We start from the raw sequence: 220,145 nt of genomic DNA, 5'->3' as shown, positions 1-220,145 counted from the left end.
CTTTTCAAAAATTACATTCAAAATCCAACGCCTTTTAATAAGATGTCTTATACAACTTACCGTAACAAGCTTAATCACATTATTAGATTCTCCAAAAGATTACATTTCAACAATAAATTTTACGATACTAGAAATAGTCCGAGGGGCACCTGGAATACTATAAATGAAATTCTTCATAATGACCGTAAGCAATCAACGTATCCTGCTGCCTTCAGACACGGGGATCGCGATATTAACAATGAAAATGATATCGCAAATACCTTCAATGACTTCTTTGTCAACCTTGGCCCATCATTAGCTAATAAGATCAACTATAAAGGATCACATAACGAATTTATGAGTGACAATATAAACAGTCACTCTATTTTTACCTATCTTGTGTATGAGGAAGAACTTAAACAAATCGCTATTTCATGTCTAAAACCCAATAAAGCAGCAGGATATGATGATTTCAAGCCCGGAATTATTAAGCATATTGTCCCTTTTATTACAAAACCACTGGCCCATATATGCAATTTGTCTTTTCAAACTGGCACGTTTCCAGATAAATTAAAAGTTTCAAAAGTTATAGCGGTGTATAAAAAGGGTGACAAAGATAATTACGAAAATTACCGACCTATATCATTGTTGTCGTGCTTTTCTAAAATAATTGAAAGGCTTATGTTTAATCGTATTTTTAATTTTCTTAACAAGCATGATATTCTATGTAATCAGCAGTATGGTTTTAGAGCAGATCACTCTACTGAACTTGCATTGGCAGATGCTATTGACAAATTATCCAGCAGCTTAGATAACAATAAAACTTGCATTGGTGTATTTCTAGACCTTTCAAAGGCTTTCGACACTATTGATCATGTTATCTTAATGAGTAAATTGCACCACTACGGCATTAGAGGAACAACACTGAATTGGATAGACAGTTATTTTACAAATCGTTATCAATATACCTCTTACAAAAGCTCTACTTCTCGTATTGCAGAAATTCAATGCGGTGTCCCACATGGTTCAATTTTAGGCCCATTGCTGTTCATTTTATATGTCAATGACATCTGCCAAATTTCTAAATTTGCAAACATAACATTATTTGCTGATGATACAAGTATTTTCTTCGATTCAGATATAAATGCAAATTCATTCCATATTCAAATTTCTAATGAACTAAGTAAATTTAATAACTGGTTTTCTGCCAATAAACTATCACTTAATATTGGCAAAACTAATTATATTGCGTTTAATACTTCCAGAAATTTTAGCTGGGATAAAGATATCACCATGGGTGGTATAATTCTAAAACAAGTTTATACTACAAAGTTTTTAGGTGTATATATTGATAATAAGCTTTCGTGGCATGAGCACATTTCTACAGTATGCAGGAAAGCAGCGAAAAGCGTTGGGATTTTATCAAAGTTGAAATTTCTCCTACCAGAGCGCATATTAAAGACTCTCTACCAAACTTTGGTCGTTCCACACATCTCATATTGTTCAATTATCTGGTCTGGCACGCCAGAAACCAATCTTCATCCTCTTATTATTCTCCAAAAGAAAGCCATGCGCCACATTTCACGTGTTGCACCTCGTGAACACACAAATCAACTTTTCAAGAATCTCAACTTATTAAAAGTTACCGACATTTTTCGTGTAAATCTTGCCACGTTTGCATATAAGGCATGGAATGGTTTATTGCCAAACACATTTCATGATTTTTTAACTAGTAACAGTGTGATACATCACCACAACACACGGAATGCTGATAATGCACATTACTTTTCTTATAAAACATCAATTGGGAGGCTTCGTCTTAGAAATCGTGCAATAAAGACATGGAATTCCATAACAGAGAGTTTCAAAACCAAAGTATCCAGTAAAATATTCAAAAAGCATCTGACCAAAGACGCTATATCCAGATATTAATAAGTCACCCATTCATTTGCACGATAACAAATCATTATCGTAAATATTATCACCATATATAGTATTCATTGATTGCCGAATTATTCTATTTTGTATTGTTATGTAAATACTTTTCTTCTTTCCTTAATACAGGGAGTCTTCTACTTTGTTAAGCTGTTGTACGCTTTTTGGAAGACTTCCTTCACACTGTAAATTTACACGTGAAAAACAAATAAATAAATCAAATCAAATTGTTTATTTTAAAACGTATGAAAACAGAAATTAAGTAATAAGATCCTTCAAGAAGCATTTAAGTGCATGGATGGGAGCTAGGGGGCTGGGGAGTTTTGTAGTTGAGCCAACTTGGTTCAATTTAAAGGCATTGAAGAGTCGCCCAAAACCACCTTCGGCGATCTGAAAAAGTTAACTTTCCGTGGCTTGCATGTGACGATTTGTTCGTGTCGCTACAAAGTGCAGACAGTGCAGTACGGTAATAAAACGTGATACCTTGTTATATTTTAGCTAGACCTAAGATGTCTATCACTGTAATGTCTGTACACTGCGTTGCAGGTATTGACCGCAGCTGTATGCACTGACTGTACACTAGTGTCTAATTACCGATGGTAGCAAGCTGTTTGTGTGTATTTTCTGGGATCGATGGTGGTGTCTAACACTTTTGTTACATCTCATTTGAAACTAGGTCAGATTACCGGCATTATACGTTTCTTTTTGCGCGAGTCTTCGCACCCTTTAAGTCCCCTTTAGGCCAAGATGGGAGATGCTTATCCAACCAATTTAACATAACCCTCTCATACGCGAAGAGAACGGTGAAACTCCTTTTAACAGTATTTTTATTGATGAGGATATTAGATAGATAGAGATTTATTTCATCCATAAGATATGGACATTTTTCCTCTCTCACTAATGTTTATATATATATATATATATATATATATATATATATATATATATATATATATATATATATACTCATGATATGTACCTTAGGGCTAGATTAAATTTAGTGTGTAAGTCAATGTAACTGTCGACCTAAGGTATGATCCATACCTGTAGTTATATATATATATATATATATATATATATATATATATATACTCATGATATGTACGTTAGGGTTAAATTAAATTTAGTGTGTAAGTCAATGTAACTGTCGACCTAAGGTATGATCCATACCTGTAGTTATATATATATATATATATATATATATATATATATATATATATATATATATATATATATATACATATTTTATATACACATTTTTTTTTGCACATAAATATTACAATGTGAATGGAAGTCTTCTGAAAAGCCTATGCTGGCTTAACAAAACAGAAGACTCCCATGAAGAAAATATAGAAAATAGTGAAAATAATGTTAATAACAATACGTATACGCTTCAATATGTGAATATGCTGCTAGGCGACTATGCAGCTAAATCATAATTAATAAGACATGATAATTTCTTTAGTAAGACATTTACTAAATGTGGAGCTTGTTTTCTTAGTTTTTAAAGTTATTGACAGTGAATTCCAAATTTTGGTTGCACGGTTTCTGAGGCTTAACATACCAGTGCGTGTTTTATATGATTTATAATGTGCGTTGCTAGCCGTTCTGGTATTATGATTATGGAAATCTGTGTTGCTATTTATAAAATTTCGAAAACTGATTGGCAATGATCCATTCCAAGCCTTGTATGTAAATGTTGCAATATTAACTTTTATAATGTCATCTAATTTCAATAAATTGAGTTTCTTAAAGAGGGGGTCTTGTATGTTCACGGGTCGCTGCGTGAGATATATGACGTATTGCACTCTTTTGAAGTATTTTAAGGTGACTTAAATGAGAAACACTTGTACCAGACCAGATAATCAAACAGTAATACAGATGTGGTGCTATTAAAGTTTGATAAAGCATTCTGAGTATATTCTGGGGGAGGAAATGTTTTAGCTTTGCTAAAATTCCTGCACCTCTTGCAACGCTGTTGCAAACTTTTGTAATATGGTCACTCCATGGAAGTTTACTATCAATATTAACCTCTAGAAATTTAGTAGTTGATACTTGTTTCATTACTTTACCATTATTATGTCATTATTCCAGTTAAGCGTTCTTCTTCCATTAAATACTATATAGTTAGTTTTGTCTGCATTAAGTGATAACTTATTAGCAGCAAACCAGTTAGTAAATTTAGTTAATTCAGTAGAGACAGTATCATGTATTCTATGTACGTTTTCGAACTCGAAGAAAATATTGGTATCATCAGCAAACAAAATAGTCTTGGAAATTTTTGACACCTGGCAAATGTCATTGACATATATTATGAACAACAGTGGTCCTAATATTGAGCCCTGTGGAACACCACAACGGGTTACAGCGTGTTCGGATTTAGAGTTTTTATATGAAGTATACTGATGTCTATTGGATAAATAGCTGCTCAACCAGTCAAGGGTTGTTCCCCTTACACCATACAAAGATAATTTACTTAGCAAAATGGTATGGTCAATAGTATCAAATGCCTTGGAGAGATCAAGGAACACTCCAATACATATTTTGGTATTATCAAGACTAGTACATATTTTTTCAATAGCATTTGCCAAAGCAAGTTCTGTAGAATGCTTTGGGCGGAAGCCATATTGATCATTGCACAGGATATTAACTTGGTTAGAAACTTAAAGATACGATTGTACATAAGCCTTTCAATAATTTTTGAAAAACATGATAATAAAGAAATAGGACGGTAATTTTCATATACATCTTGGTCACCTTTTTTAAAAATTGGTATAACCTTAGCAATCTTTAGTTTATTTTTAAATGTACCAGAAGTAAAAGATAAATTACAAATATAAGTCAATGGTTTGGCGATAAAGTGAATAACATTTCTTATTATATCTGGTTTAAAATCGTCATATCCCGCTGCTTTTTTTTGGTTTCAGGCTGGAAATAGCAACTATTGAAAATTCTTCCTCACTGACAGGATTAATGAACATAGATTGACTGTTTCTGTTATTATTATGAATAATATATTCTGTTCTACCTTTATTTGTAATATTTCTTGCAAGTGAGGGTCCAATTACAAAATATTTGTTAAAGTAGCTGGCAATGTCATTCTCGTTGCTGATTTCTTGATCACCAGTTTTAAAAGCAGCAGGATATCCACCTTTTTTCGGTTGGTGTTTAGAACTTCGTTAATTGTATTCCAAGTTACACTTATATTATTTCTATTATTTTTGAATTTATCATAGAAATACAATCTTTTAGAAAATCTTATAATATGGTTAAGCTTATTGCGATAATGCTTATACGTAGCCTTGTTAACATCAGTAGGTGCTGTTAAATAACTTTTAAAGAGCTTGTTCTTTCTTTTGATAGATGTCAACATTCCAGTTGTAATCCATGGATGTTTCTTTTTACGTCGTTTCCTTTTGCTTACATAACATATTGGAAAACAATTATTATAGGTATAATTAAAGGATTCAAAGAAAGTGTCGTAAGCAGCATTAACATCAGTTTGGCTTAAAACATCGTTCCAGTTTTTGTTTTCGATTTCATAGTTAAAACGCCTGATGTTATCTGGTTTATAATTTCGCCTGTACATGAAGTTCATTGGTCTGCTATTCTTGGTAGGAATTTGGTTTGATTTGATTTGGTTTATTTTGTTTTTTTCACGTGCAAATATACAAGGTGAAAGGAAGTCTTCTATAAAGCATACAATAGCTTAATAATGTAGAAGACTCCCTGAAGAAAGAAAAGAGAAGAAAAAAATAAAAATCAAATTAAACGTTTCGACAATAAATCAATTATATGATATTTTAATTAATATGATTAAGCCATTTACTAAATGTGGAGCTTGTTTTCTTAGTTTTTAAAGTTATTGACAGTGAATTCCAAATTTTGAATTATTGGTAACTTTAAAAAGAGAGATTGTATAATTGAGGATTAGCTTCAGAAAACTACTCAAACCTATTCTGGCTGAGCTCAGGAAATTGGGTATTTCTTGCCTGAGCTACATTGATGATATTTATATCCAGGCTTTTATATTTTCAAAGTATGGAAAGTAAGAATGTTATGTTATCCTTTGTACCAAGTGGTAATGAAATTATCTCAGTTCTTGTTTAAAAAGAAAAGAGATGTTTCTGTTGCTCAGCAAGCAAATTAAAAAAGATACAAACTTTGAATTTGTGTTCGTTTGTAATCTTTCTGTTCGTATTCGCTTGAACACTGCTTTGAAATCTCAAGTAGTTCCGTTGTGAAGTGTAATGGGGAAGTAGAATCGTTAAATTAAACGAGACCATAGGTTGAAGTTTGATTGAGATTCTACTGAGACATTACACGAACGAAGGGATTACTTGCCCTCCCATGTAATGCATTCTCATGCAGGATTATTATCACATAATTTTCCCTCCCAGAAGTTCGTGGTGTTCAATCGCATATGGTAACTTTAAAAACTGAAGCTAATCCTCAATTATTCAATCAATACAATTATACAACAAAACAAATTGACTACGAGAAATACAAAGCTAAAAAATTCTGCGATTACGTCTGTACCCATTTTAAAAACCTAGAAGATGAGTCGAACCAACCTTCATTAAGAGAATTACAAGGAACCTTCCTCAGGTCTAAAATTCAGTGGCACGAGGAGGGTGAAAAATCAACAAAGTTTTTCTTTAATCTTGAAAAATCAAGGAAAAACAAAGAAGGTAATGAAACAACTACTTACTGACCAGAGCTTAATCATCACCGATCAACACGAAATTATGAAAGAACAAGTAAAGTTTTATACAAACCTCTACCAAGCCGGAGAAACCGACAACGAATCGCGGAATCAGATACTTTGTGAACTCAGAAGATTTCTCTCGCCAATGGACGTTGAAGCATGTAAAGCAAATATTTCATTAGATGAGTTGAAAGCCGCTCTGTTAGCAATGGAACCGAACAAAAGTCCAGGACTAGATGGACTAACTGCTGAATTTTACAAAGTGTTTTGGCGGGATTTTATCGATATATTTACTAGACTCATTGAGACATCATTCCATGACAACGAACTCCTTGAATCCATGAAAATAAGTCTACTTACCCTTATACCCAAGAAAGGAGATCTTCGTAGTTTAAATAATTGGAGGCCAATAAGCCTCTTAAATGTCGATTACAAAATGATTGCCAAAGCTCTCGCCAAACGAATCACAAGTATCAGTAAGAATATTATTCAGTGGCGTCACCAGACTTTTCAGTCTGGGGGGGCACAGGGGGGGCACCAGCATTTGATGGGGGGGGCACTTAGGTGGATACGGATCGCCGTCCTGGGGGAGGGGTCTAAGGGGAGGGGGTGCCCCTCCAGGCGCGGTAGAACGGGAAAATTATTGGGGGGGGGGGGCTAATGTGTAGAGACTATCTAAGCGGAGCGCCACCATCGGTTGGCGCGGAGCGTACAAGAAATTTTTGGGTTTTTCAAACCCCCAGATGGCCGGAAACGGCACTTCCCGAGTGTCTTATGCTGCGAATACCTAGCCCTAAAATATGGGTCTCTTGCCTGCAATTTCTCAGATTGCACGTAAAAGTCTGTAAAAACAATGTAATTTGTATATTCGATGGTGTTTTAAGAGAGTAGCTATTACTCGTAGTGTATTCGCAAAGACGTTTTTGAGTGTAGTAAGGGGATGTTGGAGAACTGGCTGAAATGAAGCAAGTCATTGGCCTAAGACGAAGTTGTGTTGCGCTTACCGGTACTCACACTCACTGCTTCCACTTCACGGGGCGTGAAGACGCCGTTGGGGTGACAATGTGGTCTATAGCCAGGGGACGGGCCGAGGGTCCCCCAGCATTTACTAAAATTATTACACCTATATAGTATACGTGTGCATCGGACAGATCGACAAGTATATTCATTGAAAAATGGGCAGATGCACGTTTCGGAGCCTTAGTAAATATTGGGGGGGGGGGGGCTTATCATGCATTTGCCCCCTCTACTTTTTCATTGGGGGCTGAGCCCCCCAAGCCCCCCGGTTCCGCCGCCACTGCCCCCTCCCCCTTTGGAAAATTTTCGCATACGGAGGATGGGCTAGATGCAAAATGCTGCCACATTTGATACTAAATTCTATCTGAAGATATCTCCAGAAACTGCTATTTTTGAGGTAATGATTTTAACAAGGGGCAGAATTTTGCAGAGGATATGAACCACATGCTGTCGATATTATGCCTAACCCTATATCAACCTACATTTGTTGAATTAATGTGTGCATGACCCCCGACTCCTTTCTTGTCTTTCTCGTTTTCGCCCATTATCTGTTAAGATGTAACAGGTTCCAGCATCGTTATTGGCTCCTATCAGGGATCTCACCATGCAATCCAAAGTTTGATCACACATCGAGTATGGCTCAGTATGCAGGTGTGAAACATTCGCCATTTGTTCCTACAAGCATCTAACCTCAAATGACCTCTGCACCCCCTACACAACAGGGTTAATATATGGGTCCACAAATATAGGCAAGTATGGTGCCTGCGGACCCTCACATTCTCACATTTCGTCAGCTCCTAACCTGTCAACCTCAGACCAAGGCAACATATTGCAGTACCCTCACTTCTCACAGACATGTAGCTCGCGAAGCGGAAGTGTATATCCGCTGGTATGGCGTGACCACTGACACATTCAATGTAAATATCGACACCTGTTGTGATGGCGCAGGTCACGACTTCGATACCCGACGTTCAAGGATAAACTTTTTCATTTTTTCGCAGCTCATTTGAAGAAAATACGAATTACTGTGCTTCTTTGTCCTTATGAAAAACCAACTCAGATGATGGGAGTTGAATATAACAAACTATATATATATTTTTTTACCAACCCAGATCTCAGATGGGGGGGGCACTGGGTTTTCCAGGGGGGCACGTGCCCCCCCCCCCCCTGCCCCCCCCCCCTTGGCGACTCCACTGATATTATTTCAGAAGATCAAACGTGTTGTATTCCAGGAAGAGATATTTCTGAAAACGTGCTTACTATGCAAAATATAATTGAGTATGTAAATTCATATAATAAACCAGGTTTTACTCTTAAAATAGACCAATATAAAGCCTTTGACAGAGTTGACCATAACTACCTCTTCGAAGTCGCTAAAAAATTGGGTTTTGGCCCTAAGCTCCTAAAATGGATCAAACTGTTTTATACCAATATCGAGGGCCGAATCAAGCACAATGGTTATATATCCGATCCCTTCCCTGTCAAAAGGGGAGTTCGGCAGGGCTGCCCGCTCTCAGCCATGCTCTATGTTCTCTGTGCCGAACCGTTTCTTGAAGCTATAATTAATTGTCCATATATTCATGGTATTAAAGTTTGTGAAGTCGAAGCCAAAATTTTTCAGCATGCGGAAGACACTACCTTTTTCGTGTCTAGTATCACAAGTATTTATTCTATTTTTAACATCATTAAATTGTATGAACGTGCTTCTGGCTCTAGTTGTAATATTGATAAAACTGAATTACTTAGCATTGGGTGCAGCAATGTTAATCCCAGCAATTTCGACTTCCCTGTGAGGAAAGATTTCATTACAGTATTAGGTGTTGCTATTGGTAACGATAAAAAATCAATCGAAAAAGAAAATTGGGAGAAAAAAGTTACCTCCTGCCGTAAATTACTAAATACCTGGAAAGGTAGAAAATTATCTTTTAAGGGTAAATCTCTCATTATAAATTCGCTCATCGTAACTCGCTTAGTATATTTGACCACTGTTTTACGAGTCCCTGATTGGGTTATCACCACATTACGTCAGAGTGTAGTCGATTTTATCTGGAGAGGTAAAAAACCTTTTATTAAGTATCTTAACTTGCTTTTAACAATCGACAGAGGGGATTCAGTTTGAGCGACATTGAATTAAACAAGAGATGCTCTTAGAATTAAATTTTGTAGTAAGATATTAAGCAATAACATTAATATTAAATTACAAAAATTAATGTTGTATTTTTTGAATATGTATGAAGATAGGAGCCTTGGGCGTGGTATCTTTCAAATTACTCCTAACCGCAAGTCTGTTCATAAGCTAAGCCCGTATTACTGTGAACTCATGTTAGCATGGGATCGGCTAATTCAAGGCCGTTTCTGGCTACCAGAGACCAGAGAAGACATCCTCAATCAACCTATCTTTAGTAATACCCTGATTGTTGACAATGATAGTCAAACACTTTTTAATCGTCACTTCATTAAAGGTGGTATCGTTTCTGTAAGTGTTCTGATGTATGAGATTATACCCACTTCTCTGCCAGCCAAGGCCGTGGAGTAACATATATCGTTCTCCAAAGTGTTTCTTTGACGCCGATATCGACTTCAAAGTATTACATAATATTCTTTACACTAACGACAAATTGTACAAGTTTGGATTAACCGATTCTCCTTACTGCACCTTTTGCAAAACCACGCACGAAAGTACTATTCATCTTTTTATTGAGTGTTCTGAAGTCGAAAATTTATGGCACTTTTTGGTTAATAAGTTGAATACTTTACACCCGGTAGTTAATTTTGTTGAATGGAAGGGGTTGTCCCTTCTGGGTCTTGGCCGTAAAAACAACTGTATTGTAGGAATTTTGTGTGACTTCATCTTCAATATATATAAGTGAACAATTTGGAATTGCAGAATATCTCGCCTCAATACTAACTATCTTAGTAATATTGAAAAAGTTTTTCACAATGTACTCAAGAAGAAAATTCGGTTACTTTTTGATGTGTACTATCACAAAAACAATACCTCAAGGTTTTTTTTTATATATTTACACACAACGATATTGTGCTCTCTAAGAAAGAATCGAACAGCTATACTTACCATCTGGATAGAGGTTAATTTGTATACAGTACGTGTTGACGTAATCAGGGTCTGGTCTTTTGACTTTGCTTTAGACATTGTTATCTCTTGTATATAATTTCTTATGTCTGTGGTGTTTAGTATTTTAGTTTTCTCTTAACCTAAACATGAGTAAATGTTAAGGTAATTATTATTTAATGTTCTAGTTAAAACAAATCATACTTAAGTTTTAATTCTGTCAAAGATACCCTTGTAAATAATATTGTCAATGGGTGAGCCAGTGGGCTCATCTCCCAATAAAAGAGAGGGAAAAAAATGGCGTGGCTCACTGTACGAGCTGATGATCGAGACTCTCTTTTGCATCCGTGGTTCGAACCCCGGGTGATGACGTCTTTTGCCGACCTTTTACAGCAAGTGCCTACACGGGGAGCTGTAAGTATTAGTTAATCCACCTAATATCTCAGTCCATACAGTGGCGCGATGACTCGGCGCACTGTACGAGCTGATGATCGAGACTCTCTTTTGCATCCGTGGTTCGAACCCCGGGTGATGACGTCTTTTGCCGACCTTTTACAGCAAGTGCCTACACGGGGAGCTGTAAGTATTAGTTAATCCACCTAATATCTCAGTCCATACAGTGGCGCGATGACTCGGCGCACTGTACGAGCTGATGATCGAGACTCTCTTTTGCATCCGTGGTTCGAACCCCGGGTGATGACGTCTTTTGCCGACCTTTTACAGCAAGTGCCTACACGGGGAGCTGTAAGTATTAGTTAATCCACCTAATATCTCAGTCCATACAGTGGCGCGATGACTCGGCGCACTGTACGAGCTGATGATCGAGACTCTCTTTTGCATCCGTGGTTCGAACCCCGGGTGATGACGTCTTTTGCCGACCTTTTACAGCAAGTGCCTACGCGGGGAGCTGTAAGTATTAGTTAATCCACCTAATATCTCAGTCCATACAGTGGCGCGATGACTCGGCGCACTGTACGAGCTGATGATCGAGACTCTCTTTTGCATCCGTGGTTCGAACCCCGGGTGATGACGTCTTTTGCCGATCTTTTACAGCAAGTGCCTACGCGGGGAGCTGTAAGTATTAGTTAATCCACCTAACATCTCAGTCCATACAGTGACGCGATGGCTCGGCGCACTGCACGAGCTGATGATCGAGACTCTCTTTTGCATCCGTGGTTCGAACCCCGGGTGATGACGTCTTTTGCCGATCTTTTACAGCAAGTGCCTACGCGGGGAGCTGTAAGTATTAGTTAATCCACCTAACATCTCACTCCATACAGTGGCGCGATGGCTCGGCGCACTGCACGAGCTGATGATCGAGACTCTCTTTTGCATCCGTGGTTCGAACCCCGGGTGATGACGTCTTTTGCCGATCTTTTACAGCAAGTGCCTACGCGGGGAGCTGTAAGTATTAGTTAATCCACCTAACATCTCAGTCCATACAGTGGCGCGATGGCTCGGCGCACTGCACGAGCTGATGATCGAGACTCTCTTTTGCATCCGTGGTTCGAACCCCGGGTGATGACGTCTTTTGCCGATCTTTTACAGCAAGTGCCTACGCGGAGAGCTGTAAGTATTAGTTAATCCACCTAATATCTCAGTCCATACAGTGGCGCGATGACTCGGCGCACTGCACGAGCTGATGATCGAGACTCTCTTTTGCATCCGTGGTTCGAACCCCGGGTGATGACGTCTTTTGCCGATCTTTTACAGCAAGTGCCTACGCGGGGAGCTGTAAGTATTAGTTAATCCACCTAATATCTCAGTCCATACAGTGGCGCGATGACTCGGCGCACTGTACGAGCTGATGATCGAGACTCTCTTTTGCATCCGTGGTTCGAACCCCGGGTGATGACGTCTTTTGCCGACCTTTTACAGCAAGTGCCTACGCGGGGAGCTGTAAGTATTAGTTAATCCACCTAATATCTCAGTCCATACAGTGGCGCGATGACTCGGCGCACTGTACGAGCTGATGATCGAGACTCTCTTTTGCATCCGTGGTTCGAACCCGGGTGATGACGTCTTTTGCCGACCTTTTACAGCAAGTGCCTACGCGGGGAGCTGTAAGTATTAGTTAATCCACCTAATATCTCAGTCCATACAGTGGCGCGATGGCTCGGCGCACTGTACGAGCTGATGATCGAGACTCTCTTTTGCATCCGTGGTTCGAACCCCGGGTGATGACGTTTTTTGCCGACCTTTTACAGCAAGTGCCTACGCGGGGAGCTGTAAGTATTAGTTAATCCACCTAATATCTCAGTCCATACAGTGGCGCGATGGCTCGGCGCACTGTACGAGTTGATGATCGAGACTCTCTTTTGCATCCGTGGTTCGAACCCCGGGTGATGACGTCTTTTGCGGATCTTTTACAGCAAGTGCCTACGCGGGGAGCTGTAAGTATTAGTTAATCCACCTAACATCTCAGTCCATACAGTGGCGCGATGGCTCGGCGCACTGCACGAGCTGATGATCGTGACTCTCTTTTGCATCCGTGGTTCGAACCCCGGGTGATGACGTCTTTTGCCGATCTTTTACAGCAAGTGCCTACGCGGGGAGCTGTAAGTATTAGTTAATCCACCTAACATCTCAGTCCATACAGTGGCGCGATGGCTCGGCGCACTGCACGAGCTGATGATCGAGACTCTCTTTTGCATCCGTGGTTCGAACCCCGGGTGATGACGTCTTTTGCCGATCTTTTACAGCAAGTGCCTACGCGGGGAGCTGTAAGTATTAGTTAATCCACCTAACATCTCAGTCCATACAGTGACGCGATGGCTCGGCGCACTGCACGAGCTGATGATCGAGACTCTCTTTTGCATCCGTGGTTCGAACCCCGGGTGATGACGTCTTTTGCGGATCTTTTACAGCAAGTGCCTACGCGGAGAGCTGTAAGTATTAGTTAATCCACCTAATATCTCAGTCCATACAGTGGCGCGATGGCTCGGCGCACTGCACGAGCTGATGATCGAGACTCTCTTTTGCATCCGTGGTTCGAACCCCGGGTGATGACGTCTTTTGCCGATCTTTTACAGCAAGTGCCTACGCGGGGAGCTGTAAGTATTAGTTAATCCACCTAACATCTCAGTCCATACAGTGGCGCGATGGCTCGGCGCACTGCACGAGCTGATGATCGATACTCTCTTTTGCATCCGTGGTTCGAACCCCGGGTGATGACGTCTTTTGCCGACCTTTTACAGCAAGTGCCTACGCGGGGAGCTGTAAGTATTAGTTAATCCACCTAACATCTCAGTCCATACAGTGGCGCGATGGCTCGGCGCACTGCACGAGCTGATGATCGAGACTCTCTTTTGCATCCGTGGTTCGAACCCCGGGTGATGACGTCTTTTGCCGACCTTTTACAGCAAGTGCCTACGCGGGGAGCTGTAAGTATTAGTTAATCCACCTAACATCTCAGTCCATACAGTGGCGCGATGGCTAGGCGCACTGCACGAGCTGATGATCGAGACTCTCTTTTGCATCCGTGGTTCGAACCCCGGGTGATGACGTCTTTTGCCGACCTTTTACAGCAAGTGCCTACCGGGGAGCTGTAAGTATTAGTTAATCCACCTAATATCTCAGTCCATACAGTGGCGCGTGGGCTCGGCGCACTGTACGAGCTGATGATCGAGACTCTCTTTTGCATCCGTGGTTCGAACCCCGGGTGATGACGTCTTTTGCCGACCTTTTACAGCAAGTGCCTACGCGGGGAGCTGTAAGTATTAGTTAATCCACCTAATATCTCAGTCCATACAGTGGCGCGATGGCTCGGCGCACTGTACGAGCTGATGATCGAGACTCTCTTTTGCATCCGTGGTTCGAACCCCGGGTGATGACGTCTTTTGCCGACCTTTTACAGCAAGTGCCTACGCGGGGAGCTGTAAGTATTAGTTAATCCACCTAATATCTCAGTCCATACAGTGGCGCGATGGCTCGGCGCACTGTACGAGTTGATGATCGAGACTCTCTTTTGCATCCGTGGTTCGAACCCCGGGTGATGACGTCTTTTGCCGATCTTTTACAGCAAGTGCCTACGCGGGGAGCTGTAAGTATTAGTTAATCCACCTAACATCTCAGTCCATACAGTGGCGCGATGGCTCGGCGCACTGCACGAGCTGATGATCGTGACTCTCTTTTGCATCCGTGGTTCGAACCCCGGGTGATGACGTCTTTTGCCGATCTTTTACAGCAAGTGCCTACGCGGGGAGCTGTTAGTATTAGTTAATCCACCTAACATCTCAGTCCATACAGTGGCGCGATGGCTCGGCGCACTGCACGAGCTGATGATCGAGACTCTCTTTTGCATCCGTGGTTCGAACCCCGGGTGATGACGTCTTTTGCCGATCTTTTACAGCAAGTGCCTACGCGGGGAGCTGTAAGTATTAGTTAATCCACCTAACATCTCAGTCCATACAGTGGCGCGATGGCTCGGCGCACTGCACGAGCTGATGATCGAGACTCTCTTTTGCATCCGTGGTTCGAACCCCGGGTGATGACGTCTTTTGCCGATCTTTTACAGCAAGTGCCTACGCGGAGAGCTGTAAGTATTAGTTAATCCACCTAATATCTCAGTCCATACAGTGGCGCGATGGCTCGGCGCACTGCACGAGCTGATGATCGAGACTCTCTTTTGCATCCGTGGTTCGAACCCCGGGTGATGACGTCTTTTGCGGATCTTTTACAGCAAGTGCCTACGCGGGGAGCTGTAAGTATTAGTTAATCCACCTAATATCTCAGTCCATACAGTGGCGCGATGGCTCGGCGCACTGCACGAGCTGATGATCGAGACTCTCTTTTGCATCCGTGGTTCGAACCCCGGGTGATGACGTCTTTTGCCGACCTTTTACAGCAAGTGCCTACGCGGGGAGCTGTAAGTATTAGTTAATCCACCTAACATCTCAGTCCATACAGTGGCGCGATGGCTCGGCGCACTGCACGAGCTGATGATCGAGACTCTCTTTTGCATCCGTGGTTCGAACCCCGGGTGATGACGTCTTTTGCCGACCTTTTACAGCAAGTGCCTACGCGGGGAGCTGTAAGTATTAGTTAATCCACCTAACATCTCAGTCCATACAGTGGCGCGATGGCTAGGCGCACTGCACGAGCTGATGATCGAGACTCTCTTTTGCATCCGTGGTTCGAACCCCGGGTGATGACGTCTTTTGCCGACCTTTTACAGCAAGTGCCTACCGGGGAGCTGTAAGTATTAGTTAATCCACCTAATATCTCAGTCCATACAGTGGCGCGTGGGCTCGGCGCACTGCACGAGCTGATGATCGAGACTCTCTTTTGCATCCGTGGTTCGAACCCCGGGTGATGACGTCTTTTGCCGACCTTTTACAGCAAGTGCCTACGCGGGGAGCTGTAAGTATTAGTTAATCCACCTAACATCTCAGTCCATACAGTGGCGCGATGGCTCGGCGCACTGTACGAGCTGATGATCGTGACTCTCTTTTGCATCCGTGGTTCGAACCCCGGGTGATGACGTCTTTTTGCCGATCTTTTACAGCAAGTGCCTACGCGGGGAGCTGTCAGTATTAGTTAATCCACCTAACATCTCAGTCCATACAGTGGCGCGATGGCTCGGCGCACTGCACGAGCTGATGATCGAGACTCTCTTTTGCATCCGTGGTTCGAACCCCGGGTGATGACGTCTTTTGCCGATCTTTTACAGCAAGTGCCTACGCGGGGAGCTGTAAGTATTAGTTAATCCACCTAACATCTCAGTCCATACAGTGGCGCGATGGCTCGGCGCACTGCACGAGCTGATGATCGAGACTCTCTTTTGCATCCGTGGTTCGAACCCCGGGTGATGACGTCTTTTGCCGATCTTTTACAGCAAGTGCCTACGCGGAGAGCTGTAAGTATTAGTTAATCCACCTAATATCTCAGTCCATACAGTGGCGCGATGGCTCGGCGCACTGCACGAGCTGATGATCGAGACTCTCTTTTGCATCCGTGGTTCGAACCCCGGGTGATGACGTCTTTTGCGGATCTTTTACAGCAAGTGCCTACGCGGGGAGCTGTAAGTATTAGTTAATCCACCTAATATCTCAGTCCATACAGTGGCGCGATGGCTCGGCGCACTGCACGAGCTGATGATCGAGACTCTCTTTTGCATCCGTGGTTCGAACCCCGGGTGATGACGTCTTTTGCCGACCTTTTACAGCAAGTGCCTACGCGGGGAGCTGTAAGTATTAGTTAATCCACTTAACATCTCAGTCCATACAGTGGCGCGATGGCTAGGCGCACTGCACGAGCTGATGATCGAGACTCTCTTTTGCATCCGTGGTTCGAACCCCGGGTGATGACGTCTTTTGCCGACCTTTTACAGCAAGTGCCTACCGGGGAGCTGTAAGTATTAGTTAATCCACCTAATATCTCAGTCCATACAGTGGCGCGTGGGCTCGGCGCACTGTACGAGCTGATGATCGAGACTCTCTTTTGCATCCGTGGTTCGAACCCCGGGTGATGACGTCTTTTGCCGACCTTTTACAGCAAGTGCCTACGCGGGGAGCTGTAAGTATTAGTTAATCCACCTAATATCTCAGTCCATACAGTGGCGCGATGACTCGGCGCTCTGTACGAGCTGATGATCGAGACTCTCTTTTGCATCCGTGGTTCGAACCCCGGGTGATGACGTCTTTTGCCGACCTTTTACAGCAAGTGCCTACGCGGGGAGCTGTAAGTATTAGTTAATCCACCTAATATCTCAGTCCATACAGTGGCGCGATGGCTCGGCGCACTGTACGAGTTGATGATCGAGACTCTCTTTTGCATCCGTGGTTCGAACCCCGGGTGATGACGTCTTTTGCCGATCTTTTACAGCAAGTGCCTACGCGGGGAGCTGTAAGTATTAGTTAATCCACCTAACATCTCAGTCCATACAGTGGCGCGATGGCTCGGCGCACTGCACGAGCTGATGATCGAGACTCTCTTTTGCATCCGTGGTTCGAACCCCGGGTGATGACGTCTTTTGCCGATCTTTTACAGCAAGTGCCTACGCGGGGAGCTGTAAGTATTAGTTAATCCACCTAACATCTCAGTCCATACAGTGGCGCGATGGCTCGGCGCACTGCACGAGCTGATGATCGAGACTCTCTTTTGCATCCGTGGTTCGAACCCCGGGTGATGACGTCTTTTGCCGATCTTTTACAGCAAGTGCCTACGCGGGGAGCTGTAAGTATTAGTTAATCCACCTAACATCTCAGTCCATACAGTGGCGCGATGGCTCGGCGCACTGCACGAGCTGATGATCGAGACTCTCTTTTGCATCCGTGGTTCGAACCCCGGGTGATGACGTCTTTTGCCGATCTTTTACAGCAAGTGCCTACGCGGAGAGCTGTAAGTATTAGTTAATCCACCTAATATCTCAGTCCATACAGTGGCGCGATGGCTCGGCGCACTGCACGAGCTGATGATCGAGACTCTCTTTTGCATCCGTGGTTCGAACCCCGGGTGATGACGTCTTTTGCCGATCTTTTACAGCAAGTGCCTACGCGGGGAGCTGTAAGTATTAGTTAATCCACCTAATATCTCAGTCCATACAGTGGCGCGATGGCTCGGCGCACTGTACGAGCTGATGATCGAGACTCTCTTTTGCATCCGTGGTTCGAACCCCGGGTGATGACGTCTTTTGCCGACCTTTTATAGCAAGTGCCTACGCGGGGAGCTGTAAGTATTAGTTAATCCACCTAATATCTCAGTCCATACAGTGGCGCGATGGCTCGGCGCACTGCACGAGCTGATGATCGAGACTCTCTTTTGCATCCGTGGTTCGAACCCCGGGTGATGACGTCTTTTGCCGATCTTTTACAGCAAGTGCCTACGCGGGGAGCTGTAAGTATTAGTTAATCCACCTAATATCTCAGTCCATACAGTGGCGCGATGGCTCGGCGCACTGCACGAGCTGATGATCGAGACTCTCTTTTGCATCCGTGGTTCGAACCCCGGGTGATGACGTCTTTTGCCGACCTTTTACAGCAAGTTACTACGCGGGGAGCTGTAAGTATTAGTTAATCCACCTAATATCTCAGTCCATACAGTGGCGCGATGGCTCGGCGCACTGCACGAGCTGATGATCGAGACTCTCTTTTGCATCCGTGGTTCGAACCCCGGGTGATGACGTCTTTTGCCGACCTTTTACATCAAGTGCCTACGCGGGGAGCTGTAAGTATTAGTTAATCCACCTAATATCTCAGTCCATACAGTGGCGCGATGGCTCGGCGCACTGCACGAGCTGATGATCGAGACTCTCTTTTGCATCCGTGGTTCGAACCCCGGGTGATGACGTCTTTTGCCGACCTTTTACAGCAAGGGCCTACGCGGGGAGCTGTAAGTATTAGTTAATCCACCTAATATCTCAGTCCATACAGTGGCGCGATGGCTCGGCGCACTGCACGAGCTGATGATCGAGACTCTCTTTTGCATCCGTGGTTCGAACCCCGGGTGATGACGTCTTTTGCCGACCTTTTACAGCAAGTGCCTACGCGGGGAGCTGTAAGTATTAGTTAATCCACCTAATATCTCAGTCCATACAGTGGCGCGATGGCTCGGCGCACTGCACGAGCTGATGATCGAGACTCTCTTTTGCATCCGTGGTTCGAACCCCGGGTGATGACGTCTTTTGACGACCTTTTACAGCAAGGGCCTACGCGGGGAGCTGTAAGTATTAGTTAATCCACCTAACATCTCAGTCCATACAGTGGCGCGATGGCTAGGCGCACTGCACGAGCTGATGATCGAGACTCTCTTTTGCATCCGTGGTTCGAACCCCGGGTGATGACGTCTTTTGACGACCTTTTACAGCAAGTGCCTACGCGGGGAGCTGTAAGTATTAGTTAATCCACCTAACATCTCAGTCCATACAGTGGCGCGATTGCTAGGCGCACTGCACGAGCTGATGATCGAGACTCTCTTTTGCATCCGTGGTTCGAACCCCGGGTGATGACGTCTTTTGCCGATCTTTTACAGCAAGTGCCTACGCGGGGAGCTGTAAGTATTAGTTAATCCACCTAACATCTCAGTCCATACAGTGGCGCGATGGCTCGGCGCACTGCACAAGCTGATGATCGAGACTCTCTTTTGCATCCGTGGTTCGAACCCCGGGTGATGACGTCTTTTGCCGACCTTTTACAGCAAGTGCCTACGCGGGGAGCTGTAAGTATTAGTTAATCCACCTAATATCTCAGTCCATACAGTGGCGCGTGGGCTCGCCGCACTGCACGAGCTGATGATCGAGACTCTCTTTTGCATCCGTGGTTCGAACCCCGGGTGATGACGTCTTTTGCAGACCTTTTACAGCAAGTGCCTACGCGGGGAGCTGTAAGTATTAGTTAATCCACCTAATATCTCAGTCCATACAGTGGCGCGTGGGCTCGGCGCTCTGTACGAGCTGATGATCGAGACTCTCTTTTGCATCCGTGGTTCGAACCCCGGGTGATGACGTCTTTTGCCGACCTTTTACAGCAAGTGCCTACGCGGGGAGCTGTAAGTATTAGTTAATCCATCTAATATCTCAGTCCATACAGTGGCGCGATGACTCGGCGCTCTGTACGAGCTGATGATCGAGACTCTCTTTTGCATCCGTGGTTCGAACCCCGGGTGATGACGTCTTTTGCCGACCTTTTACAGCAAGTGCCTACGCGGGGAGCTGTAAGTATTAGTTAATCCACCTAATATCTCAGTCCATACAGTGGCGCGATGGCTCGGCGCACTGCACGAGCTGATGATCGAGACTCTCTTTTGCATCCGTGGTTCGAACCCCGGGTGATGACGTCTTTTGCCGATCTTTTACAGCAAGTGCCTACGCGGGGAGCTGTAAGTATTAGTTAATCCACCTAATATCTCAGTCCATACAGTGGCGCGATGGCTCGGCGCACTGTACGAGCTGATGATCGAGACTCTCTTTTGCATCCGTGGTTCGAACCCCGGGTGATGACGTCTTTTGCCGACCTTTTACAGCAAGTGCCTACGCGGGGAGCTGTAAGTATTAGTTAATCCACCTAATATCTCAGTCCATACAGTGGCGCGATGGCTCGGCGCACTGTACGAGCTGATGATCGAGACTCTCTTTTGCATCCGTGGTTCGAACCCCGGGTGATGACGTCTTTTGCCGATCTTTTACAGCAAGTGCCTACGCGGGGAGCTGTAAGTATTAGTTAATCCACCTAATATCTGAGTCCATACAGTGGCGCGATGGCTCGGCGCACTGTACGAGCTGATGATCGAGACTCTCTTTTGCATCCGTGGTTCGAACCCCGGGTGATGACGTCTTTTGCCGATCTTTTACAGCAATTGTCTACGCGGGGAGCTGTAAGTATTAGTTCATCCACCTAATATCTGAGTCCATACAGTGGCGCGATGGCTCGGCGCACTGCACGAGCTGATGATCGAGACTCTCTTTTGCATCCGTGGTTCGAACCCCGGGTGATGACGTCTTTTTGCCGACCTTTTACAGCAAGTGCCTACGCGGGGAGCTGTAAGTATTAGTTAATCCACCTAATATCTCAGTCCATACAGTGGCGCGATGGCTCGGCGCACTGCACGAGCTGATGATCGAGACTCTCTTTTGCATCCGTGGTTCGAACCCCGGGTGATGACGTCTTTTTGCCGACCTTTTACAGCAAGTGCCTACACGGGGAGCTGTAAGTATTAGTTAATCCACCTAATATCTCAGTCCATACAGTGGCGCGATGGCTCGGCGCACTGCACGAGCTGATGATCGAGACTCTCTTTTGCATCCGTGGTTCGAACCCCGGTTGATGACGTCTTTTTCCCGACCTTTTACAGCAAGTGCCTACACGGGGAGCTGTAAGTATTAGTTAATCCACCTAATATCTCAGTCCATACAGTGGCGCGATGGCTCGGCGCACTGCACGAGCTGATGATCGAGACTTTCTTTTGCATCCGTGGTTCGAACCCCGGGTGATGACGTCTTTTGTCGACCTTTTACAGCAAGTGCCTAGACGGGGAGCTGTAAGTATTAGTTAATCCACCTAATATCTCAGTCCATACAGTGGCGCGATGGCTCGGCGCACTGCACAAGCTGATGATCGAGACTCTCTTTTGCATCCGTGGTTCGAACCCCGGGTGATGACGTCTTTTGCCGACCTTTTACAGCAAGTGCCTACGCGGGGAGCTGTAAGTATTAGTTAATCCACCTAATATCTCAGTCCATACAGTGGCGCGTGGGCTCGCCGCACTGCACGAGCTGATGATCGAGACTCTCTTTTGCATCCGTGGTTCGAACCCCGGGTGATGACGTCTTTTGCAGACCTTTTACAGCAAGTGCCTACGCGGGGAGCTGTAAGTATTAGTTAATCCACCTAATATCTCAGTCCATACAGTGGCGCGTGGGCTCGGCGCTCTGTACGAGCTGATGATCGAGACTCTCTTTTGCATCCGTGGTTCGAACCCCGGGTGATGACGTCTTTTGCCGACCTTTTACAGCAAGTGCCTACGCGGGGAGCTGTAAGTATTAGTTAATCCATCTAATATCTCAGTCCATACAGTGGCGCGATGACTCGGCGCTCTGTACGAGCTGATGATCGAGACTCTCTTTTGCATCCGTGGTTCGAACCCCGGGTGATGACGTCTTTTGCCGACCTTTTACAGCAAGTGCCTACGCGGGGAGCTGTAAGTATTAGTTAATCCACCTAATATCTCAGTCCATACAGTGGCGCGATGGCTCGGCGCACTGCACGAGCTGATGATCGAGACTCTCTTTTGCATCCGTGGTTCGAACCCCGGGTGATGACGTCTTTTGCCGATCTTTTACAGCAAGTGCCTACGCGGGGAGCTGTAAGTATTAGTTAATCCACCTAATATCTCAGTCCATACAGTGGCGCGATGGCTCGGCGCACTGTACGAGCTGATGATCGAGACTCTCTTTTGCATCCGTGGTTCGAACCCCGGGTGATGACGTCTTTTGCCGACCTTTTACAGCAAGTGCCTACGCGGGGAGCTGTAAGTATTAGTTAATCCACCTAATATCTCAGTCCATACAGTGGCGCGATGGCTCGGCGCACTGTACGAGCTGATGATCGAGACTCTCTTTTGCATCCGTGGTTCGAACCCCGGGTGATGACGTCTTTTGCCGATCTTTTACAGCAAGTGCCTACGCGGGGAGCTGTAAGTATTAGTTAATCCACCTAATATCTGAGTCCATACAGTGGCGCGATGGCTCGGCGCACTGTACGAGCTGATGATCGAGACTCTCTTTTGCATCCGTGGTTCGAACCCCGGGTGATGACGTCTTTTGCCGATCTTTTACAGCAATTGTCTACGCGGGGAGCTGTAAGTATTAGTTCATCCACCTAATATCTGAGTCCATACAGTGGCGCGATGGCTCGGCGCACTGCACGAGCTGATGATCGAGACTCTCTTTTGCATCCGTGGTTCGAACCCCGGGTGATGACGTCTTTTTGCCGACCTTTTACAGCAAGTGCCTACGCGGGGAGCTGTAAGTATTAGTTAATCCACCTAATATCTCAGTCCATACAGTGGCGCGATGGCTCGGCGCACTGCACGAGCTGATGATCGAGACTCTCTTTTGCATCCGTGGTTCGAACCCCGGGTGATGACGTCTTTTTGCCGACCTTTTACAGCAAGTGCCTACACGGGGAGCTGTAAGTATTAGTTAATCCACCTAATATCTCAGTCCATACAGTGGCGCGATGGCTCGGCGCACTGCACGAGCTGATGATCGAGACTCTCTTTTGCATCCGTGGTTCGAACCCCGGTTGATGACGTCTTTTTCCCGACCTTTTACAGCAAGTGCCTACACGGGGAGCTGTAAGTATTAGTTAATCCACCTAATATCTCAGTCCATACAGTGGCGCGATGGCTCGGCGCACTGCACGAGCTGATGATCGAGACTTTCTTTTGCATCCGTGGTTCGAACCCCGGGTGATGACGTCTTTTGTCGACCTTTTACAGCAAGTGCCTAGACGGGGAGCTGTAAGTATTAGTTAATCCACCTAATATCTCAGTCCATACAGTGGCGCGATGGCTCGGCGCACTGCACGAGCTGATGATCGAGACTCTCTTTTGCATCCGTGGTTCGAACCCCGGGTGATGACGTCTTTTTGCCGACCTTTTACAGCAAGTGCCTACGCGGGGAGCTGTAAGTATTAGTTAATCCACCTAATATCTCAGTCCATACAGTGGCGCGATGGCTCGGCGCACTGTACGAGCTGATGATCGAGACTCTCTTTTGCATCCGTGGTTCGAACCCCGGGTGATGACGTCTTTTGCCGACCTTTTACAGCAAGTGCCTACGCGGGGAGCTGTAAGTATTAGTTAATCCACCTAATATCTCATTCCATACAGTGGCGCGATGGCTCGGCGCACTGTACGAGCTGATGATCGAGACTCTCTTTTGCATCCGTGGTTCGAACCCCGGGTGATGACGTCTTTTGCCGACCTTTTACAGCAAGTGCCTACACGGGGAGCTGTAAGTATTAGTTAATCCACCTAATATCTCATTCCATACAGTGGCGCGATGGCTCGGCGCACTGCACGAGCTGATGATCGAGACTCTCTTTTGCATCCGTGGTTCGAACCCCGGGTGATGACGTCTTTTGTCGACCTTTTACAGCAAGTGCCTACACGGGGAGCTGTAAGTATTAGTTAATCCACCTAATATCTCAGTCCATACAGTGGCGCGATGGCTCGGCGCACTGTAGGAGCTGATGATCGAGACTCTCTATTGCATCCGTGGTTCGAACCCCGGGTGATGACGTCTTTTGCCGATCTTTTACAGCAAGTGCCTACGCGGGGAGCTGTAAGTATTAGTTAATCCACCTAATATCTCAGTCCATACAGTGGCGCGATGGCTCGGCGCACTGTACGAGCTGATGATCGAGACTCTCTTTTGCATCCGTGGTTCGAACCCCGGGTGATGACGTCTTTTGCCGATCTTTTACAGCAAGTGCCTACACGGTGAGCTGTAAGTATTAGTTAATCCACCTAATATCTCATACAGTCCATACAGTGGCGCGATGGCTCGGCGCACTGTACGAGCTGATGATCGAGACGCTCTTTTGCATCCGTGGTTCGAACCCCGGGTGATGACGTCTTTTGCCGACCTTTTACAGCAAGTGCCTACACGGTGAGCTGTAAGTATTAGTTAATCCACCTAATATCTCATACAGTCCATACAGTGGCGCGATGGCTCGGCGCACTGTACGAGCTGATGATCGAGACTCTCTTTTGCATCCGTGGTTCGAACCCCGGGTGATGACGTCTTTTGCCGACCTTTTACAGCAAGTGCCTACACGGTGAGCTGTAAGTATTAGTTAATCCACCTAATATCTCATACAGTCCATACAGTGGCGCGATGGCTCGGCGCACTGTACGAGCTGATGATCGAGACTCTCTTTTGCATCCGTGGTTCGAACCCCGGGTGATGACGTCTTTTGCCGACCTTTTACAGCAAGTGCCTACACGGTGAGCTGTAAGTATTAGTTAATCCACCTAATGTCTCATACAGTCCATACAGTGGCGCGATGGCTCGGCGCACTGTACGAGCTGATGATCGAGACTCTCTTTTGCATCCGTGGTTGGAACCCCGGGTGATGACGTCTTTTGCCGACCTTTTACAGCAAGTGCCTACACGGTGAGCTGTAAGTATTAGTTAATCCACCTAATATCTCATACAGTCCATACAGTGGCGCGATGGCTCGGCGCACTGTACGAGCTGATGATCGAGACTCTCTTTTGCATCCGTGGTTCGAACCCCGGGTGATGACGTCTTTTGCCGACCTTTTACAGCAAGTGCCTACACGGTGAGCTGTAAGTATTAGTTAATCCACCTATATCTCATACAGTCCATACAGTGGCGCGATGGCTCGGCGCACTGTACGAGCTGATGATCGAGACTCTCTTTTGCATCCGTGGTTCGAACCCCGGGTGATGACGTCTTTTGCCGACCTTTTACAGCAAGTGCCTACACGGTGAGCTGTAAGTATTAGTTAATCCACCTAATATCTCATACAGTCCATACAGTGGCGCGATGGCTCGGCGCACTGTACGAGCTGATGATCGAGACTCTCTTTTGCATCCGTGGTTCGAACCCCGGGTGATGACGTCTTTTGCCGACCTTTTACAGCAAGTGCCTACACGGTGAGCTGTAAGTATTAGTTAATCCACCTAATATCTCATACAGTCCATACAGTGGCGCGATGGCTCGGCGCACTGTACGAGCTGATGATCGAGACTCTCTTTTGCATCCGTGGTTCGAACCCCGGGTGATGACGTCTTTTGCCGACCTTTTACAGCAAGTGCCTACACGGTGAGCTGTAAGTATTAGTTAATCCACCTAATATCTCATACAGTCCATACAGTGGCGCGATGGCTCGGCGCACTGTACGAGCTGATGATCGAGACTCTCTTTTGCATCCGTGGTTCGAACCCCGGGTGATGACGTCTTTTGCCGACCTTTTACAGCAAGTGCCTACACGGTGAGCTGTAAGTATTAGTTAATCCACCTAATATCTCATACAGTCCATACAGTGGCGCGATGGCTCGGCGCACTGTACGAGCTGATGATCGAGACTCTCTTTTGCATCTGTGGTTCGAACCCCGGGTGATGACGTCTTTTGTCGACCTTTTACAGCAAGTGCCTACACGGTGAGCTGTAAGTATTAGTTAATCCACCTAATATCTCATACAGTCCATACAGTGGCGCGATGGCTCGGCGCACTGTACGAGCTGATGATCGAGACTCTCTTTTGCATCCGTGGTTCGAACCCCGGGTGATGACGTCTTTTGCCGACCTTTTACAGCAAGTGCCTACACGGTGAGCTGTAAGTATTAGTTAATCCACCTAATATCTCATACAGTCCATACAGTGGCGCGATGGCTCGGCGCACTGTACGAGCTGATGATCGAGACTCTCTTTTGCATCCGTGGTTCGAACCCCGGGTGATGACGTCTTTTGCCGACCTTTTACAGCAAGTGCCTACACGGTGAGCTGTAAGTATTAGTTAATCCACCTAATGTCTCATACAGTCCATACAGTGGCGCGATGGCTCGGCGCACTGTACGAGCTGATGATCGAGACTCTCTTTTGCATCCGTGGTTGGAACCCCGGGTGATGACGTCTTTTGCCGACCTTTTACAGCAAGTGCCTACACGGTGAGCTGTAAGTATTAGTTAATCCACCTAATATCTCATACAGTCCATACAGTGGCGCGATGGCTCGGCGCACTGTACGAGCTGATGATCGAGACTCTCTTTTGCATCCGTGGTTCGAACCCCGGGTGATGACGTCTTTTGCCGACCTTTTACAGCAAGTGCCTACACGGTGAGCTGTAAGTATTAGTTAATCCACCTAATATCTCATACAGTCCATACAGTGGCGCGATGGCTCGGCGCACTGTACGAGCTGATGATCGAGACTCTCTTTTGCATCCGTGGTTCGAACCCCGGGTGATGACGTCTTTTGCCGACCTTTTACAGCAAGTGCCTACACGGTGAGCTGTAAGTATTAGTTAATCCACCTAATATCTCATACAGTCCATACAGTGGCGCGATGGCTCGGCGCACTGTACGAGCTGATGATCGAGACTCTCTTTTGCATCCGTGGTTCGAACCCCGGGTGATGACGTCTTTTGCCGACCTTTTACAGCAAGTGCCTACACGGTGAGCTGTAAGTATTAGTTAATCCACCTAATATCTCATACAGTCCATACAGTGGCGCGATGGCTCGGCGCACTGTACGAGCTGATGATCGAGACTCTCTTTTGCATCCGTGGTTCGAACCCCGGGTGATGACGTCTTTTGCCGACCTTTTACAGCAAGTGCCTACACGGTGAGCTGTAAGTATTAGTTAATCCACCTAATATCTCATACAGTCCATACAGTGGCGCGATGGCTCGGCGCACTGTAGGAGCTGATGATCGAGACTCTCTTTTGCATCCGTGGTTCGAACCCCGGGTGATGACGTCTTTTGTCGACCTTTTACAGCAAGTGCCTACACGGTGAGCTGTAAGTATTAGTTAATCCACCTAATCACTCATACAGTCCATACAGTGGCGCGATGGCTCGGCGCACTGTAGGAGCTGATGATCGAGACTCTCTATTGCATCCGTGGTTCGAACCCCGGGTGATGACGTCTTTTGCCGATCTTTTACAGCAAGTGCCTACACGGGGAGCTGTAAGTATTAGTTAATCCACCTAATATCTCAGTCCATACAGTGGCGCGATGGCTCGGCGCACTGTACGAGCTGATGATCGAGACTCTCTTTTGCATCCGTGGTTCGAACCCCGGGTGATGACGTCTTTTGCCGACCTTTTACAGCAAGTGCCTACACGGGGAGCTGTAAGTATTAGTTAATCCACCTAACATCTCAGTCCATACAGTGGCGCGATGGCTCGGCGCACTGTACGAGCTGATGATCGAGACTCTCTTTTGCATCCCTGGTTCGAACCCCGGGTGATGACGTCTTTTGCCGACCTTTTACAGCAAGTGCCTACACGGTGAGCTGTAAGTATTAGTTAATCCACCTAATATCTCATACAGTCCATACAGTGGCGCGATGGCTCGGCGCACTGTACGAGCTGATGACCGAGACTCTCTTTTGCATCCGTGGTTCGAACCCCGGGTGATGACGTCTTTTGCCGACCTTTTACAGCAAGTGCCTACACGGTGAGCTGTAAGTATTAGTTAATCCACCTAATATCTCACACAGTCCATACAGTGGCGCGATGGCTCGGCGCACTGTACGAGCTGATGATCGAGACTCTCTTTTGCATCCGTGGTTCGAACCCCGGGTGATGACGTCTTTTGCCGACCTTTTACAGCAAGTGCCTACACGGTGAGCTGTAAGTATTAGTTAATCCACCTAATATCTCATACAGTCCATACAGTGGCGCGATGGCTCGGCGCACTGTACGAGCTGATGATCGAGACTCTCTTTTGCATCCGTGGTTCGAACCCCGGGTGATGACGTCTTTTGCCGACCTTTTACAGCAAGTGCCTACACGGTGAGCTGTAAGTATTAGTTAATCCACCTAATGTCTCATACAGTCCATACAGTGGCGCGATGGCTCGGCGCACTGTACGAGCTGATGATCGAGACTCTCTTTTGCATCCGTGGTTGGAACCCCGGGTGATGACGTCTTTTGCCGACCTTTTACAGCAAGTGCCTACACGGTGAGCTGTAAGTATTAGTTAATCCACCTAATATCTCATACAGTCCATACAGTGGCGCGATGGCTCGGCGCACTGTACGAGCTGATGATCGAGACTCTCTTTTGCATCCGTGGTTCGAACCCCGGGTGATGACGTCTTTTGCCGACCTTTTACAGCAAGTGCCTACACGGTGAGCTGTAAGTATTAGTTAATCCACCTATATCTCATACAGTCCATACAGTGGCGCGATGGCTCGGCGCACTGTACGAGCTGATGATCGAGACTCTCTTTTGCATCCGTGGTTCGAACCCCGGGTGATGACGTCTTTTGCCGACCTTTTACAGCAAGTGCCTACACGGTGAGCTGTAAGTATTAGTTAATCCACCTAATATCTCATACAGTCCATACAGTGGCGCGATGGCTCGGCGCACTGTACGAGCTGATGATCGAGACTCTCTTTTGCATCCGTGGTTCGAACCCCGGGTGATGACGTCTTTTGCCGACCTTTTACAGCAAGTGCCTACACGGTGAGCTGTAAGTATTAGTTAATCCACCTAATATCTCATACAGTCCATACAGTGGCGCGATGGCTCGGCGCACTGTACGAGCTGATGATCGAGACTCTCTTTTGCATCCGTGGTTCGAACCCCGGGTGATGACGTCTTTTGCCGACCTTTTACAGCAAGTGCCTACACGGTGAGCTGTAAGTATTAGTTAATCCACCTAATATCTCATACAGTCCATACAGTGGCGCGATGGCTCGGCGCACTGTACGAGCTGATGATCGAGACTCTCTTTTGCATCCGTGGTTCGAACCCCGGGTGATGACGTCTTTTGCCGACCTTTTACAGCAAGTGCCTACACGGTGAGCTGTAAGTATTAGTTAATCCACCTAATATCTCATACAGTCCATACAGTGGCGCGATGGCTCGGCGCACTGTACGAGCTGATGATCGAGACTCTCTTTTGCATCTGTGGTTCGAACCCCGGGTGATGACGTCTTTTGTCGACCTTTTACAGCAAGTGCCTACACGGTGAGCTGTAAGTATTAGTTAATCCACCTAATATCTCATACAGTCCATACAGTGGCGCGATGGCTCGGCGCACTGTACGAGCTGATGATCGAGACTCTCTTTTGCATCCGTGGTTCGAACCCCGGGTGATGACGTCTTTTGCCGACCTTTTACAGCAAGTGCCTACACGGTGAGCTGTAAGTATTAGTTAATCCACCTAATATCTCATACAGTCCATACAGTGGCGCGATGGCTCGGCGCACTGTACGAGCTGATGATCGAGACTCTCTTTTGCATCCGTGGTTCGAACCCCGGGTGATGACGTCTTTTGCCGACCTTTTACAGCAAGTGCCTACACGGTGAGCTGTAAGTATTAGTTAATCCACCTAATGTCTCATACAGTCCATACAGTGGCGCGATGGCTCGGCGCACTGTACGAGCTGATGATCGAGACTCTCTTTTGCATCCGTGGTTGGAACCCCGGGTGATGACGTCTTTTGCCGACCTTTTACAGCAAGTGCCTACACGGTGAGCTGTAAGTATTAGTTAATCCACCTAATATCTCATACAGTCCATACAGTGGCGCGATGGCTCGGCGCACTGTACGAGCTGATGATCGAGACTCTCTTTTGCATCCGTGGTTCGAACCCCGGGTGATGACGTCTTTTGCCGACCTTTTACAGCAAGTGCCTACACGGTGAGCTGTAAGTATTAGTTAATCCACCTAATATCTCATACAGTCCATACAGTGGCGCGATGGCTCGGCGCACTGTAGGAGCTGATGATCGAGACTCTCTTTTGCATCCGTGGTTCGAACCCCGGGTGATGACGTCTTTTGCCGACCTTTTACAGCAAGTGCCTACACGGTGAGCTGTAAGTATTAGTTAATCCACCTAATATCTCATACAGTCCATACAGTGGCGCGATGGCTCGGCGCACTGTACGAGCTGATGATCGAGACTCTCTTTTGCATCCGTGGTTCGAACCCCGGGTGATGACGTCTTTTGCCGACCTTTTACAGCAAGTGCCTACACGGTGAGCTGTAAGTATTAGTTAATCCACCTAATATCTCATACAGTCCATACAGTGGCGCGATGGCTCGGCGCACTGTACGAGCTGATGATCGAGACTCTCTTTTGCATCCGTGGTTCGAACCCCGGGTGATGACGTCTTTTGCCGACCTTTTACAGCAAGTGCCTACACGGTGAGCTGTAAGTATTAGTTAATCCACCTAATATCTCATACAGTCCATACAGTGGCGCGATGGCTCGGCGCACTGTAGGAGCTGATGATCGAGACTCTCTTTTGCATCCGTGGTTCGAACCCCGGGTGATGACGTCTTTTGTCGACCTTTTACAGCAAGTGCCTACACGGTGAGCTGTAAGTATTAGTTAATCCACCTAATCACTCATACAGTCCATACAGTGGCGCGATGGCTCGGCGCACTGTAGGAGCTGATGATCGAGACTCTCTATTGCATCCGTGGTTCGAACCCCGGGTGATGACGTCTTTTGCCGATCTTTTACAGCAAGTGCCTACACGGGGAGCTGTAAGTATTAGTTAATCCACCTAATATCTCAGTCCATACAGTGGCGCGATGGCTCGGCGCACTGTACGAGCTGATGATCGAGACTCTCTTTTGCATCCGTGGTTCGAACCCCGGGTGATGACGTCTTTTGCCGACCTTTTACAGCAAGTGCCTACACGGGGAGCTGTAAGTATTAGTTAATCCACCTAACATCTCAGTCCATACAGTGGCGCGATGGCTCGGCGCACTGTACGAGCTGATGATCGAGACTCTCTTTTGCATCCCTGGTTCGAACCCCGGGTGATGACGTCTTTTGCCGACCTTTTACAGCAAGTGCCTACACGGTGAGCTGTAAGTATTAGTTAATCCACCTAATATCTCATACAGTCCATACAGTGGCGCGATGGCTCGGCGCACTGTACGAGCTGATGACCGAGACTCTCTTTTGCATCCGTGGTTCGAACCCCGGGTGATGACGTCTTTTGCCGACCTTTTACAGCAAGTGCCTACACGGTGAGCTGTAAGTATTAGTTAATCCACCTAATATCTCACACAGTCCATACAGTGGCGCGATGGCTCGGCGCACTGTACGAGCTGATGATCGAGACTCTCTTTTGCATCCGTGGTTCGAACCCCGGGTGATGACGTCTTTTGCCGACCTTTTACAGCAAGTGCCTACACGGTGAGCTGTAAGTATTAGTTAATCCACCTAATATCTCATACAGTCCATACAGTGGCGCGATGGCTCGGCGCACTGTACGAGCTGATGATCGAGACTCTCTTTTGCATCCGTGGTTGGAACCCCGGGTGATGACGTCTTTTGCCGACCTTTTACAGCAAGTGCCTACACGGTGAGCTGTAAGTATTAGTTAATCCACCTATATCTCATACAGTCCATACAGTGGCGCGATGGCTCGGCGCACTGTACGAGCTGATGATCGAGACTCTCTTTTGCATCCGTGGTTCGAACCCCGGGTGATGACGTCTTTTGCCGACCTTTTACAGCAAGTGCCTACACGGTGAGCTGTAAGTATTAGTTAATCCACCTAATATCTCATACAGTCCATACAGTGGCGCGATGGCTCGGCGCACTGTACGAGCTGATGATCGAGACTCTCTTTTGCATCCGTGGTTCGAACCCCGGGTGATGACGTCTTTTGCCGACCTTTTACAGCAAGTGCCTACACGGTGAGCTGTAAGTATTAGTTAATCCACCTAATATCTCATACAGTCCATACAGTGGCGCGATGGCTCGGCGCACTGTACGAGCTGATGATCGAGACTCTCTTTTGCATCCGTGGTTCGAACCCCGGGTGATGACGTCTTTTGCCGACCTTTTACAGCAAGTGCCTACACGGTGAGCTGTAAGTATTAGTTAATCCACCTAATATCTCATACAGTCCATACAGTGGCGCGATGGCTCGGCGCACTGTACGAGCTGATGATCGAGACTCTCTTTTGCATCCGTGGTTCGAACCCCGGGTGATGACGTCTTTTGCCGACCTTTTACAGCAAGTGCCTACACGGTGAGCTGTAAGTATTAGTTAATCCACCTAATATCTCATACAGTCCATACAGTGGCGCGATGGCTCGGCGCACTGTACGAGCTGATGATCGAGACTCTCTTTTGCATCCGTGGTTCGAACCCCGGGTGATGACGTCTTTTGCCGACCTTTTACAGCAAGTGCCTACACGGTGAGCTGTAAGTATTAGTTAATCCACCTAATATCTCATACAGTCCATACAGTGGCGCGATGGCTCGGCGCACTGTACGAGCTGATGATCGAGACTCTCTTTTGCATCCGTGGTTCGAACCCCGGGTGATGACGTCTTTTGCCGACCTTTTACAGCAAGTGCCTACGCGGGGAGCTGTAAGTATTAGTTAATCCACCTAATATCTCATACAGTCCATACAGTGGCGCGATGGCTCGGCGCACTGTACGAGCTGGTGATCGAGACTCTCTTTTGCATCCGTGGTTCGAACCCCGGGTGATGACGTCTTTTGCCGACCTTTTACGGCAAGTGCCTACACGGGGAGCTGTAAGTATTAGTTAATCCACCTAATATCTCAGTCCATACAGTGGCGCGATGGCTCGGCGCACTGTGCGAGCTGATGATCGAGACTCTCTTTTGCATCCGTGGTTCGAACCCCGGGTGATGACGTCTTTTGCTGACCTTTTACGGCAAGTGCCTAGACGGGGAGCTGTAAGTATTAGTTAATCCACCTAATATCTCAGTCCATACAGTGGCGCGATGGCTCGGCGCACTGTGCGAGCTGATGATCGAGACTCTCTTTTGCATCCGTGGTTCGAACCCCGGGTGATGACGTCTTTTGCCGACCTTTTACGGCAAGTGCCTACACGGGGAGCTGTAAGTATTAGTTAATCCACCTAATATCTCAGTCCATACAGTGGCGCGATGGCTCGGCGCACTGTGCGAGCTGAATATCGAGACTCTCTTTTGCATCCGTGGTTCGAACCCCGGGTGATGACGTCTTTTGCCGACCTTTTACAGCAAGTGCCTACACGGGGAGCTGTAAGTATTAGTTAATCCACCTAATATCTCAGTCCATACAGTGGCGCGATGGCTCGGCGCACTGTGCGAGCTGATGATCGAGACTCTCTTTTGCATCCGTGGTTCGAACCCCGGGTGATGAGGTCTTTTGCCGACCTTTTACGGCAAGTGCCTACACGAAGAGCTGTAAGTATTAGTTAATCCACCTAATATCTCAGTCCATACAGTGGCGCGATGGCTCGGCGCACTGCGCGAGCTGATGATCGAGACTCTCTTTTGCATCCGTGGTTCGAACCCCGGGTGATGACGTCTTTTGCCGACCTTTTACGGCAAGTGCCTACACGGGGAGGTGTAAGTATTAGTTAATCCACCTAATATCTCAGTCCATACAGTGGCGCGATGGCTCGGCGCACTGCGCGAGCTGATGATCGAGACACTCTTTTGCATCCGTGGTTCGAACCCCGGGTGATGACGTCTTTTGCCGACCTTTTACGGCAAGTGCCTACACGGGGAGCTGTAAGTATTAGTTAATCCACCTAATATCTCAGTCCATACAGTGGCGCGATGGCTCGGCGCACTGCACGAGCTGATGATCGAGACTCTCTTTTGCATCCGTGGTTCGAACCCCGGGTGATGACGTCTTTTGCCGATCTTTTACGGCAAGTGCCTACACGGGGAGCTGTAAGTATTAGTTAATCCACCTAATATCTCAGTCCATACAGTGGCGCGATGGCTCGGCGCACTGCACGAGCTGATGATCGAGACTCTCTTTTGCATCCGTGGTTCGAACCCCGGGTGATGACGTCTTTTGCCGACCTTTTACGGCAAGTGCCTACACGGGGAGCTGTAAGTATTAGTTAATCCACCTAATATCTCAGTCCATACAGTGGCGCGATGGCTCGGCGCACTGCACGAGCTGATGATCGAGACTCTCTTTTGCATCCGTGGTTCGAACCCCGGGTGATGACGTCTTTTGCCGACCTTTTACGGCAAGTGCCTACACGGGGAGCTGTAAGTATTAGTTAATCCACCTAATATCTCAGTCCATACAGTGACGCGATGGCTCGGCGCACTGCACGAGCTGATGATCGAGACTCTCTTTTGCATCCGTGGTTCGAACCCCGGGTGATGAGGTCTTTTGCCGGCCTTTTACGGCAAGTGCCTACACGGGGAGCTGTAAGTATTAGTTAATCCACCTAATATCTCATACAGTCCATACAGTGGCGCGATGGCTCGGCGCACTGTACGAGCTGATGATCGAGACTCTCTTTTGCATCCGTGGTTCGAACCCCGGGTGATGACGTCTTTTGCCGACCTTTTACGGCAAGTGCCTACACGGTGAGCTGTAAGTATTAGTTAATCCACCTAATATCTCACACAGTCCATACAGTGGCGCGATGGCTCGGCGCACTGTACGAGCTGATGATCGAGACTCTCTTTTGCATCCGTGGTTCGAACCCCGGGTGATGACGTCTTTTGCCGACCTTTTACAGCAAGTGCCTACACGGTGAGCTGTAAGTATTAGTTAATCCACCTAATATCTCATACAGTCCATACAGTGGCGCGATGGCTCGGCGCACTGTACGAGCTGATGATCGAGACTCTCTTTTGCATCCGTGGTTCGAACCCCGGGTGATGACGTCTTTTGCCGACCTTTTACAGCAAGTGCCTACACGGTGAGCTGTAAGTATTAGTTAATCCACCTAATATCTCATACAGTCCATACAGTGGCGCGATGGCTCGGCGCACTGTACGAGCTGATGATCGAGACTCTCTTTTGCATCCGTGGTTCGAACCCCGGGTGATGACGTCTTTTGCCGACCTTTTACGGCAAGTGCCTACACGGGGAGCTGTAAGTATTAGTTAATCCACCTAATATCTCAGTCCATACAGTGGCGCGATGGCTCGGCGCACTGTGCGAGCTGATGATCGAGACTCTCTTTTGCATCCGTGGTTCGAACCCCGGGTGATGACGTCTTTTGCCGACCTTTTACAGCAAGTGCCTACACGGGGAGCTGTAAGTATTAGTTAATCCACCTAATATCTCAGTCCATACAGTGGCGCGATGGCTCGGCGCACTGTACGAGCTGATGATCGAGACTCTCTTTTGCATCCGTGGTTCGAACCCCGGGTGATGACGTCTTTTGCCGACCTTTTACAGCAAGTGCCTACACGGGGAGCTCTAAGTATTAGTTAATCCACCTAACATCTCAGTCCATACAGTGGCGCGATGGCTCGGCGCACTGTACGAGCTGATGATCGAGACTCTCTTTTGCATCCGTGGTTCGAACCCCGGGTGATGACGTCTTTTGCCGACCTTTTACAGCAAATGCCTACACGGGGAGCTCTAAGTATTAGTTAATCCACCTAATATCTCAGTCCATACAGTGGCGCGATGGCTCGGCGCACTGTACGAGCTGATGATCGAGACTCTCTTTTGCATCCGTGGTTCGAACCCCGGGTGATGACGTCTTTTGCCGACCTTTTACAGCAAGTGCCTACACGGTGAGCTGTAAGTATTAGTTAATCCACCTAATATCTCATACAGTCCATACAGTGGCGCGATGGCTCGGCGCACTGTACGAGCTGATGATCGAGACTCTCTTTTGCATCCGTGGTTCGAACCCCGGGTGATGACGTCTTTTGCCGACCTTTTACAGCAAGTGCCTACACCAGGAGCTGTAAGTATTAGTTAATCCACCTAATATCTCATACAGTCCATACAGTGGCGCGATGGCTCGGCGCAATGTACGAGCTGATGATCGAGACTCTCTTTTGCATCTGTGGTTCGAACCCCGGGTGATGACGTCTTTTGCCGACCTTTTACAGCAAGTGCCTACACGGTGAGCTGTAAGTATTAGTTAATCCACCTAATATCTCATACAGTCCATACAGTGGCGCGATGGCTCGGCGCACTGTACGAGCTGATGATCGAGACTCTCTTTTGCATCCGTGGTTCGAACCCCGGGTGATGACGTCTTTTGCCGACCTTTTACAGCAAGTGCCTACACGGTGAGCTGTAAGTATTAGTTCATTCATTCATTCATTCATTTATTTGTTTTTTCACATTAATGTTACAATGTGAATGGAAGTCTTCCGAAAAGCCTATGCTGGCTTAACAAAACAGAGTTAATCCACCTAATATCTCATACAGTCCATACAGTGGCGCGATGGCTCGGCGCACTGTGCGAGCTGATGATCGAGACTCTCTTTTGCATCCGTGGTTCGAACCCCGGGTGATGACGTCTTTTGCCGACCTTTTACAGCAAGTGCCTACACGGGGAGCTGTAAGTATTAGTTAATCCACCTAATATCTCATACAGTCCATACAGTGGCGCGATGGCTCCGCGCACTGTACGAGCTGGTGATCGAGACTCTCTTTTGCATCCGTGGTTCGAACCCCGGGTGATGACGTCTTTTGCCGACCTTTTACGGCAAGTGCCTAGACGGGGAGCTGTAAGTATTAGTTAATCCACCTAATATCTCAGTCCATACAGTGGCGCGATGGCTCGGCGCACTGTGCGAGCTGATGATCGAGACTCTCTTTTGCATCCGTGGTTCGAACCCCGGGTGATGACGTCTTTTTGCCGACCTTTTACGGCAAGTGCCTAGACGGGGAGCTGTAAGTATTAGTTAATCCACCTAATATCTCAGTCCATACAGTGGCGCGATGGCTCGGCGCACTGTGCGAGCTGATGATCGAGACTCTCTTTTGCATCCGTGGTTCGAACCCCGTTTGATGACGTCTTTTGCCGACCTTTTACAGCAAGTGCCTACACGGGGAGCTGTAAGTATTAGTTAATCCACCTAATATCTCAGTCCATACAGTGGCGCGATGGCTCGGCGCACTGTGCGAGCTGATGATCGAGACTCTCTTTTGCATCCGTGGTTCGAACCCCGGGTGATGACGTCTTTTGCCGACCTTTTACAGGAAGTGCCTACACGGGGAGCTGTAAGTATTAGTTAATCCACCTAATATCTCAGTCCATACAGTGGCGCGATGGCTCGGCGCACTGTGCGAGCTGATGATCGAGACTCTCTTTTGCATCCGTGGTTCGAACCCCGGGTGATGACGTCTTTTGCCGACCTTTTACGGCAAGTGCCTACACGAAGAGCTGTAAGTATTAGTTAATCCACCTAATATCTCAGTCCATACAGTGGCGCGATGGCTCGGCGCACTGCGCGAGCTGATGATCGAGACTCTCTTTTGCATCCGTGGTTCGAACCCCGGGGGATGACGTCTTTTGCCGACCTTTTACGGCAAGTGCCTACACGGGGAGCTGTAAGTATTAGTTAATCCACCTAATATCTCAGTCCATACAGTGGCGCGATGGCTCGGCGCACTGCGCGAGCTGATGATCGAGACTCTCTTTTGCATCCGTGGTTCGAACCCCGTGTGATGACGTCTTTTGCCGACCTTTTACGGCAAGTGCCTACACGGGGAACTGTAAGTATTAGTTAATCCACCTAATATCTCATACAGTCCATACAGTGGCGCGATGGCTCGGCGCACTGTACGAGCTGATGATCGAGACTCTCTTTTGCATCCGTGGTTCGAACCCCGGGTGATGACGTCTTTTGCCGACCTTTTACAGCAAGTGCCTACACGGTGAGCTGTAAGTATTAGTTAATCCACCTAATATCTCATACAGTCCATACAGTGGCGCGATGGCTCGGCGCACTGTACGAGCTGATGATCGAGACTCTCTTTTGCATCCGTGGTTCGAACCCCGGGTGATGACGTCTTTTGCCGACCTTTTACAGCAAGTGCCTACACGGTGAGCTGTAAGTATTAGTTAATCCACCTAATATCTCATACAGTCCATACAGTGGCGCGATGGCTCGGCGCACTGTACGAGCTGATGATCGAGACTCTCTTTTGCATCCGTGGTTCGAACCCCGGGTGATGACGTCTTTTGCCGACCTTTTACAGCAAGTGCCTACACGGGGAGCTCTAAGTATTAGTTAATCCACCTAATATCTCATACAGTCCATACAGTGGCGCGATGGCTCCGCGCACTGTACGAGCTGGTGATCGAGACTCTCTTTTGCATCCGTGGTTCGAACCCCGGGTGATGACGTCTTTTGCCGACCTTTTACGGCAAGTGCCTACACGGGGAGCTGTAAGTATTAGTTAATCCACCTAATATCTCAGTCCATACAGTGGCGCGATGGCTCGGCGCACTGCACGAGCTGATGATCGAGACTCTCTTTTGCATCCGTGGTTCGAACCCCGGGTGATGACGTCTTTTGCCGATCTTTTACAGCAAGTGCCTACGCGGGGAGCTGTAAGTATTAGTTAATCCACCTAATATCTCAGTCCATACAGTGGCGCGATGGCTCGGCGCACTGTGCGAGCTGATGATCGAGACTCTCTTTTGCATCCGTGGTTCGAACCCCGGGTGATGACGTCTTTTGCCGACCTTTTACAGCAAGTGCCTACACGGGGAGCTGTAAGTATTAGTTAATCCACCTAATATCTCAGTCCATACAGTGGCGCGATGGCTCGGCGCACTGTGCGAGCTGATGATCGAGACTCTCTTTTGCATCCGTGGTTCGAACCCCGGGTGATGACGTCTTTTGCCGACCTTTTACAGCAAGTGCCTACACGGGGAGCTGTAAGTATTAGTTAATCCACCTAATATCTCAGTCCATACAGTGGCGCGATGGCTCGGCGCACTGTGCGAGCTGATGATCGAGACTCTCTTTTGCATCCGTGGTTCGAACCCCGGGTGATGACGTCTTTTGCCGACCTTTTACAGCAAGTGCCTACACGGGGAGCTGTAAGTATTAGTTAATCCACCTAATATCTCATACAGTCCATACAGTGGCGCGATGGCTCGGCGCACTGTGCGAGCTGATGATCGAGACTCTCTTTTGCATCCGTGGTTCGAACCCTGGGTGATGACGTCTTTTGCCGACCTTTTACAGCAAGTGCCTACACGGGGAGCTGTAAGTATTAGTTAATCCACCTAATATCTCAGTCCATACAGTGGCGCGATGGCTCGGCGCACTGTGCGAGCTGATGATCGAGACTCTCTTTTGCATCCGTGGTTCGAACCCCGGGTGATGACGTCTTTTGCCGACCTTTTACGGCAAGTGCCTACACGAAGAGCTGTAAGTATTAGTTAATCCACCTAATATCTCAGTCCATACAGTGGCGCGATGGCTCGGCGCACTGCGCGAGCTGATGATCGAGACTCTCTTTTGCATCCGTGGTTCGAACCCCGGGTGATGACGTCTTTTGCCGACCTTTTACAGCAAGTGCCTACACGGGGAGCTGTAAGTATTAGTTAATCCACCTAATATCCCAGTCCATACAGTGGCGCGATGGCTCGGCGCACTGTACGAGCTGATGATCGAGACTCTCTTTTGCATCCGTGGTTCGAACCCCGGGTGATGACGTCTTTTGCCGACCTTTTACAGCAAGTGCCTACACGGGGAGCTGTAAGTATTAGTTAATCCACCTAATATCTCAGTCCATACAGTGGCGCGATGGCTCGGCGCACTGTGCGAGCTGATGATCGAGACTCTCTTTTACATCCGTGGTTCGAACCCCGGGTGATGACGTCTTTTGCCGACCTTTTACAGCAAGTGCCTACACGGGGAGCTGTAAGTATTAGTTAATCCACCTAATATCTCAGTCCATACAGTGGCGCGATGGCTCGGCGCACTGTGCGAGCTGATGATCGAGACTCTCTTTTGCATCCGTGGTTCGAACCCCGGGTGATGACGTCTTTTGCCGACCTTTTACGGCAAGTGCCTACACGAAGAGCTGTAAGTATTAGTTAATCCACCTAATATCTCAGTCCATACAGTGGCGCGATGGCTCGGCGCACTGCGCGAGCTGATGATCGAGACTCTCTTTTGCATCCGTGGTTCGAACCCCGGGTGATGACGTCTTTTGCCGACCTTTTACGGCAAGTGCCTACACGGGGAGCTGTAAGTATTAGTTAATCCACCTAATATCTCAGTCCATACAGTGGCGCGATGGCTCGGCGCACTGCGCGAGCTGATGATCGAGACTCTCTTTTGCATCCGTGGTTCGAACCCCGGGTGATGACGTCTTTTTGCCGACCTTTTACAGCAAGTGCCTACACGGGGAGCTGTAAGTATTAGTTAATCCACCTAATATCCCAGTCCATACAGTGGCGCGATGGCTCGGCGCACTGTACGAGCTGATGATCGAGACTCTCTTTTGCATCCGTGGTTCGAACCCCGGGTGATGACGTCTTTTGCCGACCTTTTACAGCAAGTGCCTACACGGGGAGCTGTAAGTATTAGTTAATCCACCTAATATCCCAGTCCATACAGTGGCGCGATGGCTCGGCGCACTGTACGAGCTGATGATCGAGACTCTCTTTTGCATCCGTGGTTCGAACCCCGGGTGATGACGTCTTTTGCCGACCTTTTACAGCAAGTGCCTACACGGGGAGCTGTAAGTATTAGTTAATCCACCTAATATCTCAGTCCATACAGTGGCGCGATGGCTCGGCGCACTGTGCGAGCTGATGATCGAGACTCTCTTTTGCATCCGTGGTTCGAACCCCGGGTGATGACGTCTTTTGCCGACCTTTTACAGCAAGTGCCTACACGGGGAGCTGTAAGTATTAGTTAATCCACCTAATATCTCAGTCCATACAGTGGCGCGATGGCTCGGCGCACTGTGCGAGCTGATGATCGAGACTCTCTTTTGCATCCGTGGTTCGAACCCCGGGTGATGACGTCTTTTGCCGACCTTTTACGGCAAGTGCCTACACGAAGAGCTGTAAGTATTAGTTAATCCACCTAATATCTCAGTCCATACAGTGGCGCGATGGCTCGGCGCACTGCGCGAGCTGATGATCGAGACTCTCTTTTGCATCCGTGGTTCGAACCCCGGGTGATGACGTCTTTTGCCGACCTTTTACGGCAAGTGCCTACACGGGAGCTGTAAGTATTAGTTAATCCACCTAATATCTCAGTCCATACAGTGGCGCGATGGCTCGGCGCACTGCGCGAGCTGATGATCGAGACTCTCTTTTGCATCCGTGGTTCGAACCCCGGGTGATGACGTCTTTTTGCCGACCTTTTACAGCAAGTGCCTACACGGGGAGCTGTAAGTATTAGTTAATCCACCTAATATCCCAGTCCATACAGTGGCGCGATGGCTCGGCGCACTGTACGAGCTGATGATCGAGACTCTCTTTTGCATCCGTGGTTCGAACCCCGGGTGATGACGTCTTTTGCCGACCTTTTACAGCAAGTGCCTACACGGGGAGCTGTAAGTATTAGTTAATCCACCTAATATCCCAGTCCATACAGTGGCGCGATGGCTCGGCGCACTGTACGAGCTGATGATCGAGACTCTCTTTTGCATCCGTGGTTCGAACCCCGGGTGATGACGTCTTTTGCCGACCTTTTACAGCAAGTGCCTACAAGGGGAGCTGTAAGTATTAGTTGATCCACCTAATATCTCAGTCCATACAGTGGCGCGATGGCTCGGCGAACTGCGCGAGCTGATGATCGAGACTCTCTTTTGCATCCGTGGTTCGAACCCCGGGTGATGACGTCTTTTGCCGACCTTTTACAGCAAGTGCCTACAAGGGGAGCTGTAAGTATTAGTTGATCCACCTAATATCTCAGTCCATACAGTGGCGCGATGGCTCGGCGCACTGCACGAGCTGATGATCGAGACTCTCTTTTGCCTCCGTGGTTCGAACCCCGGGTGATGACGTCTTTTGCCGACCTTTTACAGCAAGTGCCTACACGGGGAGCTGTAAGTATTAGTTAATCCACCTAATATCTCAGTCCATACAGTGGCGCGATGGCTCGGCGCACTGCACGAGCTGATGATCGAGACTCTCCTTTGCATCCGTGGTTCGAACCCCGGGTGATGACGTCTTTTGCCGACCTTTTACGGCAAGTGCCTACACGGGGAGCTGTAAGTATTAGTTAATCCACCTAATATCTCAGTCCATACAGTGGCGCGATGGCTCGGCGCACTGCACGAGCTGATGATCGAGACTCTCTTTTGCATCCGTGGTTCGAACCCCGGGTGATGACGTCTTTTGCCGACCTTTTACGGCAAGTGCCTACACGGGGAGCTGTAAGTATTAGTTAATCCACCTAATATCTCAGTCCATACAGTGGCGCGATGGCTCGGCGCACTGCACGAGCTGATGATCGAGACTCTCTTTTGCATCCGTGGTTCGAACCCCGGGTGATGACGTCTTTTGCCGACCTTTTACGGCAAGTGCCTACAAGGGGAGCTGTAAGTATTAGTTGATCCACCTAATATCTCAGTCCATACAGTGGCGCGATGGCTCGGCGCACTGTACGAGCTGATGATCGAGACTCTCTTTTGCATCCGTGGTTCGAACCCCGGGTGATGACGTCTTTTGCCGACCTTTTACAGCAAGTGCCTACACGGGGAGCTGTAAGTATTAGTTAATCCACCTAATATCTCAGTCCATACAGTGGCGCGATGGCTCGGCGCACTGTGCGAGCTGATGATCGAGACTGTCTTTTGCATCCGTGGTTCGAACCCCGGGTGATGACGTCTTTTGCCGACCTTTTACAGCAAGTGCCTACACGGGGAGCTGTAAGTATTAGTTAATCCACCTAATATCTCAGTCCATACAGTGGCGCGATGGCTCGGCGCACTGTGCGAGCTGATGATCGAGACTCTCTTTTGCATCCGTGGTTCGAACCCCGGGTGATGACGTCTTTTGCCGACCTTTTACAGCAAGTGCCTACACGGGGAGCTGTAAGTATTAGTTAATCCACCTAATATCTCAGTCCATACAGTGGCGCGATGGCTCGGCGCACTGTGCGAGCTGATGATCGAGACTCTCTTTTGCATCCGTGGTTCGAACTCCGGGTGATGACGTCTTTTGTCGACCTTTTACAGCAAGTGCCTACACGGGGAGCTGTAAGTATTAGTTAATCCACCTAATATCTCAGTCCATACAGTGGGGCGATGGCTCGGCGCACTGTACGAGCTGATGATCGAGACTCTCTTTTGCATCCGTGGTTCGAACCCCGGGTGATGACGTCTTTTGCCGACCTTTTACAGCAAGTGCCTACACGGGGAGCTGTAAGTATTAGTTAATCCACCTAATATCTCAGTCCATACAGTGGCGCGATGGCTCGGCGCACTGCGCGAGCTGATGATCGAGACTCTCTTTTGCATCCGTGGTTCGAACCCCGGGTGATGACGTCTTTTGCCGACCTTTTACAGCAAGTGCCTACACGGGGAGCTGTAAGTATTAGTTAATCCACCTAATATCTCAGTCCATACAGTGGCGCGATGGCTCGGCGCACTGCGCGAGCTGATGATCGAGACTCTCTTTTGCATCCGTGGTTCGAACCCCGGGTGATGACGTCTTTTGCCGACCTTTTACAGCAAGTGCCTACACGGGGAGCTGTAAGTATTAGTTAATCCACCTAATATCTCAGTCCATACAGTGGCGCGATGGCTCGGCGCACTGCGCGAGCTGATGATCGAGACTCTCTTTTGCATCCGTGGTTCGAACCTCGGGTGATGACGTCTTTTGCCGACCTTTTACAGCAAGTGCCTACACGGGGAGCTGTAAGTATTAGTTAATCCACCTAATATCTCAGTCCATACAGTGGCGCGATGGCTCGGCGCACTGCGCGAGCTGATGATCGAGACTCTCTTTTGCATCCGTGGTTCGAACCCCGGGTGATGACGTCTTTTGCCGACCTTTTACAGCAAGTGCCTACACGGGGAGCTGTAAGTATTAGTTAATCCACCTAATATCTCAGTCCATACAGTGGCGCGATGGCTCGGCGCACTGCGCGAACTGATGATCGAGACTCTCTTTTGCATCCGTGGTTCGAACCCCGGGTGATGACGTCTTTTGCCGACCTTTTACAGCAAGTGCCTACACGGGGAGCTGTAAGTATTAGTTAATCCACCTAATATCTCAGTCCATACAGTGGCGCGATGGCTCGGCGCACTGCGCGAACTGATGATCGAGACTCTCTTTTGCATCCGTGGTTCGAACCCCGGGTGATGACGTCTTTTGCCGACCTTTTACAGCAAGTGCCTACACGGGGAGCTGTAAGTATTAGTTAATCCACCTAATATCTCAGTCCATACAGTGGCGCGATGGCTCGGCGCACTGCAAGAACTGATGATCGAGACTCTCTTTTGCATCCGTGGTTCGAACCCCGGGTGATGACGTCTTTTGCCGACCTTTTACAGCAAGTGCCTACACGGGGAGCTGTAAGTATTAGTTAATCCACCTAAGATCTCAGTCCATACAGTGGCGCGATGGCTCGGCGCACTGCCCGAACTGATGATCGAGACTCTCTTTTGCATCCGTGGTTCGAACCCCGGGTGATGACGTCTTTTGCCGACCTTTTACAGCAAGTGCCTACACGGGGAGCTGTAAGTATTAGTTAATCCACCTAATATCTCAGTCCATACAGTGGCGCGATGGCTCGGCGCACTGCGCGAACTGATGATCGAGACTCTCTTTTGCATCCGTGGTTCGAACCCCGGGTGATGACGTCTTTTGCCGACCTTTTACAGCAAGTGCCTACACGGGGAGCTGTAAGTATTAGTTAATCCACCTAATATCTCAGTCCATACAGTGGCGCGATGGCTCGGCGCACTGCGCGAGCTGATGATCGAGACTCTCTTTTGCATCCGTGGTTCGAACCCCGGGTGATGACGTCTTTTGCCGACCTTTTACAGCAAGTGCCTACACGGGGAGATGTAAGTATTAGTTAATCCACCTGATATCTCAGTCCATACAGTGGCGCGATGGCTCGGCGCACTGCGCGAGCTGATGATCGAGACTCTCTTTTGCATCCGTGGTTCGAACCCCGGGTGATGACGTCTTTTGCCGACCTTTTACAGCAAGTGCCTACACGGGGAGCTGTAAGTATTAGTTAATCCACCTAATATCTCAGTCCATACAGTGGCGCGATGGCTCGGCGTACTGTACGAGCTGATGATCGAGACTCTCTTTTGCATCCGTGGTTCGAACCCCGGGTGATGACGTCTTTTGCCGACCTTTTACAGCAAGTGCCTACACGGGGAGCTGTAAGTATGTAGTTAATCCACCTAATATCTCAGTCCATACAGTGGCGCGATGGCTCGGCGCACTGTACGAGCTGATGATCGAGACTCTCTTTTGCATCCGTGGTTCGAACCCCGGGTGATGACGTCTTTTGCCGACCTTTTACAGCAAGTGCCTACACGGGGAGCTGTAAGTATTAGTTAATCCACCTAATATCTCAGTCCATACAGTGGCGCGATGGCTCGGCGCACTGTGCGAGCTGATGATCGAGACTCTCTTTTGCATCCGTGGTTCGAACCCCGGGTGATGACGTCTTTTGCCGACCTTTTACAGCAAGTGCCTACACGGGGAGCTGTAAGTATTAGTTAATCCACCTAATATCTCAGTCCATACAGTGGCGCGATGGCTCGGCGCACTGTGCGAGCTGATGATCGAGACTCTCTTTTGCATCCGTGGTTCGAACCCCGGGTGATGACGTCTTTTGCCGACCTTTTACAGCAAGTGCCTACACGGGGAGCTGTAAGTATTAGTTAATCCACCTAATATCTCAGTCCATACAGTGGCGCGATGGCTCGGCGCACTGTGCGAGCTGATGATCGAGACTCTCTTTTGCATCCGTGGTTCGAACCCCGGGTAATGACGTCTTTTGCCGACCTTTTACAGCAAGTGCCTACACGGGGAGCTGTAAGTATTAGTTAATCCACCTAATATCTCAGTCCATACAGTGGCGCGATGGCTCGGCGCACTGCGCGAACTGATGATCGAGACTCTCTTTTGCATCCGTGGTTCGAACCCCGGGTGATGACGTCTTTTGCCGACCTTTTACAGCAAGTGCCTACACGGGGAGCTGTAAGTATTAGTTAATCCACCTAATATCTCAGTCCATACAGTGGCGCGATGGCTCGGCGCACTGCGCGAGCTGATGATCGAGACTCTCTTTTGCATCCGTGGTTCGAACCCCGGGTGATGACGTCTTTTGCCGATCTTTTACAGCAAGTGCCTACACGGGGAGATGTAAGTATTAGTTAATCCACCTGATATCTCAGTCCATACAGTGGCGCGATGGCTCGGCGCACTGCGCGAGCTGATGATCGAGACTCTCTTTTGCATCCGTGGTTCGAACCCCGGGTGATGACGTCTTTTGCCGACCTTTTACAGCAAGTGCCTACACGGGGAGCTGTAAGTATTAGTTAATCCACCTAATATCTCAGTCCATACAGTGGCGCGATGGCTCGGCGCACTGCGCGAGCTGATGATCGAGACTCTCTTTTGCATCCGTGGTTCGAACCCCGGGTGATGACGTCTTTTGCCGACCTTTTACAGCAAGTGCCTACACGGGGAGCTGTAAGTATTAGTTAATCCACCTAATATCTCAGTCCATACAGTGGCGCGATGGCTCGGCGCACTGTACGAGCTGATGATCGAGACTCTCTTTGCATCCGTGGTTCGAACCCCGGGTGATGACGTCTTTTGCCGACCTTTTAAAGCAAGTGCCTACACGGGGAGCTGTAAGTATGTAGTTAATCCACCTAATATCTCAGTCCATACAGTGGCGCGATGGCTCGGCGCACTGTACGAGCTGATGATCGAGACTCTCTTTTGCATTCGTGGTTCGAACCCCGGGTGATGACGTCTTTTGCCGACCTTTTACAGCGAGTGCCTACACGGGGAGCTGTAAGTGTTAGTTAATCCACCTAATATCTCAGTCCATACAGTGGCGCGATGGCTCGGCGCACTGCGCGAGCTGATGATCGAGACTCTCTTTTGCATCCGTGGTTCGAACCCCGGGTGATGACGTCTTTTGCCGACCTTTTACAGCGAGTGCCTACACGGGGAGCTGTAAGTATTAGTTAATCCACCTAATATCTCAGTCCATACAGTGGCGCGATGGCTCGGCGCACTGCACGAGCTGATGATCGAGACTCTCTTTTGCATCCGTGGTTCGAACCCCGGGTGATGACGTCTTTTGCCGACCTTTTACAGCAAGTGCCTACACGGGGAGCTGTAAGTATTAGTTAATCCACCAAATATCTCAGTCCATACAGTGGCGCGATGGCTCGGCGCACTGTGCGAGCTGATGATCGAGACTCTCTTTTGCATCCGTGGTTCGAACCCCGGGTGATGACGTCTTTTGCCGACCTTTTACAGCAAGTGCCTACACGGGGAGCTGTAAGTATTAGTTAATCCACCTAATATCTCAGTCCATACAGTGGCGCGATGGCTCGGCGCACTGTACGAGCTGATGATCGAGACTCTCTTTTGCATCCGTGGTTCGAACCCCGGGTGATGACGTCTTTTGCCGACCTTTTACAGCAAGTGCCTACACGGGGAGCTGTAAGTATGTAGTTAATCCACCTAATATCTCAGTCCATACAGTGGCGCGATGGCTCGGCGCACTGTACGAGCTGATGATCGAGACTCTCTTTTGCATCCGTGGTTCGAACCCCGGGTGATGACGTCTTTTGCCGACCTTTTACAGCAAGTGCCTACACGGGGAGCTGTAAGTATTAGTTAATCCACCTAATATCTCAGTCCATACAGTGGCGCGATGGCTCGGCGCACTGTGCGAGCTGATGATCGAGACTCTCTTTTGCATCCGTGGTTCGAACCCCGGGTGATGACGTCTTTTGCCGACCTTTTACAGCAAGTGCCTACACGGGGAGCTGTAAGTATTAGTTAATCCACCTAATATCTCAGTCCATACAGTGGCGCGATGGCTCGGCGCACTGTGCGAGCTGATGATCGAGACTCTCTTTTGCATCCGTGGTTCGAACCCCGAGAGATGACGTCTTTTGCCGACCTTTTACAGCAAGTGCCTACACGGGGAGCTGTAAGTATTAGTTAATCCACCTAATATCTCAGTCCATACAGTGGCGCGATGGCTCGGCGCACTGTGCGAGCTGATGATCGAGACTCTCTTTTGCATCCGTGGTTCGAACCCCGGGTAATGACGTCTTTTGCCGACCTTTTACAGCAAGTGCCTACACGGGGAGCTGTAAGTATTAGTTAATCCACCTAATATCTCAGTCCATACAGTGGCGCGATGGCTCGGCGCACTGCGCGAACTGATGATCGAGACTCTCTTTTGCATCCGTGGTTCGAACCCCGGGTGATGACGTCTTTTGCCGACCTTTTACAGCAAGTGCCTACACGGGGAGCTGTAAGTATTAGTTAATCCACCTAATATCTCAGTCCATACAGTGGCGCGATGGCTCGGCGCACAGCGCGAGCTGATGATCGAGACTCTCTTTTGCATCCGTGGTTCGAACCCCGGGTGATGACGTCTTTTGCCGATCTTTTACAGCAAGTGCCTACACGGGGAGATGTAAGTATTAGTTAATCCACCTGATATCTCAGTCCATACAGTGGCGCGATGGCTCGGCGCACTGCGCGAGCTGATGATCGAGACTCTCTTTTGCATCCGTGGTTCGAACCCCGGGTGATGACGTCTTTTGCCGACCTTTTACAGCAAGTGCCTACACGGGGAGCTGTAAGTATTAGTTAATCCACCTAATATCTCAGTCCATACAGTGGCGCGATGGCTCGGCGCACTGTACGAGCTGATGATCGAGACTCTCTTTTGCATCCGTGGTTCGAACCCCGGGTGATGACGTCTTTTGCCGACCTTTTAAAGCAAGTGCCTACACGGGGAGCTGTAAGTATGTAGTTAATCCACCTAATATCTCAGTCCATACAGTGGCGCGATGGCTCGGCGCACTGTACGAGCTGATGATCGAGACTCTCTTTTGCATCCGTGGTTCGAACCCCGGGTGATGACGTCTTTTGCCGACCTTTTACAGCGAGTGCCTACACGGGGAGCTGTAAGTGTTAGTTAATCCACCTAATATCTCAGTCCATACAGTGGCGCGATGGCTCGGCGCACTGCGCGAGCTGATGATCGAGACTCTCTTTTGCATCCGTGGTTCGAACCCCGGGTGATGACGTCTTTTGCCGACCTTTTACAGCGAGTGCCTACACGGGGAGCTGTAAGTATTAGTTAATCCACCTAATATCTCAGTCCATACAGTGGCGCGATGGCTCGGCGCACTGCACGAGCTGATGATCGAGACTCTCTTTTGCATCCGTGGTTCGAACCCCGGGTGATGACGTCTTTTGCCGACCTTTTACAGCGAGTGCCTACACGGGGAGCTGTAAGTATGTAGTTAATCCACCTAATATCTCAGTCCATACAGTGGCGCGATGGCTCGGCGCACTGCACGAGCTGATGATCGAGACTCTCTTTTGCATCCGTGGTTCGAACCCCGGGTGATGACGTCTTTTGCCGACCTTTTACAGCAAGTGCCTACACGGGGAGCTGTAAGTATGTAGTTAATCCACCTAATATCTCAGTCCATACAGTGGCGCGATGGCTCGGCGCACTGTACGAGCTGATGATCGAGACTCTCTTTTGCATCCGTGGTTCGAACCCCGGGTGATGACGTCCTTTGCCGACCTTTTACAGCAAGTGCCTACACGGGGAGCTGTAAGTATTAGTTAATCCACCTAATATCTCAGTCCATACAGTGGCGCGATGGCTCGGCGCACTGTGCGAGCTGATGATCGAGACTCTCTTTTGCATCCGTGGTTCGAACCCCGGGTGATGACGTCTTTTGCCGACCTTTTACAGCAAGTGCCTACACGGGGAGCTGTAAGTATTAGTTAATCCACCTAATATCTCAGTCCATACAGTGGCGCGATGGCTCGGCGCACTGTGCGAGCTGATGATCGAGACTCTCTTTTGCATCCGTGGTTCGAACCCCGGGTGATGACGTCTTTTGCCGACCTTTTACAGCAAGTGCCTACACGGGGAGCTGTAAGTATGTAGTTAATCCACCTAATATCTCCGTCCATACAGTGGCGCGATGGCTCGGCGCACTGTACGAGCTGATGATCGAGACTCTCTTTTGCATCCGTGGTTCGAACCCCGGGTGATGACGTCTTTTGCCGACCTTTTACAGCAAGTGCCTACACGGGGAGCTGTAAGTATGTAGTTAATCCACCTAATATCTCAGTCCATACAGTGGCGCGATGGCTCGGCGCACTGTACGAGCTGATGATCGAGACTCTCTTTTGCATCCGTGGTTCGAACCCCGGGTGATGACGTCTTTTGCCGACCTTTTACAGCAAGTGCCTACACGGGGAGCTGTAAGTATTAGTTAATCCACCTAATATCTCAGTCCATACAGTGGCGCGATGGCTCGGCGCACTGTGCGAGCTGATGATCGAGACTCTCTTTTGCATCCGTGGTTCGAACCCCGGGTGATGACGTCTTTTGCCGACCTTTTACAGCAAGTGCCTACACGGGGAGCTGTAAGTATTAGTAAATCAACCTGATATCTCAGTCCATACAGTGGCGCGATGGCTCGGCGCACTGTCCGAGCTGATGATCGAGACTCTCTTTTGCATCCGTGGTTCGAACCCCGGGTAATGACGTCTTTTGCCGACCTTTTACAGCAAGTGCCTACACGGGGAGCTGTAAGTACTAGTTAATCCACCAAATATCTCAGTCCATACAGTGGCGCGATGGCTCGGCGCACTGGGCGAGCTGATGATCGAGACTCTCTTTTGCATCCGTGGTTCGAACCCCGGGTGATGACGTCTTTTGCCGACCTTTTACAGCAAGTGCCTACACGGGGAGCTGTAAGTATTAGTTAATCCACCTAATATCTCAGTCCATACAGTGGCGCGATGGCTCGGCGCACTGTACGAGCTGATGATCGAGACTCTCTTTTGCATCCGTGGTTCGAACCCCGGGTGATGACGTCTTTTGCCGACCTTTTACAGCAAGTGCCTACACGGGGAGCTGTAAGTATTAGTTAATCCACCTAATATCTCAGTCCATACAGTGGCGCGATGGCTCGGCGCACTGCGCGAGCTGATGATCGAGACTCTCTTTTGCATCCGTGGTTCGAAGCCCGGGTGATGACGTCTTTTGCCGACCTTTTACAGCGAGTGCCTACACGGGGAGCTGTAAGTATTAGTTAATCCACCTAATATCTCAGTCCATACAGTGGCGCGATGGCTCGGCGCACTGCACGAGCTGATGATCGAGACTCTCTTTTGCATCCGTGGTTCGAACCCCGGGTGATGACGTCTTTTGCCGACCTTTTACAGCGAGTGCCTACACGGGGAGCTGTAAGTATGTAGTTAATCCACCTAATATCTCAGTCCATACAGTGGCGCGATGGCTCGGCGCACTGTGCGAGCTGATGATCGAGACTCTCTTTTGCATCCGTGGTTCGAACCCCGGGTGATGACGTCTTTTGCCGACCTTTTACAGCAAGTGCCTACACGGGGAGCTGTAAGTATTAGTTAATCCACCTAATATCTCAGTCCATACAGTAGCGCGATGGCTCGGCGCACTGGGCGAGCTGATGATCGAGACTCTCTTTTGCATCCGTGGTTCGAACCCCGGGTGATGACGTCTTTTGCCGACCTTTTACAGCAAGTGCCTACACGGGGAGCTGTAAGTACTAGTTAATCCACCAAATATCTCAGTCCATACAGTGGCGCGATGGCTCGGCGCACTGGGCGAGCTGATGATCGAGACACTCTTTTGCATCCGTGGTTCGAACCCCGGGTGATGACGTCTTTTGCCGACCTTTTACAGCAAGTGCCTACACGGGGAGCTGTAAGTATTAGTTAATCCACCAAATATCTCAGTCCATACAGTGGCGCGATGGCTCGGCGCACTGTACGAGCTGATGATCGAGACTCTCTTTTGCATCCGTGGTTCGAACCCCGGGTGATGACGTCTTTTGCCGACCTTTTACAGCAAGTGCCTACACGGGGAGCTGTAAGTATTAGTTAATCCACCTAATATCTCAGTCCATACAGAGGCGCGATGGCTCGGCGCACTGTGCGAGCTGATGATCGAGACTCTCTTTTGCATCCGTGGTTCGAACCCCGGGTGATGACGTCTTTTGCCGACCTTTTACAGCAAGTGCCTACACGGGGAGCTGTAAGTATATGTTAATCCACCTAATATCTCAGTCCATACAGTGGCGCGATGGCTCGGCGAACTGTGCGAGCTGATGATCGAGACTCTCTTTTGCATCCGTGGTTCGAACCCCGGGTGATGACGTCTTTTGCAGACCTTTTACAGCGAGTGCCTACACGGGGAGCTGTAAGTATTAGTTAATCCACCTAATATCTCAGTCCATACAGTGGCGCGATGGCTCGGCGCACTGTGCGAGCTGATGATCGAGACTCTCTTTTGCATCCGTGGTTCGAACCCCGGGTGAAGAACTCTGTTGCCGACCTTTTACAGCGAGTGCCTACACGGGGAGCTGTAAGTATTAGTTAATCCACCTAATATCTCAGTCCATACAGTGGCGCGATGGCTCGGCGCACTGTGCGAGCTGATGATCGAGACTCTCTTTTGCATCCGTGGTTCGAACCCCGGGTGATGACGTCTTTTGCCGACCTTTTACAGCAAGTGCCTACACGGGGAGCTGTAAGTATTAGTTAATCCACCTAATATCTCAGTCCATACAGTGGCGCGATGGCTCGGCGCACTGTGCGAGCTGATGATCGAGACTATCTTTTGCATCCGTGGTTCGAACCCCGGGTTATGACGTCTTTTGCCGTCCTTTTACAGCGAGTGCCTACACGGGGAGCTGTAAGTATTAGTTAATCCACCTAATATCTCAGTCCATACAGTGGCGCGATGGCTCGGCGCACTGCACGAGCTGATGATCGAGACTCTCTTTTGCATCCGTGGTTCGAACCCCGGATGATGACGTCTTTTGCCGACCTTTTACAGCAAGTGCCTACACGGGGAGCTGTAAGTATTAGTTAATCCACCTAATATCTCAGTCCATACAGTGGCGCGATGGCTCGGCGCACTGCACGAGCTGATGATCGAGACTCTCTTTTGCATCCGTGGTTCGAACCCCGGGTGATGACGTCTTTTGCCGACCTTTTACAGCAAGTGCCTACACGGGGAGCTGTAAGTATTAGTTAATCCACCTAATATCTCAGTCCATACAGTGGCGCGATGGCTCGGCGCACTGCACGAGCTGATGATCGAGACTCTCTTTTGCATCCGTGGTTCGAACCCCGGGTGATGACGTCTTTTGCCGACCTTTTACAGCAAGTGCCTACACGGGGAGCTGTAAGTATTAGTTAATCCACCTAATATCTCAGTTCATACAGTGGCGCGATGGCTCGGCGCACTGCACGAGCTGATGATCGAGACTCTCTTTTGCATCCGTGGTTCGAACCCCGGGTGAAGAAGTCTTTTGCCGACCTTTTACAGCGAGTGCCTACACGGGGAGCTGTAAGTATTAGTTAATCCACCTAATATCTCAGTCCATACAGTGGCGCGATGGCTCGGCGCACTGTGCGAGCTGATGATCGAGACTCTCTTTTGCATCCGTGGTTCGAACCCCGGGTGAAGAAGTCTTTTGCCGACCTTTTACAGCGAGTGCCTACACGGGGAGCTGTAAGTATTAGTTAATCCACCTAATATCTCAGTCCATACAGTGGCGCGATGGCTCGGCGCACTGTGCGAGCTGATGATCGAGACTCTCTTTTGCATCCGTGGTTCGAACCCCGGGTGATGACGTCTTTTGCCGACCTTTTACAGCAAGTGCCTACACGGGGAGCTGTAAGTAATAGTTAATCCACCTAATATCTCAGTCCATACAGTGGCGCGATGGCTCGGCGCACTGTGCGAGCTGATGATCGAGACTCTCTTTTGCATCCGTGGTTCGAACCCCGGGTGAAGAAGTCTTTTGCCGACCTTTTACAGCAAGTGCCTACACGGGGAGCTGTAAGTATTAGTTAATCCACCTAATATCTCAGTCCATACAGTAGCGCGATGGCTCGGCGCACTGGGCGAGCTGATGATCGAGACTCTCTTTTGCATCCGTGGTTCGAACCCCGGGTGATGACGTCTTTTGCCGACCTTTTACAGCAAGTGCCTACACGGGGAGCTGTAAGTATTAGTTAATCCACCTAATATCTCAGTCCATACAGTGGCGCGATGGCTCGGCGCACTGTGCGAGCTGATGATCGAGACTCTCTTTTGCATCCGTGGTTCGAACCCCGGGTGATGACGTCTTTTGCCGACCTTTTACAGCGAGTGCCTACACGGGGAGCTGTAAGTATTAGTTAATCCACCTAATATCTCAGTTCATACAGTGGCGCGATGGCTCGGCGCACTGTGCGAGCTGATGATCGAGACTCTCTTTTGCATCCGTGGTTCGAACCCCGGGTGATGACGTCTTTTGCCGACCTTTTACAGCAAGTGCCTACACGGGGAGCTGTAAGTATATGTTAATCCACCTAATATCTCAGTCCATACAGTGGCGCGATGGCTCGGCGGACTGGGCGAGCTGATGATCGAGACTCTCTTTTGCATCCGTGGTTCGAACCCCGGGTGATGACGTCTTTTGCCGACCTTTTACAGCGAGTGCCTACACGGGGAGCTGTAAGTATTAGTTAATCCACCTAATATCTCAGTCCATACAGTGGCGCGATGGCTCGGCGCACTGTGCGAGCTGATGATCGAGACTCTCTTTTGCATCCGTGGTTCGAACCCCGGGTGATGACGTCTTTTGCAGACCTTTTACAGCAAGTGCCTACACGGGGAGCTGTAAGTATTAGTTAATCCACCTAATATCTCAGTCCATACAGTGGCGCGATGGCTCGGCGCACTGTGCGAGCTGATGATCGAGACTCTCTTTTGCATCCGTGGTTCGAACCCCGGGTGATGACGTCTTTTGCAGACCTTTTACAGCAAGTGCCTACACGGGGAGCTGTAAGTATTAGTTAATCCACCTAATATCTCAGTCCATACAGTGGCGCGATGGCTCGGCGCACTGTGCGAGCTGATGATCGAGACTCTCTTTTGCATCCGTGGTTCGAACCCCGGGTGATGACGTCTTTTGCCGACCTTTTACAGCGAGTGCCTACACGGGGAGCTGTAAGTATTAGTTAATCCACCTAATATCTCAGTCCATACAGTGGCGCGATGGCTCGGCGCACTGTGCGAGCTGATGATCGAGACTCTCTTTTGCATCCGTGGTTCGAACCCCGGGTGATGACGTCTTTTGCCGACCTTTTACAGCGAGTGCCTACACGGGGAGCTGTAAGTAATAGTTAATCCACCTAATATCTCAGTCCATACAGTGGCGCGATGGCTCGGCGCACTGTGCGAGCTGATGATCGAGACTCTCTTTTGCATCCGTGGTTCGAACCCCGGGTGATGACGTCTTTTGCCGACCTTTTACAGCAAGTGCCTACACGGGGAGCTGTAAGTAATAGTTAATCCACCTAATATCTCAGTCCATACAGTGGCGCGATGGCTCGGCGCACTGTGCGAGCTGATGATCGAGACTCTCTTTTGCATCCGTGGTTCGAACCCCGGGTGATGACGTCTTTTGCCGACCTTTTACAGCGAGTGCCTACACGGGGAGCTGTAAGTAATAGTTAATCCACCTAATATCTCAGTCCATACAGTGGCGCGATGGCTCGGCGCACTGTGCGAGCTGATGATCGAGACTCTCTTTTGCATCCGTGGTTCGAACCCCGGGTGATGACGTCTTTTGCCGACCTTTTACAGCAAGTGCCTACACGGGGAGCTGTAAGTATTAGTTAATCCACCTAATATCTCAGTCCATACAGTGGCGCGATGGCTCGGCGCACTGTGCGAGCTGATGATCGAGACTCTCTTTTGCATCCGTGGTTCGAACCCCGGGTGATGACGTCTTTTGCCGACCTTTTAAAGCGAGTGCCTACACGGGGAGCTGTAAGTATTAGTTAATCCACCTAATATCTCAGTCCATACAGTGGCGCGATGGCTCGGCGCACTGTGCGAGCTGATGATCGAGACTCTCTTTTGCATCCGTGGTTCGAACCCCGGGTGAAGAAGTCTTTTGCCGACCTTTTAAAGCGAGTGCCTACACGGGGAGCTGTAAGTATTAGTTAATCCACCTAATATCTCAGTCCATACAGTGGCGCGATGGCTCGGCGCACTGTGCGAGCTGATGATCGAGACTCTCTTTTGCATCCGTGGTTCGAACCCCGGGTGATGACGTCTTTTGCAGACCTTTTACAGCGAGTGCCTACACGGGGAGCTGTAAGTATTAGTTAATCCACCTAATATCTCAGTCCATACAGTGGCGCGATGGCTCGGCGCACTGTGCGAGCTGATGATCGAGACTCTCTTTTGCATCCGTGGTTCGAACCCCGGGTGATGACGTCTTTTGCAGACCTTTTACAGCGAGTGCCTACACGGGGAGCTGTAAGTATTAGTTAATCCACCTAATATCTCAGTCCATACAGTGGCGCGATGGCTCGGCGCACTGTGCGAGCTGATGATCGAGACTCTCTTTTGCATCCGTGGTTCGAACCCCGGGTGATGACGTCTTTTGCCGACCTTTTACAGCGAGTGCCTACACGGGGAGCTGTAAGTATATGTTAACCCACCTAATATCTCAGTCCATACAGTGGCGCGATGGCTCGGCGCACTGTACGAGCTGATGATCGAGACTCTCTTTTGCATCCGTGGTTCGAACCCCGGGTGATGACGTCTTTTGCCGACATTTTACAGCAAGTGCCTACACGGGGAGCTGTAAGTATTAGTTAATCCACCTAATATCTCAGTCCATACAGTGGCGCGATGGCTCGGCGCACTGTACGAGCTGATGATCGAGACTCTCTTTTGCATCCGTGGTTCGAACCCCGGGTGATGACGTCTTTTGCCGACCTTTTACAGCGAGTGCCTACACGGGGCGCTGTATGTATTAGTTAATCCACCTAATATCTCAGTCCATACAGTGGCGCGATGGCTCGGCGCACTGTGCGAGCTGATGATCGAGACTCTCTTTTGCATCCGTGGTTCGAACCCCGGGTGATGACGTCTTTTGCCGACCTTTTACAGCGAGTGCCTACACGGGGAGCTGTAAGTATATGTTAATCCACCTAATATCTCAGTCCATACAGTGGCGCGATGGCTCGGCGCACTGGGCGAGCTGATGATCGAGACTCTCTTTTGCATCCGTGGTTCGAACCCCGGGTGATGACGTCTTTTGCCGACCTTTTACAGCGAGTGCCTACACGGGGAGCTGTAAGTATTAGTTAATCCACCTAATATCTCAGTCCATACAGTGGCGCGATGGCTCGGCGCACTGCACGAGCTGATGATCGAGACTCTCTTTTGCATCCGTGGTTCGAACCCCGGGTGATGACGTCTTTTGCCGACCCTTTTACAGCGAGTGCCTACACGGGGAGCTGTAAGTATTAGTTAATCCACCTAATATCTCAGTCCATACAGTGGCGCGATGGCTCGGCGCACTGCACGAGCTGATGATCGAGACTCTCTTTTGCATCCGTGGTTCGAACCCCGGGTGATGACGTCTTTTGCCGACCCTTTTACAGCGAGTGCCTACACGGGGAGCTGTAAGTATTAGTTAATCCACCTAATATCTCAGTCCATACAGTGGCGCGATGGCTCGGCGCACTGCACGAGCTGATGATCGAGACTCTCTTTTGCATCCGTGGTTCGAACCCCGGGTGAAGAAGTCTTTTGCCGACCTTTTACAGCGAGTGCCTACACGGGGAGCTGTAAGTATTAGTTAATCCACCTAATATCACAGTCCATACAGTGGCGCGATGGCTCGGCGCACTGCACGAGCTGATGATCGAGACTCTCTTTTGCATCCGTGGTTCGAACCCCGGGTGAAGAAGTCTTTTGCCGACCTTTTACAGCGAGTGCCTACACGGGGAGCTGTAAGTATTAGTTAATCCACCTAATATCTCAGTCAATACAGTGGCGCGATGGCTCGGCGCACTGTGCGAGCTGATGATCGAGACTCTCTTTTGCATCCGTGGTTCGAACCCCGGGTGATGACGTCTTTTGCCGACCTTTTACAGCGAGTGCCTACACGGGGAGCTGTAAGTATTAGTTAATCCACCTAATATCTCAGTCCATACAGTGGCGCGATGGCTCGGCGCACTGTGCGAGCTGATGATCGAGACTCTCTTTTGCATCCGTGGTTCGAACCCCGGGTGATGACGTCTTTTGCCGACCTTTTACAGCAAGTGCCTACACGGGGAGCTGTAAGTAATAGTTAATCCACATAATATCTCAGTCCATACAGTGGCGCGATGGCTCGGCGCACTGTGCGAGCTGATGATCGAGACTCTCTTTTGCATCCGTGGTTCGAACCCGGGTGATGACGTCTTTTGCCGACCTTTTACAGCAGGTGCCTACACGGGGAGCTGTAAGTATTAGTTAATCCACCTAATATCTCAGTCCATACAGTGGCGCGATGGCTCGGCGCACTGTGCGAGCTGATGATCGAGACTCTCTTTTGCATCCGTGGTTCGAACCCCGGGTGATGACGTCTTTTGCCGACCTTTTACAGCGAGTGCCTACACGGGGAGCTGTAAGTAATAGTTAATCCACCTAATATCTCAGTCCATACAGTGGCGCGATGGCTGGGCGCACTGTGCGAGCTGATGATCGAGACTCTCTTTTGCATCCGTGGTTCGAACCCCGGGTGATGACGTCTTTTGCCGACCTTTTACAGCAAGTGCCTACACGGGGAGCTGTAAGTATTAGTTAATCCACCTAATATCTCAGTCCATACAGTGGCGCGATGGCTCGGCGCACTGTGGGAGCTGATGATCGAGACTCTCTTTTGCATCCGTGGTTCGAACCCCGGGTGATGACGTCTTTTGCCGACCTTTTACAGCGAGTGCCTACACGGGGAGCTGTAAGTAATAGTTAATCCACCTAATATCTCAGTCCATACAGTGGCGCGATGGCTCGGCGCACTGTGCGAGCTGATGATCGAGACTCTCTTTTGCATCCGTGGTTCGAACCCCGGGTGATGACGTCTTTTGCCGACCTTTTACAGCAGGTGCCTACACGGGGAGCTGTAAGTATTAGTTAATCCACCTAATATCTCAGTCCATACAGTGGCGCGATGGCTCGGCGCACTGTGCGAGCTGATGATCGAGACTCTCTTTTGCATCCGTGGTTCGAACCCCGGGTGATGACGTCTTTTGCCGACCTTTTACAGCAAGTGCCTACACGGGGAGCTGTAAGTATTAGTAAATCCACCTAATATCTCAGTCCATACAGTGGCGCGATGGCTCGGCGCACTGTGCGAGCTGATGATCGAGACTCTCTTTTGCATCCGTGGTTCGAACTCCGGGTGATGAAGTCTTTTGCCGACCTTTTACAGCAAGTGCCTACACGGGGAGCTGTAAGTATTAGTTAATCCACCTAATATCTCAGTCCATACAGTGGCGCGATGGCTCGGCGCACTGTGCGAGCTGATGATCGAGACTCTCTTTTGCATCCGTGGTTCGAACCCCGGGTGATGAAGTCTTTTGCCGACCTTTTACAGCAAGTGCCTACACGGGGAGCTGTAAGTATTAGTTAATCCACCTAATATCTCAGTCCATACAGTGGCGCGATGGCTCGGCGCACCGCACGAGCTGATGATCGAGACTCTCTTTTGCATCCGTGGTTCGAACCCCGGGTGAAGACTCTTTTGCCGACCTTTTACAGCAAGTGCCTACACGGGGAGCTGTAAGTATTAGTTAATCCACCTAATATCTCAGTCCATACAGTGGCGCGATGGCTCGGCGCACTGCACGAGCTGATGATCGAGACTCTCTTTTGCATCCGTAGTTCGAACCCCGGGTAAAGAAGTCTTTTGCCGACCTTTTACAGCGAGTGCCTACACGGGGAGCTGTAAGTATTAGTTAATCCACCTAATATCTCAGTCCATACAGTGGCGCGATGGCTCGGCGCACTGCACGAGCTGATGATCGAGACTCTCTTTTGCATCCGTGGTTCGAACCCCGGGTAAAGAAGTCTTTTGCCGACCTTTTACAGCGAGTGCCTACACGGGGAGCTGTAAGTATTAGTTAATCCACCTAATATCTCAGTCCATACAGTGGCGCGATGGCTCGGCGCACTGCACAGGCTGATGATCGAGACTTTTTTTTGCATCCGTGGTTCGAACCCCGGGTGATGACGTCTTTTGCCGACCTTTTACAGCGAGTGCCTACACGGGGAGCTGTAAGTATTAGTTAATCCACCTAATATCTCAGTCCATACAGTGGCGCGATGGCTCGGCGCACTGTGCGAGCTGATGATCGAGACTCTCTTTTGCATCCGTGGTTCGAACCCCGGGTGATGACGTCTTTTGCCGACCTTTTACAGCGAGTGCCTACACGGGGAGCTGTAAGTATTAGTTAATCCACCTAATATCTCAGTCCATACAGTGGCGCGATGGCTCGGCGCACTGTGCGAGCTGATGATCGAGACTCTCTTTTGCATCCGTGGTTCGAACCCCGGGTGATGACGTCTTTTGCCGACCTTTTACAGCGAGTGCCTACACGGGGAGCTGTAAGTATTAGTTAATCCACCTAATATCTCAGTCCATACAGTGGCGCGATGGCTCGGCGCACTGTGCGAGCTGATGATCGAGACTCTCTTTTGCATCCGTGGTTCGAAACCCGGGTGATGACCTCTTTTGCCGACCTTTTACAGCAAGTGCCTACACGGGGAGCTGTAAGTATTAGTTAATCCACCTAATATCTCAGTCCATACAGTGGCGCGATGGCTCGGCGCACTGTGCGAGCTGATGATCGAGACTCTCTTTTGCATCCGTGGTTCGAACCCCGGGTGATGACGTCTTTTGCCGACCTTTTACAGCAAGTGCCTACACGGGGAGCTGTAAATATTAGTTAATCCACCTAATATCTCAGTCCATACAGTGGCGCGATGGCTCGGCGCACTGTGCGAGCTGATGATCGAGACTCTTTTTTGCATCCGTGGTTCGAACCCCGGGTGATGACGTCTTTTGCCGACCTTTTACAGCAAGTGCCTACACGGGGAGCTGTAAGTATTAGTTAATCCACCTAATATCTCAGTCCATACAGTGGCGCGATGGCTCGGCGCACTGGGCGAGCTGATGATCGAGACTCTCTTTTGCATCCGTGGTTCGAACCCCGGGTGATGAAGTTTTTTGCCGACCTTTTACAGCAAGTGCCTACACGGGGAGCTGTAAGTATTAGTTAATCCACCTAATATCTCAGTCCATACAGTGGCGCGATGGCTCGGCGCACTGCACGAGCTGATGATCGAGACTCTCTTTTGCATCCGTGGTTCGAACCCCGGGTGAAGACGTCTTTTGCCGACCTTTTTCAGCAAGTGCCTACACGGGGAGCTGTAAGTATTAGTTAATCCACTTAATATCTCAGTCCATACAGTGGCGCGATGGCTCGGCGCACTGTGCGAGCTGATGATCGAGACTCTCTTTTGCATCCGTGGTTCGAACCCCGGGTGATGACGTCTTTTGCCGACCTTTTACAGCGAGTGCCTACACGGGGAGCTGTAAGTATTAGTTAATCCACCTAATATCTCAGTCCATACAGTGGCGCGATGGCTCGGCGCACTGTGCGAGCTGATGATCGAGACTCTCTTTTGCATCCGTGGTTCGAACCCCGGGTGATGACGTCTTTTGCCGACCTTTTACAGCGAGTGCCTACACGGGGAGCTGTAAGTAATAGTTAAACCACCTAATATCTCAGTCCATACAGTGGCGCGATGGCTCGGCGCACTGTGCGACTGATGATCGAGACTCTCTTTTGCATCCGTGGTTCGAACCCCGGGTGATGACGTCTTTTGCCGACCTTTTACAGCAAGTGCCTACACGGGGAGCTGTAAGTATTAGTTAATCCACCTAATATCTCAGTCCATACAGTGGCGCGATGGCGCGGCGCACTGGGCGAGCTGATGATCGAGACTCTCTTTTGCATCCGTGGTTCGAACCCCGGGTGATGACGTCTTTTGCCGACCTTTTACAGCAAGTGCCTACACGGGGAGCTGTAAGTATTAGTAAATCCACCTAATATCTCAGTCCATACAGTGGCGCGATGGCTCGGCGCACTGTGCGAGCTGATGATCGAGACTCTCTTTTGCATCCGTGGTTCGAACCCCGGGTGATGACATCTTTTGCCGACCTTTTACAGCAAGTGCCTACACGGGGAGCTGTAAGTATTAGTTAATCCACCTAATATCTCAGTCCATACAGTGGCGCGATGGCTCGGCGCACTGTGCGAGCTGATGATCGAGACTCTCTTTTGCATCCGTGGTTCGAACCCCGGGTGATGACGTCTTTTGCCGACCTTTTACAGCAAGTGCCTACACGGGGAGCTGTAAGTATTAGATAATCCACCTAATATCTCAGTCCATACAGTGGCGCGATGGCTCGGCGCACTGTGCGAGCTGATGATCGAGACTCTCTTTTGCATCCGTGGTTCGAACCCCGGGTGATGACGTCTTTTGCCGACCTTTTACAGCAAGTGCCTACACGAGGAGCTGTAAGTATTAGTTAATCCACCTAATATCTCAGTCCATACAGTGGCGCGATGGCTCGGCGCACTGTGCGAGCTGATGATCGAGACTCTCTTTTGCATCCGTGGTTCGAACCCCGGGTGATGACGTCTTTTGCCGACCTTTTAAAGCAGGTGCCTACACGGGGAGCTGTAAGTATTAGTTAATCCACCTAATATCTCAGTCCATACAGTGGCGCGATGGCTCGGCGCACTGTGCGAGCTGACGATCGAGACTCTCTTTTGCATCCGTGGTTCGAACCCCGGGTGATGACGTCTTTTGCCGACCTTTTAAAGCAAGTGCCTACACGGTGAGCTGTAAGTATTAGTTAATCCACCTAATATCTCAGTCCATACAGTGGCGCGATGGCTCGGCGCACTGTGCGAGCTGATGATCGAGACTCTCTTTTGCATCCGTGGTTCGAACCCCGGGTGATGACGTCTTTTGCCGACCTTTTACAGCAGGTGCCTACACGGGGAGCTGTAAGTATTAGTTAATCCACCTAATATCTCAGTCCATACAGTGGCGCGATGGCTCGGCGCACTGTGCGAGCTGATGATCGAGACTCTCTTTTGCATCCGTGGTTCGAACCCCGGGTGATGACGTCTTTTGCCGACCTTTTACAGCAAGTGCCTACACGGGGAGCTGTAAGTATTAGTTAATCCACCTAATATCTCAGTCCATACAGTGGCGCGATGGCGCGGCGCACTGGGCGAGCTGATGATCGAGACTCTCTTTTGCATCCGTGGTTCGAACCCCGGGTGATGACGTCTTTTGCCGACCTTTTACAGCAAGTGCCTACACGGGGAGCTGTAAGTATTAGTAAATCCACCTAATATCTCAGTCCATACAGTGGCGCGATGGCTCGGCGCACTGTGCGAGCTGATGATCGAGACTCTCTTTTGCATCCGTGGTTCGAACCCCGGGTGATGACGTCTTTTGCCGACCTTTTACAGCAAGTGCCTACACGGGGAGCTGTAAGTATTAGTTAATCCACCTAATATCTCAGTCCATACAGTGGCGCGATGGCTCGGCGCACTGTGCGAGCTGATGATCGAGACTCTCTTTTGCATCCGTGGTTCGAACCCCGGGTGATGACGTCTTTTGCCGACCTTTTACAGCAAGTGCCTACACGGGGAGCTGTAAGTATTAGATAATCCACCTAATATCTCAGTCCATACAGTGGCGCGATGGCTCGGCGCACTGTGCGAGCTGATGATCGAGACTCTCTTTTGCATCCGTGGTTCGAACCCCGGGTGATGACGTCTTTTGCCGACCTTTTACAGCAAGTGCCTACACGAGGAGCTGTAAGTATTAGTTAATCCACCTAATATCTCAGTCCATACAGTGGCGCGATGGCTCGGCGCACTGTGCGAGCTGATGATCGAGACTCTCTTTTGCATCCGTGGTTCGAACCCCGGGTGATGACGTCTTTTGCCGACCTTTTAAAGCAGGTGCCTACACGGGGAGCTGTAAGTATTAGTTAATCCACCTAATATCTCAGTCCATACAGTGGCGCGATGGCTCGGCGCACTGTGCGAGCTGACGATCGAGACTCTCTTTTGCATCCGTGGTTCGAACCCCGGGTGATGACGTCTTTTGCCGACCTTTTAAAGCAAGTGCCTACACGGTGAGCTGTAAGTATTAGTTAATCCACCTAATATCTCAGTTCATACAGTGGCGCGATGGCTCGGCGCACTGTGCGAGCTGATGATCGAGACTCTCTTTTGCATCCGTGGTTCGAACCCCGGGTGATGACGTCTTTTGCCGACCTTTTACAGCAGGTGCCTACACGGGGAGCTGTAAGTATTAGTTAATCCACCTAATATCTCAGTCCATACAGTGGCGCGATGGCTCGGCGCACTGTGCGAGCTGATGATCGAGACTCTCTTTTGCATCCGTGGTTCGAACCCCGGGTGATGAAGTCTTTTGCCGACCTTTTAAAGCGAGTGCCTACACGGGGAGCTGTAAGTATTAGTTAATCCACCTAATATCTCAGTCCATACAGTGGCGCGATGGCTCGGCGCACTGCACGAGCTGATGATCGAGACTCTCTTTTGCATCCGTGGTTCGAACCCCGGGTGATGAAGTCTTTTGCCGACCTTTTACAGCGAGTGCCTACACGGGGAGCTGTAAGTATTAGTTAATCCACCTAATATCTCAGTCCATACAGTGGCGCGATGGCTCGGCGCACTGTGCGAGCTGATGATCGAGACTCTCTTTTGCATCCGTGGTTCGAACCCCGGGTGATGACGTCTTTTGCCGACCTTTTACAGCAAGTGCCTACACGGGGAGCTGTAAGTATTAGTTAATCCACCTAATATCTCAGTCCATACAGTGGCGCGATGGCTCGGCGCACTGCACGAGCTGATGATCGAGACTCTCTTTTGCATCCGTGGTTCGAACCCCGGGTGAAGAAGTCTTTTGCCGACCTTTTACAGCGAGTGCCTACACGGGGAGCTGTAAGTATTAGTTAATCCACCTAATATCTCAGTCCATACAGTGGCGCGATGGCTCGGCGCACTGCACGAGCTGATGATCGAGACTCTCTTTTGCATCCGTGGTTCGAACCCCGGGTGAAGAAGTCTTTTGCCGACCTTTTACAGCGAGTGCCTACACGGGGAGCTGTAAGTATTAGTTAATCCACCTGATATCTCAGTCAATACAGTGGCGCGATGGCTCGGCGCACTGTGCGAGCTGATGATCGAGACTCTCTTTTGCATCCGTGGTTCGAACCCCGGGTGATGACGTCTTTTGCCGACCTTTTACAGCGAGTGCCTACACGGGGAGCTGTAAGTATTAGTTAATCCACCTAATATCTCAGTCCATACAGTGGCGCGATGGCTCGGCGCACTGCACGAGCTGATGATCGAGACTCTCTTTTGCATCCGTGGTTCGAACCCCGGGTGATGACGTCTTTTGCCGACCTTTTACAGCGAGTGCCTACACGGGGAGCTGTAAGTATTAGTTAATCCACCTAATATCTCAGTCCATACAGTGGCGCGATGGCTCGGCGCACTGCACGAGCTGATGATCGAGACTCTCTTTTGCATCCGTGGTTCGAACCCCGGGTGATGACGTCTTTTGCCGACCTTTTACAGCAAGTGCCTACACGGGGAGCTGTAAGTACTAGTTAATCCACCTAATATCTCAGTCCATACAGTGGCGCGATGGCTCGGCGCACTGTGCGAGCTGATGATCGAGACTCTCTTTTGCATCCGTGGTTCGAACCCCGGGTGATGACGTCTTTTGCCGACCTTTTACAGCAAGTGCCTACACGGGGAGCTGTAAGTATTAGTTAATCCACCTAATATCTCAGTCCATACAGTGGCGCGATGGCTCGGCGCACTGCACGAGCTGATGATCGAGACTCTCTTTTGCATCCGTGGTTCGAACCCCGGGTGAAGAAGTCTTTTGCCGACCTTTTACACCGAGTGCCTACACGGGGAGCTGTAAGTATTAGTTAATCCACCTAATATCTCCGTCCATACAGTGGCGCGATGGCTCGGCGCACTGTGCGAGCTGATGATCGAGACTCTCTTTTGCATCCGTGGTTCGAACCCCGGGTGATGACGTCTTTTGCCGACCTTTTACAGCAAGTGCCTACACGGGGAGCTGTAAGTAATAGTTAATCCACCTAATATCTCAGTCCATACAGTGGCGCGATGGCTCGGCGCACTGTGCGAGCTGATGATCGAGACTCTCTTTTGCATCCGTGGTTCGAACCCCGGGTGATGACGTCTTTTGCCGACCTTTTACAGCAAGTGCCTACACGGGGAGCTGTAAGTAATAGTTAATCCACATAATATCTCAGTCCATACAGTGGCGCGATGGCTCGGCGCACTGTGCGAGCTGATGATCGAGACTCTCTTTTGCATCCGTGGTTCGAACCCGGGTGATGACGTCTTTTGCCGACCTTTTACAGCAGGTGCCTACACGGGGAGCTGTAAGTATTAGTTAATCCACCTAATATCTCAGTCCATACAGTGGCGCGATGGCTCGGCGCACTGTGCGAGCTGATGATCGAGACTCTCTTTTGCATCCGTGGTTCGAACCCCGGGTGATGACGTCTTTTGCCGACCTTTTACAGCGAGTGCCTACACGGGGAGCTGTAAGTAATAGTTAATCCACCTAATATCTCAGTCCATACAGTGGCGCGATGGCTGGGCGCACTGTGCGAGCTGATGATCGAGACTCTCTTTTGCATCCGTGGTTCGAACCCCGGGTGATGACGTCTTTTGCCGACCTTTTACAGCAAGTGCCTACACGGGGAGCTGTAAGTATTAGTTAATCCACCTAATATCTCAGTCCATACAGTGGCGCGATGGCTCGGCGCACTGTGGGAGCTGATGATCGAGACTCTCTTTTGCATCCGTGGTTCGAACCCCGGGTGATGACGTCTTTTGCCGACCTTTTACAGCGAGTGCCTACACGGGGAGCTGTAAGTAATAGTTAATCCACCTAATATCTCAGTCCATACAGTGGCGCGATGGCTCGGCGCACTGTGCGAGCTGATGATCGAGACTCTCTTTTGCATCCGTGGTTCGAACCCCGGGTGATGACGTCTTTTGCCGACCTTTTACAGCAGGTGCCTACACGGGGAGCTGTAAGTATTAGTTAATCCACCTAATATCTCAGTCCATACAGTGGCGCGATGGCTCGGCGCACTGTGCGAGCTGATGATCGAGACTCTCTTTTGCATCCGTGGTTCGAACCCCGGGTGATGACGTCTTTTGCCGACCTTTTACAGCAAGTGCCTACACGGGGAGCTGTAAGTATTAGTAAATCCACCTAATATCTCAGTCCATACAGTGGCGCGATGGCTCGGCGCACTGTGCGAGCTGATGATCGAGACTCTCTTTTGCATCCGTGGTTCGAACTCCGGGTGATGAAGTCTTTTGCCGACCTTTTACAGCAAGTGCCTACACGGGGAGCTGTAAGTATTAGTTAATCCACCTAATATCTCAGTCCATACAGTGGCGCGATGGCTCGGCGCACTGTGCGAGCTGATGATCGAGACTCTCTTTTGCATCCGTGGTTCGAACCCCGGGTGATGAAGTCTTTTGCCGACCTTTTACAGCAAGTGCCTACACGGGGAGCTGTAAGTATTAGTTAATCCACCTAATATCTCAGTCCATACAGTGGCGCGATGGCTCGGCGCACCGCACGAGCTGATGATCGAGACTCTCTTTTGCATCCGTGGTTCGAACCCCGGGTGAAGACTCTTTTGCCGACCTTTTACAGCAAGTGCCTACACGGGGAGCTGTAAGTATTAGTTAATCCACCTAATATCTCAGTCCATACAGTGGCGCGATGGCTCGGCGCACTGCACGAGCTGATGATCGAGACTCTCTTTTGCATCCGTAGTTCGAACCCCGGGTAAAGAAGTCTTTTGCCGACCTTTTACAGCGAGTGCCTACACGGGGAGCTGTAAGTATTAGTTAATCCACCTAATATCTCAGTCCATACAGTGGCGCGATGGCTCGGCGCACTGCACGAGCTGATGATCGAGACTCTCTTTTGCATCCGTGGTTCGAACCCCGGGTAAAGAAGTCTTTTGCCGACCTTTTACAGCGAGTGCCTACACGGGGAGCTGTAAGTATTAGTTAATCCACCTAATATCTCAGTCCATACAGTGGCGCGATGGCTCGGCGCACTGCACAGGCTGATGATCGAGACTTTTTTTTGCATCCGTGGTTCGAACCCCGGGTGATGACGTCTTTTGCCGACCTTTTACAGCGAGTGCCTACACGGGGAGCTGTAAGTATTAGTTAATCCACCTAATATCTCAGTCCATACAGTGGCGCGATGGCTCGGCGCACTGTGCGAGCTGATGATCGAGACTCTCTTTTGCATCCGTGGTTCGAACCCCGGGTGATGACGTCTTTTGCCGACCTTTTACAGCGAGTGCCTACACGGGGAGCTGTAAGTATTAGTTAATCCACCTAATATCTCAGTCCATACAGTGGCGCGATGGCTCGGCGCACTGTTCGAGCTGATGATCGAGACTCTCTTTTGCATCCGTGGTTCGAACCCCGGGTGATGACGTCTTTTGCCGACCTTTTACAGCGAGTGCCTACACGGGGAGCTGTAAGTATTAGTTAATCCACCTAATATCTCAGTCCATACAGTGGCGCGATGGCTCGGCGCACTGTGCGAGCTGATGATCGAGACTCTCTTTTGCATCCGTGGTTCGAACCCCGGGTGATGACGTCTTTTGCCGACCTTTTACAGCGAGTGCCTACACGGGGAGCTGTAAGTATTAGTTAATCCACCTAATATCTCAGTCCATACAGTGGCGCGATGGCTCGGCGCACTGTGCGAGCTGATGATCGAGACTCTCTTTTGCATCCGTGGTTCGAAACCCGGGTGATGACCTCTTTTGCCGACCTTTTACAGCGAGTGCCTACACGGGGAGCTGTAAGTATTAGTTAATCCACCTAATATCTCAGTCCATACAGTGGCGCGATGGCTCGGCGCACTGTGCGAGCTGATGATCGAGACTCTCTTTTGCATCCGTGGTTCGAACCCCGGGTGATGACGTCTTTTGCCGACCTTTTACAGCAAGTGCCTACACGGGGAGCTGTAAATATTAGTTAATCCACCTAATATCTCAGTCCATACAGTGGCGCGATGGCTCGGCGCACTGTGCGAGCTGATGATCGAGACTCTTTTTTGCATCCGTGGTTCGAACCCCGGGTGATGACGTCTTTTGCCGACCTTTTACAGCAAGTGCCTACACGGGGAGCTGTAAGTATTAGTTAATCCACCTAATATCTCAGTCCATACAGTGGCGCGATGGCTCGGCGCACTGGGCGAGCTGATGATCGAGACTCTCTTTTGCATCCGTGGTTCGAACCCCGGGTGATGAAGTTTTTTGCCGACCTTTTACAGCAAGTGCCTACACGGGGAGCTGTAAGTATTAGTTAATCCACCTAATATCTCAGTCCATACAGTGGCGCGATGGCTCGGCGCACTGCACGAGCTGATGATCGAGACTCTCTTTTGCATCCGTGGTTCGAACCCCGGGTGAAGACGTCTTTTGCCGACCTTTTACAGCAAGTGCCTACACGGGGAGCTGTAAGTATTAGTTAATCCACTTAATATCTCAGTCCATACAGTGGCGCGATGGCTCGGCGCACTGCACGAGCTGATGATCGAGACTCTCTTTTGCATCCGTGGTTCGAACCCCGGGTGATGACGTCTTTTGCCGACCTTTTACAGCGAGTGCCTACACGGGGAGCTGTAAGTATTAGTTAATCCACCTAATATCTCAGTCCATACAGTGGCGCGATGGCTCGGCGCACTGTGCGAGCTGATGATCGAGACTCTCTTTTGCATCCGTGGTTCGAACCCCGGGTGATGACGTCTTTTGCCGACCTTTTACAGCGAGTGCCTACACGGGGAGCTGTAAGTAATAGTTAAACCACCTAATATCTCAGTCCATACAGTGGCGCGATGGCTCGGCGCACTGTGCGACTGATGATCGAGACTCTCTTTTGCATCCGTGGTTCGAACCCCGGGTGATGACGTCTTTTGCCGACCTTTTACAGCAAGTGCCTACACGGGGAGCTGTAAGTATTAGTTAATCCACCTAATATCTCAGTCCATACAGTGGCGCGATGGCTCGGCGCACTGGGCGAGCTGATGATCGAGACTCTCTTTTGCATCCGTGGTTCGAACCCCGGGTGATGACGTCTTTTGCCGACCTTTTACAGCAAGTGCCTACACGGGGAGCTGTAAGTATTAGTAAATCCACCTAATATCTCAGTCCATACAGTGGCGCGATGGCTCGGCGCACTGTGCGAGCTGATGATCGAGACTCTCTTTTGCATCCGTGGTTCGAACCCCGGGTGATGACGTCTTTTGCCGACCTTTTACAGCAAGTGCCTACACGGGGAGCTGTAAGTATTAGTTAATCCACCTAATATCTCAGTCCATACAGTGGCGCGATGGCTCGGCGCACTGTGCGAGCTGATGATCGAGACTCTCTTTTGCATCCGTGGTTCGAACCCCGGGTGATGACGTCTTTTGCCGACCTTTTACAGCAAGTGCCTACACGGGGAGCTGTAAGTATTAGATAATCCACCTAATATCTCAGTCCATACAGTGGCGCGATGGCTCGGCGCACTGTGCGAGCTGATGATCGAGACTCTCTTTTGCATCCGTGGTTCGAACCCCGGGTGATGACGTCTTTTGCCGACCTTTTACAGCAAGTGCCTACACGAGGAGCTGTAAGTATTAGTTAATCCACCTAATATCTCAGTCCATACAGTGGCGCGATGGCTCGGCGCACTGTGCGAGCTGAAGATCGAGACTCTCTTTTGCATCCGTGGTTCGAACCCCGGGTGATGACGTCTTTTGCCGACCTTTTAAAGCAGGTGCCTACACGGGGAGCTGTAAGTATTAGTTAATCCACCTAATATCTCAGTCCATACAGTGGCGCGATGGCTCGGCGCACTGTGCGAGCTGACGATCGAGACTCTCTTTTGCATCCGTGGTTCGAACCCCGGGTGATGACGTCTTTTGCCGACCTTTTAAAGCAAGTGCCTACACGGTGAGCTGTAAGTATTAGTTAATCCACCTAATATCTCAGTCCATACAGTGGCGCGATGGCTCGGCGCACTGTGCGAGCTGATGATCGAGACTCTCTTTTGCATCCGTGGTTCGAACCCCGGGTGATGACGTCTTTTGCCGACCTTTTACAGCAGGTGCCTACACGGGGAGCTGTAAGTATTAGTTAATCCACCTAATATCTCAGTCCATACAGTGGCGCGATGGCTCGGCGCACTGTGCGAGCTGATGATCGAGACTCTCTTTTGCATCCGTGGTTCGAACCCCGGGTGATGAAGTCTTTTGCCGACCTTTTAAAGCGAGTGCCTACACGGGGAGCTGTAAGTATTAGTTAATCCACCTAATATCTCAGTCCATACAGTGGCGCGATGGCTCGGCGCACTGCACGAGCTGATGATCGAGACTCTCTTTTGCATCCGTGGTTCGAACCCCGGGTGATGAAGTCTTTTGCCGACCTTTTACAGCGAGTGCCTACACGGGGAGCTGTAAGTATTAGTTAATCCACCTAATATCTCAGTCCATACAGTGGCGCGATGGCTCGGCGCACTGTGCGAGCTGATGATCGAGACTCTCTTTTGCATCCGTGGTTCGAACCCCGGGTGATGACGTCTTTTGCCGACCTTTTACAGCAAGTGCCTACACGGGGAGCTGTAAGTATTAGTTAATCCACCTAATATCTCAGTCCATACAGTGGCGCGAAGGCTCGGCGCACTGTGCGAGCTGATGATCGAGACTCTCTTTTGCATCCGTGGTTCGAACCCCGGGTGATGACGTCTTTTGCCGACCTTTTACAGCGAGTGCCTACACGGGGAGCTGTAAGTATATGTTAATCCACCTAATATCTCAGTCCATACAGTGGCGCGATGGCTCGGCGCACTGGGCGAGCTGATGATCGAGACTCTCTTTTGCATCCGTGGTTCGAACCCCGGGTGATGACGTCTTTTGCCGACCTTTTACAGCGAGTGCCTACACGGGGAGCTGTAAGTATATGTTAATCCACCTAATATCTCAGTCCATACAGTGGCGCGATGGCTCGGCGCACTGTGCGAGCTGATGATCGAGACTCTCTTTTGCATCCGTGGTTCGAACCCCGGGTGATGACGTCTTTTGCCGACCTTTTACAGCAAGTGCCTACACGGGGAGCTGTAAGTATTTGTTAATCCACCTAATATCTCAGTCCATACAGTGGCGCGATGGCTCGGCGCACTGGGCGAGCTGATGATCGAGACTCTCTTTTGCATCCGTGGTTCGAACCCCGGGTGATGAAGTCTTTTGCCGACCTTTTACAGCGAGTGCCTACACGGGGAGCTGTAAGTATTAGTTAATCCACCTAATATCTCAGTCCATACAGTGGCGCGATGGCTCGGCGCACTGCACGAGCTGATGATCGAGACTCTCTTTTGCATCCGTGGTTCGAACCCCGGGTGAAGACGTCTTTTGCCGACCTTTTACAGCGAGTGCCTACACGGGGAGCTGTAAGTATTAGTTAATCCACCTATTATCTCAGTCAATACAGTGGCGCGATGGCTCGGCGCACTGTGCGAGCTGATGATCGAGACTCTCTTTTGCATCCGTGGTTCGAACCCGGGTGATGACGTCTTTTGCCGACCTTTTACAGCGAGTGCCTACACGGGGAGCTGTAAGTATTAGTTAATCCACCTAATATCTCAGTCCATACAGTGGCGCGATGGCTCGGCGCACTGTGCGAGCTGATGATCGAGACTCTCTTTTGCATCCGTGGTTCGAACCCCGGGTGATGACGTCTTTTGCCGACCTTTTACAGCGAATGCCTACACGGGGAGCTGTAAGTACTAGTTAATCCACCTAATATCTCAGTCCATACAGTGGCGCGATGGCTCGGCGCACTGTGCGAGCTGATGATCGAGACTCTCTTTTGCATCCGTGTTTCGAACCCCGGGTGATGACGTCTTTTGCCGACCTTTTACAGCAGGTGCCTACACGGGGAGCTGTAAGTATTAGTTAATCCACCTAATATCTCAGTCCATACAGTGGCGCGATGGCTCGGCGCACTGTGCGAGCTGTAGAATCTGTATAGCGGCATATTACCGTTGTATATTAGAAGGGACGAAACATGTTCTGCTTTGTTCTTAATTATATGAATTTGTATTTCGCAATAACGAATTATTATTCCGTAATTAAGAATTAAAATTATCATTCCGTAACAACAACAATTTTGAATTCGTTTCAACAGATGTCAACAAGTAACTCAAGTGAAATCTCAAGTCTTAAAATATGTCAGACTCGGGTCAGGGTGGATTCCCACTTTGTTCTGCTTTTAAATCTATATTTTCTAAGAGATTGAAATATGAGGATGTTGTTTCCCTTTCGATCAGGCTTTCATCAGTGATCGCGGTTAAATGAAGTGGTAGGCATAATGCCTTGTTTGAAGTAAGTTTGTACGGTTTTATTCCTAGGCTCTGCGTTTTATTGCGGTAGTAACACGTGCGCTGAAGATCAATAAATGAGCTTAAAACGAGCGTTTTGACTTTCATGTGGAGGACGAGTCAACCAAACTGCATTGTGCCTGAAAGTTAATTAAGAGAAGTGAGCGCTTTCACGTAACTAACCCTATTGCGTAACCCTAAAAATATGGACGACGGTTTGAGTACTCCTATTTGGTAAAATGGGGTTATGGCGCTCTAAACTACCATTGTAGCGAGATGTGATGAGATACTGTTGTTATATGACGACATAAGATATACGGAATACATCTTTTAGCCGTAGGCCTACATATAAGACAAATTTTGTTCGACACTAAAACGAATGTGGATGAATTCTTTATTTGGGAAATTTTTTAAGGTGGGAATGAAGTATCCAGGTCGTCAGATGCACTTTACCTTCTTAAATCCTTTAAACCATAATGGCGACCTACAATCGCTGTCAGACTGGCTTATCCAGTGGCGTAGGAAGGTACTTTTGAGTGGGAGGGGGGGCTGAAGACTGATGGCCGGCCTGGGGAAGGGGTCTAAGGGGAGGTTTCCCCTCCCCTTTGGAATTTTTTGCATTTCTTGATGGCCTCAGATGCAATTTGGTGCAATATAGCACACTTCAACACCCACTCCATTTTGTAAACTTAATTTTGTATTTTCACCTGGCCTTAGATGCAATTTGGTGCTCCAAATGAGATTTTTTTTTCTCATTTGGAAATGAAAAAGGGATTTTCTGACTTGCGAACCGGGGGGGGGGGGGCGGAATGATACTTCCGCCCCTCCACATTTTTCACTGGGGGGGGGGGATGGCGCCCCCAGCCCCCCGGTTCCTACGCCCTTGGGCTTATCCTTATGGCAAACAGGCAACAGTACCCACATTTGAACTTATGTGAACGTGAATGATATTTATAATCACTTTTTTGTCTTTAAACTATTAAACTATGTGTTCTAGAAGCAAATGATTGTCTGTCATATTTTGGGCGTTGGCTCGGTGAAAGACATCAGACACCATGCCGGGGAGCTATATCCTAGACTCAAAGCTGTATTTTTATCAGTTTAATTGGCAGTGATGATAACGGTGAGGTTAATGGGATTAAAACGAAGTTGTAAACCAGTTGAATAATTGTTTACCTATTTTTTTTGTTTGAATGAGGGGCAGGGCGGGTGAATCCCGAGAGGTCACTATTATACATCGAATTCTTCCGCCTTTAGAGTGGGAATAGGGCGGATTTACCGAAGGAGCCATACCTTAATATCTAGCTCTTCAGGGTTATTTCCAAAGTGGAAATATCATGGCAACGCAAGCAAAAACACTATAATCAGTTGCCTTTCCAGAGTAATCAGAATTCGTGGTGAAATAATTTTGTTTTGGCCGGCCTTTATCCGCCTATCATGATTTACTAAGTTGAGAACAATATATTTGAACCCCAGTCGAACTACTTCGAGCATGAAACACAACATTTAACGCAGACAGGATACGAAAAGTTATATTTTACTGCAGTAATAAAAGTGTATTATAAGTCAGTCACATCAATCGAATAACATAATCTGGTTAAATGTGTTACCGTGAAAGAAAGCAAAAAATCAGTAAAACACACACACCCGAACAAATATACAACAAAAAGCAAATTAGACGGTATAAAAAACCAACAACAATCATTGCCACATGGTGTACCACATACTGCAGTCTTGAATAACATTCTTCATTTTGTCCATGGAACTGTCCATGTCTACATGAACTTAGGAATAGCTCTGAATGAAGAAGTCTTAATAACATGTAATATAATAAACAATGCCATGTGGTGGTTATGTATACCTATAATTTATAAGTAACACGTATACACCAAATACACTGTATAACAAAATAATAACAAGACGCATGGAAATTTAATTTAATTTAAAGGATACCCTCAATCGAATACAGACTGACCACATAGGCAGAATAACACAATGAGGGGAAGATGATGACAATAATAAGGAAATATAAGTTGGTGCCGTTTCACATCTTTTATCATTTAGTTTGATTTCACCTATAATTTTTTTTAGCCTTTGGAGAAGATCCTGCTAGGATCGAAACGTCAGGCCAACTTACTTTTACACACCTATAAAATTATAACTATATTAATATATATACATGTATTTATATATATATATATATATATATATATATATATATATATATATATATATATATATATATATATATATTTACACTTATATATATCCAAGTAAACGCATATCGTTTTTCGTACTTAGTATTGGAAACGTGTCGTTATGACATTAAAAAGCACGAATATCGGGCAATCTTTAAAGTTATGTATGTAACTTCAATTACAATAATTTAACACGTCCGAACAGTTGTTTATGCATGAATACGAATATCGAAAAGTCTGTCTGCAATCGGCTCATAAAACTTAGTATCAAGGGATATCATATAACTTTTCCTTAATCAACTTTCAGATGTTCATATTTTTACCACTTTCCTTGTTGTCTCGTGATTTTATACAAATCTTCGTGTACCCATTCTGCTGCATCTAATGTATTTTTAATGAGCTTGTAGTATCGCGCGTCGGAAATTTCTATCGCAGAACTCAAAGGAGGCATGCCCTCTCCCAGGCAAACATATCTAATTGCGTTACAACAGAAAACACCGCAACTGCTACTGTCTGGTTGCAATGTCATGACTTCATTCTTAACTTTCGATTTGCCCTTGTTGCATAATATATTTGGCAAGTTGCTAATTAATTCCCTTCTGTGCAGGCGGTTAAAAAAAAGTTTGAAGATTATGAACAACTCTTCCAGGAGTTTGGTTTTTCATGGAATCAAATATTCGTACTGCCTTCTGATATTGATCAATAACGCATAATATGAAGTGGTGAAAATAGTTAATCGGAACTAGAATTAGCCTACATTGCAAACATTAAGGTTATCTGTGAAGGACGTAACGTCAACTTGTCGCTTCATAATTGAGGCCCATCCGTTGTCACTCAACCCAATTGAATCTTTACCCCCGTGTAAAGATACAGCATATTCTAGAGGCGGTTTCGACTGGGCCAAATTGACGAGTTGCACATTTACTACCAACTCGACAAGATGACAAAATTCAGAAAATTGACGTTTTGACGAGATAACGGATCTCGTCAATGCATCAAGTTTCTGCAAATTGACGAGTTGCACAGTTACTTCCATCTCGACAACATGACAAAACTCAGAAAATTGACGTTTTGACGAGATAACGGATCTCGTCAATGCATCAATTTTCTGCAAATTGACGAGTTGTACAGTTACTACCATCTCGACAACATGATGAAAACGCTTTGAAATTCTACTTGTGCATTTTATCTCAAACCGAAGAGCAAATTCGCAAGTTTACTGTTTTAGCACATGGTAGAGATTTCTGGATTTCGTCGTAAAATGGCACTCCTCGAGCGTTGAGCAACATCATATAGCAACCTATTTGTTGCCAAGAGTTGCAATGTTATCCTAATTTCACACTGTTTTTACCTAATACTATTGAATAGCATATTAAGATGTTAGGTAAGTGGTTGTCTGGTTGATCAACTTCAAAATATAATCATACGACATAGGCCAGCCTGGGCTAAATAATTTCTATCACTAATTGTTACGAACAGTTGTGAAAAGGAAGCACTGCAAGCTTATGTGTTTGTTACTTGTAATGGTACATTGGGAATGCAATAGGGCACAAGAAACTGGGGGTTGCACAAAATTAGGCAGACATGACACGAAATGCGCCTTACAGAAAGTGACACAAATTATGCAGCCTTGCAAGGGCGTAGGAACCGGGCCCCCCCCAGTGAAAAATATGGTGAGGCGGAAGTATCATTCCGCCCCCCTCCCCCGCTCCGCAGGTCAGAAAACCCCTTTTTCATTTCCAAATGAGAACAAAAATTTCATTTGGAGCACCAAATTGCATCTAAGGCCAGGTGAAAATGCAAAATTATTTACAAAATGGAGTGGGTGTTTGAAGTGTGCTATATTGCACCAAATTGCATCTGAGGCCACCTGGAAATGCAAAAAAAATCCAAAGGGGAGGGGGAACCCCCTCCCCTTTGACCCCTCCCCCAGGCCGGCCATCGGTCTTCAGCCCCCCCCCACTCAAAAGTACCTTCTTACGCCACTGCAGCCTTGCATCCAATGATAATCATTTGAGTCAACAAATCCACTGTCTCTGATTTCCTGGCTATGAGTCTTGTCTGTCTAAGAAGATTATCTTTCTTTGGAACAGTAACATATTTTTAAGCACTCTGCAAAGAAGCCAACTCTGAAGTTATCCAAGTGTAATAAACGGTGGTCTTGCCTGGCCATGCAATTTGTTTACACAAGAGTGGTAAGCACAAGGGCGGCGGAAGCACTTTTAATCTGGGGGGGCACCGACATCAAAGGGCACTTTGCAGAAATTCGATTGGAATGATACAGCCTTATATTTAGTACCCTTTATAACTCTTATTGTATTATCTTATTTACGTATACACATCACTTCATCAACGCCCCCCCCCCCCGTGCACCCTCAAGGAAAATATGCATACTAGCACTGCAATATCCAATGTGCAAATTGGGAAACAAGGAACAAGTTTTCTTTTGAGACAAAATGAGGTGAAATCATGCTAGTTGCTAATGTAGGAATCTTCCGAATTAGAGTTTATTTCTTGATAATATCTTAGCAAATTTTTTCCATTCGAAATTGCTTTGAGTTTGACCCACAGAAATTCATTAAAAGTCAGAGGCGTAGCCAGGATTTGCAAAGTTGTATGCATGACTATCTGAGCGTAGCGCCACCATCGGTTGGCGCGGAACGTACAAGAAAATTTTGGGTTTTACAAACCCCTCAGATGGCCGGAAACGGCCCTCCCCGAGTGTTCATTCTGGTTCCCTGGCCTCTTGCTAACTTGAGACACCTCAATTTTTATGTAGAAAAGAGGCACATTTTTAACCTGAGGAAAAGTGGTGCCCCCTGTGCCCCCCCGGTTCCGCCGCCCTTGGGTAAGCACCCATCTTTACAGCTGGAAGTGTGAACTCCAGTATCAACTTTCTGCTGAAAACCAGAATTGTGGCAGGAATTCAATAGTGTTCAGTTCTGTAAGGGTCACTTTTATAGCATGTGTAGGATACTGGCACTAGCTTAGGTTTTCTCTGTCAGAAGTTGTGAGGTATGTGGTTACTGTAAGTGATAATTGAAGTCACTTGTGTTCACAAAATGGTTAACACTTTGGTATGATTTAAACATCTCCAGTTTATGTTCTATTGCTTTTGATTCCTTGTTTGGTAACTTTTTGGCAATTTCACATATCTGTTCAGGTGATGCAGAATTTTTTTTTGCAAGTGGTTCAAGTCCACCAACAGATATGACTCAGCCATACTGTTTCAAGAAGGAATTTAAAGACATAAACATGTCACCATAATGTACGTGGTGTAGAACAGGATGTTAATTTATAAGGCAAACTGTAGTTCTAGGTTCAGAAAACACCTGTTGGTAGATCTGAAAAACTTGTTCTTCTTGCAAAAAAGCCTTACAATGTTGCCTCATTTGTATCAAAGTCACTTTTTACAATAACTAAAACGATGACTACTGTAACTGCCAATTACCTAATTGGCTAGCCTACTTTAAATGTAATAAACAAGATGTGTGAAACTTGAAAGAATCTTAAACATTTTTTACAAGAAAGCAAAGCATTGGCACATAACATTTTCTATGTGATCCCTTTTTCTTTTATTTATAAAGTAAAGACTTAATATATTTTTTCCCTTTATTCATAGTTGCATTACTAAATCTGATAAAACTTGATGAGACTGCTAGCTCTAAAAATAAAATTAAAAAAAGAGCAAAGGACTTTTAAGTCACACATTAGCCCACAGTAAATTTAGTACATAAAAGAATTGAAACAATTTTTCTGAAATAAGAGAGAGAAGCAGAGACACTGTTGATTACACATCCAAGAAAACTGGAAAATGTATGAGCAGCAAAAGTTCAACAAGCAGTTAAAGAAAAAAAAGACACTGGTAATCTCTTGAATATAGAAAACATGGACAGCGAGGCTATTAAAGTCAAATATCACTGCTACACAAATAACACAAGGTATTTGCACCCAATGAAAAGGCACAATGAAGAGCTGGACCTAAAATTTTCTGAAGCCTCCACTAGTTTGTGTGACTTTGTGAAGACAGATTTGGCTACGTTTGTTACGTTCAACCAGGAGCTGCTACTCCAACGTTAGAGTAGCAGCTGCCTGGTTCAACCAATCCTGGCAAAAACAACTACCATGAGTTAGTTATGATTGGATGTACATGCGCAACTATTTGCTTAGTTTGTGAGATTATGTGTGTTGAGGTACAACAAAAATTGTGAACACAAAGAAGCGGCAGAACCAACCCACACTATTAAGTACCCCCATGATAGACATAATGTTATTGTAAAAGAAATGTTGGCCCATATACGCTGCATTATCTCTACGTCTAACGTTAGCCTAGGCGCAAGAATTTAAGAATACGGTTTCCTGTTTGAGATGCAGATTGAAATGTCGTAAGGGAATTTATTTTAATAGCTTTACCACAGAGAGTCGAAATCCTCTCACATAATGTTATTTAAGATAACGCATATACGGGAAAGGAAATTAACAATTCGCAAAACTGTTACCGGATGTAGCCTAACTTAGTCTAAGGCCACAGTTTCGGCCGCGGCTAATTAGATACTGTAAGTCATTGTTAGGCATAACGTAAATGAATCAGACGGAATACTAATTACTATGCAGCTGTATATTTCATTTAAGGTACCTTTGTAGTGGGATGTTCATATGATAACATGGTAATTGTGTTATATTTACGGGACAGGAGAGAAGACATAGCTAGCTACAACTACGACCTTGACTGTACCTACACGGCTAGGTTATAGTATACTGCCAGTGCACAGTTACTAGGCCTATACAACTAGTTACTGTAACTTACAATAGCACACAGAAGCCTAATTGAAGCTCACTGCAGCCAAAAACAAACTACAGATTTTTGCAGCTATGTAGGTCTAACGTTAGGCTAGTACAAGTAAAATGTATATTACCTTGCACACTCAGCACTGATTTATTCATATAATGCAGCGATGCATGCCATAGGCTACATAAAATAAGCATGGCCGATGGATGGTACTTTATTTAAACCTGCTTGAGGGATTTTTTCGGTTTGGAAGTTGGAGGTATTGTTAAGTAGGCCAAAACAAAGATTATAGGTAGTACTAGCAGCCTGCTACTTTACGTTGGGTACACAGTCAGGCACACTATACAGAAAAAGGGTACATTTCTGAATGGATGAAGATGTCAAAGATGAGTAGAGTCTGAGTCCAATTAAAATTACAGTTTGGCTAGGTTGATTCAATATTTGAGATGAGAAAAAACAAGTATAAATAAGTAGGCCTTCAGTGTTATTTACAGAAAAGTATTAATTTGAAAAGGGAATACTGTTAGGAAGTGATATGCCTGCTTTATACTTGGTATTCACTAAGTCTAACTAAGTCTTAGATTTGTGAAACTGTTTTGCTCCCATTTATTTTGCAGGTAGTGACGATGTGTGTACACTTATGAATGATGAGGTCTTCTACAGTTGCCAACAGCATTTTCATCATCTCAGGCTTCTTGGTTGTAGCTTACAATGAGCATTTTGAATTTGCTTCTCACCATGGCATCCAGTGGACGACAGCTTTGGACTCCTTACCAGATAGATCAGACGGAAATGTCCGACTCCTGTTTGTCGCCGATCCACAGCTCAAGAGATCAAGCAATCAGCCTCTCCTGCTTGGTTCATTCATGAAGTGGGATGCAGACAGATATCTCACAAAGTATTTCAGACTTGCAATGTCAGCTGTTAAACCACATGTCGTCATATTTATGGGAGACTTTGTAGGCGAGGACAATGTAGCCAATGGTGATGAATTTTTAAGTTATGCTGACAGATTTAAAGCCATGTTTTCTGTACCCGATGGTGTCTTGGTGAGTAAAATTTATTTGAATGTATAAATTGCTCTGGTTTTAATCACTTTTGCAGAATGCTTAAATTCACATACATCTATGTTACCATCCTTGACAGAGTTTTTTCAGATATGCGTGACATACTAATTACTTGCAGTCTTTTGTGTAGTATGTTATACAGGTCTGGCAAACCTGACCTACAGTATTAGCAAGTTTTACTGAGAAACGTTTTATAATCGAACAATATGTGGTGTCTAATTACTGGTCTTAGAATAATGGTAATGAGGTCAGTTGATTTGGGTATTCATGAAAAATAAAGTACAGGCACTCCACAAATACGTACAGGCTGATACAAATAATAATAGGCTTGATATAAAGTACAGACTGATAAATAAAGCATAGGCCATGGATAATTAAAAGATATGAAACTATTCCAAATATGATATGACATATCCGGACAATGATGTATCCACAAAAGACATTTTGTGATGGGAAAAAATGATCGCCTTCCATTGCCTCATTTGTCTTTTGTTCATACATTTTTCACCAAATATAATAAAACATAAGAAAGAATAGTATAGATGTAAGCATTTTCTCAAATGGTTGATGGGATTCAGTGACCAAAGTCAATGGGATAAATTGCTATTTCAATGAGATTGGCTGTCCATGAAGTGGATTGATATGGGTCAATCCATCTCAAATCACAGATGGCTGCTGCTGGACCTTCTCCAAAACTTACTACCCTCATTTCATGATTAGAGCACCATTACATATGCGTATTCTGAAAATTTCTGTTGCATTGCTTCAAAATTGGCCGATTTATCACACTTTGAAAGTCTGCAATTTTGTTGTCACCGTGGCATTTTGGCAGTTTCTTGATTTTTGAGGTCTCATTTCTCAGCAATTAAACATCCTACTGCCTTTCTATCATAGAAACCCATAGAAGTAGAAAATAACAACAATTAGGCTGTAACCATTGTCTTGTGGAGTTAGGTCAACCTAAAGGTGCCAAAATATTCAATTTTGGTAGTTTTCACATAGAAAATGTGCTATATTTAGTGATAAATTGCACCTAAACTATTGCTTCAGGATACATGATTCTTTTAGAGGTTATTATGTCCAGTGCAAACAAAACAAAATAATTATTACAATGCTTTCCTGTAAAACATTTGTAAGTTGTGTAGCTCTAAAGTTGCTATTTCATGCTGCGATTCAGCATGAGGAAGGGTCTTTGATGTCAATTTCTTTTGCCAACGTAACCATGTGAGTGTTTTTTACTTAAATTTTAGGTATAGAATACTATAGAATACTTACAACTTTCAGGATTCTAGCTTTCTCAATCTTAATTTATGAGGTTGTAAAGTTGCTCCTATGAACAAAGAGGTCATCTTTGACAGCCAATAACTCAAAATGCATCACAATGAAAAAAGCTGATTATTTTTTTCTACAAGAGAGTTACAGTAGTACCACCTTGTTTGTACAAAAAAAAAATCAGAAGGATCTTTATGCCTTATTTGTAAATAAAAAATCCTCAAAGTTTGGGATTTTTACCCAAAAAAAAAGTTTTGGCCCGTTTTGCTATTCCACACTTTTTTCAGTTTTGGAAAATTTTACTTCATTGTTATTCAAATTGAACACTGTGCTGATTTCAATGTCATTTTACAAATAATATTCGCAATGTCCTGCCTTTCTGTATAAAGCTTATCTCATTTTGTTCCAAGCATTTATAATTGTTTTTAGAAGAGGTCAAACTTACAACATACTGTACTCCAAAAATCTGGTGATTTGATATGAAATGATCTACAAGTTTAGTCCCTGCATTTTACTTCATAGCTTAAAATATATGTAATCTTTGTCTTCTTTGCTTCTCATCATCTAGCCTATATTCATCGCTGGTGACAAAGATCTGGGAGGAGGAGATCAAGAACGAGCTGTCAAAATGGAGAGGGCTGAACAATTTGAGAACTATTTTTCACCAATCAATGAAATAATAGAATACAAACATATTAGATTTTATAAGGTAAGAGTCAACCGTGCTTTACCCTTTCAAACAATTGTTATATAATATAAGTAGTAACCATTTCCCAACAGTCTTTGTTCATTGTGTAAAATACTGTAGGTGCCTAGTCTACCCTCTAACTATTACATTACAGTGACTGATTCAGTCTTTGATAAGATATTGCTTGTGATAGGCTCAATAAGATTGCTGTGGATTAGTGAAAGAGTATCCATAATCGCATAGCCAGAAAATGAGGCTACAGTAGATACCCCTGCCCACCAGTTTCTGGCAAAGAAATGCACAAGAAAGTTCGGGATGCAATTTGAGCATGAGAGTGACTCGGCATTAGTTGTCAGAAACTTGTCTGTTTACCCTGTAAAACTATTTGATTAGATTTTTTTTTTTAATTTCTTTTCTAACATTATCATAGTAGAATCTATTTTTACAGAGACTGAGGAGCCAACTACCTTTAGAAATTCAAGAATGAAGATCATTTCATATTTTCACCTTTTGTTTCATAGATTGACTTCTTGCCATATCTTCATGCCATCCCAGAGCCTAAACTTGATACCAAATTGCAGAAGCTTCTTACCAAATTTAATTCCATGCCTTCTGAAGGGGAGACCAGAGTGTTACTTTCCCATCATGCCATTTCAGACATAATGCTGCACAGACATATCACAGTAAGTTCAGTTCAAGTCCTTGCATCATACAATTTATAATGACCTGGAAGGATCCCTCCGCAGCAGGAAACCTTACCAAACATGGAGGGTCATGTGACACACTCTCAGGTGCTACTCTCATATGATTTAACCCTTTATCAGTTTGAAAAGACAGGCTTCCCATGAACAACAGAACGCCACTATAACAGGCATTTACATTTTTTTTTTTGAATAATTGCTTAGGTATGGATGATTACATTGTTGAGCTCATAAAAATCTTGATCTACTTGCAATACGATCTTCATGATTACGTTTAATCGCAGCAGAAATGTAGTGTGTGGTAAATATTATTTAAAATTCTATAAGTTGAACCAGCTTTTTGGAGACATTTTGAGAAACTGAATTAACTGTTAATCAACGTATTAAACATAAATGTTGCATTATCCCAGATATGTATCTTGGTTAATCTTTTTTTTTTAGTTATTTCATATTGTTGATGTTTACGTTTTCTCTCATAGATCATGCAAACCCTTCATCCATCTTACGCATTCAGTGGTCATTCACACGATGTAAGTCATCTCTCTCTTTCCATCGAGATCTAGTGTAATATTGTATACACTACATAGAGATCTAGTGTAATACAGTATACACCCTATCCATCTACGTAGACATCTAGTGTAATGTAGTATCCACTCTATCCATCTACATAAAGATCTAGTGTAATAATGTATACACTACATAGAGATCTAGTGTAATACAGTATACACCCTATCCATCTACGTAGACATCTAGTATAATATAGTATCCACTCTATCCATCTACATCGAGATCTAGTGTAATATTGTATACACTACATAGAGATCTAGTGTAATACAGTATACACCCTATCCATCTACGTAGACATCTAGTGTAATGTAGTATCCACTCTATCCATCTACATCGAGATCTAGTGTAATATTGTATACACTACATAGAGATCTAGTGTAATACAGTATACACCCTATCCATCTACGTAGACATCTAGTGTAATATTGTATACACTACATAGAGATCTAGTGTAATACAGTATACACCCTATCCATCTACGTAGACATCTAGTGTAATGTAGTATCCACTCTATCCATCTACATAAAGATCTAGTGTAATATTGTATACACTACATAGAGATCTAGTGTAATACAGTATACACCCTATCCATCTACGTAGACATCTAGTGTAATGTAGTATCCACTCTTTCCATCTACATCGAGATCTAGTGTAATATTGTATACACTACATAGAGATCTAGTGTAATACAGTATACACCCTATCCATCTACGTAGACATCTAGTATAATGTAACATCCACTCTATCCATCTACATCGAGATCTAGTGTAATATTGTATACACTACATAGAGATCTAGTGTAATACAGTATACACCCTATCCATCTACGTAGACATCTAGTATAATGTAGCATCCACTCTATCCATCTACATAAAGATCTAGTGTAATATTGTATACACTACATAGAGATCTAGTGTAATACAGTATACACCCTATCCATCTACGTAGACATCTAGTGTAATGTAGTATCCACTCTATCCATCTACATAAAGATCTAGTGTAATTTTGTATACACTACAAAGAGATCTAGTGTAATACAGTATACACCCTATCCATCTACATAGACATCTAGTGTAATGTAGTATCCACTCTATCCATCTACATCGAGATCTAGTGTAATATTGTATACACTACATAGAGATCTAGTGTAATACAGTATACACCCTACCCATCTACGTAGACATCTAGTGTAATGTAGTATCCACTCTTTCCATCTACATTGAGATCTAGTGTAATATTGTATACACTACATAGAGATCTAGTGTAATACAGTATACACCCTATCCATCTACGTAGACATCTAGTATAATTTAGTATCCACTCTTTCCATCTACATAAAGATCTAGTGTAATATTGTATACACTACATAGAGATCTAGTGTAATACAGTATACACCCTATCCATCTTTGTAGACATCTAGTGTAATGTAGTATCCACTCTATCCATCTACAGTACATAGAGATCTAGTGTAATATAGTATACACTCTCTAAGATGAGTGCAGCTCGAACTAACTAAAAAATTGTGAAATCCACTCATAAAATAAGGGACCTCTTTGTAGAAAAATCTGACATTTATAACAAAAATCTCATCTCCTAATTCTGTTCTTCATACATGATCCTCAATTAGTGCTCTATACTGATCAATCTTTGTATAAATGGCATGATCAGGTGATTACTGTCACAATGCCTGACATAGGAGGATATCATTATTCCCTTCCCTTCCCTTCCCTTCCCTTCCCTTCCCTTCCCTTCCCTTCCCTTCCCTTCCCTTCCCTTCCCTTCCCTTCCCTTCCCTTCCCTTCCCTTCCCTTCCCTTCCCTTCCCTTCCCTTCCCTTCCCTTCCCTTCCCTTCCCTTCCCTTCCCTTCCCTTCCCTTCCCTTCCCTTCCCTTCCCTTCCCTTCCCTTCCCTTCCCTTCCCTTCCCTTCCCTTCCCTTCCCTTCCCTTCCCTTCCCTTCCCTTCCCTTCCCTTCCCTTCCCTTCCCTTCCCTTCCCTTCCCTTCCCTTCCCTTCCCTTCCCTTCCCTTCCCTTCCCTTCCCTTCCCTTCCCTTCCCTTCCCTTCCCTTCCCTTCCCTTCCCTTCCCTTCCCTTCCCTTCCCTTTCCTTCCCTTCCCTTCCCTTCCCTGCCCTGCCATGCCCTTGTACAGACTGCTAAAGTTTAAAGATGAGTTAGCTTCTCTCAGTGAATAATCCCTTACAGTTTTACTTAAAAATACTTAAGGTGATAGGACAACATGGACACATAGTTGATGTCCTCTTAGCTTAGGTGTGATGTTAGTACCTCAGTTGTAAAAAAACTACCAATTTCACCTTTTCTCTACCCATTGCAGTCAGGATTTGTGGTCCATGACCTCCAAAAACTGATGAAGTTCTTTAACAACATCATGAACAAACCCAAACAGGGCAATGATGTAGATCCAAGGGGCAATATTAAGATGGATGAATACAAGGTGCCGACCTGTAATTATGCTACTGGAGTACCCAACACAGCATATGGTGTAGCATCAATAGGTGAGTACCATACCATATTGCATTATACCCAATATTATATTAAAACACAAAATCATTACAGAAATGTAATTTTTTCCTTTATATAATATCAGCCATCTAAGCAGCTTTCCTGTATTTCTTTGAAATTCATGTCAACAGGGGTGGGGGGGGGGGTTGGAGAGGTTAAGTCGGAGTCGGAGGGGGAGCCTATGTAAATATTGAATGAAGAATAATATCTTCTCATTTTCATAATTTAGTTGAGGAAAAATGAAGAACTGTTGGCCCAGGGGCATAATTGTACCCACGGCCCAGACTCTTCAACTCTTGATACCCCTACTACCACCTCCAGACTATTTCGCCACACTGAGACATAATTTGATTTACCTCAGCTGTTAGGAGTGATTAGAAGTGTAGATTTTCCTCCAGTTCAGTATATGTTAGATATGTGTTGCACTATAGGCCTGCATAACGATACAGAAAACATTTAAAGTAGTTCCCTTCAGTGATCAGTGGGTTCATGCAGATATGAGATCCTGTTTTGGCTGTAGCTTGCCAACTGGTTTCTGTCAAACAGAGTTTGTTGAGTTTTCCAAATTTATTGATGTCAATTGAAACTAAAAATTGCATAACAGGGTCCTTTGTTTGTTCAGCCATGTTTCATTTGAAATAATGAATCAATATGTCTGCCAGGCCAAATGTTGGGAGTCAGATCAAGTTTTTCGATAATCTTTAGATAATCACTTATGACACTTGTCATTTGTTTGTATCATTTGTCTGTATCTGTCTGTATCATATGTCTGTATCATTTGTCTGTATCATCTGTTTGTATCATTTGTCTGTATCATCTGTTTGTATCATTTGTCTGTATCATTTGTCTGTATCATCTGTTTGTATCATTTGTCTGTATCATCTGTCTGTATCATATGTCTGTATCATTTGTCTGTATCATTTGTTTGTATCATTTGTCTGTATCATCTGTTTGTATCATTTGTCTGTATCATTTGTCTGTATCATTTGTTTGTGTCATTTGTTTGTATCATTTGTTTGTATCACTTGTTTCTATCATTTGTTTTCACTGCTCGGTATTTCTTCTCTGCATTTTTCCAGGTACAGACGGGGAACTCCATTACGCTCTACTCTGGTTGCCTTCTCGTTTCAGACAGCTAAGATGTTACATGTTCTATTTAATCGCCGTAGGCTTGTACACACTATGGAAATGGTGTCGTAGGAGACGGCAGTACAGGTAACAGGATTGAAACAAATGATGAGTCATATAACATTAAACAAGTTGTGAAACTTTGGTCTCTCCTTGAAACATTAAAAGTTTTGATGTTTATGACTGCCACTCTGTCAAAGCAGAAAGTCTTTATACTCACATACTCACCCAAAAAAATTATTGTTTTTCAGTCTACACAGAGAAATATATTTCATACCAATATATTCAATTATTTTAGCTCAACATTAAACCTTCATATTTGGAACTCTGTGATGTATGCTCTACTCAGAAAAAAATGTGTTTTAGATTCTTGTTAAGATAGTCTAAAGAGTCGCTGTAAGTACATGCCCTCGAATTAATGTTGAAGAGAGTCAGATTAAATGTGTAAACTCTGTTGTAACAAAAACACAAACTGATAGATCATCAAAAAATTATGCTAAGTTCAAGTCTAGAGTTGCTGGGCTATTTTGAAAATGGGTGACCAGTTGAGGTCTGTCTTGCTTGGTAGTACCAATGCACCTTAAAGAGATATTCATGAAATTACACAAACTGTTTATCAACCATACTGCTCAACAGAAATTGTATTTTCCGGACTTGGCTGTGTGTATTATGACAGTCGGTAACTCAGGATAATATGTGTCGGCTATTTGGGTCGAGATATAACTGTAAATATCGTGACGTAGGGACCTGCTAAGACACAGAAAGTTGTGTTAATGATATCACTGGTTTGATAACTCAGGATAATATGTGTCGGCTATTGGGTCGAGGTATAACTGTAAATATTGTGACGTATAGACATTGGATAACACTAAATCCTCCTAAGAGGTCGACCTTAGTCACAAAAAGTTGTTTAATGTGAATGGATGTAATAGTACTGGTTTGGGGGAGGGGAGGGAGGGGGGCAGGGTCACAGATAGATGAACTCTACCTGTCTAGATGGAAGTCAAAGAATGAGTATAAATTGTTCTTGGAAATTATCCAGTGGTATATTTTTGTTTCTTCGTGCCTGATGCATAAAGTAGCTTGAACCCTTGTTTTTTAATCCATGTTACCTACAGTAAATGATATCTCCATCAAAGTTAATATGTGAAAATTGTATCAATTTTACATTATTGCAAAACTTTTTTTTTACACTTCAAAGTTCATCTGTATTGAGTGCTAAAACAAAAATTTTACCTTGTGTGCTAAAATATATCTAAAAGTCTGTTATTCATAGCATAACTCTTCTCATACGTTTTTGAAGCATCAGTTGAAGCCAATTTGATTCATCAGAAAGCTAGAAAAATCTTACTGACCTAATTTAAGCATACATTGGGCAATTGTGTATCAGCAGGCTGAAAAGGAGACTGTCCTAGAATCAAAAACATATACCAGAAATAGTTGGGACAAATTATGGTCATTGGATTATGCGGAAGTCGTTTGAATATGTAAATTCTTAAAAAGAGAAAAAAGATGAAAAGAAACTAAAAAAAAGGACGGTGGGTTTTGTGGGATCATGATAAATTCTTCATTATGTTATGAATAGCAATATGTAAATATGTAACACAGTTGTAACCAATCATAGCTGGGCATAGAATTAAGGGTTTTTACCCAAGTAATTTACGGATATGTAATTTGTCTTTTAGAAGGCTGTTTGTTGGTTTGACCTGTTTTTGTGCTTTTCATGGTTTGGGTATTTTAGTCAATATTCTGATTTTATGTTTTCTCATTTTTCTCCTCCTTTTAACTTCTTTCATTTATTAGTTCAATAATATTCTTGAAATAACATTGAAATGCGTGCTGGGTCTTTCGTGGTATATCCTTTCAATTTCCTACAACTGATTCCTTGAGTTAATTTTTTTTTTAGTATAGAAACTGTCTAATAGTTTGCAAATATTCATAGCTAAAGATAAAATATATTAATGTATCTTGTATTATAGTGGTGGTAGAAGCTGAATTATTCAATGATTAAACTGCTAAAACATATTGGAAGGAATTTAATTAAACTTTTGCTATCACTGAGTGGCTTCAGCAACTTTTATGGAAAAATTTACCAGTTTATGTTTTTATATGGTCAACTTTGATTATACAGAATATTTTTTTACAGAATTCGAAAGGGCTTTGCTCTTCAAGGCCAACAGAAATTGGTCACCTTTGATCTGTTCTTATGTTCTGAACATCTGCATTCTCCCAGAAATTAGTTGCAGTTACATGACCATCCTGGACAAAGTCAATTTAAGAGACTAAGAAATGATATATAATTGATTATAAAATCATTTTTTGAAAATATGAGATAAATGAATAAAAAGTAACATTTTGGAAATTAAAGTTACCAAAGTACAGGTACTGTAACTTTTATATATTTATCCCAGGTCAGTTTATGGTGCATGGATTGAAAATCTTTCATTTAGTCACTTTAGTGTAACTTTGTTGTATATTATTGCTTCATGGAGATGGTGGTTTGGATAATTTTTTTGGGCTCTTCCTGGGCAGGGCTTGTAAATTGTTAGATCATATGGGTCTGTTGAATTGTTAGGACTGTACATAATTTTTGTTGCTTTTTTGGTGTTGTACTTCTGTGTTGTTCATCGTGCTCAAACTTATTAGACAACATGTGTAAAATATACTTTTGTAAACAGTAGGGTGGGTCATCCAGTGGTATATCTTTACGTGCATAGTGAAATGAACCCTTTGTATAACTGACATTAAGGCATACACCTAGATGATCTTTGGAGATGTGTGTCTCATGATTCTCACCTTGGCACTATGTCAGATGCATATAAGTTGAGGTTGACACTCTCAAATATTGGTAAAATAAACTGAAATGGAATAGCCTGAGACTTTTTCTGTGATTGTAACATACATAAGTTTTAAGGGCAGATGATTTCATAACAATGTACAAAACTACAGTAGGTCTCCTTGAAAGGTTAGTAGTTGGCATAATTAGTATCAAGCAGGAAAGATTGTTTCAATTTGCTTCAGTAATCATGATAACTGGAACAATGAATGCATTTGCAGTGCTAACAGTATTACAAACTCAGTATAACTATAATTAAGAAAGTGAAAATAAAAGTTCAGTTGAGGCATTAAGTGTGTATTTTTTGTGCCACCAAAAATTTTAAAAGTGGTTTGAATTCCTAATTTTCCTTATAGAAAGACATATCAAAGAAATGGTATGAAAGATGCCAGAGTGTTGGCCTACTTTTCACTCATATAACTCATTTGGTCTTGATTATTGACTACTACAATGAAAGTTTTACTCCAAGTTTTCTAGGCTTGTAGTCAGGTGATGTTGTGTTTGTGTAGGACGATGGTATAGGATGTGAGAAGAATTACAAAGGTAACTTTGTCTCTCTCTGAATAAATCACTTCTTTGTAAATTTATAGTGAACTATAACGATATAGTAATGCTGCAATGTCATTGTTAATCAGAAACATAAAACCTGCATCTGCTCCACCCTAACCAGATGGTATTTGCATCTATGTATACTAATGGTATCAAAACATCGACTTTACTCAATGTGATACTCTGTGTTAGTCTGCTACTCCATCTTAGCAGCTACATGTGGTATGGTAGATACCAATTTATGTCAACATATTTGATATATATTAGTAATCGAACAAGTAACAGATATATAACAAACTTAGAAGTAAAACATGGCCTGGAAATTACTCTTTTGTTTTCCCACAAATATGTCAGGAATATTTTTTAAAAGTCTGTGTAGGGAGTAGTAGGTGTATATGATGTATGTGCTAGCAACTGAGACTTATACCATAAAGTATTTGATATTACTTGCTGTTTTATCTGATACCCTTGCAACTTGAGTGTCGTCTATACCTGTTCCATTGGAATGTATGGACTACCCACAATACTCAATTCTATACCTCTTGCACTTTTGTATTAATGTTATTAACAGTAAATCATCATGGTGTTTATCATTTGTTAGAATCTGCAGATCATTGAAAAATTGCTTGTTGTACAGTAATATGTCATATGAGTAGGTGCAATATACATTCTGAACGAATGACTCCTCAGATGTCGGTTTTATTTAGTTTATTTCCTTTTGTCATGGTTATCATGAGCATTGTTTATATTTGAGAATGCAAAGGAAGTGAGGGGTCTGATACCACAAGAAGGAAAAAAAGAGAGGGAACATCAGACACTGTATTGTATTATCTTGTTAATGGAATCTACAAGGTAATGCAAGGGGAGGGGGGGTAAGGGGGTGGCTGATAATGGGGTATGGGGAGATCAGCTTCTAAACCTCACACGGTATGACCCTCTTTGGGGAATAAACAAAACTGATATTATGTTACTCATCACTATAAAAATTTGAACAAAAATAGAAAGGAAGAAAGTATTGAGAAAAAAAAACAAAAAACGTGCAAACTTTATCAGCTTTCAACTTTATTTTGAAGTTGCATATATTAATGTAATTTATACAAAGACACAAAGAACTAGTACTGCTTTCAAACAAAAGTCACTGTGTAAGAAATCAAGTAATTATTTCAATAATTTGATGAGAAAAAAAAAACCCCATCACAACATTAAACAGTGATGATTGGTTGCCATTATAAATCCCCACGCCATTATATAATTAGTAATCTGTAATACCTTTATCTTCACAAAACTATTAAATATCTCTATCACTGGTCAATCCCTACTACGGTTTACTAGCCCCTGGGGTTAGCCAGTTACACATAACTGTTACATATGACTGCCGTTTACATTCCTCTTACAATAGAAGCTCTGCAAGGGATAAATTTCAAGTAGTGCAAATTTCACCACCACTTATGAAGATAATTATATATCTTTGATTATCAAAACAATGTGACCCACCCCAAAGAAAAAAGAATAGAGAGTTGAAAATTTACACATAACAAGACAAGGTCTATAAAAGCACCAGTGAATGCATAAACTTTCAGCTGAATCAATAGCAAGAAGTTGCCAAAAAAAAAAGCATTTTCTTTTGTATTTGGCTAAATGTTGGCAATAAAAAATATTACTACTTAATTCATCTTTGTAATGTCTTTTATTTGGTGTCAAAGTGAGACTAAACCTTAAATTACCAATTTAAACACTTAGCCATCCTATGAATCACTGATTAGTTTAAAACATTAAATCAAAACAGCTTCACATGAATGAACATTTCATGTACTATGTAACATTTACAACTTCAAGAGTAAAATGCTCTCATGTATGTCTCCCATCAGTGAGGTGCACTAACAGAGAAATTTATGTGAAATTTTCCACTTGATGGACTGCAGTCACTTGACAAATAGACTTGCATTTCACATGCACAGATACCATACTTAATATTCCAGGCAAGACTTTAAAAAAGACTTGTATTCTGGCTCTGAATTCTAACATGATATTGAAGATAGAGCAGAATTCAAGACCTGTCAATCCAGTTTGTTTTCTGAACATAGGAAATGCTATACCAAATGGATCTCATAATGTTGACTGCTTGGCAGGGTCTTGCCAAGGAAAGTTTCTTGTTTGGTACCATTGTAGTACCATTGTACACCTGTTTTCATCAATCGCATCCATCAAATCGTTTCCGAAATATTGCTTTTAATAAATCGATTTGGCTATGATCTGAACTTCTGCTCCTGCTCATTGGAGGCACATACTTTTGAGATGTGTATCTTTGGAATCACGTAACTGTTGAGGCAGGATCTTTCACCAGAGGTTTGTAATGATTTTCTATCCAGTCTTAGTGTCTATCAACTGGCGGAGTTTTCATTAGGTGGGATTTATATTTCCAGCTTAGAACTACCATTGTTTACAGATTATCCAATAAGCATATGGGGCAAGTGCCTATCAACCCCCAAGGTCAAGGAGCCTCTGTGAAATATTTCCAAGCATGAAATGCCAACTTTCTATTTCTGGTTTGGGTCTGGAAAACTTTGTAAGGGGTGGGGGGGTGTGGTCCCCAGAGGGTGTTAATCTGTGGCTGCCATCCATCCAGTATATCACAGTGAATTATCCTGTTCTGGTGACCAGAATAATAGTCTTGGACTTGCTGGACTAGCCAATCCCATGCTAATCTGTGAGGTGAAATTTGTAATGTGACCTGAGATCCAATATACAGTTTTTATTACAATTTCATCCCTTTTTCTCTGACTAGAGTATTAGAGTCTATGAGCTTGAAGGGCTAGCCAATCCCATGCTTTCTGTCAGAAGGTGAGATTTATACTGCGAACTTAGACCCATCTTCCAGTATTTCAAAAGAGGTTCATCTCGTTTCTCTGCCTGCAGTATCTTCAACAGCCTGTTTGTCTCTTCCTCTGTGTGATTTCCAGCCCTTGTAAATTTAAACAGCATTTTCACTTTGCTGAAAAGAAGGATAGTACAAAAAAAAATCTAGAAAAATCTCTTCACCAAAATTCAAAATATTTTTATGCACAAAGTCATCTTCAAAGAAACACCACTTGATTCACCAGCATTGAATGGTTTATTTTCACTATTTGGAGGCCAACAAAATGAGCTTGTGGCTGAAAATGAGACCAATAGACGTTTACATACTGTGGATACACAAAAAATACAAAAGACAAAGCTTACTAAAGGTGTGGTGTAAACAGCTGGTATTGTGCCTTTTACAATTCAAGACTATTATTCATGAAACAATGGATTGATTAATTACTAATTTGTGCTAAACCGTAGGAGTCGCTGCAAAAAAAAAAAAAAACTAGTATGGCCTTTATACAAGGATTTTAGAAGTTTAGTTGATATCAAGATGAAAATAGATGCATAATCTATTTTCTATTAAGCAAACAAACTTACTTCATCCACTCTTGTTTAATGGCTGCCAGGAAAGTGGAAATGACATTCTCATCTAAGCTTGTATTGTCCATCATATGCTCCACTCTACTCTGGAAGGTTGGAACTGAGGACAAAACCAGAAACGCAAACAAAATTGCAATGTGGTTTCGATGATGTAATTAGATATATTCTTAGTACTCTGATATCTGATGGTTCCCTTCTAGAGGTACCATGCCTACAAGGCCTCCCCAGATTGTTCAGTTTCATTGACAAGAAAGAAGTATTAAGTTCCACTAACTAGAACATTGGTGATGGCTTATTTCATTTGACTATTTTGGACTTTTGGACAAAGTGACATACACTATGAAAGCTAAGAAAAGTGTTTAAAACTGCATTGAGGTTTCAATGATGCAATTAGATAATTGTTGTTTTCACAAAGATTCTCTTCTTGAGAAACTGTGTTTGCAAAATCCACTGTTTGATGTCTGTTGAACTCCACTGCACATGATAAAGGTGTGCACTCTTTTTGAGGCATGGATCATGGTAAAATAGGAATCATCCAAATTTTTCCATTCCTGAAATATAATACTTGCAAGACTTTATCATAGTTAATATTGGACATCTATAGACAAACTTTAAGACCCATGTATTCTGTGAAGATTGTACAGGCTTTGTCTATGTGATCTACCCGGTCATTTTGAAAACTCATCGCCATTGACCAAAATAGTACTTTCCTAACCCGATCTCCCACTTTTTTTGGAGGTAATACCTGAGTGAGGTGAGGGTGGGGTTAGGGGGCATGAAGGAATCCCTGCTCCCTTCATTCTCTGAATATCATCTAACAACGATTCTAACGACACTGAAGATAACCGTTGATCGTCTTACCCGTATCTGGGACGGTGGCGCTACTTTTAATGGCGATACCGAATCCATGGAATGGGTCGTTGGAGTCCACCATAACCTTGGTGTAATCTGTCGGATTGCGCTCCTCTGGAATTATATCCAAGGCTATGTAGAGTTCCGAGGCTAGCACATACTCTGGTATTCCGGTGTCCAGGGACAGACCTAAAAAATTGCACTTCCAGGACTCTTCGTATTTATCGCTGAAGACTATAGTTGTCCCTATACCAGCAGGTAGAAGAGTCTGAAATGAAACCAAGAAGAATCGTCTTGTAAATTATGTTCAAGTTCAAGATATAACAGCACTGCTGTTATAACTGCAATATAAACAAGAGCATCAATGATGCAGTATCTCAATACTGGAAGTTTTAATTTTGATTCATAATTTCAAATCTTTGCTCTGTCTCTACAATTATTAATATCAATCATGGTACAACAAATATATAACTTGCATTTTTGCTACTTTGCCACGAATAGTCTCTGCAGGTTACACTTTATCCTGCTAGTCTTGCCTTTAGCGCTCATTGCCTGTTAGTCAAAAGAACGACGTTGCAAGGTTTAGTAATGTCATAGAATATTTAAGAACTTGTTTTTTATGTGGTATCCTTCATCTTGGGTCAGTCTCTGTTGGACTTTTTGGTCATATAGTTTGACGTCAATTACAACGGCCAAATTAGAAGAGGCGAACAACTCGACCATGTTCTTGATGCCTGCCTTGAGAGCTAGGCCTATTGACCTACTGTATGTTACTGTAGACTGTAGTGGTGACTACCATCAAAACTGTGTCCACTTCTAGATATCAAAACAACCCCCGTTTTTCCATCTCAATTTTCTGACATGAAGATTTCATGGATTTATGACTTGGAAAAAAATAATGTAAAAGAAGATTACAAGTTTTTATATGCAAGTGATGGGTGGCCTCCTCCTCCCCTAATAGCCACCTCAGTTCCTCTCCATTTTGTTATTTTATTTTAATTCTTTATACATTTGATGTCAAACATTACAGGTTCAAAAGAAAGCTAAACATACTTCTTATAACCTTATACATCTTATATCCTTATAAATAAAACATAACCTTATACAATTTTTATAGTCTTATAAAAGTTGTGATGCTATGGCCAGCTCCTCTTTTAAACGTACCCATCAACAAACTTACCCTGGTCCTTCCTAGGAAAAGCTGTCTGAACACCAGTACAATGCTAATGTGGCTATCACTGAAAGCCTAATAGGCCTAGGGGGCCTAGGCCTATATATTTTTTTAAATGCACTAGGCCTACAGTAAGTAGCCTTCAGAAATACAAGAATGTGTATACGTAATTATACAAAATACATGAAGGGCAATCAAACAAACTTATCATGGCCCTTGCTCTGAAAAGCTACCTGAACACCAGTACTATCCTTAAATGAATGTTACAAAAACAAAGGCCTAATATAAATTAAATGCACTAGCCTACGTAGAATTCAGCAGTACAGAATTTGTATATGTAATTAGCATGCAATAAACTACACCTGGCGTACCTAACTACAGTACAGACAATTGGTAGCGAGGGTAGCCATTTTCATATATCTAACATGTAGCTGCCATGAGTCATAGCCAATCTGCTACAAAACAGACTTGGGGGCGGGGCTTAATCATCAAAAACGGACCTTTTTACTAAAAGTAGGGGCGGCAGCTCAGTATTGTTTTAAGAAAGAAAAATCATTTAAACATCAAATAAAGCAAATAAATGCCATAAAATATCATATAGAGCTAGTAAAATTCTTATTAATACCTACCTGTAAACAACAAATGAAAGTTTAAAATGTTAATAAAATATATAATACATAGGACCCTATCTTAGACGATACCACTGTTGACAGACAATTCTATTCTATTCTCTTTCATAAAACATAAGTTTTGGAGCGTGTGCAAAAATGGGTTGTTTAAACTGTATTTCGGTCCAAATTGGCTTGATTTGGACATAAATCGGTGAAATAGTCATAGAATGAGATAAAATTCTCGAATAAAAAATAGTAACTTTTGTTGGCCTATATGATATATGCTTGCTCTGAAAATTCCAGAGAAAAAGAACTTTATATGAAGACGCTGAAAAATTTTTAAGAGAAAAGTCTCACTTACTGTTACAATATCTCTATACATGTAATGTATTGAGATAAAAACACTGTCTGTATTTTAAAACCCTCAAAAAAAAAAGGGAACTACCCAAAATTAGAAGTAAACTTGTTTTAAGTGTGATTTCCTAAAATCTGTGGCTTCATAGTGGTCAGTCCATGGATGACGGAAGTATGCATAAACCCTACAACTACAAGAAAATCAAACTCCTTCAAAGTACCATAAATAATTTGAATTGAAAAGTTTGACCTGGCCTGATTGGAAGAGTGTAAGGTTATAATAAGGCACCATGACACAATGTGGATGATGAGTGGCCTGCACCATCACCGCAGCTAGGCTGCATAGGGCATAATCTTTTCTGCTATGTGGTTTCATACAATAGGCACTGCTGGACTTCACAGATACTTTTTAAAGTTTGGTATTGATCCATCCTTGGCTGCAGCAGGATTGTAGCTGCTGCAAGCTTTTCTTTTTTAACCCAGGGCCTAAATCAAACGAGAATGGGATCTGATCGATCAGCAAATACCTTTAAAACGTCAAAGGCAGATTTAAGGGTACACTTGCTCTGACTTCTAACAATGAGTTGGTTTCCAGTGAGAATATGGTAGGCCAAGTCATGGAAATTAATACTGCCGATCACCTGTAAGAAAAAAAAGACCGGAATAATACACTATATAACAATGTAAAATGAGAATGGCTAGGAAATTGGGAGCTCTGTTGAGGGTAGGTGACAGATTATTTGTAATGGGTATTTCAAAATATGGTTCATCTGCCATTGTTTTTTTTCTTCTAACAAAGTTTCTCATACAAACATATTACCCACTGTGTCTTACACTCCACAAATTCATCTCATATGAACATATTAACCCACCGTGTCTTACCCTAGAGCTGAAAGTTCATCATATTCTTGATCTTACTATAGTTCAGCATAACACAAATAAGCAGTGTTTGTCTTCATTGTAAGGAAACACAGTACGTACTTAGTAATGTTCCTTGCATCAAAATTTCTTGATTACTGCAACATTGAGATCCAAACATGCTCTTATTAATTGTGTCTGCATCTTCCCCACCACCCACCCACACCCATCCCTCTTTTTACCAATCCATGCTCTTAGTAATTGTGTCTGCATCTTCCCCACCCAGCTGCACATATCCCTCCTAAGAAACCATGCTCTAAGTAACTGTGTCTGCATCTTTCCCACCCACACCCATCCCTCCTTTTACCAAACCATGCTCTTAGTAATTGTGTCTGCATCCTCCCACCCACCTGCACCCAACCCTCCTTTTACCAAATCATGCTCTTAGTAATTGTGTCTGCATCTTCCCCACCTAACTGCACCCATTCTTCCTTTTGCCCTGTTATGTCTCCAGACAATAAAACCACCTTTGGTTGTGTCACATTTTATTTTCTGATATTTGAAAATGTCCTAGATTCTCACTAACCAGTATGTTCTTCCTTAAACTATTCTTTGCCCAATACACTAGCTACCTCATTCACTTTCAGTTTCAAAGTACTAACTGTGATTTGTTTTATTAAAAGTAACTTGATTCAAAATTGATTCAAAATTTCAAGCCTGTGGCTTTCACAAAGAATCCACTTTACAACACTGTAAACATACTGTATGTTATTATCATCGTTAATTGTGAATCACTTTCTGAAACCTGGAAAATAAGAAAAGGTTATAAATCCATTTTTCTTTCTAATATTTAACAAATAAAGAGATTCTCACTTGTCTAAAGTGACTAAGGGATCTAAAGATCATCCCTCCATCATCAGAGTAGCTCAGCTCAGCCTCAGAAGAATTCAAAACTTCATCTGTTTGTACTTTTTCTGTCTCTGGATGTCTTGTTGTGACTTTAATAAACCCCTCCTCCGTTTCTGTGAAATAGAAAAGAACAATTGAATATAAAAAAAATATATAAAAAACAGTTTTCAGGGATATTAAAAAGAGTGAGAAAATTAATATAATATCAAAAGCAGAAATACCAAAAGAATAATTCTCCCACGTTCAAGCAAAGTGAAACTACAGATGCACCATAGAATGCAAATATTTTGAATGACAAACTCTACATGTATGGACATGGCCAACAGATTTAAAAGGTCTAATAATAATACTCAAACAGAAACTACCCACAGTTTTACGGATTATATTATTCATGAATACAGTTTGGACATTGTTTTTAAATTATATTAACCAATTAAGAAAGAGGAAGTCCTTGTTTTATTCATTTTGTAAAAGTAAGGCAACTTATTGGGAGAAAAGCACCACATTTCACAGATAATTGAGTGGTGGCTACTTGGCTACAGTATGATAAGAGATTATGTAAGCTGACAGGATGTTACTGTTTTATATATAGTGTTTACAATGAAATACATAATCACAGGCTGTTAATATCCTGTATTGACCATCAAACTGGAATGAACATAATCCTATATAAATGGTAAACTGTGTGTTCCATGGATCAAAGACAGATGAAAGAAATGAATTTATTAACAGTTTTCTATGAAATTTTGTCAGATATCAAAATTACAGCTTGTATACAGAGGTTGAGACAACACACTCACAACACACAAACTATCTGTATATATATTTCGAAAATGTCTGTAATCTATGTGACCAAAGCAGTATTCAGAAATGAAATCCCTCTAGCTAATTGTGACAATTCATCATTAAAGTCACATGACTGATTCATTGCTGACAAGAAAAAACAAACAAACACACAGAAAAAGTAATAAACACACAAAGTCACAAAACTAATTCCCTTTACCTTCCTCCCTAGCAAAATCCAGAAATTCCTCTTCATTCGGGGGACCTTCCAGAAACTTCTCTGTGAACCTGCTTCCGCCGGCCATCAGAATCCATGCGAATAGCATGTGTAAGTAACGAAAGAGTTGTTTATCGCCCGTTAGATCTATTAGTGAACGAAATGCTTGAGTGCCTCCACCTCTGCGGAGGTAGAACGTCTGTGGCGCATGTAACTGTCGATTGATTCGTTCTGCTCTCTCAGATTTCGCCGCCTGTTCCTTCTCGTAGATGCTGATCGCCTGTGCTTGTATTTTGTCGATAATCGAGCGAATGTTGGAAGTCAAGAACGGCCATGAATTCAAGAGAAACATTTTGTCCATCATCACTACGATGATGCTGTACCATCGTTGGAAACCTCTGGCTTGACTGTCTTTCACAAAAAACGTATAACTCAAAGTGTACCCGTAATGTTCATCCCCAAAGAAAATAGGTCCTTCCCTACCCGGGCAAACCTGTGTACAAAACAAAAAAGAAAGAAAACAAGTGACAGATAAGAAACACTCATGTGCTGTTCTTATCTTTAAGAGCAAAACAGATAAGCGATGGTGTTAACTTAAAACTTTGCAAACAGATTTTACTTTGACATAGAATTTTGTTTGAATATTTACTTAAATATCTAGCAAAAGAAATTTGTTCACTGCATTACTTAATTCTCTCTCTCTCTCAAAAAAAATGAAACAAGCATTTATAAAGTTCATGGCTTTGAAACTTCAATCAATATTATACCCAGCTCAAATAAGTTAGTTTATTCAAGTGTCTTGCATATAAATCAGAACTTTGGGTATTGGTGGCCATGTCTTAAGAAGTAAATTACCTCACAGCTTAAGCTTCTGATACAAGCCTGTCTGACCATTGTAAATATCTGTGGCTGAGATGGGTACTGAGAACTGGTGTAGCTGATACCCACATTGTGATCGTAGCTAATGAAGCCAGAATGTCCGTGTTGGATGGAGCGGCAAGCCTGCGTTGAAAGTGTCAAAGAATTAACATTTGAAGACATTTCTTTTCCAAAGAATATCAATTTTTTCCTTAAATGCTATAAGTATCACCATTGGGAAGACAAAATGTTAGGCAAACCAATCATATACCAAATAAAAACATTAACAAATTACCAATGACAGGAAACAATATCTAATATAACTAAATATGTGCTATAAAGTGCTAACAGATTGATTTATTTGCCTGTTTTTTTTTTTCGGGGGGGGGATGGGAATTTCATTTCTAATTTATTTTTGGCGCGGAGAAAACAAGGGTTATTTCTTTGCTATTTCTGTATTCTTTATTTTTTTGGGGGGGGAGGGGGTTGGAGAGTGCAGACATAAATTGCAGAAAACATGAGCAAACTTGGGGAATCTATAAGAGGGAGATATCGAAACATCTTGTATATCTTCTTAGACACTTGCCTCTTTTAGAGGAGTATTATTATGCAAAAGATATATGTTTAAAAGAAGTCTGATGCAACAACACACCTCACATAGTTCTGTCCTCTGGCTACCAGCAGTACCTCCTGACCTCTCACTTCCTACTGAAGAAGTGGATCCACCTGTCTCTGACCTACTCCTGAAGAGAGCTGCACCATTAGAACCTAGTTTCCCAGGGTCATTATGGTAGGCTTGTGTAGAGAAGAGGATCCTGGGACCGTGCAGTTCACAAAAGTGACAGAGTGCAATAACAGCATTCATGATGGCACAAATTCAAAGTTTTTCCTGTTATCAAAATCAATGAAATGCATTCTGTACTAGTTAGTTATTGTATTTATGTGTGTATCCTTCATACAAAATAATGCATGTTTCTGACTGCATGACACAGATAATAACTCTTGCGAGATAATCGATTCAATTTTGAATTTCTTTATTTCCTCTTTCAGACATTGTTAATTGAAACAGAGATATGTGCAAATTGTAAAATGCACAAGTACACTTAAGCATTACATCATTATCAATTTAACATATATGCCTATATGGAAACATAAAATCATAAAATATGTTGAATAATTAATCAAACACAGAAATCAGTTACGTTGACAGTCATTGAGTTCTGGCAACAATTTTGGCCTTGTTTGTTTACCTGTACAGTAGGAGTTGTGAAGCTGATCCAACTACTGTAGCCTAGCCAGGACAAAAGTTAATAATACGGATGAATGACCCAGCAGGCTTATAGGGAGTCCATACCCATACTCTAACATCGTTGCCTGTTCTCACTCTCACCCTCGTGATTCAGTATGCACAGTGGTACTCGGGACATGATGACAATAGTAGTAATTGTTACTATCCCAAAATTACGTTTGTTCTCTTGTTTAGAACATTGTGCTTGTACTCTTTCAAAGAGAAACTTGTACTAATTAAATGCTGTTGTACTTGTACTACTTATAGGCTACAAGTCTGTGACCAAGTGTGTTAAATCAATCCTGATAACCTAAACAATTAATTGTATTCCAGGGCTAACATTAGCAAGATAAGGTGCCTTATATCATGCTGTAACTTTGAAAGAATAGGCAGGAAAATGTCATGCAATATATATGATTTCTAGGCAGTATTTGACTAACAGTACGTAATATTTGTACTTGTAGCACATTATTACTATTAGTTGGCCTGTACCCAACAGGCCTTGCCTAATGTTAGGCATTAATCCTTAAATGCATAGTACTAACGTTAGGACTAACACTAAAAGTATAAAATGTGCACAAACCCGTGTCACATATTTCTTACTGAATCGATGGTTTCCATCGTCCTTTTGTCAACGTTTAGTAATAGAGTAAGGACGAAACGGTGCCAAGAACATTCAAACACAGGGTTGTATCCAGTAAGCTTCTATTGGTTACTTCGTATACATTTATCTCAGAGTCTGACATATATGTAATTACCTGTAGACTAAGTTAGAGCTGTACTAGAATAGTACAGTACTAGTATTATCATTTCAAAATTCCAGTTCTGGTTGTTGTCATTTGTTCGTGACCAATGAGTCATGCACATGTGACACAATGCCCTGATGAACCTTGGGAAAGAGGTGTATACGTATAACTAATTTAGTTCTAGACTGTTATGTTTGTTCTTCCCGACCTGTATAATACGGCCAACACCGTCACCGAACTATTTGATGGTGGCTTTCTTTTTTATTCCGTAGATCCTATTGCTCCTGTTAAATTCGATGTCCATAATAACAGCTGGCCAACTGAGGTTAACAGAGGGCGGGCTGGTAGATATTCGAGATCGTATGTATATATACCATAGAAATGGACTTTTAGATCTTTGGTCTATACTGAAAACAGATACAACGGTCTTGTACACGACTCACTCGTAACTACGTGGAAAAATAAAACAAGAATATTTTCATTTTTTTTATTCGTCTTTGCATTATATTGTTTGAAATTTGCTCTTAGCAAGTACCTGCAACTGATGTATGAACCCGGCTGGTGAAGTGCACGCATAGTTCGGGCAAATATCCCACACATTCTGCTAAATCAAGTTTTGAAACGTTGACAAACTCACTTTAAGTAGGGATCCGTGTAATTAACTGACCTTTAAAAATTACTTAATTATACATCAAAACCATATTTTGTCGCTTTTAATAAAATATTCAAAAATGAAAAATCATCAAAATAATGTTTTTAAATTTTATTGAGAGCTGTATAAAATAGCTGCTTACATAAACTAAAAGATTTTTCCAATATCACAAAATATATTCCTTAATTTTAATGGTTGAATCTACATCAGCTGATGTCACCTGACAAAACTTTACTTACATGGTTCGTTTTTTTTTTACCAAAGAGTAAACTTGCCAATCGTATTTCGTATTGACTCGATCTCAACTGACAGGTTACTGAACATATTATCACAAAATGAATCAAGACGAACTTATTTATTTGTTTGTGCTTGTTATATCAATGCCTATTGGCTATTTCGTCAAGAATGTAGCGAAATCGCGGGAGAAAACCTATATTTGTACTGGTGTTGGTGTTTTCATGACCGTGATATTGTGTGGCCTGCACACATTCCATGCTTTTATTACCGTTTTATGTACAATACTAATTGTAAAAGGAGTTGGTTGGAGGTACGTCGATTTTTATTCCTGTAACAATTTTTACCTGAGTTTAAACCTAACAAACATTTATTTGGCCGTAATATAGCTTGTCCGTTTTTTTTTATAGCCAGGGATATATCTCTTGTAAAGCTTAGTCTAAGTTAGGCCTTGGCTAGTATGTTTCCTACTAAGTACAGTACTAGTACTAGGCTAGGTTTCTAGTTGTACTGTCACCTATAGGCATATTGCAAATGGTATCAGTTGGTATTGATAATTGACTCTAGCTCAACGAAATCTGCTTTTAATGATTACCAGTATTGCTTCAGTCAGAGAGAGCTTACATTTTACGTTCTGACCATTAATGTTATTCTAAATATGGAGGGGAGTGTTGTGAAAGTAGAAAATGAAATGTTACAGAGAGGTGCCATGTACGCAGTTAAGTGTGGTTAAAATAAACTGATGTTTTAAAATAACATGTACCGAGCACTGTGTGACCATCTTGCAAATATTTGAAAGCATTGCTGATCAACTTTAAGGTTTTTTTTCCCCTGTTGCATGTGTAGTTTGAAAATTATAGTGGTTCTACATTCTTAATCATTGCTAATCCACCTATGACCTTTACCTGTTTTCCAGGTATTTTTGATGATCACATATTTATTAAAATGATTTTTTTTTGTCTATCCACAGATATTGTCACGTATGTAGCTTCATCTTTAATTTTTCCTATGTTACCTTTTTCCGTGCTGGTTCATATTTTGGTTTGAAGCGACCAACAGGATTTTCCAATGTGGTGATGCTATTGCTAACACTGAAGGTATGTACTGTATGCAGATTAGTACTGTAGATCACATTGTAACTCCATTTCATTTTGTCTTAGATCTGCTAATCCAAACCAAGCTTGTTTGTCATGATGATTAGTTTTCAATGTTCTGACAAAATCATCAAATATTGATATCAGAAGTTGATCATGTTTAATAATTTGGCTTGATGGGACATCTATTGGATGAAGAGGAGAGACATGAATGTTAGGTAATATGTCTTGCTTAGGACAAAAGTGAACCAGAATCGGTGCCTATCTTCAAAACACTGTGGTACGTAGTAGAGGGGCTATTGAATGTCTATGTTATAATTGATGACACTGGTTTTAGTTGTTTGTTATTTTTTTTTGTACACCTATTCATTGAGTACATAGTATAAGGGCCTATATTTATGAAACAGCCAGTATTTTCAAAGGTCCTTTTAGTTTGATTTGTACAATATGCTTGGAACGTATTAAACCGCACTCTATTACAGTAGTCTTGGAACATTCGGTTTTAAGCAGCACTCTATAAGTCTTGGAACATAAGGTACAGTATTAAGCAGCACTCTATAAGTCTTGGAACATATTAAACCACACCCTTTAAGCCCTGGAACATATTAAACCACACTCTATAAGTCTTGGAACATATTGTACTGTACTAGGAAGCACTCTATAAGTCTTGGAACATGTTTTCTGATTGATTTTGATTATTTCTGATTATTCTTTTAATGACTGTAATGACTAATAGTGTTACTGTTCATTTGTCATTTCTCTGTTGTACAGTTGGTAGGAATTGCATATGAAATCCATGATTCAAATAAGATCAGAAGGAATCGTGAAAACGGTGTTCCTGATCCTGTCGATCGAAACGGTAAACCACGATACCAACCAATAATAGATGACCCTTCCGCTGTGGATATTGTGCATTATTCTTTCTGTTTTATTGGCTTATTCACAGGTAAACCATTACAGTACATCTCATCAAAGAAAGTCAAATGAACTTGCATACAGTAATACTACCAAAGAAAAGTCAATAGATATATAAGCGAGAGAAACATTGTTCAACTACTTAAATTTGGTTAAAATTATTTTGATTGCATTATATGTCATTAGTACATGTAAACTGCTTGGTGATAGTTTATTTCCTCAGTTGTAGCTGGTCGTGACCTTTTTGTGAGGTCATACTATTAACTATTTTTCTTTATCAAGAAGACCTATGGAAGAATGATAATGCAACTTATAAATTATGAAAATTTTAACTTGTCCATGGATACTGCGGACAATTTTGATTGTAGTTTCTGAACATTTCTAGAACCCACTGGGCATTGGATTCGTAGTGAGTCCATACTTATATTTTAGCATAGTCGGGCTAAGAGCCTTGTACTCACAACAAGGGGAAATCTACCTACAGGTATATGTACCCATGTGATGGACTCAAGATCCTTGTACTCCTATTCATAACAAGGGGAAATCTACTGTACCTGTACATGTACTCACAGGGGTGTACTCAGGATCCTTGTACTCGTATTCATAACAAGGAGAAATCTACTGTACCTGTACCCATGGGGGGGGTGAACTCATACCAAATAACCTGCTGGACATTATGGTCAAAGACTCATTCTTTCTTTATCTGCAGGCCCTTACTTCAAATTCAGGACTTATAAAGACTGGGTGCACAATGATAATTCTAAAGATGTCCCCCTGATGGGACCACTGATGGCCAGACTGAAAGTGCTACCATTAATAGCTGCTCTCTTTCTGGGTTGTTCGTACTTGTTCAATGCTAATATGAAAGAAGAGGCTTTCTATCAGCATCCGTTATGGTACAGGTAGGAATACATATAGGAATATGCATTGGAGTAGTGTGTGGCCACATGGTATGGTACCATCTAAATATGAAATGTTTATTTTACCATTTGTGGAACTTGGAAGTTGTTGTGAGATGAGGGAGGAGGGAGGGTCTTCAGTGGGAACATAGTCCAGTGGTGTGAATAGATTGTTATGAAAATAAAATAGGTGACAATATTCATATCCATTCACCTGCCATCATCAATTGCAGCCATTCACAGCCGTCCTGATATGTTTGAGGACATTTATCTGCTGTTTTTAATCACCTTTCAGCATCGCTAGAAGTTGATGAATATAAAGAAGAGAGTGGGGATGGTTTGGGTGACCGGTGAGAGTTGACGGAGGGGGATCTTTGCCACACACCAAGGGAGGGGGGGGGATTTATATGACATATGACATAAAATGAGACCCTGTCCCATTGCTATGAATTGTGATTTATGTGATTGTGATGTATTATAAAGAAAAATGATAAAACAGGTTGAAGCAAGACCTTTAATTCCTGACGATTCAAATTGAGAGTGAATTTTGTGACGGTTAAACTAGAGCGTAAAGTTGGTACAAGTTACAACTGCTCAGCTGTGTAAGAAACACACTTTTGTGGCTTCTTTCATCAACAGGCTTGGATACATGGTGCCAGCCTTCACGATTTTCAGGATGAGGATGTACTCTGCTTGGATTCTCTCAGAATGTGTCTGCATCACTGCTGCTCTTGGTGCCTATCCTTCAGAACTGAAGTCCAGATGTGGACAAGGACCAACGGTAGATCCAGCAAAGATACAGCTGTGAGAAAAAAACCCTCTTAAACTCTGTATTCAGCACTGTGGAGCGTTTTGAATGTTTGATTAGGAATACGGTTAAACGTCTTATATGGAACAGTGGGATGAATTTTAACACAATCACAAACTTTCTATGACGGACATGGAATGCCATCGGGAAGCTATTGTGCACTGTGGGCAGGTGTTATTGTTTGGAACACTGGTCATAGCATGGCTGTAGGATAATCTGCCTGCATGCTTTGTATGCAGGCCTGGATCCAGGGGCATGTGGGGGTGTATACTCACCCCTTATCAACCACAAATGAAAATTTAAAAGTTAGTCCTATCAGCTCAATCTTGAATATAGACCTTCTTATAGATGTAAATTATAGTCTAATTATTACTCAGAATGAACCATTTGGTGACTACATTTTTCATTTATTTCTGGGGACGTCCCTCATTAAATAATGACATGGGAGTCACCTTAAATACAACCCTAGAGCCACACGCCCATTTTTTATAAATCCCTGCTATATATATATATATATTTGAGATTTCAGAACAAAGCTTTTGCTTGACATTTGCCAATGCTTTGTCTGTCCAATTATGATTTATTTTGTTATAAACTTTCCATGTGTGAAGAATTTCATCTTTATTGCTGACATTCTGATTCTTTCTGTCCTTCATTTTAATGTGATATGCAGTGTTAAAGAATTATTTACAGCAAGTCTTGCATGAACAGTTGAACATGCATTGTATTTACCCTAACTTGTGACGCCACAACAGCTTTTAGAAATTGTTTAGATTTGAACGGTACATTAGGACACCTGTTTCTAGTGTTGAGTCATTTGTTCTCTTTCACAGGAATGACACGAAGGAGTATGACTTTGAGACCATACACAACATTGATCCTTACAAGTGTGACTTCACTCCAACATTTAGAGACGCCATGAGGGGCTGGAATATGACAGTGCAGTGGTGGCTAAAGAACCATGTCTTTATACGTTTTCCAATCAAACCACTCAGGTGAGGCTTATGTTTGACCTGGTGACCGAAGTTATCTCGTTTGTTTTACCGCCATGAAGCGATTTCCAAAATGTGGCAACGATTTACAATGGTTGTAACGGAAATCCCGAACTAGAACAGGAGTTCTCTACTTCGGATAATTTAATCTGGACTTTGAATAGATTTCCTTCAAGAGAAGACCTGTTTGAAGCAACTGATTGTATCTGCTGCATATTAAATGTCTCTTGCTATTGAATATTCATGAACAGTAACGTATTGTAAGATTCTTACATTTTTGTCTCAATAGATCATTCAATTCTTGAAAAATTCTGTTCACCTTCAAGACATACTGTACATCAAGGCTTAGCTCAAGACACGCTCACTTTAGATTCACTTACCGGGATGTTTATCAGAATCAAGGCTGATTATTTGATAGTCATTACATTTTTAATTAAGGGCAACTTTTTGAAATAGAGAAGTAACTTATTGGTCACATCATCCGATGAAAAGATCAGACCCTCTTACTTTGTCACAAGAAGCCTAAAATTACAGAGTCTAAACAGAACCATTTATACAAGTAACCAAAGTGGTATATTGGTTATTAAATGTCCATTATAAGTTAATTTTCATATGTTCTTATGTTGTGAGCTACTAAAAGCCACTGCTATTAATCCAGCTTGTGATCTATGCCACTTTAATCGAGATATCATCCATTAAACATCTCATGTGACCTATAACTTCCATTTGAGAGAATAGTTTGTCTAGCACACAGGCTGTAATATCAGTCCCTCAGATGCAACAAAAAACACAACAGGACGACAAGAGCATTTAACAGCCTCGAATATCATGTTTACGGTAAATTACGAATGTGTCAAAGACATATAACACAGTGTTGAACATCACCCAAGGGTATCCTGGGTTTATATGGAGGGTTTATTTGAAGATAGAAGAAAATTTTGTTGGTGACTTATTAGTATTTCTTACACGGTCGATTAACATTTATCTCACTAATAATCAAATTAACGGAGCATTCCAGACCTTGAGCAAAATTTAAATGTTACCTTGACAAACAGTACGGATATATAAACATTATTAGCACTGGAAGTCTTATAGTTTGCTTGAATATGACATATCAAGACTTAAACTTCTGCCTAACTGCATCCTTTTTAAGTCTTGGAAATGTCTCTTGACTGTTAAACAGCACACTTACAACAAGAGGAATTATTTACTTTAATTATTTTACTGTGAGAACAGCCATGACATTCTGCTTATTTAACACATGTGTCAAAGTATGTGACTGTTCTTTAATCTTAATTCCACTAAGTTCCCACCAGAGTCATATTATGTACCTTAATCATAGGAAAACACCATTTGAACTATTTTTACTTATCTGGTCTTCTCTTGTCTTTAACAGCACCCTCGTGACCATGTTAGTAAGTGCTTACTGGCACGGTATATATGGCAGCTACTATCTGAGTCTCTTAACAGTACCCATCATCCTCATCGCAGAGGATCTCATGATGAAAGCATTTAGGACGGAGGAGAATAAAGTCACCTACGATTGGTTCAATTGGCTCTTCAGAATGCGTGGTTTTGAGTATCTATCAATAGCGTTTCTAGTTTTAACCGGTGCAGCTCTCTGGACTTATTGGAGTTCCATCTATTTCATCGGACATATCCTCACGTTCACCTTCATAGCCGTCGGGAGTTTATACAGACCAAAGAAGAAGACGAAGAACGAGGAATCTACAAAGGACAAATGAGAATTTAAAATCTTTGTATAAAATATTTTTGCTGTTGAGGATAACTCTCTCTGGAAAGAAGAGAAAATCACAGATGCAAAATGTATACCCAGGGAAGGATGATATTAATTGGTTGATATGATAGTATATTTTGCAATATTCTGGTGACTGACAATTGGTGGCAATGTGTTGGTGGTTGAACCCCTTTAGTGCCAATGTTAGGTTGTGGTCGGGCAAGACCCGTTTTGGGAGTCTTGGTTGAGCATTACTGTAGGTAATTGATATGTACAAAGAAATTGGTTGGATGGAATTGATTTGAATACTTTCATTTAATACACAACTTGAAACAATGGCTGGCAGCATTAATTAAATTTGTAAATTTGGTCTGTCAGTTGGTTCAGATCAGCAACATGCTGCTTATCTAATTCATTTCAGTGTATTCGATTGGCTTTAAACCTATATTCTACTAAGTTCCCACCAGATTCAGTCATGTTATTCGTCCAATCTTCTGAATATCAACATTTTTGTCTTTTTTTCTCCTTTTCAAAATGGTTAATGTTAGCTGTGGTAGTTAGCATAAGATATTAGTGTTTTTAACAGGCATAAAATACGTTTATGAAATTAATAAATGTCCACTCAATGAGAATATTGCTTGTAATCCATCTTTTTTGTGATGACTCTTTTATTTTTTTTAGTTTTAATGTATATTTTTTACTGGTATTGTTAGCAGAAGACTGCTTTATAGATGATGGGTCAGGACCCATTACATAAAAGTACCCTCAACAACCCCCCTCCTTGTTAAAACCTGTATTTGCCCATGTAACAATGTGTATATATTCAGGGCTTGAATGGAATTTTGCACCTTTACAATGCAACAAAACTTTCAATGGTAATATTAATTCAATGTACGGTTAGAGAATGGAAGGACAACTATTTTATTTTCATATGCAATATTTTATTTAATTTCTCTTTGTACAATATATTCCCCAAAAATATGGTATAAACTGAAATCAAACAACAGTAATTGCAAACCTTTTGTTGATCTATGAATTAATGGCAAATTTACCCTAATAAAGCAAACTCACTTACATATATTGTGATTGCCAATAACTGATAGTTTAGCAAAAGTAGAAAAAGAAGGTAAATTCTCACAATTTAAATATAAATTCTTAATCCAAATATCTGAATTAAATCTTTAGAAAATCTTTACATTAATCTGTTCATCAAAATTGGATGTAAAATTAAATTCTTCAAAACATATTTTCCCAAATAATCTGAACTTCAAAAGCAAAGAAAAATAGTGCACCAGACAGTTGCCAGTTGGATATAAGTAACAAGCTGATCTTGGTAATCTAAACGTTCATGATAACAATATCCCTATTCTTATTTCAGAATTTTAACATTCACACACCATCTGAAAAACTCTTTACACGATGTAGGTAAATAGTATATGCTTGGAAGTCTGGGATCCATAAATAAAATTAGTGTTTATCTGGTGTAGCAGTCGACTGAGGCACTATAAACTGTTAAAAGGAGACAGGATGCATAGGGAACTACAACTCATGGTTGCTGGAACATTTCTAGTTTGTTAATAAACGGATCTGCCAATTTGCACTATAGGTATATTTTTGCACACAGGCTTACAGTTCAAAACAGGCTTGAATGTAAAACTATACACTTTTATTGGCAAATGGTGATACCCATAGGAATGTTCATAGCACACAGTGCTACTAAAACATAGCATGTTTACCTAATCCCATCACTGAAACTTTCAGGAACTAGGATGGCTGCATCATCATCACTTGAAATGGAAATATAACTCCACCTAACTTGGTAAATTTGACTTCAGAAAATTAAAATATGTTCATAGGCAACTTGAACAGTAAAAACCTTACCCATGCTACACTATATGACAGAGGTTCTCAATAACATTCCTTTGGGGAGGGTCAGAGAGAGAGATATCGGTTGGTGTACAAGGCCATACCCTGATTAACCAAAGTTAACCAATGACCAGTAGGGTGCTCAAGCCTGAAGAGTTAACAGCCTGTTTTCCCGAGTAGTGCAACATTGTGGGTCAATTGTTCTCTTGCATATTGGATTGAAATCTCTCTAGATTTGACCAAGAGGGATGCATTTTGAACACCTGCTCTACAATGTACCCTTCCTCTACAGACTAAACACACTGATGCTCATGGTCAACGATCCATCTATTAAAGGTACATATCTATATTATTATTTTTCCAAAATGCAAGGTGGAATGTAGCAATAATAATAAGCGCAAGACCATATTATGCTGCTCCTCAATATGGCAACCATATGCATCTCACCTCCTCCCCTCCCTTGTGAAAACAATCTGCTGACCGACAGTCCCTCCCCTCCCTGACCCCAGACATTAACACCCAGCTAACTGATACTATAATAAGGTGACTATATTAGTCAGCCACCATTTTTGTGGTTGTTTGTGTACATGGCATGTATTCCTCAATTTGTTCTATTTGGAGGCCTCACCAGAATCAACAAAAGTTATAGTTCAAGTTTCCTCCAACATATACATAAGTGACACAAACATTGCCACATGTGGACCCTGTAGGTTGAATGATAAAACTTGAGGGAAGAAAAATAATATATAAAACAAGAAAAAAAACACCATTGAAATGGTACTGACTTTTACTGAGGAAGGAGAAGTTTAAATTATGCTCAAAAGCAAAGCATTTGAATTTCCTGGGTTGACAACTATGGCATTTGGGTTCATTTGAATGATCATGAAAAAGTTTTTTTCTTAGATGCTCCAAAATTTTACTTAAAAAGGCATTACGCCACACAAGTCACTTCGGAGTGATGTACAGTTTGTTCTACGAGACATACTTTAACCATAATGCAAGCTGAATGTAAAATGGTCAACAATAGACCCTCAAATTCCAAATGGAAATGTTCCCACTTAGATCACCGTTAATCTGCTCGGGGTGGGGTGAGGGTTATTCCTTTTGGGTAACTTCAAACAATACATTTACTGTGTGATTTTCAAATGTTCGAGAGGTACCCTATAACACTGGTCTTGCTTGGACAGTCTAATGAATGACTGGTGACATTATTGAACATTACAGGACTACCTCATACTACCAGTACCAATACTTAAGTAATTAAAATAAAAGTAATTTAAAGGGTGTGAAGACTCGCACACAAAGAAACGTATCATGCCGGTAACCTGACCTAGTTTCGAATGAGGTGTAACAGAAGTGTTAGACACCACCATCGATCCCAGAAAATACACACACAGCTTGCTGACGCCAGTACTTAGACACTAGTGTACAGTCAATACATACAGCTACGGTCAGTACCCACAACACAGTGTACATAGCAGTGTGGACATCTCAGGTCTAGATAAAAGATAACAAGGTATCACGTTTCATTACTGTCTGCATTTTGTAGCGACAAGAAGAAAACGTCATTTGCAAGCAACGGAAAGTTAACTTTTTCAGAGCGTGGCACGTGGTTTGGGGAGAGTCTTCAATGCCTTTACGTAACTTAATTAAGGTCTGGTGACTTTCATTCATTTTGAACAATGAAAGAGTGTTTCATGCATATCATCTTTCAGTGACTTTGAACACCACAAGAGAGTCACAACACTGATCTTTGGAGTGACCTTGAACACAATGAAGGTGTCTGAACATTCCTCCATTCAGTAAACTTGAAACAGCAAGGTGGTGACCTTGATAAGTAAGAAAGTGTTGCATACTATGAAGTACCTTGGGCCATCTCCTCCTGAGACACTGAACACAGATGAAAGTGTCTTATTACTTTCAGTTTCAACGCTGAGTGAGTCATGGCATGAGACATGATCACAGAGAAATGATGAGAAAAAGAAATTTGTTAATCAACATAATCAGTAAACTCAAAAAAAAAAAAATTAAAAGAAGAGTTTCCATTCCCACAACTAGTTTCATACAATTGGGCTGTGAATAGCAAAGACTTTACCAACATATACCAAAGCTTAAGCTAATTATATTCATTATCAAGCATTCAAGGGCAAATTAAGGAAAAATGAGCAGAGTAAACAGTTGGATATGAAAATCTCAGATTTGAGAATTCACTTTTCTGTTGCTAAACAATAGATAAAAATAAATGACTGGTTCGTTGGGATCGACCTGTAAATAGTTACAGTACGGTTTCCTTTGATAGCAGAGACGACTTTCAGGCTGTAGGAAAAAGTGTCCGCTGGAAAAAAACACAAACATTGTCTCTTTTTGTTCAGACTATAGACTCATTGAAGAAACACCTCAAAGAAGTTGATGCACACTGAATAATACATGGAGATGTAAAAGATGAGGTCGCAGACGATCATCGGAATCAGAGACCAGAAGATATAGGAGAAGAACAGGATGAGTACAGTATTGGTTTGCTTCTTCAGGGCCCAGATTGCTGGTCTGTGAAGAAAGAGAATATCAACAATTTTCTACCATGCTCTTAATTGAACCATCCCCCTCCCCCCCCCCAATAAAAAGAAAAGAAAAACAAAAGATGCATGGGCAACAGTTGAACTTAGCACTCTGTATCAAAGTTTTTCCTGGGGGAAAAATTTGTTTGAACTTTAGAGAATTTAATGAAAAGTGGACATGATGAAAACACAAACTACCCACATGAATTTAAGGGATTAATTTAACCGGGCAAGTTTTTATCGAAGCAAGGTTTCGCAGGTCGTTTGTTTGATCGATCCGGCTCATATTCCGTTATATAACAACCCTATCTTAAGTCACTACACTGTCATTTAAAAAAGCCTCAGGAAATGAGTCCCTTAGACCAATCTGTAAGTTACTGTACTTCACGCTTGCTAACTACGTTGAACTTGCAGCTGCCCATTATACAAAATGTTACCCTCAACAAATTTTTCAAGGGACAGTACCCTCAATGCCTACTACTGTTGCATTAATTTCAGACATACTGTCTGTTAGCCTCAAGTTGACACTTACCAGTAAGTAACATAAATATATATCCCATTTGAGAGAAAACTGTTAATGAATTGTGTAATATTTTCAAGTTATAAAGTAGCCTATTTATATCATCTTTACTGAATGTAAATTTAAAGATATCATGAATTATTTCACAGTGAATATATTATAGAGTCTGAGGAGAAACTGACGAGCAGAGTAACTCTGGCTGTCGACCTCACGACACTTCGCCTTGTCTATATCTTTCAGACGTTCTTGAAAACTATCAGGTACTACGCCCAAAGACTTTGGAAGATGTTTTGTACTCACCCTAGACCCCTTCGCCATGTCTCTCTCAGGGCTTTCAATTCTATCATGGTAAGTAAGGCACAATTGGCAAGGATGAGAGAGCAGGTAACAAAATTAACATCAACGTACTCCCAAGCAAACTCAGCAAAGAGGTAATATGGCAGGAACATAAACTTGGGTATAAACTCCATCCATTGTTCCTTAGTAATAACTTTGTTAACTTCGTCCTGAAAGAAAACAAAAAACGACTTACAACTTAATTCGCTCTGATGACTTTCCGAGAAGAAAAAAAACAGGTGCTTTTACATATCTGACAATATGTATGGACATCTTTGCAGTAGGTTTCACCAATTTCTCTTCTCTGGCAAACTGAAACAACCAATATTTGTGGACGGACTTTCTTTACTCTTTTATCTTTCCATGTTCTTCTTTAGTCATTGCAATGCCACTGTCAGTATTCATCGCTTATTGGAAGCCTAACATTACAAATATCTTGTGCCTGTACTCAGATGATCCAAACAACCGTTAATAATCAGTGTTGTGTATTGGTACGATCAAATCTTTCCCTACAAAACCTAAGATTCTCTAGAATAACTAGAAAGACTAGTGAAACATACTTACGTAGAGTAGAGTATGTATATGTCCTTCTCTCTGTCCGTGCTGCGGACAAGTGACTTGAATGAATGGAAGGAAGATATCATCATAATAAAACATGTACATTCCAGAAATTGTAAGTCTAGGAAACTCCCGCACTGTGTAAGATAAGAACAACGAAAGACCTCTGTGCAGCGCCTGGAAACAAATGAACAGAAAAAAAAATATATAAACAAGCAAAACAAAGAAACGCCATTAATTTGATCAAGTCGATTGGCTTTGTCAAATGCTTTCGATGAAATTAAACTGCAATGTTATCCCTAGTTACTCTTTTTCTGATCAAGAATCCACAACTTTCTATGCTAAACAAAACATGTGTTTGCTTAAAAACAAGATTTTCTCCACCAGTTCCCTGCATACTTACTTGATATTCCCCTAACTCTGTCTGCACACTTAACTATTTGTAATACAGAATCAATCACACATCCCAGTTAAACTTTTACACAAAAAACATCACCCCACCCCTCACCTTTTCTTTCCTAACGGTTCAACATGATTTGTCCTGTGCTTTCTCATTACTTACCACCTCCCCTAATATCACTATATATTTTCCACAGATATCCATAATTATTTATATCGTCCACATGCACTTTCAGATCCACAAAAATGTTACTTTTTTTCCCTTTCTTTTTTCTCAATATGTATATATCTTCTTCTCACCCATATTTCCACAGATTTTGTTAAAACTTTAAAAAAAAAATATCCTTCATTTACCTCCAAAGTTGAACAGATCACAAATCCTCTTGAACCTTGAAATATGATTTACACTTTTACGTATTCCACTCGATGCTTACCCTGTATTCCCATACATCTCGAGGCGGTTTGCCACCTATATCCTTAATTCTCTCTAACGCTGAGTAGATAGCTTTTCTGTGAAGTGCATTGCTGATGAGGAACGGATCTTCGGCGAGCTGAGATTCATTTTCGAGTCCCATTAATAAATAACCATCTTTAGGGAAAGGCAAAGAATGACATACATAATTTGTAAAAGTTGCACACAAAAAAAGCACTGGAAAACAGCAGGATACAATAAAACAGACATTATCTGAAGGTTGGTTTATATAACACACTCGACTTCTAGAGTCTAGTAACACATTGCATGTAAACACCGAGTGCCCGGGATAAATTGTTGTACTATTAGATTAACCAACACAATTTATGCCCCGAGGCACTCATGTAACATTAGTTACACAGTGAGCACATCTTCATGATTAATAGCACATTTTTAGTACTGTGCTATATGAAAACTGTCTATACAAAAAAATATGCAGGTTGATATTGTAAGATAATGCACTTAACATACAGCAGCAGTATGGCTTTGGTTAATTAATCAGAGCTGGCTTTCATCATAGGGATTTTACATTGCTTTTCATTCTTCATGCATGGTGCTGCTATTTGCACTTACATAACTCACACATGCTCTTCCCAATTGCTTCCGTTGTAACCGTTATGCAGGCAAAAAGTGGGCAAATCTGATTTGATCGGTTTGTCGGCCGATGAATATAAGCTGAATGCTTGGAAATTTCTCAAGTATATGCTGTGCACAACAGTGTTGTACATGTGTGAGTCCATATCTTGGCTTTGGGCAGTATGCTTTCTGGTCATGCCTGTCATTGCAAGTACTTTATTAGCTAGCTACATTGTATTTAGATTTATTTTCATTTTATCTTCATAAATCATGTTTACTGAGTCCAAAGAATGGAATTTTATTTATTCAAAATAGACAAACTTTGGACAATAGGTAAACACCTTCTCAAGGCCTCACACTTAGAGACTTAAGACTTTACCATCTTTAATTTGATATTTACTATGACAGATAGCATTAATAATGGTCTAACAGATAGAGTGAGGTGCATGTCATAGCTAAGTCATGTTATTCTTTGTATATGCTTCTTGAAGTTGACTATAGTCCCAATGCAAATATATTGAAAATGACGAGCTTGAACGTAAGAACAAATTATTGGTCGGAAAATTGATGAAAGTATTTGCATTAGGAAATAATGCAGCGCACGAATAAACGATAAGCGAAGCAAGACACAACAGCGGAGAACATCTCTTACTTATCCCGGCACGTAGAAAAGTTTCACTGTAAGTGGGGGCGGCCCATGAACCCAATTCTCGTAACCACTCAGCGACATCCGAGTCTTTCCAGGTGGACAAGGGTTTGTAGACAAGGAGATCGTGGTCTGAGTTTCCCCAATTGGATATTGACTGAAAGATCTGACAACAAAAAAGTAAAATGATTCTAACATCAATATATGTGATATGGGTTATGAAGACCTACAAGTTTACCCACCATTGCAAGCTAGAAGTTTATTCCATTTAATTAATTATTGTCATGATTATTTGCATTGATGGTACTGTATGACAAGTCATTCATGTGTACAAAAGGACTAAAAATCATTTATCTTTTAAGCGTTTAATAGCCTCAACCCCACACTGTAGTGATCCCGGTCCCCAGGACCCATTGTAGCCCAAAACTACTCACAAAAACAATGCTCAAAGTAGAAACGACACCATAAAAGAAGCCCTCCCTTAGCCAACTGGCTGGCTTCATGACTCCCTGAGCATCTGCCTGTTGCATTTCTTCTCCCTTGCTTTCAAACTCTTGCAGGATACTCTCTCCTCCGTTATCTAGCAGGTACTTCTCTCTCTCCATTAGCTCCAGAGTGAATAACTTCTCCATCGAGTTTCTGTTAAAAACAGGTCAAATGAAATCATTGAGAACTTGCCACTTATTAATTTTTTTATTATTAAGGTTTACAGTCTTGTTCAGGGCCAAGGCCCTCTCACACGACTTTACAACTTAACCCTGGTCATTGGTAACTTGTCACACCTACACACCAAAGTGTGCACAAAATTCAATCAATCTCTCCATGGGCACCACACCACGTGTCCCCCAGGGACTTCCCATATGGTGCAGCTACAAACCGGCGCACAAAACTATATTTACAAGTTACCTCGCAAGTCCCCATTTATACACCTGGGTGAAGAGAGGCAATGGAGATAAAGCGCCTTGTCCAAGGACACAACGCAATGATCTGGCCAGGACTCGAACCTGTAATCCTTAGACCACAAGTCCACTGCCTTAACCACTTGACCACAACGCCCTCACACTTAAAAAGAAGCATTACCTGAAGAGGACAACATCACTCTAAATAGTTTACCCTATTGTAGGTATTATTCAGTAGCCATGTAATTATGAGAAGCCAAGTGTGCACACAGGGTGCAACTACCGTGCAAACGAAATTTGCATCACAATTTAGATCTACTGTAAACTGAATTTAAAGCAGAATAAAATTTTCTGGCCCTGATTCTGAGTCTACAAGTTAGTCCCAGCCAATGGGGCGGGTTCTGTTATACAGGTACAGTATGTGAGTCTGGCAATTAAATGAGCTTAATTTACCTTTCAAGGTTTTCATGGTCTACTTTATAACATCTTTGAACAAAATAATTACCTTCAAATCATCTCTTGCTTTCTTTATCTGCTAGAAAGGTCATGAAAAAGAGGCTAAGCCATTTACTGAACTGTTTAAGTAGTTTTTTCCCCCCTTGTTTCTTTGTTTTTCTATGACCTTCCAAAGAGCTAAAGATGTGATAACAGATTTGATCTTTATCCCAGTTGGCCTTGATACCCTACAGTCAAAAACTCAGACCTATAATACTGTAAGCAATATATGACTTTTGAAATTTCCTGTTATTATTGAGAAATAAAGTTTCCTCATTAAATCAGTCTTCTGTTTCTGATTTTTGATAACATTTTCGGAGCTGTTTGATATTGAAAATTTTTCCAATAACAATATTTTTATTGAATCCATTCAGTTTGAAACATCAAGTTTTATTGCAAATAATGGAAGTGAACAGTAAAGTCAAAGTGTTGAAGTTTTCTCTGTACAGGTGATGATTTAATCAAATTGTACTTTCGTGACAAATCTAACTTCATTCAGTCTCAAGAATCACTCAAAGTATAATATATGCAAAGATTGGCAGCATAAACGATACCATAAATCTGTATATCAACTTTTAGGCTAATTATCTCATAATATGACTGTTAATTATTCATTTTGTAGGGTTCCATTACAAAACTTATGGTTATCAATGTCTCTAGATATATAAAACATCTCAGGAAAATGTGGGAACGACTATAAGGATACTCTGACAACTATTAACAACTAGTCTTACCGTATCCCTGACTTAAATACGGAATCAAATTCTTGAACTCTGCCTCAATTTACAGTAGGCTAGTGCATACGGTTGTTAAATTGCACAGTAAAGTAAAACCTTCCATTGCTTGAGAGGTTAACAATACATACATAACACAGAATACAAAAGTCTCCCTCATATCTTTTGTCTGGGTTAATCTTTTAGTTTGTGTTTAAATTAAAGAACTGTTTTTGTGTATTTTGACCCCAAGGTCATCCTGGTCCCATGGAATCCCTGATTAATTAAGTAGTTTATGCAAGATATGTTAAGATAGGGGTGGGCTAATGGGAGTGAAATTTGGAAATCACATCAAATCTTGTAGTCCCCCCTACCCCCCCCACCCCCCATTGATGTACAGTATGCAGCCATATTTAGCATATTTTTTGGCAGGATACTTATGTAATGAATGTTTTTTTAGTTAATTACAAATATTCAAATTTGAATGATCTTTTTAATGAAGTATATGACACTTTACCTTAGTATTATATTGACTCTTGGGAAACCTTTCCATGGCTGTCGACAGCCAGGGCAGGTTGTTCTCCCGGAAGACTTCCACCATTTTGCTAGGCATATTCTGCAGAAACTGTGCCCACAGTTTAATGTTGTTGGTTGCACCATTAGTTCATAACAGCATCCGCAGGTAAACGTCCCGTCCGAGACAGACTGCTTCATAATGGTGCCGTAAGATATTTTCCTGTCCTTTTTAAGTCTTCCACTCGGGAATACCCGCGTAGGAATGTCTTCTCCTCCTAGCATCTTCATCATTGTTCTAGTGAATAAGAGTTTCTGTTTGCTATAGAGCATACGGTACCATCTTTATTGAGAAAAATGCCATGCCATGTGCACCACCAGAATATTGTGCATAACGCTTTTTGTTGTGGGACATAGTTTTGGTTGTAGTTTTGGTTTGACAACAGATCATAATTAATTTTCAAAATCCTCACAGCAAACTCAAATCAAATTCTTAGAGATACATGTTATAAATTTTCCTTGTTCTCTTCTATAGGTGCAGCCTTGCTTGCCACAAACTACTTTTGGACAAGATCCATTAGAATGAATGCTTTTAGGTACTTCTGAATCACCAATAATCCTTATGACTTTCTGAAATGAGAAAAATGAGGGAAATGCTGATATATTAAATGAAAGTTTGTCTCAGAAATTACTGTATATCAAACACTGTAGTATAATGCTTAACCAAAAGTAAGTTTTTAGAACAAATTTTCAATATTACTAACAAGCAAAGTACAGAAGTAGGTTTTGGAAAACAATTCAGCCCTTCAACAATACCATTTAAGTTTATTAGTTGAATCAAGACCCATATCACACCATTAAGATTCTTCCATTTATTTGTGGGCAACAATAAATGTGTTTCATGATATTTCAATTATTTGAGAATGACATGTCACACCCTACAGTATACTTATTTTAATATTCAGCTACATTTGTATACAAAAAGTAAGGCCTAGTCAAGTGTTTTGTTGTTCTTATAGTTTAGTTTGGTAGAAAAAAGGATCAGGAGGGACACTTAAGTCCCCATCAAGGACCCTATAAAGAAAGGGAAAAAACTGAAGACACAAACACTCAGACCCGATTACAATGCTTAAAGTGCTTGTCCAAAGCATTCTTAAACCCATTGACACTACTAGCAAGTACAACTTTCTCAGGCAAACTATTCCACTCATTCACAACCCTATTAGAAAAAAAAGTTATTCCGAATATTAATCCTACTATGCGACTTTTGAAGTTTAAGACAATGACCTCTTGTACAACTTCTGTTTGCAAACATGAAAAAGTCGGTAAAGGATAAATTGTCGAAACCATACACAATCTTGAAAACCTGGATCAAGTCCCCATGTAACCTCCTAAGCTCCAGTGTGGTGAGATTCAACAGTTGTAACCGCCTATAATAAGGAACCCTCTTTAAGGAACTAATCATCCTAGTAGCCCTCCTCTGGACCTTTTCAAGTACTTCCTTATCCTTAGCAAAATAAGGGTTCCAAGCCTGCACAGCATACTCCAGATGAGGCCTAACCAACTGCTTATAAAGCCTAACTACGATGTCCTCTTTCAGAAAACTGAAGTTCCTCTTGATCATACCTAAAACCCTATTACAGTACCTCTTTTAGCAGCTTCGAGACAATGTTTGGAAGGTTGCAGAGACGTGTCAATGTAGATACCTAGGTCTCTTTCAACAGAGACCTCCTGTAACTCCACACCATTTAGATTGTATGTAAACTTTTGGTTACTACTACCAATGTGCATTACCTTACATTTATCAATATTAAAAAGCATTTGCCACCCCTGAGACCAGGAAAAAATCTTATCTAAATCCGCTTGAAATTTCTCAGAATCGCTTTTGGAAGAGACCTCACAATACAATTTGGTGTCATCAGCAAACTTCTTAGCTGTACACAAAATATCTCCGTCGATGTCATTTATATAGGCAACAAACAACAGGGGACCTAATACAGACCCTTGTGGAAACCCCACTAGTAACGTTCTGCCAAGAAGAAGCACAGCCATTAATTACCACCCTCTGTTCCCTATTACCAAGCCAATTCCCGATCCAAGACAGTAAATTCCCTATGACACCCATGCTCTTCAGCCTAAGTAAAAGACGCTGGTGGGGAACTTTATCAAAGGCCTTCTGGAAATCCAGGAACACAACATCTACAGACCTCTGCCTATTTAGTGAGCTTGTTACATCTTCCATATACTCAATGATATTAGTGAGACAAGACCTTTTTTGACAAAAGCCATGCTGAGACTCTCTGATCAAAGACTGACTGCTGAAGTGACAGACCAAAGACTTTTTAACAATACACTCCATGACCTTACAAACTACACTAGTGAGACTAACGGGCCTATAATTACAGGGCTTAGTCTTATCACCCTTCTTGAAAATTGGGGTAATATTAGCACATCTCCAGTCCCTAGGAACATAACCTTCATCCATAAATTTACTAAAAATCAACGAGAGTGGAACGCAGAAATAGTGTGCAAAAGTCCAGCAAATACGAATGGATAGCATCCGGTCCAGAAGCTTTAGAAACATTTAGACGAAGCAGCTCCTTTAAGACAACGTCATCCGAAAATAAGACCGTATCCAGTTTAGGCCTATCACTGCCCCCCTAAAAATCTGGAATACTACTCGTATCTTCCCTTGTGAAAACCTACACAAAATAGTCAAAAGATCTGCAAGATCCTGACTATCAGTAACTATCTTATCAGCCTGTGGTGCCCTAAGGGAAACAATTGCATCTTTAACTTTCTGCTTAGACCTGACATAAGAAAAGAAGGCCTTTGGGTTATCCTTAATTTTTAGGGCAATGCTTTTTTCGAAATTCAATTTTGCATCAGAGACTAAGCATTCTACCTTTAGCTGATGAATTTTATACTTGGCCAAAAGAGATTCAGATTTAGTCCTCCTAAACAACTTCCACATTCTATGTTTTTGCCTAATTGCACATCTAACTTTCTTATTCATCCAGTGAGGCATACTGCTTTTACGACGACGATTCTTCCATGGAACATGATTTTCCATAATGACCTTTAATATATCAGCAAAACAAATCCAAGACTGAGAAGCACTCATATCACTAAACAAATTAATCCAATCTGTACCCTTTAGTAAAGTTTCAATTGCCTCTGTATCTAATCTCGAAAAATCAGGGACTTTTTCCTTGCTAACAGAACTTACGACCTTGCAAACAACATCAAAAGCTAGTATATCATGATCACTAGTTCCTAGTTTTCCTAGACCGGTCAAATCAACGACATTGCTTGGATTAGAACTCAAAACAAGATCCAGGATGTTATCCCCCTAGTAGGGAAAGTAACATGTTGATGTAACAAGCAATCTTGCACAACATCTAGAAAATTACTACCTTTCCTACTACTAGAACCATCTATCCAATTAATGTCCGGAAAATTAAAGTGGCCCATTATAACAACATCACCTTTAAGCAGCCTTTCTAATTGAATCAAACAGCACGACATCATTATCATCGCTGCTGTTATATGAGCAGTAGCCTTTCTTGACAACAAAGACAGTTCACATCTAGTCCATCCTTAGTAAAAATCTGTTTAAGTCTATAAGCAAGGGAAGATCTTTCTCTAAGTAACTAAATCATAAGTTAAAGCACAGTACTGTGGCTTTTAATGTAAGGTAAGTTAGGTTATATGAGTTTACTGTTACTTGTTTAAGCATGACATACAGTAGGCCATTTTAAGTGCAATTAAAGTTACAGGATGTTTGAAGATAACGGATGACATCAAATTATAATTTAACCCCAGTCGGTTTTATTAGCCGACTGATCATCGGCTTTGAAATAATTGCAGTACATCTTAGTCCTTGCACATATCGTAAAATAACAACAATAACTTAGCCTAAGCGCCAAGATCAGGACCTATACTACAGCCTAACAGGCAATATATGCGCTAATGAAAATGTAAACAAGAACTAGAAGTAGGCAGGTCTGGGACTAAAGTTAGGTGTAACCTTGAAGAAAAGACAACTATCAAGCAACAAATCTGGTAAAAATTATAACGGTGGTAATGTCATGAGTAAAATATCCCTCACATCATCCAAATGATTGGTAAAGTTTCACGACAATCCTATCGTAACAGCATATTAGAACACAGAGAGCTTGTTTGATGTTCACGCCAATCGACCCAAACAGCAAAAGAACGTGTTAGGTCAGGTTGGTATCATTATATATACACACAACACAATCGTACGTGTTTACGTTAAATGTTGATTTTTTAGGATTATCATTTTATGTTAAGCAATGCTCGTCCTCCGTTATACCCCGTGAAGCGTTTCTGCTGATAACATTCAGTTTGGAACATTCATAATTTAAATACGATTGTGCAACATTGTCTGAATTGTTGATATCATTTTGAGTGACAGGTTTCCATGTGAGGGGAAAGTTCCGTTTGCATATTCATAACTTGGACCATGTTCCTGGATGATGTTCCGTGATTCTATCAGTTGGTTTGTTTATATACCAATTACAACGTGTGGCACTCCCAGGTATTACGTAAAGCCTACTCGAATGTTTAAAGTGGAGGAAAGAGGTTTCCTTCATATGCTTTTATATACATTATTCAAAACAACTGAGGTCCTCAGTTAAATGCCACAATCACATGAGGATGTGTATTTTGTACTTTCCACCCAGGTTGTCAGAGATACTTGTTAAAAGTGAGTAGTGACCTAAGAAAGAATCTGGGCATGAAATACCAAACAACAGAACGACTTACCTAATCATACCCCAAGCATCGAGACTGTAATCATCGCCAGGTGTGTATCACTATCTCCTGCGTCTTACACGCAAGTACAATTAGGCCAGTTCTTCAGAACGAAAAAACTTATGGGGAAAACAACTTTTTCTCAATGAGGTTTGTCAAGGGCAAATGGCGTGGAATGTCATTTAAGGGAGCTCCGCGTTGTTCATATATGAGCCTAAAAGAACATTTGGGGGTTATTAGAACTGATAAAGCAATGAATTATCATTCAATCCCGAACTGAGGAGCAGACATCACCATCACTTTAGCTAAAGGGAATGAAGACTCGCGCACAAAGAAACGTCTGATGCCGGTAATCTGGCCTAGTTTCGAATGAGGTGTAGCAGAAGTGTTAGACAGCACCATCGATCCCAGAAAATACAATCACAGCTTGCTGCTGTCTGTAACTTAGACTTTAGTGTACAGTTAATACATGCAGCTACTGTCAATACCCCCAACACAGTGTACATATCAGCGATGGACATCTCAGGTCCAGCTAAAGATAACAAGGTATCACGTCTCATTACTGTCTGCATTATGTAGGGACAAGTAAAAAACTTCACTTGCAAGCAACGGAAAGTTAACTTTTTTTCAGAGGGCGGAAACGCGATTTGGGGCGAGTCTTCAATGCGTTTACGGGAGCATTTAAAAGAGATTTAGTACATTAAAAGGTTGATATTAGTAAACCAGGACGAACTATAGTTACATTACTAGCCACCCAAATTTTTCTTGTGTCCAATCAGGAAGAAATTTGCCTCATCTTAATGTCCCATGCAGTACAAAACACAGTTCAATTCGTAGGAAAATGTGGACTTTTGAAAATAAAGGGCTGGGCTAAGTTAGGCTATACACTCCCACATTCCCCACCAGGGGTATAACCTCCTTTTCCACTGAGGGACTATGATGCTAAGTCATTCAGACGAGGGTGTCCCAGGCAAGAGGTATCCCACTTTGGTAAAGGTGCTTGGATGCAAAATAGTGCCAGCAATTGCAACTTTAAAATGGTAAATGAATTTCAACTGTTTTAAGTTGTACCACAGATATATGTTCTATATTTATTAACTGTACACAAGGAATATTTTGAATGTTGTTTGCCAGTGAGGGAGGGGTTGATCCCCCTGAATTTATTAGAGAGGGCATAGCCTCTTTTCCCCTCTGTATCCACACATGGCATTTATGTTGCTTATTTCTTACTGCATCTTCCAAGTTTATGGACAGCAAATGTCGGGAGAATGATTTAGTGGTCAGGGTTGGACATGGGAGAAGGGGTATTAAGGGGAATTTATCACATAACAACCAACTTATGTACCCAAGTTCTCTCAATAAGGCTACCATATTTTCAAGTGATCTGGGGAGGTAATTCTGATTTTGAAGCCCCCTCCTCCTGTGTTTGCTCTTTGGAATCGTTCTTACAAAAGATGAAAAACAAAATGAGGGAACAAAGGTAAATCATAAATATGAAGAAAAAAGAAGGAAACTGATTTTTATTGTCTGAGCATTTTATTCAAAGATAATAGGTTTAATCAATGAGACAAAATACTGTTTCTGAATGAAATCATTTTTTCCCTCAGTCACATGAGCTCTAGTAAGCCTTTGGTGCTGCTGGTTGTGAACGAGTGGTATTCTTTGCCAAGTGGTCGGTGAACTCCTGGAATGGTGGTTTGCTAAAGACAGTTGATTTCCACATGTCAGGTGTCAGGTAAGTGTAGGTGTTACTGATGGCCCGGAATGTAGCTTTAGCTGTTAATGGAAACAATTCTATAGTTAGTATGGAAAAACCATAGAAAACTGTTATGCTTGTTTGTAGAACCTGTTATATAATTCATGTGTACACAGGTGCCTTCCATGTGTAACATTTGCTGTACCCTCTCAAATAGACAGTCTGGTGAAACAGGCATCACATTAGTTTTGGTGAATTAGGTGCACCACACCACCCAACACACCCTTCCTGGGCAACACCCCGCCATACCATAGGATTTTGGGATGGATGATTTAAACCACAGAGTTGTTTTTGCATTAATTTAAACAGAACTAATTTCAAAGAAGCAAACGCAAGAACTTTGTTAAAATTTACCAATGTGGATGAAAGCCTACAGCAATATCACTCTCTGTATGAGAATGCTGCTCCAATGTTTAACATCATGAGCTAAATCAATAACACACAAATGAAAGGAGGAACTCACCAAAGTTTCCAAGAGTTGCAGTGGAACCTGTGGCACTAGTGTAGCAATCCTCTATGCCAGCCATAGTGAGCAGCTTCTTGGGGACTGGAGCACTGACAATGCCTGTTCCACGAGGTGCAGGAATGAGACGCACCAGGACACTTCCGCACCTTCCAGTCACCTGCAGCAAAGAACAAATCACACTAACTTTTGGCAAATGGAAAGATGAGTGCATGGTACCAGATATTTTAAGAACTAATTCATGAGGCCCAAATTGATGTATAGAGATATTTGTAAAATAAAATAAAACAAAATTTAACTGCAATATATTTATATCAAAAACTAAAGAACCCATAATGCTGAAAGCTGGACCAATGTGCTGATTTACAAGTTCTGCATATGAATAATTTTTTATTCTCCAACTTCATTGCTGCATTGACTTAAGTTCAAAGTAAGAAACCAATTGAATATCGCAATAGCTAAATATTTAAGAGAACAAACTTGATCAGCAGAATTATGCTGTTACTCAAGCACCATAAATGAGGAACAGCTAACATGTACATGAACATCAGGGTAAACTTTACATCTTTGTCAATTAAATTCAAGGTATGCTCTCTACAATATGAATGACATGGAAAATCTGGTACGACCAATGACTACTATTTTGCAACAAGTGCAGGCACCACCACCTACCTACAAATAGTCATGACCCAGATGATGAAATATTTAACAAGCGCTTACCTTGCAAGGCACTGTGTGGGGCTTGCCCAGTTTGTTACCCCAGTAACCTCTACGCACAGGGACAATTGAGAGCTTAGCCAGGGTGATGGCCCCTCGAATGGCTGTGGCTACCTCCTTGGAGCACTTAACTCCCAGACCCACATGGCCATTGTTATCTCCAATTGCAACGAATGCCTGTAGGAAGTTTAAAATAAAGAACACTCATAAATTACTCTGCCAATCAGCCTGTCTTTAGGGCTGTTTACTTTTAGAAGACTAAACCAGGTTTCATATGCCCGGATAAACTGAAAAAAAGTGTTACTCAAAAGTTTAAAATGAAGCCTTCAAAATGGCACAATAAAATATGACAATTATAAAGAGGGAAACAGCATACACTATAAGGCACCCATAGTTGTTACATTGCTTTCAAGAGGAAAGTGAAGAGTGTGGAGGTCATTTTGTTAAAAGAATTTAATGATAACGAGAGATTATCACAAACTAACATATGAAAACTGAATGATCATAATTCCCATCGACACAAAATCAGTTTCAACGGTGAGAATTATTAGCTTCGTGGGGTAACAACAATGCCACAATGGGATTACGCAAGCAGTTCTTCAAAGTAGACCAGATAGTCTACAACACCACAAGTTTCTCTTTTGGTTTAGCCTGTGAACTTGAAGACCTACAAAGCAATATCCGTAGTTCATTTCAAACCCTATCCCAGCCAGGTTTCTATTAATTTTGAGTCAAATGATGCGCTATCTAGGACAGCAGTTACCTTTACTAAGAACTGGCTTAGCCAATGGCACAAAGGTTTCAGGCCAGTTAAGTATGCGCAAACCTGGGTAACATTTGGCTACTTTTCATTAGCCAAATTTGATAAGGCAACAAAATCAGTTGCTACATGTTAGCAACATGAATACCTTGAATCTTGTTCTCTGTCCAGCTCTGGTTTGCTTTTGGACTGGCATGATCTTCAGAACTTCGTCCTTCAGAGCAGTTCCCAAGAAAAATTCAATGATTTCTGACTCCTGTCGGCAAGATAGAATAAGGACAATGAAGGGAACTTGTCATTTGATCCATCTGTTTTCAAATACTCATTACAGTTTGTTCTGGTGGTACATCAATAGAAAACTTAAGTCTGTTTTCAAATATCAAACTTGCACGCTCAAAACTTTCTCAATTATGTTTATTTTTTATATGAAATTACTTTGCAAAATAGTTTGATAACAGTAGTATAAGGCATGTCCAAAAAACGTATTCTGCAGTCATCTGATTCAAGTGAAAATGTCTTAAGATGACAGCTTCTAAATTCATATCCCAAAAGCTTACCTTCACAGGAAGAGAAAAGAGGTAGATTTCCTCAAGGGACTTGATCTTCAGGTCTTTGACCAAGCGACCTAGTTTGGTGACTGGCACCCACTCTTTGTCTTCTTTACCTCTGCCACGTCCACGACCTCTGCCTCGTCCACGACCCCTGCCGCGACCTCCACGACCAAAACCTCCTCTAAAGCCTCCACGATCACCTCCGCGATCGCCTCCGCGATCACCTCCACGATCACCGGTCGGTCCTGTTCCTGAGTCCGCCATTGCTGTACACAAGAGAAAATGATGTCAATAGCAAGCTATCAGCTTTAAAGCCTAGCCTAGGTTCTGAAGTGCTCTTCTGGAATATTGACGTTTTCAAATGATTCCCAAATACAAGTCATTACTCTAATGTAATGGAATATCCTTTCCAAAGTATCTTCCTTTTGGGAGGTGCAATTTTTTTTGATCCACATTGCTAATGTTATCACTACTAAGTGTGGTAAGGCCTAGTATAGGCTATAGTTATTTTGTGTAATCCCTTAATTCCCGTAAACTGTGTAATATATATGCAGAAGAACTGATACTGGCAACTTAAATTATTACCATGTCTGAATGTCACATTGTAATAACCACTCTTTCCAACACAATTTTAACTTGGCTGACTAGCCTGCAAATGTAACAGTAGCAATGGAAATGTCCTTATAAACCCCTTTCTCTTAGTTACCAGCTGGTTCACACAATGACCAGAATTATAATACAATGCAGCCTTCTGGGAACAAGTTCCTATAAAGTGTTGCATTGCAAAATGGTCAATTTGCTACAGCTCTAGTATAAGTGCATGGATGCATAGGAGTTTTGTACTAAAGTACCAGAGTATATTACATGAAACAAAATTCAGAACCTTCTAGGCCGCCTACTTCAAATTTGACCGCATTAGGCCATGCAATTCATGAAAATATTTCACACAATTATTCTGTCAATTGTGTTACTCTGACCTTGGCTAGGCCTAGGCACCTTTTTGCTTGTTTAGCATCGCAATTTAGTTTATTTGGTATTGACTCATTCTGGAGGAATCTGATCACATCAATACATGAAATCACGTTAAAACTAAACAACAAAGCAACCTCTTATTGGAATGTCATTTGAACCTTTAGCACAGCTGTGTTATTGCATACCGTCATAAAATGAAATTTGCCTACACAGTGCTGTAGTATATCAATTGGCTAGGCTGATCTTCAAGTTTTTATGCTATGTATGATACTAAGGAGACACGTGAAATTCTTTGTGCTTCTATTCCCTACTTACATTCTATTTACTGAAACTGATTGACTTATTCAACAATTTAATTATCAATCTTAGGTATATGCCGTTCGGAAGATTTTTAGGGTGTTGATGACTGGGATATCTGCAGAAGTTATTTTTATTTGTTCTTACGTGATTCCTTCAACGAGAGTTAAAATGAAAGAGGGCGATAGTTACATTTGGGTTTTCTGTCATTACAATCGTTTATCTAGCATATTGATGTTGTCGGTTTATGGTAAGTTAGTTCAAATCATCAGCCTATTTCGTGAAATAGGTATGTCTACTACTCCTGTGTACTGTTTTAAAATTGTACTGCCGACATGAATCCCCTGTGAACAGACGTACAGTCGTACACATTATCACTTCACGCTCCTTTTGCCCTCATACAAAGTAACATGGCCAAGAAGACTGTGTTTCAAATTCCCAGTGTCGATGATATCGCAAAATTTGAGAAGGAACAACCAAAGGTATTTCAATCATGCTAATGAGAAAGGAGACACAACCTAACATAGGCCTACGCTCACAATCACATGCAGAGTCCAGATCACTACTTCACTTACACTACTAACTAGTACTAGACTATCAGTGGCAAGTGTAATGTTAGGTTTAGCTTGGTAAACATACATAATAACAGATCTCACTCAGTCATGATTAAGCACATGACGGAATTTCTCAAAAAGTAATGAAATAGGATCTCCACAGTATCCTTTAATTTGTGTACGTTTGACCACAACTTACAAGACAGGTTTACAGTAGTGTAGACCTACAGTAAGTAAGAGTAAGACCAATGACCGATAATTCCTTGCAGACATTGAGCTGTATAAACTAGCCTAGTACTATGGCACCGTAGCTTTACTGTAGGTGAAGTTTGAGCTTTGAATGATTTACCGATAGGCTTGGGTCACTATAGCCTGGGCTTTGCCTGGTTTTTATTCAAATGCAGTATATTTAAACTTCAGATCCTGCCTTGCATACTGTAAGCAAATCCTAAGTGAGAATGAGAGTAGGCCATGTGCACCCAGCCTGCTGGGATATTGTATATGTAGCAGAAAGGTCATCGTTATAATCTTTTTAGGAAACTATCTGAACTTTATTCAACATAAAGACATAAATGATTAATGTATCACAGTTAATCTACTCAGCAAAGGCCATTTCTATTTAGTATTTACCATGGCTTTGCAGACTTAAGCATTGTGAATCTTGTATTTTTTTTCTCTTCACTATCCAATAAAAGATCTTTCTGTTTGGCAGTTTCAGTCACACTTTCTCACAAGCAAGGAGCCAAAATCAACTGTCATCGATTCGAAAGACAAAGCAGCCACTACTGCACTGAATAAATCTGCCTCTCACAGCAATGGCCTCAGCAAAGTAAATACATCCAGTAGTACTAATTCAAGTAACAATGAACAAAGCAAGAGGAAAGGTGCCCCTCTTCCTACTGCTGGTGAAGAGTCTAGGAAAAGACCAGCAGGGTCATCCTTTGCTGCAAAGTTTGGATCCTTACCTCATGTTGAAGGCAAGGTTAACCAACCTATGAAACCTCAAAGGTAAGTGAGTGATCACTTAAAACCATTAGTTGACATAAAATCTGAATCTATAGGGTAAAGTTGTTCTGTAAAATCTCTAAATCCACAAGAGTTGTATCAAAGACCAATTATTTAAAAATGTGTGATTTGTCATAGCATTTTAGGATAACATTAACTTTATGTGATATCAGGTACCTGTAACCACAGAAGCAGTCACAGAAACAAAGAAGAAGAGATAAACTAATCTTTTCCTGAAGCGGTGGAAGGTCATTTCAAGAACTAGATAGCAGATTAAAAATTTAAACAATTCTTTTCTATCTGTCCAAATTACTCGACCATTTTGTGGTTTTGCATGTTTTGGAGTTAATGAAATTTAATTCTGGCTGAGAATTTTGGCAGTTATAATAAACAAAACAATATATACAGTACTTTCCTCTCAAAGTCCCAGTTTGTGTTTGCCAAATTTAAATTTCGACCTTTCCAGCTTACTGGAGTAAAAGTTCAGTGAAAATGACACTGTGCTATGGAATTTTCATATCATTATGCATGATTTTTATTGAGTTATCTGTCGTTGAAAATTTTGAACTGAATAAAATTCGCCAGATTTATTAAAGAGTCCATAGAATCAACGAACTTCAATCAATATTTGCAAGCCCAGCCCATCAGATCATACGCCAATCAAATCTCTCGTTTCTGTTTACGACCGTTAGACCTACTGTAGACTTACTTTTTCTCGTGACTAGCCTGTCTTTGGTTCCTGCTTGTGTATCTTTCTCTCTTACCAATGTAGCTTGCAAAATTGTGTCATTTCCTTCCATTGCAATGAATAAACAGGTGTTTTCAGCAGTTTCCTCTGTGGAATTGTAAAAAGTGGATGATACAAGTGTAGGACTGTGTTAAAATCTTGATTGGGCCGCATGTGTAGACTATTTTGATTAAATTTGTGTATGAACATGCTGACATGGGCGGTCGCAGTGATTTTACGGTAAGTCGTTCACGCCATAAGGGCAACAGAAAATAAACTTCTTTCTTTCGATTGCGACAGCTTTTCTCCATTAGACCCACCTGGTCAGAGTGCATTTGGATTAAGAAACGTTGAATCTACTTCGGAAGTTTGTTTTCTGAAATTCATCAGCAAACACGTATTGAGACTTCAACAGAAGGACAATAGAGTGATAGTTCTTCCTTGTTCGTTTTAGTTTGGTTTGATATCTTGCGAGACATCTATTCTGTTCAGTGCGAAGTAGCATTGCAAATCATTTACATGTATAGCCAGTTAACATGTCATGTATCAGTGTTCAATGCCAAAATTCAAAGTGATAGCAAATACACGCTAAATGGTTTTCATGTGTTCATGTTTAACGAAGAAGTCAAACTTTTGCTTTAATTTGCAGTACTAGTAAGACCAACGCTGGTATCACCAAACCGGTTGCCAGTGCTAAAGCCTCATCAACAGTCACTAATTCAAAAAATACCACCAATTGCATCTTAGTCAACCCAAGACAGGTAGGTTTTTGAGTTGGAAGGTACCCACCAGTGCAAACTACACAGCTTAACAGACTTATACAATTCTTAAATATAATAGCTTTGTCTGGCATGCAAGAGGGTACTCACTGTTTAAGGATGTCTAGTTGAGTTTTTCATTGTATTAACATCTCTTAATGCTCAAATACATGAGCACAGACTACATTGTGAATTGATTGTTTTGGTGTCACATACAGTATTTTTATCAGACTGTAAGATAATGTTATCATATTTTATCTGTATGAGAAAGCACCATGTTGTCTGTGGCCTCAGGAAATGGGTCTACATTGAGTTGAAGGATTCTCATTCCCTTTGTAACAATAGATCCGACTGTGAAGGGTACCCTAATGTTCTTGCGTATGGTGGTGGGCTGATAAAACTTCTCCGCTGAGGTCCACGAACATGGCTTCTTTAACCCTGGAGGGGGGGGGGGTGGGGTCTTTCGGTGAAAATTAGAGAACCTATGTTTGAGGTGACTCAATGTGGTCGGTCAAAATGCAAAATGTATTTCAGTATGCCTTATAAGATCAGAGCTGTTGAAGGCTGTTATTATCGATTGGATTTTTGTACTCAAATTTGAATGTGTCTGTCTTTTATGATGTAGCGAGGTAACCCAATCCTGAAGTCAGTGAGGAATATACCTTGGGAGTTTGGTGACATTGTACCTGACTATGTCATGGGCAGAACCATATGCGCTCTGTTCCTGAGGTAAGGTTCAGTAACTGTTATTCAGTCGGGAATCCCACATTTTGTGCGATGCATACATGATGTTACATAATGTTTGCAGCCATAACTCATTCAGAGAGATACAAATCATTGTCCCAGAGCTGTAATGTACTAGACATGTAAGGATACCATTGATCTGATGCATGATTTAGTAATTCCTATTAACTCCTCTTATATTAAAGACACTGTCTTTTGAATACTTTAATGTGACATTTGAACTAACTTTTGGAAGTATGTGAAGGAAGCTCTAGGTCAGCCTCTCTCAATTTGCAGATTCCTGGTGGGGGGGGGGAGGGGGGTCCTTGAGTGCCAATAATTGGGGTCAGTATATCTGACTTGGTCCGTCAACATTTATCTGAATTATGTATGCTATCAAGACAGTCAGCACATGTCTGGGCGTTCCTTCTTCTGCAAAGAAGACCAAACTCATCATTACCTCAGTCCAAACCATTTTGGTGGTGCTGATAAAACTTCTCCTCTGAGGTCCATGAACATTGCTTCATTAACCCTAGGGGGGGGGGGAGGGGTGTCTGTGAATGAAAAGGTTGAGAACCTGTTTTAGGTGACACTTATTCACACTTATATGTAGAAACTTGAAATTCCTTTGATACATTTTCTTGCTTTTTCAACATGAGTAGATACCACCAGTGCTTATCAACCTTTGCATTTAAGCCTTTCTGTCTTGTATAACATGCTTAACTGTATATGTTCAAGTAACAGTTATGTACTAGCACAGCCATTACCCTTTGGCACTGTAAGTTTTTTACTTCAAGATCTGTGATTCCCAACATTATGTGAAATTCTATACAGACAGTTCATTATGATTTTTTTGAGGATTGCAGACATGAAAAAAGTTATTGAGCAATGTAAAAGGATGTATGACCTGTAGTGTGATTTTGCATGCCAAGCTGTTGTAATAGTTTTGTTTTAATATTTGTTTCTTTTCTCAGTTTAAGATACCATCATTTAAATCCAAACTACATACACAGTCGACTGAAAGAGCTCGGCAACAACTATGAGCTACGAATCTTGTTAGTTCAAGTTGATGTTGTAAGTTATCCATTTTTTTAATACAAATACTGATGGATACCCAGTGTATCCTTCCGCCAGTTGGGAATCAAAGGCAAAGTTAAATTATGTATGTTATTTGTAGCCCTGTAGCAGTGATTGATACGCGCTCTTCGGTGACCACTCTTCATTTTCCAAAGTAGGCTGGAAGTTTACTAAGCGGGAAGATAAGTAGAGCAGTTAACTCAGGCATTCTAGTCAATTTGTATCCAACTAAAATGATGTATAGCTTTCTTTCTGGTTTTCCAGTGCCATGAATCACTCATAATATAGACCATATTGTTCCCTTTGTGTACTCTCATATTAAAACTTGATTTGTTGTTCATACATTATGTGTTGCTTTACTCAGACAACCTTCCAGCTTAAGGTTTTTCACCCAATGATGGTTGAATAGTGTCAACACTAACACTGTTGTGCATTTCTGAATGAGTCACAGCTTTAATAACCTACAACAATTTTTAAGTTAGCTGTTTTATACAAGTGACTACTTTCATTAATAACCTATTAATGATTTCTTTGTCAGTGCCTGTATTGTACTTGGTTTTTTTTTTGTCATCCTTAGAAAGATCCTCATTACAGTTTGAAAGAACTAGCTCGGATGGCCATTTTAGCTGAGTGCACCCTCATTTTAGCCTGGAGTCCTGAAGAGGCAGGTAGATATTTAGAGACATACAAATCTTATGAACATAAACCAATAGATGCCTTGAAGGAGAGAATAGAACAAGATTTTGTCTCTCAGGTAAGTCTTCGAAGATATTACCACCCCCCCCCCACCCCTCTCCATCTCCATTTAGTTACAGTATATACTGGAACATATTTGAAGAATGATTGCTTCAATGCTTGTGTATAATATCTACTTTGCACGGATATAAAATGTTAAAAAATAAAAGAACAAGGTTTAAAACAGATGCTAAAATTGCTATAGATGTAAGATGGGCTTGCATAGCCACACTTTGTTTTGCAACTACCATTGTTTCAGTTTCATTTGACTATTAAATCCTGTTGTGCTAGTTAAACAAATTTGTGGTAAGTTTAAAACAATTAGAATTAGTTTAAAGGGTCATTATACCTTACATCACAAAGGTCTTAACTAAACTGAAGATCAATGAAGTGGCAAGTACCAAGTTGTGAATTAATACCAAGAAATGAGAAACCAGAACATAGCTATTATGACACCTACCTTAATCTTAGTATTAGGTTCTATTACGTTTACTAACACAACATGCCAATATCATCTTAAACCAGGGTTCTGCAAGCATTTAGGTCAACATCTCCGGCATTTCCCTGAAGACTGAGCCATGCCACACCAGACTTTTGACCCTCAGAATCGATGCAGTATAAATGCCACAGACAGATTTTGGTTTGCATCCCATAATTTATAAGACCATAGTCTACTACAATATATATTCATAATTAACCTTTTTCATTTCCAATGAAGTAGACTGCAGTCTCTGAAAATATGTAGAAAGAGAATTTCAAAAAGCGTTCGCACAATATTTGATAAGTCGATAGCAATGACCATTAAGTTTTAATACTTTTGTAGAGCTTCGTAGCTGTAATGCAGACTTTTGCTCACACAACCACCGCTCAATGATTTCTTTTGTTTTTGTTCATCCAAGGTAACAGACTGTTTAACAACAGTTAAATCTGTAAACCGTACTGATGTTGTTACTCTCCTGTCAACTTTTGGGGTGAGTACAAGGACATGTTTTACTCTTCAATCTAAAATTACAATAAATTACAATCTTTTGAATCCTTTGCACAGAAGTCCTTTGCAACTATTATCGTCGTTTGATTTTGCTTGTCTCTTGATATGATACGACTCACGGAGCTGTTGCAAGATACATCCATGAAGTCAATTCAAACTGAAAACAAAGACAGGGTTCATGTGGTATCTCCTTGTGACATCACAAATTCTGAGATATCCCACGCGAGATGAATCAGTGTAAAAATTGCAGACACTCTAACCTCGTTAGGAAACGAGACCATGTAAAGATGGAAGCATGTATGGCTCTCAATTTTCACTGTTCAGATGGGTTGCAATTCTTCTGGATGTTGTTTTCCGTGTCATGGTATGTTTAGAATATTTGCAGTATGGAGGAGCATCATAAAGAAAGACATCTTGGGGACTCATGAATATTTATGATTGCTCTCATTTTTTTCTGTAGACGGTCGCAAATATCGTGTCAGCTGAGAAAGACGAGTTGAACCTTCTGCCTGGATTTGGGCCTCAGAAGGTAAGCAGAAATATTCCAGTCTTCCTAGATACTAAGGGGGGGGGGGGGGGGGAGGGAAATAAAAAAATAATAGTAAACAATAGGGTAGAGCTTTCAGCGTTCTATTCCATGCAAATTTTTTATCTGTGGGGGGGGGGGATGGGTGGTGATGGGGGAGGAATGGACCACTTGCAGACTAAATATATCATTGTCAAATTTGCACCGTCTGTGGTATAGTTTGAAGTCCAGTGGGTCAGCAGATCTTTAAGTCAATGTTGCCCTTTGTATCTCACTTTGCCTGAGATTATTAGCCTCCTTTGCTGGCTTATTCCAATAGCTTGCTTGGGGCATTTGTAAATGGTCAGCGTCCATCTAAGGTGATCCCCGCAAGACTCATGAGGTCATAAATGTTATGACTGACATTCAGACAGATCTGGATGATCGAGATCAGAGGTGGGCAACATTTTTGAATGAATGGGCCAGATATAAGGAGTGAAAAATTGACTGGGTTGCACCTAGCCAACGACCTTTTGTTGATTTTAAACCTTTGATTCCGAGGACTTTCAAGCGTTACAGTAGGTGTGTGTACTTAATCTGTATTCACAAAAACATAATGTCAATACAGTACAGTTGATAATTAATGAGTATAATAGGCCTACTAGACAACATCATTAGTGCCGATAAATTCTAAGACATCTCAAGGGCCGCAAACAAATCACTGGGGGCCGCATGTGGCCCACTGGCCGTAGGTTGCCCACCCCATCTCTAGAGAGACGTTTGCCTCATTTAGTGACGATTCATCATTTTACTGGTGTATCTCTCCGAGTTATTATAACTGTGCCAGGAATTTGGGTTAATGTTTCTCTCTAAGAGGTAACATGTATTTCAATAGAAGGATTCAACCAGTTTCTTTGATGTGGGTCATAGCTGGTAGTGTCAATGCCAGCATCACAACAAGCTACTCCATTCCATAGTGTCATCACTACCTGTCAAGCAACTTTTTTTCCCTGTGAGATTTGGAGGTGGGAAAAGTTTGACTTCTTTCAATTTGTCTTGTTTTGGGAAAGTGTTAGTTTCATTACAGCATTGTGTGAATAGGTTTATAAAGGTCAGAGGGAGAGGAGTGGGATAAGAGTAAAGACTTGAATCTTGTCACAGCTTCAGCGGTCATGCAAGACAGACCAACATAATGTATATACCTGTTTTCAATATGTTTTTTTTTGTTTTTTTGTTTCAGGCTCTACGACTTCATGATGTCTTTCAGGAACCATTTCATAAGCAACCCTGACCAGCATACTGATCACAGTACTCAATAAAATTATACTGATGTTGACGGAAATCTGTATGGAATCAGGGAAAGTTTCTCTCTTCAGTTATAATCAAATACTAGATGGGAAAAACCTACCAATTTATTTCGAAGAAATTAGAAATACAGGATATGAGAATAATGCTTTAATAGTGTCGACACTCTGATAGTAAGGCTTGAATAATGAAAAATCTGCCAGAAGTTGCCGTCTCCACAGAAATTGGTGCGAAGGTCTTGACATACAAGAGAGAGATTGGTCAAAGCAAATTTAACAATCATCAAGCATTTGCAATTAGAGAGATTGTGCAGAGCTGTGGCTGATCCAGGAAGATGGGGCCCAGGAGATAAATTGATAAGCACCAGAACATACTGATATTATCACAGAAATATCGATGCATAGGAAAACATCAGAACATAAGGATGCCCATTTACAGATCATGCTGTGTTTTTGCCACAATATACATATTTTATCAAACATTACATTTGCAGCTAGTCTTCAGTATGAACAAAATTTTCAGAAGAGGAGGCTTGCCCCCCCCCTCCCTTCCTCCTTGTATCCCAGCCTAAGCAATGCATGGAACTGAAATACACAGATGAGCTAAGTAGGTTAAATGTGGTTAGTGATTTTGATGGGATCTGTACATATTCGCATACGGAAGGAATTCCATGGAAAGGGCAATGTAAGTTCTAGCATGCTCTCCTACTAGTTAGCACAGAGTCTGTCTATGCTGGTAAACTGTTTTGCTAGACTGAGAAACATTCTAATTTTAATTTACTAGACAGAAATTGAAAGCGACTAAAGTCATTTTTGACGTGAGGTTATTGTTTGCCTTAACTGTAAAATAAAATGATGCAATATTTCAATATCTAATTCCAAATTTTTGTCATTCATATTACTTCTTTTCTTTTCTTCTTTTGTGAATTATTACTTGAAGGCAGCATTTATGATTACAGATGTGCTACTTTGAATCAAATCTTTTAAGGTCTTTTCTTACCTTCAGGAACTATCGAGTCTATTTTTATATATTTTTAGGTTAAATCCAAAGTACTAATCGCCTTTCAGTTCCATTGGCTGGTATCCTGCGTTGTATAAGTCAAGTGTGTTTCTCCATTTTTCAAAGTACACCATCGTGAAAAGAAATGGGCTCGGATAGTCCCAAGTCAATAATTTGGATCAAGAATTGACACAAGTCTGGCAAACAGTGCAACAAATTGAATAATTTACTTCCCTGGAATTAAATATAACCAGGTGGTTTTTCACACTGGTAATTTCTGCTTTCATCTGAATGTGAAAAATTCAAATCATCTGGTCTTGATTATTTTCTCTAATTTTCATTAAGAAATTGTTCAGATTTTAACAGTTGCATATTTTGGTACATCTTCTCTGTGACAATGGTTCTAAAGGAATTGGACTTGAAAGTTGGATACCAAGGATTTCGAAATTGTTTACTTAAACTTTTAGTGTATAAATGTTACAGGACTTTGTTGACAGGGACTGAGCTTTATGTAGACTATGAGACATGTACTAAGATTTCGCACTGAATCGTTGCGTGTGTAGTATAGTTGTTTAAATTTGTAAATTTTCATAATATTAAGTGAGAAAAGTAACAAGAGGAATGTTTTGTATGATTTATTTTTGGGGGATCTGAAAGATTTTGTAAATAGTATGTTAATAAGCTGTGGTATTCACTCATATTGTATTTCAGAAATTAATATTATTTCCAGCTTGATTTATATTATACTATTTTTTCTTTAAACATGTCTGCTTTCAAATTTAACTCAGTGACCATGACTTTGTAGCATATAAGTGTTTGGAACATGCATGATGAATCAAGACAAATTTGGTCTGTATGCATAAAGCATTTAGTTCCACAGAAATATTATAAATATTTGTAAGCAATATAGACAATCATTACAAAAGCATTGTTTTTAGTACTAGTTTAATTTACTAAGATGTGTCTGAACATGTTACAGCCACACTACTCCAAAACTTTGGGTCGCAATCCAAAATGGGTCAACAAGCTTTTACAATTGGTTGCAAGCTGAGTATAGGATAAAACAATACAATTTGATCGGTGAACAACCTTTCAGTTGATGCATGGAATTGATGACAATCAAATCAGGTATTGTGCAGTTTGCTCATCAAACACCAGGGGCACTATATATTGGGTGATTTTTAGCTATAAGGAAATCACAAAATTGATAGCCAAGGAAAGCTTGGAAAGTAAGGTGTAAAACTAAGGCAAAAGCTTCTGCATAAAAGAAATTTGACTTCTTGGTTTAAAAGGATGACATTGGGCTTAAAATTAATATTGATATGTGATAGACTGTTGAAAACAATGCAATACGTGTAGGGTGTATTTTTATACCACTCTTCATTTATTAGAAAAGTTTCATTTGCAATCATCTGAGGCTCATCAATTAAAGTGACTGGACCACTTAGTTTAACATAGACCCTAATATCAGTTCCTTGGAAACAACACAAAACTCAATACGTAAATGACAACTTTTATCTACTCAAAAAGGTTGAGTTATTAGAATCTGTTCAGTTAAAGTATGGATTTAAATTTAAACTTGGCATTAATTTTTAATGGAGCATTCTAAAGATTTAGCATATTTTAAAAGGTGAATATTTTGTAACTCAGAATACCCATAGAAACAATACTATCACTGAAATTATACTTCAGCTGTGGTCAGGCACATAGCCAAGGGGATGGGGGGGGTGGGCGAGGGGGTGACCGTCCCACTTGAGCATATTTTTTTTGTATGTTTTTTTGATATCGCTAGTAATTTCAAGCTTAGATGCACCTTACAAGGCCTGGGAAGTGCCATTTCCAGCGATCTGGGAAGCTTTTTCAGTCCATTTTTGGGGGGAACGCGTAGCACCAACTCATGGTGGCGCTACGCTTAGCAAGTTTTCAATGCAGAATCTACGGCTCTGATAGTTTGCCTACAGGTTCGCCCCTCCATTGGCAAATTCTTGGCTACGCGCCTGGCTGTGACATGCCAAGACTAAAATTCTGCCTTAAATCGTCCATAGGTAGCGGATGTGGGAAGACCTATAAGATGCAATCATGCACAAGACATCCTCTGTGGCATAATTAAGAGCCAACTCACTTTCAGTTCTTGCTCGTGAGGACGAAGGATGAATTGTCAGCATAGAAGCTGTCAGAATCCATTGCAGGTTTAGCACCAACAATGGTTCATCTTTAATGTTAATTTCATTCACAGATGGGAGGATTGCAAGAGCTTACTCAGTAATGCGGGTTTACCAAGATGATATACTTGGTGCTTGCAGTATTATCTGGCGTGCAATATAGAATTTATGATTCAGATAATTGTAAAAATTAATCCCCAAAGAAACTCATAGAGAATAATCAAGTTTGCTAGCTTTTTATTCATTTGTGAAAGTTGTACGGAAAGCGATCTTACAATAAAAAATGAAATTTCAACGTTTTGTTCTCTGTTTCTGTATGTTCCTAACTTGAGATCATTTGTCAATTCTTGAACTGTCTGCTGACAATATGTTACCCTTGTTAACTTTTTCTGCCCTACCCAAACCTCCCCCCCAAACCCCCACCCAAACAAAAGATTTACATAGCAGGTACCTAGAAACATAATGTAAATATAAATTGCACCAGGAACGATAACGTGAGGCATTTAAAGGGTGTGAAGACTCGCGCAAAAAGAAATGACTAATGCCGGTAATCTGACCTAGTTTCCAATGAGGTGTAGCAGATTTGTGAGACACCACCATCGATCCCAGAAAATACACACACAGCTTGCTACAGTCGGTAATTAGACACTAGTGTACAGTCAATACATACAGCTATGGTCAATACCCACAACACAGTGTACAAACGATACAGAGATGGACATCTCAGGTCCAGCTAAAGATAACAAGATATCACGTTTCATTACTGTCTGCATTTTGTAGCGACAAGAGAAAACTTCACTTGCAAGCAACGGAAAATTAACTTCTTCAGAGCGCAGCATGCTGTTTGGGGCGAGTCTTCAATGCCTTTAAATCTTCAAAGGTGTTCAAAAGATACATATCACTTTACATTAAATTTGTGAGACAAAAAGTTTATGTATTGAATGGAACAGTTAAGTAACTCCTTTACAATGAGCCGTACTTTGATTATGGGAAACGGGCTATGCTGAAGACTCCGCTTTTTGAAATCCATTTTCTCCTCAGTCTCCTCCTCCTCCTCCTCCTCACAGATCTCCTCATCCTCCTCCTCCTCAAACCAAACTCATCATGGCTCTAATATATATTTCAGGGGTATTGATGCTTTCAACTTTAAACTTAAAGAATGATAAACCTTCACAGTTATAGTAATTATACCTGTCTGAACAACCATCCAGAAAGCCCATTTATGTATGTTTTTTAGATCCTCATGCAAGCAGGAACTCGCAAAGAAGCCATCATTGGCTTATCAAAGCTGCAAGCTGACCGAAGTCAGTCTCTTAGATTCATATTTTAATGTCCATGATTATGAATTGTCAACAACTCTGTAACTGGACGACATACATTAATCTTGGAGTGACTCGAACTCGACCTTACAATTGAAAGGCACCGGCGTTAACCACTGAGCTAACACTGCTAACTTTATGTTCTTGCTCTTTGATCAAAATAATGATCACTACTACCTAAGCCTGTTTCCTAAATAGCAGCTTCTCCCTATCTTATGTGCTTAATGGTAGAATTGTATTTTAATGGCAGTAATACTTTACAAAGCTGAGGAGCAGCTACATGTTTTACGCCAAGACAACGGAATGAAGACAATCTTTGTGCAGCGGGTCAATCCAATAGGTCTCATCTTCTGACTTGGGAAGACCATTCCAGGTTGGCGAAGGGACGACTCCTGGATGCATTTCCTACCACCTCCTCCCAATATGATGGTAGTCTCTTCTGATAGCACTACCATTCTACTTCTTGTCCATCACGGCATCCTTTCTTGATCGATGTCATCATCTCTATAGAAGTAGCATTTGTCGTCATGACAACATGTTACTCGCTAGCAGCACTCAGGTGTCTGCAATGTGACTTGTCCCAACCACGTCTTTGTTTTCCTCAGAGTCAGCATTATCAACACGACCACTTTCTCTTGATGGTGCTTCACTCTCGCCATCTTCAAATCCATCGGAAACATCACTGCCTTCAGCACCACCGGTAGCTGCATCCTCCTCCTCCTCCTCCTCCTCCTCCTCCTCCTCCTCCTCCTCCTCCTCCTCCTCAGTTTCTGATGAAGAGTCCTCTGAGCTAGGTATATCATACGATGGTTGTCTGTTAGGGTTACATACTCCCTCTAGCTCGTCATCTGAGTCAATGTCTGTAGGGAAAAAAATCAATTCAATCTGACCTAAATCACAATGTCGTAATTACGGTAATTTGTGACAGAAATTTGCTGGTTAAATCTACCAACCTTCAAAAAAACTTATCCTTTCATTAAAATGACTTCAAAGTTTCTACATTTCAGAGAATAACTCATCCAGTATGGCAGTAAAATGCTATGATAAATTGTCAAATTGTTATGCAAAGGTGCTTTGCACATTTTTACACATGAACACATGAACGTTACTATTTTATAAGAGACAAAACTAAGAACCTTCAAAACTGCTACACAAAATATTATTCCCAGTATGTATATACACCACAGAAGCAGTGGCACCGCCTAAGGAGGGAGGGGGTGGGGAGGGGGAAGGCAAAGGGCATGTTCCCATTGTTGGTTAGCGGGAAATGGTTCAGTAGGGGGATTTTTTGCATTCAACTGGGGAAGAATAAGATTACTACTTCAGGGGCTACCTCCCCCTTTTAACATCCTTAGAAAAATTTATTAGCACAACCTAGCATTGGATGTATATACATAATTAATAGTCTAAATATGCCTCACCATGTACTATTTGATGTCTAAATTATTAAAATTTGTTATCATATTTTTTTGGCGGGGTAGGCTTCAATTACCCATGGCTGCAACCCCTCTTTATTCACCCCCTCTTTATTCACCCCTCTTTATTCACGCCCTCTTTATTAACTCCTTGTTTAGCCTCTGGTCCTTCCATAAAGGTTCTACATCAGTCGGGAACATTTTGAACTTGGGCCCCTCCACCTCTGGAATCCTCAGCACCCCAACCAATGCACAGAAAACCTGGTCAATTCTGAATGTGGTACAAAACCAAGCTGTTTTGGTTGAGTGAATTCCAAAGCCGAACATTTGGCCAATTGACATTTTGTCTACATGATGATTAGGGATGGAGTCGAACTATACTTTATTCAGGCCTTCTAGTTTTTCAAAATTAATTTTCAACACTACCTACTCCTGGAATTTACCTGGATAACGAAACTTGCTAACGAGATAGAAATTTTCAATATCAATTATTCCCTTACCAAGTAAGTCCTTTTCGTGTTTTGGCTTATCTGGTTGGTTCAACCATTTTTCTTGTGCCTCAACTACGTCCTCACTTGTGGAACAGGAGGCATAAAGATCTAAAAGTTCTTTGTTGAGTTCGAAAAAGACATGTCCCCATTTGAACCTTGTAAGGAGCGTTAGGCCGTCATCTTTTAATCCTGAGAAACAAAAGGAAGCGTGACGTCACTTAAATTCTTTTTCTTTGTCATTCTTCATGCGTTTAAGACAATGAACCATTCTTTATATTAACAGTTTGCATAGTTGCAAACCGTCTACTGTAAGGCAGAAATGTGGAATATTCCTTTATTTTCATATAAAGCAAAATAAAAATAAAAAAAACATGAAAAAAACAAACATGAAAAAAGAAAGAAAGAAGAAGTAGGTTTTAGTTATGAAACCAGAACATCTGCTAGGTTGGAGCTCAAATGACTTTGGCAAATGACTCGCACCCCCTTTCATGCGTTCCAGACCTAGAATGTCGTCTGTGTGTACCAGTTGCATTAATTATTCCTAATTTTCTTCAAAATACGGCTAACCGTCAATTATTGAAGCATCTCCATCCTACTGTATTCCTTTGGAAGGAGGCATTTCAAAGACTATGGGTTTAGCTCTAACTGGAGTGACTCTTTTCCATTTCATTCTCTTACATTAGATCTACTCCAAACATGTCTGTAGGCCAAAATGTCCAATAGAAAAGAAGAAAACTTCAAACTGTTGGGACTGGTAGAATGAATCCTTGTAATTACAGATTCACACAGACCACCAACAACTTCTCAGCCTCATATTTGCCGCATACCTTTGGAAACACTGTATACCTGTAGTTAAACAGTAAATAATGTTACTCAAGTAAAAATGGTTTCAGCGAAATTTACAATAACATTTACCTACCGACAATGTAACAAGTAGCAGCAAAAGCTTCCACGCAGGAAAGCTTACATGGTTTTCCATAATTGACGGGATTTGCTGCGACAAGATATGGCAGCAGTCTTGGATGTGGCCCTCGCATCTTCGTAAATGGAGTGCTCTCCAGCTTAGCCCAAGAGCAATCTATGACCGTTATGCCCGATGCTTCAACAATGGGCCTGAAATAGAGAATACATCACCATCATCATCTTGATATGTGGACCCATAATCTAACAAAGTCACATAAACTGGGATTCATTTTTATATGCACCATATCTAAAGTAAGGTGCTATAGGGGGTTGCAACAAACATATCTGCAGCCAGGCAGCCTACTGTATAATCTTTTGTCCTCTGAATTCCATGCAAGATACACTAGCCATTGTTTGATATTGTTTTGTCACATTGCTACAAGGGATTTTACAGGTGCTGCTGCTTTTTCTGTTTAACATGATACCTTACTGTACAGTAAAGATACCATTTGACCTTGAGCTGTGCTTCAAGCTCACTTTTATGATTTACTTCTCATTCAAACATAACCTTCTTATCAATACTTTTTGATTGCTTGCTCCAACAATGCTAGCTTTCGTTTACAGCAGCACTGGTCGACAAGATTTTCAAACCCTACCATAAAATTTACTCAAAGATATGATTGTACTAAGACATACTCCTAAATTAATCAACTGGCTTGTAGCCCATACATTTTGTCAGCTGTTAATTAGTAGTACAAACCACTAATTAAAACAACAACAACAAATGGCTTACCTGTCCTCTGGTGATACACATTTTGTACCAATTGGTGAGAGGATGATACCATTATTTCTCTGGGAGAGCTTTAATATTTTCACTAAACCCTTCCTGCATAATTTCCTTCCAGTGCATCTCTTTGGATCACAGTGCTGTAGATCCCACATAGCTAACGGATACGGTAGCTTCCATGGGTCATCTGATGATTCTTCACTTCTTGATAGAGAATTACACTTCCCTGAAAGAGAGAGAGATAAGTAATTTTACCAATTGTTTTCAATTTCCCCAAAATTTTCTGACAACTGTGGCCACTTTAATCAACAGCTAAGACTTATCCTACCTTTTCGGACTTAGCAATTAGGGAAGACCAAAATGAAAGAGACAAGGGTCATGGAAGTGGCTTTAACTGCATGACTTGTGTCAAATCAATTTGAAGCTCTTTCAACAATCAATAGTCATAAGCCAAATTGGCCCGTTGACCTCCCCGAAGATTATAAACATTCTTAGGTTTGTAACCATTTATAATGTTAATCCGGTGCCTGCCATCTTCGAGTAGCTGGGCTGCAGAACGGCCGGACCATTTGGTTAGATTGTCAATCCATCGTAGATGCGGTCGGCCTGGCTTACGTTTGTAACCGCAGGGTAGCCCACAGAGTACAGCACATGTAAGGCCTCCACAACGTACAGCATGTCCGAACCATTTTGCGTTATGTTGAAGAACAGTTTCAGACGAGAATAGCCATCGGCCCGCAATCTTAGTGTTTAGTTCCTCATTCGACACATGGTCCTTCCATGTGAGACCAAGCAAACGTCGCCAAATTTCTCTACCTAAAGCGTCAAGGCGATTCATGTCAGCCGCTTTTATGGTCCAGGTGCTACAACCGTATGTAAGACGAGATGCAACCAGAGCTCTTTGATGGTAAATTATTTCAAAATTTCTTGAAGTTCATCACTGTTAATTACTGTACTGTGTAGATGTTGTGGGAGGAAATTCGATAGAGGAAAAGTAAATCAAATTTCAAAGTAATTACATATTTATTTGAGAGTTGACAAAACTGTTAATTGACAAAACTGAAGTCTTGAACTTCCATGTCTATAATCAAAAGTAAAATTGGCATCCCAGAAAAATGACTACACCGTTTCTCGCCCCAAATTTTCACAGATGGAAGAAAATGAACAACAATCTTTTTTAACCTATTATGTCTAAGTTGTGTCTAACTGAAGTTTCTTAGGAATGCAGAACTGTCTTCTTTTTTTTCCTTCTTTTCGTCAGCTTAAGAAAAAAACACTTGTTTGTGGTATTTACCGACAGACTATCAATAAAACCTGAAAATAAAAAAGCATCAAAGAGTACCTGAGGTGCATAGTAACAGTGAGTCCATAGAGAACAATACCAGACTGAATATGAGATGACAGGTTAAAATCATACAAGATGATATTATTGACCCTAATTGGAGGTGTTGCACGGTCTTCCAAGTATATAATGACTTTGGGAGAATATACTTCATCATACATCCTACAGTACTATAAACTAAGAAAGTGTCATCTTTAATACTTCAAGAGATATTCCTGTGACAGAAGATGTGACACTTATATGGATGAGGAATTTTTATTCCATCTTTTTATTTTATGAAAACCACCCCATCTCAACAGCTTGTCCCTAATATAAGATACATGTGTGTTGATGGAATGGTATATATTTTGACTGGCTAAACCCTTGCTTTTTCCCAGCAGTGGCCCACAGTACTATATCTGGTCTGTGATGTCATTACAGGCTAATATTCTTCAATTTTAAGCTTTTCTTTCCTATAGTTATCTTGTTTTTGATTTATTAGAATTTCTGCAGAGCTGTCATGCTTCTCTGTATATAGAATTTCAACAAGAATTTCTTGTAGAAAATCAAAAAAGAAGAAAAAAAAATTGAACAGAAATGCCACCCTGACAACGTACTGTACACTGTGCATACTGTTGTCAAATTTATTTACAAAGTATGACCAAAAATTGAAAAATTCATTTCATAGCCATACAAAATACTACATGAGGATGTGGTTTTTTGGACCTAAAGACAGACCTGTCAACCTGTTTGACCCCAAAATAGGGAGAATAACATTTTTCAGGGCCAAAAAAACGGGAGAATAAGGGGAAAATAGGGAGGTTGGTAATTTTCAACTGAAATTATATAAATACTCCTAAATAAATAGTCTATAGTACCGCTCATGTATAACTGGACATGTGTACGCGCACAGGATCGTATGAAGACGTATAAACAAGTACAATCGCGTATAAAACCGTTGACAAACAAATTGCTGCGTAGACACCTCGTATAATCCCTGTACGAGTTTATACGCAGGTTATGCTATTGTGCTCAATGAATAGGGATTAAAGTCGCCGAAAGAATTAGTGAGATGTTTGAAACAGCCGTTTCTTAAATCGTAGTTTAAGACGTGATATTCACCTAGCAACGAAGAGGACGCAGGTAAAGTGTGTGCCGGCATAGAACTTAACTGGTGTTTTATCGTATACAAGTAGCCTACATGCGAACTACACACATTCGGTATGCCGCATATACAAACAAGTGACAACTTGTGTTTAGTAACTTGTGCACCATGGCATATGCACAGTGCACGCCGTACTACTGTACTGTATTCAGGACTCTAACAAGGCCAACGTAGGCCTACAATAACGACATTGGGCGAAGTCTGAGAACTGACAAAGCAGCCTGATATTGGTTGAGAGTCCCGCACAGCACTGTGTCAGTCGTAATGTGTTTGTAAACAATCAATCTACTTTTAGTTTACACTTTTTACACGATAGGCATAGGACTAACTGTTGGCTATTTTCAGAAATTTCACAAGTGGTGAAACATTATAAACCAGGAGAATAGAATATGAAACCGGGAGGCCGGGAGATTCGGGTAAAAACCGGGAGTCTCCCGGGTTGACAGGTCTGTAAAGATGCAATAAATGTCCAGCATATTTTATTAAGAGCAATCAACTTCGGCCATGTGAATATCCTTTTAAACATATCTGAGTGACAATTGAACTCATGTACATGCATTGTACCTGGCAAAGACTGTCCCAGATCTTGGCTCAATCGCTCAAATTTATGCTCACGGCTGTGTTTTGTTGATTTGCCCTTTCCTGAATTTCCACCGGACGTTTGCTTCTGATGAACTCTCTGATTGGTCTTCTTCTTACCCATATCAAACAGGTTTATTTATCTGAAAGTGAGATATATCACAAATTAGTTTATATACTCGATGTTGTCAACTCTATAATGTAGGATCTTATGTGTGCAAATGGCCTACAGCATTTTTAGTGCTTTAAATTTCAAAAATCAATAGATGGATGGTCAACAAAGAAAAATATGAATGACTGCATTTATATCCATTCAGAAATATTCCCTCACAATACTTCATCACAAACAGGGAAGCTGATTGCACTTAAGTACACATTTGATGTGCAGTATATCGCTTTGAAAAATTGGGGATTTATTTTTCATTTGAAGGGTGGGGGAGTGGAGAGGGATGAATCATCAGCACTGGTTAAATTTGAAGTGAAATATTGGTACATCAATTTGATCACAAAGATTTTGATGGTTTCTTTAATTGACATTTTGACCATTGAAATATTTTTGAATTGTGTTAGGCCTGTGAACAGTTGTAATTTTACACAGTATATATGCATCCTAAAAATGTCTGTAACAGTTGCGGTCTATGCCTACGAGAATCACCCATTGTTTCTTAATCTCAACAGTGCAATAATATCTCGCAGTGGGCGGATGAGGCTTCCGAGTGCAATAACAAATCGACACAAATCTTCCTTTATCCCTCAGTGCATTAAGCTCTTTTATTTTCGTTTCAATCGTTAGTTGCCTGCTTTATCTTCCCGTTCTTGCCATCCATACGGGTGTTACATTTGTTATATTATCACGCCTTTATACTTTTATACTTTAATTCTCTGATACTCTTATGTTTGCCATTCTTATGTCTTTTTACTCTTTATCATCTTGTATTTGTCTTATTTGTACATATCTATTCGGGTGTTACATTTGTTTTATCATCACGCCTTTAAACTTTTATACTTTATTTCTCTGATACTCTCATGTTTGTCATTCTTATATCTTTTTACTCTTTATCATCTTGTATTTGTCTTATATGTACATATGCGAGCTTGTATTTTCCCTTTTGGGATGAAATAAAGTTTTACTTACTTACTTACTTAAATATTCTATTTCTATAACTGCATGTGGATGAATCTTGGACATCTTTATTTTGGTGGTGCTTTGGAAATGTACATATCCCCTTTCACTGAGATATTGACCAAGAAAAGAATTTGATGTTTTGCAATTATGTGTATACCCCTACTGTAGGCTTTAGAGCTACTGTATGAAATGGCAATTTTTACTCAATTAATTAATTCCTCTACTTATATTCAATCCCATCTGGGCCAATTCTAGTTCTTCTATCCATGATATGTATTACGGTATTCGTGGCAAAGCACTGTAGCCTTATTATGTAAATATACTGGGCTAATATTCGTAAAGGGGTCCCACAAGCACCTGTCATCAGGACCTTCATAAGATTTGCGTATAAAGGGTTCTGTTCAACATGCTTTTAAGTTCTACTTCTAGGCTACTGCTCTCTCTCTCTCTCTCTGGCCACATATGCGATCAGTTAACATTTTAAAGCTGTAACTTTCTTAGTGCTATGAACATGATGCAAATAATAGATTGGTTTGATTCTATGAAACATAGGCCTAGGCTATAGATACTGTATGTCAGTAAAACAATCCCTACCATCTCACCACAATGAAACCGGTTTAGCGAAAGCGTCCCATCTTTTTTCAACTGAGCAATTACTGAACGACTAAATCAGATCGATTGTATTTGTGGAGAATCTTGTTGAAATCAAAGGTAACCGAGAACTTGTATCCAGTCTATGGGATCTGTAAATTTAACGGAACCAGTCAAGGGTAAGTGCAGCTTTGTCTCCTCTCATGCCGACACACTTTGATAGACGTATCGTACGTTTATGGCTCGCCGGATGTGTAATACCCATAGAAATTGATAATAAATTTCTATGGTAATAACACGCAACAACTCAGTATCGTGGACATACGCTGTTTTACGCTCGATCTACTGTGTTTATCGAAAAAAAAACTGTGTTTATCGCAAAACTCCGCTTTTCGCCCGATAAACAGTTATGTTTTGAGTGTTCTTCGAAAAAGATCTGTTTTTCGCCGGAAGAACAGAATTTTACCGATAAACTATGTTGATCGCCGATACACTGAGTTTATCGACTAGAACTTCCAGTCAGTTTTGAACGGTCTAAAGTCTTGACCGAATATCAACCGATAATCCAGGTTTATATACAGATTTTCCATTGATGATCCTAGTTTATCGGCGATATTCCAGATGTTTCGAGCAAGATTTTCGACCGTTAAACTGGAATCATCTATCATTATCAGTATTTTTCACTTGATAATCCATGCTGAGTCGTTGCTTATCGTCGTTTTACATCATAAGCTTTTGAACCAATACTATATGGTACCGAGTGTGATCAGATATGCCCAAATTGTCAAAATGGAGACCTCTGTGAGGAAACTACTGGAGAGTGTACCTGTCCTCCTGGATTCACTGGTAACGCATGCGAAGAAAGTGAGTAGAATGCTTGGCAAACGCTGGAAAAAAAAATCAATTTTAAATTGAAATGAAGAGCAGTTCTTGCAAAATTAAATATAGTCTGTTATTTGCAATAGGCATAGATACTTGTTTATGCCTTCTTAACATTTATGTTCTTTAAATTTCAGCTTAAATGCACAATTAATGAAAAGGCAACATTCGTGAAAGTAGAAGTGCAAAAGAATAGGTTTATAAACATTGTTTTCAAACTAAGTGCACATATAGTTTGATAATTTTCTCTTATTTGATGACTCTTTCATACAATTTTGTCAACAGCTAATTACGACGTTTCCAGATGTTCAAATGACTTCGGTGCACGCAATTGCCGTGGGTTTCTTTTCTGTTTAGCTGGACAGTTTGTCTGTATCTGTGGACCTGGCTTCCGCGGCTTGGATTGTAGCAATAGTGAGTTTCACAATCAATGTGTGATTACTATTACTAGATATAAAAAATGGGTTATTTTCGATTAAGACTAAGAGTGTATGGTCAAGATTTCGTACTCTTAATGTCAACTACATGTCCATCTAGAAATGAACGTTTTTATAATACGTTCTTGTCATTTCTATTGGCTTGTTTTATTGATTTTATTTTAGTCATTGTTCAAGAATACCCTTAAGGAGAGTAATGACATTGGTATCAACTAATTTTTCCAAACATACATCTTAAATCTATTTTTCAATCCAATTTGTGATCTGGAACCTTCTGTTCTCATTATCAGAATGTGACGCTGGTACATACGGCGCAGGTTGCACCCTACACTGGAATGGTCATATCTGTGATCCGAAAATTACGGAAGCGTAGAAGGGACATGGTGATGAAAGAGTAACAAACTCGTCAAAATGACAAAATTCAGAAAAATGACGTTTTGCCGAGTTCAACAACTCGTCAAAATTATTAAATTTGCCGAGATGCAACAAGTCGTCAAAATGACAAATTTCTGAAAATTGACGTTTTGCCGAGATACAACAAGTCGTCAAATATATATATATATATATATATATATATATATATATATATATATATATATTAAATATATATATATATATATACATATATATATATATATATATATATATATATATATTGAAACAGATTTAGTGATTACACCTTCTTTAAAGAGCCTCAGTCGGCCAATTCGACCGAATCGATAGGATATTTTAAAAGGTTTTATCAAGATTCAAAACGACATGTTTGTCATTCGAATTCAAATTTTAAGCCAGTCACAAGTCGCCTTTCAAATTTTAACAGCACAAATAATTGTAATTGGTGTTTGCTAACCACCGACAGGTCTATTTTAAACCAATGAAATCCAAATTAAAGAATAAACGAAACGCATGACTGAGCTCTGTATTTATTGAACTACCTTTATACGTATACTAATATATATATGTAATGTATAATGAACTGATCTCTCATAATGTCACTGAAACTTCCGTGCACCTGTGCCCTATAGTCGCATTTGAAGGAGAAAGAAGGATCACAGAAAGAGCGAAAGGTAGGAGACTTAATCAAAAATATATTGAAATATATGTCTTAATGATTTTCTTAGGATGTAAATTTAATTTAACAAACTTAACTTCATTCTAATGATTGTAATGTGTACTTAATGGAACACCAGACCAATATTTTGTCTATAAATTGTTTGTAGATCAAAGATAATTTCTTCGGTTTATCGGTTATATTAATCGGTTTATCGGTTTACTAAGGTCATATTTATCGGTTATATAAGAATCCATATAAAAGATGCTACTTTCAAGTGTCAAAACTGGGAGTTACGTATAAGCAATGATCTGGAAACAAGCGGACTAATGCTTAAATTATGAATGTGGACCGAAGCAGCAGGGAGAGGGACGCAGGGGTAGTGCCGAATTTTAAACCTAATAAGTGCGCCTTAAGTCCTAATTTAAACGTCCTCTAATTTAGCAGATTTTTGCGATTGATGAAAGGTACTCTTTTCCTATTTTAAAATAATATACAATAAAAATGGATACCTGTATGGTACAGTTTGAACCCTTGTTGAAATAGGGATGACGAAGCCGGAACTGTGGCGAAGGGTGGGAGTGGGGGTAGGGGAGTGGGAAAGTGCCTTCAAGTTTGTGGATATGCCATTATATAAATTATATTGCCCTTTTGTAATACGTCCAACTGCTCATACCCACCCCCCTTATTTACGTAGTCTTCTTTCGCAGACATATTTGCAGCTTTTTCATAGTAGATTACATAGTCGATAACATAGTCGATTAGAAGACAGTAGGTTAGTAGATAGTAGTTTACATAGTAGATTGCATAGTAGATTACATGCGGCATGTAGCTTTTAGAGCCGCGTGAGTGAATTCATGGGAATAGACTCTCATGATGGACGCAGTACTTACATGCTTCTATATGCCCTTATTGATCCACATACTGGTGTAGGTAACCCTTAATTCATCCAGTGCATATAACTTTTCTCATTATATTGACTATTTTCCCGCATTCGTTTATCTAACTGTGCATAAAATATGACTTTAGACATGGTCTTAGTGTTGATACGTTATAGTCGTCCAAGAGACACAGAGAGAGAGGTGGAGAGGTGGAGAGAGAAAAATTGCTTATAGTAATGTATGATAACGGATGGTCCTTTAAAAGCCAAGTTTTGTTGTCGACAGTGCAGGCCAAAAAAAGTTAAGCCTCATTATGCATTCAATGTCGGTGAACCTTTTTATTTGTTTTTTGGTGTACTCATAACCACACAATCAGGACGATGTACTTTCTTGTCAAAAGTTTAGCTACTTCACAGACGTCGAGCGAATGAAACATTCAATAAACAGATCCTTTGTTTCAGTATAAAACGAAACCAAACATTACTCGGATGTATTCGCGACAATATGTTTTCAATGCAAAACTTTCATAACCGTACATAAGGCTATATGCGTTAGCAGGAAGGTTCTGTCGTTTGCCACAGTGTTGCACGTTTATCACTAGCATTGTTTTTTTCCGCAATCAATTAGTTTGCCACAAACCGTGTGTTTGCCACAAGCCGTGTGTTTGTTACAAGCCGTGTGTTTGCCACAATCCGTGTGTTTGCCACAAGCAGTGTGTTTGCCACAAGCCGTGTGTTTGCCACAGGAATGTGTTTGCCACAAGCCGTGAGTTTGCCACAAGCCATGTGTTTGACACAACCCGTTTTTTGTCACAATCCTTGTGTTTGCCACAATCCGTGTGTTTGCCACAAGCAGTGTGTTTGCCACAAGCCGTGACCTTGCCACAAGCCGTGTGTTTGCCACAAGCAACGTGTTTGCCACAAGCCGTGAGTTTGCCACAATTAATGGGTTTGCCACAAACCGTGTGTTTGCCACAAGCCGTGTGTTTGTCACAAGCCGTGTGTTTGCCACAAGCCGTGTGTTTTCCGCAAGCCATGTGTTTGCCACAACCCGTTTGTTTGCCACAATCCGTGTGTTTGCCACTATCCGTGTGTTTGCCACAAGCAATGTCTTTGCCTCAAGCAGTGTGTTTGTCACAAGCCGTGTGATTGCCACAATCCATGTGTTTGCCACAATCCGTGTGTTTGCCACAAGCAGTGTTTTGCCACAAGCCGTGAGTTTGCCACAAGCCGTGTGTTTGCCACAAGCATACGTTTGCCATAAGCCGTGTGTTTGCCACAAGCAATGTGTTTGCCACAAGCCATGTGTTTGCCACAACCCGTTTGTTTGCCACAATCCGTGTGTTTCTCACAAGCCATGTGTTTGCCACAACCCGTTTGTTTGCAACAATCCGTGTGTTTGCCACAATCCGTGTGTTTGCCACAAGCAGTGTGTTTGCCACAAGCCGTGCGTTTGCCACAAGCTGTGTGTTTGCCACAAGCAGTGCGTTTGCCATAAGCATTTCAGTTTGCCCCAAAAGCACTGAATTGATTTGCCACAGGCACTAATTTTCCACAAGCCGTGGGTGTGCCACAATTAATGCATTTTCAACCGATTCACACAGAGATTGCAGTAACTTTACTGTAAATTTTAAAGTTTTGTACCAAAATAATAACTGGATCGTGCTGATAATTCGGATACATCGGTAGCATGTGCTATTACGATTACAGTAAATACTGAGAGAATGTGTAATCCCCAAAATGCATGAAACTGGATTTGTTGAGATTACACATATCCTCAGTTCTTACTGTAAGCCTAATAGCACACGCTACCGATTTGACATAGGTCAAATATATAAAAGGGAATCATTCACTTTCAAAGTCCAAATTCATCAGTGAGTGCAGTAGACAAATATATTGGTTCTGATCACGTTAATAAATATTGAGAAAAAATGGCCTATAGCTCCGTGAAGGGTTGCATATTTTTGAACCATTACACTACAACGTCATCATCACATGAAGTCCCAATCGCCAAGGGGGTAAATCGTTATTAAGGGGGTCCGAATAACCACAGAGGTATTCCAACTTTTAAATATGAAAAAATCATAGAAATAAAATATGAACAATTAATCATTCAAAACATTAAAGTCTCAGTTCTGTAAGGGTTCTTTCAATTTGTTTTGGCAATGCTGCTTGTAACATTGAAATCCCTATCATCGTTGTGCTTTAGTTTCAGTGTCAGCATTGTCTTCACTATATATATACCGGTATATATATATACCGGTATATACCGGTATATATATATATATATATATATATATATATATATATATATATATATATATATATATATATATATATATATATATATATATGTATATATATATATATATATCTATATATATATATATATATATATATATATATATATATATATCTATATATATATATATACATATACATACATACCTTTTGTTAATGAAATGGAGGTAAACAAAAAAGGCAAATGAATATAAATAATTGAAATCGTAGTGAGTCGGAAAATCCAGAACAGTTAATAAACTTCCAGCCTCCCCCGGGATTCCCGCTTTATATGCGGACACCGTAACCACTATAGGCTATGGAAGCTGATTGTATGTCCAGAGGTTCGAAATCGGTAAGGAAGGTCGTAATTCCATTGTAGGTGTTTGCTACCTGTATCGAACAACACTAGGTCTGTTTTAGTGACATTTTCATTTCATTTCATTTTTTATTGATTTATTTCCAGTATAAATATAATTTTTATAGACAGGACATCAAAAGTGAGTACGTAATAAAAAAATATTGCTTTAAAATGTTATTGTACAAAGAAAAAAACAAAAAACAAAATATATATCTATATACAAAACATACAAGTGCAGCTGTCTACAATAAATTATCCAGATTACCATTTTTGTAAATAAATAGCAGCAAGATAAATAAAACTATTTCTATACACATTAATTCTGAATGTTGGTGTTATTGCTTTGTTTCTCAAATTATACCTAGTAGTTTCTCGAAGTAGAGAGTTAAGCAACTTCGGTATCCAAAGAATGTCTGTCGTTTCTCTCTATGCAATTTACACTTCCAATAAACTCATTTTTAGCAGCATTGTTTACAGTACTCATACGAAAGTTAAAATCTATATTAAAAAGTCTAGAACAATACTTTAAAATTTTAATAATTCTTTTATTATCTTTTATTAGTAAAAAGTGATACCAAGCAGAAACAGCATGTATTAGGGGTGGTAAGATATTGGCAGTAAAAACCGTTTTCCTTACATCAACATGAAAATATGGAACTATATAAGATAAAGTTGAGACTATGAAGTACACCCGTTTCAGTATTCTGCGTATATGACCAGTGAAACCCAGTTTATGATCAATACAAACACCTATATCTACTATATGATGAGTGCGTTCTACTTCCGCATCTTTAATTGAGACCTTCATGTTTAATATTTATATTCTCAAAAACCATTTCCTTAGATTTCTTTGGATTGAGTCTTGGATTCTTCCCATCACACAGATCTACAATATTTGATACAGCAGTTTGATAACTTGCTTGGTCAGCCTGATGCGTTCGCTTTGATACATTGCACACTATAGCAGTGTCATCAGCATATTTCACCACAGTACATTTAGAAGTAGATCGTATTTCGTCAGTATATATTGTGAACAGTAGAGAAGACAGAGGACCGCCTTGAGGGACACCAACATTTTGTTTTTCGATTTTGCCGTCAGACCTTTGGAATATTTTATTTGTCTAGACCAGCCATATATAGAAATTGATATCAAATGTAACAACCATGGCCCTTCAACGAACCCTTGCGTGTCCTGGATTTAACGATTTGGAAGAACCTTGTTAAAAGCACTGTAAAATTCAAGAAATAAGACCTTAGATATAGAGTAGTATCTTCGCTCTCTAATCCTGTGACAATATTGTGAATAAGTGTTAAAACAGCATCGGTACATGACAACCCCTTCCTATAAGCAAATTGATAGGTATCTACATATTTGCCTCACTCTAGAGTTCAAACATGATTCTAACCAACTCGAAATTAACCAGAGTCAAACTCTGATGCATTTAATTATGTTTAAGACAAAGTTTGTGCAACTCCCTACCGAATCAATGCCCTAATCTAACAAAACTAACAGGATATATGATTGTTACTCTGTTCTTCGTCTGAGATAATACTGAACAGCTAACAAGGGAGGAGTGAATATATTGTAGACAATAAAGCACTTTTCAGTCGTCAACATATTTTGTTCAGAATCAAAGACTTGGCTCACCCTGTATAAACAATGCCATTTGCAGCTTCTATTTACGTCACACAAACGCTGGATAAAGCCTGCTTGGATGAAATGGAATGTGTGACGTATTTAACTAACGTAAGAACCGTGTTCAAAGCACTGGAAAAATCAAGAAATAAGACCTTAGATATAGTAGTATCTTCGCTCTTTAATCCTGTGACAATATTGTGAATAAGTGTTAAAACAGCATCGGTACATGACAACCCCTTCCTATAGCCTAAGCAAATTAATAGGTATCTACATATTTGCCTCACTCTAGAGATCAAACATGATTCTAACCAACTCGAAATTAACCAGAATCAAACTCTGTTGCATTTAATTATGTTTATGACAAAGTCTGGGCAACTCCCTACCGAATCAATGCCTTAATCTAACAAAACTAACAGGATATATGATTGGTACTCTGTTCTTCGTCTGAGATAATACTGAACAGCTAACAAGGGAGGAGTGAATATATTGTAGACAATGAAGCACTTTTCAGTCGTCTGCCATTTAAACAATGCCATTTGCAGCTTCTATTTACGTCACACAAACGCTGGATAAAGCCTGCTTGGATGAAATGGAATGTGTGACGTATTTAACTAACGTACGAACCGTGTTCAAAGCACTGGAAAAATCAAGAAATAAGACCTTAGATATAGTAGTGTCTTTGTTATTTAATCCTGTGACAATATTGTGAAAAAAAGTGTTAAAACAGCATCCGTTTCGGTACGTGACAACCCCTTCCTATAAGCAAATTAATAGGTATCTACATATTTGCCTCACTCTAGAGATCAAACATGATTCTAACCAACTCGAAATTAACCACAAAGATCTTTAACTTTTGAGGAACATTATTATATCCCTAGATGGCTTTACCGATCCCCTCCCGGTCCCTCCTCCTCAACCGAGGTCCCACCCAGAGTAAACTAAGCGTCATGCAAGTTAAGGGCTTGTTCTAGAATATAGGCTACTTTTACAATTGACCTATGTATGAACTTTTAAGAGTCAAACTCTGTTGCAATCAAGGAGTTAAATTAGTTTATGACAAAGTTTGGGCAACTCCCTAACAAAACCAACAGGATATGATAGTTACTCTGTTTTTCGTCTGAGATAATACTGAACAGCTAACGAGGGAGGAGTGAATATATTGTAGACAATGAAATACGTTGTAGTGGTCAACATATTTTGTTCAAAATCAGCGCTTTGGCTCACCCTGTTTTAAACAATGCCATTTGCAGCTTCTATTTGCGTCACACAAACGCTGGATAAAAGCGTGCTTGGATGAACTAGAATGGTGTGACGTATTTAACTTTCTAGTGAGTATAATTCTTTATGATCTAGAATACAAGATCAATGGTAACTAACATCTCAAAAGCTATCCGATCTTACCTGAGCTTATACCAGTAAAGAAAACACCGTTTTTTGATGATGCCATGCGAAACGTTTTGAAAAAAAGATAAGTTAGAATGAAGGTCAAACCATATTCACTTGATCAAAGGTACTAAAAAGGTTTTTTTTTCCCTGTTGGTATTATTGGGGGAACGTTTTAAGCATTTCATTATTTCCTTCATTCGTTTATTTTTTACATCTTTTCCCGTAGAACACAATTCACAGCACAAAAGTGAACACTCAACCTATTATTGCTTTATCGTTACGAAATTACGGTGGACCAGAAGTAGGGCATTGAAAAAATGGATTGCTAAGTCAAAGTGTCGACTAAGCACGTCTTTTTTATTATATTTTTCTTTATCGCTCATATCGAAATGTTTATTTTGATCTCGACATTTACAAGGCAAGGTCTCAACTGTATTATATATAGACGTCAGCCGAGTCCTATACTGAAACCTACTTCGTCCTCACTTGTGTTCCCCCTTCGCGCCAGTAGTTACCCTGAGCGAGAGAGATTACAGTTTGATGTTGGCTGTAGATAACGCTTAATGAAGTTTATACTGGAAGCTTATCTTGAACTGCTTTAATATGTAAACATGGGTATGGAAACAAGAAAAAATATGAATGCCATTACATTTGAAAGTATTTCACATGTCACAGGAGCTTGTCAGACAACAGAGAAAGTTAATTAAACGAGGACTGAATACACATAATTGAAATATTGATTTGTTGCAGACCTTATAGTGTTATCGTTCCATACTCTATTTCTTTAGAACTCTACCTTTAAATATCGAGAAATTACCATGTATTCATCTGCGGATGATCCATCAAAATGGCTGGATCCCTTACACTAACATACATACCATGACCAAGACCACACACACACGCATACCCAACCATGTATATAAATGACAAGCAGTTATCCACCATGAGTTATTTATTTTACACTATACTCTATGGCTAGAAATTATATTGGCGGGCCAGAGCCTCTATGACAAGAAAGAACTAATAACAATTTTTAGTATCGTTAAATTTGAGGTCAATATGGATGACATTTTAGCCTAGAATGGTATCCATCGATATGGCATAAGCGTTCTTGAAATCGTAACATAGTAAGCATATACACTCTTTACCCCTAAAACAATTGCTTGATAATTGATGTTTGAATAGCTTTATTTCATTTTTCTTTAATACTCATGCAAAATTATATTCTTCAAAATAATGATTAATGAAATTAATGAAGTATATTTTTAACTGACACAGACAAAGAATACAGCCAAATTAGATATCGTTATATCTAGTTTCCTGGAAGAGCATTTCAGCCGCGAAGATATTACCGTGACACTAGCTTTGTTGTACAAAATCCAAGTCGTAATCAGTCCTATACGAATTCTTCGTCTAAGCTACGACATAATTAGTAACAGAGTAATGACACAGGTAGCTTTCTAGTTGCTCAAGACTAACTGAATTGTGTACTTTGCACAATACTTTGGCTATTCAGGAAACGATTTCACATCCAAGCTGAAAACTGCCAGATAGAAACTTTTTCTCTCCGCCCCTCCAAAAAAAAAAGAGCAACCCCCAAATAGCATTAGAGTCAAAGTCGCAGCAGTTAAACAGTTATTCCAGTAACTTTGTTCACTGTGAGATAGCATAGAAAAGTCATAAACAATTTCTATTTATTATGAGTATATGTAACTTTGTAAAATCCGCGCTGTTAGTCGATCCGGTCGTCACGTAAGCGTCGAATTACAGCTTGAGGAGTTAAAAGCGTTGAGATTGTTCATAGGAGGTAGGAAAAGGGGAAAGGGGGGGGGGGGGTCCTTGTTCAGAAAATAAAATAGACGTAAAATGGTGAATTCAGAGGTATATTTAGGCTAAGGAAAAGGTCAATAAGTGTGCCGTGCGTTATTTAAAGCCAGTTGCACACTGCCCGGCTGAGCGGGAACCAACGCAAATCGACCGTCCTATTAAAAGTAACCACAATCGAGTTGATTCGGGTCGTGTCCAGCTGGGTAACATGCGGCGGTCGTCTTAAGACATCTACTTTCAGTGCTTTTTCAATCTGAAATTCAAAATATATCGGACTTGATCGAGGGCAAGGGGATACATTAATAACCTATACATCATTAACTTACAGAAGTCCCCCCTCCCTGTTGATGTTGTATTCCCTGACATCGAGAGGTAGGTCAGGACCCTGGGACAATTATACGTCTCCGGGTACCGTTTTTTAAGTCCTCGTTTAGCCTTCAGTATATTATGTATAAGTTGGGAAATGGGTTAAAGCCCCGCCGCTGTAATTTCCCCTGAAGTTCGTCTATATACGCCATTCATGAACTTGGAATTTCAAATTGGAACCGCATGGTTTGTTGGTGATTTCAGAAATATAATAACATGCTAGCTGCGCATGTTAAAGACTTCTAAACACGGTTCGACTGACTTTGAGCATATTTTCGACCTGTTAACTATTTCTCCACCAGCGCGAAATTGGTTACGGTTAACATTTACTTACCCTGTAACAATTGTCGGTTTTACATTCTTATCAAGCACGTCAATATTGGGATGTTGTGTGCGATTGAAAAGATGTCGCTATTAACTTTTCCTCAGTTCTTGTTCATAATGGAAGCGACTAAACAAATGCGTATTATGCGAAGGAGACGAAGTGGCACTGATACCACGAATGGTCATTGAATCAGGACAATTCATTTAAATGTAGTATTCATGTATAGTCGTCCACCAGTCCATGTGTAGTTTATATTCCCTTTCAAAGGGACACGTGATGCTCACCAGACGTAGCAATATAGTTTACAGTGTATACGTAAGGAGACTGGAGTTGACAGTGGTTCATCCTGTTTTGTTTTCGTATCCAGGCTCTATCTTAGATGGGTTTTCTTGAAAGCGTCTTCCTATAAATGGAGCATTGGGTCACGTTCAAGCTGTCCAATTGCTCTCTTACCATGCTCTCTTTATATTTGTATGAGGCGTGTTTGACGTTAAGACTGTATAAGGAATATTCAGAAGACTATCTAGATAATGACTCAGCAACTCCTCGGAGACAAATATAATTTAAATAATAAACAATCATTTGATACTTTCCTACGGAGGTAATGAGCAAACTAATGATGCGCTTAAGGCCGTATGATAACAGTACTGCTTCTATAATATGAGTAAAGTTATATTTATAATGTTTTGTCAATTTAATTAGGTCGAGTTCGTATCTGAATACAAGGCGCGTGACACTGTGATGATGGTGACTGCTTTCATCATATTAATCGCTCTTGGATCCCACTTTGCAGTTGGTCAATGTAAGTTTTTTCTCACTAACTCTTGTTGCCGATTTCATGGTAGTATAGTTCTTTATTCCGAATTAACATAACATTTTGTGTGAACTGGTAACAATATACATGTATACTGTACATACACGCACACCCGCACACACACGCACACATACATATATATATAAATATATATATATATATATATAAATATATATATATATATATATATATATATATATATATATATATATATATATATATATATATTTCATGCCGATTTCATGGTAGTATAGTTCTTTATTCCGAATTAACATAACATTTTGTGTGAACTGGTAACAATTAATATACATGTACACTGTACATACACGCACACCCGCACACACACACGCACACATACACATATATATATATATATATAAATATATATATATATTTATATATATATATATATATATATATATATGTATATATATATATATATATATATATATATATATATATATATATATATATATGTGTATATGTATATGTTGAGACTAGTGGAACAATAGTAGTTGTTACTCAGAGTTTCACGCGTTAAGCGATCATCAGACAACTCTTCTCTGAGTTGTACTTTACCTGTCTACCATGAAACCACAAGCAAAGTGAAACAATATACTGGCATTTGTGATGAAATACAATCCGAACAGTAAACTTAATTTCACGCAAATTTTTAAAGTTTGTCTATGTATGCATGCATCTATCTAATCTCTGTACATTTGGAGATACCTGAAAAAGAAATGATGTCCATATTGTTCCTGATGTACCATTGTTAACCATTTTGTTTGAAATTTCTTCAAGTCCCACTTTATCCATTTGGACCAAGTTCGGGCATAAGCTACTGCATTCTCGGATGCTATGAGGGTGACGACTCCGAACGCTATAGGGACTATTACAATCCAAACCTGTTTTACAGGCCGAATTTGTCTAATGTGAATGATGATGACATATCGGTGAGTATAGCTAAGAGGCATTCAACGCATGTCATTTCACGAGAGCAACCTATATACAGCATAACGTCTACAATTTATCCAAACATGCCAAATTTGAAAAGAAAAAAAAAACAGTGTATGGATAAAATATCGAATATTGAAGATGATTTATGTACCATTTATACCAGACAACGTCTTTCTTTGTTGATGTAATTATATATATATCTGCAGTTCCCTATATTTACTTCTTGGCTTTTTGATGTTCTTCAAAGAAAGTAAATCCCGCAAGGTTATATCTCTATAGTTCATTTATAACATATTCAGGAAAAGTCCACGTGAAACACATTTGACACTTAACTATTTTTCTCCCACTATCCCATATAATGATGTCAAATGTGTCTGTTTGCCCCCTCACCTAGCCAAGACATTTGGCATTTTCTATTATTATCATATTGTCTCGAGCCTGTGTGACACCACTGAGGTTCGCATGTTACTGTGTAGCCTTCTGATGTGGTGACATTAATTTAAAACTATACGGTAAGTCATGAAGGCTACGGTGCAAAATTGAAGTAATCTTAAGCACTACATTAATGTAGAACAATGGGGTTTATCGTCATCACTTGTTGACGTGAATATCCTACATACAAATGAATCGTTGGTAAAGGATAGACGACTAGGAATAGGCAATATAATTTGTAAACCGCTATCTGGATTCGTGAAGTCTAAACTAAAGAAATTTAAGTTGTTTTATGCCTGCAGTCTTTTGAGTTTCACTCATCTGAAAGAAACAAGAACTTCTGAACAGATCTGGGATAACAAATGTTATTTGAAATATTACTACGCTTGCTTGACCCTTTTTGACATAGTTAAGAGTATTTACCCGTACGATAAACTATGGATATATATATATATATATATATATATATATATATATATATATATATATAATTTAGAACGTTATGAGAAGGAAAAATCCTGAACAGTAAAAAACCTTCCAGCCTCCACCGGGATTCGAACCCGGGCCTTCCGCTTTGTACGCGAACACCCTAAGCAACTAGGCCATGGACGCTTAGTGTAAGTCCAGAGGTTCGAAACCGGTAAGGAAGGTCGTAATTTCACTGTAGGCGTTTGACACCTGTATCGAGCAATACTAGTTCTATATATGTTCTATATATATGTTCTATATATATGTTCTATATATATAGGCCTATATATAGGCATATATATATATATATATATATATTTATAGGCCTATATATATTCGAGGAGAATGGTTAAATACAGATAATATTATATTTTCTAAACCTGGAACAGATTCATGCTGACGGTGTGATATCAGTTGGGACAGATCACGAACAATTTGTGTTCACTTCTGAACAGTTTCCTCTTTCTGGAATTGGTACAGCCCTTATTGCTCCTTATATGGCTGACGTGGACTTATCTTTGGGTGGAAGCGTGTGGATATCATATTTGGAGGACTTTGAAGACGATATCAAGGGACTGATTCAGGGAGTCTTTCCAGAAGAGGAGATAATATACCTCGACAATGAATATGCCTACACATGGGATAGTGTTATGTTTAACGGTTCTACGTCTCAATCGTCCTTGGTAAGACGTGGTTTAGCATAGCTATTGCTTCACCGCCTTGTATGGCCTACATATTACGACTTATACTGATGTTAATGAAATTCCATTTCGAAATATAGGGCATTGAACAAGCCGTGATTTATATGTAGGTGAATTCAAACCTATTGATATGCAGGTAATGTTTTGTTGAGAATGTTCCAAGCGGATTGTATATTGCTGCAAAAGATTAAAAGCTAATGGTACAAAATTTTCCTTTTTACAACTTTTATCACTTTATATCTGGTTAGTAAATGCTATATACATAAACTTGAAGTCGAAGATGTATATATATAGTATATATAGGAAGATAACGTAGGTTTTTCTCATCTTGTTTGGCCAAATTACTACTTCCATGGTGAAGATATACAAGCCGACAAGGCACTGTGTAGCCTATCTGACACTAAACGTTGCACGCTACATGATTTACATCTACTATGAACTAGTACGCCAAGGGCATTACTTTATCGCATTATTTTTAAACTTTGTATCTTGTAACCAAATATATGGCACTCTGGTAAACATGATGACTGACTCACTAACAATGCTGACGTAATGTTTATTCTTTTCTTTTCCACCCACAGATGAATACATTTCAGGCTGTAATTATAACTGCATATGTGGAACCAAGTGACGATTACATTGTCTTTGGCATTCCCGAATTCATTTACAAGTTCTACTCGACTTTCGTAATCTTTAACTATGGTGAATTAGATTGGACAACTGGAGCAAATGAGGACATCAATGGACAGGCGAATGGACTAGGGGGATTGCAAGCACAGGTATATATACCCATGCATATTTAATGCTTTCACAAGTTAAAACATGACTACCCTTTACTGTTTCTATAAATGCGTGAACTCACGTGACACTTTTTCTAGCCATCCAAGGCACCATTGATGTCTGCTCGCTATGAGGAACCCAGTTTTTAAATAAAAACAACAGATGAAACGCTCTCAGAATTAAAGAGACCTATTCGTTACGTAGGTTGATTTCAGAATTTTTCTGTAACGTCAGATTTCTGTGCAGTACTTTCCACCCAGCAATTTGATGATGGCACACCGTGACAAACATCTACTACGTTCGCGCGTTAGAAGCCGTTAACGTCGCGAAATCTCGTTGTATGCACGTTGCAACAACTCCGTAAAAAAGGCTATATACATAAACGTTAATGCGACGTTAATATATAATGTAGCAACAAAAAGTTACAAAATAACGTAGTAACAACGTAAATATAACGTTAGTTTTGATCAAAATATCACGTCCCTGGGGTCTACAAAGTTTTGTTACTGCAACGTAACTTACTAACGTTAATACAACGTGAATGGTATGTAAATATACCGTCATAAAAAACGTAATTTTGTTAGCTGGGCAGCAGCAGATTAACAATTGGGAATATGGTCAGTAAATAGCACAGTCTGTGTCGATATAGTAATCGTAACAATTCATAAAGTTATGGTAACGTTACCTATTTTGCAAGTGAAAGTCAGAGTTTAAACAGAATGGATAATCTTTTTCTAAGGAAAAATTGAGAGCGAAATAGCAAACAAAAGAACCCGACCTAAGACAGTTTATCTTATAGACTAGATGCCTTTGACGCAGTTGGTTCGACATAAAATTCGACATTCGAGGGCTCAGCCTCATGGTTTCCTCAACATCATGATTTGCCAAATAGCTCCTCGAATACCACTTTGGTAACTTATGCAAAGAATCTCAGTTATCAATGGAGCGTTTTGGTGCTTCATTGAGGTTAACTTGGAATTGTTAAGAGGGACATCTGGTTAGGAAATGGCACGCACACAACAGATTTTGTGGTACCCTTTTCGGTTGCTGAAATTGAACGGTCTTGCTATCATTGTGTTTGTTCATACAGTTGTATCTTATATATGTGATTGGCATTTCATATCACTGTGATAATTCTACATTCATTGGAACAATAGAGCAGAATAAATGGCCATGACGTCAATCGGGCTTTGTAATCACCTTCATTTGGAATGCTCAAGGACGAATTATTGATTGATAATTGAAATGCCCTCAGTGCTATTCCTTTATAGCTTGTTAAGTATTCCTGATAGGCGGAAAAATATCGGATTTAGCTCAAAATACCTTATGAACATGAAATATCAAGAACGGGTACGGTATTTTGTGTTGATACTTGGCACAGTGATACACCGCAGCCCAGTGATGGTCCCTATGTTTTCTTTAATGGATCGTATTCATGTTAATTTTGGGCGGGATTTGACCTGATAATCAGTAATTCCCCAAGGGCGTAGGAACCGGGGGGGCTGGGGGTGGGAGGCGCCAACCCCCCAGTGAAAAATATGGTGGGGCGGAAGTATCATTCCGCCCCCCCCCGCTTCGCAAGTCAGAAAACCCCTTTTTCATTTCCAAATGAGAAAAAAATCTCATTTGGAGCACCAAATTGCATCTAAGGCCAGGTGAAAATGCAAAATTATTTACAAAATGGAGTGGGTGTTGAAGTGTGCTATATTGCACCAAATTGCATCTGAGGCCACCTGGAAATGCAAAATAATCCAAAGGGGGGACACCCCTCCTCTTAGACCCCTCCCCCAGGCCGGCAATCAGTCTTCAGCCCCCCCCCCCCACTCAAAAGTCCCTTCCTATATGCCACTGAATTCCACAACAACTATATTAGATAGAAACTTCCTTTTTGGCATGGACATGATACTTGACCTTTGACATGTATTCATTGCCATTGTTCTGTTCTTCAGTAAATATTCATGATGGGCAGGGCCATATCAGATTTGGACTAGCTTTTAATCCAGGAAAAACAAGAAACAAATATCTGGCATATTGATACTTCCCATAATCATGATACGCCCCTATGGTTTTGTTGTTGTGGATGGTGTAATATGTGGATTGAACCTTAATAATAAAATCTCTACTAAATCGTGTACGATGACTGCACGTGGTCACCAGTACAATGTTGTCAGTGTCATTTACTGATGAACTTTTGAAGTGGATCGCGACCAAATATTATAGAGTCTGTCCATCTTAACTTCGTATAAACATACTGACACAAGATGGGAACCCCACACCTATATGTTTGTGGTAACAACATTCATTCATTCACTCCTTTGAATAACACGCCTCCCCTCGCCCACACCGGTAATCCACTGGGGAAAAGGGGAAAAACCTAAATAAGGAAAAGAACTATTTATCATTTGTTCATTCGTTAAAAGCATCATATTGTTGCCAAAGTACATTATCGTCTGCACCCTCACTTGGTAAGACATCAATCTCAGCTAATTAGCTAGTACTAGAGTCTGACAAGGTATGTATTCAATAACAGCAAATGCTCATAAGTTGTCAACATTTCAAAATGTAAATTATCTATTGATTATGAACAGTACCAGTCTCTAATGATTTCCATTAAGGTTGCCACCGCTCCCCTATACTTCTCAATGCTCATGTTAGGTTGCCACCGCTTCCCTAAACTTCTCAATGCTTGAGTTTTATTTGGTTGCCACCGCTCCCCTAACCTTCTCAATGTTTGCGTGAGGTTGCCACCGCTCCCCTTTACTTCTCAATTCTTGTGTTTCATTTAGGTTGCCACCGCTCCCCTAAACTTCCCAATGCTTGTGTTTCATTTAGGCTGCATCCGCTCCCCTAAACTTCTCAATGCTTGTGTTTCATTTAGGTTGTATCCGCTCCCCTAAACTTCTCAATGCTTGTGTTTCATTTAGGTTGCATCCGCTCCCCTATACGTATCAATAATTGTGTTCATTGAGTTTGCTACTGTTCCCCTAAACTTCGCTATGCTCGGTTTCGTTTACGTTGCCACCGCTCCCCTTTACTTCTCAATGCTTGTGTTTCATTGAGATTGCCATTGCCCCCTCCCCCCACCCTTATTCTTTTCAATGCTTGTGGTCTTGCAATGTTATTATGTTTCATTATTGTATTTACTTCAGAATGCCGCACACCAGACTATATCAAATTAATACAAGAATATATTAATAATTTATTAATATGAATATTAATTGTACATGTTTAACATTTACCCTATTTTGTTCTGTGTGGGTGTGGGCGTGGGTGTATTCTATATATAAGAAGGTTTTGGTTTAGGGCAGAAAGGTATGGTTTAGAGACAGATTTCTTTAACTATGGATGCAGTTTCGTTAACTTGCTGTATTGGTATGTGAGGGGAGCTGTTGGCAGCTTCAGCAAAATAATCAAGTATAAACATAATAATACTCCAAGTAACATTGTAATGTATTAATGTGCTAAGAAACCCCATAGTACTGTTGTATCGAATGAAGCTTAAAGAGTCGCTTTTTTAAAGTAAAGTAACTTGGAACTATTATATGAACACATGAAACTTAACAAGCTGATGATTGCGCTATTCTTCGAGATTTAACCATCAAGTAGCGTCGCATCATTATACAATGCCAACTCAGAAAGCTACTTAAGCATCACGGAACATGACTGTTTACTTGTACAAATTTAAATTAATAGAAAGAACACTGTTAGCAGGTTTTTTGATGATGTTATTCATAACAAAGTGTCTTCCGCACGGAAAAAGCGCAAGATAATCGCAGCTTCTAATACATCCTCTAAACATTTTTTTCGACGTTACATCGTAATTGATATAAAAACGCAAATGAAATTAATAGACATTTATAACTTTATATATTACTTTAGTCCTTGTAACATTACAAACTACCAGTCATACAATATTTAGTTTCTTCCTAGTAGAGGATTACATCAAGAGATATCATTACTAGTTCAAAATAGATAAATATATAAACTTATATTAAAGCTAAATATAAACCTGTTCGAAGAATTAATCTAAAACATAATGTAAGACATATCGGTATGTTTTACATGCAGTAATCGATTAACCCGAATTTGCAACATTTGCTTCCAATCTTTCACAGGCCGGGTTCAACGCAGGTGATGGTAATAGAAGCTTCCCCTTACCGGGATCTCGAAGTGACAGAGTTCTTGATTTGATGGAGAATTCAAATATAGGAATACCAGGACGATGGGTATTCAAAGTCGATGGTGATATGATCGAAGGCTTTAGTTGCAGCAGCAATGGTACGTAATCATATAGTATCTCGTGGACAACGATGTGGGGCTGGGGGGGTGGCAGAAACAGAGGTCTATGGCCCCACCTCCTTCGTCAGTGGTTCAATCGTGAGATTTTTTTCTTGCGTTTAGTCATTTAGTCTTATACACTTTCGGTTTTAATTTCACACCAAAAAAATTAATGTATTGATTACCACAACCGTACATCTTAATCTCGTTATAGATCTCATTTACTGTCCAACTATGCCTCGGAATTCACAATCTGACTTCTGAATTGAAGGTTTTTGGGAGAGGATCTAAGAGCCACTCATCCCCTACTTTGTAACTGCTACTACTTCAGTCACTTGTGGGAAATGTTGACGATTAACAAATCTCTTCAAATTATGAAAGTCTCAATTACTAGTATTTGATAGAACCAATGCTAGGATCCTGTTTAGGGCGAATCATTGCGATGGATAACCAAGTTGCAACCATGCATAAAGTAAAACTAAATTCAAATAAATTCTCATTGGATAACAGGTCGTGTTGGATTATCTCCATCATCGGGTGTCATGCTTGGAGGCACAATTGTTTCTATCATTGGTCCCTGTTTTGACATGGAAACCTCAAATGTAGTATGTAGATTTGGAACACAGACGGTCAACGGTACTGTAACATCTGACAGCTTGGCTGAATGCGCCACTCCAGTCTGCCTCCGTGTTGGACCAATTGTCGTCGAAATATCTCTTGATGGCGGCGTCAATTTCGACTTTCATGGAACTTTCAGCTATTGTGAGTGTAGTTGAAATTCAAATGCTGCCTATGATAACATTTCTAAATGATCAGCTCCTTTAAAATGTTGACAGAGTGAATATTTATCGAAGTGTATGTAAATAGTTAATAAATGTATGATTCATAATTGATATGCAACTCCCTGGACAAATTGCTGCATTGATTAAAACCTTACTCCATATTTCTTTGTCAAATTGATATCATAATAAGCTATTACGGTCAGGATATCCCCTAAAGAGTACCAAAAATTTCATGAAATAATCTAATCAATATAGATCGATAATCCTTCTCACAACATGCAGCAGATTGTTATGAAATATTACTGTAATAGTTGCATTATTGTGGCCTTTCATACAGGATAGAAAATAATGAGCAAATATCATGCGGAGAGTTACAACAAACATTTGATTAGCCATGTTTTGCCATTATGCCACTTAATATGTGATACCCACTTTGTCCCTTAATTATACTTTGACAATTATCGCTAATTGAAAACGGTGCTATAGAGTTCTGTGTCTCATAATTCGTAAAGAATAATAAAGTTTCTTTCTACCCAGAAGGTGTAACCCCGATTTATTTAATTTTCTGGTATTCAGAAAACACGGTATTGGTGTACTCATATTTGCCTCCTTTTTCAAAAATAAAGGGTTATGAATATCAGCGCTTTTTAGTAGAGCAGAAAGGAAGGAGGAGGGTTGGATTACATGAATTGGTTGGATGTCAAATAATTTTAAGAAACAAGGAGACGCGAATAAATCAAAAGGCATTTTTAAACCGTAACGAATTTGTTGCTCACATTTTATCGATGAACGACCGTCATTCCGAAACTGTCATTGAAACAAAAACGTTAATATGTACTTTGCCTGTATTGAGGACGGTATTAATGACAAATATACCTGTCTTGCATGTCTGCAGTGTATTTCAACTTTAAGTTATTTGTACCATTTTATGCAGTAAGTCCTTCTGATGTAACGCCTGAGGTAATTCCAGACAATTCGTTCGACACTTGGACACTTGGGGGAACGGTACTTTGGAGCCAGACGGATTTTCCAATCGACACAACTCAAGTTTCTGTAGAGGTGATAGGGTATTGTGAACCGACTAATAGTGCGCCAGAGATTAAGTTACTTTATGAATTTTCAAACGACGTCAACGTTGCGGACGAACTTTTCGTAGTGGAGGGATCAACTCAGGACACACTCTGCGATGACAACCAAGATTGCACCAGTATCGGTGCCATTCGCATAAGAGACCTTAACAGGTAAGGATGCTTGATCACTTGTCTTTTCCAGACTTAAATCACGAATAGTTTATTAATTATTAATTTATTGCAAACCTCTTATCAACGGATACTGTAGTTTTTGAGATTTCATTTTTACATGTTGATAGTGGGATTGGTACGCTTTTGTTTGCAGTGGTCGAGCGATATGGAGTGATTTCCATCCACTACAATGGCTCTGTCCTCTTGTCTCTGGTCAATGGTGTAAAGATGTTTGGGGTGAGAGCAGCAATTCAGCGTCACTTAGCATCATCAATAAGGTACCATGTCCGTGCTCTCTGAACCAAGCCATAACAGACGGAGGACGTTTCGTTCCCATTTCTAGTTGCCAATGTAATATGAACAATTGTCAAGCATGCGACGGTGTTAAGTGCTTCCGGACAAGACAAGCAAAGTAAGACGATTTTAATGTTTCTTTCAGTGGTAATTCGTTCATTGTTGTTAGCACATCTCGTCCGTTATCGGACATGGTCTGAGAACTTGATAACAACGCTAACCCCAGAAAGTGAAACCATTTAGCTTTGATGTACCTAATAATAAGAAGACCTGTAAATTCCTTACCAGATAATAGCATAATCTGAAAAAAGATCGCCTCCATTAAAGGCAAAAACGAGTAGGAAATAGAAATTAACATGTTTAAAAGTATCGTGTCTTCACAAACCTTAAGCTTCTTTTGAAAATATTAAAATAAGGCTTAAGAACAAAGCAGTTCCACAATAGGGCACCTTTTGTCCTTTGTGACATAACAAATCTCAAAATCCTGCCATTGATGTGCAAAGCCGAATAAATGTTTGTGTTTTTCTGGTGGTTTCTGTTAAGCAATTAAGCATGAGTTTCAATGGTTGTTCTATAACTAACGTGACCATAATAATTTGAAGAAAGGAACAAATGAAGGGCTTACATTAATGACATCTTAACACTTCTATGTCTCGTTACTCATTCACTTACATCCTACAACACTTTGTCAGAATGTTTAAACGCCTCTTATTTCGTTGGATTTTTGTTTTTGGTTAATTAATTGTTTAACTTCCTCTCCATCAAAGATTGGTACTTTAGACGATAGCGTAATAAAGAACGTTTTAACTTGTAAACGTAACGTTTGTCTTGAAACAGTACCGGTGACGATGGTGACGATTGTAATGGCCAGCAGTGTTGCTATGACTGTTGCTCTGGTGATTTGCTTACTACGAAAACTCTGGGAGCAAGTTTCTCATACCGCGCTCATCAAGCAGGATGCAGGCCCTACAAGAGCGCAGGAAAAATCCCATGGCTATCACATTTACTATTAGATGTTTTTCCTTATTACCACTGTTGTCAACGGTCTGACACAGTAACTTGTAATTGTTTTAGAAAGCTACGTCCAGCACCAGATTGCGCTGGTTATGTGGCTCCGACAATTGGTCAGTTTAATTTCCCTTTCTTCGTATTTTTTATAGTCATCCCCCAGCCTGCACTAATAATTTATACATTAACTGTTTCCAATATACCTTAATTTGAATTTTCCCCATACAACTTACATTGAATGTTTCCTATATACCTCACATTAAATGTTCCCTATATACCTCACATTAACTGTTCCCTATATACCTCACATTAACTGTTTCCTATATACTTTCCGTTGAATGTTTCCCATATAACTTACATTGAATGTTTCCTATATACCTAACATTGAATGTTTCCTATATACCTCATATTGAATGTTCCCTATATACCTCACATTGAATGCTTCCTATATAACTCACTATAAAAAAATGAAGAGCAATGACGAACTGTAAGTATCGACGTGTATTTTGAAACTTGTTTATTTTCAGGGTTGTGTACAGGTGATCCTCATATCTTGACTTTCGACGGCAATATGTACACATTCAATGGTTTGGGAGAATTTCAAATGGTTGATGTTGGAGATCGTGACGTCGTTCTTCAATCAAGAAATGCTGCGACAGCGAGTGAGTCTGACCTCGACTTTGTTGTAAATTTAAATAGCTCATACTTGATTTAAAAAAATCAATGCTTCCTAATTTAGAAAAAAAACCTTTTACTTGCAGTTTTAACAGTTTGCTTATGGATTTTTCCTCTTTGCATATGTTACCTCTGAAGGCGGCACAGCTACTGTCATCAAAGCAGTTGGTGCTTGCGTCAAAGGCAACGACACCTTGCATGTTGGAGTTCGAGCTGGTGGAGGTCTAGACGCCTGGGTGAGAAACAGTCAATCTACAGATCAAGAATGGGACTTCGTTAGCTTTCAAAGCAGCAATGTAACAGAGTATAATGGTAAAATATCAGTTCATCTCATTTCATAATACATTTTAATTAATAAGGTTTACAAATAAATTTGAAATGGTTCTTCATCTATGGAGTTGATATATGCTCAGACATAAAGATACACGGTACAGGAATGATCACTGCAAACATTGCCTTCTTTCCTTACAGGATTTACAATAACCCTTGGCAGAAACGGAATTTTTGAATCGACTAACAGCCTTTGGGTCGCCTATGACTTTGGCTTGGGTCTGTACTTCAACGGGAACACAGGAAGTGAAGGTGTTATTACGGTAGCATCTACAGGCTTACGACCAAACGGCACAGAGACAAGAGGGTTGCTCGGCACATGGAACGACAATGATACAGATGATTTTATGGCCAAAGATGGAACGGTCTACGACAAAGATAGCAGTATTGAAGAGTTACATCAGTTTGGTATTTCGTGTAAGTTTAGAAGAAAATAAAAATTATATCAAGATTGTTAATTGAAAGGGAACAACAAGATTTCGTTTCCGTTCGTTGGTAGCCGGGTAACGTGAAAAATATTGCGATAACCCTGACAAAGAAATCATCAAACCTGTGGGTGAAAAATACCTATAATTGATATGTCTTGACGTTTTCATGAGTGATTCAGGCAATATATGGCATCATTTTAATAGTTGCTACGTGGATTTGCACTACAATCAACACCATATTTTAAACAGTCACTTGAGTTCCTTTTCACATCTAGGCATCGTAATATTTATTTGAGGACATGTTTATATTCATCCAATTGTGAGCTAATCAACTTGACACATTTTAACGCAACATATATGATTATTAGTCGGTATCTGCAAAGTGAACTATGTTTAAAATCTGAATATTTTCAAAGAAACTGAACCAAGAAAAACAATTTTAATGGCGATTCAATACTTACGTGCATCACAGTTGCGGTATGTTTAAACTAAGTTTACATCGGTGTACATTATTCTGTGTTTTCAAACTTGTGATCATTCTGATTCTGGATAGTGACAGACGCGAAGATTATGTGTGTAGTATTTAAAAAAAACCTTGAAATCTCATAGCATTTATTGTACTTACCCTAATATTTTGTTGCAGGGGAAATAACCATGTCGGAATCGTGTCTTTACTACCAGTCTGGAGAGACACATGACGGATTTACCGATTTAGGATACACCCCAGATTTTGAACCATCAAATCCAAGTGTCTTACCTGAAATGCTTGAAGCAGTCTGCAATGGTGATACCGCCTGTGAATTTGATTTTCTAGCAACTGGAGACAGTGAGTTTGCTGCTATCACCCGCACAGCTGTAGCAATGGCCATGGACGTTATTGCAGAAAATGCGGCTGTCGGTGGTATGTATACGTAGAGCTTAAACGAACATGATCAGAAACACCGATACTTAGACTGAAGGACAAAATGTTTCTCACATATTCTTTTAGTAATCGTTTGATTTCCAGCTTACTCAAGGATGTTCTTACCATATGACATCTAGAGAAGGATGATTGATTGTCATCTAGGTCGTGCAATGAAAAGAATGACTGATTTCATAAAGTGGTAAAAACTATTTTTCTTATTTAAAACCTAGGTTGTGGATATACAGAGACGTGTATTTTTGCCTTTTACTATATTAAAGTACTGCTGATAACGGTACATTTTTCCTTTCTGTATGTATTTCGTATTGTATGTATTTGTCGGAATTCCATATTAATCATGACTGTTGTTTCCCGTGTCTGGTTACAGTACCTTGTCCGCAACTGCCTGATCCAACAAATGGAGTGGTAATCATCAACGATGCACGTGTAGGAGGTACAGCTACATACACGTGTGGCATAGGATTCGAGCTGTTGGGTAATGCTGTAAGTACGTGCAAGGAGGACTCGCAATGGTCTGGACCTGCGCCAAGCTGTGGTGGGTATACTAAAGTAATCAAATATTACTGTAAATAAGACTTTGTAAAGGCAGTCTTCTACAATGTTATACTTTGTCCGTCCATGTGCTCTGTTAATTAATAGTTGGTTGTATGCACGGAAACCACCGCCTTAACAATAATGCGAAAGCAAATTTGTTCTGTAAACGTTTCGGTATTTTCTCTCCAATTGGCAGTCGTGGCTTCTTCACTAAGCTGCATTGTGCGAAGACCGTTTGTTGGCATCCGTGAGGACGTATCTGTGTTCATTTATGGCGTCCTAGGAGTACAAAGTGAAACCGAAGGCCTGCATATTAGCAGAGCAATTGACACGGCTAATGGTAAGGGGCTCCCTCTCTCCAAGGAGAAAGACACCAACTTTGGAAGACTGTTAGAAATGCCGTTGTCAAGGAAAAATGCAGGGAAGAGATTTGGCGTTTTTGCATGTTGGCTCACTTCCAGCGATGGTACAGAATATTGCGTAAGAACAATCGTAACAAGCAAGAGAAAAGGTGAGGTTATGTTTGATATCATTTTAACAAACTACATCCATAATCAGTAGGTCTGAATAATAAATCGTGCGTTGGTAGATGAAGGCTGCAATGCAACCAAACCCAAGATCAAACAAACAAATGAACATATATTGGTATAAAATATAAATTTAAATTTCCCATATACTGCCATCATGATAATATATCGGTATTTAACACACATTGCAGAGTCCGACCAAAAGAAGACTTTTAACGGTGGTATATGTTATAGAGAATATCATCCCACTGACATAAACTGTATGAGTGAAAGTATAGTTCATGATCCCCCCCCCCCCCCCTCCAAGTCATGAAATGATCATGTTGAATATCACAGGGTGCATTTTTACGTTTTAAATTCGCATGCTCATGTCGTCTGATAATCTTAGAAATCAGCTTCGTGTTACTGCATCGTTCATCGTGTTTGAAAGATTTTCTAGTTTGTAGTTTCTTCATGGAATATCATGATCCTTTTTTGTATCCCACCCAAAACACAAGGTCTTATACCCACTGATGAACGTGTAACACGAACGGCTAGCCTTGGTGACAACGTAAAACTAAGTGTAACCAGAACAGCGGGTACGGCTAGGCGAATCAGGTGGTTGATAAACGGACGGAAGATGGCACGGTGGAATGGTATGACACGTGTAATGTTAGCGGAAGTGGAAGTGAAAGACGAAGGACTTTATGAAGTAGTCCAGAGAGGTCGCCGAGTACGAGGATTGCAAACATTTATTCAACTTTATGTGCGAGGTAATAGTATCGTTTTCAAATTCTCTAACTTTCACAGCTGCGAAAAAATAAAAAAAATAGTAATAAAACACTTAACCCGGTGTCCGTTAACGTTCTGTCTCCAGTACGTGTCGGCGCATCCACCGTATATGTGGATAAGTGTGCAATTCTGTTGAAAAGTAAGATGAACCAAAATATATATTTTTTTTTAATAGTATATACTTTCTTGCTGTAATTCATAAATAAATTGATAATTAGGCCTGCAGTTCAACAAATGAAAGGGCCTCAAAAACCTGCAACAAAATCACAAGTGAAGATTTTTTGTTACCAAAATACTTTTCTTAGTAATATCAAGGGCGTATAATGAAAGTAACCGAATAAATGTAAATGATGATAAATATGTTTCATAGTGTGAATGTTTTAACGTTTGAATGCTCTAACCGGAACAAGGGCACATCTGTGCTTTCGTCCTTGAAATAGTAACCGATGCCATTTCTTTTATCAGCTTGTCCGACTAACCGATACGGTACTACCGATTGCGATCAGGTCTGTCCTACTTGTCAAAATGGCGGCATGTGCGAAGAAGCGACCGGAGAGTGTGTATGTCCACCTGGATTCACTGGCAACACGTGTGAAGAACGTTAGTATAACGTTTAAAAATAATGCAGTCATGTATTATCATAACGAAAGCTATAAATTAACAAACATTCTAAGTATTCTGTATTGTACACACCTGTTTCTCTTCGTTGATATTGCTTAAAGGGATTAGAAGACAGAGGTAATTTAGTGGCATTACCTCAAAGCGCGGATCCAGAGGAGTAGGCGTCGGATCCAGAGGAGGGGTGGGGCGTTTGTTAGGCAGCGGCGACTACATACTTTTTTATGGTCCATTACATCATGTATATATTAAACTTTTTTGTCGTAATCCGTCTTCTGTCCTGTGTGATAATATTCAATTATTTCTAGTAGTTATTACATTAGGATCTTATAAGCACTAAAGTAACACGTTGCTCTCCTACCGAGAGTCCTGATGTTCATAAACATTATCTAGAAGGAACTTACATGAAACAGACATAACTTTAATAGTGTGAGCTGCATTAAAATCGTTCAGTTATTTGACATTTTAGCATATATAGTGATTCAATAGATGGCGTTGCTTTGTTAAAACATGTTCTACTTACACCGCAATGACATAAAACTAAAATAAGGAAACGAACAAACCTAGAGAATTGGAGATTTTTTTTTCTAACATTTAAACAGCATACGAGGTTTCTAGATGTTCGACTGACTTTGGTGCACGCAACTGCCGCGGCTTCCTCTTTTGTCTAGCTGGAAAGTTTGGATGTATCTGTGGGCCCGGATATCGAGGCATGGATTGTAAAGATGGTGAGTTTAATTAGCAACGTCGTGCTGGGACTGCTGTCCGTTAGTTGGGCTTTGCTTTATTAAAAATTATCCGACGATGATCCCTAAAATGGCCCTATAGCAGTATATACACTGAGAGTTCGCATTACAAAGTTTAATCCTTATTATTATTAATGTTCGTTTTTCCCGATTCAAACTTGTTATATTTAACTAGTTAGTCTGCATGTCCTTACACCCCATTGAGACATCCATTGTCCTTGGGCTTGTTAATACATTGATATTTGCAAATATCGCTTGGAAGCTGTGAATTATGTGAAATGGCTGCTTGCAGGCCTTTTATGTTCGCATATTTAATACAATACAATGAAATCACATCATTATGTAGTCATTGTAATTGTTAAAAAGACAAGTTATGTCAAGTAATATATTCATGAAACAGATTTACGGCAAATAAAGAATTCCTTTTGAAACTACATGTTTTAATGTTCAGTATATATGCGTGCTGACGAACGATATTACAGTGATCACTTGCTACGTTACACCATCAGGCTTTACATCTACTTACAAAAATATGATATTTACGTAAACTACGGCCAAGACTGTCAAGTGCTGCTATAATTAATGATTGGGTGCTTATGAATAATCAAATATTTTAACAGGCTGGCGTGTTTAGGAGATATCACAGGCTTAAGGGTCTCCACACTCCAGGTTGAAGATTTGATCAAGTGTTAACATGAGATTTCCGAGCTCGTTTTGAGTGTATGCGTTTCTGAATTGATTACAATGATTATTTGTTGACATGGAGATGGTGTTTGCAAATGCTGAATCTAACAAAGTAAAGCTATAGTTTTATGGCCTTATGATGGCAGGGGCTTTAGTCTCAACTCTGTTTACATGTGACCTTGGAATTATGAAAAGAAAAGGATATAGGAGAAAGGAAATGGTTTTCAAGCTTATAAGCTCTGTCTTACTAGCACGATGGTTACGTTATATATCCATCAACCTCTTGATTAACGATATCTTGCGTCTGGTACTTTAACAACAAAAATAAATCCAGCTGAACGTTACAATACGTTTGTTATAAAGAAAGGCGGCGTGCGCGACAGTAGACATATTAATAGGTAAAGACTTCTTCCTTTCATTGCATAAAATGGTGTTATTTGCAATTTAGATAATTCATAATGGGATGTAAATTTTTTAACAACCTGTTTTTTTTCTTTCACAGAATGCTCACCAGGTACCTACGGAGCAGGCTGCACCCAGCGTTGCAGTAGTCACACTTGTGACCCGAAAACTGGCGAGTGATTACAGAGAAAGAGAGGCGAGACTTTCCGTGCCTCTATTATATTGATTTTGTTTATACTCAGATATTATTATTATCATGTTTATCTCGTTCATGTTTTTACAGTGTAATTATACTTAATACATATATCGATCGAAGTATTAAATAAATTGTCAATATCCAGAAAGAACGTAAACTACGTAATAAATTTTATCATGCTTTCCCATTTGCATGTATTTATGAGCCACATCATGTTCTGGACAGGATTAATTACAAGGATAATGTTTTGCTAATAAGGAAAAAAGGTATTAATAACCTAGAGCTATTAATTAAATAGAGAGCTGATCAATTATGTGCTTGCGAATAGGGGCTGGTCAGAATGAAACAAATTCAGTTTTTAAGTATAGTTTAGTATAATAATAGTAAACGCCCGAATCCCAAAACTAATGCATTGACGCAGCGAAGTGTTGCAATCATCTTTTTTTTCGTGGTAAAATAAGTTTCCGTTAGTCTTACTCACAGTTATACTTCTGTATTAATACTTCTGTAATCTGTATTGATGGAATGTAAGACGTCAAAGTTGGCAACACACACAGCTGCAATATAACTCTAACTTACATACTGGTTCATGTGAAGTTACGCTCCTTAAAAAATCACCGAGAGTAAATTGACGGTTGCATTAACTACAAGTCTTAATTGCCCAATTTGAAACTTTGCCCGAATTTTAAAACGTACTGCACAAGCGGCATGAAACATGCATGCTGACGCTGGTTGCGAGTATGATTTTATTGATATTGTCATTTGTAAGCAGTGGTGTACCGAACAATATTTCGCACCCGGGCGGATCCTTTGTTTGCCGCCTCGTGTAGTGTATATCCTCCTGGATGAGGGGTCAAAGGTGAGAGGTATTCACGTCCCCTTTGAGAAATTTGTGTTTATTTAAGGTCTTGGATGTAAAATGGTGTTATCTTTGGCACAGCTTTGGGCTGTTTATATGTTTAGGAATTCTCCTTCTTATTTCTATTACTTATATCTCTTTTTCTCGTTTTGGTCTGTGGCATGGCCCCACTTCTTGCACATGGGGCAGATCCCCCGCCCCTGCTAAGTACGCCTCTGTTTTTATAAGGGTGTTTCACATTCGGGAATTAGACTTTCCGTAATATATGTTTCTTCAAATTACTAATAGGCCCACCGTTGTGTGGCTGCTGTCATTAATGTTAATGGAGATGGATTTTTTGTACCTATACGAAGGAGAATATGGCCAAGTACATTATAACATTGACAGTCTGGAGGGCCTTTTAACTATGCTTTTGGAAGAAAAGTTTACATTGCAAAGGTAAATGTCCTGAGGCTGCCCGAATTTTTAAAAACTTTTTGCCGAGTTCTAAGTCTCCTGAAATTTTGGAATATAAGAAAGACTGATTTTTTTGTTGTCTCGCAACGTTTTCAGTTTTATGTCGAATATTCAGGCAAGAGTCGTTGACAAGTCAGGCAATAATTGGGATCGATTAGGGGAAGAATAAGGAACATTTCTGCCCCTTTGCAACTCGTCCCCTCCCCTTCCCTCTCCTCCCCTCTCCCACTCCCTCCCTACCCCCCTCCCCTCCCCCAACGCCCCGTACGCCTATCTGTATTAAGACGGTCGAACCTTCGCGAGCGCTCGCAGCTTAATGGGTGATATTGTACTTGCGTACAATGGACAGGTGCTAATGAGCAAGGCGGATTAACTTGGTTTGAGAGATTTCGTAAAACTCGAGTTGGCTATAGTGGCCCTAAATCAGTTGGTAGAGTACTAGACTTGTAATTCAGAGTTCGATGGTATGCATCCCGTTCTAGCCATACATTTCTTTGCTATTTTCTGTTGTCTAAAATGTCCCAGTCAGTTTAATGTGATACCGTTACTTAGTTAATTATTCATTACGTGCTATACATTTTTGTATGGGTTTTTTAATTTTTATGTAATTGATATATTTGCATTCAAACAGAATAGCTGTTTGAATGGACTAATTTTTACATGGTAATTTAGATTATATTCAACAGGTTACGGTATTGGAGTTTTGCAGGGAATATATATAACATTATAGTTTCGGTCAGTGGAATAGAAAAGGAAGCTGGCTGTTGTGGAAAAGTTATCAAGTCATTAAATATCCGGAAAGGGTTTGAATAAATGTTAAACAATTTACATTAGACTCGTTCGTTTCATTTATTAATTTGTACTGTTGTCAGTAATGCATACAAGGTGTTTGTTTCTTTAAGGTCACATCGCATTTGTATCGTGTTGTTTGAGAATGATAAAGCTCGTTATATACAATCATACTTACTCACTTACACTTTTTTATTAATTTGTACTGTTGTCAGTAACGCATACAATGTGTCTGTTTCTTTAAGGTCATATCGCATTTGTATCGTGTTGTTTGAGAATGATAAAGCTCGTTATATACAATCATACTTACTCACTTACACTTTTTTATTAATTTGTATTGTTGTCAGTAATACATACAAGGTGTTTGTTTCTTTAAGGTCACATCGCATTTGTATCGTATTGTTTGAGAATGATAAAGCTCTTTATATGCAATCATACTTACTCACTTACACTTACTCACTGATTTCGACACTGTAATATTCTGAAAAAAAGTCAATTACGGAAACGGTGAATTTTCCTAAGATTCAGTGAGGTTCCAAGAAATAACTCATACACACAATTATAACACAGAATTACGACACATAATTATGAAGATCTTCACATTTTAATCCTCGTTGTTTAAATATTTTGCGTTATTGGGAAAGAATCGCGTATTTGTTCGACGTTTGACGTTGACTGAAAACAAAACCCCGTTAACTTCGATTAATGTGAAATGAAGGATTCTGCTCTCCCATTTGCATTGGGGAAGTGTCATGAACGAGTCGACAGATGCCCAAACGCGTCATGAAAAATCTTGTCGATACAAGCGTTCATTTCAACTTGCTCTGAATCTTAAAATGGGGATACAAATTTGGTTTTACCCCATCACAGCACAATAGCTGGCTTCTCGACTGGCTTCTCGGTATGGCGGGCCATCAGTCTCAAATCATGGGAGATCGACTTATACCGATTTAAATCAACATATACCAGTTTCCTTCGATTTATATCAGTTTCCAGCAGCTGAAATTGACTTCTACCGATTTAAATCGACATATACCAGTTTCATTTTACATATCATCGATTTAAATCGACATATACCAGTTTCATTCGACATATCATCGATTTATTTTACTTATCATCGATTTAAACTGGTATATGTCGATTTAAATCGACGATATGTAGAAGGAAACTGGTATATGTCGATTTAAATCGGTATAAGTCGATCCTCCATGATTTGAGACTGATGGCCCGCCATACGCCATATCTCGGCTGGTTCAATCGAACCGATGGAAACACACTGGATAGCTCTAACAAAAATATCACCTGAACTTGACACTTATTTGGTTCAGTGAGACGGGACTATGTGGGTGTTTTTCTTTATACCATAGTACCGTAACTAATCGCTCTGTATTCGGCTATCCTATATTCACGACGGAGCTTAGAATACGAGCACAAAGGTTGTTTGATTTCAACAGTTTGTCACTTATAAAAAATCCCTTTTAACGCACCACTGAACTTCGATATTAATTTATTCGGCGCAATCACGAAGAAACTGAGTGAGAATTGTCTGATCGTACCGGAGCCCTCCATATCGCTGGTCGTATATACAGGCAACAACAATGATTGCAGAATAACCTTCACCCGTTAGTTGGTAATCGAGGCTAACTGAAAAGAAAGTAAGGCCGCACGTACTGGATATATTTGAGGTAATGTAAATTATTTTTTTGTAGTTTATGACTAAATATTAAAACATATGGCTGATATGTTGGTGTACAAATGTCAAATAATCCAAAGTTGTTTGGTTCTGTGACAATATGTTTTGTAGTGTTCGTGTAATGGTACCTTTTGCTTTACCGTTGCACTTAATTGAAGCGGCATAGTGACTATAATGCAAGATTCATTTGCAACCTAAACAACCATGATTGTCCACTAACAGACTAAGATAGATGAGAGATACAAATATTTTTGCCATAGTCTGCTCTTTTGATAACTATATGCCAACATTGTATAGTGATTATCAATATCTACATAGATTCAGCAGTTTTGCGCTGTTCTGCTTAACTTTACACTCGTTATAGATGTGACGTGCTCGTTTAGGAATTTCATGGTTTATAAGAAACCTATGCAGAAATGATCTTGAATGACAATGATGTTAAAGGTTTAGGTTATGCAATTTTCATTCCAGCTGCAAAGTTGCATGTCTCTCTGTAGAGATTCATGTCATTGATTGGCAAGTTATTTATCAACCAAGTGATGTCTACAAGAACTAGTTAACATTTGCGCATTGAAGTATCAAGTACTATATCAGTAAATAATACTACTGTACTGAATAATATTCTTAATCTATACGTTAAATGAACCACTTGCATCTTTGTTTAAAATATCGGATCTCTGACTCTTGACATGACCCCCTCTCTTTTGAAGTATGTGACGTCACAAAACTATCATAATCATTAGACATTAATAAAGTCTCCTCATGATCTTGTAGTGCCAGTATACAGAATTGTCAGTGTTAGAGGAATAAAACTGATAATATGTCTTCACAGTCGCCGGAGTCATATGTACTTGGTTCATATTTTACATTTATCATTCAAATTCCAGTCATGAGGTAACTTACTTAATGGTATATTTAATAGGATCTGCTGCAGTAACGCCACAATTGGGTCACTAGATTTGACCCAAACTATGTCGGGTTATAACCTATACATGCGGTTAATAAGCCTATATCTTGTGTTTCCGATATAACGAAAAAGGTGAAGCCTTCTGCAATAGCCATTAAGTTTGTGTTGCTATCAAATTTCTCTAAGATGAAACCAAATTCTAGCGGGAAATTACAAATAAAGTTAATGACTCTGATATAGACTATGTGAAAGTCAGTTAACATCTTCATATGTATTTCTGTGGTTTGTTTAAATATTTTTGTTTGATTTTCTTTTTATATATATACTTTCTAAAAGATTTAACATTCGTTTTTTAACATTTAACATTCGTAAAGTCATCCATGCGCTTTACATCAAAGAATGAAATTTCCTTGTAAAATTTCACCACAATGAATATCGAAGAAATATTACTAAAGCTTCCAAGACCGAGGCAACTGGCAAATTGATTTGAAACACGTTACAGTTATAATTATATTTCCATTGTTTAAAGGTGAGTACTCTCACCGACCATATCTCGTTATGTAGCTTCTTAATGACATATATTTTTGGCTAAATGAGTTCCACGTAAAGGTCACGTATTTGACAATTAATATCGGCCACAACTTCCTATGGCCATGAACAGGTTTTCCTGTATTTGTAACTGAAGCATGGAAAACGAACACCAAACAGAAATCATCAGTGAGATTCAGTAGTTACTAGTTTAACTTTACGCGTCACTGACTGCATGCATTGGCTAGTTTTAGAATACCATTATATGCAACTGAGAGGGGGAGTTGACTGGGTAAACAGCACCGTGTCGAATATGTTTGCACGAACAGGATGTCAATAACAGTTATTATAGCATAGACCAATACTCTTGTGTTCATTGAAAACAGCTGCGATATATTGAAATGATTTACTTTAGTTGAAACTTTTTCATATGATGAATCTATAGAGATATGATACTAGAAGAAAATCTTACTCAATAGTATAATAAATTTTGAATTCTCTAGCCGCTAGAAAAACCTGAATTTTTCTGGACTAATCTGATTTTTATTCCAAAGAAATTTTGATCAGAATGAAATCAACCCGCAAAACTCAGGCCTGATTTGCATAACAATCAAACTAATCTAACTAGAATTGACTTTAGACCAAAAAATCACTGGCGGTCCGCATATGGCCCGCGGGCCGTAGGTTTCCCACCCCGGCTCTAGACACTTGTCGGTCTTTAAAAAGTGACAATTTATAAGGGGGAAAATACGTTTGAACCAGGACTGGCGTATAACTGAAGGTCATATACCAATGGTGTAACACGCCCAAGTTATAATATAACGTTAGGGCTAAGGTTAAGCTCGTGTGACTCAGCCTACGTGGCACACATTGACCAGAAGAAAAAAAAAACGAAATACATTGAAATATCAAAGTCAAGACTAGTGAAGTTCCAAGTATAATTGCAGGTTTCAAATATTGAAGCTTAAATGTGTTTAGGTCAGGAACTTTCCTAAAAGCTGCATTGATAAGCAATCGATAACCCAGGGATAACCTCGATGTAAATGTTTAATCCAAAATTGTAAAGATTATAGCCATTAAAAATTAAGCAGTTTCTTGATATTTGCAGAGTTTAGTGACAGTCACCACCATATGCCTATATGACAAATTCGTACCATATTAGAAACATGCGAGGCAATGTTTTACTATAATGGAGTAATGCAATTGTAGTATCTGTGGAAGTAAGAGGTTCAGTCTAACCCAATTAATGTCACAAAATGTGATACATTGATCTATATTTTATTTGTATTGGGGCAACACATTATTCAACGTTGTTTGGATACTGACGTTCGTAATGTTGGGTAAAATATTAGTCCAACCTTTTCAGAGTAAAAACATAGGGAACCTGTAATTTAATACTATAGACTACCAGCTGCAGCATGAGTACAATTACAGTCAGGTATAGAATTCTACTTCGTATGCGAGTAAAGTATATTCTAAGCACGAGCACCTGCTATCGCTGTCAAGTATCTTAACTTGATTTAAAGCAGCATTTTGCGTTTTGTCGCCGTTTTCCACTTGTTTGACAAGTCCACCGAGTTTTTTTTTACAAATATCAATCACAAAACAGCAAACTAAGATATTAGCCAAGTTTTTTCCCTGCGAAAAGCGTTAATTGTCGAGTAATTCAGGACATTTGCAGATAATGAGAAAAGTGTCGTCCGACAATTTACACATTTAATATTAACCGCATACAGTTCCCCCAACCCACCAGTTTGAATTTAAGCAATCAAAGATGCAAGTTTAGTTATGAGCCTTTGCTAAAAATAGATTCAAACGTCCAGCGAGCTGGACTCTATCAGCTAACTGGTACAGCTGCCATAGACAATCTACACAAATCAAGCATGGTGTTGTATTACGTATTGGCCAATGACGTTCGTAGCTTTTAAGTATTCATATCATGGGCAAGGTTTATTTGGATCCCAAAGGAAAATATCTTCGAGAAACACTAAGTTGAAAGTTGTAAATTTTTCGACTTTTATTCCACCATTTGAAGTAAGATTTGAATAGATAAGCTAGTTTTGTATGTCGTTATGGCATCGTGGAATCAGTGATGTTGAGAAAACCAACAGAAAAGGACGCAAAATGCTGCTTTAAAGATGAGTACAAATTCAGGATAACCCCGAGTTCGAGTACACGACACTACGTTATAGGATATGAGTTCAAGCAGGAAGTCTTTATTACATCTAAGAGTGCCACAGTGCTATAGTATGTACACATACCCATGTGTCGTTCGTAATATTTACATAACCATGATCACTTAATTGTGAGTATAGAGAGAGTATGTTAATTAATATTTGCTTCTTCAGCAGGTACTACTCGTTGACATCAGTTAATATCATGAAGGTGTTGAAGCTAATTATACCGGTGTCCATTCTTTTATTCAAATCCGTCGATGCCTTTGTGCCAAATATATTAGAATACAATTGTACAGAAGCAGGTAAGAGTCGAGTTTGATGTATCGTTAATTGTTATACAGGCATCGTATGAATAAAACAAAAGAAATAGGCATCGTATGAATAAAACAAAAGAAATTTTACTCATCAAAAGTTAAAACTGTCATAGTGGTGTAATTCTTATAGTTTTTCCTTTTTTGCATTTTAATATAACATATAGATTAAGATAAGCATATTGTGCAATAATTTACGATGCAATAATGAAAACACATCACACTACCGTTGTATTTCGGCATTATTTCCGCCTGAAATCTCCTAGTAGGAACGACTGATTAATGTTGATGCAGGGATATGAACTCTGATTGATATCAGATGACATCTCATCATATAATAGGTGTGCTATTCTTCAAAGTACTAATTTTAATTTAGAAGAAACAAAAACATTCGTATATCATTTTTTATTAAAGGCGCAATCCATCTCGTCTAATTAACTGAATAAAGAGAAACAAGCATAAGAAGCCTACAATTTGGGACTTCCTTTTAAACTCTTTCTAAAACTTGTAGAATGATTGGATAACAAGGGTCTGCTATCAAACTATTCCCATGTGGTATATACCTTTTTTCTTTTGTATTACCATTATGTCTAGATTATTTTTGGGCATAATTTCAATAATGTGGAATAATAATCAAATTAAAACTTTAGTACAAATTATCTCCTTTGTATCACTAACAGACCCAATAGAGCAGAGTACTTTTGAAATTAACCACGCAATATCGAGGTTAGCTAATGGAAACTGGAGACTTGACTATCAAATATCCTGGGAGCCGCCAATTCAGGAAGGTAAGTATGCATCTGATGAACATTTTATCATTTGGAAAAGTACTCTTAACGATTCAATCCAAAAAAATTAACTAGAAATATTAAAGAAACATATTGCATTTAATATGAAGATTTTCCATGACAAAATCGCGTTGATATGGAGCTTCTCAATGCAACTTGTGCAGTGTTTTGCCCTGTTTGGTCTTCAAAATAGCATAAATGCTACGCATGTAGACTGAAGTATCTTAGCAAAATGGCAATTGCTAACTCAGTATATTCCTTGAGTGAAAACCGTATAATGTGGCACTTGATAATCAGGAAACTGCCTGATATAAATCTATCACAGTCTTTGGTTTCATTTAAAGATCATTAAAGGAGCAATTAAACGCAAGTTCTGCAATAAGATCACTTAGATGATATGCAATTTGTCCTTCGCAGCGACCATTGAATAGTTTTATTTTAGTTGGATGGAGTTATGATTTTTCTGCAATCAACGAATTTGGAAACGACTGAACGTAATATTGCGAAACATAATGGAAATTAATATAAATATCTTCAGGGAGACACAGTGGCTCAATTGAATCGAAATTTGGCATAATTACCCATGATCAGTATTTAAGCTGAATTACCTTTTTAAACATACGTCATTAAGATTTGTTTTCCTTTTAAAGTCCTCATTATCTATAGTAAATATATGTAATCCTTAGACTTTACCTTTCCTAAAAAGTGTGGAGATGTTTTGTGTTCTCATTTGGGCACGACGGGTTTAATAAGCTAAACATTGTATTGTTATTAATAATCGTAGAAGGTACATGTACTATGCCAATGTAGTCAAAACACTGACATGGGTGGGGGGTGGGGTGGGGGAGGGCGATGCTCTCGTAGAAAGATTGATCATCTTAATTTGTATTGTTACTATTAATTTATTTCTGTTCAATTTTACAAAGCTGTGATGTACTTGTCAGATCTTCAAGTTGAGAAAATCCAGAACGGTCTCACTCCTTGGATATTCAGTTCATGTGATGAAGTTGTAAAATTTGCAGGTAGCCACGAAGCAAATGGGAATCTTTCGGTAAAGTTGGTTTCGGGAATAAACAACATCGCTGTTGGCTGTGCATGTTTTCCCAAGCGATTGCAAATATTTTATGGAACTTTTGTAATTGACTATTGACAAATAATTGACAGATAATTGAAAGATATTTGACAAATAAATGACAAATAATTGACAAATAATTACGATGGAACTTTCAAGGTTTTGACTGCATGTAATTAATGTTTATAGTGAAATAGGAAAATAATGTTAAATCCGAATTTCAATATTATCTCAATTGTGTCATGCATATATCGCGATGAATTAATTCTTAATATATTACATGAATGATTTTATATTCTGACTTGATTGCTAAATATGATTTCATCATATCTAATTCGTTTCAATTTTGCCATGTATATACTTTGTTTTGGGGGTGGGGTGGTGGAAATTTCCCGTGTAATTACTTTATGTTACACTTCATTGATAGCAACAACTGTTACAGTAATTAAGACGTTGGCAATGATTGTTACCCAATTATCACAACAACCAGTCCATATCTTCATTATACACTTTTCCCGTTTCAGTCAAACCCAACTATATTGCAAGAAATACCTTTCACTCACAATGGGCTATTTCAGGTTTGATATCTCTAATGAATAAAACTTAATTTCTTCTATAAGCTTCCCCATTAGCTTTGTATATTTTAATGGGATAACATATATCAGAGACATGAACGTGGTTCATAATCAAATGTAGCTAAGTTTTGGATACTTTATTATCATCTCGCGAAAATACAGTCTAAATTAAAGGAAAACCGCTGACAGGTAAAGTAAGATGAAGTGTGAAGGTAAATTAAAAGCATTCAACTCAACGGTGATGTATTATAAGACCAATTGATTAAATTTTATAAACATGACTTAGTTTCGATGAAAATTCTTATGAAATAGTCGGATACGAGAAAGAACTTTAAAAGGTTTTGTGCTTTTACAGCAAGTATTGCAACATATTAAACTAAAATATGTTTTTAATCAAATTTCCTTCATTTAAATTTCATAATAATAATGCGTGTATACTTATATTTAGTTAATTCTGTAATATCACTTCCACTTACAGATTTGTTCTAGAATGAAAAAGAATAACAAAAAAATAGAAACTGTCTTTAAGACATATTTCCAAACATATTTTGTAAATTATCTTTACTTCTGAGATTCACGTAGTTTAATACATTCGCTCTTCGATTACCGTTACGCAGGTGGTTTATGGTGTCACGTTTGGAGGTTCCCCAATTCCAATTTCGCCAGTAACCAGTGTTGTTTTTGAAACTCCAGGTAAGATTTGGATAAATCCCTCATCGACATTCAATTTCATGCTGTCATGTATGATTGATACTGAATTGTATTTATTCTTTCAAAACAGATTTTGTCGTCTGTTATAATGACCGTGCATGCTCTTTCAAAATGTCGTCTGGGATGTTAACTACACCGAATAAACAAAACAGATTTACATGTTTAAAAACGCGTTTGGAAAGCGTAAATCAGATTTCGGTAACCTTGATATATCATTTTAAATACAAAAAAAAGGATTTTGTATTTGCATTTTATATGCTAAACATATCTAGTATCCCCATACGGAGCGCTTTAATGTCGTCTGGGATGTTAACTACACCGAATAAACAAAGCAGATTTATATGTTTAAAAACGCGTTTGGAAAACGTAAATCAGATTTCGGTAACCTTGATATATCATTTTAAATACAAAAAAAAGGATTTTGTATTTGCATTTTATATGCTAAACATATCTAGTATCCCCATACGGAGCGCTTTATACATTCATTCTATTTTTTTTTAAATCACTTAGACTGCTTTGAAGCGACAGAAGATGCTACATTTTGTGCTGAACAAGGTAAATATATTATTAAGTACATGATTGTTTTGGGAATGATCGCTCACAGTAATCCTTTACTATATTAATCATTTCGTTTCCGACCGCTGTCCCTAGTGACTTAGCCGGGGAAGGGAGAGGGGCTTGTTCCCAGATTGCCCATACTTCCTTCAATGTTTATAAAACACGCACAAAAGTCGTGTACACTGGCAAACATCTTAACTTGTACTACATTAATGTGTTTAAGATGATGAGGAATACTAGGTCCAGTTTGCACGAATAATCTCTATCAAAAAAAAAAATATGTGTCAAAGGTGAGGCGTTCAATCCTCTACACCCCTCCACTTAGACCCACTCCCTAAACGGAACTCAGCCAATTTTTACTCTCCCGAAAATACAATATATGTGACGACGGGTATGCTAGTTGTTGGCGTAATGAACACCTATAATAAATGCCTTAATATAGGATCCGATATATCAATCCCTTAATATAGGATTCGATATACTCAGACTCTAATGAGTACTGCCCAGTGTGACCTATCTATTAACAGTTTGTTTTAGTATAACATCTATCATGACTAAATAAACACAATTTTACGTATATATAGGTCTGCTATGTTGTTTTCTCCTTGATGTATGAAAACCATTTCATCATCTGTCAAAGGGTTTGTTGACGTTTGTCAAAATATGAATTTGTAAATTACCAGACGTTCTGCGATGTGGAATGCCGATAAACGTTTCGCTCGAGGAAGTTACATCTCGTCCATACAATAACATCAGTATGGCGTTTAGCTGGTCACCTCCAGTGCAAGTAAACCGATTAAGTGAGTTAGTGGAGTACAGGATACAGTTTCACACGGAGGATGGAGACCTGCTGTTAACTGACACCATACGACACAACGATGACGTAAGTTTGATCTATATATCAATAATAATGAGACAACATTGATGCATTTCCAGCCGGTTGCGTAATCTTTTAATATTTTAATCCGCTAATCAATATTTAATTAAAAACATACGAAAATATAACAAACTCTTCAAAATATTCAGCAAATGAAGTTATGGCTGCCTAAAACTTTTATGAATATGAAATAACCCCCCACCAATTAAAAATAAAACCCATCACTGACGAAAAATTCCTCTCGAAAACAAACCAGTTTGTACAATTGCCAAAAGGCAATGTGAGCAAACTAATCTATGACAAGTCTACTGCAAGAAACCTGTGTAGGTAAATATGTAAAACTTAGATGGCCTCACGTGTCGATCCTAGCAGGATCATCTTCAGAGCTATAGGCCAACCGAAACGAAAACAATTAAGAACCCATTTATAGAGACAGATGGGCAGATAGTTAAACTGGACACTCGTCCACTATGTAAAACTTAGAGGGCCTCACGTGTCGATCCTAGCAGGATCTTCTTCAGAGCTAGGCCAACTGACACGAAAAAAATAAGAACACATTTAGAGAGACAGATGGACAGACAGTTCAACTGGACAAATGAGCAATGAAACAGAAGCCAACATAAGTATTCGTCAAGTGTTATATGATGTACGCAATTCCACTGACAGTTCAGACTGCAGTTTAGCCAGTTGCGATAATTTCCTAATGCTAATACCCCTCTAAACTGTACACCAATAACATGCTCTCAAAGCACTGGTATGGACAGTACAAACAGTTCCTTACCTTGATCTGATAGAAACCTGATATTAATACTGCTCGTACTGACAATACGATTGCTCTTAAAGCGGGACATGACACTACAGTATAGAAAAACATTGTCCCAACTAGGTGAGCAGTTAACAAACGGGTGAAATATTCAGTAAAAGTTCCTTCATGATGTTTTTTTGACAGAGAGTTTACTGACTTGATTGTTTTTCAAGTAAATGATTATCATACACTTGAGGATGTTTATAAACTTACATTATCAATGGATGGTGATAACAATTCACTTGTGATTTTATGGATAATAATTGATACTATAGTTAAGATGACGAATGATAAAATATTCTGTGTATATATGACTTGTATATATATTAATTAAAATTATTATACATACATTGTTGCAGGAGATACTGTACCATTGGGAAGCAATTAGCCCATACATAGAAGAAGATTTTCTCTACAAGATAACGGTAAGAAGTTAGGTAAAACTTATTGCTAAATCTTGCTGCATAATGTTAGCACTTTTTCCATGAATTAAAAACCAATAAAATACCATAGGCAATTTTAGTTGAATTCCTTTAAAGGTCGTAAGATTTCCCACCAAATATTTAAAACTGTGTAATGTAATGGCAACTGTCTTTCGAATAAGAAAAGGAAAAAGCGAAAGTCCTTAGAAAGTTGCGACGTACTTGTAAATAAACTCATCAACATTGGGCAAACACAGTTAGAGTCGTATGTAAGAAACACAAAAAAAAGTCAATGAACAATACGTATTGGAGAATTGTCTAATTTTCAAAGTAAATGTTGATGTATTAATTAATTTGAGTGGCATTGAACACTGATTATATTAGCGATTTTATTTAATAGTTGAGTTCGCAAGTCTTGGCTATGCTATAGACATACTATTTTGCTTGTATATTAAAAGCAAGAGTCATTCGTTCACATAGATTTCTTTGCTTTATATAGTTCTTGGGTTTTGTAGGCCTTATGTACCTCCGTTTTCTTTTATGGCTGGACCACGCTTTGCCTCTTACGTTATATTTTATATCAATTAACAATTAAAGAAGTCCATTTAAGCCTATGGAAAATACAGATTGAGAGGTGTTTGTATTCTTCTATGACACTATTCTTACGGTGATTTAAAGCCGTATATATACGGAGGTCACCATAATATTTCGAATTTTAGATTTACAAAATAATTTGAGAAATCAAGTATAGCCGCACTTTCTTAATTCCTGTACATGTGGTTCCACCTCTCGCGCAAGGAAAGAAGCGAAAAGATATACACCATATTAGTTATAATATGGTTTAGGCTATAGATGTTCTGGATGGCAAACTCGTAAAAATAATCACCCGCCCCCACCCTCCTACCAATATCCATCCTCTCACTTTCTTATTTTTTTTTTTTCACAGCTCGTACCTTACGTTTCATCCAAGTTTTTTCGAACTGAACCTGGAAGACTCTTCACGAAATGGTTTGCAGCCGAATTTATTATGGAAGGTAAACTGTTCTTTTTTTTTGTGGTAGAAAATACTTAATCAATATCTCCTGATTTGTAAAAAGAATAATAGTGGAAAAGTCAATCCTTAAGGAGGATTAAGATGGTTCAAACTATTATTGTCTCTTCATTTTCAACTGACCTGAATTTTTTAGTGTAATTAGTATAATTTTCATGTCTTTGGTTTTGTTATACATCAGCGACATCAGAATACCCTTTTGCAACTGAGGACAAAAGGAACATGAGTTCAATTCCTAGAGTACCTTCAACCCAGAAACCTTTCCTGGATACAGCAGCCATTGTGGCATTATCCGCGGGACTGGTCCTGCTTCTTGTGATTTTAATCATAGCATGTTTCTTATGGAAAAGACGGAGAAGACGTGTGGCTGAAGATCGTTTTGAAAATCGTCATCTTCAAGGACTACTTGAAATGAGACAAGCGGGTAATGATCGAAAGTTATTTATAATGTTAGGTTTCGAATGTTGTAGGTTTGCTATATAGGGAATATGAACGATATCGCAGATATAATACCATATATGACTATGTTCTGAATATGTATCACAGCTTACAAAGATAGCTATACCACTTGTATACAGATCTCAAACAAACTTAGAGATATCATTCATTTATTAACTTTCATTCATTATTCCCGATAATATAATATATCATTTACATAATTATGAGATGATAGAGGAGGCGTGTGTATATATTCGAAAAAACATGGACAATCTTGCTACTGTTATGTTTTGAATAAATTTCAAGTTGTTGCTTCGGGGTAAGGTGAAAACAGAAGTGGAATATTTACAGGTCATTATTCGAGTACGATTAAAAACAGCGATTAAACACAATTTGTGTAAATATGATATTTTTTTGGTTATTTCTTATCTTACTGTTTTCTTTGACCTGTTTATGATTTCATCGCTTCTAATGCAATATAATTTACATGTAATTAATATCGCTGTTTATGGAATACAAGCCTACTTTACACATTCTGGAATATTCTTATTGTCAGAAAATCGACGAGAAGTTGATCCGTCATTGAAACATAAAGAGATCAAATACGAACAGGTGACGATCGAATGCAAACTGGGCGAAGGAGAATTTGGCGTGGTTTTTAAAGGCACGCTTTCCGGTATGAAAGACCAAGTACACGACATAACAGTTGCCATTAAAACTACTAAAGGTAATTTTGCTTGCAGACGGCGACTTATAGTAACTAAACTCAAATAAAGAATGTTGTATCAAAGAAGTATGCGGACGGAACTCTATTGAGGGAATGTGTGAAACAAAATCACCATTCATGTAAGAAGCAACGAGATGCATCGGAGCGGAGGAAAGGGGGGAGGGGGAGGGCGCCTAATGGCCTTTTTATTGTTATCTCCATAAACATGAATTTTGAATAAATGCGAATTTGGTTGTCGGAATTGATCCTTTTCCACTTTTGTAACTAAAGAAAGTGTCCTATTGTTATGTAAAATGTGTTGGGTGAGGGGGGCGGAGGAGGGGAGGGGATAGCGGAAGTACATACACGTAGAGAACCTTGCCGGAGAAGCAAAGGTCATTTATTCATCATCATTAACCCATGTATGGAGATTACCATGGAGTTGCCACAAGAGCCAAACGAGCTAACACGGAGAGTGTCTTTACATGGTATGGACGTTATATATTACATTATCATAACGTAGTTCTCTATCGGTGATAGATAATTCATATCATTTTTCATTTATAACTTCCGGTCATGAAAGTGTTTGTAATATTTTAACAGTTGGAGCATTTTCCGATGTAAAAGAAGACCTGTTGAATGAAATGAAACTCATCGCAGAGCTTGGCGACCATGTCAACATCCTCTTTCTTCTTGCGTGTTGCTCTATTACCGAACCTTACTACCTTATAACAGAGCATATGAAGTACGGGGACTTGCTGGGATTTTTACGGAAGTGCAGAAAGGTATGCTCAATATTTATACATAATAGATGCACTTAAAAAAAACAAATAAATATGATTGTAAACAGAACAATATATTGACTTAAGTGTTATGGAAAGGTAGTAAAGTACTCCTACTGTTTCCCCACTTTTGTGACACATATTTATATATGTATGCTCCATGAAAACGTGTGAAGGAAAGGGAGGGGATGGTGTGGCAGGGAGGGGGGAGGGGAGGAGCCATGCCCAAAACGTTCGGTAGAGAAAATGTTTAACATTTAAATGTCGGAGAAGAGTTCAGAATGCTCCTTCTGGCCCACTACGATATCAGGTGAGGGATTTAAAGGGTTGTTTCAACCAGACAGAAGTTCAAAAGTATTCTTTAAAAATAATACCTAATTTATAGTCTCAATAAGCCTAAAAATGAGAAACTTGCCATCGTTCAACTTTTGTAAAGTCCGCCATATATGAAAGTAGGCGTCAACAACCCAATGGCCACACCCTTCCTTATAAATCAATGATCCCTCTCTATATAGCCTTTTCCACAAAGTTTTCATACTCGTTCCGTCCTACAACAATCGGGAGGGGGGTGGGGTCAAATGCTCCCTCACTCCATCCATTGAAATCCTGCAGTGACTTTCCAGTTCCGTTCTGAAGATGATAACTATCCAATATTGAATGACATATTTGGTGTCAGAATTACTGGATTGTAATGACAAATCTTTTCAAACAATGCATCAAAATTTATATCATATATCTGCAAGTTACTAAAGTATTTTTTCCCTCTCAATTTCAACTCAGTTAGAAAATTTGGACGAAGATCCTATTTACTCAGTAGGGGAGAACCAACAATTTATAATTGCTCGTGACGTTGCCAAAGGAATGGTAAGGGGCAAAAGTATCATTGGACGTCTCATGCATATGTACTTTCGTGTGATGTAAAGAATGTGAGGCCGTGCCAGCAGATGCACACAGAGATTACAGTAACTACTGTAAAGTTTGGTAACACAGTAAATACTGGATTGTAATGACAAATCTAATAAATCGGTAGCATGTGCTTTGGGATTACAGTAAGAACGAAGGATAATGTGTGATCCCAAACGACTGGATTTCGTAGGATTACACATATCCTCAGTTCTTACTGTAATTCTAATAGCACATGCTACCGATTTATAGCACGATCCAGTTATCACTTTGTTACAAAACTGTAAGATTAACAGTAATAGCTGTGTTCATTTTGTGTATCGAGTAACTGTGCAGTGCAATTCACTATATCCCATCATTATCTTTACATTCGAAGCTGCTAATTGTTGTGGTCAAGTGGTTAAGGACACAGTAGACTTGCAATCTAAGGTTTCTAGATTCGATTCCTAACCAGATCATTACATTGTGTCCTTCGAAAAGGCACTTATCTTCATTGCCTCTCTTCACCCAGGTGTATAAATGAGGACTTGTGAGATAAATTTTCAGTTGGGTGCTGTTTAGCTGTTGCCATGAAGAGGGCATGGCTCTGTTTTTGACAGGTCATTGTTGACCATGCAAGGGTAATATTGTGATACACATTGAGCACTGTTATCGGTGGACATGTCCTCAATATAATGACGTACTATTATTGCAGTAATGATATAGAGACTTTGTTAGGTTGAAGTCAATTTCCGAATCAGATTACGGAGTATGGTTTCCTTGGCAACGCCTCCCTGCAACAACCCTGGCGATCTCATAAATGTGTGCTTTATAAGAAAAGTCACTCAGGAAAGAACCTGGGCACGAAATCCAAACTACCAAACGACTGAGCCGCTCTCAACCCCAGTCCCCTTGCATCGGGACTGTGACTGTGTGATCATCGTCGGGTGTGTATCGCCATTCCCATCAAAAGGGAACAGATACTACACATGATCTTAGCCAAAAAGGCCGAGAAGCGATCTCCCTTGGCATGATAGGAAATGCACAGTTAAATGAAATAGGTCCGATTAAAAAGGCATGTACATATCTTATATGTATAGGTTTTATGATGCGATTATACAGAAGAGACTATGGAGAACATTGTTTATCACAATTATCATTTGTCACCTTTTCAAAGAGCAAAGATAATGAAGAATTATTATATACACCAAAAAAAAAAAACATTTCAAGGTACATAGTCTTACTTTTTTTATTGCTGGACAAATAAACATACACGTGGAGACCCACACAATATATACAAGTTAAACAGAATCGTTGTATCCTTTTGGCTGCTTACTTTTTTTATTTTGTCGTACAGGCTCATATACAAGGAAAACGTTTCTATCACGGGGATCTTGCTGCTCGTAACGTACTCGTTGGTGAAGGATTGACGATAAAAATAGCGGATTTTGGACTCGCCGATGACATTTACACGAGAGGATATAAAAGGAGAGCTACCGAACAGAAAATACCGGTGAAATGGTGCAGTCTGGAAACGATCCTGAATGGAATATGTAGCTCAGAGGGCGATGCGTAAGTAATAAATAATGTTACTTTTAAATGACTTCGTAAAATGTTTCCACATTTCCAACATCACTGCTGCACCCACTCAGCCGCGCAATCCACCACAAGATTAATGCAATGCCAACATATTACTGTTCATACAAATGGTTCGCGTGTTAGTCTGTGAATGATTGTAACACATGAAACAATTAGAAACATACATACACACCTGTGTTAGAACAAATGGTACGCGTTTTAAGGTCTGTGTATCATTGTAACACATGAAACTGTTGGAAACATATATAAACACCTTTGTTAGAACAATTGGTACGCGTTTTAGAGTCTGTGAATCATTGTAACACATGAAACCGTTAGAAACATACATACACACCTTTGTTAGAACAAATGGTACGCGTTTTAGAGTTTGTGAATCATTGTAACACATGAAACCGTTGGAAACATATATACACACCTTTGTTAGAACAAAAGCAATGTCAACTGGTTTGGTAGTTTCTTGAAAACTCCAGTTTAATTATATCGAAGTCTTCCTTTCATCTTCTTCTCTTAACAAAAACTGAAGTGTTTTAATTACATATATAAATTTTCCTTTTTTAATGTAGTTGGTCTTTTGGCGTGTTGATGTACGAAATCTTCACGCTTGGTGCTACTCCATATCCTGGTATTGCACCGCGTTTCTTAGTGAGCCAACTAAAAAATGGATACCGCATGGAACAACCAGAAAATTGTCCCGATGATATGTGAGTATTCACATGAGCACGATTTCCCCATCTCACATATCTTTGATGTACCTAAATGATATTGATCTCCCAAAGAATAATTGCATGGTATTTGTTATGATAATATACAATCTATAGCATAATTCGAATCCTTTTGTTTTCACATGAAACAAAGTTTGGTCAATCGGTCAGCAACTTTATTAACTCAAGGAAAGCGTGGAGCACAAGTTTTAGTCGAAAACTACAACAACACTACCATAATATATTCAAAGTGTTTGGCAGTTCGTACATGATTTAAATTTCCAAAGGTAACTTAAAAGAATACTCGCTACAAACATTTACTTCATTTATAGCACTTGTACTATTACTGTTACTTGCAGTTACGATTTGATGAAACGGTGTTGGCAGGAGTCTCCGGACAGCAGGCCGCGATTCGCAAGAATGGTTGACGAGTTAGGTGATATGTTAATGACAAGATGTGATTACATTCAATTCGACGGCGCAGAGGATGAGACTGAGGTTAGTATAAATGAGAGAAAGGTCAAATAGTACCGTTTGAAAATAATACTTGTCCACCCGGGTTCGTTTGTTCCTACCAGTCATACCTTGTGTTACTTTTCGATGAGGACATATTTGTTTGCCTTCTTGAATTCGCAATGTTTTATTACAACCTTGTGTGTATTATTGAAACGTGTCCTTTGTACGATGATCAATGCACGAGGGCATGATATTGTGAGCTTTACGAATCAAAGCCAAATAACAACAACTTATTGATTATATGTAGTCTCAGGACAAAATTGACGTATCATGCCATAACTGTATGTATATAAAACACCGTCTCTGTTCATAATGTGACACCGTAGTCTAAAAAAGCTGTATTGTAAAGCCCGGAAGACCTAAGAGACGCGTGGGTTGGGTATTATCGCAACATACATGTGATCGTGATGTCTTGCTGTTTCATAATTAGTAATGTATACAAATAATTTTAATACCAATACTACTAATTTTATTGATTTTTATATGATATTTTCTATGCATAAATTAAGGAAATAATACCGCTATATGAATAATACAAGGTAAGGATATTACCTGTGTCGAGAACGTTAGATAGATCATACAAAGTGATGATCAGTATATCTGAACATTCTCTGTTATAGTATCTGGATAAAAAGTTAATCAATTTGTTATTTACTATATTTAACTATAATATATTCCTTACCTTTTATTCTCGCCCACACAGATAGAAGAATTGCTAGAACTACCGAGGAGAAGCTCAGCATCACAGAACGATTATCAAATTTCAAACGGACAGACACCTAATCTGGCTCCAATTCTTGATGAAGATTTTGAAGTTGACTTTGATGAGCTACAAGATGTTTTAAGGAAATCTCAAAAGGAAACAGGAAAGTCTGTACATTGAAAACAACATACGTACCAGGCGCGTATCCAAGATTTTCTAATCCGGGGGGCGTGAATTACTATCTAGCGCCACCATCAGTTGGCGGGCAACGTCCCAGAAAATTTCTGGTTTTGATACCGGAAATGGCACTTCTCGGGCTTAAAAATTACCAACCAGATGTACACTTTTGCCTGTGAACCAAGAATTTACCCCTAGTTTTTTTTTTCATCCATAACCTTTTTGAAGATTGTCACCAGTCTGCCAGTCTTACATCATGTTCGACCTCATCGTATCTCCTGTGGTTCATTGCTTTTTGTAGGTGATTCTACGTCGCGGCCCACAATACCCGTCAGCCCCACTTTACAAGGTTTTAAGCCCATTATTTGTTCAGAATTTGAGAATTCACAATTCTCGTGAATATATTCACTTCAAAACGTATCCATAATGTTGCACAAAATTTAATCTATGGAAAACCAACATAGAAAAACCTCCTTGAATCCTTAACAGACCGGTCAAAATTGCACGAGTAGAGGGAAGTATGATGAAGAATGTTGGTCAGGGAACTTTCAAAAATTCAGACACAGTTAATTTATTGGTGTACAAATATTGAAACCTCTTATAACGACTACTACAAAACTTCGTTGAAGGAAATGAAAAAATACCAGATATTTCCGAAACCATTTTCATGCTCACTGATATGATGTGATATCTGCTGTTTGCTTAACAAATTCGAATAACTGAAATGAGACTGAAATAAATAACTTTTATATGTTTATTGTGCAATGCCCCACCAGTGGCGTAACGACGAACCTGGGGCCTGGTCCAAGCAAGTTCGTCCGTGTTTACAAGTGGGGGGGGGGTGGGGGGTTAGTAGGTCATGTAGGTGTAACACCCTACTTGATACTATCAAAGCGCCACCATCAGTTGGCGCGCAGCGTCCGACGATTTGTTTTTGCCAAAAAATACTCCTAGTTCGTCGGAAAAGACACTTCCCGTTCAAGTTGCATTTACACATCGGTTATTTTGAGATCTCATGTCTTAGGATTTTGACTTTCAATAATTTCAGTAATGCATTATGGGTCCGTATGCAATGAACATAACTAGAAATTTGTTGGTTGGGTGAAATCATTGAAATGCTTAACTTTTGTTTTAATTTTTGATTTTCCGGGGGGGGGGGGGGCAAGTGCCCCCTACTGTATGGAGTAAACTGGAGACTACTGTACAAATACAGTAATAAATCCTAAGCATAGGCCTAATTTCGGCTGGAACTTTGTCTCCATCTAAGCTTAATTTCCTGTGCTTTTTACTTACCAGATACACCGAATGCATCTTTATTCTCACCTTTTATTATTATATTTATATGAAAGCCCTGCTTTTTTCTCCTAATGATCGCAGTTTCGAGTCTGTGGGGTGTTAGGTTATTGTTTTAGAATTTTCCAAAAATCATATGTCCCAATGTTGTACTCAGTACAACATTGGCTGGAATTGGGTTTTAAATTATATACTTTATTTTCATTATAATAATAAATAACACAATTAGCTCGATACATACATTAATACCCAATGAGCCCATGATCATGATGTCCGTATTCCGTATCACGTGAAAATATGTATATTTTCTTGTTCAGTCTTACATGAGTTTTTCTTTCCCAGTAAAACTGGTCCTATCTATCCAAAGTGGTACCCCTTTTCTGTGCATCAGTATAGCGGGGGCCCCCTTTTGGTCGGGGCCTCCGGCTCAGCACGGTCCGAGCCCATATGAGTTACGCTACTGTGCCCCACATTCTTTTCATTTCGAAAGTCGCACAGTTTCAAGTTCACTACACACTGAAGGCTTCGATTCTCTATCTGCCTTCAGTTTAGGGAAGATCTTGGGATTTTCATCCCTAGATATTGCTAGATACCCATACAGTACAGTGTCCTTGGGATTTCTTGGGATTTTTCGGGGCATAATCTTGGGAAATGGCAATATCGGGAGTGGTCACACTCCATGTAGATCAGTGCACGACCTCTAGACGACACTAATACACAACCACATCACTTGTTATCGATGAAGTGGTGTGGTGCCGGATTTTGTCAAGGTCTTGGTACTACGGGCGAAGATCATTAATTAACTTTCGTAACTCATCGGGAAGCGATTAGAGGGGTGGGGCGTAGGGTTGTGGGCGCGCGTTTTCATGCAGATGGAAACAATCTGAAGAAGTGATGGGTGCGTCCGCCACCCCCCCCCCCCCCCCAATTGCTCAATTCTCCAATCGCATTTTAGATTCATTGTAAGAGTTACGGTACTAGGTTTGGGGTAACAATTAGCTTTCAGGTCGGAATGTATAACATTTTATCTCTGCATGGCAGTATTGCATCGAAGGACATAGATCTAGTGCAGTTCGCAATAGATCCTGGTCTAATACCGAATTGCGTCATGTTCCCCGACGACTCGGTCGAGTTCGAGACCAGCCACAGTTGGTGTCATAGCACAATTGTACAATTGTTTAAGGCGTCCATACACACACACGCGCTATGATAGACCATATATAGTATATATAGTATATATATATATATATATATATATATATATATATATATATATATATATATATATATATATATATATATATATATATATATATGTGTGTGTGTGTGTGTGTGTACATAAGTGAGAGAGGAAAATGGAAACGTCAAAAATGGAGTTGTCGGTGTAAGGGGTAAGGTGAGGCGCACGCCCCTTCCGAAATCCTCGAGCCGTCACTGGCTACCCTGTGTATATATTAGGGATCAGCGTTGTAATTATGACTGTTCCTCTTTCTCCTCCCGGTGTCTTGGCGTTTATCTTCTACTCCCTCCTTTTCTCCTTTATTCTCTCTTTCTTCTTTTTCTTTTCTCTTCCTTCCTCCCTCCTTTCCCTCCTCTTTTTCTTCTTTTTTTCTTTCCTCTTTTTCTTACCCGGGGGGGGGGGGGTGCGCCCCCAACACCCCCCTGGATACGCGCGCCTGCGTATAGACACAGAACATCATTTATAGTTGTTTACGTTTCTTCTATACGCTCTGTACCTGGTTCATTATAGCTTAAGTTACGTATCATGCATGTGTTGTTTCACAAAACGATTTATTGTTTTTCATAGATTAATGATAAACTTCGAACGAAGAGAGCATTCGATATTTTGCTACTGATACGAAGAGCAATTTTTTGCTATTTTAAGCATTTTTATCAAAATTTGTCTGGTAAGATATGGGTCCCATATTTGGGAATTAAGTAATAACTTTTTATTCGCATATACACACATACACACAAACCAGATGCAAATCTGGATAAGTATGTACGACAAGCTTTAATTGATTGAATTGAAATGTTTACACGAAAGTGTTTCAACCCAAAGTAAGTATAGAGAAGAACTGTTTATGGTTATGCCACCTCTTATTTTGAAAAACACACAAAAAATCATTCCGTAAAAGAGTAGCTGTTTTTTGCTGTATTTCATTTATTTGCTACTGGTAACGAAACAAGATTTTTATAGATAATAAACATATCATGGAGTGTACTTAAAACTAACAGTCAAAAGGCACTCGACGACAATTTATCACGGTCATACTAAATGAATCTAAGTTTTAAGATGCTTTATGAAAGATATTTGCACCTCTGTTGAATTTGATTTAAAACCTGGGGCAATGAAATATAGTTATACGCAAATAACACTACACACTTATTTTGATGTTTTGATCACTATCAAAAGAAAATCATATTATAGCATATTATAACATACAGATCAATTACAATTCGAGTATAGTGAACAATTTAAACCTTTTACAGAACTCAGCCGATTCACACAGAGATTAAAGTAACTACTGTAATACTTAAAAATTTGTACCACCGTCAAAACTGGATTAATATGATAAATATAATAAATCGGTAGCATGTGCTATTAAGATTACAGTAAGAATTGATGATATGTGACAAGTCTGGAAGTCGACATTACATAAGAAGTAAATACAAAGCTTTTAATAATGCTTGTTTCTAACGTTAACTCAAGTCTCTGCGTTTGCGTGCTTTTGAGCTGAGTGTGGCATCATAGCGTATCAAAATAATACAGATTTGTTGTGTATGGTCGCATATTTATGATAATTCTTACGACAAGGGTTAAAAAAAAAGAGCCCATCATCAAGACTCTCTACTCATTTTCTACCCAAATGAAGTCTAGTGACCAATTAAGTCATCAATAATTCTAATGAAAGATTGATACAAGAATAAAACTTTCAAACGCCTACAAAACATACCGTCTAAATGTTAATAACATGAAATAAAAACATCCGAAAAATTATCAAAACTTTTGACATTTTAATTGATATGTGAAATTTAAGTAGTCAAGCTGGATATTCCCATTGCTGAGGGATATTTTTTTTATATAATACTTAAGTTATTAAAGCAAAATTTAAAAAAAATTATCAAGCAAAACGACTAAAGCCGACTGAAGGGGACTCGACTCGACAGCCGTAACGTTGAAAATCGTTTACTTGGACAGTATACCAGCGATTGACTATTTAGCTAGTTCTTAAAATAATTTTAATCAAGAATTTGTGTTTATGCACTATGACAGTGAAGTAGTCTTAGTGGTAAATAAGGAGCAAACGGACATACTCTTGTCTATAAAGTATGACTCGAAACGTATGCGCTATAGCCTACGTATTTGGTTGTCCCTACCGAAGACCAGATATATTGAAGAACATGAATGGATCATCTATTTTATAGACTGAATAACGACATGTGACTGGTGTTTAGTCAATTGCGTAGGTCTTAGCAGCAAGCCAATTACTAGAATTCGAATCTACTAGAGTAGCACTTTCTGCTGAATTTCCTCGACTCTATTTGACAAACTTGACGTGGTTCAAACCAGGACGAAAAAGATTTGACTGGAGCCGGACTCGAATCAGAAAATGAACTCGATATACATCCACGGTTTTATGTGGCCCAGCCTTCTTTTAGAAAGTAACAAAATACTTCTGCGCCGATAAGTACAATCAACAGAAAATATTAGCGTTCCAAACAATAAAAGACACTGAAGCTATGGTTGCAGCTATCATATTTTTCAACCTTAGTACGATATCAGATACTGTACTGAAAGTGACCAGTTTATCGCATGCACGGACGTATGGAATATGGACCAAACCATCACTGTCAAATCTTCTAAAATAAATGAAATACAAACTTGTTTTAGAAGTGTTTAATCCTTTACACTAGCCGTAAAACTGCGTGTTTTCTTTTTCGGTGAAGTTAAGTTAGGACTAACGATATAGCTAGATCAGTTAATGATTTGAGACTTAATATGCGAGATCTGCACATGGTAAAGCGGCTTTTCCGTTTTAATCATAAGGTTTCATTACTCATTGCATCATTACTCTATAGCGACTATCAGATACTGTACTGAATGTGACCAGTTTATCGCATGCACAGACGTATGGAATATGGACCAAACAATCACTGTCAAATCTTCTAAAATAAAACTTGTTTTAGAAGTGTTTACTCCTAACTAACTAACTAAAGTACTTACACTAGCCGTAAAATTGCGTGTTTTCTTTTTCTGTGAAGGTAAGTTAGGACTAACGTTATAGCTAGATCAGTTAATGATTTGAGACTTATATGCGAGACATGCACATGGTAAAGCGGCTTTACCGTTTTAATCATAAGGTTTCATTACTCATTACAACATAACTCTATAGCGCCGTCCGCAAACTATTGAACTCGACACAAACGTGGTTCACCCCAAATATTCCGGTGCACCGTCAGAACCTTTCCAAACGTCGAAATTTGTTTCCATATATAGGTCTCGAAGCTTGCCGAAGATCGATTAGGTTGGTTTTTAATATCAATTCCATTCTCCAAGCGAGCTTTCATGAATTCTTAGCATACATTATGATGCGGTACATTCCACATGGAGGTTTTTGGCCTAAAGGTTATAGTTCTTGTCCGAGAAAGTTTAAGTGTTCTCTTCTAAGTAACAATCACTCTGATAAAAGTCTATTAACAGTACTTGATCACACTTGATAAAACCTATCATGAGTAGGCTTTTGACTAATATAATAAACAAGCTTCTGTGTAGTGTAGTGTAGCTATTGTCGATCTATCAGTTGCTTGTGGTGTCAGATAAGAAGTTGATATTCTTTACAAATAAAAGATGCTTCATATCCAACATTGCAAAGCAGGGTTTAGTTGATTTGTAACACGAGGCATGTATCCTGCAGTCATTCGAAAAGATAATCAAGCATGTTCTAGAATCTATTCCCATTTCTAACAATTTTACAATTACGCGTCTACTTTCAATAATATCAACACACGATGGCGTCTATGCCTTCTATGTCCATGATCTTTTTGTTGTTGTAAAATCACACGGATGGTTCGTCTTCTTTGTTTGTCATAGGATTTTTTAAAGCAACCTGCAGCTCATCAAAATCAACTTGACTATCTTCGTCAAGAATTGGAGCCAGTTTTGAGATATGGTAGTCATTCAGCGATGTTGATCCTCTCCTTTCTAGTTCCAGTAATTCTTCGTTCTAAAAACGAGAGAGACAAAAGCAAATAACAATATTACTACTTAATGCACAGTGACAGGTTCTTTGACTGAACCATTTGACGACAAATCCCGCAATTATGATCGGATCGTGGTATTTACCTGAAGGAATTCTTCACCGTCGAATTCGAAGTAATCGGATCTCTTCATTAACATGTCTCCTATCTCTTCAAACATGTGTTCAAATCTTGGCCTGCTGTGTGGTGCTTCCTGCCAACACCGTTTCATTAAATCGTAACTGCAAGTTATAGGATAAGGAATGTTTCATGAGAATGAAAGTACTATGAGTAATAATTATTTTATCATTACCACCAAATTTTGGCGAAACGTCATTGCCATACTATATCATAATACAAAAGATGCGAGCCATCTACGTTTCACATGTGAGAATGGTGACACGTAATGTAGTAACTGACTCGTCCTTGCATTCTATATCATCGTATTCGACTTTTTGTTCGGATTGTTATCATTAGGGGATATAGTATAGATAGATACCAATATACACTAGTACTCGTTCTCACGCTTATAGAGTCTTGCACTCGTACGCGTACTCACATCACTATTCCAACTTTTCTCGTACTCATGCTGTTGAATGATAATATAGTGTTATACGCTCTGGTGACTGCGATGTCAACAGGCTGTTTCAAAATAAACCATAATTTGCGTAAGATTCGCAGAACCCGTCCGCGATCATAGTAAACTTAATAACTTAGCTTGACATAATTACGGTCAGATAATGGCATGTATATGTTTGTTTGAACCACACGTTCTAACCAATTAGGTCAAGGAGGGAGAATTGGATTCTCTTTCTAGAACTGCTTCTGTATACTTACATGTCATCAGGACAACTTCCCGGTTGTTCCATGCGGTAGCCGTTTTTCAGTTGACTGACTAATAACCGCGGTGCGATACCAGGATAAGGAGTACCACCGAGTGTGAAAATCTCATACAGCAGTACTCCAAAGGACCATCTAAGTTAAACAGAACATACGACGAAATCATAGACCTATTACTAAATAAAATAAGTTTGACAATAGCATGTGAATTAGGTGTCTATGTTCATTAGTTTATAACTGCTGACGAAATATTGTCAAGCTTGTAATGATTGCGTCAAATAAGAAGATGACTTCAGAAAACTCATTATATTTCCTTCTTATTCATCAGTGTCATAATTTCTGGAATCACATCGTTCATAATTTAATTTTCATATTTTACACATTTGCCAAATTCTGTTCAATATCGTGGGAGGTTCTCTCATATATTTGTAAGATGATGAAATATTTTACCAATGAAAGACGTTTTTTATACAAAGGAATTATATTTGGTTACATACGAGTCTCCTTCTGAGCTACATATTCCATTCAGGATCGTTTCCATACTGCACCATTTCACCGGTATTTTCTGTTCGGTAGCTCTCCTTTTATATCCTCTCGTGTAAATGTCATCGGCGAGTCCAAAATCAGATATTTTTATCGTCAGTCCTTCACCAACGAGTACGTTACGAGCAGCGAGATCCCCGTGATAGAAACGTTTTTCTTGAATATGGGTCTGTCAGAATTAAAGAACAAACAAATAAGAAAACGTCATGTCACTTTGTCCGCATATTGTTCACATTGTACAGCAACACCCGATTATCCTGGCTTTATCAGTTTAAAACTGGTAAGGTGAGTACCCGTTAATCAGTTAAAACTGATTTATGTTATAATTCCTTAACATGTGTTACATTTGTAACCGGTTGTTACTGGGAAGGACTTACAAACAGAAAGTATAGTCAACACATAATCCTATGCATAATGATTGACTGGACTAACCAGACTAATCTGAAGGGACATTTGTTTAGACTCCAACCAGTCATTACTTGAAACAACCTTTGAGTAATGAATTAGTCCGTTAGTAATTTTTCCCACAGTAGCATCTGCTGACAGGTCTAACACGTGTTACGGTGTTATAACACACTTCAGTTTATACCGAATAACGTTGTCTTTTCTTCACAGTACAAACTGATTAAGTCATGTGCATTTTGGTGATAGCAAACATAAATTAAAATAGTAGGGCTATCATAAATCACGATTAATCGGGAATGTCTCGTTTTTGCAACAAAAATACATTACCCTACGGCTAAAGTAAAGTTCGCAGACATCAATGTTCTTTTACGATACGCTTACTAAAACAAATAAACCGATTTGTAGTACTCCACGCATCGTTGTCGACGCATAACATGATTGATGACAACATGTGAGCCTCACAATCTCGGCGGGAAAAGTTGTATAACGTGGGCTACAATAGTTGCAACAAGTATTACCACGTTACGCTATTGTAGCTATTTCGCGATATATATATATATATATATATATATACATATGGTAGATATATGGTAACTATGGTAGCCCTATGCATACGGGCACTTAAACTACACTCGAGTGAAATGCTTTTAAACACCTTACCATCCCATTAGCAATGTCGCGAGCAATTATAAACTGTTGTTTCTCCTTCACTGAGTAGATTTGGTCTTTCTCTGAGTTTTCTGTCTGTATGAGATTGATGACAAAGAATAAGACAAAACAAAATGACATACAATATTTACGTTCAAAATATGTTGAATCCAAGTCTACGATCATGTTACTACTAAATCAGATTTCCATGAGTTTACACAAACTTGTTTAGATTACATGACTGGTGCACATGGGAGTTTACCCTTCTGCACTCCCGTAAGAAACCCAGCAAGTCACCATACTTCATATATTCTGTTATAAGGTAGAACGGTTCATTCATTGAGCAGCAAGCAAGGAGACAAAGGATGTTGACATGGTCACCAAGCTCTGCGATGAGTTTCATTTCATTCAACAGGTCCTCCTTCACTTCATCAAATGCTCCGACTGTAAGAGTATTTAAACAAATGAATGTGAACAATCGCCAAGAAAATTCCGGCAGTAGCGTCAATTTTTCAAATATGCATGAAATATTTTTCGATATTAATTTCTTTCTGTCGATTTAATCATAACAGCAACAATATCAATAAGTACGAAACGAAAGAGCAATAGTATTGTTTTGCGTTCCTTTCGATTGTTTCTGTAATTTTAATCTGAGTTCGTATAATTAAGAAAAGAAATACTTCACTTAAAAGTCTTTCAAGAGTAATTGTTATTGTTTCTATTCTATTGCCAGTGGTAGGTATATGTACACACACACATATATACATAAATATATATATATATATATATATATATATATATATATATATATATATATATATATATATATATATTTTGTGAACAGAAAATACATTTTTGGTACCTTTCGTTGTCTTGATGGCGACTACAACATCATCAACTTTATTCTTCATGCCGGTGACCTTGCCCATATGCACCAAACCGAATTCACCTTCTCCTAGCTTTTGCTCGATTATGACTTGGTCGTGGCTAATTTCTTTATCTTTCAATATCGGATCAATCTCTCGGGTCTTTTCTGTAAATCATACATAGAAACGTGAAATAACCGTTAAGTAATTTAGGATTAGTTTATACGTAATTACCTAATACTTTGTATATTATTAGTATTATTGTTTCATTTAAATTAGTGAAGATAAATTAATACATTTTCATTATGATAAAGGTTCCTTGCTTCTGACATCAGTCGCCACTGGTTGGTTGGTTACCTATGGCTTTCTCTTGTTTCATTTGTTCAAGATGGAGGTTTTCCAGACGATCGTTAGTCTCTCGTCTTCGGGTTCTAGTCCACAGGATACATACAGTACATATTATCACAACTACTACTGCTAGACCAACAAGTAGCACCACAGCAATAACGGTGGTAGAGAAGCTCGCAGTCGGTGAATGCGGAGTTAAGTTCGGAGGCTGACCGGGTGGCGGATCTTTCGGCCGTGCAGCAGCATTGTTTCTATATAATGAAACGGTTGATGTCACGCCACATTCTGGATCGACTGTTGTCTCTGAAAGTTAGGAGTAATAAAAGGTATAGTTTTAATTGCTATAATGATTGCCAAATATAAAAGAACATGAATATCGAATCTTGGGAAACGGTAAGGGAATCTCCCAAAACGTGTGTAATACAATAACTTGGAAAACAAGTAAAAGGTGAATTGCTATGACTACCAAACATAAGGAAAATGAATACCAAAATAAATAGTATTTTCTTGTAGCATTATTATTACTAGTTTGTAATAATAAAAATGAATAACACAATATTCGCAATCTATGCTTAATGTACCTTCTTCCAAAAATATGGCCTCAAACGATTGTGTAAAAAGTCTTCCGGGATCATCTCCATATGAATCCGAGAGGTATGGAACGATCTAAAATTAGAATATGTCAGTTGTGATAAGACAAAACCACAAGAAAATATACAGTACACTACACAAGCTTCTCATTAACGTGTGATAATTAATTATTTACATGTGCATTCTAGTATCAATAAAATTCCCAAAGATTGAAAGCAAAAATTCATATAGAGCTTTTATTTGCTATTTACGATGATCAATTTCTCGTTGCTTATTCTTTTCTTATTTCAACATGATGCCAATTTTTAAGACATTAACACATACATAAACGTACTACTAACATTAATGTCAGTAAGTTTCGCTGTTTACGTGTTCCGTACAATCGGAACCCTTAAAAACAAGACTAAACCAACTCTACAATATCAAACAAATCCCCACAGACAACGAAACCCTCTACTCACCATTAATTTATATGATATATTATATTCATATGTATTGCCCGTTGGCGTTCAGTGCTACTGCTCTTAGAGGAACATGTAGACATGGTTTCCAAAAGAAAATCAAAGGGAAGTAATTTAATAGGCGACGGAGGAGTACAATGGGGGGGGGGGGTGGGGTGGGGAGGTAGGTAGGTGCAACCAACTTTGAGATTATCATCCGCTACTGGTGTTAAATTTGACCATCCTTGATTAACTTGATCGTCATAGCGGAAATAGTTTTCCTTCCCCTCAGATCGGACGGCACCACTCTTTCCTGCAGATAACACAATGTACTGTTAGATTTATCAGTCTGTTACGTAATAACCCTGCTATATATAACCATGTGTGGATGACTTTTGATATCAACCAATGCCAATCCTTAAGATCTCTTAGAACCAATTCTTTACACAGTTCCCTTCGTTGTTTAAGTCGACGAAACGTTTGATTGGACCGATATAACTAAATACATTCGGGACTGACATGTAGGTACTTTCAAGATACCGATAAACAATATTATCATAATCTAACCGTTAGTTTGTATTGGTTGCCTTCTTGAATGTCTGGGCTAGTGGCTATCCAATAGTAAGTTTCGTTCTGCGCAGAAACAATGACATTATATAAATGGCAAATTTCGTATTCAATTTCGTTAAAATGTCATAATAGGTTATATTCATGTTATACTTTCCCAATGTCTTTTTTTGTATTTATCTAGAAAAATCGATTGCAAAAATGAATTGATGTAGTACATACAGACAATTCCTTTCGTGTATACAACTCAAGGAATGAAATATTCAGTCAAGTTTTACTTGTACTTGTCAATGTTCTCAATGTCTTACAGTTTTGTCGTACAAAATAGTTTATAATAAATATCTTTTGCGTGACTCGCGATATGGAACCAACTGCTGTTACTTGAGTGCATGCTCAGGCTTCTATGCTAACACTTACATCGGATTCGTGTTGAATGCTATCATTCAATAACAAACCTCCGTCAATCGTATGAAGCTGTACTTGATATTGCGATAGCGACCTCATTTGGTTGACTTGTATTGGCGGATACCAGCTGAACATCATAACAATATTGTTTTCGGAGCTATATTCAACACGTTTAAGCAGAACATGTATTGGCATGCCACATCGCACAACGCCTGTGAAGAAAGTCATTATTGAGAACATATTAGTCTTGGAAATTCCAAGACGATTTTTGTCTAAAGCATTGAACTTTCCCAACATTTCAAGCATGTAATGAAACCTTAGTATTGCAGTTGTATTGAACATACATACCGCAGTCATCAATGATTCAATTGAAGTTTGTTATAATAGTTCTGCAAAGTTTTGTGGATTCACAGGATAAAATGCCGTTCTTGTAAACTGAGGTATTTACGAAATGTATTGAGGAAATGTCAAAAACGAAATCATTTGTTTAGATCATTAATAAAGCCGTTCCTAAAGATCTGATTCTAATAAATTATATACACTCTCTTTCACCAGCGGAATAATTAGTGGCTTGTCCATAAAATATTACAGTAAATAAATTTAAATATTTGTCAATATGATCTCATTTTAATTGAAAAAAAAGACAAATTATACTTAGTATTGATGCCAATTAACTACCTAAACATATTCCACATGCCATAACAAAATAATACGTATTATTCATTAAACCATGTTTAATTTCAAAATATAATGTAGTCATTATTCGAGAATTATCTTCTCAAAATTAACAAATGGAATCTAAAGCCATGAGTCACTCGTACATTTCCGTTGATGAACCAGTGTGAGAATATAGATTAGGAACTGGTAGTTATACTTACTCTGTGCCGCACAAAAAGTAGCATCTCTTGTTTCCATGTAACAGTCTAAAGTACCAAAGAAAAGGAACTATAATGTCAATTTATGTTAGCGTCTTTTTTATTGCATAAGCAAATACATATGAGATGGTGACATTACACTTAATGGTGATCTTATACCATTAAGTTTTTCTTCTGTCATTGTTTTGTATTTTTCTGTATTAATTGTATCATTTCTCATTGTCATTTGCGCCATGAACATTCTTTGAGTGGTGTGTGCGCATTATAAGTCTTATTATTATTATTATTATTATTACGGGAACAAACATGTCCGAAATAAGAGGCAAAAACTGCTATCGGTCGAGGCAGCTGTATTTCCTTGATACTTTGTTTTTATTTTTGAATTTTGAGTTTTGAGAAATAACACTGAGGCCATTATGTAATGCGAAACTCAAGACCCATTGAACATGTAAAACTCTTCAATACAAAACTGCTAGGAAACAAACATATTTTAGCGTCAACTTCTTAGATGCAACACAAAACTTGTGTGTCCCTTCGGCCATAATTACCATGTTTACAGTGCTACACGTTTGTCCACTTAGGCCATATGACGTTGAATGACATCTAAGGGTATTCCGTTGTTCATATGAAGTTACAAGTATATTTCTTGTATGAGTTATTAGAATTCATAAAATAATGGATTAACATTAACATTAAGGTCTTCACAAAGAGCCGATTTCATCATCAAATTTAGCCTTAAAGGAACATTGTAGACATTAAGCACATTTTGAAATATCGTGAAAAACAAGACTAAAATTATACCTCAAGTCATCCTTTTTGTAAAAAAATGTGTTTTCTCAAATTATTTATTCCCAATCATTTTACAATATTATGTTTGTTTACATTGGGGAATAAACTAAAAACTGTTGAAATAAAACAAAAAACTAATTTTCGACAATATGATGTTAGGAAGAATGATTCGATGATATTTCTCCTCAAACGTACATATAAGTGTGCCATTTGAGGGGAAGGCCCCTTGAGCATAACATCTTGTAAGTCCATCGCCCACAGCCCGACTGACACCGACCAGACTCAATTCGACCTTCGTGCCATGGTTTTTCGATTGTTGTTAAGACCCATGTGAACTCGATTGGTCATGACCCGGTTTTTGATTGTCGTTAAGAGCCAATGGTCTGATAACTGACCCCCACAAACCAAACAAATGATCAGTGCTCTAAACTACTATTTGCTTCGTTCAGGTCACTTGAAAATGTACTACCTCTAGGTTACAATGTTTTGTATTCCAGACTGAGGCCGTGCTATTCTTAAGCACACGCACGATGCCGAACATTCACGATTTTGACCCGTAACGACGGTCGTGTTGACTCGGGTCGTGGTCAGTCTGGGGTCGTGCGGCGAATGTAAGAAACATTTACTTACCAGGGGTTTCAAACTCCTTTTGCGACGTCGAAGAGACAGGAAGAGGGTATCCTTCAGACTTTACAGCGTAAGCCAACTTGTTAAAAATACAAAACAGGACTGAACATTCTAAAATATATAAAGTGAAATATTTTACCTTTCCGTTGTGTAAATGTGAAAATACAGACTACCGATTGAGCCATCACGTGGCACAGTATGTTTTTTAAATCGTTTGTATTTTCATCTGTGCAGCTAGGAACAAACAAACTAAAGACAAATGCGAGCCAAACTATCTATAAAGATGATTAATCTGTCAAAATTTGCTGACGAATGCTTTTACTTTATACATATGCTGATCTTCAAATAGGGTCAACCTACTTTGTCGTTAAAGAAGAATGGTTTGAAATCATGATTAGGCATGATAGGCTATATATAATAGTAAATAATTATTATTTTGTGTGTGAAAAATAAGATGATTAATTACCGT

General features: G+C 41.0%; 10 protein-coding genes and 1 pseudogene across 25 annotated transcripts in view; 5 read left to right on the top strand and 6 right to left on the bottom strand.

Moving 5' to 3' along the window:
- Positions 1 to 80,710: 80,710 nt before the first annotated feature.
- LOC139960379 (uncharacterized) lies at positions 80,711 to 93,286 on the top strand. Of its 4 annotated transcripts, none has more exons than XM_071958702.1 (7): positions 80,711 to 80,865; positions 81,887 to 82,318; positions 84,177 to 84,317; positions 84,818 to 84,979; positions 85,477 to 85,527; positions 87,895 to 88,075; positions 89,162 to 93,286. In XM_071958702.1, exons 2-7 carry the CDS (start codon positions 81,914 to 81,916, stop codon positions 89,299 to 89,301), a joined length of 1,080 nt encoding a protein of 359 aa, XP_071814803.1. In that variant the 5' UTR covers positions 80,711 to 80,865; positions 81,887 to 81,913; the 3' UTR covers positions 89,302 to 93,286. The 4 variants fall into 4 exon arrangements, with proteins under 4 accessions (XP_071814803.1, XP_071814804.1, XP_071814806.1 ...); XM_071958703.1 differs by lacking the exon at positions 80,711 to 80,865 and adding an exon at positions 80,880 to 81,036; XM_071958705.1 differs by lacking the exon at positions 80,711 to 80,865 and adding an exon at positions 80,883 to 81,112.
- Positions 93,287 to 93,637: 351 nt separating this feature from the next.
- LOC139960375 (folliculin-like) lies at positions 93,638 to 104,918 on the bottom strand. 4 transcript variants are annotated; one of them, XM_071958696.1, is made up of 9 exons: positions 104,895 to 104,918; positions 103,305 to 103,541; positions 102,650 to 102,796; positions 101,798 to 102,287; positions 100,759 to 100,907; positions 99,555 to 99,668; positions 96,901 to 97,159; positions 96,037 to 96,139; positions 93,638 to 95,587 (listed from the first exon to the last, which is right to left on the bottom strand). In XM_071958696.1, exons 2-9 carry the CDS (start codon positions 103,515 to 103,517, stop codon positions 95,392 to 95,394), a joined length of 1,671 nt encoding a protein of 556 aa, XP_071814797.1. In that variant the 5' UTR covers positions 103,518 to 103,541; positions 104,895 to 104,918; the 3' UTR covers positions 93,638 to 95,391. The 4 variants fall into 4 exon arrangements, with proteins under 4 accessions (XP_071814797.1, XP_071814796.1, XP_071814794.1 ...); XM_071958695.1 differs by lacking the exon at positions 104,895 to 104,918 and adding an exon at positions 104,699 to 104,872; XM_071958693.1 differs by lacking the exon at positions 104,895 to 104,918 and adding an exon at positions 104,524 to 104,871.
- Positions 104,919 to 105,572: 654 nt separating this feature from the next.
- On the top strand, positions 105,573 to 112,650 carry LOC139960378 (lysophospholipid acyltransferase 7-like). 2 transcript variants are annotated; one of them, XM_071958699.1, is made up of 7 exons: positions 105,573 to 105,885; positions 106,543 to 106,669; positions 107,438 to 107,612; positions 108,291 to 108,483; positions 109,120 to 109,284; positions 110,122 to 110,283; positions 111,677 to 112,650. In XM_071958699.1, the coding sequence occupies exons 1-7, from the start codon at positions 105,674 to 105,676 to the stop codon at positions 112,023 to 112,025; spliced, it is 1,383 nt and encodes a 460-aa protein (XP_071814800.1). In that variant the 5' UTR covers positions 105,573 to 105,673; the 3' UTR covers positions 112,026 to 112,650. The 2 variants fall into 2 exon arrangements, with proteins under 2 accessions (XP_071814800.1, XP_071814801.1); XM_071958700.1 differs by lacking the exon at positions 105,573 to 105,885 and adding an exon at positions 106,087 to 106,290.
- A 287-nt stretch (positions 112,651 to 112,937) lies between these two features.
- On the bottom strand, positions 112,938 to 126,924 carry LOC139960376 (bifunctional apoptosis regulator-like). 2 transcript variants are annotated; one of them, XM_071958697.1, is made up of 8 exons: positions 126,678 to 126,924; positions 122,571 to 123,196; positions 120,381 to 120,585; positions 119,953 to 120,112; positions 118,687 to 118,841; positions 117,860 to 118,030; positions 117,260 to 117,465; positions 112,938 to 116,428 (listed from the first exon to the last, which is right to left on the bottom strand). In XM_071958697.1, exons 2-8 carry the CDS (start codon positions 122,897 to 122,899, stop codon positions 116,266 to 116,268), a joined length of 1,389 nt encoding a protein of 462 aa, XP_071814798.1. In that variant the 5' UTR covers positions 122,900 to 123,196; positions 126,678 to 126,924; the 3' UTR covers positions 112,938 to 116,265. The 2 variants fall into 2 exon arrangements, with proteins under 2 accessions (XP_071814798.1, XP_071814799.1); XM_071958698.1 differs by lacking the exon at positions 126,678 to 126,924 and adding an exon at positions 126,597 to 126,612.
- Positions 126,925 to 128,862: 1,938 nt separating this feature from the next.
- Positions 128,863 to 133,036, bottom strand: LOC139960382 (small ribosomal subunit protein uS5). 2 transcript variants are annotated; one of them, XM_071958715.1, is made up of 6 exons: positions 133,009 to 133,036; positions 131,599 to 131,858; positions 131,190 to 131,297; positions 130,285 to 130,458; positions 129,565 to 129,724; positions 128,863 to 129,121 (listed from the first exon to the last, which is right to left on the bottom strand). In XM_071958715.1, exons 2-6 carry the CDS (start codon positions 131,854 to 131,856, stop codon positions 128,964 to 128,966), a joined length of 858 nt encoding a protein of 285 aa, XP_071814816.1. In that variant the 5' UTR covers positions 131,857 to 131,858; positions 133,009 to 133,036; the 3' UTR covers positions 128,863 to 128,963. The 2 variants fall into 2 exon arrangements, with proteins under 2 accessions (XP_071814816.1, XP_071814815.1); XM_071958714.1 differs by lacking the exon at positions 133,009 to 133,036 and adding an exon at positions 132,589 to 132,622.
- Positions 133,037 to 133,104: 68 nt separating this feature from the next.
- LOC139960380 (DNA excision repair protein ERCC-1-like) lies at positions 133,105 to 144,694 on the top strand. The gene is made up of 9 exons (XM_071958706.1): positions 133,105 to 133,343; positions 134,128 to 134,423; positions 135,797 to 135,908; positions 136,531 to 136,634; positions 137,603 to 137,702; positions 138,283 to 138,459; positions 139,340 to 139,411; positions 139,889 to 139,957; positions 141,174 to 144,694. The coding sequence occupies exons 1-9, from the start codon at positions 133,272 to 133,274 to the stop codon at positions 141,222 to 141,224; spliced, it is 1,053 nt and encodes a 350-aa protein (XP_071814807.1). The 5' UTR covers positions 133,105 to 133,271; the 3' UTR covers positions 141,225 to 144,694.
- Positions 144,620 to 154,350, bottom strand: LOC139960381 (18S rRNA aminocarboxypropyltransferase-like). Of its 6 annotated transcripts, none has more exons than XM_071958709.1 (7): positions 154,100 to 154,350; positions 152,365 to 152,536; positions 149,321 to 149,540; positions 148,544 to 148,737; positions 147,634 to 147,813; positions 146,484 to 146,578; positions 144,620 to 146,447 (listed from the first exon to the last, which is right to left on the bottom strand). In XM_071958709.1, exons 2-7 carry the CDS (start codon positions 152,501 to 152,503, stop codon positions 146,274 to 146,276), a joined length of 1,002 nt encoding a protein of 333 aa, XP_071814810.1. In that variant the 5' UTR covers positions 152,504 to 152,536; positions 154,100 to 154,350; the 3' UTR covers positions 144,620 to 146,273. The 6 variants fall into 6 exon arrangements, with proteins under 6 accessions (XP_071814810.1, XP_071814809.1, XP_071814811.1 ...); XM_071958708.1 differs by having other exon boundaries at positions 152,365 to 152,522; XM_071958710.1 differs by having other exon boundaries at positions 154,108 to 154,350.
- An 11,879-nt stretch (positions 154,351 to 166,229) lies between these two features.
- Positions 166,230 to 186,258, top strand: LOC139960319 (sushi domain-containing protein 2-like). The gene is made up of 19 exons (XM_071958611.1): positions 166,230 to 166,329; positions 167,143 to 167,294; positions 168,588 to 168,881; positions 169,481 to 169,678; positions 173,795 to 173,957; positions 174,468 to 174,719; positions 175,674 to 175,980; positions 176,135 to 176,392; positions 177,112 to 177,398; positions 177,810 to 177,944; positions 178,096 to 178,269; positions 178,429 to 178,704; positions 179,359 to 179,616; positions 180,005 to 180,172; positions 180,368 to 180,682; positions 181,196 to 181,450; positions 181,935 to 182,069; positions 182,690 to 182,815; positions 184,020 to 186,258. The coding sequence occupies exons 1-19, from the start codon at positions 166,269 to 166,271 to the stop codon at positions 184,097 to 184,099; spliced, it is 3,894 nt and encodes a 1,297-aa protein (XP_071814712.1). The 5' UTR covers positions 166,230 to 166,268; the 3' UTR covers positions 184,100 to 186,258.
- A 1,254-nt stretch (positions 186,259 to 187,512) lies between these two features.
- On the top strand, positions 187,513 to 207,412 carry LOC139960589 (uncharacterized). Of its 2 annotated transcripts, none has more exons than XM_071959051.1 (18): positions 187,513 to 187,904; positions 191,699 to 191,826; positions 192,516 to 192,623; positions 193,550 to 193,674; positions 194,220 to 194,273; positions 194,888 to 194,963; positions 195,492 to 195,536; positions 196,223 to 196,422; positions 197,581 to 197,646; positions 198,590 to 198,677; positions 198,876 to 199,118; positions 199,689 to 199,859; positions 200,442 to 200,623; positions 201,401 to 201,484; positions 202,860 to 203,074; positions 203,665 to 203,802; positions 204,162 to 204,300; positions 205,022 to 207,412. In XM_071959051.1, exons 2-18 carry the CDS (start codon positions 191,727 to 191,729, stop codon positions 205,199 to 205,201), a joined length of 2,214 nt encoding a protein of 737 aa, XP_071815152.1. In that variant the 5' UTR covers positions 187,513 to 187,904; positions 191,699 to 191,726; the 3' UTR covers positions 205,202 to 207,412. The 2 variants fall into 2 exon arrangements, with proteins under 2 accessions (XP_071815152.1, XP_071815153.1); XM_071959052.1 differs by having other exon boundaries at positions 191,696 to 191,826.
- On the bottom strand, positions 202,445 to 202,522 carry LOC139960739 (U2 spliceosomal RNA; annotated as a pseudogene).
- A 1,141-nt stretch (positions 207,413 to 208,553) lies between the features above and the next one.
- The window catches only part of LOC139960667 (uncharacterized), a 104,548-nt gene continuing 92,956 nt past the window's right edge, over positions 208,554 to 220,145 (bottom strand). Inside the window, exons 23-35 of the mRNA XM_071959218.1 lie at positions 219,680 to 219,755; positions 218,264 to 218,308; positions 217,398 to 217,597; positions 216,981 to 217,046; positions 215,964 to 216,048; positions 215,392 to 215,685; positions 215,031 to 215,201; positions 214,431 to 214,612; positions 214,181 to 214,264; positions 213,070 to 213,284; positions 212,570 to 212,707; positions 211,839 to 211,974; positions 208,554 to 211,719 (exon numbers count right to left, since the gene is read on the bottom strand). Coding sequence (XP_071815319.1) covers positions 211,552 to 211,719; positions 211,839 to 211,974; positions 212,570 to 212,707; positions 213,070 to 213,284; positions 214,181 to 214,264; positions 214,431 to 214,612; positions 215,031 to 215,201; positions 215,392 to 215,685; positions 215,964 to 216,048; positions 216,981 to 217,046; positions 217,398 to 217,597; positions 218,264 to 218,308; positions 219,680 to 219,755 — 1,860 coding nt within the window. The 3' untranslated portion in view covers positions 208,554 to 211,551. The remainder of the gene's footprint in view (positions 211,720 to 211,838; positions 211,975 to 212,569; positions 212,708 to 213,069; positions 213,285 to 214,180; positions 214,265 to 214,430; positions 214,613 to 215,030; positions 215,202 to 215,391; positions 215,686 to 215,963; positions 216,049 to 216,980; positions 217,047 to 217,397; positions 217,598 to 218,263; positions 218,309 to 219,679; positions 219,756 to 220,145) is intronic.

This window comes from Apostichopus japonicus, chromosome 19 (genome assembly GCF_037975245.1).
Source record: "Apostichopus japonicus isolate 1M-3 chromosome 19, ASM3797524v1, whole genome shotgun sequence".
In the NCBI taxonomy this organism is placed as follows: domain Eukaryota; kingdom Metazoa; phylum Echinodermata; class Holothuroidea; order Aspidochirotida; family Stichopodidae; genus Apostichopus; species Apostichopus japonicus.
The sequence above is the reverse complement of the archived record's forward strand: the minus strand, read 5'-3'. Positions and strand labels throughout refer to the sequence as shown.

Coding starts and splice junctions, on each gene's coding strand:
- LOC139960379 (XM_071958702.1), top strand. CDS start 81,914: ATGATGAGGTCTTCTACAGTTGCCAACAGCATTTTCATCATCTCAGGC. Junction 84,318..84,817: donor AACATATTAGATTTTATAAG/GTAAGAGTCAAC, acceptor TTTGTTTCATAG/ATTGACTTCTTGCCATATCT. Junction 88,076..89,161: donor ATATGGTGTAGCATCAATAG/GTGAGTACCATA, acceptor GCATTTTTCCAG/GTACAGACGGGGAACTCCAT.
- LOC139960375 (XM_071958696.1), bottom strand. CDS start 103,517: ATGAATGCTGTTATTGCACTCTGTCACTTTTGTGAACTGCACGGTCCC. Junction 99,669..100,758: donor CCCTTAGTCACTTTAGACAA/GTGAGAATCTCT, acceptor TTTTTCTTACAG/GTGATCGGCAGTATTAATTT. Junction 95,588..96,036: donor ATTAAACAAGAGTGGATGAA/GTAAGTTTGTTT, acceptor CCTTCTTTTCAG/CAAAGTGAAAATGCTGTTTA.
- LOC139960378 (XM_071958699.1), top strand. CDS start 105,674: ATGAATCAAGACGAACTTATTTATTTGTTTGTGCTTGTTATATCAATG. Junction 107,613..108,290: donor TTTTATTGGCTTATTCACAG/GTAAACCATTAC, acceptor CTTTATCTGCAG/GCCCTTACTTCAAATTCAGG. Junction 109,285..110,121: donor GATCCAGCAAAGATACAGCT/GTGAGAAAAAAA, acceptor TCTCTTTCACAG/GAATGACACGAAGGAGTATG.
- LOC139960376 (XM_071958697.1), bottom strand. CDS start 122,899: ATGCTCTATAGCAAACAGAAACTCTTATTCACTAGAACAATGATGAAG. Junction 118,842..119,952: donor TTTTCTACGTGCCGGGATAA/GTAAGAGATGTT, acceptor CTTTCCCTAAAG/ATGGTTATTTATTAATGGGA. Junction 116,429..117,259: donor ACATGGCGAAGGGGTCTAGG/GTGAGTACAAAA, acceptor CTTTCTTCACAG/ACCAGCAATCTGGGCCCTGA.
- LOC139960382 (XM_071958714.1), bottom strand. Junction 131,298..131,598: donor TCTTTTCTCTTCCTGTGAAG/GTAAGCTTTTGG, acceptor TCTTGCCGACAG/GAGTCAGAAATCATTGAATT. Junction 129,725..130,284: donor CCCACACAGTGCCTTGCAAG/GTAAGCGCTTGT, acceptor TCTTTGCTGCAG/GTGACTGGAAGGTGCGGAAG.
- LOC139960380 (XM_071958706.1), top strand. CDS start 133,272: ATGGCCAAGAAGACTGTGTTTCAAATTCCCAGTGTCGATGATATCGCA. Junction 136,635..137,602: donor ATATGCGCTCTGTTCCTGAG/GTAAGGTTCAGT, acceptor TTCTTTTCTCAG/TTTAAGATACCATCATTTAA. Junction 138,460..139,339: donor AACAAGATTTTGTCTCTCAG/GTAAGTCTTCGA, acceptor TGTTCATCCAAG/GTAACAGACTGTTTAACAAC.
- LOC139960381 (XM_071958709.1), bottom strand. CDS start 152,503: ATGGGTAAGAAGAAGACCAATCAGAGAGTTCATCAGAAGCAAACGTCC. Junction 147,814..148,543: donor TGCTACTTGTTACATTGTCG/GTAGGTAAATGT, acceptor TTTGTTTCTCAG/GATTAAAAGATGACGGCCTA. Junction 146,579..147,633: donor ACACGAAAAGGACTTACTTG/GTAAGGGAATAA, acceptor TTTTCCCTACAG/ACATTGACTCAGATGACGAG.
- LOC139960319 (XM_071958611.1), top strand. CDS start 166,269: ATGATGGTGACTGCTTTCATCATATTAATCGCTCTTGGATCCCACTTT. Junction 174,720..175,673: donor TCATGGAACTTTCAGCTATT/GTGAGTGTAGTT, acceptor CATTTTATGCAG/TAAGTCCTTCTGATGTAACG. Junction 179,617..180,004: donor AGAAAATGCGGCTGTCGGTG/GTATGTATACGT, acceptor GTCTGGTTACAG/TACCTTGTCCGCAACTGCCT.
- LOC139960589 (XM_071959051.1), top strand. CDS start 191,727: ATGAAGGTGTTGAAGCTAATTATACCGGTGTCCATTCTTTTATTCAAA. Junction 195,537..196,222: donor TACATTTTGTGCTGAACAAG/GTAAATATATTA, acceptor GTAAATTACCAG/ACGTTCTGCGATGTGGAATG. Junction 199,119..199,688: donor ACTTGAAATGAGACAAGCGG/GTAATGATCGAA, acceptor TCTTATTGTCAG/AAAATCGACGAGAAGTTGAT.